Consider the following 270,841-nt stretch of genomic DNA (forward strand, 5'->3'; position numbering starts at 1 on the left):
TATAGTATAATAATAATAATAATTTATTTATTCAAGAAGACAACCATAAGTCTTTATGCTTATTATTGTGTTAGTTACAGTATTGTCCTTAATATTATATACCTAATATTAGTAGGTTGGCTTTAAAGTATATTTATTCATTAAATCGTAATGGTTACAACAAATATAGACATATACAAAAGAAATTGTGTATTAGTTAACTAATACAGTCCTTATTCTGTACCTAAGTGTAAGAAATCACGTAGGAAAGTTCTAGTGTACGGAGACACGCGCAGTTCACATACGAAATATTTATCTTCAAATACTCTTAATTTCAGTCTAATCGAGAATCAGTTAACATGGCCTAAAAGCCTTTAAAGGTATTACAACTTATTAAGTAAGAATAATAATTTAGGACTTTGATATTTAAAAGGCCAATTTGTACGAGTGTGTGAGCCAAGTTCACATTTCAAGGATCGTCATGCTAGCTTGAGAGTCATTGCTTATGGAAGCGTCCATGCGTCGGGTGGCTCTATCTCTAAAATATGGCGAGAGGGCCGACGGGTGGCCATTCGTCATACTCGTGAACGGGTACTACTTGTGGTGACTGGTCGTAGTTGAATTCGTGTATGCGGTGATATTAGTTATTTGGACGAGAATTTAAGTCCGTGCACCTATTTCACCATGCCTCTTCCTGATAGACAAATCTTTGTTTTTAATTCATTTTATTATTATTAATTACTTAAGATGTCATGTGGAATATGGTGTAATGCTTGCAGCTCCTTACAAACGTTGTGAAAAACAAAAACTTGGCGATTAAAAAGATTGGCGGAGAGTTTATTGCCAGTTCTTCTCTTCCGTTCCACGCCCTTGATTTGAGAACTGGCAGTAAATGTAAAATTAGAAGAATTTTATATACATTTCTGTTTTTCATAAGTGTACATTGTTACCTATATGAATAAATGATTTTGAATTTTAATCTTGGTAATAATTTATAGTTAGATAATCAGCATTTTACACGCATAATTAAGAAGCTAATTACACAAATAAAAGCGCTCGGAACTCTAAATTGTTATCAGTGTCGAAAATATCACACCGAGCACAGGTGAGTAGTATAATAATATACCGACATTAACTATAATATAAGCCAAAGATTATTCAATTATCTTCTGGATGTATTAAGCCTTCAATATGATATAAAAGGACAGATCTGTTTTTAATTTTGGTAGTAGGTTTGGCTACAATAATAAACATTTTAAAGTCTATTAAAATCACAAAAACAGACTAGGAACATAAATAATGCTCAAAATAGTTTGGTATTACCACGATTACATCACATTTGCGAGACGCCAGCGATTATAAAATCACTGGTACTATGACTTAACACACCGCGGTGTGCATGTAAATGTAGCCGAATATTAATGACGATTGAACAACACGCTAGTTTATAAGATTAAATTATCTAAATTCGGTTTATTTTGTGTGCGAGGTGCCCGTCAAAAACTATTTTCGGATTTGTACATTATTATTTTAATGGACCTCTCATATCATGAAATATGATTTTGAGTGTAAGATAAACTTTATATATATATGCTATTGATGAAATCTAGAAAACTGCATCGTTCGTAATAAGTAACGTGTAGCGACACCTATATCTATGAGATGATGACCTTCAATAGCTTGAAGAAAGTTATTCGATCTCAGCCACTGGGGTGTTCATTCGAGTCAGTGGTTGGACTGGTCATGACTTTAGATTTGAGAAATAGCGGCACCTTCCTCCACATGCTTGCTTAAGTTACGAATCAAACCTCGTTGCCACATAAAAGCCAATTTAGATAAAAATTTCTAGGTTGCTTAAAATAATAGATGGGTTTTTGGTTTTGATGACAATAAACAGATTAGAAAAATGTCGTTCCTATATATTCTCCATTTTGGCAACATGAGTGAATCTAATGAATGAATTAAAAAGGAGAAATAAGTTAGCTTTTATGGACCTGATGCAGAGTCAGTAAGAGTACCGGAAAGTGAGTTAAAGCGTTTTAAATTCGTGAATTTTAAAGTGTAGAGTGTAACCTAGTTGTTGTCAACATGTCATGTATTGACGCAGCTGAAGAACTGCGAAAACAAAACAATTTCGTTCCAATTCACTTGATAGCACATGAGCTCACTTAAAGAAACTAATGTTCTCATTGGGGATTCTCTATTCAGACTGCTGCAGAAGGTGCTGAAGGCTGGATGGTGTTAATGTATCCGCCACATAGCCCTGACTTCAGGCTTTTAGATTTCCATCTGTTTTAGTCTTTTGAAAATTATAAAAAAACAACAACAAAGTACATACCAACTATTTCGCAAAACAATTACAGTTAAATTTCTGACAAAATATTAACTGTAAGTTAAACTATGTTATCCAGTGTTACAATTATTCCTTTAAACTTTTAATGTTGGTGTGATATCACTTCACCAACAGATGAATAATGAGTAACACATTATTCCCTACTGTTTAGGTATAACACATCGTTTAATTCTGTAAAAAAATTAATACACAATTGTACCAATAAAAATATATGGATCAAATACAATACAGAAATAGTAAGTTCTGTCGCTATCAAGACTCAACCGCCGAGTGCTGACATTACCATTCCCGCGCAATCGCTTGTCGTGTATGAACGCTTACAGCGCGTTTACAAAATATCATCGTGTCTCGCGAGTGTAACGTTGAACTTAATTAGTATTAAATATTGTCAACAAAAATGGATCACAGTCATCATGAACATGGTGAGTTTTTGTGAATTATTATAGTAGTAACCTCTTATACGAAAACGATGTGTTATATTTACACAAATTAATTACGAATTTGTCAGTGCGATATTGTGAATAGAATTACTTTTACCAATAATCTACAAATTCGGTAAAAATAAGTGGTTTTCGTCATCATTTCGTTTTAATCTCGATCAAAGAATTGGTTTGCATTGCAGTTCCGGTTTTATAACAAAAACTTGTACGCATTTAACGTTGTTCTAAGGAATAAGTTAATGTTAACATACAATGTACACATAAGTTATTCGATAATAAATTATCCTCGTATTATTAGTTATTTTGATACATGTTATGTAATCATGCCATGGCTGATTCCAATGTCATTTTTAAAAGTTTCTTTATTATTACCACATCGTACTCTTTTGTTTAATTTAAATCAAAATTTAAACGTGATGTTGTGACGTAATGTAACCTTTGCACAGTATATAATTACTTCTTTAGGTCGTAGCTATCATTTGCGCGCACGCAATGTCTGAAACCTAGGATTAACAAAAATGTATTGTATTAGGCAAAAACCGATATTTATTTTGTCCGTTTTAAGGATACAGATAGTGAAACATAAAAGATATTTAAAACTTAGTACTACCTATGTAGTTCCTATACTAACATATGGATCAAGCTATGGCGCCCACTAAAGTGCAGCAAAGATCGATGAAACGATGTATAGGGAAGAAAAGAATAGACAAAATAAAGAAGACAGACAGCTTTAAGAAAAACGACTAAGGTAACAGATGTAACAATAAAAACAAATAATAATACTAAAGTGGAAATGGGCGGGGCACATGGCAAGAGGAACATAATAAAAGAGCAAGAAAGTACAAAACCAATAACCGCAAAAGAGAAAGACAATTTAGAAGACCAGATTAAGGAAAGACCAGGCACATGGCAGAGAGTGGCACAGTGCAGACAGGAATGGCGGGATTGTACGAGGCATTTGCCAAAAAAGGTCACACGGATACCTAAAAAGAATAAGACGATATAAATATGTGTTTAAATGTAAGTATATATATGGAAATGAAATAAAAAATTGATAAGCCCGTTCACTAAATCTATTTTATGCGAATGATGTCCTTGTGAGTTTGAAGTAACAGTCTTGATATGGATGGCCAGTATCAGTGCCATGCATATTACAATAAACAGATAGTAATAATGCAATCCTAATCGTATCGTATTGTCATCGATCATTGAATTCAGAAGCTGATAGCTCGAGGACCGTTCCTGACACATGTCAATCAACATTTCGAATAAAATGAAGTATAAGAGAAACGTAAGAAACTGCTAAACGTAAGCTGTTGGACTCCGCTAATTCTTATGTACAAACAACATATTTGGAGATACCTCCTTTAACTTAACTTTTACATTATTTACTAGTTTCAATTTGATTCTTTGTTTCGGTTTCTATATACAGTACCTTAAGTGAATATCTAATCAGACAGATTTACTACTTAGATACAGATTAAAGATATAAACGTATAATTATTTCAATAAATTTATGTTGAATATTGATAAAGTTGCGATGTCGAAATGTAACCTTCACTGTGTACCTATTGCGTAGCGCACTGTAGGACAACCACTTTCAACCACAATAAGTGATAAAAAATATAGAGCTTGTAATTTGTTAAAAATGCTTTGGAAATTGATATTATTGTTAAGAACACGGTACATAAAGAGGAAAATTACTGGAATTTCTAATAATCAAAAATCTAAAACCTAATATTGGAAAAGTTCGTTTTGGTATAGTATATTAAACAATATTGATTTTTTTAATTTGTTCCGAAATTTGGATTTTATTTAGGTTAATTGTATATTAATGATTTTACTATATTAAAAACATTAGTAAATTTTAACTATTAGATAGTATAGAGATTATCCAAATTGATATATAGTTATTTTTTTGTATTATCATGCGAAAAACGTCTGAAATGTTGAGTCCGTTGTATGGCTAACAAGTGTAGCGGTTCAAATTAGCGATGTTTCGATAAGAAAGTGTGTATCGTAAAATTCTCTCCGCCTTTAGCGACGCTCGCGTACAGGGTACATACTTTGTTTTTAGATCCTAGTTTCGAGTGACAATAGTTATTTATATACATTGATAAGATTGAGGAAATTTCGTGTTTATAACGAGCAATCACAAGAACGATTAGATTGATTTCTATTTCCAAGTAGGTAAAGCAATTTCATAAAGAAATATAGTTTACAACTAAGCAGGATAGCGGAGTTCAACATCCGCAAAGCGCCGCACCCCGACGTACTTCGAAATTTACAACAAACTTACGGATGTGTTTGCCAAACATTTTGTAAATTGGCTAAATTGCTTGACTTTTCTTACGCTTTCACCGATAAACATGACATTCCGTGAAGTGTAGGTTTCAGTATTCGCCACAAATATCATCGCATGTTAAATATTAATATCATTTGTATGTACGTAAGTTACGTTTTCCTGTTGTCACCCAAACGGCGTGGACAGGATGCGGCCTATTGTCTTGTTAGTCGAGACTAGGCAGACTGATAGTGGGGCAGTCTCAATAAAATAATAGCGTGAAACCGTTGCAATAAGAAAACTTATTTAATGCACATATGTTGTGATCCTTATCAAGTTCACGCAACGATAAAACAAGTCTGAATCGAAAAACACAATGTAGTTTTTGCGTAAAATAGGACTTCTATGATAAAGAAAACTGAAAATAGATTTTCTGGATGGATGCTATTTAAAGACAACCATTTCAAATAATAAATTATATTTAAATGTGTTAATTAATCACGTATTGGTTTCCATTTACGTAGCACCTGTAACACGATAATGTTATGTATGACACGTTGCATCCTTGACACTAGCAAGGACACATGGGCGTCACCGGATCTGTGCGCATCTCGTTACCATACAGGTTTACTTTCCATATCAAACATAACACTTCCTTTAATAAGTGAAAATATCTTCTCACTATTGCTATAATAATTCTCACATAAATTCAATATATTTTAATTCCGTATATAAGAAAGTACCTTCTTAAAATACATATTAAGTTTCAATTAAATGAACACCATGTATGGATAATCCGAAGTACGCCTGAGGAGCGGTACTTTCAAGGTGAACCAGTTGCTACAATTACAAGAATCTTCTGCATAGTATACACATACAACATAATTAATATTGTTTTGAACAATTATTCTGTTGTATTTTACTTAAATTACACTAGTAGTGTGTAGACTGTAGGTATATATCGTTGTATCTTTGCGATAAAAACATCTTAGCTAAATCTAATTACGCTCTTTAGGTGGCTTTCAGTTCTCGATACGAAAATAGTTAGTCTACATAAAAAAAGCTGTAAGGAGAACTAAGTAGCACGAACATACGAAACACATATCTGTTATTATTTCAAATTCTGAAAATTGTTGTTTTGTATTATTGTTAAATTAACAGGTCTTCTAGACTTGTAATGTAAATAATACAAATAATTTATTACGTTGACAAACCACCTGTGCATTCATTGTGTAGTTAGAAATGTGTTTATTACGATCTCCGTAACCTTCATCGCCTCACAGAAGCCTGTGTTACCGTTTATTGCTCCAAAATACCCAGAGAATATAATATAATATGTATATTATACAGTATATTCTCTGTTTTTATCATTTTTCACTAAACTTATTAGATTCTAGTCTACTACTGTTTGTGATAATTAAAAAAAATATCTTATTATAAACACCTGCCTGCGATCATCTAAAGTTTTTACTTGACTAATCTTTTGATTGCCTACAAATTAGCAAAGCATTAATGTTACATTATTCTGATGATAAAAATATTAAATCAAGATATGCTTAGGTACTTTTTTTTGGACTTTGACCTAGTCATGCAATAAATATCCAAACACTTTAGTTGTAGTAGTTATATTACACAAATTTTAGTAGTAAAGCAATCTATTTAGACGGATGCATTATTAGTGTTTATCAAGTTAAATACGTAATAACCTTTATATTTCATGTATATTACAATACTCATAACGCCATACAGTTTGAAGTATTGGGATAAAAATAATAAGAGACACGTCGTAAAATTAAAAATCGCCATATTGAATACACTAATTACTACGCGGAGATATGCAACATGGAAAATAAAATTACTGTTTCTTCAGAAAAACTGCAATTGTGAATATTAATTTGACCTCAAATAACTTCTTCCTTACACTTCAAATAGAACAAAAACTGCTATACGACAGACAAATAAGTTGAAACGCACCAATTTATTTTGTTTGTAATATCGAGTATAGCTCGGAAATCTCACGTCACTCTACGTGTGTGCTGACGAAGTTATTACACAACGCATTACACAAGTAGGTACGACAAATTTCATAAATGTTTATTGCTCGATAAGGACTATTTAGTTAAGTTGCTGTTAAAGCGGTATAAAACACGCTCGTCTACTTATTTTTACTACTAAGATACGAACGAATAAGATATATTACGCAATCAAATATTTTTCAATATTTTTCTCTAAAAATAACGTCATAAACAAAGACTCCATCCATGACGTTTTCACACAAACTTCATCTAAATTTATCGAACTCCTAATTACCACTTAAATCTACCTAATTATTGTAGTTAGATACGCGTATTGTACAAGATAAGATAGTGGCTTTTACTTTAGATGGAATAAAATACAGCTATACAAACGTGCTCTACAGTGCTAACAAAATACTAGCTATAGGAAAATAATCGCTCTGAAATTATATAACAGCTAAATATATGTTTTTCCTAACATTAGGTGTATGTATTTGTATGATGTATACAAATAGTAAAAACCTTTATTAATGGCCAATTATTATATTATATTTATTATAGTCGAAGAAAATAGGAAAATAAACAAGAACGATTGATTAATGATTGAAAATATTTCTCATACTTAATAACGTGTTCTCGAGAATAATGACAAAAGTAGGAACTAGCGATGGAATCTTAGTTGCACCAAGATGCATTGCGCAACGTGTCCCGGCGAGGTGAAAGCGCACCTTGCACAATCCTATATTACCGAGTCTTTATATTCTTCGAAATATGGGTGATATTACCTTGGCTCGGCTAAGCTAAGTCCTATTGTGTTTCCTTTTTTGCTTTTGTGAGTAAAATTTGTATTTATATATTCAAAATTAATGACGAAATAGTTATTTGGCTAGATACTGGAACGAGTGTTTGAATTTACCAACTGCCAAGTGGTAAACAAACCTATGTACCGCCAATTAGCCAACAATAGCCTATGTGAACAATACCAGTTGCACCTACCTGAATACTCTGTGACTCATTGTATTTGTGTAACAATGTCACCTTAATATTTATCGTGGTTGTGGCATTTGCGCACATCAGGGAAACCACCGAAATTATAACATCATACATATAAATAAAATATTTCTAAATCAGAGCAGTACATTCAAATTTTAAATACTTTTATTAAAGCGTCATTCGTGTAACGTAGTGAGTTTTAAACCTGATTTTCTAAAGACTTATATTTTTTTCAGCAATGGACCCGACTCACGAAGGAGGCTGCGGTGGCCATGGCCATATGATGGTGGTAAGTGTTAATGTTTGAAACCCACTTTGACCCCGTTATTTAAATCTCGACTTGCAATAAATGCAAAGAAATTATAAGCAGTCCATATAGGTCCCACTACTATTAGGCCGTGTAACAGATTTACACTTGACCGGAATATAAAATAGAATCGTTGTTCTCTTATCATTACGAGCGTTATCGGTTCGTGCAATCGTGTCAAACCACCACTGCGGTCTGCAGAGGAACTGTAAGTATCGTTTAATGTTCGTGACGGCCACCACAGCGATAGAACATACATGATAAATAAATAATATTTTTTTACAAGAAAAAGTGACGTTACGAACTACGCAAATATTTTTTCGACAATTAATTATTTACGAAAATACACATATCGAGCAAAACGAAAAAGGTATGTTAAGAGTGAATACCAAATTATGTTCGTATGTATGATAAAGTTAGTCCAAACATTCTTTACACCAAGCATTCACATTCTCAAACAAAACAATGAAGTCGCGTTGCGTCGCTTGTAATGCTACAGAGGGACTGAGGGACTGAGGGCAGAAACACAGTGTTATAATGTTCTTGAAAAGTAGTTTATCTGCTAGGTCATAGGATAATAACAAATTGTAAATGTGCGTATAACAAGTACCTACCTTTACTGTATAAAGTAGTCTATAATTTTCAGAGCAGAGGGTTATGTTATATACATTTTATTATTTAGTATATAAGATTGAAGTAGGTACAAATAAAAAATAAAATTATAGTAGATACGGGCCATCTGCGCCACGCTTTGAATGTTAGATGTGTACCATATTCATTAATAAGTAAAATTCAGTTCCAGCACAGGACACTTTTAAACGCATTACCTCTGATTTCCAGTTCCATGCTGGAGTCGTCCAAGAAATTCTTTTCAAAGGATGGGAGACATCCAACGCACTGGAGTTATTCGGCTCGGCCGTTGCCATTTTCTTGGCCGGCGTGCTATATGAAGGCTTCAAGTATTACAGGGAAACACTTTTTGAGTCAGCTGCCATGGCTGCAACCGCTGACTCACAAGTCAACATCGCCAAGAACGAAAATGGAACGAGATCCTGTCACACCAAACGGAGCCCTATGTTAGTATTCATTATTATCGTTTGTTAACCCAGCAGTATTCAATTATTACGCACCCATATACATCACCTAATTACGTCATGTAGGTATTGCTGTTTTTGATCTATCTTATACTCAAAAAATATTCGACAGTATACTTGATAGTTCAAAATCATGCTAACTGATGAATAAGAGTTCGTAGGAAATACTTATATTTGTGTCCTTTTTCAGATATACGATGTTTTCAAGTGGCCACGTTTACCAGACGCTGCTGTATTTTGTACAAGCCTGGGTGTCATATGTCCTTATGTTGATATTCATGACGTATAATGTATGGCTGTGTCTTGCGTTGGCGCTCGGTTTGGCGGTCGGCTATTTCCTCTTTGGTTGGCGCAAAACTACTGCCATAGACAATAGCGAGTGTTGCATGTAAATAAATGAAAACTCATTTAGTTAAATAATTCATTCATTATGTTTAGATTTTTTGTGAGATGCCTTGAGGTTGACTATTAAAATAATAAACAAAACAATTGCAATAAAAAAGTTCAGAGCCATATTACAGTTAAAATATTGTAATAATTAGTCATAAGAATATTTATGTATGAGATCTTGCCAATAGAAATTAGTTTCTAACATTCCATGAACCAGACATTCAAGTTGAAGGCTTACTTATAGATATTTTTGTATTATCGTAAGATACAACCGCTACTAAAATCCTATTTTAAGTACTTTTGTAGGAATACTATAATAAAACCTCGACGATAACGAGAGTTCGACATTTCTCATTGGAAGTGTAAATTTTGATCATTTTTACAATATAAATATACATCTTTAAAAGGAGATTTTTACCGTTGTTATTTTTAACAAAAATTAACATTACACCTCATTTTATTGTTTCAATATAACACATTTATATTTGTAACACTACTAGACTGAGGATGTTGCCACACATTTATTCCATGTTAATTAGCAGTATTTGTATTATATTATAGATTATACGACGATATACCTATAGGTATGTCGTATAATCTTGTTTTAGATTCAAATAGATACCTACGTTAATAAATTGTCTAAGCACTTTGTGATATAATGACTTCGTAGAATTTAAAATATACTATAGTTTTATTGTTACGAACGATTAAATAAAATTTATTTTATATATTTTTAATTCTTATTTAAAATGTTGTAAAAGGAGTAGTAGTTCCATTTATTTTATCTATCTAATAAAACAGAAGCAAACGATTATTAATAATTTCCTTCCCTTGTTTCCTTGTCATCATCATCAGTCATCATAACAAATTCTACTTATATCCATAATTATTGATATAGTGTAAAAGTAAAAGAGTTATCTTCTTTTATTATTATCAGTAACATACAAAAAATATATTTTTATTTACTTTCTCTATGAACTGTGTCTGTTTTCCATGTGTCATATACATACTAATTTTTAAAAAACCACTGAACCTACTGATTTTATAGATTTAGTATAGTTTGAATAGTTAGTTTCAACAAGGTATCAGAATGGAGGAAGAATTAAAAATTTCGGAATTTGAAGATCCAATTATATTATTCATAATACAAATCTTCACAGCTCTTAGATCTTTTCCTTTACAAGTACTTTGGTCTTAACTCCGTGGAACATTACATTTTTGTTTAGTCAGAAAACTATCGGTATTTAAACAAAAACAAAAAGCGGCGCGCCTTTTAATATTCTATCGCAAATGTGATGGAGACAAGGAGGATTTTACCCAAATAAATAATGTTAGAACTTGCTACTTTGTTGTTATATATGTGGTGATAGCCTAATAGTATGAATCTTTATATCCAATATAATAAATCAAGTAGTTTTACCGATAAGGACACATGAAAGACGTTGTAGTTTATATTTTCGTCTTTACACAGGCCAGGAATTTCCAAACAATGTTTTCCTCCGCCCTACGAATAAGTGTGAATTGCGCACATAGAAAGATTGTTTTTATTTTTCTAAAGTTTTGTATTTGCGTTTTGAGGTTCTATTTTACCGAATGATATAGAAATATATTATAATTCGATAATACAGAATACATAAACTAAAGAGCACTGTATTGTGTTTATTTTATAATTGTCATTTTATTAATCAATCCCGTCAATTGTCAGTACTGAGTAAACTGTTAGAATCTGACAGACACAAATCACAAGTCCATAAAATGTTTCATGTTTTGTCTTGGTATTTTACTTGTTGATATTAAAGGTAAATTCAATAAAAAGTAAGTGAAAAGTGATAATTAAAAACGTTAAGTGGATATGAAACAGTGGTACAATTAAATATCCGAAGTCAAAACAGTTTTTTCCCGTTTTTGGGCAGCAACCGACCAGGTAACGGTATTTTTTATGTTGACGACGTACTAAGTTCTCGTGGACCATTTTATGGATTTGTATTGCTTGAGAATAATAAGTTTATGAAACTACATCTTAAGCGTAAATTATTGAATATTGATCTTCATATTTTCATCGTTAAATATTATCCTAATATTTTTCTCATGTTCGCAAATGGGTACCATTATGGAATTCTACATTTTTCTTTATTTCTGTGTTTATAAATGAACATCCTACCTGTTTTATGTTATTAGCTCCAAGCATTTTGTTCTAAATTTATTTAGTCAGAAAGCTTTGCCTATATTACGTGTTTTATAACCCCATGTTATAGCTATTCTAAATATTTATGATTTTTATAGAATTTCATATAAATGTGCTCCCAAAAGGTGAACTGTTGTGTTGTTATTTCTTTATTTTTATTTTTAACACCACATTCATAGTAGGTTACTTTGTGGTACTTGACTTTTTCATCAATTATAATATTTGGCTCAACCGGCATCCACACATCTGGTATAAGAGTTGTGGTTATTGGTGTAGGATCACTAAAATAGAGATAGGCAATTAGAGGTAAAGTGTTTTTATCACATTATCTGTAACACAGATCTTTTTTTCAAATAGAATACTATATGTATATGTTGTCAGTGGTCCACTTTAAATTTGACACTTACCCTAATTTAATAAAATTACTCCACATATTCTTTAAAATGTCTCCAATATCTTGAGTATTGTCAACATTGTCAGAAAAAACTAATTTTAAAACATTTCCATAATTGCCTTTAAACACTCGCTCATATTCTCTGTGTGAGAATTTCATTAAAAACACTGGATTGCTGTTATTGTATGCATAAAATGCACTTGACTTGACAACTGGGTATTCCATAAAAATGTCATTTACATAATCTCTGTAACATTGAATTATATCTTCCTCTGTGAGAACATTACCAAAATAAAAACTTTTTGTCAGTTTCGCAACCTTTTCTTGTACAGATGTATCTATAGCTAAATTATTTGGTAACAGGTGTCCAAAATTTTCCGGTATACTTTGAAATATTTTGTTGTTATTAATCACATCTATTTCTTTTGTGTCACTATAAACAATTAACATTGGTATTTGTACTGATTTTCTAAGTTTTATTAAGTCTATAGGATCATCATTAAAAAGAGAATATAATGAAATTTTCTCGATACATGGCATAAATATCGGAGTTATGTTTAGAAAATTCATTACAGATATGGTTTGAAAAAATGTTTCCATGTTTTTGGTGGTTTTGTCTCCCCGATAACCCAGTTCTTGTGCTGCTTTCATTGCAATTTTTACTGGACTATATGTTATAGATGAAGGTGATAAAACTGACCCTGATTCTAAAATAGCCTTGTGGAATAAACCATCAGCTATCCCTGAAAGTAATAGAATCTCAATCGAGACTGAGCCACTCCCGGTTCCATAAACAGTGATATATTGAGAATTTCCATTAAATTTTATTATATTTCTGTGTATCCAGTATAGTGCGGCTACTTGGTCCTTTAAACCTGCATTTCCAGGAATTCCTGGTGATTGCAGACAGAGAAAACCTGGAGCTCCTATTCGGTAATTAACTGTCACAACAATAATCCCTTGTTTTATAAAAAATGGTGGTGGATGGTGATAGCCCCAACTGTAAAAGTAAAGAAAAGTATTAACAGAGTTGATTTTAAAATTGTATTCATAGAAAACAGTGAATTTCAATTCTTTAGTTTAAAAATTTGCCAGAATCTAGAAATCTTACAAGTTATGTGCTAATAAACCTATTCCTAAATAACTTTTAAATTTATATATACTTAATTTTGATACATTACCCACTTTGAAAGAATCCATCGTGAAAATGTACTAGTACTGGCATGTTAGTTAGATTGTCTGGTATAAATAAATTTAATACTAAACAATCTTCACTTCCATTTTCATTATCTTGTGGGCATTTTAATTTATATATAGCTTCAAATATACCATCCCATTGTACTGGAGGCTTAGGTGCCTGTAAATGTAATTAATTTTTCGTCATAAATTTTCTTTCATTGCCAATTTGTACTCAAATTATATAGCACATACAATGTATATTGTGCAGTGCTTGATATATTTTATTAAAGAAAAGACCTTTCAATAACCAAACCAAATTGTTATTTTTAATTATTTAGAACAGTATCCAAATTTGACCTTGACCATTCTAAATTAAAATCACATTTCCGAAATTGAATGTAGTATTTATTTGTAATAGCAAAAAGAAATTTAAGTCGTTGCTTTGTCATGACGCATCACACAAATTCGATTACTTTATGGGGTCGGCACTAACAAATGAGTTTGCTGACCTTAAATCTGTCGTAGCCAGTGGGCGGGCGGGCGTAAGGCACTCCAAGGAATGCGAAATGCGGTGGGTTTGATTTGTAATACCCTCGCACGATTCCCTGGGTTGTTTTGACATCCCAGTGACGCGCCAGTAACTCTACATACCCGATGACAAGATATTGTATTAATATTACTAGAATAATTTCTCGCAGTAACATTTTAAGAGTACTGAATGTACGATAGAAAATGACCATTCACCACGATAGAAAATGACCATCAAAGTGGATGTGTATATGAACTGAGTTATCATAACATTGTACAATCCAATAACAAAATTATTGTTGTACATACACTAGGCTAAGTAAAACCACTAATGCTCGTTAATAATGATTTTTATTTGATTAAATATTCAATGGAATTAAATTTATAAAGTTGTTAATGCGATGTTTGATGTGACTAAACTAATGAGGATAACAAGTATCGAAGATTTTACAGTGGATCCAAGATTGGTTTCTACAAAGTATCGTTCGTATATTTCATCCCAAAGTTTCATCCTCTCGGCGTGAAGTTTGTTGGTTAATGTGATTTTCGCGCCTATCATTAAAGATTTTTCATTCCCTTCGGTTGCATCAAAGGCTTTCCAATCAACGTTTGAAGCTGAGGGAATTCTGTAAATAATAAAACATATGTAAGTTTTTAAAATACACGCGTCGTTTCAATTCGAATATACAAAAGTAATGGACTAAACCATACCCATTTCTAATGAAGTTCGTCCAAAGCGTTCGAATTGTATTAGCTGCTGATTCGTTTTCATTAACATTCCCTTCTTGTGTCTCTACTTTGTGTTCTTGTTGCATGGTACTTTGAGTAAAGATATAACGCAGAGAATCTCCCTTTGGTGTTCCCGGAATAGGGTTTTGCTTGTCTCCCGTGTAGGACAATTCGTAAAAATAAACCGTTCCACCTGCTTTAGTTAAAAGTCTCGCTTCGCGAATACCTGGATTTAAATAAGTCGAATCTGTGAAGCAAAGAGATATTCTTTCCAATAAATTTATTGATATATCACTGTCACCGAAGTATTGTCTTTTAACTTTTTCAATAACTTCTCTTTCTTGATTTCCTTCAAACCTAAGGTCGGTTGGTAAGATAAGTGATAGATTATTTCGAAACTCTTGTATGTCAACATCGTTTAAGTCAGTTACATAATCCATTCCAGCTTGGTTAGTAGAGCCTATCATTAGCGGTATGTCAATCTTTTGTGTCTGCAGCAAATTCCAAAAAGAATTTGTTATAAACCTATTGTCAATGCAAGGTTTGAAATGGATTCCTCGACCAGATGTTATAATAGACTGTACACCGTCATTTACGTTAACCTTTCCGTCAGCTGTTCTTAATGGATCTCTATCAAGAGCCTTATGAGATAAAGCGAAACCGCTTTCAGTTATACCTTTGGAAATATACTTTGAGGTTTGATTTACTAGTACCAGAAAATCAACTAATATGCCAGCAGTGTCGACACCGCTAACAACAATGTTCGAAGTGTTTCCACCGAAAGCCTTGATGTTGTTTTTGACCCATTGCAACGCGAGTGCTAGATCTTTGATTCCAGCGTTGCCTGGAACTGTTTCGTTTTGCCAGCACATAAAACCCAAAGGTCCAAGTCTGTAGTTGGGTAGCACGACAATAATTCCTTCGGAGACTAGTTGTTGAGGATTGTACACTTCTGGATCTCCGCTTCCTGACACAAAATCGCCGTCGTGTATGTGAAAAAGTACGTCTGCATTTTCTACTCCTATTTTAGCAAATACACTGAGTGTAAGACAATCATTGTTACCTATATACTCATCGTTTTGTTGTATTTGAGGACATTTAGAAGAATGTCTGTCCTTAGACAGAATCGTTTCCCAAGCTTCTGGCTTGACAGGCTCCTAATAAAGAGAAATTAAAAAAATATGGTATTAGCTCTCTCCAATCTTACCACAAGTAAATCTTAAGAAATCTTTTTAAAGTTTGAAGTCGAAATAAGCTGGACTTGTAATTTCTTCGAGTAATAGTATAGTTTTCATGCAGCCATAACTATTTAATGCCATCGATTTTGTATGAGTATAGAATATATAAAATGAAGTTTCTCTTGACTAAATTAAATTTAAGTTAAAAGTCATGCAAAAAACGCGTGCGTTCGCGAAATCGTCACACTCGTGAAAAGATGCTCAATGAAATACCTGAAATGGATGATTGGTGTCGAATTGTCCATAAGGGATGTCAAAGTATTGTAAGATATCCGTTTGGCCGAGTGCCACACCACGAACAGGTCCACTCTCAGTCGTAATAGGATCTACATCTTGCCTCCCGCTAACATTATTTTCCACAGATAAGGCGTAGGCCGGAATTAGCAAACAAAGTAGTATAATCATTTCCACACGATATTATTCAATATGCTCCGAAAGAGTTACCATGTGTTTGAACTGTGATAGTCAAAATGAAAACAATAAAACACAGTGCTCCTCTACATATACGTCGTAACATATTCAATCACGTCGGGTACAGTCAGGTGAAACGTTTTGTGAAGCTTCGCATTAGATAATTGTATAAATTCACTAAATTAATCATTTGAAAATAAATTATGTATGTATATTTAAACTGACTAGCGAGGGCATAAGGGCGTATAAGGAAGTCAGTCACGATATGATGTGTCTATTTTTCATTTTGTGTTGTAAAAATATTGACTTCAATTAGGAAAATACTTATTGTCTAAAGTCTTACCCGACCAATCGTAAATTGGGATTTGAAAATTGTAACACGGACTTGTTTACGTGATTGTATTGAGAGCTTTCAGCCCATATCGAACGATCATCAGAAACACTTGTCGTGATAAGATAGACATAGCTTTGTATGCGCTTATCTTGTAACGAAATATAGGATAGATAATCTCTCATATTGGTTAGATATTTTAGTTGTTGCTATACAGGTGTCCCAAAAAAGAGTGTCAAGCGTTTGTCCTGAGATAGAGCACCCTTAGAGGAACCCGAATAACCCCTATGTATGTTCTACGATTTTTGTAGTACAGGAGTTATAATTTTATTTCTGTTTTTTTGGTGAATTTCCGCTTTTTAGGTATTTGTTGGGTGAATCTTTGATAATAATAAAGATACACAAGTGTTTTTCTTTTTATTACTTAGCATAAACTCTAGCCTATTTGACATAAAAAAATATTCATGATATTGTGTTGGGGAATCGGATAGAAAATGCCGTAGATTTATTCAAGGGTTTATTTCTTGATAAATCAATGAGGAATTTATGAGCACAAATTACTTGCAGAAATGCACTAATTATACACACAAAAACTATCACTTATTACTCCACTTATGCACACTTCACACAGTACTTTATCACTTCATCGCTTCGGTGTTTCTCTCTTGTTATCGCATTCCAAACTAAAGGCGACTAGTCGCGGTTTGGCTCGCTTATATATCCCTGGGAATAATTCTAAACAATATTCGAGAACTTTCTAGGCGGGCTTGCTACTGAGTAGCGATTGCACAATTCTAGAACGTCCGCACTCTTTGTCTCTTTCGCACATTGCTCCGTCCTTGTCGTACGGCGTTCTAGAGTGCTCTGTCTAGTTTCGAGAAAGTTCTGATCTTCTCTCTCTCTCTCTCTCTCGTATTATTTCGTCCTTGTCTCACACCTAGAATGTTTGGTCTAGAATATTCCTTCATCAAAGGGGTATACCTAGGCCTGAAAACGGGTCTTCTGAAAACTGCACCACTCTACTACACATGTTCTGAAACCGACTGAAAAAAAGGTTTCAGCTTCCTGAAAACTAGGGTAACATTATGAAAATTACAATTTTCTAATATGGGATTAACCCTCTCCTGAAACGGTCAGAAATCACATTACAGCCTGCTGAAAAGTTCTCTAACTAGTGGAAAAATCTAGAAACATTGCAGTCGACTCGTCTCCGTAACAATATTATTTACGAAATAGAAAACAAAAATTGGACTTTTAAGGCATTTTAAAAATATTAGAAGAATTATATTTTTATTCAAATGTATTCTCAGGTTCCTCTAAGGGGTTGATTTATCTCTGGACCACCGCTTGACACTCTATTCGGGGACAACCTGTATATATTGATACAACCTATATATACTAAAGTTCTGTCGGCTCATTGATTTCATTATGAATTTTAGCTATCTTGACTAATATTTTTTCTCTTTATAGGTAAGCCATTACTTGGTGAAACGTGCACTGTATGTCATATATTTGAGAAGTTGTCACTTTTAAAATAGAAAAAGGTAAGAGGTTTTAATTCTCTTGATTTGATGAAACAAAAACCCCGGTTTTCGCATTTTTTACAAATAAAATTATATATTTGATATAGACACGCTTAAAAAAACATGTATCGAATCAATGTCTTCTAAAGAAATACTTTTCATACGTTTCACCCCACATGTCTGCGTGTCGATGGTGCGGAAAATCTATCATTCTAGGCTCTGTCTGTATGTCCAGTAGTCGAGGCTCATAGGGATCCAGAGGACTCCATTGATATACATTATGTGGACTATTCGGGTTTCTAAAACATAATTTTAATGAATAAGAATATTTGAGTACATGTATTACATACACATAATGTATCCCTGTGATTCATCTGTGTTGGTTTATATTTTTCAACTCGGACCAGTAGTTCCTGGGATAAGCGCGTTTAACAAAACAAACAAACACTTTACGACAGATATTCTGACGGATCATTGGAATGGTCGCGTTTTTTAATATCTAAAATATTACTTCTATAATACCAACAGAAAGATACCTATATACGGTCGATGCCTGTGAATCAAATTCCTTTATTGGCACAAAACAGTTAAATTAGTAGATACAATGTTAATTAACAATTCCACGAGCAATGGAATGCCTCAGGACTGAGGCACTCCTCAGGAGGCATTAGACTGAACTCCGGCTAAATAAATGTTAAAATTAAGCACTGCATTTTCCGATCAACCTACAGGTTCTTAACGAAGTTAGTCCACAGCTTTATAAGATGCTGATGAACTGTCGCATCATCCCCGTCAAAGTCGACCACATCGTTTGGAAAGAGGTAGCCCAGTTCATCCGAGTGAGCGGCGCCAGTTTTCTCCTCGCCACTCTCAATTTCCACTCCAACTCTTCCCGAATGTGAGAATTGGTAATAGTAAACCGGCGCAGTGGCTGCGTGAAATATTGCACTGCGATGTATGTGGCACATGAAGTAGATATCCCTAAAAGGCACACTTTTTTATCATTTAAATAGTAATAAATAGCCAACATCTAAAAATCTGCGTCGTCTAAATAAATACTGACATCTTGTGTCCCATAGAAACATAATTTTAACCTACTAAATGACCAATTTCCTCATAAAATAAGTTAAGAATCACCTGTGGTATTCCAACATTGAGCTGACAGTCATATTATCTTTAAAGTAGGTGTCCGTTAGCTGTTTACTCAGCGGGTGCATTTCTCGTTCGTTAGTTAATTGTAACTCCATAGGAAACAGGAACATAACATCCCTTGTCATTTTCTTAACAGCTTTTATCTGTTTTAACATAGAAACAAATACATAAGCTTCGTTCGAGTTATATCCGATTATCGTTGGAACGGATGTAAATTTCCCTTTTATAAACGAATTGAATGGTGCTTCTGAAAGCAGTGTTTCTTCATGTTTAAACTCCTTTTCCTTGCAAATACCAAATGGATAATATGGGACGCCGAGCTCTTCCGAATTGAATACTACATCCGGTATGGCTGATTTTAACAGTGACTGTGTTCCGTTCATGGTAATTTTCATATAGTCTGTCTTATCATTTGCGTCATAGTTAAACGCCCACGGTGCTAAGACAGTGCCGCTTTGTAATATTATTCCATGATAAAGGCCTCTAGCCATTGAGGAAAGGGTAAGTGTCTCCACCATTGCAGCGCCGAAGCTCTGTCCGGCCACGACCACCCTGTGAGGATTTCCCTTAAAAGCAACAATGTTATCCCGAACCCACCTCAGGGCGAGGACAATATCTTTCACTCCAGCGTTTCCAGGGATTTGATCTTCCTGCGAGCACATAAAGCCTACAACTCCTAACCTAAAGATTTTTTAGACTCATTATTAGGAAAATAAAAAAAGTAAAAGTATGTATTCTATCATCTTTAACATACCTGTGTCTTACAATAACGACTATGATGCCTTCCTGAACCAACTTTCCAGGGTGGTAATCGCCGCTGCTTCCCTTCACCCAGACGAGAATGGGGAATGATTTACCCACCTTTGGTAAATGCACGTCCAATTGTAAACAATCTTGAACCTCCGAGCGCTGTGTGCAGTAAGAATCTCGGGATTCCCTTATTCCCGTCCACGTTGGCGCTATTCCAGCTTTCTAATTTAATTTAAAACACGTAAAAGTTATAAACTTTACCCGATGTGACCTTTATTTTTTACACTGTTCTTAATAGGTAACTTAAAATAATTTAAAAAGGTGCCAAATACGTATATATAGATATGGATTTTTTATTTTGATTATATTAATCATAATAATTTAAGGAAATTGGAGATGATGTAAGAAAAATAAAGATGAAAACTTTGCTATTGATTTTTAATAAGGCGTCATTTTTTTTAAATGTGCATAAGCGTTAACTAATATTGAAAGGTATAAATCTCGAAGCAGATAAAATTTAATGTATCCTAACCAGATTGACATGTTCGATGTTAAGATTTTACTCTATATTATTAAATGCGTTTTTTATGTAACAAGAGGCAAACGGGCTGAAGGCTCACCTGGTGTTAAGTGATACCCACCTGGCTGATACTACTGACACTGCCAGAAGGCTCGCAACTGCGACCTTTTAAGAATTGGTGTGCTCTCTTCTTGAAGGACCTTAAGTCGAATTGGTTCGTTAATACTTCAGTGGCTGCTGGCTCCACATAGTGTGGAGCGGGCAAAAACTGCCTTAAAAAACGCTGAATTGTGGAACGATGTCGAGGCAGACTACGAAATTCCACCCATGATGAAACTCAGCTGCATGTATTAGCCCGAACAACTCCTCTGAACACTCTCCATGATAAATCGTCGTCGACGATTCGAATCGCTCTTCGTTAAATACGGTCAAGCAGAAGGAGCTGTAACCGAGTGCCTCCCACCCAGAGGTGAGAAGAATACTCCATGTGGGCAGAATTTGCGCTTTATAAAGTTGCAAGAACTCAAGCTTCTTACAGGCTAACTTAGCCTTTCCTTCCTAATGACCGCGAAACCGAACGTCGTTCGATATGTCAACGCTCAGTATTCCGATGCTAGCCTAGCTTTAAGGAGAGTCTCGAAAAGAGGAGTAGCGACAAAGAGTGTTTTCTTAGAGGAAACACGCGAACTTTGCTTAAATTGGACTAGATTTAGTCTACCCCAGTCCGGGACAGGTTCAGACACAAGTTTATTCCGGTACTCATCGACAACTGCCAGAGAAATACCTGCCCGGCCAGTGTAAAGAGCCCCAGTGCTGTCGTATAGCAGTTACAACATATCATTAATATGCGGACTGCTTAGGATCGAAGATTAGGACACAGCCTTTTGGGACTCCAGCGTTTATGGAGTTAGGGTCTGACCGTGCTTCGTTGATGAAGACCTTAATGCTCCGATCAGCGGGAAAGCTGGAAATCCAGGTGTATAATTTCTCGAGAAGCAAGTGTGTGAATCAACTATACCTTATACCTTCCATTTTTCTTTGCTGAAGCGTAGGGCACGCCTATATAAGAAATATACCCATCGCGTTCGAGCCCCCGCATCTTTCCCTGGGCCATCATTACAATACTTTGGAATGACAAATGCACAGATAACGTTAAGGCACAATAAAATGTTAGAAGAGACATTACTCTGCAACCTTTCTTTACCACTGTTGCATGTAAAATATAAAAACCAATAGAATCGGAGTTGGTTTTTGTAGTTGTTGAGATGAATGTGAAATGGCGCGCAGCAGCCTGTAACGGACCTCGTTTAGATTTATCTCACTCAATTTTGTGTTATATGACTCCCTCTATGTGGATTAATTACAATATTTTTTTGTACTAAGTTAGTACATAGAACATAAATAGCCACGGCATATTTGATAAAATAAAACTTCATGTATTTTAAAGAGTGCCGTAATTCATATTTTACTTCATACCGAGCATAACTAATAAGTTGATTGTTTGACATTTATATGCGCTGTTTAGACTTAGGGACGAATGAAATACTTCCGAGCCAAAATAAATTGTTATCTTATCCATAACACCGCTATGGGTCATTATGTATGTACACAGGCACTGCCAATTATCAAATAGATAGTGCAAACTTTCCATATTTTGCGGTGCCCATCACCGTAACGCAGTGGCATTGTAATTGATATTGTATAGGCAATTTAGATCCGATCAGTTTGTACGCGAAATCAGCTTGGACCTGTTACTACGTGTGTAGTCCGTGAGCTTTATTTTTGTCTTTAATTTCATAGTTTGAATTGTTAAAAAATTTGCTTTTCATTCAAAATCGTAGATTTACACATTTTTAATCTTTGAATGAAATTAAATGTGTACAAACCGCATAGACACATTAAAAATACAATTATTTGCTATGATGACACGCTTATATTGTTAAAAAAAAATGTTGTTGTATAATAAATAAACCAAAAGTTTTAATTAATACTTTTATCATTAGTATATCGGAATTATTATTACACTATCACAACAAACTGTCACAAACACTCCAATGGCACTCAAAGGCAACAACTACTTACAATTATGATTGACTCATCATTTATCACATTTCGAGACACATTAAGTAAGTAAATTTGTAATACATGCATCATTAATAATCATCACTTGATGATGATTATTAATCCATATTGGCAACTGTGATAAATACAAATTGAGTTTCATATATGAAAATTATTAATCGTATAAAAAGCAATTATTATAAAACGTAAATGATTATATAAAAGAGATCAAAATTTTGTACAATGCTAGTTTTACTGTCTAAGCCCTAATTTTTACGATTTTTAATTATTCGCCGTCTTTGTCGATCAAAACATCGTTGCCTTTTCATTATAATAAAAACATGTTATTATTTTTTTTAGGCTCCACGAATAAAGGCACTTAAATATATAAAACTTATGCATCTAAAGCTCTTCTCAAATAATCTGGCGATTTTCCCATTCCGTAGGTTTCTCAAATGGATACATTCTTTACGATCTTGTGATGACAAAACACGATCAAACATGTTGCTGATATTTCAAAATTTCGTGTGGCTTAAGCTTTTATAAGTAAAATTCTAATCTAAGCTAGAATAAATTAGTTCACACACACACACACACATTGGCTGAAAATTTAAGTTTGGGTCTTATTATACAGTTCTTCAAAAAATTGCATCATGTCCAGTTGTTCCTGAGTGATCTTCTCGTATCTATAGAATTGTGGATGTTGAATGTTTTGGTAATGTATACTGGATCGTTGGTTAACCGACGGCCATACATGATATCCCTCGCAAGTGGGTTCACTGTAAAAAACATGTAACTGTTAGCAGAGATATCTTAAATGGAGGTACCTAAATTTATAATTGTGTATGCGGGCTATCTATAATTCACTATATTTTATTGGTTTTTGAGTATAAATATAAAAGTGAGCTGATATTAATCTATAGCAATGGTGTGAAACATTCTCTTCTGTGCATTGCATTATTTGCGTAACTTACTTGCAATTCATAAAGTTTTGGACAAAGTTCGTCATCCACACGGATATTGTCCGGTCTTCATTGGCCGGTGGGCTGAAACCTGGCCAGTTTTGTAATGAATTTGTCCTGAAAATAAATGTCAGGTCTTCTATGTGAGCTGCCCCATCGAACCGGATTCCCATCGCTTTCTCGATGACGTTAAACACTGCATCATACGAGAACTGGTAGAGAAACATGGCCGCTGCATCGACTGTCGACATCCTCATTTTCGCCAATTGCAACGCGGGATAGACGTAGAACATATCCGAGCAAGCGTTTACATATTTGTCCATCGTCGGTGCTTTATTGAAGTATCGTTTCTCCAGTTTTTGCGCTGAAGCTAACGATACCTTTGGTGGAAGTTTGTATATCAAATCAATAGGTAGCATCATGAGTGGATTCTCTTGTATTCGAGCCAGCATGTCTAAATTGTCGAAATTCGTTCGGAATGTTTCACATTCAGCGCTGGTAAATCCAACCAATAATGGCAAATCCCTTCCGACTCCATTGGCTAACAAGACTGCTGGATCGTCGTCGATGATTGTAGTGACTCCCGGCAAAGTAGTTTCCACTACCGGAAAGAACGCGGTCATCCCAATTTGGTCTTGTACTAACTTATTAGCTTGCATGATCTGTTCTATGGGCAATTGTGTAAGTTGATGATGAGCTTCTTCTGCGTCTGTTGTGTTGATGCCGAGGCTAGTGAGAAACAGTTTTGCCACAAACTGAGCGTAGATGGGTGAACTGGTGTAAAAGCTGGATATCGCAGTCCCACTCATAAGTATTGCTCTGAAATTAACGTATACTGTTGATACAATTGTTCTTTTGTCACTAGCAAACAATAGCAAAACCTCTTAAATAACATATGCTTCAACAGCGTCAATTTCAAGTAGTGTTACGTTACTCACTATTATATTTACTTTTTATTATAACAACCCTGTGCTCCTCGGCACGACGTCACAATAAAGAACAATGAAAAGACATACTTGTTAAATAAACCTTCTGCTGCTTTAGACAGGGTTAGAAGGTGAACATTGAGTGCTCCAGCACTTTGTCCGCCGAGGGTGATGTCTTCTGGGTTTCCACCGAAGCATTTAGCATTAGCTTTCACCCAGCGAAGCAGGGTAATTATATCACGAAGGCCGTTGTTACCCGGAATACTTGTTGAATTAAGGGAAAGATAGCCGAACACGTTTAACCTGAAAATAATTGTTTAAACAAAAATCTTTCCAATTTCAATATATTGTAATTCTAGTGAAATTAAAAGCAGAATAATTGCTCTAAGAAAACAGTTATAATATTAATTGTCTATGCGACGATAGTCTTCCATTCTTCATAGAGCATGTTATGCACAGTTCATATGCGTCCCGTAATTCATTACACACTAAGAATCTTCTTTATCGATTATAAGCATTTACGCTGCCTTCTATCAACTCACTGATACGATTCTTAATATAGCCTATTTGAATATAGGTATTTTAAAAACTTACTAGTTCGAGGTGACTAGGATGGGGCCTTTTAACAATCTTATTATGTTAAGAAAATACTTTTTAAAAGGATTGAAACTATGTATTATTATTATTATAATTATTTACATAATTTTAAATTTAAATAATTACAAGTTTATAATAATAATACATAGCTTCAATCCGTTTAAAAAGTGTTTTCTTAATGTGTAAAAGCTATGTTAACAAAAGACAATACAATCTTATTATGTATAATAATATTTTACATAATACTTAAGCAGTCAAACCAGTCGTGTTATAGGTTGTAGCAAAAAACATACTATTTTGGACAAACCGAGGTCAACGTTTGAATTCTAAATGAGAAGATCCATGTGTCAGAGGGTCTATCTTAGCAGCATTTTCAATACTAATAACAAATACGTATGTGAAAAATTATCATTATATATCATCAGTGGAAAATTTAGATCGGCGTTAAAATTAAAGTATTGTTATGCAACGTCCACGTGCTGCGTTTGTTTACAAACAAGTGCTAAACGAGCGCTGCTCTTGGCCCACATCAACATTAGGATCCTTATCACTGCCCTACAGAACCCAGCCAGACCCGCCCACTTTATAATTGATATTAAAAAAGTAATGTTTCATAGTTTGTCCTTAGCTTATTCTAATGAGTATTTAATCTATTCTCTCCCAAAAAATTAAAAGAATTTTACGTAATTAAGTTAATTTATATAGATAGGACTACCTACCTACTGTAACAATCAATATCATATTCAATTCATTCATGTACACATGCATACTGTGAAGTAAGTATTGGCCATGTTTTGTATATTTAAAATTCAAAAAGTTTCTTTGTAGCTGAACAACATCGCGACATAATCAACGGATTGACGTCTCTGCGAGCATTTGTTCAAGGATCGTGAAAGTATTTTTTATATATCTTAATGTGTTACTGGCCAACGGAATTAGCTTTTTTTATTCAAAAGTTTCAAGCGAATAAAGCAAATTCTTCACAGGTCTTTAATACAGTTCTCCGCGTACCGTGATTATTCTCATAGATAACCTTATACACCTTATAAGATATAGCAAGTTATAAATAAATGCACTTCATAATTTTATTAGATCAACGATTAAACTCGCTAAATACGGTTTTATCCAGTCTACCAAGTTCTTGTTATTGTCATTGTGTGAGACTGTAACAAACAATCCCGTATAATCGTTCTCCCTCATGATTTTATTGAAAGTTACGGGTTAGATTGTTTTTGAGAATTCGAACTAATGCACTCACCTATAATTGAAAGTGATGACAATCATCTCTCGTTGCACAAGATATTCCGGACCGTGGAGATCACTATCCCCGGAGCCAAACGCGAGGCCGCCTCCGTGCACGAAGACAAAGATAGGAAGATTCGCTTTCTGCTGGTAGGAACCCGGCAGCGCATGGATGGGCACGTGGATATTAGCGTGGATGCAGGCTTCGCTCATATTTCTGGGCTGCATCAATCTACCGTATAGCACATCGTGCTGAGGGCAGATTGGACCTTCCACTAATGTGTCTAAATAGCCATCCCACGGCTCCGCCGATTGGAGCTCCTGTGAGATATTCAGAAGTTGTAATAGAAAAAGTCGGTTTAGTTTTTATGACTTACGTTAGAATTTAGAAACAAATGACGGAAAGTCATGTTGATAATTGTTATGAAATATATAGTACAATGGTTTTTGTGTAGCTTTAATCGGAGAGGAAATCAAAGTACTATAGTCTCACCTTAAACCGAAGTTCTCCTAGCGGCTGTTTAGCGTAGGGCACTCCCCTAAAGCTGGCGTAGACCGTGCTGCCTCCCGCCCACCGTCGGCTGCCGCAAATCAAACCGCTCTCGATGCGCGTTTGCACATCACATTCTGTTGACCGAGTGCTAACATGGCCTGAAACAAGATAAACTATCGTGAGAATAGGTGCTATCGTACAATAGCTATTGTTTACGGATTTCTCTTCGCTTCTCGTATTTGAAACAGCAAATATCATAAGACAGGCTCGAACGGCAATTCTATTTTAATTTGGTTTTTACGACAATATGTATTTATGAAACCGGTTAACACGTGTCGAGAACGACCTTAGTTAGTGTGAGAGCGAACCGGTGCGATTTGTATATTAACAAAAATAGTTTTTGCTGCCATAATCAATAAATTATACTCCTATATAATTATGTGTATGTATATATAAATATCGCAATCCTAATTTAGTGGCAATAAAGAGAAATCTTAATAACTAAATTGTAAAAAAAAAATTGTGTAGCGGACCCCGTAGCACGTGCTACGTAGCTACGAAACTGATGTGTGCGATCATAAATATTATCATTTTTTTTATTATTATTTCTACATTTCAATAATTGTACTAAATACTCGATTTATTCTGTTAAAGTTAGAGATAAACCCTCTGAACCATATCTCTTTTCTAATAGCGATATTTTTTTATGGATAAGGTCTTCGTAGCTATTGACACCCATTTCATTATGTACGTTGCGGACCTTTGAGGAGTATACTCTCTTTTTAAACAAACAGGGAAGACGCCCACTGGGAGTCGATCCCATAGTTCGTTAATAAACAAAAGAAAGTGTCTTGTGGAAGGCTTAATAATAGTAATTGTATCGCCGGACACAGTGATAATGTGTTGATATATGTAACTTTATTGTTTAACGTATAATGTTTGTGACATCTTGATGTATCACTTTTTAATTGTGCATTATGCACATTACCTTCTGTAATGGTAACTTTATGTTGCTGTAAGATGTATTCGTAAACAAAAATTCCTTTGCATTTGTTATTTGTCGATATGTCAATATGTCGATTGATATCGAAGAAATTGAACATAAAATAATATTTGTTCGGAAAGTTTGCCCTGTGGCCCAGTGCAGTGATAAATGGACGCGGGGTGACCTTGCACTATCAGCTACATCTACCTGCTACATTCCTCCACTCAGCTAGACCCAGACCGCACTTTTGTTCCTATTTTGCCAGTCAATGTAACTTAATTTCTTAGCATAGTTCTATATTGATCCCTTAATATCGCTAAGTCTGTTTATGTTAATATATAACAAATTCATAATACCGTGTTATAGGCCTGGCCTGACTTACATTATTAAAATAAAACAATCTCGCTGAGCGGCCTTAATATGCAAATTAGGCAACGACGCTCGGTCAATTCAATTATGTAAGAATTATAAATTTAATTCATTACATATATTAAAGAATAATTTATTTATCTCACCTGTCATATATACACAATATTTTTGGTCATATTTTTGAAGTGAAACTTCTTTAGAATCGTTGTGATTTCAAACCGGATGCAACGAAAAAACGACAGGTAAGAGACACAAATACAAAAATGTGTAGGATGAAGCCAGGGGAAAGAATGAGACAGAAATATACATACAATTTGTATATTTACAGTTAGGCGCCATTTTTTTCTTACCCTTACCACGGTTGATTGGAAGAGATTCGAAGCCATTAATAAAAAAAATATATGATAACAATGATATTAATAATTCTATTACAATCAATAAAATCCTGTAATAATCTTTGTAGTAATAAGGTAAAATGAAATAATTGCATTATTTGTATTCATGTCTATGATAATAAAAGCATTTTATAAACTTTATCTAATTTAATATTATTTAACCAATAATTTTTCGAAAATCAAGGTCATAAAGAAGTTTCACTTCTTACGTGTGTACACTAGTATACGCACACATTTGTTTTTTTTTTTAAATATGCATATGTCTTTATCGTATCTGATTAACAATTGCTTTGAATGTTAAGCAACAATTTTCAATTTAATTTAACATTTGAAATAGATTGCTAAATAAAATGTTTGGTTATTTGTGTAAAATATCCATGTTTAATATAAATCACGGACTCACCGAAAGCCACACAGAGAACAGTAATTACGCTAATCACATTCCGCGACATCGTCACACACTGCCCGGTTCGAGCGCGCGCCGTCTTATAAATACTCCCGAAATACCACACGATGCCTCCGAGGAGCAAACCTCACGGATGCAACGATTCTATATCGAAGTAAATAAAATAAATATCTCATCTACTAATTACAGTATCACTTTCAAAAATCAGGTAATTGCTGTGGATAAGGTTTATCAACAAGTTGATTGATGGCATCCAAAACACGTGTAAATAAATCATGGCGCTCCAACCTATTTAAGTCTGGGCCTCAGGTTTCTGTATCTGTTTTATGATAATTTGTAAATGTAATACAAATACACAATAAGTAGGTGATCGGCCTTTTGTGCCTGACGCACGCCGCCGACTTTTTGTATCTAAGGCGAGCCGGCTTCCTCACGATGTTTTCCTTCACCGAATGTTAAATGCGCACATGGAAAGAAAGTCCATTGGTGCACAGCAGGGGATCAAATCTGGGACCTTAGGGATGACAGTCGCATGCTGAGGCACTAGGCCAACGTCGCTCTCCAAAACACGTATAACCTTTAAAATAATGTTACATTTCTTGATAATTGACTTCATATATTTTTAGATTTTCCCAATTCTGCGGTATCATTTGATAAATATAAAATGAACAGACAATCTTTATTACTCTGTGAACGATTTAAGGTCCTTAACTGTCGAGATCTGAGTAGCGTACGGAGTTCTTTGTTCTTCTAAAATTAACACATTGTTGTCTGACAACGGAAAGGAAATTTATCACCTTTCAACTGTATGCGTTTATTTTCTCAGCGTATTGATATATGAACACGATGTGGACATTTTACAAAATTTGAGTTTTATTTAGAGGAAAATTTTAATTTTATAATAAAATGTCGTGTTTTTTTTACATAATTAAAGTGTTTACCGTGACTGAGTCACGCACGTTCTGTTTATTGTAAAATACACTTTACTTTGGTCTTTATTTGACGCCACTCGTAACGAACACGAGGCGGCAATAAACTGTCGTGTGTTTGTTCTCTAGTCTAGTGGTATAAATGAACATAACTATCGACGACTTCGAATGTAAAATAAATACAGTCCTGCAGTCTCGGAACCTTCCGCAGAAGTAATAATATTGGGCGAATTGGGTAGGAAGTGAACTTACACGTGTCAACTGCAGATAACGGCCGACCCAAAAGCGAATGTGCCAAAATTTTGGAATCATTAAGAAGCTGATAGAGAATAGCGATGCACCATTATCACTAACACTTAATTCTGACCCGCGAATGATAAGCGCGATAAATTTATGTAAAAATTATAAGCAATATGAAAAGGAAATCCTGTCTGTAAAAACATAGTAATCAAAATATATTATTGTTAAGACCATGAACAAAGAACTAGCTGCATTCCTATTGAAATAAATAGAAGCTCACTCATTCAGTTCCCTATCTTTGATAAGATTCCGCTGACGGTTCTTCGAAACGGATTGGCGTTTGGCAACTAGTCTGTGAACTGATAAGACAATGCACAATGATTCCGTATAGTGACAGCAGGGACTCGAGCCGGGTCGGGAGTCGCAACCTTTGTCTCCGCTATCTTCTGTATTGCCGGTGCAATCTAGCAAGGAAAATGAAACAGATTGGTATTCCTATCGCTGTACACGTGGCGTCCGTGAGAGCCAAAGTTGTGTATCGTTATAGTCGTGTTCGTCACATATCGCCACGTGGAGCAGAAATCCTGTTATTGTTTGTCTCGTCCTGAAGAAATCACGCTAACGTGACCCCAGATAACCCTGGTCGTATGTCCCAATAAGAAGATAAGTGAACACCCTGCGATTTGTGCATTTGCCAGGAACAAGCAGTGTGGCTGATGCTTTACGATGCGATGTGATGTCACGATAGTAATAAAATAGCAATAAAAGTTATCTTATACATAGGGTCAGTACTTAATCAGTTCTAAAAGATTTATGTATTAAGATGCCTAATTAATTATTTATTCTTATACTATTTAGGTACTATAGCGTCCTCAGACGAAAGCCTACAAATGCCTGAAACGTGTCACGTAACGACGTGTTACCTTAGCAATTCCTGTTAAAATAGTGTCGTCACTAACTAATTGAACTTCCGAGAACCCTTTAAGCACTGTACTCGTACAGTAAGCTCGTACTTTATTAGGACAGAATCCTTATAAGAAATTGTACGAAATAAATTAGTCGTGCCACTGTATAGCCACTACTTTAATTTGTCTAACAAATACAAAGAAACTTGCCACTCCATTCGCCACGCCTTTACTTACTTGCAATAATATAATGTAACATTTACTTTAAATATTGTTTTTTGCCAATTCTACACCACGTAATTATCCATCTAACTGGCTACCAGACATGACAACGCCATAGGGAAAATTAGTCAGTAAGTAAAGGGTGTCTCAGCGCCAATTTTAAACTTTAAATACAAATTTCTCCGTAAACCACGGGGCTAGCGGGCAGTGTTAGCGTTCGTTAGGTGACAAATGCGGATTTTTTACTGTCGCAGTGGTCTTTTGTGCACCGTGCGTACGCAGTAGAGGCGAAACAACGTATGTTTTTTAATTGCTTTGAAATCCGCCGTTTGAGAAGCTCCCCTAGCATTGAGTTAATTATGTCGGAGCATCCACGACGATCAGTTAGAAAACAGGCTGCCTCTTTGAGCCTCCACCGTTCAACTCTTCAACGAATTTTGGCCTTAGACTTAATATTACATTCTTCTATTTGGATCTTAATCCAAATAGTCCAAATAATCGAACCAGAAGTAATCAGAAAGCATTACACAGCCGACAAGTTACCGTATGGTGTGCAATATTGGTGAAAAAAAATTAATGGGCCAATTTTCTTCGAGAATGACCGAGGTGCAAAGGTTACGAGCGGTTATATTAACAAGTCAGGTGTATGGTTTCAGCAAGATGGGGTCACAGCCCACGCAGCTAGGGTCTCCATGGAAACACTAAAAACGTTTCCGGGAAAATTCATAAGCCGCGTTGGAGTCATATTGTGGCCACCCAGATCTCCGTTTTTTATGGGATTATATATTCGCTTGTTCGTTTTGAAGAGTGAATTCACGGTGATGGAAGACATCTTGACGGTGTAATATTCCGTAAATAAAATCCGAACTAATAAATTACAATTTACTGCAATTATAATAATACAAATACAATTTGTTTTTTTTATTATAAATATTTAAAGTTTAAAATCGGCGCTGTATGAAAAAACTTACCTGTAATTAAAAAAATCTAAAGACATTTATAATACTGAAATTTGTTTATAGAACCATATGCCATAGAACGAATATTGACTAGTAATTGATTCTGTAATTATCTTACGATAATAGCCTATTTACGTGTTCCAGACGGGAGCGCAGGATGGAGGACGAGGTGACGTTCCTCTTTCAGCTGGGTGTGCTGCGGGACGCGGTATCGGCGCCCGCGCATCAGCTTACTCTCGCGCACCTCAAGGAGCTCGCTGTCAAGTTTGTACACGATAAGGTAGTTAAAATTGCAGAACCCGACACTTGCGACTCGAACCCCCATACTATTAAGAATGTGAAAATCCTGTGTATTTTTAGCCTGATTTTTTTCACCTATAAACTGATTTAGATTAAGTAACTAATACAATAATGTAACCTTTACCTTTGTAATTATAGATTATTTAATCAGCATTTACATATTTAATTATTTATGGATCTACGCTCAATTCGAAATTGAAATGAAATTTTATTCGAAAGCCGTGTTGGTATTAAACTAATTTTTTTGGCGCCATACATAAACAAAACATTTGCACAATTGTCGAATTTCCGTAGAAATACGGCTTTACAAGCAATAAGAAACATTAACGACGTGTAGGAGCCTAACACCGCTTGCATAACCAATAGTTTCATTCGATTTAAATCTGCAAATTTTGAGTTAAAGAACGGGCCTCGCAACAGATTCAGCTCAATTTACGGGTCTACATTTGCTGCGGGCCTTGGAGTTACTATCAAAACAACATTTGTTTGACTTGCGTCGAATCGGAAAGATAAGAAAACTAGATTATTGGATGCCACACGACCTAAAGTTGGTCTTTAGGTCGTGTGGCAGCAGGACAAATCGTCGAAGCATGCATAGCATTACTGATCACCATGGCATAACAGTGATGGCAGATGTCTATTGTCAAGAATTGCCAAACGCGCTTTCCCATGAATTCTCCACGACAACGCGCAAACTCCCATTCTACGACGGACAATCGCAAAGCTTCAAGAGTGACGCCTGGAGGCTCTTTGTTCTGTTAAATACCGGATCTCGCCTCAACAGATTCTTTTTTTTTTTTAATTTTGAAAAGTAACAAACGCTTTCGGTGACTTCATCGCGTCCCGTCCTGCAGACTTCTACAGTAAAAGGTTAAAAAAACTACCATCAAAATGGCAAAATTTTATAAGTAACTTGGGCCAGTACTTTGATTAGCTGAACTAAAATGAAAACAAATTTTAAAATCTCTCATCATTTTTCATCTCTCTCTCTCTCTCTGGGTCGGTAACTCATATCTGAGTATCATGATCAGCTGTAGCTGTAGCCAGTAAGATCTGGCTCGAATAATTATCCTCCACCAATTTCGGTTCGACGCTTTCAGAACTATGTATAAATTTGAGGAAGACGTGACTAACTCGATTGGTCCATCTCGTTGGCGGACGTCCACGCCATTTTTTGCCTTCGGTTTTCCCAATCGCGACAAGATTCTCTAGGATCTCATTGCCTCCGCGATTTTTTATTTATTTTTGTACTTATATCTAACTCCATGTGCCTACCTAACATTTGAGACAATTGTAACTAACTAAGTTTGTACTTATATATAAGTATTTAGTATTTTATTATACACTTATACTATCTGCTAATCCTCTTTATGTACCGTTACAGATACCAGACAACGGACTGAATCGGCTATCAGATCGCATTCTACTGTTCCGCCACGACTACTGTTCGCCCAACGTGCTGCAGCTCGTCAATTCCTCTACCGATGTCACTGACGAGACCCTGGTCGAGATCGTTCTCACAGCAAACCGTAAGCGTATTGTAATTCCGTGACAAATAAGCCTTTGGAATAGTTTGGCGATAGGGGTTAAGATATGTTTTGTTGCCCCCTATCTGATCGTCAGTCCACGTTTCAGCGACCATATGCGACGGCGGGACGGAGCAGCCGGCGTCGCGGCCACACGCTTTGGCCGTGCACTCGTACAAGGCGCCGACGTTCTGCGACTTCTGCGGAGAGATGCTGTTCGGCTTGGTTCGACAGGGGCTAAAATGCGAAGGTCTATCTATCTATATTGTATTATACTATATAAGAGAAAAACATACTTCTCCATTTGTATGTCACGACGGAACTAATTACTCTCGATCGTTGTTCCCGTTTTCGATCCATCGTTATTATAGAGGACACTCTCACTTTTTCCTTCACCCGTTTGCAGGGTGCGGTCTAAACTACCACAAGCGATGCGCAGTGAAAGTGCCGTCCAATTGCAAGTCGCCCGTCGCCGGCGCGAGCGCCGCGGGCACTTCCCGTCGTCAGTCGGGGGCGCCCCGCAGTCCGTCACGGACGTCTGCGCACAGCCACACGTCGCAGGACGACTCCCTGGTAAGGCGGATAGCCGATCTGCTCAACTGACTCGGTATACTCTTTTTGACAATTACATAGTTTTTTATAATTAATTACGATTTTTGTAATGAAAACTAAGTTTAAGTCATCGCTCGTTCTATTGTATTGGTTAGTTTTACTTTTGTGATTAAAAATCTACATTCCTTCGCATAAAAAATAGTTTGTATATATTTTATATATATATATATATATATATATATATAGACGGTCGTGTATATTGTGATATTAATTTACTGTTTAAAGTATTAGAAATCTGTCAATTTTACATGTTCTAAGTTCACATTAGGCTCTACTAACGTCGCGTATCGGGTGGTGGGTGGACTAATAACGATTGTCTGTATCTGCATTAATAAATGTTCTGATCAATTTTAGACTTTTCTTTCCGAACCTCACCCACCATACAATACCTTATGGGCATTAGTCTATTCTATATCGAAGTCTCGACATGCCGATGTCCGGCTGTCTGGTTTCCCACCGTATATTCAAAGGAAGCCTCTCGCTCGCGCCACACTCTTCGAGCGAAGCTAGCTAGTAGCTTGTAATGTGGAATCCGATGCGTAGGTGGGAAGCGCGAGCAAGCGATCGACGAACGCGTGGCCGACGGGTTCGCTGGGCATCCCTCACACTTTCCAAGTGCACTCTTACACTAGACCGACCGTCTGTCGTCTCTGCAAGAAGCTGTTGCGCGGCCTTTTCAAGCAAGGCCTTCAGTGCAGGGACTGTCACTACAACGCCCACAGGAAGTGTCTGCCGTTCGTGCCCAAGGACTGCGGCGGAGAGATACGGGATTTACACGGTGAGACCGCGACGGGGCTCGAAGCGATCTCTCCCTCGCGGAGGCCGAGGCGCTCGCGAACGATTGTCCTCTGAGTCGATTAATTCCTTCAGGGGAGTTCCAAGACGGCTGCAGCACGAGCAGCGAAGTGTCGGACGGGACTCGAGCGCAACTCGACGACGAGTCCGACGAGGGAGACGCGAACGACGGTGAACACGATGAGGTTTGCCTTAATTCTTCGCGGTGATGTGTGAGCCACCTTCTGTATACGTATTTATGTCGACCGAACCTTTCAGCCCGTTCAACTGCGCAACAGTGAAACGGAGCCCGAAGAGGAACCTCAACGTGATACGTCTCCGAGTCGACCTAGCAGGTGACTGAATATTTTTTTTTATTTAAAATATCAGCAATAGGGCAGGAGGCCCGCTTAATGTTAAGGAATTCCGCTGCCCATGGACACTCGCATCGGTCTGACGAAAAGTCTGGTCCTTTTAAAAATTGATACCCTCTCTTCTCAAAGTCGAAGTCGAAGTCGAATTGGTTCAGAAACCTGCCCTAAACACTCTTAACACTCAGTTGTGGAACGACGTCCAATGATGAAACTGACCTGCAGGTACTACTCTGAACACTCTCCGTGATAAATACTGTAGAAGAGGCATAGAGACCCCACATCTCAACGCAACGCCAAAGGATAGCCGCTCGGAAAGTGACTGGTCGTGGACGATTCGAATCGCTAAGCTCTAAGGAGCTAACTTAGCTTTTCCTTCCATCTGACCGCGAAACCGAACGTCATTCGATACGTCAACGCCCAGTATTCCGATCCTTTATTCCGATTCCGAAGCTTTAAGGAGACTATCGAAAAAAGGAGCGACAAAGAGTGTTTTCTTAGAGGAAACACGCGAACTTGTGTGTTCTTGGGGTTAAATTGGACTAGATTTAGTCTACCCCAGTCCGGGACTCCACCTAGCAGAGTTTCGACTTGGACTTGTTGCGGTACTATCGACAACTGCCAGAGAAGACCTGCCCGGCCAGTGTAAAGAGTATCCCCAGTGCTGGCGTCCGCATTACTATGCTTAGTAGCAACACATCATTTATAAGCAGGATGAACAGGGTCAGGGATGGGACACATCCTTGTGGGCTCCCAGCTTTCGCGTGTTTAATGTCGAAATATGCTCCGTCGAAGGGGACCTCGATGCTCCGATCATTGAGAAAGCTGGAAATCCAGTTGGATAATTTCTCGGGGCGCCCATAGGACAGCTTCGAGAGAAGTGCTCCGTGTCACACCCGATAGCAGGCTTTCGCTATTCCCAAACTTAACTTATGTGTCAGGTAAACAGGAGGTCGCCGGCTGAGCGACCGCGACGAAAGCCGAATTCACCTCGTGAACATTTATATCATTTAGACTTAATTCATAAAATTGTTCGTCTACAGTTCTTCATCGTCCCCGAGTGCCAACATCCCTCTGATGCGAATAGTGCAGTCCGTGAAGCACACCAAGAAGAGAGAGGGCCAGTGGCTGAAGCAGGGCTGGCTGGTGCATTTCACGAATAAGGACGCCACCGTAACTTGAACCCTTCGTGTTCTTAATTTTATCAAACTCTCTAGGTTCCGCTCAAATGAAACGGGTCGTTCAATTGTATGATCAGTACTGAATCGATTACTTATTCTTAAATATGAATCGCGTTCGTTTCAGTTTGAACCGTTTAATAAAGTTTATTAAATCAGGCAGACTTCCTAGGAATAAAGGTCGTTCGTTTTTCCTCGTCCCCTTAAGGTCCGTCGGCACTACTGGCGCATGGACAGCAAGTGCATCACGCTGTTCTCTTCCGAGAACGGAACCAAGTACTTCAAGGAGATTCCTCTGCAGGACATTCTCGCCATCCAGACCGCCAGGCACCCGCACTCCGGTACGCTCCTCGTTTCTCATTGACGGATAAATAGACGACAGTGAATTCCTTCGAACGAATCTTTCGCCTCCAGAGGTGATGCACTGCTTCGAGCTGCGGACCGCCAACGTAGACTACCTGGTGGGAGCGGAGGAGGCCGGCGGCTCCGCGCCGGAGTCGGGGCTGGGGGCCTATCTCGCCCGATCCTGGGAGACCGCCATACGCCACGCCCTGCTGCCGCTCAATCTAAACGTCTCGCGGACCGGTGAGGTTTCGTTTCGAGCACTCCGACGGCTCGAGAGCGCTCGGCGGACTCGATATCTGAATCGTTCCTCAGGCGAAGGTCAAAGCGGCGGAGGCCCTCAGCGCGGAGGGGGTCGCCTGGAAATGTCGCAGCTTTACCAGATCCACCCCGACGAGGTGCTGGGTTCGGGGCAATTCGGAATCGTTTACGCCGGTCTGCACCGCGATACGCTCAGACCTGTCGCCATCAAGGTGAGGGATGGCGCTCCGCCGGGGCCGAGGTCCGACCGGCGGGTTCCGTAACGAGTTAACGTACGTTCCAGGTGATAGACAAACTCCGCTTCCCGACCAAACAGGAGGCCCAGCTCAAGAACGAGGTGGCCATCCTGCAGAACCTGTCCCACCCGGGGGTGGTCAACCTGGAGAGGATGTTCGAGACCCCCGAACGCATCTTCGTGGTGATGGAGCGGCTGAAGGGAGATATGTTGGAGATGATTCTGTCCCACGAGCGCGCTCGCCTACCGGAGAGGATCACCAAGTTCGTAGTCGCACAGGTACGAGGCGATCGGCACGTCCGTTTAACCGTTTCCGCCGCCCTTCGTCTCATCGGTAAAATTGCAGATTCTGGTGGCGCTCAAGCACCTGCACGAGAAGAACATAGTCCACTGCGACCTGAAGCCCGAGAACGTGCTGCTGTCTTCGGACGAGCAGTTTCCGCAGGTGAAGCTCTGCGACTTCGGCTTCGCTCGCATCATCGGAGAAAAGTGCTTCCGCCGGTCCGTGGTCGGCACGCCGGCCTACCTCGGTGAGACGCGCCTCGATGGCGAGCGGTAGAGTAGTCGAGGGTGAGACCGACGATGACATTTGTGACGTCACAGCCCCCGAAGTGCTGCGCAACGCGGGCTACAACCGCTCGCTGGACATGTGGTCGGTGGGCGTCATCGTCTACGTGTCGCTGTCCGGCACCTTCCCCTTCAACGAGGACGAGGACATCAACGAGCAGATCCAGAACGCGGCCTTCATGTACCCACCCACGCCCTGGAGGGAGATCTCTGCGGAAGGTAGCCGCGGGGCGGTCCCTCGGATCCGCCGGACGGTCCGTTCGTTACGATAGGCCAGACTGAGAGCGCTCGTACCTTTCAGCCGTCGACCTGATCAACAACCTGCTGCAAGTGAAGCAACGCAAGCGCCTGTCCGTGGACAAGTGCGCGGCCCACGCCTGGCTGCAGACCAGCGAGGCCTGGCACGACCTCAGGGCCCTCGAGCGGAGGGTCGGAGCGCGCTATCTGACGCACCCCAGCGACGACCAGCGCTACCAGGCGCACTGACCGTGAGTTGAACCGATTCGCGTCGGTCCTTTATCTCTCCCATCTCTTTGCAAATAACCATCGCGTATGCGAATGCGCAGGGAGCCCGAGCTGCCCCCGGAGGAGATCGGCTGCGTCACCGTCCGACTCTACTGGAGGAAACTGCTCGTCAGGGCTAAGTGACCGCCGTGGATCGACGTACTCGACGAGTTTAAAACAATCCACTATTACATAAGTATTTAAGGCGGCTATGGTGACAAAATAAAATTACTATTCGAAACATGCCCACGGTCGCGAAGGTGGTCTATTCCTTAGGGAAATGTTAAGTTTCCGCAGCTAGATAGATATATTGAATAAATTGTACTTCCTCTAATAGAATAACTCGTAATACCTAATCGTAATTTATATATTATGTACATTGAATAAGTACAAATATTGGTATGGGTTATTTCGTCGAGGAGCCTGAACCCCCGAGGCACTCGGTCGCTTTCGAGTATCATTCGAGAGAATGCATTTTCTGTCACGTGACATTATATAATTAAAAAGGCCGCTAGACTTGAAACATTTGACTTTTTTTGAACCGGCCTTAACGTTTTGTAGGACGTAATTGTATAAGTGTCTATCTATAAGTTCTATCATATGCAATGTATAATGTGGCTAATGGAATGTTAAGTCTTAAAGTTAAGTTAACTCAGTTTAGATTGTGTCGATGCCGCGTCAGGGGGTTCGTAAAATTTTGCGGGACGAGTGAGTCACTCGGTCGCTTCGTAGATGTAAGGTAAGGTAAGGTGCGCCTCGAACTCACGGCCTAAAATATAGAATAGCTAGTTCGTAAGTTGCTAAGGAGCCGGACTCGTCACGGAATTTGTAATATACGCGTATACGTAGTCAAGTCCTACTAAACCTACTTTCTTAAATAACTAACATTTACTACTTACGAAACTTCCAAAACACATTAATTTGATTGAAACACATTTCTATTAATGAAATTAAATTTTATCAAATTGTGTCTATGAAGAGGTTGGTTAGAGTTTGAAAACAATAAAATCATATTCAAATGCCATATACTAAAACCATTTGCCAAAACCTTTCTTTTACCTGCGATGTGCCAACACGAAGCCGTTTTGACTTCAGACGGACTCATTTGCGAGTCCCACAGAGCCTATGTAAATAAAGTAATTTGCCGAGACATTATTTTAATGATAAATTGTCGATGACTATTAAATTTTTTGGTAATAATCTTATCTACTTCCCGCTTACTCTGTGCGTAAAGAAGTTGGGATTTTTTGGTACAAATAAGCATTTTAACTGGAACTAGGCATTTATTTAAGATGTTGTAGAAGTGATGTTAACGTATTCAAACACGCTTGTAACGGCAATATATCTATTACAATTCTAAAAGGTCGTACGACATTCAATGAAATGTAGGATTGGTTTTGAAAGTTTCCGATAATTTTTTCAATCAAATCTTCCAAATACTGTGATCTCTGATATAAGTGCTTACAGATTATGAAGGACATAGTTGAAAATTGAGGTCCTTATTCATAAAAACTCAGTTTTTTTTTGTCTCTTTTCGTCAAATTATATTTACGTTGTACTGAAACGAGACAGACGTAATTGGACTGATTTAGTTTTTATGAATAAGAGAAGATCTTAACGATTTCACGTCCTCGCGTAGGTTTAAAACAATTTTATTTTTTATTTTATTTAAAAAATGCATAACATTACATGCGTGAGCTCAGTTAAAATAACACTCGGGGCATCTATTTTGATAATTTGTTTCTACAATATTTCTTTATATTCATAATCTTAGGAGCTTTAATTTATTTTTAGTATTATTTTTTTACATCTACTATTCTTTACAGAAGTTTGGACCAATATTTATAAACTTTATTTGAATTTTATATTATAGACTGGATTTAAACCGTTTCCTCGTTTTTAAAAAGGCGTTAAAGATGTTATGTCGACTTACAAATTTTAATGCGTTTAGTTAATAAATTGTCTTGTCAATTTTGTAAAATTAATATACACAATGTTGCTAAATGATAAATTAATAAAGTGTTAATTGTAATAATTTTGTTATTTTTCATATGGAGTTTAGTGTAGAGTAATACGCAACAAACACTTGGTTCGGATTCTTTTCACGCGCCATGACCCAAGGCCATTATAATGATCAGCCAAGATGAAAACAAGGGCTGGCATACTATTTTACTATTTATGAGCAGATGATTTTGTTCTGTATTTACTAAATTTAATAACATGACAGCGCTCAGTTCTAAGCAAGCGTTACGAGATGGAAGATTATCAATTTAAAGACACTTCTTCAGAAACGCAATTTAAAAATGTTTAAACTAGTACCGACAGCCCTGCAATACATGACTCCTCGAGCAGATAATCTAGCACAGTTCACGGCACTTCAAACTCATGACACTACACGTTAACATGTTCATAGTAGCATTATTCATTTCTGGAGTGAGCGCGGAATGGGTTGAGATATCGCAGAACAATTACAGACAGGAACCACCGAGATTAAAAGAAAACGTTGACCTTGTCTCAGAAGACCTAACCTATGTGAATCAATCTCTTAACCAGTGGAAAAGAGGATCCATTGATAAAATATCACATATCGGTAATGTAAGAAGAGTAACATACGCCAGCGTCAAGACACCAAATGAAAAGCCTAATAATTATGGTTTGGAGACTCGGCCTGTTATGTGGAAAGGTTCTCGAACCAAATTGACGCAACATTCTCTTGAAGACAGTGAACGTAAAATACATGGAGTTCATTTAAAGGGTGATAATCAAAATAGTATAAAAATTAAAAGTAACCCTTATATAAGCCGTCCAGTCCATTCTCTAGTTACGAACGGTGCACATAATGTAGACGACCTGAGATCGCCAGATAAAGTTGACGTAAATGCAGAAACTGGAGGCTTTCAAAGGGTTTTTATTGAGGAAGTCTTCGAAAGTTCATCGGATAGAAATGACATTTTGTCTACTGAAGATCCCAGTGTTAAGACCAAAGACGATAAAAATCTGAAACACTTTTCTAAAGAAAAGCCTGTAACAGAAGATTGGATATATAATTCTGTGAGTGAAGATAATAAAATGGAGAGAGTATGGGAAGCTGTTAAGCTTGTCGCTGATACAATATCAAAAAAGACCCACCGAGGTTTCAAAAGCAAAGTTCGTTATCTTGAAGATTTAAAAGACACAATAACTGCTAGTATTGGTAAGTAATAAATATACAAATCATGCAAATTATACACGTTGTTATAAGCAGTACATATATTTTATCTCATCATCAAGAAACATTTAGTCCAAAATGAATATCTACTCGATGGTTTCGGAGAGAAACCGTAACATTCATTAATATTATAGAAGGGCATATTGATCGCCTGTGGCCAGACGATGAAGATGGCCGATCTCGTCGTTCCACGGAATCCCGGGGCCATGTCGAGGTCCCGTCCTCTGAAGGGGCCCTCATGACCATCTCTTTCCTGACCTTTGCCGTGTTTCTCATCAAATTAGTTTTGGTAAGAAAAATGAACATGAGGTATAAATAAATTTTGAAATTGCACTTTACTACAGTAGTTGCTTTTAACAGTTTTGCATGTTACTACGAAATAAAATGAGTGTACGAGCCAAGGCTGTACATTTTGCTCACTCAGGCTTTCTTAGTTTTATATGCGTGACGATATCCTAAATCATAGGAGTTCCGCCCCGAGAGTAGCACACTCGTAGAGTGCCTCACCCCAATGACCCAGGAACCGTACATTGAGATAATACAAATTTTTAACTAGTTTTATCTATTAAAGCATAACTGTGTGTTTTAATTTATATATTTTGATAGAAAAAATGAATTGGCATTTATTATTTACTAAGGAACTACTACTAGTATCTAAGAGCTGTCGACCTAACAAAGTATATGTTAATTATTACCAGCAAGTAATCCACGCGTATAAGCAGAAAGCAATGATGGTAACTCCAGCAGTTCTGGCCGCTGTCGGACGCACTTCGGGATCTTTTATGAGAAATCTAAACTAATCGAAGACAACTGAAGTCTTCTTACCTTATGTTTAATATAAATTATAATGTGTTTTATCAATTTTAAAATGGGTTTTATTTTTCGTAGCATAGGTGTACATAGCATTAAGTAGATCAATAGTATAGGTTTCAGCCTTTTAAAAGAGGGCACACCATGATATGGCCTGGTCTGATCAGTAGGCTTTACGTTATATATATATAAAAGTTGCTAAACGCATGGCCACATATATTATGGTTTTTGTGACGTATTGATAGAACAGAGATTTCTTAAGTGAAACTTGAGTGAGATCTATCTAGGTCTAGAGAACTACTCAAGGAGATTTGTGGAAGAATGACGAGAAATGCGACGACTGGGGACTATAACGTATAAGAGGAAAGTGACGCAGCAAAGTTCGATGGACGCTTTTCCTTACCATTATTCGTGAATGAACGGCCAAAACATATGCAAAAAAGAAGCTAAACTCGAAATGCATGCGTGAACCGTAAATAACATTGAGATTCTATAATCTGTGTTCTCGTTTTGTCCTGTGTGCGGTGTCAATTTCAACTGTCAACCACAGTGTGAAATATTGTTGTCCCATATTGAAAAAATCTTTACTAAACAAATAAAGCTATTTTAATGTTGATTGTAGCAAATTTTTCTCAGTTACAGTATGTGATCACTTTTAACTATTCCTGTTAATAGTTCAAACCCTACACAGTGTTATAACTACTTTATTTCAAGATTCGTTTGCCGCAAGTGGTGTGTTATAAACAATGGCTATAACAAATGTTATATTACTGAGTCAAATAGCAGGCTATGTTATAGGGCTTATATTATCCCTTTGTGTAATGGTGCCCATGGGAATGCACCGAGATGAATTCAGGTATTTAATCTTGAGATAAACTATACGATAAACAACACCACTTTGATCAAATGTCGTCATTAACTGGATAGGATCCAAACATTAAATGAGTAAGCTACTAACCTGTTTCTTCATAGTCATCATTCCAATATATATATCCTATAGAAATGAGGTATTAAGAAAATACTTTTATTTTTATTGTGATTTCAGTGGAAACTGCCTTTTATTCTCTAGAGGCACTTGGCAGGAAGAAGATGGACAGTTGTTAGTTATGTGGGCTTCCCGTGGGTACTGTAACTATGTCATTGCTGTTGGCTGTCTGATGTTCATAGTTTGCTTAGTACAAATCTACAGGTAACATATAATTAACATTGATCCATTAATAATATGCACTACCAATATACTGATTATTTCAACCTAGGTGATTTGTGTTTTTATAATTATTTATTTTCTTTTAATTTACATAAAATTGTACATTGATTGTAAAATAAATGCTATATGAAATGTCTAAATTATTGAATTTACTATGTACTATACTATTTTGACACTTAAACACACCTTTACTGATAATAGTATAAGAACTGATCAGCCATCCCTTCTTTAACTAGAATAAAAGAAAATCTAGAATAAATAAAAAAGTGTGTTCAGATAATATAAAAATTATATATTTCTGTCTATTACTTTAGGTTATCACAACTGGTATGTAAAGGACTTGACAGTTCATTCCTGTCAGCATTTATCGAGGCTGTCGGTTGCGTGTTGTTTTGTGGATTGGCAATAAGTGCAGCTGTTATTGTGACTCTTGGCTTTATGACTTGGTGTCAGAATATTGTTGAACGATTTCCCAGGTAATAAGCATTTTTTTACAAGTATAAATTATCAATAATGGCAACTATTGTGAACTACTGTGAAAACCCACAGAAACAATGAATTCTTTTTGTGAATATTACTTTATTATATCTTAGGAAAACCTATCGGGAGCTGAAAAACCCTCACAAGTCCATATTTATTAAATCATCATCTTTCTTCTTCCCTTCTAGAGAAGGAATTAAATTTTTATTTTTAATGCTATTAAATAAAAAATATTTTTTTTATTATTCGTAGCTTGAATATTTGTATGTACTGTATTTATTTTTCAGTTGTGAAGATGCCACAGGCCAAGACATAGATAAGAAGGATAATATCTCAACACATGGATTCTACATTGAACTTGGAACTGCTCAAGTAAGATACCTATCATAAATGTAAAAGTTGTTAAAAACGGGTTATTAAAAATAATTTGGGAGTTTTGAAAAACGAAATATCAGTTGATGTTGCTCAACTATGATTGGTCCAGAGACACTTGTTTCATCACTGATCACATGTTTTATTTTCCAAATGTCTATGTTTTCGCAACCACTGTTGTTTTCAAAGACTGGTGGTTGCTTGGAAGACTGATCATGATTAATTTTCATACGACGACTACGCCTATTAAAGCAGTTAAGCGTCATTTCAATAAAGTAAACTTATTAGTTTTTAAAAGGTTATTTACTTTGTATATTTTACGGTAATGTAAAATATTTTTATATAAATTGCAGTTTGGTGCATGGGCACTGTTCGCTCTGTGGGTGGGTCTGGCTGTGTTCAGCACTCTGAAGGTGTGCCGATATCACCAGCTGCAGAACATCCAGGTGTCCATGTACCGGGAGAGGCAACGCCTCGTCAACGAAACACACGGCCGATCAACCCCACCCATTGACTCTCTCAACTAATTTTTCTAACAATCTACTGTATATGATTCAATAAAAAAAATATGTTATCTCGTTAAACAATAAGTTTTCTGTATAAATTATTATATTTTTTAAAATTATATTATTTTTGGTAGAGAAAATTGTGATATATTTAAATAAGGGTGTAATCATAGATGATAAGGCAGTAATTGTATACTAAAAGTAAGGTTCATCTCAATATGGCAATTTTTAATTACAGAGAGGTCATTAACATTCATCAAGACGTCATAGTTTTATGAATATAAAACATATAGTTATTTGTTCTTTCTTTTACTTATTCGTAATCATCCTAAAACTCGGTGAAATGACAAAGGCCAATATCATATTACATTGTCAGATGCTGTATCTTGAGGTTTCTGGTCAACTTGACCACCACGCAAGTTTCTTAGTTTACACAAGGCCGAATGATCGCTCTGAGCCGTTACGGTATCTTAACCGATATCGCTCGTTGAAGTAACGCTGTGCTTCTTTCTCATGTGCGCTTTTAAATACCTGATTTGCGCGAACTTCACGCGGCACTCTTCGCACTCATAGCTGCCCACGGCGTGCGTCCGCGCGTGTCGTAAGAGGTCACAGTGAACCGAAAAGCCCCGTCCGCACACGGCACATTCATGTTTCTTTTCGGCGGCGTGGCGCAACGTATGCCGGTGTAAGTGCGTCCGCCATCGGAAACATTTCCCACAAGTGGAGCATTCGTAGTTTTTGACGCCCTCGTGAATTTGTTCGTGAATGTACCGACTCGCTCGCGAACGAAATTTCTTATCGCAAGATCGACACGCGTATTTACACTCCGCAGTATGAACGGCGGCGTGCTGCTCGAGATCTCCGCGGGTCCCGAATTTCTTTCCGCAAACGTCACAACTGTGCTCTTTACTCTGCCGGTGAAAATGTTTCATGTGGTAAAAGTAACTCGACGAAGCCGTATATACTTTTCCACAAATGGGACACGGCCGCGTCCTCTTTGATTTTTTACATTTTTCTATGACTCTAATCTCATCTGTCGGTTTGTCGATAATGCTATCTCGCGTATCCTCGATCGCTTCGAACACGGATTCGGACAGGCGAGCGAACGATTCCGTGTCGCTATGATCCGAAAATTCATTTTGCTCCAAGCGGTCGATGACCTTGTCTGTACTCGATGGCAACGCATCGTACGCTGCATATGCCGTTTCGGCGCCGGTAGATACTGGGGAGTTTGGACTATTTAGTATAGTTTTCGTTTCCGTACTATTATTGGTGTCTTCAATTGAATCTTCAATTGTTTGTAATGGAAATTCAGACACTACGCGATTATGGCTGCCTTCGTCTATGCAATTATTTCTCGTTTGGACAAACCTATTATAGTCTAGTGGTTGTTTTTTATCTGACGTGTTATGTTTGGAATAGTGTATCCAGTTAGCGTGTTCTGTATCGGTGTGGACGAATTGTTGTTTCATAAACTGTACTTTGGCTGTCTCGGATTGTTGCACGGAATATATAGTACTGACATCTGCGAGTAATTTGAACGTGTCCTGTCTGCTAACATGGCAAGTATCGGTTCTCTTGTTAATCGCCTCTGTCGAACTGATAACAAAGCCGGTGTCGGTGTATATCGGCGCAGGAACGATTCGCACCAGGTATTCGGACACTCTCTCAGACCTGTAACAAAGCCCTTAATTATTTCTCAAAGCCATCGGTGTCTGTCGTTCGAGGACCGTGGCAGCGGGCGTGGCGATTGAGCTGACTTCGCAATCTAAACGCTCTTCCGCACTCGCAGATGTGAGCCTTTTCTCCAGTGTGCACCGAAACGTGAGCGTACAATTCAGATTTTCTTTTAAATTTGGCATCGCAAAAGCTGCATTTAATGTTACGTTCGACGAAATGAGTTCTCCTGTGCATTCTTAATGCATTGCTAGATTTCGAAGCTTTTCCACAAAGATCGCAAACGCAGTAACGATTCCCTGAATGAGATTTGATGTGATCCTCGAGGTGACTTTTTCTGGAAAAATTGTTTGAACAAACAAAGCATGCAAACGGTTTCAACTTTTTGTGTATTGCGCGCTCATGGCGAGCCAGGTTACCGCCCTCTTTGAATCCGAGCCCGCACACATCGCAACGGTACGTTTTGTCTTCGTCGTGCGAGCGCGCATGCCGGCTGAGACAGCTAGCCGATATTTTTTTGTCGCAAGTCTCACAAGTTCCATAACTTTTACCGTTTTTACAAATATTTACGTGCAACAAGCCTTTTTCCTCTGTATGTTTTTCAAGTTCAAAGAAGGAGAAACAATATCCCGTTGTGACTTCATTCTTAACGCTGAAAAATAATTCTGAGTGTGAAATGGAATATTTTAACCACGGTAAAACAGGTAATGTACACATTTATAAAGACAGCTGATACTTTATTTAAAAATAACATGTACCTCTAGTTTACAGAATCATTAGTAAATAGAAAAACTACTCGATCAATTGACGTATATTTATCAAAATAACACAAGTATGACAGACGATGCGGTCAGTATGGAACCTGGGCGTACACAGTGCTAGCAGTTTCTCTCGATTCATGTAGTCGTTTGCAATGATGCCTAAGTGCTCTCCGCTGACGGAAAGCCGCTCCACAGAGCGTGCAAGCGAAAGGTTTGGCATTGCTGTGAGTGAGCGAGTGACTGTTCAGCTCGTGTTTTTGACGAAAACCTTTCCCGCAATTGACGCACACGTGCGGTCGCTCACCCGTGTGTTTGAGTCTGTGCTTCGACAGACCAGACCGTAAACGAAACTGAGCACCGCATTCCGTACAGTTAAACGGAAATAGATCGCTATGGGTCTTTAAGTGCACGTGAAGCGAACCGCTCTGCGTAAATCTTTTCCCGCACTGGGCACACACAAACGGCCGCTCCCCAGTGTGTATGCGCATGTGCTGCCTCAAATTCTGGGAGTTAACAAACGTTTTAGCACAAAGTGCGCAAACATATCGTTTGACTCTCTCGTGGGTTTCCTTTAGATGGCGCTGAAGGCCACTCGGCGCACGAAAGGTCTTTCCGCACACGTGACACACGCACGGCCGCTCTCCGGTGTGAATATTCTTGTGAAATAAGTACGTATGAGCAGAACTCAAGTTCTTTTCGCAAACCTTGCAAGTGTAGTATACCTTGCCATTTATCTTCGACTGCACCTCGTTCAACTCTATTCTCGTCCGATCGTCCATTCTGTCTCTGCGCATATTACTCTTACTCAAATCGTCATATTCGACATCGTCTAGCTGTTCCGTCTCCTCTTCCGTACTGGATTCTATTAATTCGAGAGAGCTCTGCTTGTGTTGTTTGACATAATGATTTCTAAACTTGACTAGAGCCGCGTAAAATGTTTCGTACGATGACATTGTATGATTGGCGGCGGCGACACGAGATAGAGGTTCGTCTTCATTATCGGAGATGCAATCGTTTGGCGGCGATATTCGGAACGTGATAACGTTGTTATATTGAAGATTATTTTGTATGAAATCTTCACTAACGTAATTACTGTCGGTCCATCTGCAACAAATAAGGCCTATTAATTTTTCTTCTTGTGCGTGTTTAGGTGATTTTTCAGATGCGTGCTCTTTCTGAATCTCTTAGAGCAATGAGAGCATTCGTATCTCCTTATGTCTAAGTGCGCCTCGATGTGGCCTCGCAACGAGTTTTTGGAGCGGAAGGCTTTGTCGCAGCGGGGGCATCGGTGGGGTGTCTCTCCGGTGTGCAGCAGGAAGTGGACGTGGCGTGCGCGTCGAGTGGGAAAAGTCTCGCCGCACACCGAACAAGTGTAGGGTAGCTTGCCTTCGTGCACTAACTCCGTGTGCTTGATGAGACTCCCCTTATTCAGATAGGTCTTGTCGCACTTGCTGCACGGAAACTCCTCGCGCTTCTGATGGGTTTCCATGTGAATGAACATGTTGTATTTGTTCGAATAGGTCTTGTTACAATCTGGACATACCGCAGGAATTGATCTTTGACTCGTATCACTCATTAAAGATGGTTTATACTCTTTTCTCTGTGTTTCCTTGTGTTCAGCATCAATGTGTTGTTGTAGATGCGACTGGTCGTTGGCGGAGAAGCCGCACGACTTGCAAACGTGAGCCGGAATTTGCTTCGCGTGCCGTTCACGTAAATGTTGTTCAAACAGTTTAGTATCATCGTAGTTCTCTTCGCAACATACTATGTCGCCGTTTTGTCCTATATCTATGTGTTTGCTTAAATGGAAAATCAGTCTTTTTGTGGACGAAAACGAGCTGCAGCAGTATAGGCAAACTACGTCTTTAGTAATCTTTGTGGATTTTGTCTCCGTGTCAAGTTCAGCAAGTTCAGAATCGGTGAGAAGAATTGTATTAAATGTTATATTTGTAGTGATAAACTGTTCGAGCAGTTCTCTGTTGTGAAGATTTTGGCTGTGGTTTAAGGTTAAATGTTTTGTCAGAGTGGACACATTGAGAAAGCTGGGTTGCGTAGGACATTTTTGACATACAAAAACCCATTCATTATCATCCATCTGATTGCTTTTTAAATAATCAGTTAGAACAGTATTAACCAATGTGAGAAACATAATCTCCTTTTTCAACCTGAAAGGGGTTTCTTAATACATTCTTAATATACTCAAACAATGAACATGAATATAGAATTTTCTAGGCCATACTTACTTTATTCCATTTTCATTGAGTGCTGTATCTGAGTTAGACGATATACCCTGCAAATAAAATAGAAATGAATATTGTATAGCAAAGAAGTTGAGGTAATTGTACATTTAATCTAATCTAATAGTTACAGGTGTTGGCTGTGATAATCCCTGTTTTTGTGACAGAGCCAGCCTATTTTGAAATGAAACATCTGCTTGGAGACAGCACTCAACTAGCTCATGCCAGGCTAAAACAGCATTTGAACACTGCTCACATACTCCTGCTGGCAATAAATCATCATTGCATACCTGTGAACAGCAATTTATTCAATTAAGTATTAGGTTTAATACTTTAAATTGAAGTTAAGGTGTGATACTCAAACTAAATCTTTACCTTGATTGGTAGATACTTGTTTATTTTCTCAATCAAATGTTGATCATCATGATCTTTTCCAAACAAAGGTATAATATTATGTGTCTTGACAGCACATATTCGACACAAATAAGTAAAATCATCATGACCTGAAAATATAATTATTTGTTGAGGGAAAGCCAATCTTCAGATTTTAGTACCAAAAGTGAAAATAAGTAACTGGTACAACTTGTAATCACTTTTTATGCATATAGTAGAAAAATAGTAAATAATACTGTATATTAAAATTTAATATAATAAAATTGTTTACACAAAATTTATATGAAAGAAAGTTATGCATTTTTTTAGTATTAGTACCCCAGTTTGAAGAGCCACACTTTAACTATCAGCAACTAACATAATACACAATATTTTATTTCCATAAATACAATTCCTGAAATTAACATAAACAGAAGTGGTTTTAAAGATGGCAGAAAAAAGGAGCTGGCTTACATCAACAACTGCCAAAAGTTTTAAATAGGTAATGGTTATTTTTTTTTTTAAGTAATTTTAATCATACCCACCCTCAAGGTTGACTTTAGAAGTACTAGCGACTGCAACTTGCATGATCTATTTATTATCTGATGTATATGTGATTACAGTTCTCCCATGCCTGTACCAACTATTACAAAATTTCTTAACACAAGAATATAGAAGGCAACTTCTGCTTATTTTAGTGTATTGTTCACACTTCCTAGAATCTACACTTAGTAGTGTTAATAAGCAATAACCTATGTGGCTCAGTTGTGTGTAGTTTGCACTTATCTTATCTAATATACAGTATAGTTGAATAAAATTACTAACACAAGTAAACAAGTTTAACTGAAAGTAAACTGGCTTTTGATTATTTTTAATCTACTCTACTCTAATCGTAATCGATTACGATACATAGGACGAGATATAAGTATACACACAGATTAAGTACTAGGTCTAGGGGTAAAGCACAAATTTATATAAACCAACAAACATGCTTTAGATTTAGTAATTACCCCTATCGTATACTGTCAGTAATCAAAGTCAGATACCTATTCTGTGTTGAAGTAAGTAGCATATAAAATTATTGTTCCTTGTTCTGTATATATATGAGATAGTAATAAGTCAATGTAATAAGTAATCACCACAGATGACAAAATACAGATGAGTTGTAGTCAGTAGTCACTGGTCTGTGCTTACTGCTGTCGTCTGATGATGTGTGATTGTTAATTTTGTAATTCATCAAGTTTTAGTTTAAATATAAATAAAATACCCTTGTAGAGTATATCATTACTATGTCTTGATAAAAATTAACTCAACAATAATATAACTATGAACTTTAACGCTTCAAGAAATGGTAGGCTAATTCTGCTTATATTACTGTTTTTTTTTCACAAATCAAGTACATTACTTGATTACTACAGATTGTTTTTCGTATCGAACTTCACATTACATAGGCGTAAAAATGTAGTGAACTCAATGGATGATCGTTTTATAGTAGGCCATTCTGGACCCCGGAAGGCAAAGAGAGTAAGCGATGTGTCTGCAATGGGTGCCCCTATGCCGGCTCCCACATTTACCCCTAGTCCCGGGATCAGCAGCGGGTTTCCTGCTGTAGGACCACCACCCTATCAACAAGGGATCCATATGGATCAAGCACCAAACTTTGGACACCAAGATCCTGCTGGAAGTAAATATTTTTTAATTTAGGCGTAATGTTGTCTATCCCTACAATTTTTATTTGTATGTTTTCAAAAAAGCTGAAGCTGAGTGAGATTGATATGATCAGATTTTTACTGAAATGTTTATGAGAATTTGAAATAATTCTATATTTAACTGAATAATTATTAAGTATTTAAATTTTTAGGCTTTAGTTATCCAGGTACTTTCACTAACACTCCTATGGCATCCCCCAATCAAATTGGGTCTATGCTTCAGCAGCCAGTAGTTCAGGTGTGTGTTTTGTTTATTTTTATTACTAATGATACTTAATTGTATGGTGACTTTATTTTCTTATCTTAAAAAACTAGCTTATGGGAGTTGCGTGGATTGTATCTGTAATAAGAAGTAGCAAATATCCTTTTCTGTATTTTACAATGTTTGATTAAGATGATTGGACTAAAGAAGTTAATGTAATTTCAACAGTTTAAATGGAAATCATGATAATTAAAAGCAACTGTGGAGTCTTCTGGTATTGATATTCATATGTATAGCATACTGTATTTGTTAGATTCAGTAATTATTAATGCACCCATATTTTGTTAATATATGATTAAAATCCCAATCAAGTCGTCGAAGAAGTCAATTGACAAGTTGATTTCGACGCTTTATACTCAATAAAAATCGTCATTAAATTGAGGCACATAACACTGTATTTCAATGTTTATTGGAAAATTTAAATGTTTTTGATAGTCAATGATTTTACATATTAGATAATAAAGATATTTCATGATTTAAGGATATGGCACTGCAGTATGGCAATCAACTAGCAGCACAGGGACGTGAGGTGGTGAAGCGAGAGCTTGATAAATATGTGCCAGTCTCTAGATTAAGATACTACTTTGCTGTAGACACCAGATATGTTTTGAAAAAACTTCTTCTTATTGTATTTCCATTTACACATAAGGTCAGTTCTATGGTTTCCATGAGTATATTAAGTAAACCTAAACACACCTACTAAAAATTTGAAAAAAGTAGAGCTTTTCTTTATCTTATTGTTTATGTTTTGCATATTTTAAATAACATGATACAATATTTTTGAAAATTTGTTATAGGAATGGATGATGAAATATGATCAAGAAACACCAGTGCAACCACGTTATGATATAAATGCACCAGATCTATACATACCATCTATGGGCTATGTCACTTATGTTCTCCTTGCAGGATTTATGTTAGGTAACCATTGATTAGATCAAATTAGATGCTTTACATTTTACATTTCAATTCCTTCCAAATCATATGTACACATATACTATATTATAAAATTACAATAATTAACTCTTTTTACAAGCCCTTCTTTTGTACATAAGATATCAGTAAACATTTTATATTTTTTTAAATACCAACTATATCCCAGAAATGCTGTAATTATATATTTTTTTGTGGGTATACATACATTCATATTTCAAAAGTATTATTGTTGCTTCTTTCAGGTCTCCAACACCGCTTCTCACCTGAACAAATATCAATTCAAGCATCTAGTGCACTAGCATATATAATTTTTGAAATGGTGTTATATTTAGCGACGTTATACATCACAAATACCAGCACTCAGCTGAAAACCCTGGATTTACTGGCATACTCCGGGTATAAGTACAGCACAATGATTTGCAGTCTGCTAGCTGGTTTGCTACTGGGTGGAACCGTCTATTATTGTGCCTTACTTTATTATAGTACAGCACTGTCTTATTTCCTTGTAAGTTAATTAAAATTATGTGATCTGCACTAGAATGGATCATTTGTTAATGATCTTTACTATCACCAATTCCTAGTTCTTTTGTTGAATGCCAAAAGCCTAATGTCGTAAATATTTGCAAATATTCAGACCTATGATTCAGCGTTTCTGTATAGATATATATGCTTTAGTTCAGGAAGATTTTGAAATAGTTATTTATCTTGTTGTACAGAAGTTTTAAACAGCTACGATTTCACAATGCAAATTCAATATAAGTATTCATTTTACTTGGTCTATATGCAGTCACCAGGACAAAGCTTACTGTGGTATTAATAAATATTTGCTTCACTGTCACAAAGGACAATCATACTGCCAAAAGTCTCACAAGTGTTAATTTAAAAAAGACTGTGGTTTTGTGGTATGTTGTTTTACTACTTGCCCATGTTTTATTGGATCTTACATGTCACACACTACTTTTACCTGTGGCTTCTGTGTTTTCTAATGTACTTTTTTTATAAATACAGATAGGTATCTATACAATTTGCTACAAATATGACATTTGGGTCAAGGATGAAATCATGTTTAAAATGTATGTTTCATATTCTTAAGTTAACAGGCATAATCATATTCATAGGTCGTATTTATAATTTTCAGGTCAAAACACTGAGGCTACAAATTCTTTCCGGATCACCAGCACCTGATACTAGCTACAATTACTCAACATACAATCCAGCCAACCCCTATGCAGAGAACTGGTCTAAGTCTAGCGGCGGGGGTGGGACAAAGCGCAGAGTATATTTTCTGCTATTTGTAGCTATCACTCAGCCACTCCTCTCATGGTGGCTCACTTACCATCTCATTCCACCATCTGTTGTCACTCAGGCCACATAACATACAATAACTAGTTAGCTGATTGATCTATGTTTCCTTGAAGGTAACACAAACACAACTCTGTTATAACAGAGACTTTGCTAGCCTAATAGCTAGACCTATATTTTAATCAATCTGTTATTAAATACCAATAATATTGATCCACTTGTGATTGTTTCAAAGATGAGCATATTTAAGACTATAAAATTCAGCTTACATCAATCATTATTAATTATAAGTTTGAATGTTGGTACTGTTTTATAATAAATCTTAACAATTACATGGATGTTTTATTGTTACTGTAAATTTACAACTTTTTAATAACTGGTTATTAACAAAAACAAAACCAACATTTAAACTTATGTTTACTTGTTTTAATGACAGTATGCATATTATGCTGTTGACCAAAAATCATATTCATAATATTTTCTGAGTTTTTTGCTTCATATTACTCTGTCAAAATCTTTAAAATATATTATATACCATTAATTTATAAGGTCTTAAGGTAATTTATCCTCATACTATGAAAATTTTACTGAAATAATTATTTGTTTTATTTTTTGTATATTTCGTTCTCTACATAAAATATAAGCCTTGTTCTTTTTGAGAGTATTTTCATCTTCATCAACACTTCTTATAAGTTAAAATATGTTTCATATAAATTTTAAAAACCTGAACAAATATTAGGTTTAAAAGTAAAGAAAATGTTCCTTTTGGTACCTCACATTATTAGAGGTTGGGTTTTCCTTATTATCGAAACTAAATACAAATAATCTTAATTATAACAAAAGTGGATTAGTACAAACGTATGTACAAGAAAAAATATTCATTATCTGGAAAGAGATAGAATCAAACGGAAGTTAGCAACTATAAAACTGCTTACTGATTGGTTCAAAGTATATGACCTTGTACTTATTTCTTATTGTCTTCTAGTGATGTACCTAAGCTTTACTGAAATATTGAGATTTGTATAGTTAATTTTAACAAACAACCAAGAAAAGCCAACTGAATTGCTTAACATTTCGACGTGTTAGTAGTAGATACATGTATGTTCACTCCAAACGAAATTGGCGCCTGACGAATTAAGTAAAAATAAATGTAATGCTTGCTTTAAACATTTTCTTGTTCACATGAATACAAAAACTAATTAGGTCTTCAAGAAAACTAGTAGTAGCGCATCACTACTAAAATCAGCTGTGGGTTGTCAAAACACAGTAGTGCCAACGTGGCAGCACAATAATTTGACATCTGCAGATAAGTTCACACTGACCATGCGCCGCACAACATGAAACACTGCAGCGCAGTATCGACAAACGTTCACATTACAATTGGACGTAATATCAAGTGTCACTTCACTGCTATATTTTAGTAACTAGACTGTTTGGCTTCGATTCTCTAGTTTTATTAGTAAAAGTGTTATGTGTATTCGATGATTTAATAATTATGTACAGTGTTGCAACCATTAACGCATTCTGAAGGAATTACGTAATGGGAATTAATATGCTAGAGAAGTTAATAGTTTTGCCCTGAAATTCAACATGGCCGCTGACACGGGGATGGATACTTGTCCAAGTCCGGAGATTTCGGACTCTAGAAAACGACCACTGGACGGCGATTCAGAGAATGGTGACATCAAAAGGTCTCACTTCAGTTCGGGTGAGTATTGCTTATTTTCCACACACCAATTAACATTGACAGTCAACTCTACCGTAGTAGGTATAGCCAACAAGATTCTTATCAGAATGTAGCTCTTATCAGTTTGACCTATTTAATGATAACAATAATTAATGTGACTTAAAAGTTGTTAAAATATGTAAACTGGATGTTTTTCTTTTAGTTCAGGAATTGCAAATGATAAACGCGAACTCTTCGTAAAAAATATAAGTTAATTTAAACCTGAAACTGATTGTAATAAATGCTATGTTAAAAGACGGTCGTTGTTTTTTAGTTCAAGACTTGGTGACGGCATTGCCCCTGGCTAATGGCCACGGCAATATTACGTCTCATTTTGGTGAGTCGTCTGAGTATTTTGTTGTCATTGGCTTTTTGGTTGTTGGTGGCGCGCATGCCACGCTCATGTTCATCTGCAGCTCACCACTCACGCACAGCCCTCTGGCCACCAGCCGAGATACTAAACCCAACCACATATACCATCCAGTAGTTAGGTTTCTCTAATGCCTATTAATTAGAGGAAAGAAAAGCTTAAAGCTGGCTAAGATTTCTTTACAAACCCACTTGGGCACATCTAATTCGGCAACCTTGAGTATTTAATGAATGTGCAAAATAGTTTAAATTTATTTCCATCTACAAATACAATTATGAAAATTGCCTTGTCATTATTTTATTTACTGATAATGTGTAGGAGAACTAAAAGATTATATAATAAATTGGTAAAGAAGCCCATTTTGCTCCAGCCCTTACAAGTGTACATTATTATATGTAGATTTTGAGTTCATGACCTAATTTAACTCAATTGCATATAACAATCACCAAACGGAATGGAATCAAGTGTGGTGAGCTAAAGCAGAGAGCTATCAGCGTTGCCATCAAAGCCCATTGTACACCTGGTCAATGTGAGCTTGTCCTCACTGTCATGGCTTAGTCGTACATCCTAGGTGTGATCATCACAGTTCTCAAACATTGCAAAACTCTTCTTGAAATTTTATTTCCCATCCGATTGCTTTATTTGCTTCTTTGAACTAACTTAAAAAGATTAACATTTTTTGCTACTATTCATTTGAGTTTTATTTTATTTCACTGTATTTAGGTTCTAGATTGGCACAACCATTTATCATTTACAAAATTAATTAGATCATTTATTAGACTAAGATTGTGTGTAAAGGACAAGTTATAGCGATAAAAGATTTAAATATTACTTTTAGAAGGATTTTAGTTATTGTTTTACATAGAGATTCACTGTATTAAGTGATAATCTAGTGTTATTATTTAAAATAATATTAAATAATCAACAAGGTTGTTTAGCATAAATTATGTTAAATAATCAGTGGCATAGAGTTAGTTGGTAGATTTTTATGAATAATTCTAAGGTTGCTCAATTTTGTGTTGCAACATGTCTGTTTACATTCCAAACTGAGGTATGTTCTATCGTTGTTGTAGAGCAGCAACATTTACTTTGTCGTTATTTGTATGAAAATATATTTTCGTCTTTTGTTCCTAATTGTTTTTTCCTATTTTTGAGAAGTGGTTTAGGTTGTACCAGAGCCTTTACGCTGTAAGGGTGCTGAGGGGTTTTACAATTTTTTTGCTAAATTACGAAAACAATAAACTTTTTCATCACAAAACTGCGCAGAAATAAATAGCGAAGTGCATTTGTGCTATTGTGCATTTTGAATCACTATACTTAACATAAATATATTTTCGACGTTCCGTAAGTCTGGTTGTTTTAAAAATTGGGACACGACCTCTTTGCGAAGAACGCGGAATTTGCGATAAGCGCAGAACCTAGAAATCAAGGCCTTTTAAATTCACAAAAAGTTTATTTCAAGTATTAGATAACGCAATCGCTTCCTGGTTTGTTGGTTTTCAAAAATTGAACGCTATAAACGTCGTTCAGAGTTCTTAGATATGTTGCTACTCGACTATACCTACTAAAACTTGTCACCAGAACATCAAAATAAAAGAAAAACAATTTCTTATTTATAAGCAGCAGTCTAAACTATTTAACGCATTGTAGTAATTTCGTTATTATGTAATTGTATCGTAATCACAATTACACGGCTAAAACGTAATTACTAGTTAAAATTATATGAGGCAATATCACGAAGGGTTAGCTTGTATTTTATTTAGTTACTACTTGCACGTTCTCAGTCAACCCAGGGTCAATTTAATGGTAGTTAGGAAATAATTTTGTGTATTGCGAATACACAAAATTAGGAAGATTATAAATTATTTAGCCGCGCTTACACGTGGGACCAATGTGAGCTTGGATTCCCTCTATAAAATAAATTCGGTGTCGATATCAACATTTAGGAAATAAACATTGTTTCCTTAATATAAGTGTTTTCAGAGATGAACGTAAATAAAAGCTAGCCTACGTCTACCGTAAGTTAGAACGATTCCTGTACGCTTAGCTTGCTACGTATGATATTTGGCCTATTCACAGTTAGCGCATTTTGTATCTCAAAACAGGTTCAGGGATGGTAGTTACATCAGCGGTTGAACTCTTTATAGCAATATAATTATTTATGTTATTTACAGTCGAAACAAATAGTTACACATTTACCGCAAGAGACGATGGTATAGTTTTATATGACGCATATTTTCTATACAACCGAACCAGTCAATAAATAAAAATAAAAAAAACACGTTTCTACTTTAACGGTATGACGAAATGTAAACAATATATAATCTCATTATGACAAGTTTAGCTAGTCCTACCTACGCATAGAGTATATGAAACAATAACTAAACAAACAAACTTAAAATAAAGGAATTCTTTAAAAGTTGTTCATTAAAAGGTGTTTTACTAGATGTGTTCAATATGAAGTGATGTGATAATTGCGTCATACTCATACGCAATTATCTTTGATTAAATGTTATTTTATTTTTCGATGAGCTCACCTTTCGAGTTTAAACATTTTAAATATCTTTTTTGTAAAGCCAAAATTAGCTATCATCGTCATCATCTCGCATCACAAATGTATGTTCCCTGAGATGTTCCCCTGACCGGGGAGAGGTATAAATCACTAGGAGCTTGGTCTGATAAATATAGAGAATCGCCACTTCGACGCCACCTTCTTGAATGGCAGCCATCGCAATTGTGGAAGTGTGCGCGGGGGTATGATCTTCGTATAAACTAAACAACTTTAGCGAGTTTATTGTATTTACTCACACTACTTTATTATTTGTCCCGCGTACAAAGTCCAAAGGTTCCATGATTAGGCTATTCGATCTTTACCGCCCCTTAACTGTTCTGCTATAAAACAAACAATAAGACTATCGACGACCTCTATATCAATAGAGGACGTCGTTCATGGTAGTTGTTCCTTGCCTGAAGTCAGCACACGTACCTAATTTTTCAAGCTGAGGTATTTTATTAACGCGCTTCAGTTTTACCCATTTTTAAGAACAGGTTCGACGACGCAATCAAATGTCTGACATATTTTTTTTCCATGAAGAATGTTTAACAATATCACTATTTAATGATCACCCTTCCTATACTGAGTAAATTGTAGGCAAATTTGATATTACACGATAACCCTTTTCTTTTGCGATATGTGTTATCAATGCAATATGCTGTTTTTAAGTAGGTAGTATCTCTTATCAAGTTTACCAATTGATATTTGCTTAGAGACAACGCTAAAGAGCGTGTAAATATCCGTATAGTTGAATTTAACAAACATAACTTTATCAGCATAAACCCAAGAATATAATTGTAATGATTGTAAAACGTGTCGACACTGAAACGTTACGACATGACATCTGCAAGACTATGCGACCCTTATCGATATTCGAAGAAAATAAATTGGATCAAATGGCTTATATAAATTAATAAACTAAAATAATCTAACACAGTGCGAATGTGCAGTCGCTTGATTTTTATACAGATTTGGAAAAAAATAATGTTTACTAGTTTATATTATACCAGTGGCAGCCGCTGTGCATATTTTCTTGTACTGACGTCATTTTCACATATTTAAGTTTTAATAAAAAATATAATCTTTTAAATAAATAAAAGCAAGATATATTAGAATTACAATAAAGATACCACAGTACATAATCTTTAGTTTCCTTTACTCACTTTCAAAGTATAAAGAGAAGTAGTTCAAAGTCAGATTGCCTTCTTTCTGGCGAAATTGTACTCTTTGTGAATTAAACACTCTAGTTTTATTATATTTTATTACAAGTATGCAACATTAATATGTAATTATTTTAGATGATTACGTTTGCAATTAGCTAAAACACCTTTTCAAAATTATTATAAACAAACAATATTTTAGGATTGATGAAACTTACAATTTAATTTACTTATTGTATGTTGGGCATATAGTTTTTTATCACCAGACGTCACTAAAAGTCATTCACATTAGCGTAACAATACAATTTGAATAAATTATTTAGTGTTAAAAACCGCTTTCAAATAATCCGAGTAAGCAAAGTATCAATAGGTGTGCAACTTCTTATATGCCATATAAGAACGGTGTTTCCTTTTTTTGGTATGTCCCGGTGCCCTTTTTAATTATTTCGCACCATTTTCATTACTGTATACAAAACGTATCGTTTCGAAACAAAGACGGTGCTCATTTTATAATTGATCAATATTTACTCGTTTGAACTGGTTTTTGCTTTCAATATGTTAACGTGTGATCTATGTCCATACATGTCGAGGTTTGTTAGCAGTCGGCGCACGAGCATACTTTCGATTTTACGTCTAGTTGCGTAACCTTGCTACTCGTGAGCCATCTCTTAATACGACACCTTACGCTTGAGTAGACATAGGTTTTTATAATTCGTATGGACCGTCCTGTGTCTTGCTGTAATAAACATTATATTCTACTAACAGAAGAAAAAATATTCTTGTTTTAACTTTATGTTATGTGTTATGTGTGGCTTATAAAAAATCATCCCAATTCGCAGTCGTTAAAAGTATGTATTGTGATTTACGAGACCGAAAATATTTTGGAAGCCTTATATATGACCTAAAACACCCATCGTTTGGTCGGCCGATAATATTACCAGCTTTAAGCCCGGTGTGATTGAGTACGGATATACTTAGGCTTTAGGCTTAACTCATGTAGATATATGTGACTATTAAAACGGCTAATGCATTCGTACCATTTATTTTCTCTTTTATTTTAATATGAGGCGTAACAGGTAAGCTTTCCTCGTGGAAAGCTGGGACGTCATTAGAACGAAGGACACTGGCCTAGTTTCGAATAACCTACTGAAGTTTTCTTACAGTAGTAAGCTCCGAATTTTAGTTTCTAAAACTGGCCGATGCCAGTCTGTTTTAGTCGATCGTTTTAAAAAAAAATTGATGTTACTCTTTAATACTTCTGTTCAAATTACCTCATTAAAATGAATTTACGTGTATTCACACCTTTATAACAATTATGATAACAGCTTATTGAAGCTGCGTACTGAGCATTATTTTAATGGCAAATGTCATTAAGCATATAATCTAACGTATGAAACAGAATTATACATGAAAGGGTCAAAATTGTAATGACTAAGTAAACTAATTGCGATCGCATTTAAGAGCTTCACCGTATTGGTAAAGCTCTCAACGAGATTGTTGACTTAGGACTCCGCCTTTAGTACAAGCTGTTATATAAACTTAGTTCAATTATATCAACTCTTTGATTACATGTACTATTTTTTAAACTGGACTATTTTTTGCTGGAGCACACGAACATAGGCTCCACCATCACGTGAATGTCGAGGCTATTCAACTCCTTGACACCACTGACCTAGTGAGAAGATTGAAAAGGATAAAACCATTTGAACTAGTGAACTAGTGTTAGTGAACTTTATTATTAAGTGCTAATCAGTGAATGAAAACAAAAATATATTGAACACAAGAACAGAGTGTTTTCCCTTTAATAGAGACTATAAGTAGCGTTATTGGACACTTACTTATGATAACAATCCTTTTTAGTAAATTAGGTTAGACTTAAATTACTTATTAGTCTTAAGTTAGGCTAGATCGTAATGTTCCATGATGTCGTAGTAAAGACACATGTATATTAAAAAAAAAAATTTTTTTTTAAACGAAGAAGCAGTTCAGTCTTCGGCATCCCGCAGTAAAACTAAGGAGCAATGATACGGAACGCTATCTGACATTATGATATAGCTCGTGACGGCCTGCGGGCTGTTTCAATGTTGTTATTCAATGTTCAGTGTTAACTTTTACTTGCGAATTTACATGAAGACAGAATAGTTGTTTTTCTCGCATTAACAAATTGTATGTTATTCACAGAGTGGTTTTAGTACTCGTTTTTTTTATTTATCTTTCAAATTATCGTTATCTTAAATGCATCATATTACGTAAGAGATTTTTTTTTGTCTCTTCTTAAAATGGCGAATTAAATAGAAAGTATATTTTTTATGAATAATAGACCGTATACAATAAATAGTATATTAATTTTGTTAATGGTTTTGAAGACGACTTCTTACACTGGGCTAGAAAACAATCCATTAAAGTAATGTACCAGTAAACTCATTTCGAAAAATGGCAAGTCAATAATAGTTGTATAGCGGATGGCTGGCAGCTCCACATTGGTGCAATGCGGGTTAGCCCGGCCCGTTGCGATATGCGAATCACTCGCTTCTCTATCACGTGACCGTGTAACTGGCTTTTCAAATTGATATAAAGCCTTAAGAAAAGTTTATTACTGTCGCACTTGAGACGGATTCAATTTGTCCTTGACGAAAGGTCTGAATTCCTAAAATTTGCCGGTTTTGTTTAAAGATAACATTTGAACTAGCTTTCCATTCCAGAGTAATGTCGCTGTTTTTCAGACACATACAGATTATTAAAATGTGATTTGACTACTTTTTAAGTTTATAGGCAGGCAACATAAAATTGACAAAGTCTATTGTTAATTACAAATTTATTGTATTTGTTATCAATTTTTTTTAAAACACTTTTTTTACGATTATGATATTTTATTTAGGTACGAACGTACGAACATTATTTAGTGGTACAGACCGTGTTTGGTATTGTAAAAATACAATATATATATATGGGAAGAATCTATAAAATTTAATTAAGCATAATGTTCAAGTGTTTTCTCAATAAGCTAAAGTGGCTACACAAATTAATTTCAACACGACTTTAGTTAATTGTGATAAATAGTTTTTCAAAAGGGTAAATAAGTGAAGTAAGTTATTCGTTATCAGATTTGGTAAGAGTCACAAAAATTTGAAGACAAGTGGACTCGGGCCCCATTAAAGATTATATATTGGTTCCTTTTAGTTAAAAATTCTAACACTGCCACACATTTATGAATGTTTGTGAAAACTAACGATGAGTTGCGTTGTTTTAATTACGCGACTTAATGCATCAAAAAACAAAACAAAGCTTAACTGTGTGTAACACATACACTACTCTGGAGTCTTTTTAAACAGGCCATTTTAATTCAGGGGTTGCCCCATAAATATTTATGATTGCGCGTCCCACTCTGCTCTGCTCCTCTGAAAGACACGGTTGTTCTGATTTAGTTAAGATAACGTATACAGCTGTTTCAAACTTAATTTTAAGGTATTAACAAACGATATCTATTACGAATTAATGTTAAGAGGTTTAAACGGGGATTGTAAATTAACATAAATGCAAATTACATGTCGCGAGCTATACCTACATGCTTTTGCAAGCTTAGTTCATTCTTGAAATGTGCGTTATTTGAAACCGCAAAGGGAGTGAAGTCATCCACAGACCGCAACACTTACTGCTAAACGATTGTGGTGGCTTTGCTTTATAAGTCTATAGTTAATGCTATTTTTTATTCAATATTTTTATAGAGCTCTCTGATAGAAGACTCGCGCTAAGATTATCAAGTAAGTTCTATAACTTTTGAAATTGAAATAATAAGATTGCAATATTATTGACAGACAATATCACGAACGAAAGCTCGTGACAACGTGAAACAAAAGCTATATGGAACGCGTTCAGTCAGCACCGATGTTTGGCTCGGAAAATGTTACGGTGACCTAGTTTTGTGACATGATAGCTTAAGAAATCGTTGAAGAAGTTTGAGAATACCTAACGATAGAGCATAGTAAATAGGGGAGTGCTGACGTCGCTATACTCGAGTGTTGCTTTGTAATCTTGACTCAACAACAATACATTTTTTTATAGCACAGGGGGCAAACGTGCAGGAAGCACACCAGATGTTAAGTGGTACCGTCGCCCATGGACTCTGTCAATGCCAGAGGGCTCGCAGCATTTGGTTCGCTCTTTTCTTAAAGGACCCTAAATCGAATTGGTTCGGATATACTTCAGTTGTTGATGTTTACCACAAAAGTACTAAAATAATTTCGACATAGTTTTTTTTATTTAAGGTCCATCCATGATAAAGTGTATTAATATATTTAGAAAAAATATTTTTTTATATTAGTAGCTTTAGTAGTAGATGAGGTTGAAATCTAGTTTCTTTAAATATTAAAATTCATATCGAATACATAGAAAGCCCTCGAAATTCCCCCGTGCCGCAACAGTGATCCATATGCACTGTGCGTGACTTAAAACAAAGTACATAATATCTGTACATAGCCAAGACGTAAACAATTTAATTGCACGTGTATCGTACTGGCAGATTGCCGTAATATGATCAATATTTTCGATAGTTTGTTGGCCCGCGATGTACCTAGTTGGATGGTGCCAGTGCGGTCCCCTGCAATGCGGCGAACACCTGATGCTATTCATGCTTCCGCCAGAGCTGATATCTAGTCCTTGATCTATATTTACGACTTTAAAGTGGACTCCATTCACCATGACATGACATCTACCGACTAACATATCTCATAATTGGTTCATACATTAATGATTAAAGCAGCCATAGATTCGTTTATTAAATTCTAACCTGATTAACAGTTTGTAGTTAAGTAAGAGTATAAAATTATCAAAGGTCTCTCGAAGAGACGCCACGAGATCGTTTGGAGTGGTTCGATGATACTTGCTTTTCAAATATAGCTCCAAATATTCGATCTGGAAAAATTATACTCAAATGAGTGACCCAAGCTGGCTTGTCCCATTTTTTATGTCGCCACAAAATACATTTAATTATTTTCTATTTACACACTTTGGTAAACTATTTTTTATAGACTTTCTAGTGAGCCCGGAAAATTCAGTATCTAGCTGGTCCCATTGTGAAAGTTTACCGTGCATAGCTCCTTAATAGTTTAGTCGTAACTTTGAAGACCAATATGTAAATAATATAAGAATAAAAAGATAGTTTAGATCATTTTTCAAGGTAGCATACACAACCAATTTTATTCAAAATATGAAATTGTGGTGATGAAGCTCTGTGGAGCTTTTGTTATATGACGTTATGAAAACTTTATTGTCTTTGTATCTCTGAGTTAAAAAACTATTATTTATTTTAGCCTTTATAAAGTCGGAACTTTGGGAGAACACATAAGTATTTTTGTAGTTTGACTAGTGAAGTTGACGCGTTAATACTAAGAATCAACGGAATAATTTAATATAATAGGTTGTTTAACGTGGGCCGATCTTGTAGAATGAAGTGTCAAATGATCAAACTCAGTAAAAACCCCTTTTTACTGAGTTTGTTAATCGCAGAATAAAGCTATATTTAATTAAAAATTAATTTACGTCTTAGTTTGGCACCGATATTGAAAAATCAACTCGTCATATTCGTGCTCCTTTTTATAAATAAATCCATACGTATTATATCAAACGCTTTTATTTATATTTAATGAAGGCCAACACTATTTAAAACTAGTGTGAACACGGGAATAGATGTGTGTATATGTGTATCCTAAGACAGGTTGACGTTAAGTTATCTCACTGTCACGATACGTCACCTTTCTAAAGAGGACCCAGCCACCTAAACCCTCATCACCTCTGTAATAAATAGTAATATTCACGGTCATGCAAAAAGAGGTTATAGAGGCGACCTATTTCGAAACTGAAATGAAAAATTGGTAGGAACGATATGAATAGGTTTTAATTGTGAAGCTCCATTCAACCGCTTTGGGATTTGGGACCGCTGCGGTATGGATGATATTCAGAGCACATGTGCCTTTTAACATTAAATGTAGAGAAAAAAATGTTCTTTATTCACTGGAATAAGTGCTAATTTATAACGCATATGCTTGGGACTGAATTGACTCATTTTTGTGATTCTCAAAGTCAACACGTGAAACTTTTAATACATCATAAATTCTGACGTGATTATAATAAGCATAATACTTAAAAATTTTGGTAACACTTTGTTGCGATGACACGTATTCTACTGTTGGATTATTTAAAATTCAAACTCAAGCCGATAAGGTTTAGAAAAATATGTCGGGTTAAATGCCATCATGCCAATTTACTCAGTAAAGAGCTATTTAGCGGATGCTTTACGAGTGCCGCACAATAACAGAGTGCTCTAAACGTCACTTTTTGACGGCTGTCTCTTGTTGATGCAGTCTTGGAAGGCGGGAAGTTTTATTCACTTCTAGCTGAGGGAAATTGAAGTAACAAATATTAATAAGTTTTAGAATACACACTCACAAAGCCTAGTAGAATTTCTTTATGTTTTAACTTGCAACTAATTGTAATACAGATAACATAGACATTAATATCCCTTCATGTATTGTAAAATATTTAAAAAAATCTTTGTTGTAGATAATAATGAGTAGGTTGTGTGAGTTAATTTCAACAAGAGGTTTTTGTCTTTGACGGGATGAAGCTAACGTTCTGTTGTTTAGTTTTCATTATTCTGTTTGTTAGCCGCTGAAAGGGAACAATATTTGCAACTTTTCTGATTCTATTATATTCCAGCTAATATAAACATTTATGTACAGCTCAACCTGTTACTAATATTTTTAATTTCATGATAGTGATGAAATATTTCATTTAGCCATCCGAATGGTAGAGTCTGTTAATTAATCTCGATCTCTCGTCGGTTTCGCTAATTGGATAAAAGTGCACTTTTTTAAACTACAATGTTTTGAGTAATTGCTTTGAGTTCAAACGTAGTAGAAAATGCTTACCGCTCGTTTTATTTTGAAAGCATAATTTTTCCTAACACTAATTATATTTTTTATGTTTCTCAACATACTGGCCTTGGTGTGTTGTACCAAGATCAAATGCAAATTCCGTCTAACCTCAACCATTTGTCATAAAAGTGACAATATATCAATAATGAAATGTCAATGTCGTTTACGAACGTTTTTGGATAGCAAATGGTATTGCAATATTTAAAAGGCAACACTTCAATAAGAGGCTGTACGATAACGTATTAACCCCAGAGTCTTAGTGAATAACAGATGTGACTTAAGTCAGTAGCCCAAGGTTCGATTCTCTGCAAATCAAATGGTAGGTACGCCTTAAGATCAGCGGGGCAAGTTTTGGTCTCTTTAGAGCTCGTTTTTGAGTCAAGCTATCACGCTATAGTTATTGAGTCTAAATCATACAAGTTAATATATATATGATGAGCAACATATCTTTGTGATATTCTTAAGTTGCCGACTTTTCTAATAGCGATAGTTATACGATAAGAAATATTAGATTTCATAAAGAATATGAAATGCACGCTTGGCAGACGTTTAGAAACCCTTGAGCTTTTTTTTTTAATTTTTACACCTACCTGATGTCTGTCTTATAGATTTTCTTCGTTATCTAAATGCTATTAACCATCAACCCCAGAGGCAGACACGAGCAAATGATTTGTGAAGCTGTAAAGCCATTACTGTAGCTTTAAAACGCAGCAACTTAGGACCTTAATTCATTAAGAAAATTTTCCTATCAATACGAAACATGAGCAAATCATATACTTAAATGCTCGCCAGCTCTCTAGTTATTAGAACTCGATATTGGCTATAAATGGCAGTGTGTTTTGTTCCCACACGTCACCTGATTGACACTGAATGGCTAACTAATAACTAGAGTGAGTCGATACTTTGAATAGATTTCAAAGGAATCCAACATGAGCCTTTAAAGGACCGTTCACAATACAAAGCAGTAAACAATTTATGCGTGAAACTTAAACTGAGGATAAAATGTTTTCGGGTTAGTACTGAAAAGTGCGCGAAAGGTCTGTCAAGTTATTATTAGTTAACTTAAAGTTACACAACGCACACGTTTAGAAATGTAAATTTTTTAGCCAAAGTCCGAATTAGGTCACCCAAATATTTATAAAAAGTATTTAAGGAGCACTCGACGGATTATCTTTGTGTAATTGAACTTTTATAATGTCGAATAGAGCCTTGACATACATGTCAAAGTGTACTTGTAACCCAGTTTAAAAGGAAGTTATTCGTTTGACGAGCTGGCATTTATCTCGGGGGAAACAGGTGAAGTCGCGTTTGCAATCAGCCCCAAGAGTGCGGTGGCCTGTTCATCACTCAGTCCTATATGTTACCTAGTCACTTCACTGTCCGTATATGTTATGTTATACTTACCTCAAACTTCACTTCTAAACAATACTTGCAACTTGTGTACTGTTCTAAGTAATGAATAGCTAGTTAGTTAAATGTCTTGGTTAAGATTTCCATCTCAGCCATGGACATGATAAGGCTTCGTCTAAAAAGTTGGTAAATCGATTCTAAGTAAAAATCTTAAAACTTCAAGGGTGTTTTTGTCGCACCATAATTGTCCTATTGCATCGTCTTAAAGATTCATTTGGATGGAAAAATCTTGGACACAGCAAATCGCCGCTAACGATCCCAATTTACCTTGACTGCATTGCACTTCTAGCGAATTGTTAATAGGTAACTTATTGTTTTTATTTATGCTAAGCTGAATTACATATACGCAAATTTTAAACACTGATTAAAATATCCAAAGGCTTAAGGAAATAAAACTATGTTATTGTCTTTTGTTAAAATAGCTTTTACACATTAAGAAAAACACTCTTTGAACGGATTAAAGCTATGTATTATTATTAAAAACTTATAATTATTTACATAATTTTAAATTTATTTAAAAACTTTTTTTCCGACGTGCGTGCGTGTGCGTGGTCACGGTGACTGAAGACAAAAAGCAAAAGCGTGAAAAGCACGCGAAACATCGGAGAAAATTTAAAATTTAGAATTATGTAAATAATTATAAGTTTTTAATAATAATACATAGATTTATTCCGTTCAAAAAGTGTTTTTCTTAGTAAAACTATGTTTTTAACTACATATATATATCTTTATAGGCCAATCGGCCAATTTAATTTTTATACCATGATAACAGTGATAAATGTAACTAGAGTAACGTTGCTGCTCAATTATCGTATTTATATTGAGGTCACTGTGGGCTGCCGACTCAACTAAGAACGCTTGTAGGCGTATTCATTCGTCTTTACATACATTGTATATAAATAATAATCTTTCAATATGTATCAATTGCTGTTAATGTAAATAGAAATATATATACATACTACTGTATATCCGTTACGTTACCATACAATTTGAGCGAGAAAATTGGATTTTCTGTATAACATTGTTTCGTAAATTGCTTCATACATGAATATTATTTATGAGATTTCTAAACGAAAATAAAATATTGCATGCAAAGAGCACGTCGCAGCTCATTTGCTATCTCCCTCATGGCCGTGTTGCGTAAATCTTATACTCGCAGGCACGACATTTGGGAGTGCACAGAACTGTATTTATGTATAGGAATAATTTCCCCAATACACAATACAATACTGTCAATTGTATTGTGTACGCCATTATGGTGTCAAAATGTTACAATGTTAGGAATATCGCTCAATGAAATGTTATGTTTGGTATCGAGTGCAGTATTCCAATATGAGTACGATAGCAGCTCTGCAATGAACTAAGCCTTGCGTGGTTTTTCCCTGTGGTGTGAAAATGAAATCACTATATTTGTTCTTTTACTCGTAACACAAGTTGTAGTTTCAGAGTATATTTTTGATTTCTCAAAAGCAATCACAAATGTATTTTGTATTATAATTCAGATTTAATTGTGATGAGACGATAAGAAACAGCCTTATCGTGGAATGACGGTTGTTTGTTTCAAAGCCAAGATAGCTTTACTATACATATAATAACTACTCAATATGTATTTGAATATATGTTTAAATATGTCGCAGCAATGTCGTTCAGAAAGTGTTTAGTAGGTGTCATTTGGTTGTGTTCGCATTTGTTCTAAAGGTTTGGTATTGGGCCAGATTTACATGTCTCGTTCGCTCCAATATACATTAATCACGTGCTACGTCTGATCGACAATGTGTAGATGCATGTCTCTGAACTACATCTAGATGTGTTAGAATGATGGGTGTCGTGTCGTCTTAGAAATCCTTTGACAATAAAAAGAAACATTTGTTTTCACACCGTCGATATAGATGAGAATATAGATGCACTGCAACATCTCAGACTCTGTGGTGCATACATATCATTACTTATTTAAGTCGAACTGTAAAATATGCTTATTCGATATTTAAATCACAAACATATTTCCTGTCACAATCACGGAATTACTGTGTCTTCAAGCTTCATCTTACTTACTATTGGCATTTCACTAGAGGGCTTTTCATAAAACAGTCTAAATTGTGTAGATTTGATCTTTATTGAAATTGTATGAAATAAGACTGAACATTTTACGAATAGCCCTCGTTGCATCTCACAAAATTTCTCCAGCTTTAAGCTTGACAACACAGTATTTCCCCAGACCCAGGTTCCAAAACTAAGTGTGATGTTTTCGCCAGCCGTGGAGCCTACATACCACTTCAAAGTGCTGGTGCCGTCCATGGTGGCGGGGGCCATCATCGGCAAAGGAGGCGAGACGATCGCCCAGCTGCAGAAAGACACCGGCGCCAGGGTCAAAATGTCCAAATCACATGACTTTTATCCAGGTAAGTTCAAAGCGTTTCACTATATAACAAACTATTTTACTCGACTCTCTTGACCTTAAGGGGAATTTTATTTTTATTGAAAGTATGTACTTAGATTATTATTTTATGACTCAAACATCAGAACTCAGGTTTACAAAATTAATACATGAGGCAGAAAAAAAGATCGTTTTAGAAATTTGGTCATATCTAAAGTATGTAATAAATAATAAAATGTGTGTTGATGCATCTGACTCATCTGTCAAAATCCCAGCTTATATCCATGATGACGGTTGATATATTGGAATCTCTAGACGCCAATATCGCTCCCGAGAGTTGTAAGATGAATTGTATGAATATTATAGTCGATTTATATTGAGGTAATGATTAAACAGCGTCTTCGTTATACCAACGATACATAATATAGTAACAGATTACGTCTGGATATCCACAGTTTCTTTAATAATTAAGAATTTGTTTAATATATAGAAATACTTTCCCGTTGGAAATTGCCGATACGCCAGTTTTAATAACGTGGGCATTATCGCTCAAATGAAAAGCGATACATATTGTGTGTTCCGCTCAAAGTGTTTTCCGCTCTTGGGCATAACAAAGCCGCAGCCAATGTGCTAGGTCTCAAGGCTGTCTCTTTATGAGCTAAGTAGGCCTTTATAACAAAGGGCGTTTGGCTCCTGACGCAACTGGGTCAATGCAGGCTTTCCAATTTCACCCTTTGAAAGACTAATCTTAAAACATGTCATACTATTTAACTGATTATTTCTCGCAAGACTTTTGACTACTCTCTGGTATGACTTTGCATAGGGCAAAAAGTCCCATATTTCTCTTTTAATAATCATTTCTTTTGGAGTTGTCCTAAAATAACATTACGTTCAATTGACGACCGGTTAAAAGCTTATAATCTAAGCGTTTTAATGAGTACGTAAATCATGTTTCTCCGAACATTAAAATTATAATTAAAGGCAAAGTTGATTATTTCTTTACATTTTATTATACACACACGTTAACGCGCCCGTGGCTCATTAGGAGACCGCTTCGTCAACTTATATAATAAGCGGGGTTTTAACATAGTTTTGAGAATTTTTATATTATTAGTATTAACCAGGAGCTTATAGATATTCGACAAAGAATACAAGTCAATAATATTATACTCTTTATCCAACACTAGAAGTGTTCAAATAAATAACGCTTTATCCGTAAAGTCAAATTCGATGAATGTTCATAGTGTATTTAATGCGAAGGATACACGACGTGAAAACTTTTAAAGAAATAATGTTTTCGATAAATACAATTCGTAGGAAACACGACTCAATGTTGCAATTTTACTGGGTTAAACAAATATTTTTTGTGGGTCTATTGCATATATGTATTTAGACATTAGACCTTTGGAAAAGCCTTTGCGATAAAACGGCGAACAAGTGTTTCATAAGCCCGCTTATCGTACAACATTCAGCTTTCCTGTTAAGTAAAATTATACAACGAAACGATTTCATCTTAAGATGTTAAGAAGAAAAATTAAAGCGTCCAAAATCTTGTCTACCTTAGTCTTAAATAAAATAAGTAAAAGTAACTTCGAACTTAACTAACCAAATTGAACATTCAGATTTTATTATATCCAATAATTGTTTTTCAATTCACCAAAAAAACTGAGGTAATAAAATGGATTTGCAAATAAATAAGTTGTCATTATCTATTCTAATTACATAAGGTGCTTGAAGTTCAACTCAAACTTATAATTTATAGTTACTAACAAAACAATCTTAAAAAAATATAACACTAATTAAACTTTAAAAGTTCATTTTGTATTTTTTAACTTACAAAAAGTTCTATACCTTTTGATTTTATAGCCACAATACCTTTTGATTATTGTTCTTATGTGTATTTTACTAGTACCGAAGAGTCGAGTTTGACAAATAGCTGACGCTATGTAATCATTCATGTTACATCATTGAAATACTTGGCGTAAGGTGTGTCAAGGTCGACGCTAAGTCGCCGTTTAGGTAATATTGTAAAGTTTAATTTACCTCTAGATCGACAATCGCCAAAGTAATGAGTGCCTGTCAAACTACTTCAGAGCCGTGAATTTGACGTTTAAAATGACATCATAGCTACAATTATTATTAGACGGTCGAGCAATGCAATTGTGATGGTTACATTAGCTGCGCAAAAACAGCAACGACAAACGGCGATATTAATCACCGTATCCGGTAACCGGTTTCCTGAGGTGCTCTATATTTGGGTTATCCATTCGTTTAACCCAATTTTTAGTTGACCTTATTCAATGCGACGGTGAGAGATGAGAGTTCCAGTTTGTTCCATTAAAAATTCCCATTGTTGAGATCCAATCAAAAATATTTTATTTGACAATAGCTAACCAATGTCAATGTGTGTTGTGACATTTTGACCAAATGTCAACACTAAGATGACTTCATCTTTACAAATACAAAGTAAAACAATAATTAACTCGCTGTTGATGGCAATTACATCGTTTAGTTATTTAAGAACGGTAAAGATATCTAAAGAAAACAGCAGGGTTTTCTAGACGGCGTTATTAAAGTTTCGATCGCTGAAACGTGTCATCGAGAGAATGGATACTTATAAAGTTGTCTCTGCATTTTCCTAAAGCGTCTTTAGAGTCTGAAGCAATCTCTTTAGAGCGTCTTCACTATCATTGTGCCAGCCACCTCCCTCCCGGATGTATGGAGCGAAAGAAACTTGCTTTCATCTCGAATTTTAATCATTTGCAACGAAACACTCTTTATGCGAATTTATAAACAAAGGGAAACATTTAAAGTTACTCTATATTTGAAACGGAATTGAACTTGCGAAGCTTTTCATTATTAGCGGGTTGAAGGAGGTAGAAAATATCCAAAGTCTTTAAGTTTGGACTACAGCCTATATATTTGTGTATCAGTAGCTTAACGAAATCGTTTGATAGAGATTCAAATGAATGATAAATTTCTTAGAATTTGGAATCTCCAAAACACAATACCGCGTTAGGAAATGTGTGGACGTGTGTGTAATTAATATTTACAATATAAGTAAACAATATTTTCATCAGACGACGATGCAGATTTGAATGAAAAATTGAATAGTTTAAGTCGAGCAGTTTTTCTACATTTAACACATATAAACTCCCGTTTATAGGACTGAATTGCACGCCAAGACGCGTCTTGGACTATGGACAGTAATTGGCCCCGTAACCTATTTCTAGCGTTATTTCTCTATTCTCCTCCACCCACGCCATCAAAAAAGTTTTTAATGATTCACTCCAGTACAATAGCAATTCATGAATAAAGCCGGAGGCACTATTAATCACGCCGTCCTATTGAAAGCAAACGTGTCTAAAAACTTTTTCAGCCGCTTTGTTGCTCTCTTGATTGGATTTACGGCATTTAATTAATAATTTGTTTCGATAAGGATTTCAACTAAATTACCAATGAAATTGTCGATAAATAAAACTATATATAATAAACTTGTACATATGATCAATGATCAAAATAATTTACCAATTTTAAATTACAATTATTTCTCTAATCATAAAAGTGTGCTAAAATGTTATTTTCCTGCAATCACCGTAGCAATGTAGCAATAAATATGATGAGACTCGTCAATAAAGAGTTATTTTTTTGTGTTCTGCCGTTCATGGACATCATTACGTTTCATTCAATCTCTATTTGGAGCGATTGTCATAAAAAGAAGGTATGATGTGTTGTGAAAGCTGAATCAAATGTGTAAATGAATGTATGGTACTGTTATATGAGTTTGTGGATTCAAGTTTAAAAAAAAAAACTTATTTTAATTATCTATATTTAATAACTTGAAATGATTAATACAAATACAAGATTTAAAACTCGTAATTAGGATTGAATAAAACAACCGTTCTGGATAAGATCTCTAAGCGGACTGACTGCTACCAAACTAATCGTATCTGTCTGCTTTTACTTATGATGACATGACTGTCTTTAATATTGTGTTAGCATTAAGGTTTACATCTTATGGGTATACCTACGTACCAGTACGTACCTAGAAATATAAAATACTAGCATCCGAACCCGGTTTCTTCTGTTTAAATACTAGGATCTTCTAACATTTTAAGAGTCGTGTAGGTACAAAGTTGTTGTTGTCACCTTTCAAAGGCTAGAATTAGGTAGCCTCAATATTTACAACTAAGGACAAGTAAAGAATCTTTTTAAATGCCTACTGCATTACAAAACACTACGTCGTGATGTATTCGTGTATGTAAAATATTTTGTTTGTATTGTAGAGACTACATTTATACTTTCCAGTGCGCAATAACGCCTCTGCAGACTTAACCCACGCCTTGAACCTCTACTGCAATATGATATGTTACGTGTGATTAAGCGGCGGTGGCGGAACAGGTTGTCCGCACGGCAAGACGAGTGCAATCTTCCAATCGTGTCGCCTAACTCAAGGCTGCTATATCCATCGTGTTCATATGAGGTCATCGAGATGAAAATATCATCACATTACGCTTAAGATGCAGGCCACTGTAGGTTGGATTAGATAACTAAATACTACATACAACATTTGTTATGCGTTTTGTCACGTGAGCCGAAATATTCAGAATATTTCCTAATTAGCTCCTTCTGACACTAAAAATACATAGTTTATGTATTGTTGCATACAAAAGTTGGCATGCTCGATGGCCTTGACCTAAAAATAGCAGAACATTCATCTTGACACCCTGACACAGTCTAATAGGAGTAGGACGCTTCTTTCGTCGCGTCCATTGTTGTGCTGGATGAATCTTACGTCCTTGTCATAGAGCTGTTTCTTGTGCAGCTGCCTCACATGATCGCCATAACACTAATGACGTTAGAGACAATTATGTTTTACGTTTTGTTTGTCGCAATTAATTTAAACTCACTAGTTAATATGATATATTGTGAAACGATGCCACGTAGGTATTTAAATATCGATTATCAAGAAAATGCTGAACAATCTGACATTATGCATTTGTTACACACGAGCGCTAAGTGCAACAATAACTCAATAGCGTATATAATTGGATAACACAGGTAATCTCTAGCGAGCGACCTTGCCGCGGCATTGTATTGAATACGTTAACCGAACAATCGCAAGCGATTTGCTTCTACGTGTTCTTCGTCCACGAAGGCGGCCTCATTATTCATCCGTGTTATAATTCTCTTGAAACGTTTTGCTCAACGTGCTAACAAAGAAGATTTCTTTGTCACGTTACTAGCGTTACGCTAACTCGTCAAATCGTCACCTGCATTGCAAGATTGTTAGTTTTTGGCCCACTATACTCAATTACGGCAACGTTGGAGTGGTACCAAATGTTAATGACCTGGTTACAGGCGAATATGAGCGCTAAAATTATCGTACAAATATCAAAGTTGCCCAGCGCGTTTCAAGGTCAAGGGAGTAGACCGGTTCTCCACGTATGCGGTATACCTAACATTGCATAATTTGTTGCTGCATATCGACTGTAGATGAATTTATTATGTCTAAACTATGCTTTGATATAGGTATACATATATTCGTACGAGCTTACAAAGAAACTAAAAGTGAAATGTATTAGCTGTGAAGCAGTCAGTATTCGCATTCAGTTGCCGTTTGATTGAATGATACGATGCCATCTATTCTACATTGGAAACTTTTATTAGTTATTATTGATAAAAATTCTACAGAATACAAATCACCTATAATAGCAGTTAGCTATAACGAGCTGTATTAATGATGAGAACAGAGCTGTGATTTATTATTTGTATCGATTGCTTTTTTTGCTAGATACACACGGGCAATAATATCATGAAAGTCTTACGTGTTCAGGCAATGTTAATTATTATAATGCTACAGTTAGAATGTTTGTGGCGGCCTTGCGGCTTACAAGAAGCTTTGAAAGAATACAACAAAGGCCACTCGAGGTTGTACCTACCAAAGCTTTGACCTCCAACTCTGGAATTTGAAACACTCGCTATGAATTTCTTTGATGAATTTAAATTGTCTGAGTTGCCCTTTGTAATGCTACCATAATATAATTGTATGATAATTAGAGGAATATTAATTGTTCTGCACTTTGCCCGTTGAAATACGATTCCATGTTTACTTCCAACTAATAGACTTGATAGTGAATTACTATATACTAGTTTTTATTGTGAAATTTTAATCATCTTTGTAGTGAGGTCTAGCAAATTAATTAAATAGTTCCGTCAGAGTCCGGGTTTACCACGCTGTAAGAGTATAAGTGTAAAACCTGTTTTTTAACAATTCAGAAACTAGCAACACGAATTTAATAAAGTTATTTAGTTTAATTTTTCTAACACAAGTGAAACAGGTTCACAGGTACGCAAAACTAATTATGGTCTTGACGAATAATTATACATTTCACACTACAGAAATATAACTTAAATAATCTCCGCATTATATGGGTGACAGATATCGCGTTATACAAAAACGCGTTATAGGCGCGTTATAACGCGATTACTGTGCCAGCATTAATCGTGTGTGACCCTTCGAGAGGTCTCTTATCTGCTATTATGTTTTTAAATACTGCGAAAAACATATTTCTAATACAGAGTTAATCGATTCATATTTCTATGATATTAAAAAACTTGTTGTAAAACATAAAAATTGCAATTTCCAGGTACAACGGAGCGAGCTTGCTTAATCACCGGCTCGGTTGAGGGCATTATGGTCGTGCTGGACTTCATCATGGACAAGATAAAAGAAAAGCCCGAGCTGGTGAAACCATTCCCCGATGGCGTTGACGCCAAGATGCCTCAAGACAGAGACAAGCAGGTGTGGATGGAAAATTTTATATCTAATAAGTGGTAACGCAAAAAATAAGACGAATACTAAAGTTCTGAAGTATTGTTTCTATAGCCTATAATGAGATGGGGTTATTTTGCAGCATAGTGAATTTAAGTTGGCTTCCTCAAGTTGACAACCCTGGTCGTGACTAATCCAACTTCAGTTAATTTGTGGGCTGAATGTAGATTTGGACCTCGACCGTAAATGATTGTCGTTATCTAATATTTTATTGCTCGGTCAACTGGAAGAAATGTTTGTCCTCTAGTTCGACGGAGCGTGACTCGGCAAACTGGCTATGTTCACGGGACTAGTTTAAGTTTTCTTAGCTCTGTCCATTTTCTTATTCAGTTTTTCTACACAACGAATATTGTATGTTCGGCTATTGTTTTTTCGGTGCCTCCTTACCTTTTAATAAATAATTTGTATGATTTGTCAGCGGAAAATGTCATGAACACTGTTGATTTCATTAATGTTATTAAATTAAAACAACATCCCATCCGGAGGAACGTTAATCAAATTATCAGCTCATTTGCATAATATGCCCGCATATTACTGCTGGGTTGCCTCACTAACATATTGCGTTTATTCCCTTTTCCCATTTTTTATTGATTTCTTTGTATATATGTATCCCACTATTATTTATTTTGTTCCCATTTTTAATTTATTTTTATTCTTTGTTAATGTTGGTACTAAAATCAGTCTTCAAGTTGTACTTACTAAATAAAACAAATTATTATTACTACAACTTCTAAACTGTGTAATAATTTTATACAGTGGATCGAACGTTTGACAACAACGTTGTTGAATTTTTTCAGTGGTAATGATATTGTAAGTGGCCTTCTTAGAGTCAATGTAATATAGTCTATTGCTGTTTCATAATTGATAAATATCGTGTCATGTTTCTGCTTATAGGCAGAAAATTATCCAAACAAGCTAAGTAAAATGCGGGATGCGAGTTTATGAATCACCGATGACTAAATCACGGTGTGCAGGATTATTACGACGGGAAAAATGCTGTCAAGAGAATCGATAAAACGTGATTATTAACAGCCTATAAATATATATTTCCCCATGTGAAGCGAAGTCGGCCGTCCTTCGAGCTTGACCTTGGCCCCGACTTTGTTATTAAAAAATAGCTTTAAGCAATATGTGCAAAGCCATACACAATACTGCAGTTTCCGTGACGCATTTGTGGGCATGTGTGTGTGATGCACGTGTCGGCTCTCGTGACTGTTTAATTTTATTTGCACTTGTGTGCTTCGGCTCGTAGATTTAACGTTTTTTAGACTAGCTATGATCGACTTGATTATCCAGGATCGTGGTTTTAGGACGGAAGTGCTGACCTCTATGGAGGTTTTTACTTTTGTACTCTATTAAAGGAACATGGAACGATCAGGAAGTATACTTCCTTCCCGATCGTTATCTATTTTACTTTTTTTTTACAATTTGACGGGCTCTATATATGACGAATGCGTCACGTATTTAATTCGGATACCCAATGAGCTCCAGCTCACCACCACGTCTTCGTAGAATTACGATACAAAATGTATTTCTTTTGGTTTCAACAATATTTTCTTAAGCTATGGTCATTCAAACCTTTTTAATAATTAGAGTAAGAAAGTAACATAATAATATATTTATTAATAAATAATCTTAACCAATTTCTATAGTTTAGAAGATACGTTTAAAGAATTTAAATTTGCGTTATTTTAAATAATGTAATCCGTTTGGAAAGGTCAAATTCATTTAAACATTTGTGCAGTTGCCGTGCAGAATATGTACAGGCTGGGTTGGTTAAAATTAACTTGTTTTCGTAATGAATGCAGGACTGATAACCATCGTGATAACGCGACTGAACGTGTTCCCGCAACGCTTATTCGCTGAATCAATACACAAAGCAATTTACCTCCTCTAATTCGAGAACATAAATATGATGTAGGAGTTGTTTTATCTTCTATTGGTTAGAGACAGAGACGCAAATAAAGTTGCCGAGTTCTATGCATCGTAATAAACATGATTCATTAGTATAGTGATATTCTGCACTATTTTTATTAAATTACCTACGGGCTCGGGAGTTCCGACAGAGTTACTGATTAGGCTAATAATAATAAGATAATTGGCTGTTATATTAGTAGATTAAGCAGTAGCAAATTCTGCATCATTGGTTTATTGAAATCCATAAATATTTATTCGTTAAATCAGCTGTACTTTCTAATAGACCATAACTCTAGTTGTAGTTGTCCCTTAATACGTATAAGAAGGTACAAGCATTGACGCAACATGAACCTTGAAGTGCATGTAATTGTCTTGACGATACCAATAAACAGAATACTTTGAAGTGCGTATTCCCTAGTCGGCCAATTGTCTCGTTTACATTGAACACAATTGCAAATTCATTGGACGGCCTCCGTACGCCACGCGAACGATTATTAGAAGTGAGGAAATTGGTTCAATAATCCTAAATTATGGAGAATCGTGTTTGTGACGCGGTTCCGCTGATCCAATTGTAATTGAACTCAAACTTGGTCCATAGCACGATATCCAGATAACACATTTTAAATGTTCAGCTACAAACATTATCAGCTAATGTTTGAATATGTGAGATTCGAATGCGACACAATTTGATATCCACAATATAACAATAATAACATATCTATTGTAATAGTGGAATTAGCATTATACATATATATATTTATTATATGTATGTGATGGTGGTGGTGGTGGTCTACTAAATAAAAGAATAGGATTCAGTAATATTATTATTATTGTAGATTCGCAATAGTTTGGTGTTAAGTGCGTTTTGTATTAACTCATTTATATCTGTCCTTAGCACAGCGTTATGAATTATAAGCAGTCACTGTGTCTAAATCTGTTTAATCTTTGACTGAATATCGACCTACTTAATGTTTTAAAATTTGTGTTTAGTTTATTTAATTGAAGTTACAGTTATGTCAAAGTCGGTAGATAGTTGTCGTGCCGGTTTTTGTGTCGGTATAAATAGGTTCCAACATTTGTTTACCCACATAAGTGTACGACGTATAAACAATTGCAATGTGTCGACGGATTTAGGGGCGAGGCAAGGTCGTGACACGTCAATCGGCGATTATCCTGCACGTTAATCGGAAACAAAGTGATGCATGCAGTCAGACTTTATTAATTAGGTCGAAACATGGTTCTAGACTGTCTCGTTTCAGAAGGTTCAACGCCAATATTATTCTTAACTATTATAAGGCCGCCAAACCTAATCAGTTTCCTCCTATTTTCACGTAAATTAGGCATATATTGCTGGATATATAAAAACGGCCGATTTAAGAATGTTTTATGTATGTTCAGGTGAAGATTTTAGTGCCGAACTCGACGGCGGGTATGATAATCGGCAAAGGGGGCAACTACATAAAGCAGATAAAGGAGCAGAGCGGCAGCTACGTGCAGATCTCGCAAAAAGCCAAAGAACTGTCGCTGCAAGAGAGGTGCATAACGGTCGTTGGTGGGTATCGATTTCACAATTCGCCAATTTAGCCCTTTATACATAGATACGTTTGCTCACTTATTAAACTTCCAGGTGAAAAAGACAACAACAAGAAGGCCTGCCTGATGATCCTCCAGAAGGTGGTGGACGACCCTCAGTCCGGATCCTGTCCCAACGTGTCGTACGCCGATGTGGCGGGGCCCGTGGCCAACTACAACCCCACGGGCTCTCCGTACGCCGTCGCCACCGCTGAGGTGACAGAGGTGACATCCGACACGCTCCACTATATTGGCTTACACCATTGGCTTTTACTATATCACGACTGAGACTACGCGACGCCTTTTACTATACGCTTTCAAAATTATTACTCTGTGCTCGTTCTAAGTCTACACAGATTACACTAGACGCAATCCTCAAGATGCCGAAGTACGGCATTATAGTTCGCTATTGACGTTTTTGGACATAAATAGTAATTGGTCTTCAAATCGTATAAAACCTTGTACTTGCGACGAAATAGCTAAATAATATATTTTATAATATTTATTTGGTAATTCCAATACTTTGTAGTCACTCTTTGAAAATCTTTACGCCTTTTATCTTGAATTAAGTTAAAAGAGTGAAGTGAAAAGCACTTGCGGGCGTGTCGGAGTGGTCGCACTTAACCGTTCACCACGTGTGCTAACGTACATCGCTCACGAATCATTCATTCACCGACGGGTTGTCTGCGGAATAGACTGACCGCCTCCATTTATTTCCGATGTAAACCTTCGCACGATTCACTGTTTCTCCTAAAATGGCTAATGTCGAATCGGCCGCGGTCGAGGCGGCGGCAGCGTGACAAGGCCGGTTGCAATTTCAGGGTCACGGCTTGAGCGGGACCGTCGGCGGAGTCGGTGGCGCGGTCGGCGGCGTGGGCGGAGTGGGCGGCGTGCTGGTGAACGGCAGCGGCCTCGGCGGGGTCTCGCTACAGCTGTCTCTGGCGCCGCCGGGGACTCAGCCGCCCAGCCCGCTGACGCAGCACACTCTGGACCACATCAAGGTAGGCCGCGGGCCGGGAAGTCTCGGTCGCCCGTTCGGTGACGGCAGTCTGAACCTCTCCGCGTCTCAGGTGGCGCTGCGCCAGGCCGGCTACTCGGAGGCGGGCATCTCGGAGATCGGTGCGGCGCTGTCCCTGCTGGTGAAGCACGGCGTGCTGGGGCTGGCGCTGCCCCCGGCGCTGCCGCACCCCCCGGCTCTCTCGGCCGCATACTTCCCGCTCTCGGCCCAGGACTCGCCCGCCGTCTTCGGCCCGCTGTCGCAGGTCTCGCTCGGTGAGTGTCCGCCGCGTTTCACTCGGAAGTCGCTCCCGAGTTGACGATCGACAGTGAAACATTTCTTTCGTAATCTGAATCGGCTCGCTTAACACGTTACGCATCATGTTTCCGATCAATAAACTATACTACCACTGAGATTGAGAGAGAGAAGAGTTCCGGTGAGGCTTCCAGATCCATTCACGCGACCCAAGACAGCTTCTGGATTCATGTTTGGCATTGACATTGACATTAGATAGTGCTTTGCGCCGAGACTCTTCTCTGAATCTGAAAACTAGTTTGCAGTCCATCTTGAGAAGTTGAAATTGTAGCTTAATTTGAGATCACTTAGCATGATTAATAGTATTGCTGATCTAGATGCATTGGCTTAATGTTTTGTCTCCGTCACGAACACTGTCTTTTCCAAAGGACCGTGTATCACGAAAAGTCGGCAATACGCCCCGGTGCCTTGAACATTGTAACGACCACGATGACTACTGCATCGAACGGTGCTTTTGGCTCCGAAACCACCGTTTGCCGAAACGAATTGACAGTTCGGCGAGTCTAGTTCTCGTGGGAGTGTTTTACAAATCCAAGGCACCGCTAGAAAGGGAACAATTTGAATAGCCCTAGCGTTAGCGTTAGGAACGATTGTCTTCCCACGAGCGAAGTATTCAAGTTGTTCTTTCTCTATTCTTTTTAGCCGCAACACAGCGCTACCGACAATCGAGTGTTGTGAATCTCTCTTCATACAAAATTATCGATCAAAATTTTACCAATTTGGGTTATGCTAATGGAAATTTGTTTGCAAATTACTTTAATTTCCCATCGGACGACGTAGAGTACCCCTCCGATCCTCTGATGTCGCCGCTGTAATGGGAGAGAGCGCATGCGCGGGCGTCCGGCTCCGTCCGTTTCAGTAGACGCGTAGACGCTTGTAGATTTCGTTTCGACACTCCATTCTCATTCGATACGGTTAGATTTAAGAGTACATTAGCATCGCCCGGGCGGGGCGGATTGGCTGCGCGGGGGCAGAGGGGCGGGGGAGAGAGAGCGCTGTGCGTGTGGGAGAAGGGGTCGCGCTAACCGAGCTCTCTGTCGCAACAGCGCGAAACGTTCTAATGTAAGCGCGCACGCGGCGGGGCGGGCTCTTAGAGCGTTTCGCGGGGTCTCATTGGCGCTTGGCCCCCAGCGGTGGCGCCCATTTCGCTGTCGGGCGGCGGGGTGGGCGTGGGTGGCGTGCCGGGCGGCTTCCCGGGCTCGCTGCTGCCGCTCTCCAAGAGCCCCACGCCGGCCGACGCGGGCGCCAAGGACTCCAAGAACGTGGAGATCGCCGAGGTCATCGTCGGCGCCATCCTGGGTGAGTATTGGCGCTCGACCGCTTCACGGTGCGGCGACGACGAACGAAATGCTCACGCCGCGCCTCGCATCCGCGATTCCAGGTCCGGGCGGTCGCAGCCTGGTGGAGATCCAGCAGATGTCCGGGGCGAACATCCAGATCAGCAAGAAGGGCACTTTCGCCCCGGGCACCAGGAACCGGATCGTCACCATCAGCGGCTCCCAGACCGCAATTTCGTCGGCGCAGTTCCTCATCGAGCAGAAGATCCAAGAAGAGGAACTCAAGCGCACGCGCCATAACGCCATCTCCACGCTCATGCAGTGAACGCCCCGAAACGCACACGATTACGACCCCGCGTCGCGTCGTCGCCGTCGGGCGATCGCTTTAGAATTGCGGTCGTCGACCTATTCACACCTTACGCACTTCTTTATGGCGTATAGTTGCGTAATTTGTTGTCGTCATTCGTGAAATGTTGTATATATAATTATTATTTATGAGTTCTTCAAACTGTTATTCGGATTTATAATAATGAGATGTGAATGATCGGACGACACGTGAAGATTTTTTATATTATTTTTGTTCAGTCAACAGTTTTCCGTTTTCACTCGGAGCCCTATCGCGGCGCGCGGAAGGGGGTCGTGTCGCGTGAGGCGTCCGTTCTAGTCAAGCGTCGCAGTTACCTGCCTCTAGTGAACTTTAGACTTTCCGACATTCGCGCAGCTTCCGACGCGAGCCGAGCCGGAGCCGACTCCACCTCGGCTCGCGTCGGCCATTTATTTACACATAGATATAGCAGAGTTATGTATACTGATTTGCGATTTGTGTATCCGTTAGTGTTGGAGTTGCTATGCTTTAGTCGGGCCGCAAAGCGGTCGCGCTGACTTTGTGATATCTGGCACCGATAGTCCCGTTCCGAGCACATTTATTTTTGTATCGTTTCGGTTTTCATTATAAATGTTACCATTGATGAGTCGTATTTCGTGAGCGTATTCGATGATATTTAACCAAAGTTGGTAATTTTAATTTCTCGACATAATTAACTTTATATTATGTACGATGCGAACGTGCAATGCAATAATTGTCGATTATAATTTTATTTTTTTACGTTTTTAGTTCGGACGGAGGGCGTCTCGCGTCGGGTTCGAAGAAGTTTATTTTTATATTATTATTATCGAGCGGGTAAAGCGGTAAGCGCTGCGGCGAGCGTTCGGCGTAGTCGGTCTAAATGTGTAAGCGAGTATAATGTACCAGATTCGAGTCCAGTTATAGTAGTGGATTATATTTAAAGGTTTTAATGCAGATTTCTATATTCGAGAGGACAATATTAAAATATTATTTACAGTTGACGAAATGTTATTTTGGGCGTTGGCCGGGAGCTCTCGTAGTTAAACAATAATGAACTGTGATTGCGTCGACGACTCTGTCGAGGTAGTCGTGCGTCGGTTAGTTTAAGTTGTCGTTACCTCACGAGTGCCATCGCTAGCTAAACGTCGCCCGCGCCGTTGAGATGGTAAATAAGTACAAAATATTTGGAAGCGTAAGCGTTTATATAGGAATCGGCGGATGTTATTCTACTGTAGTTTGTAAGGAAAGGAATTGAGAGATGTCTCCGATTAATTGGAATAATTATAATGATCGATTTGTCGTAAGCAACTGTCCAACGACGTCGATTACTAATGTCGTTATAAGCGTGTTATGTAGGTCCGAGCGTCCCAGGCCGGCTATCTGGGGCCCTCTAGCGTTCTCTAGCTCTAGGCTAATCTTAGGCTACACTCTTCGAACTAATCTCGTCTTTCGATTTTTCTCATCTTAATCTTTAAACTGAATGAGGGTAGTCGTGAAAACCTCGTTGTCAATTATGATGAGCCGGCGCGGTCCTCGAGCTGTACCGGCTCGCGTTTGCCTCGAGTCGATTCTACGAGCTCAATTTACTTCGTTTAGTATTACATACTTGTAAGATGACGTCAATTATTCGAAAACGTGACGGCACAATTGGGTTGGGATGGGCGAAACGGCCACGACTATTATTGTTTTACGATGCAGCGTTGAAGGAATATCACCTAATGAGTTTCGTATCGGACGTCGCCGAGTCGTGTGATCTTCTCTTCTCTTCTAATTCGACGTCGGCGCTTCCGACGGGAGTGGCTCCGGTCGTTACGTTCGTAGGCTCGTGCCGTCGTCCTTTGTGAATTATCTCAATGAATCATTAGTTAGTTCGTCATTGTGATCGTTGTACGTCTCGATCGTTTGCGTAGTTAGGCAGCCGAAACAATATGGAATGTATAAATAATTTTAACACAAATGTTGTTGTTATAATAAAATTGTTACAATATTTGAGAGTATATAGAATAATCGATTCTCAGTGCCGTATCTGAATTTTATCGTGTGGAGAATATAAGATTTAGGGAAATAGACTTCCAAGGGTTATACTATTTCTGTGATACTGATTGTCTCGCACGCTTGTAGCTCCGCACTCCCGTGTCCCGCACCTCGGGCTCTCCGAAACTCCCCCGTCGGTCCGCACCGCACTGTTACGCCTAGGTTATTCGATGTTGTAGGCTTAAGGTAGCTAGTTGTCATTTCCATAATAAATTGACGAGGTCCGCGACCCGCGTTTTCATCCCCCTTTTAATTTTAATAGCTAAATGTTGTTAAATTTGTTGATAGAGTGGTTTATCGTAATTAATATTAAAGTAGTGATAGTCGGGATTAGGAAGGCAGCCGTCGGGTGCGCTAAGCTAGTGAGCTGTAAGGTTCGATACTGTGTATAGGAATTTGGCTGTGTACTCAACGTTACGACGTCATTACAGCAACACCGCTTGCCGAGGTCGCGATTCGCACGCGCGCCCGCGAAGCGTCGCGGCTTTTCTGTATATAATTGCATTACATTTTCATTTGCGTCTCCTTGCTCATTGTCATCAATTTATTAAAGACTGAGGAATCAACTCGCGTCATCGTCACGAACGCGTCCCCGACCGTAGGGAGCCGTCGCGTCTGCCGTCCTCGGCGACACTACCGCCGCTACGATAATAATTAATTGAATATTGTTAAATGGACTCTAAAATAATTTATTGTATGACATGTTGGACTGTTTTACTAATTCTAATGAAATGTACCTGACCTCGTGCGGTAGTCTTCCCTGCGACGGTAGACTAATTGTAATATATTATTTGTCATTAAAACTAAATCGATTCATGCGGCCACGTCCGCAATCCTCCGTCGCGTGCGAATCGCGAGGTACACTCACGAGTGTACGTTAGATGCGAGTCGCTGCCTTTGCGCATCTTTCACGTCAATAATAATTGAATAATGCTGACGAAGGACCTCTTTCAAGACGCGTATCGGTTCCAATATTCAAGTAATGCTAACTTTTGCCGAAACACCTCAATGACGAAATAAATGCCTCCCCGTAGTCACTAGGTTCCGATTTGGCGAAGGCAGCGGTTAAGCGTATTAAGTATCGAGCGCCGTTCAGTCGTTGTCTCATCAACCTTTACACATGTTGAGATTGATATGTTAAACTAATTCTATTGAATTGTACTTGTTGCGTATTATAAGTATGTATAACGGGGCGGCCGAACCCGCGTCCGCCGCCTCGACGTGTATATTATTATATGTTGATATCTATTGTTTGCTGTAAACTTTTAAAGAAGGGAATTTTATATATTTTTTGTTAACTTGGTTTAGAAACGGGTCTGCAAATGTTACGAGATAGTTAAGTTTAGAATGCAATGTTTTGAATTTTAAATTCGCTATAATTTAGTCAAAGTTACATAATTTAGTTTTATCGCAATGATTTACTGTTGTTTTGCAATGTTGATAAAGGTCAATGAAGGTAACAATGTCTTAGTGTTAAAGCTGGAAACCAATTAAAAGGGTACCTTGAACATTGTCTATAATTATTATATTAACATTAAATAAATGCAAAAGATAAAAGTTTGTTTTTTTAAGATTCTAAGTATTAACCATTAAATAGATTTAAAGACAAATTGAACATGAAAACGGATGGCGGGGCGGGGGATAAGAAACAGTGTGTCTAAGTAATACTTTATTTTATTTGCTGCCGAGATTCTTATGGACGGAAAACGTCAACAGTTACTTATATACACAATAATGGAATGTTAACACAAAATCTTATTACAAAAACCTTAAAATAATACAGATTACATCACTTGTGCATGTTTCGTGCATAGAATTCAATTTATTCCTATACATACTGTCATAACATACTCTAAATAAAATACATCGTGTCAATATACTACTAAAAAAGGTTGCTCTAAAACACATGCATATTGTCAACAATGACATTTCATAACTGCACTGTAATGCACAAAACCACCTTAATTTCTATAGAGGGTTTCAGGTCAGGAAAATAAATATCTACATGTCCATATTTCTTATAAATAAATATAAAAAAACATTTCAACTACAAAGAGCATCTTTGGACCGCAACGAATGGCATCCCCAAAGTTCATGTGAGGCAAACAACAATAGCATAACGGTGTCTTTTTGTGCATTTGACACTAAGCTATCAGACGCACTTACGGAATATGATTATTCAGAGAGCAATTTATGCTATGAAATAATTTCAAACTCTGGTATATGAGGTTCATAATTAAATCCATTATAATATGTTAAACTTAAACTTCTTAAACCTGGACCATCAGCAAATGGTACCACCTCGTGTACGAGTGAGGTGAATGTTGGTCTCTCATCAGGGTCAACTTGCCAACATTGGAGACACAATTGGAAGAGTTCATCACCAACATACGAGGGTTGCGAGGGTCTCATACCTCGTAACACTCTAGCGGCGACATCTTTATTAACAGCTTGAGAGTATGGTGTTCCTCCTAAAGTAAAAACTTCCCACATCAAACAGCCAAACGACCAAACATCTGCTTTTGGGTTATATCGCGTCTGACGCAACATCTCATGAGATGTCCATCTTGTATAGTCCGGAGTACTATGCAAGGGACGGTTGCAAGATAGTCCAAAACCTGATACCTTTAGAACTCCACTATCAGTAACCAAAACATTCCTGCAACACAATTTTTTATGTATTATTTTCTTACTGTGTAGATATTCCATGCCACAGGCTACATTTGCACAAATTTCTAAGAGCTTATTTTCAGGCAATAGACAAAACTTATTGTTTTGTAGATCCCTTTGTCGACTCTCAAGTAACATATTTTTGAGGGTCATTTTGACATCCTGCAGGACAACCAATAGCGACGTATTTGTTTCACAAATTCCTATAATTGAAATAACATAATCATGTTCACTAGATTTAATAAGTAGATCTAGTTCTTGAAGCATTAATTTTTTGTCTGGTTTCTCTAATTCTTTATCGGATATGACTTGAATGAGACCTGTTGTCTGAACTCCATGTTGTTGTACAGTTCCTCTTATAAACTTACCATAGCTGCCCATACCCACAACATTTGATATATCCAATTCAATAAAGTTCCTTGGTATATTCCACAGTTTCCTTTTAAGATTACTATAATAGTCAACTCTTTCAACTTCATCTTGCAAAAACCCCGCATTTTCTATTTCCAAACATGGTTCACTTAGGCTCAGCGGCATAGACTGAGAACCTCTTTCTAACCTTGCAATATTGATTCTTTTCCTTAATACAATAAGAAGACCTAATCCTATTAACAAGAGAACAATACCTATTGCAATTCCAGCTCCTAAAGCTACAACTAAACCAGATACAACTTCTGGCTCATTTATATTTAATATTATTTTTTTTGTTGACTCTGCATATCTTATTTTCTTAACATGATTTTTTTCACTTACAATGCCTAATGATACATCAATATCATTAGTAAGTGCTAAGGGTGCATTATAAAAACCGTTATAAGTTCGTTCATCACCAATAACAAAATCATTCTTAATGTCATCTGGGTCCAATTCAGCTGTTATATAGTAGGGCAGACCTTTTTCTTGTGCATATGAATAATTACCCAAATTTTCTGTAATAAATCCTTGTTGAAATAATTCAATGGAAACAACTATTCTGTACATTGAAACAGGACCATTGACATTGATTGCCTCTTGTATATGGACTAGCATTTCATTTCCTTTCCTCTGCAATATTGTAATATTTGGAGGACTTGGATCAGGGGTCCCAATCACAGTTTCTACTTTGACAGTAATGTTATTGCTTTCTTCCTCATAATACATAGCCCCTACACTGATATTGTATACTGAACCTGGTTGAAGATTTAAAAGTTGGGTTTGATAAGTATTGTTCGGAACTCGCCACTGTATTGGTTGCAGTATTATGTCAGCATAAGTTGTTACAACAACTGCCCGTATAATATAGCTAGTTATCCTTGTGTATGCTTGAGGTGCCGTCCATTGTACGCGAACAGTGGTTTCAGTAACATTATAAATCTCTAAAGACGTTGGCGGCCCAGGCTTAGTGACTTCTGTATCGTAAACGCTTACCGCATTCTCACCGCCACATATTTGCGTTTCATTTTTTGGACAAGGTGTTGTACAAACACCTAAATCCATTTTAAATTTACCGGGGGTGTTTCCACAAAAACATGTTGACTGATTTCCAATGAGAGCATACTTGTAATACACTTGTTCACAAGCCGAAATGCAGACATCCACAGATTGCCCTGTATGCGTATTAATCACCTCGTCAGACAATTTGAAGCATCCTATGTAATCACCGCGGTCTGAATAAACTTCTGTAAAGAAAACCACGATAATTGCGGTTACGAGATGAAGCAACTCCATTGCTTATAGTTTAAATTTATGTATATGAAAAAGAAAGATTGAACTACAAATTTAAGCTAAGCCATAACTGTTACTTTTAACATTATAGATTTATATGAATCAAATAAGATGCTTTTCAAAAATAATTTGTTTTGTCGTTATTTCAGTTGTTACATAGATCGGGATCGCGCCCTATTAGTGATTCACAGCACAGATTCAAAGTTTGACTGAGTTGCATAGAGAATAAGAGGAAGGAAGTCTATGGAGAGGCTGTTGATGCCATGTTATAATTTTCATATCAGTTTCTTTCTCTACATTTAACGAAAGATTCAAACTTATTTTTGTTGATGAAAATAGTAATTTGAAAAAAAAACTTTCGTCTGTCTTCTTATACATGTCAGAATCCACCATTTTAGGCAACAAATTTTGTGGACGAGTACTGAAGGTTTTCATTCAAAAGAAATTGTAATGTATATATCCGTAAATAATATATATACGTATTCCAAGAACGATCCTTTGAGGAAAAATAAACGTTAAAGCCTTTTTTTGCGGTTCCATATATATAAGGCTGTGTAGGACTAACAGATTACTACTTACTAATTTATATTACTTCGTTTTACAGACTAGAAATAATAATCTAATATAACTTAAATACAATTTCGACTTGATATATACTTTAAACTAGTATTTAACGTCTATTTGTTACCAGGTCGTAAAAAAATGCGTCTACTTAATCTGTGGCTTGAAGGAAGTCTATATGATTTGGTTTAAACTTTGAATAAATAACGTAACGGACAACGGATTATAATTACGGTGTTTTATATTTACATCTACTTGATATGTGGTTATACAAAATAAAAATAAATAATTACAATTAATTCGGTCTTGATATAAAATTATCTTGCATGTAAAAATAACATAAAATGTCGACTCGATCTGGAAAGCGTAAGTAACTTATGACAGAGCTCATTATACACCCATTCAAACACATTTACATTTAAAAAATGATTACTTTATTTGTTACTTTTAGGTCTACATAACTCGCCCGGATCAGAATTAAATGCAGATGTGAAAACCAAAAGAAAAATTCGTAGCCACAAACAAAAAGAAAATTATATTGATGCTGCCGGGTCTAAGAAAAAACATTATGTTTTACGATATCCGTCTGAGGAAGAAACTAGCAATGAGGCTAACAGCCAAATGACCCTCCGAAATCGTAAATCGCGTAGAAATACTCTAAGCGAAGTAACAATCAATGATGTTGATATAGCAAAACCTATCAAAATAAACCGGCGGAAAAAAGTTGTTGAAAACGATAACTTATCACAAAAAACAAGTAAGAAATCAAAGAAAAAGAAAACTGCTAAAATAATTGCACTAGAAAATGATAGTATGGCTGTAATTGAGGTTGAAAATAAAGTAATGAAAAAGAAAATAAGCTCTGGTTCGGTTGTCATAGAAGATTTAAATGAACAAAACATAAAGAATAATTCAGTAAACAAGAGTAATATTTCTGTTGATTCTTTCCACAGTGCTGCCACCAGCAATATTCATAGCCCTGAGGGGGTTGTGTTTAAAAACATGTATAATTTGAAAACATCAGTTGAAAACATATTTCCTATAAAAGAAAATATGGAATTCTCTACTGATTATCTGCAAAAAAAAGTTCATAAAAATAAGAGAGCAGATAAAAATACTCTATGCAAAGATAATGATAAAGATACTATTAAAAGTAAAAGCAAATGTGTTCCAAAAGAAAACTGTTATAATATAGAAGAGGACAGTCAAAACGGCTCTGCCTTAAACATATTATTTGACAGTAATAAGAAAAGCAGGTCAAGTTATAAAAATTCCACATTTACTGACATATCTTCTGATAATATTGAAAACCCATTAACTTTAATTGAGGACCAGGCTGACAAGCAAAATTCATTCCTTATAAATTGTAACAATATTGAAAATTCAACTAAAGGTTGTAAATACAACAATTTAGAAATGATTTATAAACTAGAAAAGAAACAAAATGAGAATGACTTGGAGAAGAAAAGCTCTTTGAAATATGAATATCCAACAGTCGATTCTACATTTGAAAAGCAAATAACAACTGATAAATATGCAAACAACATTGGTTTGGACATTGAAAATATTCAATGTGATATTTCTTCTGTTACTAAGTTAACTGTCAATAAAAGTCTCAAAAAGAAATCCTCCAATATGCCTAATACACCCATAAGGAATATATTATATACTAATGAAACATCAAATATAGTACAAAATGGCACAAGCAATGTAACAATTGAAAAGGAGGTGGCTGATTGTACATTTGATATTAATATATCAAATGAATCAAACAGCATTCAGACTTCTAATTCTGCAGAATTACAACAGATTCATATGCAAGATAAATTAAACACAACTTTTGAAAAAGAAGGTACCAATTTGAACAGTACTTTTGATAAGGCAGAAGTCTCATCGTCATCAATAATAACTTCTGATTCATCAATAACTAATGACAAATCCATGTCACGCATCAGTATTACAAGTGATGAATCCGAAAGAGGAAACATTAATATTACTCCAGTTATTGTTGAGAGTAGCCTGGATGAATCCAAAATTACTTATATAAGTTCAAATATCACTAATAAGGAGCCTGAAAAATCGCCACCATCTAACTGTGTACCTGATCAGATAACACCTTCAACTTCACTGCAGCGCGAGGGGACCTTTACCAAGGAATCACATACAGATTTGACATCTCCAAAAGAGTTGAGTACATCCCCGGGACAGACACCGTTCCCTTCCTCAAAGCGCAGTTCATACAAAAAGGCAGTTTTCAATGTCACACGGTCTATTGAAAAGACTCGAAAGTCATCTATTGCTGAGCTTTCACACGCCACAAGAGTTATGTTCTGTAGCCCCATCAATACTCCAATGATAACAAATCAAATAAAAGGCAAAGTAATTAAATCTAGTATGAAAGGATCAAACAAAAGTTTTGTGTTTAATGATCAAGGTAAATTTAATTAAAACAGTCTATCAAAAATTTTAACATTTAGAATAACAGAAGTAATCAATTTCAGAACTGTGTCGTGTCAGCTCAGCTCGCAAAAGGTCATATACTCACAGTGGTGCAAGTGGCCTAGACATCAAGCGGCAGAGGTTAGGTGAAGGTTCTTCAAACAGAGTGTCTCGCTCCAGGACCTCAAGTGCTTCAGGTATACGGTCTATGTTAACTAAAACTACCAATTCTGCCCGTACATTTGAGTTTCCAAGTAAGGTTCCGACTAATCATCTATAACTGAATAAAAGGTGATGTTTATCCAGAGAAGTAGAGACCCACCTGAACTAGAATTTGTCTCGTCTAGTAATGTGGGAGTATATACTAGAGATCAACAAAAGTGTCAAAAATGTTAACATATAGTGATGCTAATAGCGACTAACTACTAAACTGAAACCCATTCTTTTCTATCTATATTATATTATACAAAAAAGTTTCTTTGCTACTAAAGTTAACTTCTTGCCATCTTGTAGGTAGGGACATGATCCCATTGCTATAAATATTTTAGGGCTCCTGATCAAAATACCGCGACAATTGGCAGTCTAACTAACACTAACACTGCCTAAAGAATTCCGAAGAGACCGAAACAGGTGGAAATCTGACGGTCAGAACTATCGGATGCATTTACACCTCCCAGCCAAACCGGATCTTTGCCGACTGGCTAAGGATGTGTTCTAGCGTTATCACGATGAAAACCACATTCCTTCTGTTGATTAATTCCGGCCATTTTCTCTCAACTCAGTAAAGTTCAGAATCGACGGTCCTGCCTGGTGGTGACAGCTCTTAATGAATAATGCCCATCCAGTCCCACCACACACACAGCATCACCTTGTTGCGAGTTAACCCGTGTTTCGCCACAGTCTGTGAAGCCTGACCGGCCTTTGACCACGACCTTTTTCTCACGTTCTTGTCGTACGTGATCCACTTTTCATCACCAGTTATCTTACCAGCTTCTTCGAAAATGTTTCGGCTTCATTACATCAGTAATAAAGATTCACGAATGAATACACGGTTCATTAGGTGTCTTCCAGTGAGGTCGTGAGGTGCCCAAATATCGAGCTTTTTTGTGTACTCAGATTTTTCAAAAAAAAATCCTTGGCTAGCCTTGCATTTTACCTTTTTTGTAGTGAAATTTTAAAATGTATGGAATTTCTTCATTTGTTTCACTCATCTTGACGGTACGAAAAATAAATAAAAATCACACATTTTCCTAATTTGAATTTGGAATTATTTTCTTTAAAATGTAAACTATTAGTGATACCAAAACCACATACTATAATGCCAAAAGACTTTTCCTCCAACCAAATACAAGAATTACGTTATTGCAAAACAAATTTGTTTATATAGAAAATTTAAATTATATAGAAACATTTCAGAAATCTGATGATGACATATGTTTATATATACATTAAGGATTTATTTAATTATACTTTTAATAAAATTTGTATACGATATGAATTATCTTTGTATTTAACGTATATTTGTTAAGTTTCAGGAAAAATCCAAAACACTCCAACAAAATTAACTCCATCTACGTCCAAACCCGAGATCAGCCGCGTGGCCAGAAAAAAGCTGCCCAATTTCGCCGCCCTACATCAGAAGCAATTCGAGAAGATGGAATCCCTCGATGAGTGTCAGGAACGCAAGGCTCGTCGCGCTCTCGCGTTGGCCGCCGGCACTTCGGCTGCCACCAAGGACAGAGGTACGGCAAACCCGACTAGTCGCTCACCTGTCATTTCATCTTCTCGAATGAGACACACGTACTGCTCTTTTAGAATTAAACCTGTTATTGAACTAGGGCAGAAATACACAAAATTGCTTTTATTTTAGTAAATCTAAGCTCGATACGTATTTCAGATTCGAAGGCGGAGAGAAAGCAACCCGAGAAGAGCCAGCCACTATCCGTGAACCCCGGCTACACGAGATTCGGCTTCAGGATGAAATCTGACGTCGACCCATTCGCGACCGAATATTCGAAACTATCTCTAAACGCGACAAACTCGAATTCGTCCAAAATAATCGTTAAACCGAAGGAACCGCCGAACGGTTCGAAGAGACTCGCCAAATTGCCCTCCCTCAACGGCAGCACGGCTCGAAAGGAGATGGCCAGACAGACCGTAATGAGAGAAAAATCGTTCGCAGAGAAGAGAAGTGCCAGCCGAAACGAGAACAGAACTATAATTAAGGGAGTGAGAACGAACCGACGCTTCGAGTTGCAGATGCAGATGCGGAATCTGAACTGACACTTGCAATGTTTCTTTAAATTATCTCGGCTCGAATCGTCTTTAGCGCTGGGCTTAAAAGGATTAATATATTCATTTAGCGTTTAGAACTATTTTCTAAATCACTAATGTTTGGTTATGGTTGCTAAGAGCACTAATTGTTTTACAGGTGTGTGTGTGTTACGAATTAAAAGAGATGCGTTTTTTCTTCTGAATTCTGTCCGAGATTATATTCCGCGTTCAATATACATTACAACTACTATGACATTTGAAAACATTTAATATTTATATAATTAAGACTTTCTGTAATTGATGACTTTTATTGATTTATTGACAGCTGTATTACAGGCATTGTTGTTCACGATGGCTTAAGAGATTATCATTTTTTTACTGTTTTATATCGCGTTGACTTGTCACATATCGTGTCGTAAAACGCCTTAATAGATCGTGTTCGATGTTGGTCGAATTAATTATGAAAACCTTATATTTTACTTAACTCTTATTAATGTCAGTTTAAAGTCTCGTTAGTTGCTTACCTTTGAGCTATGATGATGTTTGCAGTCGCAGACGCGGCCCTGGAGCAAAAGCTACAAATAGATAAGAATTGGTTTGATATTTCATATCACTAAAATATAGGTACGAATCGATACACAATAGGCTGACGGTATTGTGAAGATTCTAAGTAAATAAAATGTCTCTTTAGACATATGCTCGGCAAAATAAAACTAAACTCGGGCAAGTTTCATTTTATTTTGCCGCAACTGATTCTCCTTTTGGATACGATGTTTAGGACGTAAACGTAACTATGATCAGGCTATTATTAAAACTAAATATATATATTGATTATAAATTTTGTAATAATATATGTGCTTTAATTAAATGGTTTAGTTATATAATTTGTTTTATTTGACTGGCAGTGTGTCCCTGGGTGGTGTCACTTAACATGAGCTCCCTACCCATTGGCCGTTTGCCATCTGTTCTATAAATATCGGCTAAGCGGTTTAAGGTAAAAACCCAAACATTCAAACACTTTTTGTCTGTATTATGAAATTCGGTTGACTTATTTATGTCTGAAATGTCTTCCATTATATTTTAGTATTTGACTAAAGGCAAAGCTTAAAATAGCTAGTAAAACACGTCCTGACTACATTCAGATTTATTAATTCTCAACATAGAAGCATTATGGTTATGGTGTCACACAAAAACATTATGAAATAAATATTTAAATAGCTGTATAATCTTAATCATAATTACAGGAAACACATGTTGATTATCATGGGTACATATTTTTATAATCAGAAAAATCATTGATATTATTACAGCAATTTAAATATATCAATTTAAAAAATCCAACTTTTCTTAATAAATAACATAAATAAACTAAAGACTATTAGTTAAAATATTTAACTATGGAATATTTACTCAACAATTATTAAAAGGTTATATTAGATAATTGTTTGTTGAGCCACAGTTAAACAGTCCATTTAAATTATATCACATTTATACGGAAATACGCTTGTACTCATTTTTAATAAAATGTAAAATTTTCGCCCTGCTATTATTACAAAAAAATAAATATCTCACTCAATACAAATACCGATACAGGTTACAATATGAAGTGTGAAATTGCAAAAAGACTATATAAAATATTGATCATTATCTATGGTGTCGTCAACTGGCGCGAAATCGATATTTCTTTTTCTGCATTATGACATGCGCTATGTTTGGAAGGGTTCTGAATATTAACTATTATATTATATTAGCTGCTCCCGCGAAATTTGTTTCGCCTTCATATATTTTGTTTACTTAGTAGCTATGTACCAACATATGAAACATTTTGCTAGCTACCCCATAGAGATCGTAAGTGTACTTTTTTATCTATATGAATAAAGATATTTTGAGTTTGAGTCTCCGCTTTTCCAGAAGAAAAACACCTAAGTACTATATAAAACAATTTTGTTAATATTTGGTATTTGTTACCACATACCTACTTTCAAATTAATTTTTATTTCATACATTACAAACATTTATTGACATTGTCCTAAATTAGACTTAATTATTTATTGTAATTCTTTGAGAACTGTTTAATAGGCTTTTCCGTGGATTTTTTTTCTTCTTCGAAACCTTCCTCGGAGTACAAGGAATAAATAAAAAATGACTCGAACTTTTTCAGCCGTTTTGAGCTTAGCTTATGATGTTTAATTAATATTTATTTATAATGCGATGAATCTAAAACGGTTCTTCAAAATACGAAATACGTATTTTTATCACATAATAAAACTACTCATGCAATGTTATTCTTTTAGCTAGAGGGCTCAATAATTATAAAAATGTACTAGAAACATAATGTAATGTAATGATCGTAGGAACATAGGTACTTACATATTAAAAGTGCTTAGATTTCCTTGCGTAAAGTAATATTTAAGCATGGTCCCAGAAAGTTGCATTCAATTAAGCTGAATATCGTTAGACCAGTTGACAAAACCATTTATTTGTGCTTCAACGAACATTAATTGACGCCGCAGCGCACGGTCACTTACGAATTATTCTACAATAATACTTTCTATGTTATCGCTATAAATACTAAATTGGACTATATTACAAAAAGAAAAGCACTAGCAGAGATCTCGTGTTGCCTAACTAGCCGGTGCTTAGCAAGATATGTTAGGTACAGTTTTAACAAAAATACAGCATATTTTAGCTCCATCTCATTGATGGCAAGTGGCAGTTGACAATTCTATGAATGCGCATCGGAACAATAAGGGCGCGCTACATTTTCATAACTAGGATTTGTGTAAACCAAATGTTGAGGCAAATGTCCCACTTTGGAGTATTGTTACGTGCCATCAATGATTTCTGGAAGTTTCTACGTAGTCTCACTAAAATACAATACTAGCTTAGGCACCTACATTTTTTAACTTTACTTAATTATTATTATTTAACCTAAGTCCGCCACGTTAGAGTCCTTTCAACACAAATAAAATGTGAACATTTCAACACTTACCCTCTAAAGGGAACAATCTAGGTTAATTAGTACTGTACACTCGTATATTTACAGCCTTATTCAAGTAGTATTAAAAAGATTTTATTAATATGTTTAAAACTTAAATAGTGCGAAAAATAGATATTCATTTAGCCGCGTCTACAACACGTAAATCTTATTTATATGGAAAATAAAGTTTGTACCAAAAGGCCTCAACGTTAAGCGTCTGATAACACTTTAAATCGCGTAGGACCGGTATTATATATACATACATATTATTTTGAATAAAATAAGATCACTATTCAAATCACTAATCGCCTTTAGACATCTATAGATATAATTTAGTTTGGCGATATAACAATAGAAAAATCTGCATGAGCATGCGTTTTGGCCTGTGCAGCATATTAAAATCTATTGACTTATAATGTAAAAAATAAAACTATTTAAAAAACCAAACAAAGAACGACATTCAAAACCATCTAGAAATTGCCACTCCTAAATCGTACAAGTTAAAAAAATTCGTCAGCAACATGAATCGCGAAATTCTTGTATAGGGCCCAAAAATTTACTTATTGAGTAAAGCGATGTACAACTTAAATTCTCTCTTAAATCCGAGCAAACACAATAACTAAGGAAAACAGCAGAAAATCTATAAGATTTTTATAGGCAATATTTATTATTTAGAGACAAGTTTCACTTCTAATTGCTTAACATAAAGCACACATTAGTAGCATCTATATCATACAGAATTCATATTCAGTAAAGAATTTTACAGCTGGAATATTTTAATTTTTAAAAGGGGAATATAACCGTCCCTGGCAAGTCTAAAAGACGCCTACATAAGTCGGCTAGACGCCCACTCTGTCATTTTATACAGCATTGATAACAATAAGCATTTTTCGCTTTTACCACCCCATATCTTTAACTCTTTTCGAGGTCAACGCTTTCAAGGTCTACAATAATTTCTGCGTTAATATGGCTAACAACAAGAAATAATAATAACTGACTTTTTCAGGAACCTTCGCGTTTATTTAAGCTGATTTACGGATTACAATAGAAATAAATAAATATAAAAAATTACGCAATCGAGTCCATTTAAATTGAGACCTAATAAAACTAATAATAATTTTTAAGAAAAATTAGATTATTAGTTTAAGTAGGTACCTTTGTGTTCATTACTTCTTTCTTGATAGACTACAATGTTATTTTTTGCATGAATTGCCTACGTTGACGACAGTACGCGATGCCTCGGTATTTGGAATGAATCTGAATCACGTATAAAGATGATATGCAGGTTAAGGTTTTTACATCGTAACGTTATATTCTAGAATATGAATATTTATAAAAATTAACTCGTTTTCAAGGCTATTCAAATGAAATGGTACAACTAAACAATGATACTATATTTCTTTAAAATATTCGGCATCTTAATTTGAAATTATTATTTATTTGCTCTAAGTGACGGTCACTGTTAAGTTTCTGAAGGACCAGATGTACCGTTTATACATATCTGTATCGGTAACATCTGCTCGCTTTTGAAATAGAGAGACACCCAACCATTTGTCCTATTGGCTTTACAACAATGGCTATGGGAAAGTCATATCAACTACCTACTACATTATCAGACTACCAAAGATAGTCACGTACTATTCGCCGGTCGTGGGAGAGAGTTCTGATTGCAATTTGGTATTGCCATTGCAAAAAACCTTTGTTCTACCCGATGACGTCACTCGCTGACGCGTACCGAGTTTTGAAACACCTACGCAAATACCTATCACGAGATTTTAGCTGCATGTAAATAATTGTTCGGTTAACTTGATCAACGTCTTTAGGTTACTTGATAAAAATAGTCGACTGATTTAACCATCAGTTCTACTAATTACCTGAAAACCTAGTATACATATAAACTAAGTTAATTAAATAAAATATATTTAAAAAAATGGATTCAGTTTTAATTTCTGATTATGTTTTCGTATGATGAACCGTTCTTAGTTTTGTATATTCTATTACAATTAGGTTACAATTCCAATCCTCTCGTAATAATTTTGCAATCAAATGAAAATCGATAATTTGCTTTTTCATTATAATTTAGTAATCCCACATAATTGTACATGGGCGACAAAAACTGATAAGATATGTATTTATTGTATCAACGATTGATTAGATTTACAGCCTCTATTAAAATACACGACAGTAGTTTGCGATGAGTAAGCTTACAAAGTCACGGATACACTATATGTATGATTGTTGAGTCTACTGCAATCGTTCTATGACCATTATTTTAAGAGAATAGACACACATATATATAATAGGTGTATACCTCAGGTCGCATTTAATCATTATACTTCCAGTCTGGGTATTTAATTTTTTTTAATTCATAATACGGCTATATTGTTACATAAAATGTTAGTATAATACTATATAATGGAAAAACTAACAACTTAATAATTAATTGTTTTTGTAAGGATATTATATATTCAGTGAATACGAAAACTTTTCAATAGCCATGAAGCCACGTAATCGTTCTAACATCGTTTTTGCTGTTTCGTGTCTAGGTCATATTTTGTTTTCTCTAGATATTTTACTTGTTTAAAGAAGTCATAGTTCAGAAATTACCCAACATATGTTGTGGTATCCATTTGAAAACATGTGTAATATTTATATATATTGACATTGAGACTTTTACATGATGACCTACGGAAAACCTACGTAAAGTCTATCTATGTTAAAAAAACGGAAGCTGTGTTACCTAAGTTTGAAGTATTTTAATGGCAGATTCTTAACTGTATGTATCTGAACAAAGACTGGCGTCAATGTAGAATTCACTCACGTAAACCGCGATTCATTTACACAATGATAATATTAACTGCCCTCAGGTGTTTGTTCAGCGAAAGACACTCACAAATGTAGGTTGCTTCACTGATAACGATTATAACTGAAAGAAAAATTATGAGTTTGCATGGAAATTTTATTTTAGTGGGCGCGAAACAAATTAGTTAATTATTACGAGTAACCTTGCCAGTATTCAATGACAGTCTTTTATTTCTTGAAATTCATAAATATTACCTCCTAAAATATTCACTTCAATTATAATATAAACAGAATTTCTCTCTCCCTAAATCTTATCGCGCAGGCAGGATAGTGTTCTATGAGTCTTAAATTATTTATACAAATTGAAGGAATTAACATTATATTAAGACTACTGTATTGTTCTTTATATCTCTTATGATTGTGGACATGGGTAAGCCCAATAAAATAATAATGATGAAACGTTTTCCTGATAGCAAATTGCACACAGCCTTGCAATAAAATTAGCAAATCATTCAAGTGACGCGATCGATTATATTCAAACTTCGGTAAGAATTAAGACGTATCTTAGACGGTATTTCCCAAGTCACATCTTTTTCCAATCCTCCCCCTTGTAGTCTTAAACGTGAATGTTCAGAAAATGTATGTCTTGTATCACTCCATTACTAATCAAACCGTAAAAAGTGTCTTCAATCAAACTTATCTACACCTATAATGTAGTTGACAATTAGTGACGTGTGATAACAAACATATATATCTTTGTAGCTATCGTTCGCCTACACGGTGGCAAAAATAACTTAATTCTTATATACTTTAAAGATTTTAGCTTGTGGACAAAATTTTAGTTTTCATACTTGAGCTTACTAGTCTCAGCAGGCCTATATAAGATTGATAGCATATACATATTTATATATAGTAATAAAGTACATACGTAAAATGTAATGCATGCAAATCAGTTTACAATTGAATTGTGACGCAGTCTATCAAGGATAAATACTGTTATTTATTGAACTAATTCAAGATTATGTATTTTAAGACATTAACCATGCCTAGGTCCTATCTGAATTGATTTATGTGAATAGAAAATAGGTAGCTTCCCACATCTATTCCCATATCCCATATTCCCATATCCAATACATGTAAAATACAAATTATATAATTCTTGATTGTTACTTCCATGCATACAACAGTATTAACAAAGTTTGTGTTATCAGAAAGTTTAAGTCTTATTTATGGTCCGACCTGAATGAGTCATAGTTTTTTAAAATATGTGTTAATGGAAAAACACATGTGATGTTAAGATAGAAATACTTTGCCTTTTTCCTTAAAACCTTAAAATAGTTAATTTGTTTTATGTATTTGCTGTAAATTTATTATTTATAAAAATAAGTTGTACTGGAATTACTATTGAAGTTAGTTTGCATTAGTTATTGTGTTATGTCGCTCATTAAAGTTTAGTTGCTCAAAATTGATTTATTTTGAATATATAATATGTACACACCCTTGAAAACTAATATAAATGATGGATAACAGGTAAAGAATAAAAAAACAGTAAGAAGCAGGACAAAGATAATGGTCTCATGTAGTTACTGAATAGACTCACATTCATCACTGAGTTTGCTTTGGTACCTTCCTAAATGCATTGATTGCCTCGGCGATCTGCCCTGAAGTTCAAACGCTGGCTGCTCTGCCAGCTTTAGCCGCTAGCTAGAGGGCTGCTGACTCTGGAGCCATTAAAGGTGACAAAGGGCCAGCTACACGCCGTCCATGTTCAATTTCAAAACGTAAATCCGGTGAAGTTCGTCGTACAGCAATTACATTATCTTCTGGTAAAAATGCTGCAACTAGAAGGGCACAAATTACCAGCAATGCACCTAATACAAAAGGTGGCCCTGGAACAATTCTAATGTACTTGTCATCATCAGGTCGGCCATCAATTCCTGCAAGGGCATGCTCTTCATTAAGATCTACATGAAACAAGTAGAATATCACTCCAAACATGGCGGGTCCCAGACCATTGCAGAGGCCTCTCACTCCTGTGACCATTCCTTGTACAACTCCTTGCCTATCAGCTCTACTGTTTACAGAAACATAGGCACTAATTGCTGGATATGTAAGTGATCCTAGTGCAGCTAATACTCCTGCAGCCCACATCATCCACGTGCGGCTACCAAACCCGTACCACATTAGTTGTAGCATCTCAAATAAGAGTCCAACCATTATTGTATGCTTTGCACCAAGTGATTTCATTAGGTATCCAAGTACCACTTGCACAGCAATACTGAGAACACCAACAATTGCAATAAATATTGCCACTTGCACAACACCAAATCCCATAACTAATTTCAAATACACAAATATGCAAGAATACTGCCCAGCTTCAGGCAAGTACGATAGGAATACAGCTACGCACAACATCAGTACAGTGCGATCTGCGCCGACTTTCCTTAGAGCAGCAAATGGGTCAGCCTGCTCCCAGCTTATAGCAGGCCCCCAGCCACTTGGTCTAACTTTCTCAGGGAGACTCTCAGGAACTGCCACCATGATAAAAAAGACGTCCAGAACGGCGACTGCAGTTGCTGCTACGACGACAAGTGCCTCGCCATATAAGTCCATCAAATAAGCACCAAGTGCAGGTGATATTACCATACTCGCAGCAAAAGTAGCAGATACCAATCCATAGGCTCGTGAACGCTCATCTTCAGTTGTTACATCAGCAACATAAGCGAATACTATCGAAAAGGTTACTGCAAATACTCCACTTAAGCTGATCATGGCAAAGAACCACCAGGTATTTAACGTCATCAACGGAATTGGCGCACAAGTGAAGAAGACTGTTACTAGTAGGAAAAACTTCCGTCCCCACACGTCAGATAAAGCGCCAATTAGAGGAGCTGACAAAAAGGACAAAATTCCTTTGATACCCATGATAAGTCCATTCATTAGAAAAGTGTGATCCGGGAACGTCGCATTTAAGACTGATATTATCGGCATAGTCAACAATCCCCATGCGAAGAATTCCAAAAATATCACTACTAACGCATGGAACACCGAAGGCTCGCCGATTCCAGACATTGTCATAATCCCGTCTTTAACAACAGTTTTTCTATTTCGTATCACCATTTCTACTTCAGTTGTTGTAGTCTTTGTGGGCGTCATTTACGATTCCAGTAGATGTTAAACCTATTTATCTACTTATTTTAGAGACATATTGAAAACCTAATAACTACATCGAGGAAAACTTGAAGAAAACGAGTTAGATTAGCAACGTTAAAAAAACACTGAAAAATTCTAATCTAAAATGTCATTGTCAAATTATGAGAGGACAACTGTTCGATATTTTATTGCCATTATATAAAATGTTGGATGTTAATATTTTTAACGTTAAACCCATTACCGGTGTAGTTGTTCTAAGGTAAAATTAAACCTTAATTATAGTATATAAATTATTGATTATACCCATATGGTGTCAATTTAATACTCTGAGCTTTTGAAATTTAAAAATTATTTTATTCTTAAAACGTTATTCTGTCTATCTCACTTTAAAACCACACACGATTCAAGTCTGTGGTGGCGTCATTGAATGACCAGAAGGGTTTGACTTATGACTTTTGAATTTTTGATAGCTCCATCCCGGAGTTAGGAGGCGTATCCCGCTGCTGTCGAGTGTCGGATAAATATAAATTGTGATTTTAAGAAAAAGAGTATTCATTTAAAATGGTATACTTATTGCATTAAAAAGATAAGTGATAAATATCATTTACAAATATAAATGTTCTTTAATTACAGATACGATTTATTTTGATCCAAAACCGTGCGGGTAAGACGAGACTGGCAAAGTGGTACATGAACTTTGATGATGATGAAAAACAGAAACTCATAGAGGAAGTTCATGCTGTTGTTACTGTTAGAGATGCAAAACACACCAACTTTGTAGAGGTTAGTTGCAAAAATACTAAATATTATTATAAGAAATATATATTAAATATAACGTTTATACCCGAGAAAGTTAAAAGATATATATTATTTAGGGAGCAGTGTTGGAAGTAGTGGCTTCAGTGTGCGACTCTCACCCCGTTCGATCCCCGGCTGTGCACCAATGGACTGTTTTTCTATGTGCGCGACATGATACATATTTGTTATATTAAAAACAACATATGTATATTTAATTGGTTGCAAAAAGATCATGTGTAATTTGGCAATATTAATTCAGTTATTATTTTCAGTTTCGTAACTTCAAAATTGTATACCGAAGATATGCCGGATTGTACTTCTGTATATGTGTGGATGTGAATGATAATAATCTTTGTTACTTGGAAGCTATCCACAATTTTGTTGAAGTTCTAAATGAATACTTCCATAATGTGTGTGAATTAGATTTGGTGTTCAACTTTTACAAGGTAAATATATAGCTTTAATCAATTTATAACATACTAAGCATATTTCAAATAAATTAATTCAGTGGTAATATTAAGCACAAAGCATATAAAAATTGCTTAAATTTAAATTAATTTTAAACTTATATGTTTGTACTAATTCATGGTTAAATTTTAATGATCTGTATAATTCTGTTTTAGGTTTACACAGTAGTTGATGAGATGTTCCTTGCAGGGGAAATCAGAGAAACATCTCAAACAAAAGTATTAAAACAGCTTCTCATGCTTAACTCATTAGAATAATATAAAGAAATTATAGTAATAAAGTTTTAAATTGTTATGGAGACATTCCATGTTGTAATTAAAGTTTCAGTTGTTTAAACAACCGATTAGTATACAATCTACATTTGATTAGGTGTTTGTTAGAAGTAAGGCTGAGAATAACTTCAGAAGAGTTTAATACTCATTAGCTGATTGCTTATGGCATTAGATTAGTGTAATAATAAAAATGCAGTTTCACTTCTATTTATAAGTAATGTATATTACACAAAATGCTGCTCAGAATAGTAGTTCTTACACATGTCATAACAATAAACACTTTTTCATCATTTCTCGGAATTAACAATGTGATTATGAGTTTATTTGATATAGAATAAACTAATCTCATTAGATTTGTATATAATTGAATATAATAATTAAAGTTAGGTATGGTAAATCATATATTTATGAAACTTATACCCTTGTAATCTAATTAAAAATATGAATTATCGAAATAGTCTTAGTCTTTTATTTTTAGTACTTAGTTTTTGTTACGTAATTTAAACCTGAATGAAATTGAGTTTGGACAACTATTTCTGTGACTTTTTTCAAGTAATACTTAATAATCAATTAAAGTGAACTTCGAAAAAATATCAAATTGACTAATTCATATCAGATATTTGTAATTCCAGTTCCTGTAATTAAAATTATACACTTTTAATTTCTAAATTATGAGGCACCCAAAAGTGAAGAAAGGTCACAAGGGAATTCGTCATATATTGCGTATATATACCATATACATTCATTTATACAAAATGTTATATTATATATTTTTTATTATGTCCATGAGACACTGAAAGAAATGTAACTATACCCTGTCTTGTTTAGACTGTCTTGCTAACTAACCAGCTGAAAATTCAGCCCCACTCCCAATGATGAATAAGAGGTGAGAAGTTCCAAACATCCGGATGGCCTTCGTGAAACACCTCTGAGCCCATGTCAAATTTACTCCATCTACAAAGTATGACACATATATGAGAATAGTCCTATAAAGATGTATTATTTATGTACATAATGAAGATGTAGTAGTGTTGAGGCAACGCAGTAATACTAACTGAAAAGGCGGTATGCCCCGGGAAATGTTGTACGTGGGCCCCGAGACGCCGAGAAAAAGATATTTCTTGGCCAGCTCCGAGCTCGTCACCTTGGCGTCGGTTCCGCCGTGGCTTCGGTGACCCAGCGCCCGGAACGGAAATGAACCTTATCACACAATTAAATAGAACGTTAAGACGCGTTTGACTCTACGTGAAGAGGCAGAGCCGTGCCGAACGCACCGTTGGCAGGATTGAGGTCGTTCCGTGCGGAAATGGCGTTGCAGGCGCTGTAGGGTGGGATGCACGCGCACCGCGACAGGGGGTCATGGCGGTAATCGTTGTATCGCATAACGCGGAACATACTGCCCATCGAGTCGATTGACTCCTAAAACATAGAAAAATATTATCAAATTGATAACAAATCAATCAAATCAAGAAAATCTAAAATATTTAATTTCGTATAAAATTGACCTGCTTTTCACGAAACATCTTAGCTCGCGGGTTCGTCTCGTAGGCGAACCAGTCGCCGAAGGTAGCGATTCGCTCGTTACCCCCGCTGAGATTGAAAATTCGAGGAAAGTATGCGATATTGTACGATGGGAAGTACGAGGTGGCCTTTAGTTCTTCCGTTCTATTAAAGAGATATAAACACGGACTTAAAACATCTATAGAAACTTATGAATGTGCGTATCTGAATATGCTAATATGCTGTTTTTGGTTTTAAATAATATTATGTAGGTATTTATGAAACTTATATTTCGTAACAATTATAACTTTTGAATTTGACGCGCAAACGACAGCTGAAATTCACTTATGCAAACGAAACTATATCGCAACTAACAACATATAGCACTCACAAGTCGGCTGCCTCTGTGAAGCCTGGCAGCTGTTCGATTACCCACAACAAGCCAGCTTGAACTTGCCCTTCGGATTTCTGCGTTTTCCGCTTAAACTTTTTATAGTCGACGACGTACCTGTAATAATACAGAGAGATAATGATTCATTCGAGGGGCACCCGAGTGATTTGTAACCATAAAATATTTATAAGGATCTCTTCTTTAATAAGCAAATTTATAAGCTTTGAGGGAAAGTTGTTAGCCGCTACAATATAAGGTAGAAAAGTGCACGGGACAATCTAGGCTGTTTGTCAGAAAACAGGTAATAATGATTGGAACCAAATTGTGTATTAAGCTATGGTTAAACAAGAGCCTAACCATTGGTTGTTGTAAGTCCCACTGTTGTGTCTGCGAAACAAGTCGACCCAGTGAGCTCCACTCGTGGCCAATCTGGTCGCCACCATTGCTCGCACGAATTCCATTAACTAAATTTAGTGAGACTTTCACTTGAGATACAAGTTCTATTCAAAAACATATCTAGAGAATATTATGATAAGTATTTGTTCTCCGAAACTTGTTTGAAGTTCATTAAATAGAAAACTATGAATGCGCAATTAATACAATGACAACATAAAGCAGTTTGTGATTATTTCAGACAAATACAGTTAAGTATTTGTCAGATGAAAACATTGCATACAAAAAGGTGACTATTTCGATCTATTTCATAGAAATGCCGACCTTGTGACGCGATCGCTAGACCCTGCGAAGATTACTATGTGCATAGATATTTAAATAAGTAGTATCAAAGCTATTCACGAATAGCTTTAGTGAAATGGGCGTTACCTGTCCCGTGGGCTGAACGTGCTCGTACAGCGTCCTGTTGCTGTTCCCGATGGTCGTTTCTGCGGCCACCAGACCCGCAGACGTTATGTACCAGTCATCTGTTGACTGACATACTATTTTTTATCTACACTTATAATAAAGGAAACAAATTCTTACTTTTGTTATGTCATGTTATACCAATGTTTTGTAATCAGGAGGCAGATTTAAATCTGCCCACGGAACGGAACCGTGAGAATGCTATTATCGGTAGTAAGATGTAGGCATATTTATTTACAAAATAAAAAAAATTAATGCTAAGATTAGTTGATGAAGAGTCTTACCTGAACAAAAGCAGGGTAAGAAGTGAAGGCTATCTTTCTGCCGGGAATAGGTTTGGCATTGTTTGGGGATGTTCGGTAACTGAGCACATACATCTTTTGAAACCGCAGCATCGATTGGTAGCTACAACATGGTATGACTAAGGTGTCTACAAGTTTGATAAATTCTTAAATAGAAACACTAAAAGGACGGCTCCAAGGAGTTTCACGCGAGAGTACATACATGTACTGTACATGAATATACCAACATATGCAACTCTGGAACACGTCAGGACGGAAAGTTCGACAATTTTTCGATCATAACTATAGAACATGATGGAATCCAAAACTCACATTATCAGTGTTTTTTTTACAATATTTGAACATCAGTAATATGTAGATTTAGAAGGACAAGATAAGGGGCATACATAAACAATAAAAAAAGTAGCTGGCTATATACCTGTTCCAGGTTACATGAGATGTGAAGAGTTCTGCATTATCTGGTAATAACTTGACCAGCCCACTACAATGTTCCCCAAATAGCAGACTCTCGGGAGTGTTCTTTGGTATTGTAAGCGCAAATGCCAGGTCATCAAGGTCACCTAACATGTTAATCCATCTGAAATGTGGATATAAATCATACATAGCATTGTCCTTCCTTCAGACATTTCAAAAAATGTCTAATGTAATTATTAATGAGCAGGAAAAGAAATCATTGAACCAACCCTACGTCAAAGATTAGGAAAAGCTGCAATGGGAAAATGTATGCAGGAACAGTGAAACTTGACCATTTTTATATTTGATTTGTTAAGTTAATCCAGCACAAGTTCTGTATACTCACAGTATATCACGAGTAGTCAGCCATTGATAAGAATCAGAAGTTGCCTGGTTGTAGCCAGCAGCCAAACCTTCTAGTTGTATCTTATATAACTTTACCTGGTTAAGCAAAAAAAAAACAATTAAATATATAGCTTACCTACTTTCATAGAAAGATTCTAAAGATAATTATTATTTTATAATTTCATTAATTAAAATTTGGATTTGTATAACATTCAAACAAATTGCTACAAACGGCAAACAGATCCCCTTTTTGGCATTTGAAATATTATAAAATTTTGATAAACATACATGGTACCAGTATGCATCATTTGGGTGAGTATGAATCATGTCAGCGATGTAGCGCTCATTTATGTCCACATATTCTTCTATCAGACCACACACATCTATTCTGTTGTAACAATATCTGAAAGTTTGGTTTAAAAGTCTGTATTTTTTAGTGTTTTTAATAGATAATAGGAATGTTTTCATTTGACACAAGGTCCTTTACTACACACACACTGGATCAAAAAACCATAAAGTTACCCTTTTAGCATATTTTGCCAGTGCATCCAAATAAGGTCTCTGGTGAGAAATCCTTCCAGAAATCCTGCTGCATATGCTTGCTTTTCATCACTTGCATCTGGTGATGTATGTAATTCCAAAAAGGCCCATCTATATTAAGTAAACTTAACATGAGTTGAATAAAAATATCAATGAATCATTAACTTCAGAGAGACTTGACCAGGAGAAAAAGGGAGAACTGTATGCATATGTCTATAAAGGATATTTAAAAACTTCCATGTTTTTATTTACTGTTGTTTTTTTATATAATGATATTTTGTATTAAGGTAAAGTAGCAAAACATACCCCGTTGAATTAATATCATTGCTGTAAGTGGCCCTGGCGACGTGAAGTGGTGGAATAAATTTAGGATCGTTGGTCACTGATACAACGGCCTTATCAGACCACTTAATAAAACCATATTTGCTCCCACTTACAAACAACAATAGTTGTAATAATACCACCGTAATCATATTATATAAACTAGTACACTAGTAAATCACTACTCGACCCTAATTCTGTTCATCATAAGAAATATAATAGTGGTTGTTACTGAGCAATTATGGCTCAAAACAACAATTTAAATCAACTTAAAAAATATTTCTTGTTACAAAATGTCTATTGATGAAAAAATAACATTACAAATTTTTATTATTTATAACGATAAGAAAAGTAAATAAACAAATTTATTCATCAGCAAAGTGCAGACTTCTCTTCTTCGGATCCACAGAATAAATAGACATTAGACATTACCACTCGACTTTCTGATTGTAGTGACTCATGATTTGTCAGTCTAATGTCATGCCTGCTACTTGACGTATAATTCATGTTAAAAAAAATCTAATTAGTCTGTGGTTCGCAGTTGAATAAAAGTCAAAATAAACTTTTATTATACCAAATAATCTTATTATTATTTAAAATTCATGTTTATATTATACATAATGTTCAATCAGTAAATATCAAGTGAACTGAAGTGAGTTGAATATAAGAAGTAAAATACGTACTTACTACAATGGAGCGTGGTAAAATGTCTTCAGCCGGTCGTGGGGGTAAAAGCAAGGCTCCACAACATCCTCAGGATATATTTGCGTTGGGTAGCAAGTCGACTGTGGTAGTCTCGCGAGACTCAGAGAAACGAAGCATACATAAGCCTTCCACTAGTGGTAAGCTATAAGAGCCAGATTAGCATACTGTTCCAAAATAATTGTGTTTTGTAACACTATCATATTTTATATGAATTTAGGTGCTGTGGAAAGGAAACGAGACAGCACAGGATTTGGGAGCCAACCGCCAAGTAAGAGATCTCGGATAGGTTCTCCTGCAGAATCAGTATCAACAACTTCACTCGAGATAGATCCTGTTGACTTGGTTCCTAATGTCCTTCAAGCTCTTGATACACATAATTCAGACAAACTTGTGAGTATTACATATTTGAGATATACTGGTAACAGATTTGAAAATTCACAAGTGTAAAATGTTAAGAAATATATGATTTCCTTATAGGATTATCATTTTTATTTTAATATACAAAATTACTTTAGTTTTCCTAATGGCATTAATTAAGTTAACTTGTTTAATTGTACAAAAATAATTAATTATTGATAGTATATTAATTCATAGTGTCTTTTCAGCTTGGTCTTTTAACAGGCTCTATTCGCCTCTTAAAGTCCCAACGGTCGAAGCCTGATCCAATACTATGTATGGGCATGTTATATTTAACGAAGATTCGTCCCAATATGTTTGCTCACGAGACTGTTACTCAAACACTTTGTACATTGCTGAAGAGGGAACAAGGAGCAGCATTTAAGAGTAAAGGCAATCCGCTAGTGTTTGTTTTAGCTTGTAATATGCTGTATGCAGGGCATAAAGATAGTAACAACTGGCCAGATACATTTATAAAGGTAAGATTAGCTATTCAAAGGGCTTAATGAAAATATTTCCGTATTCAAAGTTTTCACATAATGACTACAAGAATGTGTTTTAAACTTTACTTTAAGCTAAATATAGTTTGAAATAGAAAATAAATTTGTTGTCATATTATTAAATCATTATTTGTACAATCCTCTATGTATTACTGGTATCATATTTACATGAAATTTTAGCTGTGTTATCCAAATAAATTGATACAGTTTATTTATCCTTCCAAATTTGGAATTATTTAATAACTTGCCCCGTATGGGCAGCCTTGACCCATAAACCATGGAAAGTTATATAATATAACTAAATCATGCTAGATATTGACGTTAACCACAATAAATTCTGTGAATTAGTTTTTGAGTGTATCAGGAACAGAGAGATAGATAGACGCGGGGGATGATTGCTTTTTCTTTTATATTATTATTGTGATTAACAATTGAAAACAATTATTCGCAAAAAAAAAATTCGAGAAGACGTTCCTAATTTTTGTTTGACTTCAGTCTTTCATTGTCCAAAGAATTTACGATAGTTGTGGAAGCTGCGAAGTAAACGTTATTCGTGTCGGTTCCCAGGGAATATGCATAGGGTAGATAGATATTTTAGATAGATAAATTACATACGGTACCCTAAAGAAGATCGCTGACGTCGCGGCACGTGTATGATCGTGCCGGATTCGAGGAATCATTCTGCTGTTTCAGCATTTATCGCATTTTAATTCAATAAAACATGTTAGTAATATATTCGTATCAAGCATCGTTAACGGATGTAGTTTTTGTAACTTAATTATAAGTTTATTAATAAAGTAGTTGTATAATTATTGGTTTTTTTGGGAGTCCGGGCTGTCGAATTCGTAATTTGTATGTAAACAAACGATAGGTCTGCTATGCTAAACACGTCAAATTATAGAGTAGGGCAGCTTGAATTTAAAATTATCGTATGTTGCTTAACAAGATACCTTCAACTTCAAATTTCCGAAGGGACTAATTAACATTAAATGTTATACAATTTATCGAGTAATTTTAAAAACCGCAAAAAAGTCAAATAATTGAGAGAATAAAATTAACGAGTGTCAAATTATCGAGACCCGACTGTATACTTCCTTTTCTGTTCGATAACGCTAAATTGCCGCCGTGTGTCGTCAAAGCTCAATAAATACATATGTTCATGAGCTACGTCCAGCCCCAAGTAGTTAGGCTGTCCTAGGGTTATACTGTTTCTAGATCGCATGCGTGTATCGATTGCGATGGTAATATAAAGTTGCACCAAACCGGTGAATTCGATACATTTGTCATCTGCGTTCGAACGGCGTATATACCAATTTTGTTTCGTTGTTGTGAAGTCAAAATAAAACATGTAATATTTGTACCATATATTTAAAATATGCTTTTCAAGTGATTTCGTTTATATTACGGCAACTTCGACAGTAACGAAATTGGTTTTTAATTTTGTGATTAACAGGTATACCTGGATGACGCTCTCAATGAGAGGTGGTGGGTTGATTGTTCCTGGTGCAAATGTCTGGTGGAAAATATTGTTACGGCGTTCAGCACGAAACAACCGCCTCCACATCTTATACCCACCGAGAGTACTTTGGGTGAGTTAACGCTAATTGCTTATTGCATACAAAAATTTCACATTTATTCGCAGGAAAATCTAAAGTTCTCTCTGTACATTTCCATCTATGCAGCATTGTATGTTAAATTTAATAGAGGGTATTTATGTTATATATATAAATACAAAAACTTTTTAGTATTCTATTATTTATGCTATAAATATGGTTACTTGTAGGAACAATGTCCCCATCAGGGTCTGGCTCGCCGTTGATGGGGAGTACAGAAGATGATGTGGACAACACTGAGCTAGAGTATACCGTCTTTCCCAGGTAAATTAAAGTAAACTTTGGTATTGCAATACACTAACTAAGTAAACAACGATTACGTTATTTGTAGATAGGTGAACGAATATTGTGACGTATAAAAACGATCTTGTTTAATATATTTGTGTATATAATATGTATTAACCTCAACTGGAGGTGTGAATAATTCACGGAGTAAAGAGGTGTCAAGCAGATAAGTAACGCAATGTCGATATCGAATACCTCCTCCATATACCAGCGTTTTCTACGCAATTCTAAGCAATTTCTTCCGATTGAATTTCAAATTCAACCTTTACGTACGGAGCCTAAATTACACTACACTGAAGCAATATAATAATACCTAAGACAGTTAAAGTAATAGACCAGTAATGTTTACATTAAAGTAAATATACAAAAAATTCTGGCTATAGTAGGATGGAGACACTTCCAAGCAGCTATCAATGATATTATTGGAGTCCATAATTGCTGAGTCTTAACATGAACAATCTAGTGCAATTAGGATTTTGTAAATATCATATTTCGGATGAAATATATTTCATGAAATCTATAAAATAGGTATCGGTGAGAAGCATTAAAACAAATCAGTGTTTGTACACTAAAAAGACAGACAGGCATAATCAATATCACCCAGTACTTGCTGCTAGATGGTGCTATACTTAAATCTAAGCGAGTCAGGCGGGATCATAGCAACGGATGCGTCGATCATGCGTCTGAGAAGCGCCTTCTCCGTACGTCTACGCGAACAGTCGAGCGTTGACGTGATCTTAAAGTATTTTCATCAAACAACAGTTATATTAAGACATACATTTTTCTTAAAATATATAATAGAATTTGATTTAGGTTTGTAAATTGATCTACGATAGCTCACTAGTGATGCATAGCATAGCATTCAGGTAGCGTTTGAATAATAAGTGCGGTCCTATACCGTTGTTGAGTTTTCATCTCCCTATGGGCCAGGATTAAATTAAACGAGTAATTACGTGACTGATATTTATTGCTTAACACTCGTCTAAGCGCAACCGGGGCCCGGAGACAACTGACTCGCGACTCGTAATTTTCACACGTCGACAGTTGTCCCCACACCGTTATAACATTCGAAATGTTGCCGTTCTTTCATTCGGCCGTTGCTATTGAACGATTGGCAACTTCGCCTAGGCGTCAGTGCGTAGGACGAATTTTTCTTAACATTTCAAATAATTAGGTTATAATTTCTTATTTTGCTATTGATTATGACATCCATTGTCAAAATTTGTAATTACCACGAGAGTTACGGCTTTTCCACTGTAATGATTAGTCGTACAGTAATTCAATCGTCTTTGATAATAACACTATACTCAGCTACGAGACTGTTTAAAAAATCTTAATTTTTTTTTGAGCTGACTTCGTCGAGATTTCCAGGTGTAACGATCTGCTATACGCTTATATACTCTTCTTTGTGAGAAAACCATTGATCGAGTGACAAAAGATAATTTAAAATGGGCTACTATATCGGCATCGTCGTTAAAGGCGCCTGTTGAGTTACAGATGAAGACAAAACGTGAAGGGAATGTGAATATTAAACACTACGTGATACTATATATTAAATCGAATTTATCTATGGAAATATTTTTAAATGCACTGCAAGAGAAGAGAGCGGCGGGTTTCGCCCAGGACGAATGGATTCGCAACGTGTGTTTTATTTGTTGCGAATCCATTCGTTCGACGCGTCATCGCCGTCATCGAAGAAGATAAGAAAACGTTATGCCGGAGAAGACTGCAATGGTTTAACTTACACCTGAGAGTTGTTTTTGGATGCGTGATTGACGATAACACTCTTTCTATTTTACACGCCTCCGTTAAACCTAAACCGTTGGTCAATTAAAGAGCACTATTTTGTGTGGTTAGTTTTTATTTAAGATATCCTGGTGCTAGGTTTTTATGAATAATTAAGGAATGCATATAATAGCAGTTCGTCTCCCAGGTATTCCAGTAGCTATGAGAGTGTGGAGGCACTCGTGCTGGAGGCTATCAAGGAGCAGATACAGAGGCGAGCCGCGCCCGATGCGATGGGCAAGGGTTTCCTAAAATTATTGTCCGCGACTTGTGGATTCCCCGAGGTATGTTGCGCGGGACTATAATATAATTTTTACTTTGAATATCTCTATCTCGATATTCTAGTATTATAGTGCGTGATTTTTTTAGTTTAGTACAATAATTAAAATGTTTCGGCTAGCACGGTGAAGGCCCACCAGTGAAAGTAACTTGATGGCGAATATCTGTAAAACATGCCAAAAATGTATCTTCGGTGATGATAAAATTCGTTAGTTTAGTCTAACAAAGATGTCTACCGTTGCCTTAGATTCGAATGATAGCGGCCTCCCGTTTAGAAGGATGGCTACATTCGGGCAAGACGTGGCGAGCGGCGCAGGAGCTACTCGCGTACGTGTGCGCCAACGCGTGCGCATCCGGACCGAGCGCACCGCGGGACCACGAAGTCTTAGCGCAACTCGCTCGGATGCGACTCAAGACCAAGCCGCTGCAGAGCGCCTACCAAGCGTGTCTTAGGTGACGATTTTTTACATATATGTCGTATTTTTAATCGACACTCATTTCGAGTCTTCTAATATATGTATTTATTATACTCTTTTCAGGGAGATGGTATCGGAGAGCCCGGCGCTATTACGCAGTGTGGTGACCCACACGATCTACAACGAGTTATCAAACGTACGTTCGCCGAACAATATGGCCGTTCTGGCTGCACTCATTCATGCGCAGCCGCAACTCGTGCCCGCTGCCATGGCTGATACTTATCAGGTATACTAAACATTCTTAAAACGTAAACGTTAGGTCAGATGACCACAGGCAACCGTTTTGTAAAAGTGGAATAGTAGAATCTATCTCATCTGGAACCGTTTTGCAGCTGCTGTCTATCGTTTGACACCGAACTCAACACTCCACACTACATAAGCCTCCAGTATTTTTCTTAACTTTGTATAAATTTAATGAGGTTCATGGTTTGGTTAAAATTGTTTTTGTTAATTTCAGGAGCTTCTGCTGCGTACGGAAGATTACCTGCGTCCACTACGTGCGCTGACTCGCGAATGTATACGCGCCGCTCGCTCCGACGCCCAGGCCTTGTTGCCTCTCGCTCATGCGCTTGCGCATCCGCCGCCGCATGATCCCCCGCAAGAAGTAATGATATTGATCGAATGATAATCCATAATGCGATTATCCTTCAGATATCCCAACCTAAAAAAAATAAGAAAAATATGGCATAGCTTCTTAAACTTGCAATTTATTATATTAAGTATAAGCTTTTCGAATTACGGCAGATCGATTTTGTCTATGAACGCTTCTAAATTGATGTCTACCGATACGTTAAATAAATGTTATTGTATTAATCTCAAGGGCATATTTTTGTCTAAGAGTGAGTTATGTAAAATCTTTACGTGTCGTGTGTGACGCAGATCCGCGAGCGGGCGTTCTCTTCCCTGGCAGACTTGTTCTGCTGCTGCTGCTTGGTGACGGCGACTCAACGCGCCCACTGCCCCGACTACCGCGCCAACTTGGCCGCGTTGCAGCAGCAGGCGCTGGCTTGGCTGTTGGACACCGCCGTGGGGGTGTACCGCCCTCAACGCCACGACTATCAGCACGCGCTGAACAAGGTGATGCAGTATTTGTAGACTTCTTGAGCGGCTAAAGTGTAAATCACATTTTTAGTAAAATTACACCAAGAGAAAAGACTACAGAGTCATTTCTCTTATCGAGTCCCTTTCGCTCATTAATTAAAAACGGAAAACATATTTGAAAGTGATAATTTGCAGATAATGTTCGTGGAGTCGGCGGAAACTTACAGCAAAGTGGACAACTGGCCCCCCGAGTCCGAGCGCGCCCTCACCTACCGGCTCTGCTGCGAAGCGCCTCTGTCGCAGCACACCATACTGAGACTTATATTCATCGGCCTTTCCAAAGTACGTACGCGTATGCGCTCGTATACGCGAGTGCTTGTATGTACGTCTCGATAGACATTTCAATGATATATATATAATTTTAGGAAATCCCCGTATCCCCGGCGGAGGTGTTCGAGCTTCTGGAGCAATTGGTGCGTCGAGCTTGCGCTTTGCCTCCGGAGGATGGGCCTCTGCAAGTAGACAAGTTGGAGATCGCCGACTACATATTCCAGCTATGTCAATTCCATCCACCGGATAACATCACGCTGCCCGCCGGGTATGACTTCTCCGACCCGAGGGTCCCGTGACCGCCGCCGCGAGTAGTTTATTTCTAACCTTGGAAGATTTTCCAGAGAGAACACCAGAAGTAGTCGGGAATAACAAATTAGGCTAAAGTGTTTCGTTCGTTTAGTTTTATTTTCTTCCAGTAAATTCCAAGAGGTGGACAAAAATTGTGACCGCTCTTGTTATAAGATTCGAAAACTTAGGACTCCTCGTGTATGTGATATATCTATTCGAAGGTACACAGCCCCGTCGTTGGCGATTACGGCGCTCTATTGGCGAGGGTGGCTCGTTCTGACGATGCTCGCGGCCCACAATCCTCATCAGTTCGCCGAAAGAGCCGCCACCACTTATCCCACTCTGAGAGCGCTCATCGAATGCTGTATAACCGGGTGAGCCAGCTCATTGATAATGTGTATTTGCGGGTACTTATTGCGCACATAGAAAGGAGTTCCTTAGGGAGACTGCTCCTTCATCAGATCCGACTGAATATTTCTTTATTCGGGTTAACTTTTGGAAATGAAATTATCTTCTGTTCTCGCGGTATTTAGTAATGTAAAGTTTATTTTCAGTAAACCGTCCATAGAGTGGACCAACGGCCCGGGCGAAACTGAACGCACGGAGACCGAACGCGCGTCCATCTTGCAACTGGAGAGCCACTTGGCGGCCGCCAGCAACGCCGCCAATAAGTTGCCTCTGCCCATCACCGAACATTCCTCGAGACTGCTCAGCCAGGTGTGGCGCGTAAATTGAAACACAATTTAACGTGAATTCTACCTTCATAATGATATTTACCTCCGGTGACTCCGCAGCTCACCCTGATGGAGCCCCTGGGGCCGGCGAGGCGTCCGCCCGCCGGTGTCCTCGAAGCGCTTCAGACGTTAAGCTCTCAACTGCGGCTCGGAAGACTTCTGTGTCGGCAACCGGCGCTGCTCCTCCAGTTGGTGGAACGTCACGGGACCCGTCGGGCGATGCCCTGGCTGCATCAGTTGCTTCGGCACGAACGATTGGAGCTGAGGTTTGGCTTCGAAACATTTCTTAAGATATAACTTTTGATGTTCGAGCTCAGCGACGTTCATAACATTGATTCGCTCGTCCAGTGTACTGCCAGTGCAATGCCTCTGCGAATTCCTTTCGGCGGGCAGCGCGGGCGGATCGGGCGAGACGAGCAAGACGAGTGAGCTCTGCGCCCACGTCCGACGGACTCTGCAGACCGAGGAGGGCGCACGAGCAGTGCTGCACTATTACATGCACAGGCTTGCGCATGCGCACGCGCCCACTAGGGCTTCCGCTACGAGGGTGAGTCATCCGTTGTAAGGGTAACCTTTTGCCTATTTGTTTACGCCGATTAAAAAAAAATACATAATTATTTTTTTTGTATTTTCAGGGCTTAAAGCTGGTCCTGTCCTCGTCAGATGAGACTACGGAGTTAGACTATAATGCCGACGTGAATCCCGAGTGAGCCTGAACTGAAAGCTAAATTATTAATAATAATTTTATTGCGACCATGACCGAGTATTTAACTCGACAATAAAACTCCAAAATGTTCAATTTTTTTCAGATCCTGGCTTCCACTGTTACCATCTTTACGTCACTGGGAAGCCTTAAAGGCCGAGGGCTTACGACGCATACGCGCCGCCTTACTGGTCGAGTGCATCCCGGAGCATTTGGCGGCCTATCTCGCGTTCCTCGCCGACCACTGTTCAGATAATTCACCCGACGAGCTGACCGATACCGTGCTGGTCAGCAAATCTATTTGGATCATGGGAATTTATGTAATAATGTATAATGTCTTGTGACTTGTAACTTTCTGTTTCTGCAGGATTTAAGCCAAGTGCTAATGGAGCGAACGACGGTCATAGGTCACGTGCTACCCGCTGCCGAGAGGCGAAGCGACCAACGAGCGCACCATCGCGCCCTGCACGCCGCCACCACCATCCTGTACACGCATCTCAGACAGGTTGATTAAAAAACATCGCTCGAATAAATCTTGGCATCGTTCAAATTAATTTTCACTTCAGCTGGAATGAACGTCGAACAGTCTCAGAGTCGGGCTAGGAGGAGAACGGTACATCTGTGGTGGCGTTTCTTCTATAAACTATTACATTTCTAGGTACTCACGCTGGGTCAACAGCCGGAACCCCAAAAACCGACGGAGGACGGCGTCGAAGGCGCCGGGAGCGCCTGGGCCGGTGGAGAAAAGGTCACTTTGCAGTGGTCGAACGGCCGACGCGCCATTTTACACGTGGTCACTGCGCATGCGCATCTAAAACTGCTCTGCTACGGACCGTCCGTGTGTATGTATGATTCTACCAGACGCGATAAAATAGAGACGCCATTTCAAAAACTTGAGAATGAGGCAAGCAATGTGTGATTGTTCTCAATATTTATAATTTCCTTTTTAGTCGACGTGAACCAAGAGATGTATTCTTGGCTGCAAACGATGTGGGTCGGCACCGACGCCCCGGACACCATTGTTGCGGAATCTGCTGAAGAGGTAGGTCTCTACTCGCGGGGCGTTCGTGAAGTTCTACTTAAACGTGGATAATAATTTATTTCGCTGCAGGGCGTACTGCTACCGGACTGGCTTCGCCTTCACATGGTGCGATCGGCGCGGCAGGGCCTGCTCGAGGCTGGCCTCCGAGGCCTTCCCGCTCACAAGTTGGCTCTGTTCATACAAACTTTCGGCATGCCCGTGCCGTCTATGAGGTATCGCGTCTCACGCTCCTCCTCTTCAGCTCCGAAAGGAATATCCCTCTAAACGAAATATATTTTGGCAATAGCGCCCTGTTGAGCTCCCTGGACGCCTGCCCGGCCGGCGCCGTGGTCCGCCTGGGCGTGGAGCGCGGCTACATGTCGCAACTGCTGCGCGTGCAGCGACAGCGCGGCGCCACCGGGGGAGCCGCCTTCGCCGCCGCCTTGAGGCTGCAGAGGCCGCAGCCGCCCTCCGGTCAGTTATGACACCGACGTATTTTATTTGAATTGATTTCTAAATAGATAACTAGCAGCGGGTTCAATGCACCGTTCCCACTGTAATCGACGTCTCATCACCACAATTCTCCACTGAATACTCGATCAGAACCGTCTTGCGTTCCCTGAACGCACTGTCCAAAGTCAAGATGGCGCCCGCCCGAGGCATTTGCTTTGTTTTTATTGGCTTGACTACACGCGTTTTCTATGCAAATCTAGATGACACTCTATTCGTGGAAGACCCTCTCCCGGAAGAAGTGTCCGAGGCGTGGGAGTGTGCCCCCGCGGCGCCGCGAGTCTCCGGGGAATCGGCCACGGGCCTGCTCGCCTCGATCTTCACGGGGGCGAAGCTGTACTTCGGAGACCTGGACACTGGCTTCACTCAGCTGAATAGTGTAAGTACTTCTTTTCTCTCCTCTGTCCACTGTCTCACCGCATTAACACACGTAAATATTGTAGCAAATCGTCCGAGAGAGCAATCAGGGCGGTGGTCCGTGTACCCGAAGTACGCTCGAGTTTCTGCGCGCGGCGGCGAGCGGAGCGGGGAGTGGAGCGGAAGCGTTACGCGGGCTTTTGTCACGGTCGGCGTATTCCGCTCCGCTCGTGAGGACTCTGGTTCACGTCGCACCGGCTGGACTGGGCGAGGTAAATTTTTGCTTACGATAACTTTGAGATAAATGGATATTTTTTGACTAGAGTTAAACCGATCGTATCATTGAACGTTTCTTAACTGCTGTACACCAGTGTGGGTTCACTTTTTTGTCTTGGCTTCAGGTGTGTGCCGCGTTGTTGCCCCATATGTCGTACGTGCGAGGCCCCACGTACGAAGCGGTGCGTGCGGGTGCGGGAGTCGCGCGCACGCCCGACACGCCCCTTCCGCTCCTGCCGAACGCCGCTACGAAGGAACAGATTATCACTGGTATAGAAGTGATTTGATTTGATTTTGTTGCCTCAGTCTATATTTTCTACTTTAGTTACGTTCTGATTAACTGACAATTTTCAGCAGCTAATAAGCCGGAATCTCCGTTTAATTGTTTCGGTTTGTTCGTAGCTTTCGAGTCGGCCACGGCGAGCACCCTGGAATCCATAGGGAACCACATCATCGAAACCCAGGACACGCAAGTCGTGGTGGACGCTATTACCCAGCTGTTGCAGAACAACCAGGACGGAAAATATAATTCGCCGGTATTTTTAGTGTAATTGCGTCAATTTAGTTTAAAGAAATGTGGTGTTGTAATTTTTAAATTGGTTTAACGTTAAACAGGTGAAAGCGGAACCCGGACAGTCCGTCGCGCCTGCGTCGATATTTTCCGATGGCACATTGGGGTGCGGCCTACTGCTGGACTGGCTCGCCGAGCTCCACCGGGAGACCCTCTCTAAGCTCGTTAGTAGTCTCAATCAATGCCTCTTAATAAGAGTGACTTACACTGCGATATATATTCTGGTAAATCGAATTAATGACGTCAGATGCGCGTCATGTTCGTGAGCGGAGGCGCAAGTTGGCGGCCATTGCTCGTTACGCTGATGGCTCAGAGGTCTTCGTGGCGCACTCTGCACGCCTGTCTCGCGGAACTGCTGATGCCCGACGGGTGAGTATATCAATGCACAAATGACAATGTCAATTGTACGTCGAGTTACGTTTTCGGATTGTGTGAGAGTCCGTCTTCTAGAACGTTAATCGAACTTCTATTTCAAAGAGCTCTCAAAGAAAATCAAAATTTTACATCCTCAATATATTAGTGACTTGATATGAATTAGGACAAGGCCCTAAACTAGTATGAGAGGATATTATCAGTAAAAAACGTTATCCTTAATACGAAGGGAACATGTATTGTGTGTGTTATTACTATAATATGCATATTTTAAATCCTCACATACACAATGAAGATGTTTTTAGAGTGGTTAAGGCAGAGATTCAGCACTCACTAGTGTTAAAGCCTGACTCGTTCAGTTTAACTCTGACCGAATTCTCAAGAGACCGTTGACCATTATTTGTTATGGGAAGGTTTTGGTTTTCTATCGAATTACTGATAAGGTGTAATGTTAGAAGTATTTTATTTTAGTTTAGTATTTTGTTATTCGTTGAGTCTGCCATATTTTCCTAATGCAGGAAATGGGCCCCTCGTGCCGTCTTAGATTTCGCCGAGGCCTTGGTGAACAGCCCGAGAATATGGCAAGGTCGCGATCGAGCCACGCCTAAACACTATGTGCCTGAAGATACACTTAGGCTCACGCATAAACAGGTAACGCACAACGGTGAAAGACAAAGAGAGTTTGATATTTGTTTAATTTAATTTAACAGTTTAAGCGTAATAGCGTATTGCATGAGCGTTTAACTTAGAACCATTAGGCTTTTGACCGATTCTCGTTACTCATTCTCATCAGAACGAATATACAAAAGACAGACAATTAAATTATCTAAGCCACCGCTTCTAATTACTCTTTTACTGAAGTAATTGTCCTTACATAATATTTGTTGTAATAGAATTTGTCCTATTTGTCTCTAATGTATAAAACCCAGAGTGAAAGTGGAATATTCTGTTAAGCTGGGCGTACTCATCCGTTACGTGAGCGAAGAGGCGTGGGAGGAGCCGGAGATGGAAGGGGGGCGGCGGCGGATCGAGGCTCGTCTGTCTCTGCTGCTGCGATGCTGCGGCGAGCCGCACTCTCTGCTCGCCGCCGCTTTGGCCGCCAGCGAAGGACATCCCTTGCTGCTGCTGCTCATGTATATGAAGGTACGCTTCGACCGCGATCGACGATTTTTCGTCACACATTTCATACGGAAACAGTCGGATTTACGAATGAAGTTATACATTTTATAGCTAGTCTAATATGAGCTGCTGTCAAAATTAAAACTCCCGATTTATCCTATCCATAGTGCTCGTCAGTCAAAGGTTTTAACCGGCTTCAAAAATATGCCACCTTAACTGGCCGGGACTAATAAATACGCGTGGGCGTTTTCTCTTCAGGTACCGAAAATTCTCCAGCTCCTCCGTGAATGCGAAGAGAGACCGGGTTCGGCCATAGAAGTGGGCGCCCCCGGTGCCCGGCTCTCGACGGGAGCCTCCACCAGCGCCACGGATCGAGTCTCGCACACTTTGCTCACTGCCCTCGCGCCGAACACGTACCAATCCGGGAAGGAACACTCGCAGAAGTGAGCGACATCATCGATTAGGATGAAAGTCTTACTGAACTTCTTTTAGAAGGATATCTTTTTATACACCCATTGTAGCTTCGGCGAACACTGGGATCCTTTCCTTTCGTTGCAGGGCTTGGCGCATAGAAGCCGCGGCCCGAGCGGTGTGGTCCCGCGTGGTGGGTGCCGGCGAACGGGCACTGCCCCTGGCGGGCGCCTTGTTGAGGGGCGTGAGGGCCAGGCACCATCATCATCTGCTGGCGGCGCTGGAGATGCTGCCCGACAGGGAGCTGTTTGCGGCGCCGGCGAGGTGCGTATTCGAAATCGAAGCCATTTAGTGAAATAAATTACATCTTCACATACGTATGTATATTATAAGTAAAAGTTGATGCCGCCGTGTAGCGAAGAGATCCACGGTATCCTGGAGTGCTTCCTGAGCCTGGTCTGCGGCGGGGGTGGCGGCTCCGGGGCCCTGCCCCACCGAGTGGCCGCCCTCCTCCGCCGCTACCTCGCCGCGCGCCCACAGAGGGCGGCCTCTCTCATGCACCAACATCGGGATGGTATCGCGTGAGTGCATTCACTTTTTAGTGTTTTGACGAAGTGTCTCCACCTCTTCACGATTTTATATCAATGAAATATATAATGCACAGGAATCAGCCGGCGTTGAGTGGCGTAGTGAGCGGAGAAGCGAGTTCCAGCGTGACGCCGCCGCCGCACGCTCTCACGGCGTTGCAAAGGAGGCGCGCCTCGCCCGACGAACTACAGTGGTTGCTGCAGGTCATTAACTATCTCTATATGCAAATGCATTTTTTAATTTTTAGAGACTTCATTTTTTATGTGCAGAAGCATCAGAATCAGACTTGCATTAACCGCATTTACAGGAGATAGAGGCGTGGGGCGTACGACGAGGTGGGGCGTGGGGCGGTCCTCGCAGTGCAGACGCCATCTTGCGTTGCGCCGCACCGCTCGCCGCTTCGCCGCACGCTCCGCTCAGGAACGCTGCGCTGTCGCTGCTGGCGAAGCTCTTACCCGCGGCACCCGATACGAGACCAGGTATGGAGTACGCGGCTACGCATAGTAAATGTGCCAACGTCACAATGAAGCATAGATCTCCATCTGCTCTATTATCTTTTTCCGTGTCATAGGATCATATCTACTGCATTACTCATATTAGTTATTATATCTCCAGTAGTATTAGTCTAGTGGCTCGAGAGAGGAAACCTCATCCCTAAGGTCGTAAGTTCGACCCCGGAAAGAAAAGTTTTCTTACTATGTGAACAATTAACACCCACTTGTTTTAAAGCGAAAATGTCTACGGCGTGTGCCCGGAACAGAGAAAGATATTTTTACCAAATAGATACAGAAACCTGAGTCCAAAAGCAGTAGTTGTAGCGCCACGCCACGCCAACGCCATATATATAGTATAAAACATTTTAATTTCAGGTCTGCAAGCAATCCTGGAATGCCTGGAGTCACCTCAACCGGAAGTGGTGGCGAGCGTATTAGAAAAGCTGCCAGACCTGGTTTGTGGAATACAAGAGCACGGAGCTAAACTATTAGACACAGTGTTTGAATTAGGAATGCGCTCGAGGGCACCTGTCGACTCCTGTCTGGCTAAATGTGTGTCGGCCTTGAACTTACTGAGAGCTTGTTAGTTTAACGATTGGAGTCAAGCATAGTGACTACCTGACATAAAGGATTGTGATATCAGAAATGTTTATGACCAAGTTCATATAGAATGCCCTATTATGCCCAGTTGGAAATTGTGTAATGTTGGAGATTAAATTACTTTTCTAAATAAATACATATTTTGTACATGAATTTCATAAATAAGCAACACTTGGAAATCTCTTTGACAATGTTATGATTTCATTAAAAAAAATATAAAATTTATGATATTTTTACTTTATGTGTACATATTTGTGATGTTAGTGGTTTTATCTCTACACTATAACATAAAAGAAGACATTTTAATTTTTAAACTATTTTATTTGTTAATTAAGCAAATATAATAGTAAATCTATTATATATAAATAAAATAAATCTGTACTTTACAGAATAAATAGACCAATAAAAAGTAACAAATCTATGATGTCACCAGTCATTGTTACCAAGATCTTCGAAAAGTTTATCTTTAATCTTAGGTCTTGGGTCCTCCTTAATTTTAGTATCCACTGCGCCCACTTTACCCAGTAAGTATTCAAGTTCTGAAAATAAAAATTTAAAATCTTCACTTTTAGCTAATTAAAATGCAAATATTTCATAAATGTTCATTAACATGATTTATTAAATAAAATTACTAAACAATACCCAGTTAAGTAAAATCGAGAAGCAATGATGTTTTTTTTATTTTGTTTAACACTAACCTTTTTTTTTATACAATAGTATAAATAAAGTTTTTAAAATTCAAGTTATAAAAGCACCTATGAATGCATTTATATCTTACCATCACAGGTCAAAGAAGTGCCTCTTAATTCATGTGGGCCCACAAATTGCTTTTTTAAATCACCTTCAAAATACACAAAGACACTGGGCAGATTTCGTTCTGGAAAGTTTGGTATGCATGTCTGGGCAATTGCTTTTAAGAACTTTGTACATGGGTATTGTGCAGATAATTCTCTTAGGTGCTGGTTGAGCAGAGCACATTGCTGGATCCTGGAAGAGATATTAGTTGTTCTTGTAAAACTAAAACTTCACAAATGTTTAGCCTGACATTGTTATATAAAAGTATTTAATATCATCATATAGTAGTATGATTCTATAGGAATATAAATAATATAGAAAACTGTACAATACTACATACACTTACCCCTGCTTATATAAATGTATAACAACCCAAATGCCTTCGCCAGCCTTGTTTACTTCCTGTACATAATCCTGTCCTGAGATTTCTCTAACTTCACCAAATTTGGGTTTCTCAGCTAAAAGTTTTAATTCAGCAATTCTTCTCTGTCTGTACGCCTCAATTACAGCCTCGTCTTCTGAATCCTCTAGCTCATCCAAGCCATCCAAATCTAGCTCTGATAATTGTTTGTCCTCTAGAATTTTTTATATAATGTAAATAAAAATGAAATACAACCCAAAATTAAATATAAATACATTATGTATTTAAAATCATAAAAATAGTAGCATACTTGTATTTGTACAGGTTATGATATAGATCGCCCAAGTCTAAACATGTATAATTTGTTTACTAATAATATGTAAGAGACACCAATATATAGAAACAGTCGATTATTTTTAATATAAGAAATATAAATATTATCAGGTGTCCATAACCTTTTCGTGATCAATAGACCGTAAAGACTTACTTTCGGCCTGTTTCTGCTGTATTGTCTGCTCAATCATATTAACAATTTCATCTTCTGATATTTCCTTTTCTTTTTGTGGCAAGATTCCTTTTGAACGTAAAACATCGTTCCACTCTGTATCTTCATTTGGATTCTGAAATAAACTCTATTATCTCCTATACATTACCAACAAAAAAAGTTAGTTGAAGTTTAACATACCTGCATTGTTATTATTTGTTTTTCCCAGAATTTCTTATATATATATTATTTAAACCACAAATATTAAAAAATTCAAGAAACAGAATTAAGTATAATGTATTGGAATTATGGAAGAAATTTGACACCTCTCCGTATAGGGAACGAATATAGAAATTTCAAGATGATTATGTCAGTCAAATATTGTCATTTTATGACTTGTATGTATGGAGTTGACACTTTGACAGCTATGAATGGGGTTTTGCAATATGAATTTTTGGTACTTTATTTTATGCTCTGTTTTTCCATTTTTTAAATATTATTATGATTTTAACAAATTTATTCATCTTTTATACAATTATTTGTTAGATTTATTAATCTGTATTAAAAAGTTATTTATCATGAATGTCATCGGTTGAATGACAACACATTTGTTGACAAGTGGATCTGCGTCGTGTTGGAAAAATTAGGTTCTCGCTATGTTCAAAGTCAGTTCGCGAAATAAATAAAGATTGGTCATGGCTGATATCGAAGAATATAAACACCAGGAATCGGATATCCATGAGGAAGAAGGTAATAATTGTTAAATTATATTTAAGAGTGTGTGTTATGACAGTGCTTGGTTCACATTCTGCGTCGCGCCAGTTACCCTCGTGTAACTTGTGACATTGAAAATGGGTTCTTTTTATAATTGCTGCTTGGATTTTGGTGCTCACCTTCAAGAATCTAGCAGATCTAGTCTCCTCACACTTTGAGTGACATAAAGAGTGATCGGAGGGAGCTAAGATGACGGGAGGTTTGGATAGAAGCCTTTCATCACGTAAGTCTTTTTATTATCAATCTTGCACAGATTGCATTTTCTCGTACCATTATAAATAATAACTACTCTACTCTTTAACCTCTCGCGTGTTTTTAAATATATATAATTGTGAAGGTTAACATGACCTTGCAATCAAAACAACATTTTTTATATTTATGAAACAAAGAATATTTTAACAGAACGATTTTTAATAATGTCTTGACGTATCATGAAATTGGTTAAACATACTTGTCTCCACACACAATGGGATGTAAACACAGGATTGTCTCACTACTATAGTAAAGGCAAAGGTACAGATTGCTTAATTTACTGAAAGAGAAAAATACAGATATATTTGTACATTTAAGTAACATATAATTATAAGATAAAATTAGGTTTTCTGTTATCTCATATTTTATACATAGCAGTATAAATATTAAATTAGTCTTGTACTTTGAATTGATTGATATTATTTGAGTTTTTAAAAATTGGTTAAAATTCTTACTAAGACTCTATCTATCTGGTACATAGGTTTAAATGTTATATGACAATAAGTATATTAAACTTGCATACATTGCAAGATTATTATATTGGTAAGGTTAATTTATCCTATACAGCACTGATATCTATATAACACAATAAATATGGTGATAAAGTAATGATATTATCTAATATATTGCAGGTGATCAAAAACAGTAACAGAAAGCTATTGATAAGATTATCAATATCTTTCTTTTCATATGTTATATAACAATAAGTGTATTAAACTTAATTACCTAAAATAACATATCTTATTTTACATTACAGAATATATTTTATATCTCTTTATAATGTATTGATTTTATTAAAATACTACTGACATCAGTGTCTTTTTAATGTGATCCTATAAACTAGATATTTTACATACTGCTTAAGGGCTTTTTTAAATTAATTTATATTAGATTGAGTGAAAATGTTTTTATGTAACTTTCAATTGTAATTGTGCATAAATTAAGCCACTTAACTGTGAAATCATTTATTTGTTTTAATTATTTAAGTAGCAATGATTTAACATTAATTTTATCATTTTAAAATTGAATATTAAGCAGTAAAATACTTGCTTTGCCAAGCATGTATAAATGTTGTGCCTAGTTAGTTACTGCATTCAGAAACTGATTAGACCAGGATTTTACTTTTTTATCTTAAAACTTGGAAATTCAAATTCAAATACTATATATAACTATAAATTACTTATACAAATTAATATTTTAAATATTGTTAAGATTTTTCTTGAAAGTAACAAAAAATATGTGTATTATAAATTGCTTGTTTCATAAAAACTAGTTTGCATGGTCCTTCACCTCTCGTAAGGTCAACTTACCGTCATACGTAGCTTGTATTTATTGTTGACGATTCAAACTGTTATATTTATAACAATAATGCATTTTATCACCGTCTATAAATTACGACAATTGGTCAATAAACAATACAAACAAGGCATTGTTCGATTAATCCGTCTTTTTCTACTACTGTATCCTGATTTATTTGTATCTTTTAATCATATTATCGTTGTAAGGTTAAAGATAAGTTTCTTGCCTGTTTTGTGTCTAGGTTATGTTTTGCTGGTTACTGTTTGGTAACACTGAAATATCCAGAATACAGCACACCTAGCAATACGTATGTATACTTATCAATTACAATTTACATAGTAGAAAATACTTGACGTAACTATTTAAAAATAAGTAAGGAAATTTTAAGTCCTATAAAATGATTCACTAACACTAAATACAAATTTAAGACAGTGTTATTATAAACATTGCAATGTCTCTTTTCGCTTAATTGATTGACACATCTTAATAAATAATACGAACTTTATCAACCCATTCGGTTGAATCAATCGACATTCTCTATCTCAATTAAGTTTTTCTGATAATTGACACTTCGGATGCGCTGGATGATTGTAATTTGTTTACAAGATATTCGGAATAAATGAACGTGAGGTTTTGTGTGAAACTTAATGATACCATTATCAGAAACCGTCTTCACTTCCGCGAGAAGCAAGTAAAGATCAAGAGAAATCAACAGATTTGAAAGATATTTCAATTCTATCCATATGTGTGTTTCTTCATCAGATGAAATCATATTAACCAAGGTCTTATAATGATGTAGTTCTGAGGTCGTAGGGCGGTAATCTCTGGATCCACTGAACCCATTCAGAAAATTATTTTGTAAACCGATAAATTAACTCGCAGAAAATCGGTGGAACGACAACTATTCTTACGAACGTCTTAACCATGAGAGGTTGAGTTCTAAAGAAAAGTTGTAGAGCTAGATAATGCCTACAAAAACGTCAGAACAGCGTACGTCTTACTTTTATATTATATAAAAACAAATACCCACCGTATCTATCTGTCCGTTCGCGATAAAGCCAAAAACCACTGCGCGGAATTATGTAATTGCATTTTTCATCATTATCGAGAATGATTCATGAGGAAGGTTTAGGTATATAATTTTTCATGGTTTATGTTGCGAACCCGGGACTGGTGGCTATTATAATATATTATAAAACAAAAAGGAAATAGTATAAAAGACTACCAATTGTTTTCTAGTAACTCGTCTCTATAAATGTGAGAATAGCAAATCAGCAAAACCTTGGAACCTGCAAATGTTACACATTACGTTGTTACAAACAAATTGGAGGATGTTTGGACAATTGTTGGTTAAAAGCACATTTCAAATGGAGTCGAAGAATTCCGATTTATTATTTACTTATCAACTTTATGCTAACTCACTATTTGCTTTTAAAAGTAAAACCGCTCATTTACATCTTTATTTTTACCTATTTGCGATGTTTTTACATAGTGCTTATTATTATTTGACGTCGTCTCAGGATCATTGTACACAGAATAATACATAATAATTGACTTTGTATTACGATTTTATGATTATAGCCAAAGGAGTTATAACCAAAAATATATGTAAAGATTACGACGATCAAATTAAAATAGAATGTTTTGTGAATAAAATGTTACTCATATGGCCTGTTAGAAAGTTATATCAGAAATGATCGCTTTCAAATGACCTGCTCCACCGATTCTCATTCGATTAACACCTACAGATAGGTAACGGAACTACTGTTTGCTGCATCTAATGGGTTTTACAAACAATTGTGAACTCTGCCATGTATCGCCGCTGACCAGTAATTTTCAAACGTGTCTTTGAAGAGACTGGTTTGGGTGAATTAATATGGCCGATGTGGATAGTGGATTACATATATGTACAATGAAACTGGAAGTCTATTATTTAAATATGAAAATAAACTACAGATATGTGTGAATATTTAGGCTGCGCTTTAATTTTTTATAGACTTATTGAAAATGCTTTATAATTATTGTTCCCCAAAGGCCTCAATTTTTGTATCATGAGTGCTTCAGTTTACAAAATCCCCGTGACATAGTTGAGTATGACGGATGACCCACATCAGTATCGGTCGTTGGCCGACACGCATTTCAAGATAATGCCGTGTAATTGAATTTTACGCCTAATTAGTGCCTGTCTAAATAAATACAATGTTTTAGTGGTTTTTTTTACATCGCGTGATATGAAGTTAATCTAAATCTTTGTACTTCAATTGAAGAGTGTAATACACATGTGTATAAATTGAGATAATACATAAGAGAAATGGAGAGGAGCCACCTTACAGGAATTATCAAATTATAAAAAAATGCCATAAAACATGAAATTGATTTCCGTTTTCATAATGTAAGTTATTTACAGAGAGAGTAGAACCAAGGACGTTTGCAACGCGAATCGAATACAATTTGATAGCGTTTGTATATACAATAACAAAATTGCGAGTTGGCAGCATATGTTGGGGATATGTTAAATATTTTTGGCTCGTGATAATGTATGCCGTGGTAGGCTACGTCTGCCTGTGAATAAATAGGAGTTAATCAGCTGTTTAGAAAGTATGTTAACGGAACTTTTGGATGCCAAAGGTACTTCAACAAATAGAAAACCAATATATGTATAGCCTACGAATATACAGTCAACAAAATATTAAGTTGTAAATATGACTGAAAATTATTTTGTCTTGAATTTAGAGTTAATACTTTTAGGCGTCTATTTATAGCGGTATCATTCATCATCATCATTACAGCATCTATGTATCGTATATTGTAGAATTAATAATCACTATTTATTTCAGACTATTTATACATATTTGTTGCTATTAATCATACATGTCTTAGGAACAATTTAGACGTACATTGGTTAGCAAGCAATGGTAGCTATGGTCTGAAGAGCCACCAACGCCTTAACACCTGCTTCTTTAGAAGGGTTTAAATATTGCAATATACGACCATAACAAATGTAGTAGTTGTACTCATGATTATAATGTGTTGAAACTTCTTCAAAACATAATTGGAAGAAACGTATTTGCATATCCGCATATTAAGTTATTTTCCATGCTCGTAACCTGTTGGTTGTAAAAATACAAGCCCAGGTGGCTAGACTTATCGATACAGGTGTAATTTACAATAAAAACGTGAAAGTGAGAAACGGCTTGTGTCTGAAAAGATTATGTCACTTGAAAGATCTTATTACGACGCATTACGCATTCCATTACAAATGCAGAAAAATATTAGCTTAGTAGCAGTAGAATATTTATTTAAAGTTAATTACACACAATACGCACAATTTAAATTAGTTATGAAAACTTAGCACAGTACGCATTTATATATTACGATTTTTTCACGATTTTTTTCCCTATATAACGCGTTGATTTCTGTATGATACATTTATACGCACTTATTTCGTTCATAACAGACTTTTTTCTTAATATTCGATTTAAATCATTAAGTTGAATCATTTGTACAGCGCGGAAGCAATATGCCGTGATATACGGAGGGATTACTATAGCTCTTAGTTTAAAAAATTCAACTTCTTATATTTTGTAATGCCCTTTCAACTGACTCGTTGACCACGCAAATGAAAGCACAGGGCGTGTTTATCTAATCAACATTAATGCCCAACGACATAGTTACGTCCTAACATACTAATTGGCTTTTGAATTCTTGACACAACACGTAAGACACCCGTAACTTGTTTATCTAACTGTAAAACCAAAAGATGTTCGTTTTCTTTTACCAATCTACGATATAATGCTGAAAGAGGAAAGCATGTGGTTTCCCAAAAGAGGTTTTGTTTTGAGAATATTAAAAACCTGTTCTACATTCACTAAATACCAGGTCAAATATTAGCTTCGCGTCATTCAGAGAAAACATTGAGTAGTCATAGTTCTGGCTCTATACCAAGCTGTCCGTGTCAATAACCGCGCCTGGAGATCAGCCAGGATACACCTGCGCTTCCATATTAATGACATATATTGATGACTTACGTCTGTTTATCTAGTAAATATTGAATCTTTTAAAATATTTGAGATTCTTTTCCGTACATATTATAAATACGTATGTAGTTATCACGCATTAATCGTGTTGATTGCTTGGTTTACATGTGTTATAGCTAGCTGTTTTTAATTAAATCGTTCTGGAACTTATATATCTTTTAAGTTTTTAAAAAAACTTGAATAATATATGTTTTTTTATAGTATTTACGATTTTTTCTTTACCTTTTTTTTATTAAATAGCAAATTATATGGTGCTTGATTCCGGCTCTTTAACATAACTGAATTCGAATCGACCATGGTTGATAGAAATTCGATATGAACCTGCTCTCTCAGCTCTGGGTCAGATGTTAATAACTTCTATACAGGCAATATTAAACTTTATTTTCCTGTGAAAAGGTATACATTGCAGTGTAGTGTGATTAGAAGCTCAGCTTCCATGATTAATGTACAATCACTTCCTGTCAATCATCTTTCGTTTCACATTCTATAAGCATAGATTTCTGAGAATTATATAAAGTAAAGGTTTATGTAATTCTCATGTGACGACATTTAAAAAGGAATATATATAATACAGTTAATGGCAATAGGTACACGATTATATGTTTAGCGATAAGCGGTATATAGAGTTCACATAACGGCTTGGAAATGCGATTGAGATATATATAATGATATAATTTAAATCGTATTTTTTTTAAATCTATTTATTGACATTGTATATGTTTCAAGAATCTATGACAGTTTTGGTAAACATAAATGTTATCACATAAAAAACATAAAAAATAAAAAATAACTCCATTGCAATAGGTCATACAACGTTTAGTCACAATCTTTTCTATTAAAACACCGACCAGTGCGCTAAACAGACCCCACAAAGATCTGGTCATCTCCAAAACCATCCTTATGATACGATCCTTGGTGAACGTATCGTTTAAGTTGTGAGTTTTTCAAGCGATCTTATTTACAGGTGATCAAGTGATTGGCAGACTTAACTTGCAGATCAACCATAAACATATAAAAGATCTAATTGATATAGAAGATAGTAAGTGCTTCGTAAATTGTTTGTTCTTAACTGCTTATTGTATGCTTTTAAATGCTCAGCATCCTGAAAACTTACGCTAAACAAACGCTTTCGTAAATTATTAAAAGAATCGTTACACTCAAAACGAACATAAATTGTGCAAAAATGTTTTTTTTTTCCGATGTTTTCCTTCGTCGTTCGAGCGAATGGTAAATGCGCACGGAAAGAAATTCCATTAATTCACAGCCAGAAATCGAACGTATGACTTGAAGTCGATGATACGATGAGAGTCACACGGCGAATCCACAAGGCCAATACCGGATAACACTGCTCTGCTAATAACTATCTAACAAATTAGATTTTGTATAAGTATCAAATGTAGTTGATGGTGACTCCGGCGTTTGAAACGGTTAATTAATAAATCATCAATAACCTTTATATCCTATATTAAATAAGATGCGTTTATGCGTATCACGTAAGACACAAGGGAACTGAAACCATGTTAAAGACTGATAGGCAACAATTAAATAATTGTTCTATGATTATTGCCATATTCGAAATCGTTCGTTTTAATATCTTGAATATTTGGCTTGACATTATATTTAACTGTAAATACAAGCGCTTATCAAATTAAAGTATATTAGTTAATTAAGTACATCCATGTTGTTCAGTTAAATCTAGTAAAACTATCTGTTTATGCAGTTTGGTTGGTTTGCCTTAGTTTAATTATTTTGTACGATCGATAATGATTTGTAATTTTTATTTAGGACCAAGGCAACTACGCGTGCAAAGATTTCTATTATCAACAAATGAAAGTATATACAATGAGGATATATATACTGAATTAAGGATCAATACTTGCTTTATAAAAGTTCATTTTTAAAGTAATTTTCCTACGCATTGCTTTGTATAAATCCTATAATAATAAAAACTATAGTAGGTATATACGTAACTTACATTTTGTACAGGTTTATTTGGATGACCTTCCAAACAAGCTTTTGTGTTGGACATACGCAAGTTACATTCGTTTAAGTGTCGATTATGAACAAGTTGAAGGTTGCAATAACACACCAATAGATGTAAAAAATTAGTTCATAATAGATTTCGTTCAGTAAAAATTATTGAATTCAGTTTTACACAATTTACTAGTCGAGTAGTAAGATGTGGCTTATTATATATCATAAAGTCTAGGAATATTTTTCGTTTTTATTATTTACTTATCATAATTTGTAAATGCCTGATGTTGGGAAGGAATATATTGTCCATTTTACGTCATGACAATGCTTTGTTGGCCAAGCATCTGGAATCCTACCATTCCAGTATCGTTTCTGACATATATTGTACTTGAAAATTTATCAAATTATTGCAATGTAGGTTTTTAGTTTTTATGGTTAGTAAGTATATTTGGTTTAGCAATAGATTAAACAAAGAACTACCAGCTCTTTCGAATGACCTTTGCAAACGCTGTTTATGCATGCCATTGATTAATTGTGTTAAAAGATTGAACAATTCTTACAAATGTTTATCTAAATCTGTAAAGTTCAACGTCATGTTACTATTAAAAATATAAATATGACATTATTTCACTAGAAAATCAAGTAATTGCTTGACAAAGAAAACATGAGAGTTGGAAACATGTAAATTCGTTGTTTGCACTATAAAACATTTCAAGGTATCACAAAATATCGATATTAATTATTTTGTGCTTTGAACCTAGGACTGCACTTGAACTGGAATTCAGTAGATGAGTAAAATACAAAATATAACTGAGTTTGATAAAATTAAAGGTCCGCTTTGACCGTGAGAGCGGAACAAATAACACTTTCGCACAACGTTGAGGATATTTTGAGTATTCAGCAATTGTAATGTCATAAGCATTGCGCATTGCACAATAGCTCCTTAAAACTGTTAGATTTTTCCGTGTGTTCTGCTCGAAGGTCACTGAATAAATTTTCGAGGACGTAATTTGTGTTCAGAAAAAAATATCCAGTTAAACAGACGCTAAAATGTGTCACCTTGCTCACCTGACTTCTGTTTAATTTGTCCTAAACCTTGAGCCGTAGGCATTGCATCCTGTACGCTTCTTTGTTAACGCTATTGTTGTCTATGCGAATAAACCCTACAGTTAACTCCTTGCTCGGAGTAGCTAAGCATAAAACTTCAGCTTGATCCGTCTCATTCAGTGGTTTTATATAATAATTTTAGCTTCTACGTCTAAAAATATCTTAGTTTATATCTTTTATTATATATATTAAATAAAGAATTTAAAAAAAATGTGCATATACAGTGATGAGATGGGAACTCACTAGCTATATGTAGAAATGCCCTTAATTTCCAGTTTCAGAAAAGCCATCGCCGGCTAGCAAAGGTCCACACGGCGTGCAAGTGGTCAACACAGGTCCGGAGCATACGTTCGTTCTTGATGAAGATGCTTTAGCCGAGTTGCTGCTGCAGGATGACATCAAGGATAGATCCGTTGTCGTCATATCCGTGGCGGGCGCTTTTAGGAAGGGCAAATCTTTCCTATTAGACTTCTTTCTACGGTATATGCACCACAAGGTGAGGTCGTTTTAGAGGCGTTAAAAAATAATATTTAGAATTTTTAAGGTCTAATGGCTAACTGATGTAAACGTGATGTCTTTTATCAAAATGTCTGTAAAAAAAGTCTTTTGCTCAACTCGATTGCTATAAAGCACTTGAAAGGTCGTATTATATATTTTTACGAGCTAGGGGATCGGATAGAAAATGCCGTAGATTTCTTCAAAGGTTTATTTCTTGATAAATCAATGAGGCAGAATTTATGGGCACAAATTAATTGCAGAGATGCACTAATAACACACATAAACACAGTCACTAATTACTTCACTTATGCACACTTCACACAGTACTTTATCACTTGTATTCACTTTATCGCTTCGGTGTTCCTCTCGTGTTATCGCATTCAAAACTAAAGGCGACTAGTCGCGTTTCGGCTCGCTTATATATCCCTGGGAATAATTCTAAACAATATTCGAGAACTTTCTAAGCGGGCTTGCTACTGAGTAGCGATTGCACAATTCTAGAACGTCCGCACTCTTTGTCTCTTTCGCACGTTGCTCCGTCCTTGTCGTACGGCGTTCTATAATGCTCGTTTAGTTTCGAGAAAGTTCTGATCTTCTCTCTCTCTCTCGTATCATTTCGTCCTTGTCTCACACCTAGAAAGTTCGGTCTAGAATATTCCTTCATCAAAGGGTTATACCTAGGCCTGCAAACGCCTGAAAACTGGTCCCCTGAAAACTGCACCACTCTACTACACATGTTCTGAAACCGACTGAAAAAAGGTTTCAGCTTCCTGAAAACTAGGGTAACATTATGGAAATTACAATTTTCTAATATGTGATTGACCCTCTCCTGAAACGGTCAGAAATCATATTACAGCCTGCTGAAAAGTTCTCTAAGTAGTGGAAAAACCTAGAAACATTGTAGTCGACCCGTCTTCGTAACAATATTAAACTTTGCTCAATATCTGTGTTAAGAAGGAATAATTAAAAAAATAATAATTTCCCTATACCTTTCTCATGTATGTCTTGTCAATACAGTATGGTTCCGGAGGCGGTGGGGATTGGCTGGGGTCTGACGATGAACCTCTCGGCGGGTTCAGCTGGCGAGGTGGTTCCGAACGGGACACCACCGGCATACTCATGTGGTCTGAGATTTTCAAAGCCACACTGGATGATGGCGAGGAGGTAATCGTTTGTCTAAATAAGTCAAGAAGATAGATATGTGATAGTTTTGTGATTATATCTGCTAAACCATGCTATTTCGAGAAACAAATGTATTAATTTGTACATAAGGATCAACCTTATCTAACCAATTTAATCTAATTGCTTATATTCATCATATCAGTGTGGTAAAGAAAGTTTAACAAATAAGTATTTATGTAAATGTGTGTAAATTTCCAGGTAGCAATAATCCTTTTGGACACACAAGGAGCATTCGACAGCGAATCCACAGTACGGGACTGTGCAACTGTATTCGCTTTGTCAACTATGTTGTCCTCCGTACAGATATACAACCTTTCGCAGAATATACAAGAGGACGACCTCCAACATTTACAGGTATCATTCTTCACAAGTATTTCGCTATGTCACAAATAAACATAAACTATTAATACAGAGGACCATTTTTATTCCAGTTATTCACGGAATACGGACGATTGGCGCTGGAAGATGGCGGGAGGACTCCATTCCAAAGACTTCAGTTCGTCGTACGAGACTGGAGTTTCCCTTACGAAGCGCCCTATGGGGCCAGCGGAGGACAGGCTATTCTCTCCAGAAGACTAAAGGTACATCATCATCATCATATTTAAAATGGACCGTGCTCTGCGACTGTGGTAATGGTGTTCAAGTAATTTGTCAATAATGACATTTTGCAGGTATCGGACAAGCAGCATCCGGAGCTGCAATCTCTGCGCAAACACATCACGTCATGCTTCGGCGAGATCGGGTGCTTCCTCATGCCGCATCCGGGACTGAGGGTCGCTACTAGTCCCACTTTTGATGGACGACTTTCTGGTATCTATCGGCCTCCTTGCAGTTAGACATGAAAGTGTACGTACGCACTACGTACGCGTGTGCGTACTTAACATCGTAGGCTCACAAAGCCATCAATGATCATACGGGTCACTAGGCTGGGGACTTCTAACGAAAGTGTTATACCTTTACTTATTTGATCTTGCCAGACATCGAGGTGGAATTCAAACGTGCCCTACAGCAGTTGGTGCCAATGCTGTTGGCTCCGGACAACCTGGTGGTGAAGGAGATCAACGGCCAACGAGTCAGGTCCAAAGACCTTCTACTCTACTTCAAAGCTTACATGAACATATACAAAGGCAACGACTTGCCGGAACCGAAGAGCATGCTCGTGGTGAGATTTTTTTATATATTATAAATATATTAATAACTAAAAATATTAATTTTAAAGATTTTCACTTCTAACGATTTCTTTGTAATGTAAATTTACTTTGGTCATAGTCTATTTTAGTGTGCAGTTAGTGATTCTACCTTAGTGAAAGTCTCGTGCTACGATGACGATTCTCCTGCCGTGATGGTTTAAAACGAACTGCTTTCCGGTAGGAAAGCCAATAATAATCGTGACAAAAATAAATTCTTTTAAAATAAATAATTAACGTTTCAGGCGACAGCCGAAGCGAACAATCTGACGGCCGTGGCAGAGGCGCGCGAAGTATACACGACGCTAATGGAGGAGATATGCGGTGGGGCGAAGCCCTATCTCCAGGGCCAATTATTGGAGGCCGAGCACAAGCGGATTCGGGATAAGGCGCTCCACGCGTTCCGGGCCAAAAGGAAAATGGGGGGAGACGAGTTCAGTCAGGCTTATTGTCAGCAACTTACGCAGGTTCGACTGAGCTTTCACGAAAGGAGCATCACGGTTTAGTCCATCGAAATCGAAATGAGGATCGTTTACCGCTCTTGCAGGACCTGGAAGACCAATTCCAACAGTTCCGGGCTCACAACGAGAGCAAAAACATATTCAAGGCCGCGCGTACCCCGTCCGTGTTCTTCGCGATCGCGCTCACGTTCTACGTCCTCAGCGGAGTCCTGGGGCTCGTGGGGCTCTATCCTTTGGCCAATCTCTGCAATCTGTGCATGGGAATGGCCCTGCTGACGCTGGTCCTTTGGGCGTACATCAGGTGAGACGGCTTCGAGTCGATTCGGGGCTCTTCTCTATTTCTGAATTGCTATTAATAGGTAATGGAGAACACCATATAATGGAATTCTAATATTATTTTCCGATTAAACGACAGGTACAGCGGCGAAATGAGAGAACTGGGCGTGACGATAGACGAAGCCGCCAATTGGCTGTGGGATAACGTGAGTATCTTCGGAGTGACTCGAAGAAGAGAGATCATACGCGGGACCTCTCATGTGGACGTGTACGGGCGTGATTGCAGGTCATGAAGCCGGTGTATCAGGCCGGCCTGGAGAAAGGCATGGAGCAAGCCGCCGCGGCGGCCGCCGAGAGGGTCTCCGCGCCCATCGCCAACGGGAAGCACAAACAGTTGTGATGTCGTCCGCCTTCGCTCCGCGAGCGCGCCGCTCCCTCGCCGGTCCGCCGGACGTCGGCCCCGAGGAGACGCTTCGATACTTCGGCAGACCGGGGGCGGCCCCTCGGCGGCTCCGCCCCGGTCCGCCGACGACACTCCGGGCGACCGGACGAAAATCAAACTGACCGGTGGCGGCCGGGCGCTCCCGAAATGGCAAACGGGACGTTTCAAAGATGTCTCCGGAGCCTCGCCGAAGAAGAGGCCGGCGAGAGAGGTCGCTCTCGCCTCGTCTCGGGCGGAGAGGCGTCGGCGGACTCTCGCGACGGCAGGACGCGTCGAACGTACGCCGTTTTGTACGTGGAGACGTTCACGGGCCTGGTTTATTGTGTCGAAATCTATAGTTATATACGAAATACAGGGACTACGATTAGTGTTTTAAAGTTGTTTAAGCGGGCGGACTCGGTGTTTTGCGCAAAATCGATAGGATTCCGTCGGAACGTCGGCGGAGGGAGAAATATTACTTAGTTCCGAAGTCGGTTATTCCGGGGTGTGGTCGCGAGGCGTGGAACGTTTTCTGCGATTTTCCATTTTCTTATTCCGGTGAAAGCGAGACGTCGCCCGGCTCGCGGAAGACTGGTGTTGCAAGTCACAAAATAAACCAGGTTGTGAATGAGGCAATACTTGAAGTAATTGCGCTTTTGCCAATTTTCTTAACATATAGACTGCTCGGCGAGTTCGTTTATGTGTAAATAAATAAATATGCATATTGCGGTACACACACACACACACAATATACATTAAACGATAGCCTAATTGGATCGACGTTCCCGGTGAAGTGAAGTTGGTGACGGGGTTTTGGGTTTTGTCCTGTGAAATAATTAAGTAAATTATAAATATAGTTATTCCTCGATTAATCTGATTTGACATAAATCAGATATAATTCTCGTTTCTCGTTTCAGATGTTGCAATATCCGATCGATGGGAATTGATTTGACTTTAAAAATGTTTATCGAAAATTGTCAGTAAAGCGTGTAGATACGAAACTTGGTTTTTAAGCACAAATTTTTTATGAGTCAAATAGATGGAGTAGCTCACTTGTTGCGTTGCACGTTGCCGTTAGATGTACTTAATATTACGTTTGTCAAAAAAAATCCAAAAATATATATTGAGGTGGTCATTCTATATAACGCGCGTAAATTTTGTTATTGCATTCGGGACTTTGTTGTTTTTTTTTTAGGAATTATTAGTTTTTCTTTGTTCCCGTCGTTGTCTGTACTCAAAAACCGACATTGGCTCGGGATTATGATATGAATATCTGTTCCGAGTCTAGATAATTCCCAGATAATAATATTATTCGCTTTAGTTTAATGTTTTTAATGTTTTAACTGTTTCGGTAAGGACGTTGTTTTATTCGTGGGCTTTTTTGGAATTAAATACGTGGTTGTGTTTTTATATTATATGACCTGTTGATTGCGTTACGATTGTGGAGTTTTCCATTTATGTTTTATTATTTGCTCTCTTTCATATCTTGTATCACAATATATTTGCTTCTGCGCTAAAATTAGTTCTAGCCGTCGACAGTTCGCCGCCGGCAAAGTGCTGAAAACGTGGATAATTTTAGAAATCCCATAGAATTTTTACTTTTGACAGATCCGTGGGGCAATATGGAAAAATATAGCTTTTGTATGATTGATGTAAATAACCGTAAGTGCCTGCTTTTGGGAGAATCAGATTTCAAATTAAATTTTTATCCAATTATTATGTGCCAAGCACGAACGATATCTCAGCTTTCAAAGGAGAATTGGTTTTTAGCATTCATTAGCGACTTTCGGCTCTCGTTTCACCGATGAAAACTGTAATCTTGAAATTTTAGTCCTTCAAGCGATGATGTCCCGAAAACGGTCCACTTACACGTATCTATTTATGACAATTTCACTTCTATGTATTAAATGCTCCCACACATGTGCCAAAATGTGATGTGGCCGCAGCGGCCGCTGGTTAAACGATTTTATGCTCATGAAAGAAGTGCGGCGTTGACAGTGCTCGAACGACCGGCTGCCGTTTAGTGAAATCATGTTTTACTGTATTTTATAACAATAATGTTTCTTACTTTTTGATAGTACGAACAGATTTTAATACATTGTTAATTTTATTCGCTTTATTATCAATTCTACTTTGTAAATAATGTCGACTCGATGTCTGCACGTCTTGGGCGTGATGAAAAGTGGGGAACGAATTATGTTTTTAAATAAGACGTTAACTTTTCATTAAACTAGTGTAGTTTTAATTGTAGCCTAAATTTTTGTTAAAATCGTGGACCGTGTGTAAATATTAGAGATTGAAATATACTCTCACGTTAAATTATGTATTTTATTTATTTACTAACGAAAATATATAATGAGGTGTTAACGTATTATGATAGACTCACTCCAATTGGTGAATCTATCTCAATATTAGCATTAAAACATTATAAAAATGTCCGTCTCTCTCTTTCACCCTCCATCGCATTGTGCGAAACTTATCTATCTATGTCTTAATAGAAGTTAATTCATTTAATGAGTAATTAAAAAAAAAGCATTCGTTAAATTAAAAAAATTCTCACCATGCAATTAATATTATTATTAAATGACTGCATGTTTTGATCCCGCGATTTTTTTTTTACTAGTTTTCTTAATCATGTGACGTAAATTGTTTAATTATACCTAGCTAGCTGCAGAAGACGTTGGCAATTCATTCGATCTGCTGTATATATATAAAAAATAAGTATCTATATTTGTTACGTAAACATAATTGTATTTTTTGCATACGTTTTTATTATAAAGAGTGATTTTTTAATGTCACCTGACATTTAAAAAAAACATGCTGCACGAATGTAAGTACTTTTAGTCTTTGTAAAATATAATAATTGTTGTATAAATAAGTACCTATCAATCGGAGGTTCAAGGTGGTGGGATTATCTCAAAGCTTTCACCACGGTAATGAAGGGCTTAAAGGAGGCTTCGCCACTTTGAGAGGAAGCAAGAAATTTCGAAGACAAAGCAATATTTAAACTTCAATTATGTTTTAAAACAACATCTGAAACACCTATTCACAAACATTTAAAACTAGCGGACTGTAATTATTTTATATGTATTTTATCAATATAATAACTCCGATCGAAGCATTTATTTTAAATTATATTCTTCTTACATCCTCTTTGACGATATTTGTAGCACGCATTCTGTCAATGTTATGTCAAACGCCATAAGATTACATGAAAAACGTTTGAATTGTATAAGCGCTATGCACTTAAAAATACAAAACTTTGACTGATATCATGATTACTTGATATGGAGGTTAAGTATTCTTAAATTTTCTAGCTTTCCGCGCTATTTTCTTATTTTTTTATTTCATAAGAACCTTCTAATAACAACAAACACAGCAAAAAAAGAATGAGAGAAATCGGTCCAGCCGTGACGCGTGATGCCGTGACTAAGGGAAATAGGCATTCATTTATATATATTTATATAGCTTGTAAGTTGTCGGTGTATCGTGTATCTTCAGCTATTAAAATTTGGAACAGCCATGTGAGTAGGGAATGCAATCCCGACTCGAGATCGCGGGATCCCGAAATGTTCGAACTGAATCCCGAAATGTTCGTTCGATGAAAACTGCATGTTTGTGATAGTGAGGTTAATTAAAATAAAATATTATTTGAAAGAAAACAAACGCCTTTATCTTTTAATATACTAACTAAACAACTAACAATTTTAGTTACATGAACATAATCAAAACAAAAGTATATCTCAAGGAGATTAAAAAGTGATTGAAATTCGGGTTATTTTGAAAGTAACTTCTAAAAAAAGAGTATTTTCTAATGTGTATCAAGAGTGCTATCTGCTAACCGGAATCTAATGTCCATTGCAATGTACCCTATGTAATGTGCAATGTCCCGACGTATAGAAACGATGACCATTGCAGCACAATCCCGTCAATCTCGAACGGGATCTCGTCATATTATGCTTCGGGATTGATCCCGAAAGATTTCACGGGATCTCGCGAGATCGAAATCGGGATTGCATTCCCTACACGTGAGCCGTGTCAGCAGTTGCTCAATATTCATGTGACAGTGAACAGTGAAGTTCATGTTAGACTACATTTTAAACTGTTAATAGAACTCTGAGCGATTTACCAAAACTCTCAGTTATAATAAAGCGTTTGTAACGTAACTGTGTTTTATAATACGTTATAACTGTGGATGGGAATTACTTGTGGATACGCAGATTAATAAAAGGGCTTCGGTACTCAATACTGTAGTTTATATTTTCCCCAATACTAATCCACGTCCACACGCGATCGCAGTGCGCAGTAACTACTGATCGCTACTTCATACTTCTCTATCATACATCAAAACGCTTACTCGACACATTCATGCTTACACGTGTAGGGACACGTGTAAGCATGAATGTGTCTGCTGATAGTGATTAATCAGTTTAAACGTTTTTTAAGTGGAAGCTATGAAAAGCTAAAGAAATACATTAAAAAATTAAAGTATTACAATAAAACAAATATATAGGTAAAATGTAAAAATATATTATCAGACCACTTATAACTAATCATTATATTAAAAAAAAGGTTAGTTTGGAAGACGTCTCAATCATGTTCTGAAAATTATTTATTACGATATAAAAATAACGATCTCTTGTATAAATTATTTTTTATCTTACAAATAATCAAAAAATGGCAGCTTTCAATCGTTCTTGTAATTTTCCACTGTCGTGAGTTGTCGCGTCGCGGTACCGATGGCTTGTCTTGTAATCTATAATTAATTATTTTATTAATAATCAAGAGCAGTGTTGGCTTTCTTTCTGTGTTTAACACTCGCTCGAACGGTGAAGAAAAACATCGCGAGGAAACCGGCTTGCCTCAGACCGAAGCAGTCGAGAGATCACCTACTTGCCTATCGCCTATTAGATTGACAAATTATCATGAAACAGACCTACAAAGGTTGTTTTTTTATTAATTAATTACAATTGTACAAACTGTCATAAGGAATTACGGCAAAAAAAGAATTATTTGCCAAGACATAATTTTAAAAGTAATCGAGAATGAAAACAACACCGTACATAGTTTCGTATCGTGTCAGCCACGCCATCTATTTGAACCCCGATGTCCCGCAAGTTTCCGCTTATTCTGCAAAGCATCATTTAGAGGTTTCAGTCATTCATCATCATGGAGAGACTCGAGTCTAATTGCATGATTAACTAAGCCAACATGATATATGGTTCAGTTACGTCTCACTTATAAATCAGGTATTTTGCTCAACAAACAGTCTAGCGTCAACGTTTATTTATTAAAGTTTACTACATCATACATCTAGTGTATATTTTACAAAATCTTTCATCTACAATGCATGACAATTGAAGTATACAATGCTTTGTCTAAAACCGATCAGCCCACTGCCGAATATATCCAGCTCCATAGGTGCTTGGACCCCTAGGTTGGTTTTTGTGGGAGGAATTCGGGAGATATTTCTAATTCTAGATTTTATACGTTACCTAGTATACGTCCAAACGGCAAGAGCGGCTAAAGAACCAACTGCGATACTCTCTCCGATAGCGACCAGGGTTTGCACCCCGAGGTTGGCAGCAAGGGAGCTGAGGAGAAATCCCAGGAGTGCCAACACTACCAATACGGTAGGAGTACCCGCGATACGGAATATGTTCTTGGCTTCGTTGTTGGCGCGGTATTGCTCGAATTGCTCCTGGATTTCCTGAAAAAAAAATTGCGTATATATACGCTTATGGAGATAGGATCTTGTACGTTCTTCCTCCGACCCGTATGACTCGTGTATTCCGACCTACCTTAATTAATTTTTCCTGATAACTGGCCTCCAATTCGTCTCCCCCCATCTTCCTCTTATTGTGGAAGGCGTGGAGGGCCTTATCCCTCGCCCTCTGATGCTGCTGTTGAAGCCTCCCAGGGTCCAAGAAAGGCTTGCTCCCGCCCACTTCCTCTTCCATCAGGTATTCGTATACATCGCGAGCTTCTGATACCGCCGATAGATTGTTCGCTTCAGCTGTCGCCTGATATGATTTTTTATACAGATTATATTTTCGGGATTACTTCATTGTATGACATAATGTTTCAAGTAGACGTATAAGATGTACATAGACATACTGAAAGACGTGAGTTATATTCGTAAAAATACAAACTTCGGCGCAATAAATGGATAGCGTTAATATGGCAACACTTCGGCGAAAGGACTTGTATCCAGGTTGCATAAATACATAAAGAAAAATAATTATGTAGTTACATCATCGATGAGACAGTCTCTCGAGGGTCAGTAGACATAGTTATAATTCCAACGTACCGCCAAAATACTCTTCGGTTCCGGCAGTTCAGTTCCATTGAATATAGTCATATATGCTTTGAAGTAGAGGAACAGGTCTTTGGCTTTGAGCTTCTGTTCAGCTATCCTTTTTAGCACTAGATTTTCCGGAGCCAGAAGCATCGGCACCAGTTGGCGCAGAGACGTTTGGAATTCGGGACTTATATCTGAAAGTTTCATTATTATAATTTTAAACCATTGATAATGTAATGGTAAACGTCGAGTTACTGTCTCCTCTACACCAATTGCCATGACATTTCCAAGTATTGTACCTCCGAACTAAGGACAATCTTGAAGCATCCGTCTGGGCGTACAAATGTATAAGATGTATCTCTTACCAGAAACTTTTCCATCGAAATTGGGATTAGTAGCAACGTTAAGCCCAGGGTGCGGCATCAGGAAGCAGGCCAACTCTTCAAAGCACGCTGCGATGTGACGTCTGATGGACTGCAACTCCACGTGCTGGCCTTCGTGAATCTGGATAGAAATTTGAGAAATTCTAAAATGACATTGTTGTGTGTGTATCTAACACACTGGTCTCTATCAAAACTTGTATTTCGACGTTTTGTGATACAAGCGAGGTCATGTTTGAGAAAAAAACTAATATAATAAAAAAATATAAATTTTACCTCAAGCCTTTTAGCCAATAGACTCGCCCCTCCGTCAGCTCCGTAAGGATATTCGTATGGAAAGCTCCAATCTCGTACCAATAACTGCAACCGCTGGAAAGGCTTACCGCTGGCGCTCTGCTGAGCTAGACGACCGTAGTCTGTAAACAACTACAAACAGTTGTTTTCTTAGAAACACGAAAAGGGTAATGATAATTTTACTGAACTTGTTAGTTATTAAAGTGGAGGGTAAATGAGTTTTTTTCATTTGAACTAAAAATACTATCACAAAATATTAATTTTCACGTGACAAATCGGTCAGTATCAGTCGAATCGACAATGACGTAGCTTGCTTCTAAATGTCTTCGCTCGATCCTCATATTGTGTTGGAGTTAAATTACAAGAAAGACTGTTTTTAATTGAAATATAATATATGAAAAAATATGTATGTATTATTCTATAAATTATTATTTGCGTGAAACATAATAATTAATATTAATAAATAATGAGATGATGTAGTGATCAAATAATATAAGAATTGACTATGATGTGACTTATAATGTATGTAACTTTTATATAAAATTCCTTTTGATACAATGTGTGGCAGAATATGCGAACTTCAGATTGTACGACCATACCAGTTTTGTATCATATTCTTGCAAATTAATTATTATTATGTGTCACTTAACACAAATCGCAGAACGCTAATAAACACGTGAAAACATGTGTATCTACAAACATGGCGTTACGCAGACGTGTATGTTGATACCATCATCTTTCCAAGAGATGCATTATGAAGGGTGGGTTCAAATTCTACATGAATATGATTTTTTCAGCCTATAAGCGCACTTTGTTTTGGGCATTTCTTAGTCCTAAAATGCACTTTGAAATCTATTACCTGTAAGTGCTGCAAGTCGTCCTCTTCAATATTTTGTGAAAGGTTGTATATCTGTACAGATGACAGCATAGTGGATAATGCGAAAACAGTGGCATTGTCTTTCACTGTCGATTCACTGTCGAAGGTTCCTTGTGTGTCCATTAGTAGTATAGCCACCTGTAATAATACGTTAAATTATTGAAGTATTTTTAGTCGATAATACTACTTTAAAATTTCCGATAATCTTTGTAATACAATAATATTTCTTAGCACAAAGCTGCAGAAAACGATACAATACTATTTTGTCGCATACTAATGATATTTTGTTGCCTAAGATTAACCAGCCTACTAAATGTCATACCTTTTCTCCATTATCGAGAGTTGTTAAAAAAGGCTGAGACCATAGCAGCAGACCCGTGGTGTCTCTCTCTGAACCACCTCGCCAACTGAACCCCTGCAATGGCGCATCTTCTCCTCCCAACCAATCGCCGCTGTCTTTAACGTGGTACTGAAATCAATTGTTTTTTTATGAACATGATAATTGTATAAAAAGTTTGTCTTCGATTCGCACTCGTACCTGACTTACTCATATATATAATAAGTCAAGTTACCAAAGTCACGCGCGGGAACATTTCTACGTTCGGCATTTGCGAGGACATAGGTAATCAAATCAATAAAATTTTAATGCTGCATGATTTATTCAAATTAGCCAATCTCTATAAGAATTATTATTTACTTAAATGGCATTTGAATAATTGGTTTGAATCCATTTCCAAAGTGAACACGACTCCATCGGTAAATAATAAAGAACAATGAGCATACCTTATGATGTAGATACCGTAGAAAGAAGTCCAGTAAAAACGACTTGCCCTTGCGAAAGGCGCCTGCGACGGACACAACAACAACGCTTCTGTCCTTTAGATCCTCTCGCAGCAGGAGTTTACTTAACGCCTCTTCATCCAAGGTGAACGTATGGTCGGATGGCGTCACCACACGGATACCCTGCCCCGATTCTAATTCCGCCATGACTGGAACTTTTTGAAACAAACTATATTATGCATTGGTTTTATTTTTATGAATAAAACTTTTAATATACATGCAGTCTTTATTCATGTGCTACTTCAATATTCATTAAGTTTTAAAATTCTATAAATTCATGTCATGGCCAGCTTGAAAATATACTATATATTCATGAGGGAATAAAACCCACTTTCATTTATAAGATGGTCAATAATTGCGGATGGATTATCACCATTACGTTTTAATGACACATATTTAATTCTATAAATAGTCTTTCGTGTTTTATTTTTCCTGAATCAATAACATTATTATAACTATTAATTCCATAAAAATATTTTCGTGATCAAATAATTCTTTCTCAATTTAAATGTAATTTAATCGCCAGCTGCAACAGGAACATTTCTTATAATAAAACGTTTTGTAATTCGATATCAAAATTGAAATTGTTATATGGGGTCGAATGACAAAGCACTTTTCATAGAATAAAAACATCCTACTTACCTTAATAATTAACAATTTTATATAAATTTCTTACCACTGATAGACTAAAAAACAGTATTCAGACACCAAATTATCGTAAATGTACTCGTAAACAAAGCAGTGAAAGTGGAACGTCAGCTGAGTGCAAGGTGCGTCGCTCGACTGCGCGGTGGCCAATGATGTCATAGTTGCATGGGCGTGTGATATCATACGTACGCTGTTCCGACACTGATTTTTATATTTTTTTTTACCTCACCAGGTGACCTTCATGACCATACCTTTTTTAATAAACTTAAAATTAATGCTATAGGGTGTGCACGCGTCTGTTAAGAAATAAATAAAATAGTCATAAAGTGGGCGTATTTATGTATTAAGATCTCAAATTTAGATTTGTTATGATGGACATGTATTTGTACTTCAATAAATTAATACGTAAGTACATGCTATAAGAAAGTTACTTGCCACTATTGGAAAGCATTAAAAACAATTCGCAATATACGTAGATGCGTGCTCGCGTAGATCTTAACTATGCACGCATAATTTCTAGTACTTTCTAACAGAATAAAAAAAATAAAAGATACTCTATTATTTATATTGGATTCTATTAGGATGAGGATGACTACTTCTATTGTCTTATTCATTTATTTTAAAACCTACTGAGGTTGGTGAACATTTGTATGTTATCAAACACAAATATTAAAATATATTTTTTATCACTTATTAAACTATAAACAAATTCAGTTCTATTTTATAATGCATATTATTAGTTTACATAAGCAAATAATATAACAAATACTTATATTTTTTTTTAAGCCAATGAAATTTGTGTTTTTAATTGGAAATGACAGATTCTGTTAAATTATGTAGTCCAGCTATCTAGCATACTGCTTAGATAGAATAGAGATACAGTTTAAACTCTATATAACAACACTCAAGCGACTGTGCAAATTTTAACGTTACAAAGAGTTGTTGAAAGGAAAGAAAAAAATTCTCTTTGTGAGTAATTACATAAAAAAACAATTCATATTTGAACAGTATTGTGTAGTCTGTTAGTGGCTTCTTTTATTGCACCAGCTTTAGGGGGTGCAGGAGTAAATCGAGAGATGTTACATGGAGTTTACACTACTAACATATACACTATTACTATTACAAAATGTGCATTATTTGCATGAAAACTATTATATTTATGTTTCACATAAGTCTAACATTTTTGATTTAAATTTATATACTTTTATAAACTATTTTCTATTGAACTATTATATTTATGTTTCACATAAGTCTAACATTTTTTATTTAAATTTATATACTTTATTAAACTATCATATAAACATTTTTTTTATAACATTAGTGTAATCCTCATTGATCTTTTCTATCATAGGTTTTAATTCTGTAGCTTTTAACTTGGCAGCCTTATCATTTGGATCTAATTGTAACACATGCTGTATGTCTGCCCATGCTTCATCATACATTTTTAAGCCTGCAAGTGATATGCACCGGCGGTAAAGTGATTTAATATTTTCTGGATCATTCTTTAGGGCTAGGTTGCATAGCTCTATAGCGGCTTCATATTCATTAAACTGAAGCTGGCAATGAGCCAGGTTGTTATACAGTTTTACCTAAAAAAATTATAATTAAATAAAAGATATTTCAGAATCAAATTCTTATAGGAAATTCTAAAGGCAAACAACATTAATTTTAAAATAACTTAGGTAAATTTTAGTTATAAAATCTGTAAATTAATAAATATAATTGTATTGAAGAAAATATAACACACCCTCAAATCAATTATTTCTTTTATTTGTTCACCAGCTATTACATCTGGATCTATTGGTTCAATTGCCACTAACATTTTAAGGGCTTTGTTGAACCGTCTAAAAGCATCAACTAATCTCTTCTCTTTTACCAAAAGCACTCCCCTTTCTTTATGATGAATAGATGCCTCATATAATCTGTTCCAACTCCAATCACTTATTAATTGTTCTTCTGTAACTTCTGTTAAATGGATTTCAAACGATATCTCCTTTACAAGTTCATTGTTATTATTTTTATATACTATAGTAGCCATACAAGATTCACCGCAACACATTTGTTGTAGAATTAATTCTACATCTTTGTCTAGGAAGTTATCCAAATCACCTATTACAACAGTGCCGTTAAATGAGGGACTAAAAATTGTACTTTCAGGCTCTATTTCACATGTTCCACTATCGTTTTTGCACTGAATTTTGCTTAGAGATAGTTTACACCGGGAATCTTCGTATGGAACAACTGAATAATCGCCCGGCGTTATTATTGTTTTACGGATTTCTCGGTCCCATCGCGCACTCACAATTGTATCAGCAGTCATTTTATTTCAAAATGTCTTATGTGTGCGCAAACACGTTAAATGTACAGTACAAATGAATAGGGCGCGAAATAAAATAAAAGTAAAACGAAGAATTTAAAGACAATCACGACTGTGAGCTCCACGAAATCGCTTGTTTAAAAAACGTTTAAAACATTAAACAGACTTATGTACTCATAGTATGTAATAACTACCTCTACTAATCTGTGTCTGTTAAAACTTAAAATACTACCGATCTGTAGGTGTGGACTGTGGACATATGTCAGATTTACAATCTATATATCTTACTCTTGCCCATAGGCCCACAAAATTCATAGGAAAGTATTTAAGAATAATTTCCTTGGCTTGGGCATTGCAAGCAAGTTGAAATTAATCGATTTCGTAAAAAAAAACCTAGTTCCAAAATGATTTGAATGAATTTTTATTATATTACGTTGTTAGAAACTTTCATAAAATGGCTAAATAATTAATAAAACGTTAATTTAAAAATATTAGTGAAAGTTAAAATTGAATTTGGAATAAAAAAAAATTGTGTACAAAATTATGTATTACGTCACCAATTTAGATACTCATGAAGAGTTATGTATTAGTTAGCCCTTACATTTTGTTACATTGATGTTTTGATACATAAAGGTCAAATCAAAATGCAATTAGCTTTTTATATTTCGCCGAGATAAAATTATATTTTACTTGATGTTATCATTTATTAAACTGAACTACATTTTGAAGTGATAACTTCATATGAGAGGGTAAACCACTTTGTTACGTAACGCGCCAGTCGGACAGACTCTTCCTCCTGCCTCCTGGGTACTTCGTAGGCTTCACGGAGCGACCTCACTGTGACGAGGATTTCTGCATGTTGTTTAGCCACAGCCTCGCATTCCAGGACTACGTGGGTGACTGATTCCCCTGCGCTGAAACAGCCTCTGCACTGTCTGTCGCGTCTTGGATAAAAAGATGTTTGTTAAGGACACAATGGTCCGTAATTGTCTTAATCATTGTTTTGAGATTGGTTCTGTTTAAGTTTAGAAGTTGCTTTGTCAGTTGCGGATAAACTGCTGGCAGAGCCATTTTGGACTGTCTATAGTCCGCACTTGGCGAACATCGTTGACGTTGAAGTTCCGTAGATCTTTGGCGAACCCAGGTTCGCACCTGCGAGAAGGGCACGGGAAGGAGCGGATACGGGCTAGCAGGCATCATTTCCGAACCTCTCCTCGCATTTTTCGAAAAATAATGTCACTTCATACGTGTACACGCACACATTTTTCATAAATTGTCTCTGCACAAAGATCTCATTTAACATAACGATCTAGGCTTAAGACTAATAAGTAATTATATATAAGTCTGACCTAATTTACTAAAAATGTTATTTAACATAAAGTGTTCAATAACACCTTTGTGTAAAAAAAATTTCACTTACCACTGTTTTGCATTTAAGACTAACGTGCATTTACAGTAATTCACTAATTCAAATGGTTTTCCCTTATTAATCTTCTCTCAAGCTTTCGAATTATCTAAGCGGCTAGTTAGGGGAAAAATAAGTTCCCACAAAACTTTATTAACTTGAGATATAATCTTTGTTAGATTAAGATATAAACTATATTAAATTGAGATATAAACTTTATTAACTTGAGATATAAACTTTATTAAATTGAGCAACAAACTTAATTAACTTGAGATATAAACTTTATTAACTTGAGCAATAAACTTTATCAACTTGAGCAATAAATCCTTTTTGAATTGAATGTTATCCTTATTGAATTTGTTCTTATTTATTTGAATCCACTCACGAACCGCACACAACCGGTCAGTCTTCTTTATTTCGGATTGGTAGAAGCAGTTTATAAAAGTGACATAAAAATGATAAAATAAAAATAAAATGACAAAGTTATGTGAAACTGTCCACATTTTATGTTATATTTAGATAGTTAACACCTAGCTTAACGCTGAATAATACTTGTAAATAACTAAAATAAATAAATACAAACCCAGACTGGTAACTAACTGTAGGACATACGAAAATGAGTGGGGTTCAGTTAAGTTTTTTTTTAAATTTCAATACATGTTAGTTAATCGAGCTATTTAATACTGTCTTTAATATACATTATAGACAACAATTTAACGGTAATAATCTTCTTTTAAGTATACCGTCTGTTAACAAAAATAAGTAAGAATTGATCGGACAAGTCGAAACCGTAACCAAAAAAAAGTACATATTTCGACAAAATCACCCAACTAGAAAATCAACATGTTTAATTCTTTAGTTTGACTTTGAAGGCGAAATTTTTAATTTAATAGTAAATTTTTGCACATATACTGTGAATTTATTATCGTAATAGTAATATTTGAATAGATCTCTTAAATTAAAAAGTAAGATAATTAAAATAAAGAAACATAATATCAAATTAAAATTTGTCAAACCTTCATAAAGTTTTTATTATGACAATTTACGTCAGAATAGAAAACGAATCATCTGTTTATTTTGATTAACGGAGAAGGTAAAAGTAGTAAGAACAAAATTTCTTAGTTTAATTTAATTTCAGAACTTGAAGCAAATTTTAATATTATAAAGGAATTACCATTTATAATTTGAAAACAAGAAAATATTAAACATTAGTCAAATAAATTTCAGATGAAAAATATTTTTTCAATTGTTCCCCTTTTTTTCAGTCAGACAGAATGACACTGCTTTTGAAGAATGTGTGGCGCAATGTGCTTAAAAATCGACCTCTTAGTAACTCAACTATGCGATCCAGTCTTTCATCCAGTAGTAAGTATTCTGTAGAAGGTTTTTTTTTAATATCATTAGGATATTTCTCATAATGTTTATATATTAAAAATGATAACTTTGATCTAACAGAGTATACAAAAGTTGTTTTTCTGTTTCACTTACAAATATATGAATATGAATGTACATTACACAAATGAAATAATTTTTCACCACTATATCTATGTAACTTGCTATAAACCTTGTTAGCTTAAGATGTTTTTATGATGTGATGATTTTAAAGTTAAAGAACATTATTTTTTTTCCCTTAGTCTCCGAGTTGGCCGTTTCAAAACCATCTGATGCTCTAATGATAAGCATAAAATCAGCTCCTAGTACTGCTGAGGTGCTTGCTGCAATCCAAAACAACATAGGGTCACTTACACATAGGCACATGTTACAAGCTCTACGTACCCTTTTTGAATTGCAGAAATCTAATAGGTATGTTTATTAATATAGTTTTCTGACTTATCAATGTTAGTTATTTTATAATTTTAAAGATAATTTTCAATTATAGTAACGATCCAGAGATGCTTATAAAGGACCCTGGGTTTAGTGTTCTTTGTCAAAATTTCAAGAAACATCTTCGTGCATTGGAAGTTAATGAAACTATTGAGGCTATAAAAGTACTTTCTTACTTAAAAGTTCCTGTCGACTCTCTTCTGGTTCAGTCCCTCCTACAATTAGTAAGATATAATATAAACATGATAAGTCTTAGACAAATTATGTTTCTGGACTTTATTTTATCAAGATTTGATACAAAGAATCACTTAGTGGATGCACTTAGGTTGGCATTACCTCTTGCGTTTCAAATTCACCTTCCATTAGAATTAGATAATCAGGATTTGCCCTTACTCCGTGACATGCTTATGTATTCCTGTTCCCATGACTTACCAGACAGATGTATAAATAATATTGTCACAGGACTCCTTTTACATGATCAAGCTATTGATGCTCACATAGCAAGATCTATTATCTGGTCGTTATGTGATGTGAATTGTACTGAAAAAGTTTTCCCGACTAGAGTGCAGTTACTTCACATTTGCTGTGATATTTTGTCTGAACGTATAAATAAATTATCATATGAGGATGTATTAAGAACAGCTGCAAAGTTAAAGGGTAGGATTTTGGAAAAGCACCCAGAGTATTATCACCAAGAATTGATGGACTCTATTGCTGGATATGTGATAAGCAATAATGTGCCATTTGAAAATGGCCTATTAGTAGCCCGAGTTTTGTCAAGAATTGTAAGTATCGATTTTTATAAAAGAATTATTTAACAAATTGCATTCTTTCATCATTATTGATTGCAAAGTTACTTTATGCAATAATAGTTCATTTGTTATATGTAATTCAGTTTTAATAATTAACATATTGAAATTTAATACAGGCCCATACAAATCTCTCCCTTATTGAGTACTTGTGCTTCCAAGCGGCTTCTAATGCAAATATATTGACAAATGCTCGCACCAATATACTTTTTGGGTTTATAAACTGCCTTGCCAACAACAATTACACTCCTTCTGGGGATGAATGGACGGAAATTAGATCTCAAATATCAAGAAATCCAATATTAAGTGTCAATAGCACTGCTTTGCCGTGGACAAAAGTATGCCTAGAATTAGCATCTCTTGGAGTTTATGAAGAGAAATTGCTAAGAAAAGTCTTCTCCAATGAATTTTTAGAAAAGTATTTGGCACACGAAAGGAATGATTTGGATTATTTACAGGTAGTTTACTTAATAAATGTTTAAAGTATTCTTTTAGAAGGAACTTCAACAATTTAATCATAGAATAACTTGAAGATGTACAAATTACTTTACTATTTATAGCTGCTGACCCTACACGAAGCAGTGCACACATTCCACAGTAAACAATACACTCTGCCACATGAAGTTTTACAGAGAGCACGTAACTCATATCCTGTCCATGCGATAAGTGAGGAGTTGGAGACATATCTGGTGAGGGGTTTAGGAAGTCCAGAGTATGCTGTGAGGAATGTAATGCTGCCCTGTGGGATTGTTGCCGGTAAGATTATATTCCTCTGTAATACATGTTTTTAATGTGTTCCTTAGTGACGTGGTTCGGAGTATTTTTCTTTAAAACTTCATTGCAATCAGTTGAGCAGTTTGTGCGAGCCATATTCCCCATTGGATGATTGTTCTGGAGAGGTATCTAATCTACTAATTACAATACTTGACATAATGTTATAATTGTTTATGTTACACCAATTACAAATCTGAATGTGTTTTAGAAAATGTATGTTTTTCAGATGTAGTGTTGTGTCTGAAGAACGGTCTGCCATTGAAGTTAGCCCCTCTGAGTAGCGAACTGAAAGTTCCATTGGAAAAACTTAATATACCGCCAGGAGCAGTCGTGTGAGTGTTAGACGTTATTCTTTATGTTTTCTTGTGTTGTGATAGGCGTGATAATTATTTGTTCAATTGCAATTATTTATCTGAGGCGGCGCTTTTAATTTTATATTTACTTTATTTTAGAATATGCATAATGAATTTCAACTACGGCTGTTTCTCGATGAACAGCAATCGTCTTCGCGGTACTTTCCGTCTAATTATTGATATTTTGGAGAAGCAAGGGTATTGGACCGTGGCCTTTAATATTAACGAGTGGATAAATGCACCTGCGCATGAGAGGACACCTTACATTATGCGCGAGATTAATTATAGGTATGATTTATTTACTTATATGATGACGTCTCACTACAATTATTGAATGTGAGCGTCAATTTTAATGATTTTGATTCAACTCACTTTGTCATACATTATTGTGATTTTTTTTCTAGATGTGGAGAAATTGGAATGAAGTTATCGGCGACTTGAAACTGGAATGTCAGTAGTGTACAATTGTTTTAGGCCATGTGTGGAAATTTTTTAGTGAAAGTTCAACTAAGCTTTTTGATGTTTGTTTTTTTTTCTAATAAAGTGAAAAAATATTGTATTCTGAATCCGTTGTATTTTATGAGTTTCAGACCATTGGTATGAAAATGTATAACGACTTAGTATCGTACTATTTTAGCATTAAAATAGCGGAAATGGCGTTAGCAAAAGCTACTCTGTATATCTGTGTATATCGGGTTGTTTAATTGAAATTAATAGATTTAATCACTTTATTACAGGAATGAAGACACTTTTAATAAGCGTTACAAAAAGTATTAAGTACCATTCGCTTAGGTACATAAACTAAAAATTAACAAAAATATCTCCTAACGAAATGATATTAAGTAAAGTAATTAATAATAATAATAATAAGTTATTTTGCTTTCGGTTTAACTTCGCAGCGTCTTTGCGATTTGAAAAACTTCTTGTTCGAGAATTGCTGCGCAGGCGGGCATCGCATCATCTGTGGAGGAATCTCTTAACTTGTAACGTTTTGTAAATTACACTGATTTAATTTAAAAGTTTGTTATATTCAGTTCGTGCAAAAAGTGACTGGGGCAACAATGCCGGACCAAAACACGGAACAAGCAATACACGTTAGTAGTAAAAGATATAGGGTATATTTAAAGAAAATACAAACGGGAATCCAGAGCACAGTGTATCTGAAGCGTAGTTATGGAGACGTACCTCCGAATCTCGTGCGACGGAGGCGGGGCCCGTCCGACGTCGCTTCAGAGCGGAGAGCGGTTGCGGAGGCAATCGCTGCCCGTTGGACATGGCCTCGAAGCAGCGGTTCACTAAATCGCTCTAGAAACGTATACGAGCGTAAATAAGCGTAACGACGTTGTCGTGCGCCTCGTGATAAGATTTTATTCTCAAGTACGCAATGACTGACCATTTAACTTTGAATAAAAAAAAGAATGAATGACAATGATTAGGTCTCTTTTTCATTTTTGACGTGACAAGGTCATGAGTGTAGCGTATGCCTTGACCCGCATTTCTCACTCTTCCACTCCATCGGCAGATGCGTCCGAGTAAATGAGAGACGGCGGCAGCGCACAACCTATACGTGAACTGTTTCTAAAGTGAAGTGAAAAGTTAATGTGATTTCCAAACGGTAAACGTATCTTTTCACATGTTCTGGAATACACGCTGCTTGAAATATTAGAATTAAGATAGAAAAGAAGTAAATGTACGTTTCGTTATCGAATTTCAATACAATACACAAAATTATACTAAGACGCTACTCCGGCAGTCAATATTATTTTAATTGGAGGGGTCCAATCAAGTTCCCCCGAGACACCTGATATAATCAGTATCATCAAATTTAGGCGTATTGCTAAATCCAACCCCTCTTTTGTATTATAAAAAATAATTATATTTTAGTAACAATAATTCAATTCAATGCATTCCTCTTAGGTAGAATGTGCGACGGGTGTATTAAGGCCCTACGGTGTAACTTTCGTAAAATATAACAGTATCTCTAGTGGTACTATGAAAAGCTTGATGGAATCTATTAATGAACTTACATCTATAGTATTATCATCAGCACTGCTGTCACTGAAATTGGAGAACACGCTATGATTGTCTCTCTTTTGTGTCCTTTCGGGAGGTGGGAGCATGGCTCTCGGCGTGAGCACTGGAGATTTTTCACGACTCTATCGGTGTAAACAAACGTCATTCCGGTTCGAAGGACCATTACGACCGCCGGTGAGGTGAGTATCGAGGATGCAGTAATTTTTTGTAAATAAAAAAGTTTACTGCGTTAAATAAAGTTCTTTGTGCAGAGTAAAGTTAAAGTTATTAATTTAGATCACTTTGAACAACGAAACATATTAAAAATGAAAAACATTCAGACTTTGCCATTACCAGCAGCAGAAGTAATGGCGAAATAGGAGCACTTCGATACGGTGAGGGCAAAAACAACATAAGATTTTTGTTACCTCTTGAAGAGTCGGCATCGTGACCGCGTTATCAGATTCGGCCTGTAGGAATGGACGAGGCCTGTTCGGAGCAGACAGCTGGTCCCGAGCATTGGCTATCGTCTCCTCCATTTCACTCATCTTGCTCAGGAGACGCTCCTATTTATTCATAATTAGTAATTTGTAGGTTTAACGTATAAAGATAATTTTTGGCTGTTTTATTTACCTTATCCTGTTTCAATTCCTGAATAAGGTTCATTTTCATTGACGCATCCTTTTCGCTGTCCTGAAAAATTATAGGCCCTTTTACGTGCTGAACAATTTCCGCGAATTTCCCGTAAATTCGTGTTACTGCTATAAAAAGCCAATACGACTCTTCAAGAGGAATAAGAAGATACTGAGAGCAGATAATTAAATATATTAGAGTCGGTCATAAAAGAAGTAATAAATCTATATGATAAAGATGCTTTTTACACTTTGCTTATACGAGTATCTAGAGTATAATAGCTCATTTAAGCTGCAGCCAACCAGTGTTGAGTTTGAGAGGGCATTTTCAGCTGCTGGGTACATAGCTACTTACATAAGATGTCGCTTATCAGACAGCACTCTCAGTATGCAGTCGGTAGGTTAGCTTCTCAAGAAGTTATTCCTAAATGCCTAGGATTCCGAGATCTCGAATTAACGATCTTGACCAGGGATTGGCCTAGGCTAATTTGATATATAAATAATATCTGAATTTTGAATTGATATATAACATCCAACCAGAAATAATTATTCTTCCACTATATTTGTAGTATGACCGGCGTCATCGTCATTTTTTATAAACAGTAGGTTTTTTTTTAATATAAAATAGGGGGCAAACGGGCAGGAGGCTCACCTGATGTTAAGTGATACCGCCGCCCATGGACACTCTCAATGCCAGAGGGCTCGCGAGTGCGTTGCCGGCCTTTTGAGAATTTGTACGCTCTTTCGAAGTCGAATTGGTTCGGAAATACTTCAGTGGGCAACTGGTTCCACATGCCCTGAAAAACGCTCAGTCGTGGAACGGCGGACGTCGAGGTGATACGGGTGGAATTTTGTATTCTGCCTCGACGTCCGATGATGAAACTAAGCTGCAGGTATTAATCCGAACAACTCCTCTGAACACTCTCCATGGTAAATGCGGTAGAAGATGCAGAGTGACCCCACATCTCTACGCAACGCCAAAGGATCGAGCCGCTCGGAGAGGGATTGGTCATCGACGATTCGAACCGCTCTTCGTTGGATACGGTCAAGTGGAAGGAGCTGGTACTGGGGAGCCCCCGCCCAGAGGTGAGAACAGTATTCCATTTGGGCCCAATTAGCGCTTTATAGAGTTGCAAGCGGTGGCCCGGAGTGAAGTAGCGTCTCGCCTTGGTCTACCCTATGTTAAATACCTATAGACACTCTCAATGCCAGAGGGCTCGCGAGTGCGGTGCCGGCCATTTTTTATACTCTGATTTTAAATTTAAATTCATAGAAAGGAAATATTGATTTACTTTAAGTTTCCCCTCCAGATGTTCAATCCTGACGCCCATTTTCACTTGAGTTTCTTTAAAGTGCTCTTTGTCATCATCCATCTCCTTCCTACACTTCTGCAAGGCGCTTCGGATCTTGTTTATCGCGTCATTGCTGTTTTGCAGTTCCGTCATTAGTTTGGTCGCAGTGGACGCTTTCTTCTCCAACTCTTCCTTTTGACATATTATTGTTTCGTTGAGCTCTTTGATTATCAGGTCCGTGGATTTCCTGTTGCAAATATTTTTATATATTTCAAAGGCTTCTAAGGTACCACTCTTAAAAACGCTCAGATCGAAACGTACTACATAAACATTCGACTTAGGGTCCTTCAAGAGAAGAGCGTACCAATTCTTGAAAGGCCGGCAACGCACTTGCGAGCCTTCTGGCAATGTGAGTGTCCATGGGCAGCGGTATCGCTTCATATCAGGTGAGCCTATTGCCCGTTTGCCTGCTATTACATTAAAAAAAAAACAAATATACAAATCTATGTTGTCAACAGACGTTTTCTTACCCAGATATACCCAAAAACAATAATTTGTAAAAGAAGTCAATCAAACCGGAATTTCGTCACAAAAACAGAGACTCAAAGTCTGTTTTTGTATATATAATAAATTGAGCATGACTGACCAAAGCAGGTGTTTAACTCCTTAACTTTGCATTTTACAAGGGAGTTTTCAAAAATTACATAGATATTTTCGGTAAGGTTTTTAAGTCTTAGTAATAATAAGTTTTTTTAATTCCTGTTTTACAATAGTCGATTTGGGTAAAGGTCTCCGCCAAAGAGATTATTTAGAGATAGATTCGAGTAAAACAAACTTAATAATAATGTATGAAAATTGGTTGTAAAATCAATAAAATATACCTGTCATTATCGTATTCCTTGCGAGTGTCCTCAACGTTAAGCTGCAATGTGGCCACTTGGGTAATCAAATCTTGAACACGAGTGGATTGATAGCTGTTCTCTTCTCCCTTTTTTCCCAACGATTCAGTCAAACTATTCTTATCGTCTTCCAGTCCTTTTATTTGATCCTTCAAACGTTCTACTACTACTTTAAACTGGTTCACAATCTAAAAATTAAATTTACTTTGAACAAAAACGGAGAGATTAAATTGAGATATGAATCACAATAGAAAAATCTCATCAACACACGTCTTAACACGCAACACACACCAAGTAGGTATTATTATATTTTTTATAGTATAGATGGGAAATGAGAGTATGGGAAGTATTTTTAGCCGGTGGGGCTGGGTTTGTTGGGAGACTACACTCTTTCTTTAACCATCACGGATCCACAGCACTCTAGTTCGCAAAATAAAGTGTCTTCAAGGGGACCGTTGTAGACTTCCAGCCAAAGTGAAATGAAACTGTGAATTATATAAATATATGCCGAAGACTACCCACCTCCTCCATTTCTCCTAGTTCATTCCTCATCTTCTCAGTCTTCTCGTTAAGATTCGATATTTCCTTTTTGGAGAGGTCGTGAGATGCGTAGGATACCTTTAATTAATTATAACATTAAGTGAATTCTATTTATTACATTTCTATCTGCGTCTGCGCATTTTGTATTTTTAATATATATCTAAGCTCTTGTAAGCGAATGTTATGTTGTAATTTTAGCCTTTATAATAATAATTTGAAATAGATCGACACAACTACTTGTTGTTTAATGAGGTAATTTTAATAAATAATAATTGGGACAAATAGAATTATGCCAGATCGTTAAAGTGCCAACCTCTAAATCATTTTTAAGTTTTTCGATTTCTTCAAAAGCGCTCATTTTGTCTTCTTCTAAGACTGCTACTTTTTCTTCGAGCATATTCTTTTCTTCGGAAATGGATTTGCAGAAATCTTCTTGATTATGAAGAGCCTTCTTCAGGTTCATTATGTCTTCGTTTGCTTTTTTTAAGCTAAATAATTTAATAAATGCATGCTTTTTATTATTTTACGACGGCGAGGTTTATCGCGGTTTTAGCTAATTAAATTAAGTATTATGTTTAAAAATAAATAAAAATGGCAAAAATAACTCAATTTAAAATACTTTTTCTCGTGCGAGTCCAGGGTAATTCTAGCTCCTTCGATTTCACTGTTAAATTCATTCACCATCTTTGTCATCTCTCGTTTGAGAGTTGTTATATCCTCTTCTTTCTGTAAAAAACATTTACACTAACAATTGTTTCAAATGTAATTTATTACAGAATTTTTATTAGTAAATATACAGGTTGTTAAAAAAATAGTTAAGGCCTGTGGTTAAACAACAGTATTATAGAATATATAACTGACTACTTGTTGTTGGTGAGACAATATCTTTGAAACAACAATAAAATGAATATACACAAGATTAGCAATGAAGAGCTTTTGGGCGCTTATAGAAGTCTTGAAAAATAAGAAAACGAGCATGGTCATTAAAACCAATTTCTTCAATACTGTTACGAAGACGGGTCGACTACAATGTTTCTAGATTTTTCCACTAGTTAGAGAACTTTTCAGCAGGCTGTAATATAATTTCTGACCGTTTCAGGAGAGGGTCAATCACATATTAGTTAATTGTAATTTTCATAATGTTACCCTAGTTTTCGGGAAGCTGAAACCTTTTTTTCAGTCGGTTTCAGAACATGTGTAGTAGAGTGGTACAGTTTTCAGGAGACCCGTTTTCAGGCGTTTTCAGGCCTAGGTATACCCCTTTGATGAAGGAATATTCTAGACCAAACTTTCTAGGTGTGAGACAAGGACGAAATGATACGAGTGAGAGAGAGAGAGAGAAGATCAGAACTTTCTCGAAACTAAACTGAGCACTCTAGAACGCCGTACGACAAGGACGGAGCAACGTGCGAAAGAGACAAAGAGTGCGGACGTTCTAGAATTGTGCAATCGCTACTCAGTAGCAAGCCCGCCTAGAAAGTTCTCGAATATTGAATAGAATTATTCCCAGGGATATATAAGCGAGCCGAAACGCGACTAGTCGCCTTTAGTTTGGAATGCGATAACAAGAGAGAAACACCGAAGCGATAAAGTGATAAAGTACTGTGTGAAGTGTGCATAAGTGGAGTAATAAGTGATAGTTTTTGTGTGCTATAAGTGCATTTCTGCAAGTAATTTGTGCTCATAAATTCCTCATTGATTTACCAAGAAATAAACCCTTGAAGAAATCCACGGCATTTTTTATCCGATCCCCTAGCTCGTAACAATACTTATATACTACCTATACTGACATATGGAATAATAACATCTATGGAACTATATATAATAGCATAATAAACTTAAATGAAAATGGACGGAGCACATGGACAAAACCAATAACCGCAAAAGAGGAAGACATTTTAGAAGATAGACCAGACAGAAAGAGCAGCCACGGTGCAGACGGGAATGGCGGGATTTGGAGGATTATTTGAAATAATAGGGCCTCTCATAAAACGTATCAAGATCAGCAGTTAGAAGTGTTTTAGATTACGCGAGTAAAAGTATAGTTTCGTATCAAAAATAGTGTGCATATTTTCGGTATTAATTACGAAAACACGACAACTATTATTATTGCTTACCTTTTCTAATTGTGAATTGGCATATGCGAGCTTGTTAACTTGTTCGTTGAGCGAAATTTGTAGCTCTGCCTTAGCGGCGTGCGAGGCCGTAAGCTGTTCGTGAGTTTTGCTTAATTCGCCATCGAGCTGTTGCTTCGACGAGTTAAATAGATCCATCAGGCTCGCTTGATGTTCTTCTCGAAGTTTTACTTGAGATATAACATTACAGAACTATTACTACTACTACTATACACATATTTTAGTTTGGCGTTTTGTTAAGAGTAATTAAATTCATACTTAAAATGTGGATTTGTCTTTAAATAACACTTACTACTTCAATATCAACGTTATTTATCAGTCAGTGAGAGATTGATGACGCCAGTTTATCAAGGTTTATTTTATAACGTATTCTACAATGTCTATGAAGAGTTGTTTGGGGTGATCCCTCCTCCCTCGTTTCATCACCGTACGAGCTGTATAAACTCAAAATTCACCCGGTGCATCACATTGATGGCAGGAAGTCTTTCATGATCCGATTTATAGGAGATTTTCTTTTGCGAACTAGCGAATTGTGAACTTCCCTAGGAGATACGACCTCCAATTGTTTGAAGAGTATACTCCTGCCTGAAAAACCGGCAACGGACCTACTGAATTGGATGTCCATGAGCTGCTATACCTGCCCTTTTTGGGTGTCCCGTAGGTGTGAAAAAAATGCCCTGATAACGGCATTCTTAAGTTCGATATGCGGCAAACCAATGAGATTGTATTACAATATAAACTTATAAATTGTTACCCATCTCCTGAAGTCTAGCTATAGTTTGACGGTCCCTCTCTTGAACCTGCTGATAAGACGTCTTAAGGTCCTGGACGAGCTGTCCTGAAGACTGATAAGCCTCGCAAAGAGATTTCTGATCTGCCTTGCATCGCGATAGCGTCTGTTTGAGACGCAAGCTGTAGTCTTCTAGTACATCGCAAATCTCGCGGGTACTACTGAGCCTGGATTGTGTAATATGGGATAGTTTCAATTTATATGTCAGTCATTTTTTAATATTAATTAATAATTTTATCCCTTGCAAGGTCTTAATAATTTCAATAAAAATATTTTTTTTTAAGTTTCAGAGGTTTTAGAGACTGGTTACCTACATAATGCTATGCCGGCTTTTTTTTAACGGGATTATCTCAAAGGAAGAGTTTATGATACTCTTCCAATTTTGAGCAGTTAAAGACTAATATAACGACAGTAGTGAGAGTCATAGCAGTTGACGCCCTGTGGCGTTTCTCTGCAAATTCGCTTTGAAGAGTGCATTCATGGTGATGGAAGACATCTTGACGGTGTAATTTTTCGTAAATAAAATCCGCACTCATAAATTATATTTTACTACAATTAAAAAAGAACAAATAGAATTTGTTTTTTTTTATATTTATTTAAATATAATATGGCCTAAATTTTTTGGTCAAGTGAGATTTTAAATGCTGAGGGCACAAAATGAAATCGAGCGCTGAGACAAAAAGAAAAAGGATAATAATAATAACTCTCTCTCACCTTCGAAGCATCTATAATGTCTATAATCCTATAGACATTATCACAACAAATCTGTAGATTCATAATCTTTACTGTACTAAAGAGAATTTTATTCAAAAAATAAGCCGAAACAAATCAAAATCTTCAAATGCGATTTCCACAAAATTAAATAAGAACAAAAAAATCAATTAAACCTCACTTGTTTAAAATTTCAGGTCTTTTACGTAATTCCTCCTGGTATTGACCGGATACAGTCTCATATTGCATTTGAAGGTCCACCATATTTTGCTGCAGACGCTCATGATTGCCTTCAATCTGCTGCAACTTCTGACGAAGATCCCAATTAATGGCATCTTGTGCCACCTATGACAATAATATACTTCGTTATTCCGTATATATGCAGTATATCTTTAAGCGTCCAATCTTTATAACTTACCTTTAGCTTTATTGCATCTGAAGATAACTTGGAAAGTTTGTCCTGTACGTTTTTGTTGTCTTCATTAATATTTTGACGATTTCTCAGTTTAACAATATTGTTATTATCCATTTTATATAAATTAGTACTATGTATTAATTAGAATATATTTTGGGAAATTTATTGCGCGGGAAATTATTAATTCTGACTACAGATACACACAGGTGAGAGAATGTTCCGTCAGCATAGACCACAGACTGCGACAAAAGCACTGTGATCAAATAGTAATGATTAATAGCAATGCTTAATATACTCTAATACTGAATGTTATTATTTTATTTAAAGGAATCCATGTTTTTAAAGTAGACCAGTTGTTAAAATAATTATACTTACAAAATATTCATCTAAACTATGCTTTTTATTTCGTAGAATTCTGACATTTCATAAGTGTTGCTACTAAAAAGATTTCCACGGAAAAAGAAGCAAATTTGGGTCAAATTTGAGTGCAATAAAAAATAAAATGCTACGTATTTTTTGTTTTACCTACAAGGAGGTAAATCTGAATATTTTACTTACTTAAGTGATCTTATACTAAAATAACAAATATTTTGAATACATCTAATTTATTTTAATAACTTCATTCTATCAATAGCCTACTAATTCCAGGTTTAGTAAACGTTTAAAAAAAACTCGGTTTTCGGTAAAGTCGGCTTACTGACGTTGTCACGTTCAACTATCGTGTTGTGGTCGTTTGATGAGTTTGATATATTATGTTATGGAGCCACAACCTGGCCACTAACATATAAAATGTACGTATAGACTTAAATAAAAACTATAGTTTAATGGTCCTTAGGGTTGCAAAAATTTATATAATGTGATTGTTATCTCATTCAGGATACAGGAATCTCAGCATTAAAGTTTAATTAATTTTAACGTTCCTTTCACATGGGCTGCAATATTAGATTAAGAGTGCGATCGGAATTCGTAAAATCCAATTTTGAATTAGAGACTCACTTGAGATTTGGGGGCAAGGCAACACTGAAATGTTCCGAAGTCTTGTCAATTGTCACTGGTATACTATTTCGTTTCTATATATTATAAGATAGCTGTGGCACAGCAGGGAATTTTTGTAGTTTCCTCTGAGGCTTTTCTAAATCTCTAATAGTTTTCCTATACTTTGAAGCGAAAAGGTGTGATAATTAAGTAAAATGTTATAATAATGATGGAAAATCTTAAATTTACAAATCATACCGTTAGGTTTAGTTACCTGTATAATGTCTTGATAAAAACCGCTGAATATGTACTAGTTATGTAATGTTCGTTGAAGGTTAGAAATATTGGTTACAGATGATCACATCTTCACTACTCGGTAGCCTTCGAGTTGCCAGGGCCTCCGTCGTGGTCACAAGGAACTTGGCAGCAACCTCAAAAGCTACAGATCCCATTCAACAGCTCTTTTTAGACAAAATTAGGGAATACAAACAAAAAAGCGCGTAAGTTGCCTTAATTTTTATTAAATGAATTATTAGGAAGCAATGTGCATTCAACTACCACCTACAAACTTAGATATATTTATCTCGTAAGTAATTTTTACATCAACACTTGAGAACAGACCATTGGAATTTCATTCCAAAAGCATAAGGGTAGGGGGCTTTTTAAATAGAATCTACCTTACGGGTAGGCATAAGGTAGATTCTATTTAAAAAGCCTCACAAATTAGATAATAATTACTATTATATATACTAAAAAAAAGGAAGTTGAGTTGTTCAGGTTTAGGTTAACCAAAGAGTAATTCCAATAGGTTTCTCTCTCTATCCAAACTGATTATATGTTTTATCAACAAAAACAAAAAAAAACATATTCATGGCTCATTAATATGAATTAGTTTTAAATGTATTTTCTCATATGGTAAATTTTATGTGCTAGGTAAAAAAACTTCTTAAGTACGATATATCTGGGATTCATGCCTGTCAAATTAATGCTACTGCTGTGTTTACCTCTATATTTATTTCATGATAAATGAAGATTATTTATAGGGTATATCTATAACAATAATGCTACATTCTGATAAAGTTGTTTTATTTTAGAGGTGGTAAGCTAGTAGACCCCAGTCCTGCTGTCGAAAAGGAGCTGAAGAATGAATTGGAAAAACTACAAAAGCAATTTGGTGGAGGATCTGGTGTGGACATGACAGCATTCCCTTCTTTTAAATTTGAAGATCCTAAATTGGACTCAATTAATGAACAAGCCCCTGCTAAGAAGTAAATTTGCTAGTTGTATTCAATGGTTAAATAAGCTGCTGTGTTAGGTAATAAATGATAAATTAAATATGTGCCTTTTATTCTTATTATTGATGTTGAAACATTACCATGCTCTAGTATTCTTGAAGATTTTTCAAAAGGCAAATTTGGGCTCTCATTAAATCGGTGCATAGTTCAGTCAGCTCTATGTAATAAAAATATAGCCTGAAAGAATATTGCAGCAAATACTTATTTTAACCAATTAAAAAATTCTAAGGTTCAGGCTATCAATACAAAGGGTATTTTTTATTAATTACTTTTACCCCAATTGCCTTAAAACGAGCTTCAATGTGTAATTTAAAGTATAATATCGTAGGCCTTAATTGAACTACAACTAAAAGAATTAACCGAGTTCAAAAGTAACAATTACATTGAGAAACATTTTAAAATACAATGAGCAATTATTGAGTCAACGTGACGTTGCTGGAATTAAATCGTAAAGATAGCATATCCTTCCAGTTTCACGGCACGTGCGGCAGTGTCGCATTTGCCAGCGTCGAAGAGGCCGTGTCGCATGGTTTATTGAGAAATAATTGTTGCCATGGCAGCGGGCTTCGTCGGTTCGACGAAAAGCTTTCCATTCTCCTTTGATGTCGACGTCGACGAGGAGGAACACAGTAGGAGCACACCTCATCTTAATAAACGAATAGGTAAGTCATTATCCCTATTGTAAGTATTGTAGGTATTTGGTGCTTCCTGAAATAAAATAGAAAAACGTGGTTTTCTACAATTAATATAACGTTTTGATTTAATTGTATAGGATTATTTGATAACATTGATTATATTATTTACATCTTTTATGCCGTTTGAAGCAATACCCTGTAATGTTTTAGTAATTAATAAATTAGATATTGGACATTATTAATTTTTAAATATACACCGGTTTTTAGTCATATAAGTATATTGCGAAGACCATATGTTGAGGGTGCATCTGTTCGGCGAAGGGGTGTCTGCCGATCAATAAACTTGTCAGCTGACGTAGTGTAAACATAAGCATTTCTGGCACACTTTAACCTAATTTATTATAAAGATTTACTCATTGGAGACGTTCTACCATATCATGTCAGAATTGTGTCTAATATAAACCAAATATTAAACTGTTATAGACATTAAATGCATAATTCTAAAAAGGTGACGGAAAACAAAAAGAAAAAGCCTTCATTAATTGTAGTATTATTTTAATAATACCTAAACTAATAAACATATCACTTGTATAATCGTAATTAACAATGTAGGTGATGATTGATAACTCAGACATCATAGTTTTAAATTAGCTTAGAATATATATATACTATGATATATATGTATGATACTGAAAATATTTAATTACAAGAAAAAACATAAAACATGGCTTCTGCTTCACAAACTGTGTATGCTCAAGCATAGTGTTATATGCTTTTATAGTTTTCTACAGGCAATCTAAACGTTGTAACAGGTCACAGTAAACTTTGTATTATAGTAAATTCGTCAAATATCTTATCTCTATTATCAACTTAAGAAAGTAGATGGCAGTATGGCGATCGCGTGCCCGCACTATCCTTATCTTGAATAGCTCCAGACTTATATGTCGGCCTTGCTAAATACTAAGATCTCGTTAAATGTTATATATTCAGTTGAAAAAGGCCTAGAATGGTGACGCATTATGTTATTGTTCTTTCGATATTCTTTGTTTTTAAGTATACAGGATATAATTGGCCTTCATGAAGACACATTCGAGAAAAATCTAACTATAATGTGCTTGTTAACGACGACAATCAATTTGATTAATGTTTGTTAAGGTACAATTGGAGGAAAATCCTATTTATATATTTTGATATAGGAGTGTTGAATTGAAAGTATTAAATGCGCTTTTATATTAAGTGTTTTATTTATGGATTTTTTAGTCAACTAAAACGTAATGACCACTCATCTTTTCTAATTTTTTTGATTCGGGATTACTTTCTAATTTTAATGGTATTATGGCTAATTGTATTGATTTATTTAATACAATTACAATAACCAAGCAAACACATAATTGAGCCGTGATACATTAATGAAATAATTGATAATTATATATTATAATAATTTATATAAACTATTAAATATTTCATAAAATCACCCTAGTCTTTTGGTTACTACCTACTTTATCTACTGCTTATTCGATCCGAATTGTCTCTGATGTCATTTAGATAAATGATGTTAGCATTCGGAAGATACAATCGATAAATTCCTATTTCAGACATTTATCTTGAAGTATTAAAGAACACTTCAGATAAAATTATTTTCCCTTTTACAGTAATCGACTTCGCCGTAAAATTTTACAGTTGGGTCTTAATATTTAACCTTAGTATCCTACATTTAAAGTCTAGACTTGCGTATAAGTTTTTAATATACAAAGGCCACAGAATAAAATAACTATAAAGTCTGTCAAGTCTCAATGCGCTTCACTCTGAATTCTGAATTTTACTCTTTATGGATTTCTGTAGTCAATGACCACGTACCGCTAGTATCTATCTACTACATTCAAACTCAAATCCATTTCTCGAAATCTTGTCAAATAAAATATTTTTAAATACAATATACACTTGTATATTGTATTGTTTACTTAAATATTTGAATAAAAATATATACTTTGTAAAAATATATAAAATATACATAAATGTTTTCGAGTTGGTCATTAATTATTATTGTGGACTGTTCATGGCTTGTTTGTGATTCGTAGCCAAGGATTGTTCAACGCATAATTAATCAACAAAGAGATCACAAATAAATAAGGCCAATTTATTTAGCTGTCTAGAGATTTTTACTATTATTTTTGAATGGTACCTAGGACGGACGGACCTAGTTTTATTATTAACAATACACAAAGAATTAATTCAAGAATATACAGGGGTCATTATGACAATTGCCATAGAAAATCTTTGTTGTTCATTACGTCGATTTATTATTTGCACTCTAAAAATTAGTGATTTCGGCTAGGAAATATTTTGTTAATTTTGCTTGTGTGTCATGTATTGTTTCCTTTTTATATAATGCGTCATGCAAAAGTTTGCTATGAAATTAGGTCAGTATTAAATTTCAGTATAAAAATTACGGAAGAAACATTGTGTCACTTAACCGTATTATTTAAATTACGACAGTGTTTTAGAGACTTAAGTCATTTATCTAGAAATTAAAAAGAATATAACTGAAAAACGCTTATCCCGCTTCAAATAAGTAGGTATTACGATAGTTTGACAGATTGCTACTGACGACGCGTGACGCGTTTGATTGTGTTAAACACAAAAGCGTGTATAGTTGTAGCTGTGCCAACTAGCGTTCAGTCGACAGGCAAACATACAGCGAAACGCATTGTTAAATGCAGTGAAAAGTAAAAAAATAAAAAAGGCATGTTCTATAGACCACAGTGCTTCGCCATAGCCTATGACGTCGATGTGAGTTCCCGCGCTTCTGTTTAGTCTGTGATGTGGACATTTTACAAAAATTTAATTATGCGTGTCTAAGTTTTATTTTTCAACATTTACTACCTAAAATAAGGTAAATATCCTCTTATTGAAGAAATTGTATATTCTTTCAAAATCGTTACATAACATTAATTGCAATGCATTATATATTATGGATATGCATGTATGTCCTTATCAGATAACACCTACACCTAATCGCTTGTTTACTTAAACAGTAGGTAACATATATGACACATATAAATCTGAAAAGGAGTATTTTGTCTATTATTAATGCGTAGTTATTGGAATCTTAACCGAAAATATATTGGTCTAAACAATATAAATTCAAGATAGATTTTACAGCTCTGACCTGTCCTCATAAACAAGAATAAACACTTACATTACTTTGTTTAGTTGAAGGCCTTAGAAGTTACTCGAGAATATCTTAGTTTCTTAAATGTATGTGTATTTTTAACATACATCTTTGAAGTGCGAAATGTCGATAACAATAGGTTGTAAATTTGATTCAGTGGAAATGTTCACGGTCGTGGAATTTATCAGACTGGTATATTATTAGTTTTATGGGAAATTTAAGGTATATTTGAAAAAAAAAATACACACGATACGTGCTTTTAGTCGATTCCATAGAATAGTTACAACAAAGTTTCCATCCCGCAGCATCACTGACGTAGTGATTATATTACAAGTTGAAATCTTATCTAATATGATACTATTATGATCGAAATGAGTATATTGTATTATGATCTGGTTTTGGTATGATCACACGAAACAAGTCATTTATTTGAAGTCTTATAATATGATTTGAAATGCAAAACCCCATATTGAAAACAATTTTTACATGAACACTATATACATATAAAGAGTTCGTCATTTGAGACAAGGCCACACAGATGATATGCTGATTTATAAATAAAATTTTAAAGATTCTATACTCCTTTGTTACCGCGGAAAGCGTGATAAGCAGATTTATTTCTTAGGTCTTTGACACGCGAGCGCCATCCAGCGTGGGAGTTTGGCACTCGTCCGCACTCAAAATAGTCTCCAAACTGCGATCATTATCGCTATTCCAGGTGCTTCGTTGCCCTTTGTCGATATCTTGTTGAAGTTTGTACAAAATACTTTACGAGCAGGAAGTATTCTTATATTGACCTATACAATGCAGCTCTGGGGGTCAGCAAGCTGCTGTAATATCGAAATCCTACAGATCTTACAAAACACCGCTAAATATGAGTAGCAGGAAATGCTGAAGTCCATTAATATTTGAAAAATTACGAATGTCGAGGGACACATTAAAATACCGACCGAACAATACAAAAAGAGACTCCAGCAACACGTCAACCCCACGTCGATCCCCACGAAACTCTAATCAAACCATATTCAATTGCCGCCGCGTAAACTGCACCTTCCCGGCGTAGTGGAAAGACTTCGCTCTAGAAAAGGGGCTCATTACCGGTGAGCAGTTTGCTTTCAGGTCGGCCCATTCCTGCGTCCATCAAGTCCATAGGATCACGGAGTATATCCATTCCAGGATGCGGCTCCCTGGAACCTACAGCCACGGGTCCGGTCTTCTTCGACATAGATAAGATTCGTGCGTATCGTTCACGATTTCTGGTCCGACCGCTTAATGTGCTATCGTGTAGACGGAACGTTATCGTCCCCTCGACCCATCAGGGCCGGAGTCCCTCAAGGCTCGGTCCTCTCGCGCCTTCTGTTCACGCAGTTCACCGGCGACATCCCTAGGACTTCCAATATGAAATTCCTATGCCGATGACACCGCTCTCTAAACTACCCACAAAGATAGACGGGTCATGGTAGACAGGCTCCAGACCGCAACCAAGACGGTAGGCGAATGGTTTCTGAAATGAGGCTTCCAAATAAATCCCGAGAAGAGCGTCGGCGTGCTCTTTTCTAAGGTCAACCTCGGTGCTCTCACTCATTCTTAGGAAAAATTTCGCCTCAAAAAAGAGGTAGCCCTATAGGAGCAAGCCATCCAAGTCCGTCCAATATCTAGAAGTCACGCTCGATAGCGGCATGTCTTTTCGTAAGCACATAGCCGCCGTTCGCAAGAAGACTGTTTTCATGATTTTTTGTCAATCTAATAGGCAAGCAGGTGATAAGCCTCCTGCGCCTGACACACACCGAGTTCTTGTGTAAGTCAAGTCGGTTTCCTCACGATGTTTTTCCTTCAGCGTTCGAACAAATGTTAAATGCGCACATATAATGAATGAGTGATACGACCTCAGCGATGAGAGTCGCACTCCACTGAAGCCACTAGACCAGTGGTTTTAGTGCCGTTCCGCTGCTAACGCTGTAAATTTTAATACTTACTAACATTTCTACAATAAATGCCGGTCTAAGTGGGATAAAGCCGCCGTGAACAAAATGGAATTTAAGCCCGTGGAATCAATTTCACGAGCATAATTCATTGCAATCCAAACAATGAGTCAGCCATGAGCCAAGTGTCATGTAGCGAACATTACGATCGTATTTTCGCGATGATGGGAATATTAGTAATAACCTCCGATACCGTTTTAAAGCTATCGTGCTTAATTCATAACAAATAATAGAAGGTGAATATTGCCTTTCGATACATGGACTACCGATACAAAAACATTTATTTTAATACGAACATTGCTGGTCTATTACTTGAATTATCTTTGGTATTAGGTTATCGGTGAACAACTATTTTGGGTTTGATTACCAACGGATAAATGATTGCCTTGGCTTGATCGGTAAAGAAGGGTCTCAAAGAAGTCTTAAAAATTAATATAACTGTAGTAGAAATATCAGAATTTTCTTATAAACCGAAAGTTTTGCATTTTTAAAAATAATTTGCCAATTTAATATACAAGAGACGATGTACCGTTGTATATAAATCATTTTCTAAAGTGTTAAAGTATGAGTAATACAAAAAGCCGTGACCAAAATATTTCGCCGCTAATAAATTAGTCACTTTGTACGATGTTTATGAAATGAGTTAACTGCAAGCGGCTATTAATAGCTATAATGGCAGTGGATTTATTAGTTTTTCTCGCAATCAGATTGATTGGTACCACATGCTTATTATTGGTAAATTGCGCAGTTTCAAGGCGCAGTGTGTGCAGTGTAAAATACTTTGAAACGCCTGCTGAAGTATGTCAAAAAATGTCCAAATCTTAAAAGTATTTTCCCACGTTTATACTGACGGGATAACATAATAATATAATATTTTTCTTTCTATAGAAATATTCAATATTCTAAATAGCTTCAATGTTTGACAGCTCGAAGGAATGTCAAATAAATAATTTTGGAAAAAAAAACAAAAATAGGGTGTAGTAGTAACTAGTAATACTCTCGAAATCTGTTAAAACTACATCGAAGGGACAACTTATATTTGGTCGTATCAGCGGATGACGTTAATTAAATTACCTAATACTTTTACCCATTTAATTATGATCAATATAACCATGTTGTTCTAAATGTCGTCGTAAACAGTTTTGACTGTACATAGTTTCATAAAAAACAAGCCGTTTCACAGGAGTTTGGTTTTAACCGCTTATAGACCTGTGATTTTATATATTTAAACTTTCCATTACGATGGCTATTGGATTTTACGTATTCCTCATTCTAAGGCACAGTAAGTAGATCGATCGAACACATATATTATATCAGACAAGTCGTAAATTATAGAATTGAGAGTTGGAGGCTGCAAAGTTTGTGTAGGCTTATGTTTATCTTAACACATTTCCTATGTTTTCTAATCTAACATAGTGAAATTTGAAAGCTAAAAGGAGTAGCATTAACGTAAAACATTGCCGTAAATTATCTATCATGCTCGGGAACTCGCATCGTAAATAAAAGAAACGAAAAAACGTTTCGTATTGATCTAGGAAGCGGGGATAAAACCTGTACTTTTTATAGTTGCTGAGTGTAATGTGGTCTTGTGAAATAAGTGTGTGAACTAAATATTATGTCATCTCGAGGCGTCCAAGATGGGTCTCGGTCCCCGCTCATCATCACCGACTCATTTTTTGATGACGGAGGTAAGTTTTATATATATATATATTTGTACAGAAAATTATGCAACATGCAAATTAAATAATTAAATTTGAGACTAAATGCTTAAAATAATTAGTAACATGTTATGATTACTATTTATAGTATTTAAAAAGTTGTTTTTATTTAACTGAAAAAAATTAAAAGTTATAAAAAATCAACACGATTCCTTCGAGCCGGATTTGAACCAGCGACCTATGGATGACAGCTTAACCTCTACAGTCCACCGCTCTACCAACTGAGCTATCGAAGGTGTGTTTAGGATCGCGAAAAAATCGATAACTACATAGATTATTGTGTAATACATATTACGACTATGTTGCTATTGATTTTATTGCTACAATTGTTGCGTTTAGACATTTAGACTATTATACTTAGTAGTCCTTTAAAAGTACGTGATTATAGAGAAACTTACCGTGCGTGATTACATAGTTTTACCTAGCTTTTCCTTCAGACGCTTTAAAACTCATAAATATGACATATGCGATACTATATAAACTTTAATAAGTCTTACAACTTAATAGTTGATTTTTTCATGGTGAAAAGTTATTTTGTTGTCCATTTATAAATAATATTTACTGTTTGAAGAAAGCCGTCTATCATCTATGGTATGATTAAGTCGAGATAAAAATTCCACATTGATGGAAAGATACATACGGTATAATAGTCTCTATTGTATATTATGTTACATTTACATAGCCATTGTTTACATTCGACGGGTCACCGCTCACTATCGCGAGCCATGGCGCCTAGGGCTGTCAGTTTTTTTGGAATATAACCACAAGCTAGTCGGTACAGAATACTGATCAATCAATAAAAAAAATATTTCTAAAAATTAGTTTTTACTTTATTTGTAAAATATTCTGAAAAGCGTTGACATCAACTACATATTCTTGCCAATTTAAAAACTGGATTTTACGTTATTCAACGATTTGTAATAAATTGAGAACAAAAACTCTATAAACGGGTTATTTACAAAAACGTACTAATTTTATACACGTTTTTATCAGAAACTCAATTATGCGTAGAACCAGTTCTCTGAGTATAGATATTTTACATCATTAGTACGATTAAATAAATTGCGTCTCAACTATGCCATCCAACTTGCCATAAACAATATAAATTATATTTAATAGGCAATCCTTGTACAGATTTCGCTGGCTTGTTGGCAAGTTAGCCAGACATATAACTGGTTTTTGTCGTACTTGTTATTTTACATTCAGTTGAAAGCATTTTTGGGGTTCGTGTGAATAATAAACACGTTGCGACACTGGTAAGAGCCGTCCCTTGTAACTGCCGTGGATTGCTTGTGGATAGAAATTCCAGTTGGCTCGCGAATTTGTAGTCTTAATTATGCTATACATACTTCTAGTTATGACTTATAAGGTACGGCGTTGAATAAGATTTAATAAAAATGATTTCTATAAAACTTATATTCAATAATATAATTCGGATTGACTGATTATTCGTTGAGTACCTGCAAATTTTATGAAATAAATAAATTTGTCAACTGATGAACATACTCAGTTATAGTTACGTGCTACTGAGATGTAGAAATCAATATTACACCAATAGGCTTACAGTTAACAAATATTTATTCCCATTTTTATTCAAACTATTATGACTGTTATTCAAAATGATGATGTGGTTGTTAGTGCTCTTTTCATAATAATAACTTACCAGTGGTAGCCCTATAGATTCGAATTCTTTGGCTGTAGTTTACATACTAAACAGTGATCTAAAGCGATTCAGTTATTTCGCGGACGCGGCGAACAGCGGACGCGACGCGGTATAACATTTTTGTACAATGTAACGTCATTTACAGCTGTGTAGTGTTATATTATATTCTTAGAAGATATTTCTTAAGTTTTGTATTAAGTTAGTAATTTAAAAATGCTAGTTTCGGATAATGTGTAGTTTCTAATCGAAAGTTGAAAGGTTGTTTGAAAAACGTGGCATGTATTGGATGTAATAGTTTTCAATTGTCATTAAAAATCAATAGTTTGGTTATATACAGAAGTATATACTTTTGTTAGTATAGGCAAGGGTTTGTTATATTAACGAATTTTGTTTTAAAATTTAAAACTTATTGAAAAAAAATTAAATCGTGTATTTTTGCAAAATTCTTAGACATTGAGTAAGTGTGACAAATATTGAAGTGGTGACGTAGAGGAATAATAACTTCAAATAGACAATTGATAAGTTTAATAATATTATTAGATAGTTAACTAGCATTAAAGTGAAAATATGATCTCATATTTTCAATAGTACACAAAAAATATTAATAGAGTAGATACAAAGATTATACACAAGTAATTGTGAAACATTCTTATAACATTTGACACTTAAGTCGGTAAATTTTGATCAAGGGGATTGATGAAAACATGCATGTTCTCATAAAATCTATAAAGCATATGTTTCGGTTTCAATTAACACCAACAAATGCGATTAACATTTATGTAGGCAAATTGTTATCAAAGACAGGGCTTGTTCTTGAAGAAATTATTACAAGTCAAATTGCATTAAATAATTAAACAATTATTCCACTTTTTGTCAGTTGTGAAATAGCCTTCAAACGCAACATGATAGCATCATTTTTTGCATTGTCTACATAAATTACTAAACAATTAGACGATACCTGTAATATTTGTATTAATTAACCTTCAGAAAATAGGACGTTTCAACATAATATCCTACCAATATGTTTATTTACCTTATAAAATATATTTTTATCATATCGTTTAATTGTCCTGCCAATTACTTGGAATATAATTGGAACGCGAAACAAAGTTTACTTAGATATCGAGAATCGTAAATTGAGTGAATAGTTCGATAGGGTATCTTATCGTTTAGTATGGATAACCTCAGGCTTGGTGTATTGAATAATAAAATGTTGCATCATTGCTGACACCGTTTCGCGTGGCACGTTTCAAGTTCATTGCAAGTTGGGGACTTATTTAAAAATACGACTATAGTCTCGAGTTCGATATGTCTTAAGAACTACTTAATAAAAATAGTACTTTGCGTAATTACATTATTTGAGTTCAAAAATAGGTATTTCCAATCCTTGATTGGACTATGAGGATTTATAATTGGACATTCAATTTGTCCTAAAATTTCGGTTGATAATTCCTGATTTAAGAGTTTCTTCAATGTCGGTTCAAGAGAGAGATAATTTTTTAAAGAGATGTTGGCTTCAGCGCGCGACTCCTTCCTGAGGTTTTAGGTGCCATCCTCAGCTGTGCACCATTGGACTGTCTTTCTATGTGCACATTTAACATTCGCTCAAACGGTGAAGGAAAACATCGAGAGGAAACCGATTCAAATAGTCGACGGTGGTGTGTCAGGCACAGAAGGCTACCGATTAGATAGACAAATGGTCATGATACAGAAATCTGAAGCCCAGACCTAAAAATTTTGTAGCAGTTGTACTAATATTTTTTTGAATTACTTGTATTATATATAGTTGACATAAATAATTAAATATACAACGATATGTCAAGTTTTACTGTACACATTTAAATTGGTAGAATGCTGAGTGAAAAGCAATGTTAATGATTCAGTTTGCCTGCAAACCAGTTAAAACTTTCTCATCAAGTTGTTCTTACTTTCCTTTTCGTCTGTTTACATTTAGGATATGAGTAATTAGTCTGGTTTTTGATAAAATAAGTTTTTCAAAAATAGGTTCCAATGTTTTTAACCTTCAAAGCCGGTATTTGTTCCCGTACACAGCCAACTTTAAGTTTCCCGGATACATACGCTTTGTTGGATACGCAGAGAGCGTACAAAGTCTCATAATCCTTTGAGATTTAAATCAATTACTAGTCTCTTCTTCTTCGGAAACTTCATTACAAAACCCCTAAGCGATACATCAACTTGCTGCCTCCACACCACTCTATCCTCATATGCACTGCATGGAGACAGAGTGCACTAGGGATGTTGAGACCCATAATTGGTCTTTGCCTGGTCAGACCAACGGGTATGAGATCAATCCGTACTTCTCCTGACATAACTTCTCCGTACAATTACCAACTTATCGAGACTATCTGTTAATACGAGACTCATTCAAAAAAGTATTTTTTATGATTTGGAAATAATATAACATTTACAAATGTTTATAATATTAGTATATAGATTTTTAATAGAAGATTCGAACGGTAAATGTGCTGTATAATATAATACTGTTGCTAAATGGATCAAAATAGGTCTGCATTGACTCGCCCTGTTCATAAATTTAGTAATTTTATTGAGTACAAAGCTATTGACATAAACAATAATTGTCTTAATTTTGTGTAGGTGTGGAGGGTGGGCGTTCCTTTGTTACCAATCTCGTTGTATAGAAATTATTTCAATAATGTTTATTTAGAGCATTGTTTACAATGTACATTAATATTTATGGAAGTGAAAATGCCTAACTTAATGTATCGTTTCTATAATTTTTAAACGATACGTTTGTTGTAATCGGAATTCTTAACATGATTGATAATTGCTGGTACGAATATAATTTAATATCAGTTTAGGTTGTAACTTCTAGAAGATTCTTACAACGTCATACGTTTTACATACGTTGAATATTATCATGTAATACAATATTTGCGTGGGAGCCGGGAGACTCAGACTAATCATTTTTATATCGTCTTGGTGGTCCATACATTTGAGTAGTTTCATCATAATTAAATAATTCTAACAACAATTTTGCTTTTACTAACAAACTTTCTATAATTTAAGACATTTAAAAATAAATATAAAAACCTTGTGATTGTTAGATTTTACACGTTTTTACGTACGGTTTAAAAAAAAAAAACCAGAATTTCGACCCTTTCAAATATTTACAAAATAAGTATATCCGAAACTAAACATTTTGTATTTATAGAATATTAGTTGGAAAAACGAATATATCTCAACGAACAATTTCTTTAATCATGAGTGTTAATTGACTAACACAAAGAGCAGTGCAATGTACAGTTTCGATAAAGATTTGTGGCATGTCTCGAGATCACAGACGGGAAGTGATCAACAGATAGAAGGTAAATAATTTCACTGTGGTAAATATAATATTCCTACCTAAATTATATTAAATAAATTAAGCTAAATCATTGCATTAAGTATTTTATTTATGAACGTATACATCGAAGCAGCGAATGTTGCGCAAAAATGTTTGCTTCTGAAATTGTAAGTATGCAAATTTATTGATTAATTAGTTTTTGATTAAATACGAGAGAAACGCAACGAAAAGCTGAAGTGTTTCTATTCATGTGAAGTAGAGCCAGCTACACAAGAGATCGGCCTTGAGCGCGAGGGGAAGTGGAACTGTATGGTATTGTCTGTTTCTATTATTCTTCCTGAACCACGTGACTGGATTTACCAGTCGCTACGCTAGATATACTCTTAAAGTCCGAGATCCGGAAAGCATACAGTGGTTACTTTCTAGGCATGAAGGGGTTTTCGTTCGGAAGTATTAATGTATTCCATTCTTACAATAAAATACGAATGCTTTATTTATGCCAACTTTGATTTTGTTCCCTTTGGAGCAAAGGCTCTTGGACCGTGAGGTTCAAGCACTTGAATAGTACGGTGACCCCAGAGCTGGTGTTTACTTGTTCAACGAATAAGCATTGCTATACAGGTACAATGCCACAGGACCAAACTTTTTTTGCTTTAGTTTTTTATTTATCAATATCGATTTTTAATTGTTATTACTATGTAGGTCTAGAACTAAATACATCAACTGTATCAGATTTGCTGGTATTATGTTATGTAATGTATGGCGTGGCAGTGCAATCGACTTGTTTGCTGGGTTGTCGATTCGAGTCGAACGATTTCGAATGTGGCTTATATCGTGTGAAAATGTGAAAGCTCTTATAGCTCATAAACTATATTATTACATTATTGACGTTTGTGCGCTATAATATTATTGGTGGATTAAAATGCTCAAATTATTTAAAAGCACGGCGTTATTTTGCGTTGAAACGTACCTAGTGAAACCGGAATTATCCATTAGCGAAAACACTGATTGAATTCTAATGGAGGTGGCCATGAACTTGCTCCGAACGAGATATTTAATATAATAATCTAGATTTATATTCACATTTTGCTAACTTTTGCTTTGCGCTTAACAATTTCAAGTGTTCAGATCCAATTTAAATTTTAAAAAGTATATAAGGAAATAATTTTATTTCCAATAGCAGGATATTGATAAACAATTAATCCCTCGCTATGCAAAGAACTTAATAACTATCTAATGTAGCACTAAAATCTGTTAAGTAGGTTATATCAACTTAACGCATAATTGTGTAGCCTAATGTTTTAAACATACATGCAAAAAATAATCTTAAGTGAATTAAGTTTGTTGGCGGTTTATATGGATATGTTCAAAAAAACAATTTGTTTGAAGCTGGGTAACGACTGACTTTCATGGTTTAAAATATGAGCTTATAATTAACATAAAATAAGGGGGTTGCGACGCTAAAAAAAACTAACTTGACTTATCTAAGGGTTCATAGATCTAAGAGACCTTAAACCTTTATAGAAAAATTACAATTTATGAACGTGGCTTCAATTAGGCGATTTTTGTTTACATTTCGTTTACGCTTCTAATTATTGACCAAAATATTTATATGTAACTTAATGTTAGGTTATATAACTAGTGTAAAAATTTAATTCTCAGATTTAACTATTAAAAGGCAATGAGAACGACCTAAAAGCTTACTCGTGGAGATGACGCATCACAAATTCAAGCCGGCCTTGGGCCTTGGCATTCTGTATTTGTGACCCATATTTCGATCAGCTGTTTTTAATGATTTCTATAACTTTATTTTTTATATTGATTTTATGTTGATTGACAAGTAAATACTTAATATCTACGTTGGTTTTTTTCTAAAATAAATATAGATTTAAGAAGTTTTTAAGTCGGTCATAAATGGAAAATTATGTCTGTTTCAAATAAATCGTTTTATATACAAAGTAATTGTGAAAACGAAGTCAAAATGATTTTAATAAAACAATTTGATAATACTGTACCGGTGACCTCAGAGCTGGTGTTTTCCTCGGTCAACGAATAAGTATCACAATACAGTGAAGAAATGCTGCCAGCGTTAGTAACACTGTCAGAAGGACCAAACTTTTTAAATTTGTTTTCATTAATTTTCAATTATTTTTATTATTACTATGTAGTCGAATAAAATTTTAAATACTGTATATTAAGAAATATTTATTTGATAAATATGAAAATTGATATCACAGGTTAGTATATTATTATTGGTTACTATTATATTCTTGTATCATATAAATTTATCATAATAGGTCCTGAAAAGTATTTATGTAACTATTTAGATATTCGACAGTTACATTATAACTAAATAAACGAATAATTCACAAACCTGTCCGTAGACCAAAATAAAAAAAAACCTTGATATTGTTAATTAAATTAGGTAAGCTATGGATAATCTTTTTATGGTTTTATTCAATCCGCAATGTTCGACTGTTTGTTATACAACGTTGTCTAAAGAAATGTACTTGTTTATTAAAAAACCTGAAATACCAAATTATGTTTAATTATTTCATTTATTTATGAAGGTACTACGTCATAAATAATGAGAGTATATGTTACAAGCTTTCTATAATATATGACAATGGTAAACATAAATGTTACAAAAAATCACTAGCAAAACACCGGATTAGGTATCAGATAGCCACTTAACAGTTTTTTTTTATTGATTAGCACACTACCGAATATGTCAAGCTCTGGATAGTGAACTCCTAAGTTGGAAATCCAGACGGAATTTGTTTTTTTTTAAACCTTGGGAATACACATACTAAATAATTATTTAATAGCTCAGTAGATTAAGATTTTTTAGAATTTAAGATTTGTTTAAGATACAATTATTGGAATTTTACTCAAATTAAACTTGCTCTTTATTACAGGTAGTGAGAGCCCAACAAGTGCAGTAGGGGCGGAGGCGCCTCGGGAGCTTCCAAATGAATTGTCGGCGCCCTACGAGGTGCCACAGTTCCCTATTGAACAAATTGAAAAGAAGCTTCTCATACAGCGACAACTCAATGTCAAGTAAGTTGTATAGATGTATTAAGTCTATATAATTGAGTTAAAAATAATGGCGATAAATGCTTCTAGCATAGGAAAAATTGCTTTTTCTTGCGACTTAGTGGAAAATTTTCTAGATATATGATTGATAGTCAAATAAAACTTGGAAGTGGCAAAAGACTTATAGAAAGAATGTTATGTCCACGCGTCTGTCAGATGTTATTAGCTTGTAATTGGATTAACCTTGGCGCGACAACCCTTACCGTACGCCATTCGTCATTGCATTTCCGAACGCACCGTTATTCTTTGACACACGCCCGGTTATACAGGAGTTTTTTTTTATTCACGACTTGGTGCCGGCTAAGTCCTTTGGACCGAATTTATACACACTGAAGACTAGGCATTTGGCGGGAGTCGTATTATTGTTGTGTGTTTCAAGAAATATGGACGAGTTGTCGAAATAGTGGTGTGCGTAGTGATTTTGCGATGTTTGGAAGCAAAGTCGATTGTCAAAAATGGATAAGACACACACGGTATTATGTTGCATTAATTTAACCGATTTTTTGGAGCCGAAATCTATTAATGATCCACAATGTTTAATATTAAAGGAATATGTGTACTTAAATCATTGTTTAGTCTAGACACTATCACCTGATAAGGACTTAAAAAAAATCGAAGGAAACTCAGCCAGTAACCATTTCTATTTCGTTACATTTAAGTCAATATTGTTTAGCGTTGCCTGTAATAAGGTGATTAAACTGCCGGTAAAGATATTCAGGCATCTCAGACAATTTAATCTAAAACCACTATGATTGAGAGCAACAGTTGTGCTTTTAATTGGATTAAAATTAATGTTGTGTCTCAGCGTTCTAAATATTAACACAGATATGTAATTTATAAAGCCCTTTAAAACTACGTGCTCGCGACTGTTGGACAATTTTGGCGTTAATAGGTAGACTATTGTGAGAACAGTGTTGATAATCATAACTTTATGTACCCTGTGTACACCCTGTTATGTACCCTGGCTTCCTCGTTCGGTAAACTGCAAAAGAATATGCAAAACTTTCGTTGAATTTTCCTCAGTTTCTTTCTTGTTTTAGAAGCTTAATAAGTAAGGTTAACCACACTAAACTAAGCCTTAAATATTTTTGTTTTAGGGCTGCAGAATGTGGGCAGTCAGCTCGCTCGTTCGCGGGTAGCGAGGCTGGCGGAGCGGTGTTTGAAGAAGCCGCCCGCCTAAGAGCTGATGATGATGACATGGACGTCATCCTTCCTCACTTTCAGCGAGTGGCCATCAGCGGAGAAGATACCTCCGGGGTGAGACTTCTGTTGGCAAACAATGCCATTTTAAAAGTAGTTGACAGCTACTATTTATTTTAGAAAAACCCACCAAAGCATTGAAAGGAAATATGCAGGATGTCTAACTGTTACCGTAACTATCTGAGTTTCTATGCATAGTATTGTCAACGTCCATATACAAAATAACACGAGAGTGAGAGAAATAAAGGGTTTCTGATATTGATTTTTTATATTTAGGTCCCGCTAGAAGACTTGCAGCAAGCCTCCTCCTACCTGGTGCAAGCTTTAGAAATCCGCAAGCGATACATGGATATCTCCAACCAGACGTTCTGCAGCATCACGGCGCGATTCCTCAGATCAATAGACCCGGAAGCTGCAGCTAACCATACGCCGATTGTTAAAGCACCTCAAAGACATATAGCTGGTGAGTTTGACTCTATTCAGATAGTTTAACAAGTTAAACGCACCACTGCTATATGGAACCAGCTGTCCACTTACGTATTTTCGGACCAATTCGATTTTGGGTCCTTTAAGAAAAGGTCAGCAAAGCAGTTGCGAGCTCTCTTGCATCGAGAGTATCTATGTCGGTGTCATAATAATAATAACATGCACGGATGTCGTTTTGTTGCACATCCTGTAGTCACCTGTTAGAAACCTGTAACAAGAATTAAATTTCAGATCACATAGTCCATCCCCCTTTCAAAGACAACAAAGACCCGTGGGAATGTCCAATGCCGGACGCTAAAAACTATAAAATCAAGTCGGATGGCGGAGTCTTCAACCTGTACAGGGACGAGGAGTGCAAAGACAGAGTGCCATACGAGTACGTCACCCTGACCCAGTACATACAGGACATGAATGTTATGTGCACGATGATCGCTGATGGACCATTGTAAGTTATTTTTATCTAATAAAGAAAACAATATGCCTTGTTTTCGAAAGCCATGTCAGCTCTAGCCCCTAAAAAATATTCTTTTTAGGAAATCGTTCTGCTACCGTCGCCTGAGTTACCTATCATCCAAGTTCCAGTTACACGTACTTCTAAATGAGTTACGTGAACTCGCGTCACAAAAGGCCGTTCCGCACCGGGACTTTTACAATATCCGGTAAGAATCATTACATATACTTTTGTAAAGATTTTTCTATGGAATTTGTTTAAAATGTCTAAAGCCTTAAGTTCTTTTAACCTTTGTATACTATAATTTAATAAAATAACTTGTATTTTCAGCAAAGTAGACACACACATACACGCGGCATCGTGTATGAATCAGAAGCACTTACTTCGCTTTATTAAAAAGACACTGAAAAATCATGCTGACGAGGTAAGCCTATCATACAATTAATGTGTCGTCATTTTATTCAAATTATTTGTTAATATAATTGAAATTTTGCTATTGCTTTTTAAATAGAAAAATAATTGAATTATTTCCTAGGTGGTGACACTCCACAAAGGTACCCCGATGACCTTAAAGGCTGTATTCCAATCTATGAATCTTAGCACATACGATCTTACCGTTGACATGCTCGACGTACACGCAGTGAGTAAATCATAACTAAACATAGATCTTTCTGATTGTGGTTTACAGGCAATAGGAGTAACAGATATAATGATTTTGTTAACATAATCTTGTTTAATTATTTTCTTATAACATAAACATATAAATAATAATTTTACGTTTCTTCTTTGTACAGGACCGCAACACGTTTCACCGATTTGACAAGTTCAACGCTAAATACAATCCTATCGGGGAAAGCAGACTTAGAGAAGTTTTCCTCAAAACTGACAATTTCATGAATGGAAAATATTTCGCTAGGATAATTAACGTTAGTAACATTTTAATATTTGCATAAAGCAATTAATTTTATAATGCGCTTAACGAAAACAATTAAGTCACAGAATATCTCCTTGAAAAAGTCCCATTTCAAATAGTCTTGCTAAAAATTATTATTTAACCCGGAGTCGAGCACAGCTCTTTCGGATTGTAATTATATGAAAATAATAATAAATTTAATTAAATTGTATACATACTTTACTCTATTAAACTCTGTCATTTGGCCTAATTTCCTATGTACACGAATAATTTACATAACTAATCCAAGTACTTTTAATATTTTTTAAATATATTTATTAGGAAGTTGCATCAGACTTAGAAGAGAGTAAATACCAGAATGCAGAGCTCCGTCTGTCCATATACGGGAAGAGTCCCACAGAATGGGCCAAGTTGGCCAAATGGGCGATACAGTATGACGTACACTCCAATAATGTACGCTGGCTGATACAAATACCACGGTTATAGTAAGTATTTGTTTACTAATGTAATTTATATCAAAATCAATAAAAAAAAAACGCAGTAATTGAACTGTTTAAGGTACCCCCTAAGGGTTTCAAAGGCATTCTGATTTTTACTTAAATCTTACACTACTTTAATTTAAACTATTATATTAATTTTAAACTAAAACTTAAAAGGTACCTTTTTTATACTTTTCAGTGATATTTTCAAATCAAACAAGATTATGAACAACTTCCAAGAGTTCTTGAGTAACATTTTCGAGCCTCTGTTTGAAGTGACCAGAGATCCCAATAGCAATATTGAGCTTCACAAATTTCTTACGGTAAATATTTTCCTTTTTTTTTATTAATTACTTAGTTCTCGTAACCATAAACAATAAAAAAATAATTAATACTATAAATTAAAAAAATTCTGAAAGCCAGGGACCGCTGTATGTCAGTCGCATAAGCTACTGAAGAGAGCGTGTAAAAATGCCACGAAAACAAAACGATATGACGGATAATTTGGAAATTTTGACATTTATTATAAGCTGTAGATTAAAATTGATATTGTCATACTTTTGTGTCACAGATTAACATCGTTGATATTACTAAAATAAAGGATTAAATCTCATAACAAATACAACTAATATTAATAATTCACAGCACGTAGTCGGATTCGATAGCGTGGACGATGAATCGAAACCGGAAAATCCGATGCTAGACCCGGACGTCCGTGTGCCCCAGCAGTGGGATGACGAGGAGAATCCGCCCTACGCCTACTACCTTTACTACATGTACGCTAATATCACCGTGCTGAATCACTTCAGGAAGTAAGTGTTTTTCTGGATGGGCTGTTCATTTTGATCACTCGGGCTTTTTTAGATTTATAAGCGTGAATATTTCCTTAATCGTCTGAAATCAACCCCATTGAGAGTTTAGCCAGACGCTCTCTTTCTTCAGGATTTACATTGAATATCAGTAATTTCACATTGAATTAAATTAGCCCTTAGCTATACGTGACTTTAAAGCATCCCGCGGACCCAGGAAACGTTCAGTTACAAATATATTTTGTGCCACTGTTTCATATATTTTCTTATCTAAGTCATTTGTTAAGCAATTTAGACAATTATAGTTTCGTCGAGAGACAAAAATACCTTCATACGCCATGCCGGCTTAGCCGGATAGAGTATAATTTTAAAGCGATCATTAAACATAATCACATTCATCATTCACTTAAAATGCGTATTATTATTAATTACAATATTATATTTATTTAAAATTCGCTTAAATTAATTTAGTACTAATCTTATTCTTATTAAACGCCTCGAGTTATGTGTGTGACTGCGACTGCTCTTCGTCCGACCTAAAGAAACCCTTGATCAGTCTAACTACTGACCCGAAAGCCCCAGTGGCTAAGCTAGGATTAACTTTCCCAGTATGACGTCATCACAATGTTTGTACGTGTAGCTATAGATTCTATAAATCAATTAAAATAAATTTTAATCTATATTTTAAATCCAGGGAACAGGGTCTGAACACATTTGTGTTACGACCTCACTGTGGTGAAGCCGGTCCAGTGCAACATCTCGTATGTGGGTTCATGCTTGCGGAGAACATCTCGCACGGATTGCTCTTGAGGAAGGTGAGCGCTTATCAATCTTGAAGTGACAGTTAACGATCATGTAGAATGTATACTTTTAAGACATAATTGTTATTTATTAAGTTAATATTTATTTCAATTTTGTATATGACGGCGCCACTATCAATGTTTTGTAAAACAACGTGCAACGGGCGATTAGTCGAACGATCGTACGATGTGTCACTCGATCCCCACTACAGAACCTACATAAAGCAGCGCGCGCGCACAACTCGGGCAGTCGTTCATCGACCATTGCCCGGTGCACACGTTACGTAAATACCGAGTAGCCTCTGAAATCTTTACCTATTGAATTTAGAATTGAAACTGAAATTAGAATTGGAATAAATCAAGTGATTGGGAGAAAACTTTGTGTTTGTTATCTTAACAATGTCGGGGCCTGACGCTACATATACTAAATTAAGGTTTTACAGCGATTAAAAGCATTTCTTAACTTAATGATCTTCTACACAATATTATGAAAAGTTCGCAGAACAAAAATCCTAACTTCAAAACTCTTTCGAAGTTCGAATAGAAACTTCAAAAGAAGTCTTGAAATGCCAATGTTTGATAATATTGCCAGGTGCCAGTTCTGCAATACCTGTACTACTTAGCCCAGATCTACATCGCAATGTCTCCTCTGAGTAACAACTCCCTCTTTCTCAATTATCATCGCAATCCGCTTCCGGAGTTCCTGGCTCGTGGCCTTTGCATCACACTCAGTACTGATGACCCGCTGCAGTTCCACTTCACCAAGGTAAGGGCTCCCGTAGATTTAGACTGACTTCCAATTTAGCCATAGAGCCCTAGTACATTCTAACCTTTCTTCATACAATGAATTTAGTTCCGAGTAACTGAAACTGCAGGAATATGATTTTTACTTGAATTATTTTGGGTTTTAATTGTTTTGTTTGCTATCCCAGGAGCCTCTAATGGAGGAATACAGTATTGCGGCGCAGGTGTGGAAGCTCAGCTCGTGTGATATGTGTGAGCTCGCACGGAACTCGGTGCTCATGTCGGGCTTCCCGCACGAGGTGATTCTATTATTTATGGGATTATTAGTCAATTGCCTAATGGTAACTTTTTGTCTTTCATTCGAAAGTCAGCAGCATCAACTTGATGGTTATAAATTTTCCACGATCCGCTTCACGAGATCTTTTTTTGCGAACGTGGAAGCGAATCCCAGAGAGACGTAGAAGCGAACTCAAATTGTTTAAAGAAAGAGTATACTCCTCCCTCATAGGCCGGCTACGCTGCGATGTCTGCCCTTTTTGGACATTTTTCGCCCTAATGTATAAAAACAAACAAAATACTTGCAGATGAAACAATACTGGCTGGGCCCCACCTACACAAAAGAGGGTGTGGCCGCGAACGATATAACTCGTACTAATGTACCGGATATCCGTATCTCCTTCCGATATGAGACTATACTCGACGAACTGACCAATATATTCAAGGTAAGGCAATTTTAGTTTTTTTAATATCTTCCTACTAAATAGCAAGCACATACATTATAAAATCAATATCTAAACTTGAGAGATTTTTTTTTGTCTTTGAAAATTATATTAATTCATACCAAATGTTTCTATGTACGCCTATTAATAAACGTAGGTTAAAGGAATATCCACACTCACTAACACACAGACTCACACACAGTATACTTGAGTACTTAGTACAGTCATAATGGAATATTAGAGAATTTCTCCACTGGACTGTAACAAACAAATTTTTAAATAATCAAATTGTCCGGGCTGTAGGCAATTCCTCTAGTTTGGCCTCATCTGTGCCTTTTACTTATGTTTACACATGAATCAGAGCAATGAAGCCAGTTTGAAAACGGATAATTAAAAACAAATTTTCTTTTCAAACATTACAAATAAATACAGTTAGAAAGGCTAAGTTTGTGCCCTTTTTAGTACAGTTAAATTCTTTGGTGATTAATTGAACATAGATTTACAGCGATTTCTATCCGATAACAATGTCATACATTAAAAACCATAGTTTATTTTCGTATTGTGGTAATTGTTTGCGCTTGTGTGTGGCTCACGATTTAGTTTTAACCTTAATTGTTGTCACCTATTTGCATTTGAGAAATACCGTTACAGGACGGGATATCGACTCGCTGAGACTGGATGGGACAACTGTTTTTGTTATCATTTTGTTTAATCTACAAAGAGCAATAGATTAAAAATTAACGTTTTAAGACCATAAAAAAAGAATAATTTTGTTTTGTTACGTATTTGCTAATTTTACATTTAATTCATTTATGAATGTTAACTCATTCATTGTGTATGTATTATTAATATAGTATTAGTAATATTCACTCAATATTATTAGGTAAAAAACATACTATTGATCTACTGCTCTTAATAAATGACGATTTTCTAACTTCTGTAGTTTTGGATATTTTATATATTTCATCTAATCCACTTAATTGTTAATCAATGTTAATTTCATACCGGATTTCAATCGTATTGATTTAAGAAAACTCATCCTGCTTGGGGTACTTTTTGGGGTGATACTGATGTGATAATGAGGTGCGAATCATTAATAATCATTTAAAAGCCTTCAAGAATCTAAATGGACCTTGTGATCATTTCAATGATATTGAATAATTTTTGTAATCCTCATTATAACACATTGGTCATTGCCTATTTGTCAAATTTTGGCTTAGGTTAAAAGATGTAATCTTATATGATCATATATAAAAACTATATTTAGCGTCTATATATGGGCTATTAATTGTATTCTGACAGTGTTTTATTATAACCTAATTTAAGGGATATAAACTTATAGACTATTATTTCGTGTCAAATGGCGAAATTAGTTAACATTAACAATTTGTTGCAGTCTCCCGCTGAACGGAGACTGTAGAATAAATATTTTTCTAAATTCAAAGAGTATGTATTGTATGTATGTTTTAAATGTGCTAATGTGTGTCTAAAAGGCTTATGTTCCCGTTTGTATTGCATGGTTTTACGAACATTGCGTTGACTAATTATAATCTCCTGAGACATATCTGATTTCATTAAAATAAATTTTATAAAACATGTTTTCAGTACACATTACTTGTTTTGATTTTTATATTCGCTTGAAATTTTTTAACAATTCTTAATGTTCACATAATATATTACGTAAGTACTTATTGTGTAGATGATTTTATTGTATAAATAATCAATTTCGTACTGGATTATACAATTTATCTTAATTAAATCAATGTTACCATGTTGTTGGAAATAAATTTGCTAATAAATATCTACTATTTTTATTGAATAGATTAAAGGCGTTTTTATCAAGGAATCATGTGTTATTTACTTAGATAAACGTATACATCACATACCTAAATAAAACTGTTGAGCTAATAAATACAATATTTTTAATAAAATAACTTAAAATGGTCCCGGGATCTAGGTCGACGACGGAGCCCGCGGCACGTATTTGCCACCTGAGCCTTCATTATAGTACACGTTGATTCGCTGGAGCTGTAGATTGGAGTCGCTTGATAACCCATGTTTGTCCGAGATAATATCCTAGAACTTAGCTCCAATATGGTTTCCACACTGCCAGGCTTTGATGTGGACGATTTTCCTCATTTTTCATACATGAAACATTTCGAGCTTAAAATCTAAATGCCTTTTAAATTAATCATTAAATAGAAAAAGAATTAAAATAATTCGTGATATTAAATGTGCATCACTAAATTATCTAAAACAATAATTAACTTTATATTCTGTGGTTTAGATAAAGCTGAGTGGGACACCAATCCCTTGTTAAGGTATCAGAGAATGCCGAGTTACCCAATGTGCTAATTTTTACATATATACCTTAGAAAGGTTGAAATTATTAATAATTAAACCTTAGATATATATAATAATTAAACTAAGACATTCCCCCGCTAAAGGCATGATATTGTTTAATACATTGTCTAGATAACGATCAACACATTATCGGCCTTACAATACGACATGGACTATTATGACACTGAATAAATAGAAGATATCCTTCAAGAAATGAGTACCAACTTTTAAAAGGCTGGCGAAGCCCCCTGTTCTATAAAAAAAGTCTCAAGTCCATGTTTTATATAGTAAGGCCTATCTTCGAGGATATTCCTGACTAAAACACATCTGTTTAGAATTCATCATAAATATTTCTTTATGGCGGAATTGATTGATGTTTTCTTTTTAATATTCTGTATCTGTGCCGTGTTAACAGGTAAATAACATTTTTTTATTCATTGAACTGAATATGGCATTTTAAATTTTTTATTAAGCGAATAAACTACTAAGTACTTTGGATAACCTACTCTCATTGACATTAGTGTGTATTTAACTTCAAGTTTACCTTATTTGTGCCAGTAGTAGTTTCAGCACGTAAGTTGGGAAGATTTTGGGTGATGATGGAAAGTTTGCCATTATTTTAGTAGAGAAACTTTAAAACGGCTTGTGCATCGAATTACACTGCCCAACTCATTTGCCGTAGACTACACTGTATACACCTGTATATATAATTTATTATGTATGGAATTTTCCAGGCGAGGCAGGCTTTCCACGAGCCCAATGGAGTTCCGGAACCTTCCACTCCCGCCTCTTGAAATAAACGATCCAGTTGTCAGCCTCATGCGATTTTCACTTGAGTGACGCAGCCAAAGCAGAAATAAAGTGGAAATTAATATTAACTATGTTTAAAATGGCATTTTTTATTTGGGTTTTATAAAATATATGTTGTGTAATATTCTATTACGACATTATTTTAATTTTAATAAATGGATAAAAAAATAATAGAGACTTTAATTTTTAATCAACCCATTTGTCTCTAAAAATTATTCACAGTATAAGTTTTGTCAAATAAGTAATTTAATATAGCTGAACCCCTGAATATGCATAGTCTAGAGTCTTAAAAGTCTTCCCGCTAGCTGTTCAGTTCGTGTTTAGCATCGTTTACTTCAACGTACAATCCTTATATACCACAGATAACAAATAATTTCCACGAATAAAAAGCTAGGCTAGGCTAAACCTCTTTGGTTCTTTAACTTTACCTCCAAAAATAATGTCTATTGGGCATCCTGTCCTTTCAAATCATCCGTCTAAATTTGTAAAAATATGGAATTCATATAATAATAAATAAAAGCGTATAAAACATGATCTGGAAATAAGAACAAAATGTTTGGAACCAATCAAGATTACAAACACTGGAAGGAGACACAGTCGTAAGTAATTTTTTATAAATATTTATTATTGCAACTAATGCCAATATATATTCCTATATTACATTACCTATTTCCATCCTGCGAAGATGCTTACTCAGTGTGCTTCGAGTTGCAGTGGATTTATAATAATAGTTGTCGTAATTTGCCGCCTTTTAATAGCAATACGCAGCACAATATGGCGTCTGCCCGAATTCTCGTCCGCGGGCCTGGAGATGGGCGCGGGAGGAATATGGTACCTTATCAACGGGTATCTGTCTGCGGGATACATGTAACTGGGGTAAGGAACTGTCAATTTAATATGCTGAATATTGAAATACAAGAAGTTATCATTGGGTGTTTTCGTCAAGGTACCGTTCGACGAGTTGGTGCGTTCGGCGGAGATGTTAGTTGATGCTTTAAACCTTCGCCGCTGCTACATGGACATATCCCATCAGTCATTCCCGCCGGGTCTAGCGTATTACCTTGACCATCATGAGGCACCACCCCGGGGTCCTAACAGACAAGGGTTGGTTGATTACGGCGGCGCTGTTGTCAAGTTTGATAGTATGTAGAAAATATTTATTTGTGTATTTGACACTTATAGAAGTTAAATTTAATGGTAATTCAGTCAACGTTTACTTAAATTGTATTCAAGATGCAACAGCAGACCAGTATATCAAACTATCAACGTGTTCTTCTGAAGAGTTGTGCAATGCGATTCCCTCAAGAATAATCAGCCCGACGCACTCTGATCACCGTAGTAGGTTAATTATTATATTTTCTTTTTTAAATTACTTTTTTATGAACAATTTTTAATCTGTATTTTGAATTTTATAGAACGAGGACAAACTTGTGTACAATAGCGTCGTGTGATGAAAAACAAATTTAATTGTATTATTATCATATCATTACAGTACATATGAGCGGTACACTAATGACGCTAAAGGCTGGGTCTAATCGAGAATCTTACGATAGCCAAGAAGAGCTGGAAGGAACTTTTAGAACGTCAGGTCTTATAAATCGTTTTCTCGCTCTAATAAAATTGCTTCTGTATTCTTACAAGAGTAATAGTAGTGGATGGTTTCATTACTTACAAAATAGCATTAAAACGCAGTGACCACGGCTCGTAAATTATGTAATATAACGACAGATCCATGGACATGCTTCATACCGGCCGACTGCAAATACCATTACCGTTGGGAGAAAGGCGTGGTCCAAATTTACCGGTCCGAAGCTGACATGAATGTCCACAATCCCTTGCCGTATAGGAACATCAGCTTCGTCAAGTACGTGGAGGATTTGTGTCGGCTCTCAGATATGATCGCCGATGGGCCTCTGTACGTATCTTTATAATTGTATGTCCTTTGAGTGAACTGACAATAGGTCTGCCTCATAATCCTATACGATAAGAAATAGTTAGTCTGTTTGTAAATATTTTAATCTATTGTTTATATAGTTTTGTATGTGATGTAAATGTAAATAATGACCGCATGGGAGTTATCTGTAATGGTAGCTTATCTTAAATTAATTTAAACCTTTGGGTTCAGTAGTAAAAAAATCGAAAACCACACACATTCCTAGTAATGAATTGAATTTTTATAGTGTCTATTTGACTACAAAATTAACACAGAAAAAAAAGGATTTCTCGGATTTTTTGTGGTAATTTTAATGAGCTACGTACCTTGGATTTATATGGATGATGTACTTTCTAAAATCGCTAGATTTTTCAGATCACTGAGACACCATGGAACGTAACGATCTAGCCTAAGACTAATAAGTCATTAAAGTTTAACCTAATTTACTAAATATGATATTTAACATAAAACGTGTTCAACAATACTACTAACAGTCTCTCTCTTTTAAATTCATCTAAATAAAAATGAATCCCTATTTACCTTAGTCACAGCATCACGTGTGAACGGCTGGACCGATTTCGTTAATTACTTTTTTGTTGTGTTTGCTATTGTCAGGAGAAGGTTCTTATGAAAGAAAAAAATTAAGAAAAGAGCGAGGAAGATCAGAAAATTTAACAATTGTTTTTACTTTACAATTCAAACTTTCACGTAATCTTATGGCGTTTGTATCTTACTGTAATTATCGACATGTATCGTCACGGTGTAAGTAGAATATCGTTTAAAATAAATGCTACGATCGGAGTTATTATATTGATAAAATACATATAAAATAATTACAGTCGCTAGCTATTTGTGGCATTAATCTTGAAAATCCCGATTTTTCACATTCCATGCCGGAATACCAACAAAGCCGTAAATACAAACAAAGAATGTTGAAGCATTTTTATTTAATTATATCAATTCGAAATCAATATTCATAGTTAAGACAGGACAACGTCTGTCGGGTCTGCTAGTTACAAATAAGAATGTTTTAAATGTGATTGCCAATGCTAGCTAATATAGATGTAAAACTTTCAGTAAATCCTTCTGCTACCGCCGACTTAGCTACTTGTCCTCCAAATTCAAGATGCACGTTCTTCTCAATGAACTTCATGAGCTTGCTCTGCAGAAAGCTGTCCCTCATCGGGACTTTTACAATATTAGGTATCCTCTTTAATTGGCACCATTCGTTTCATCGTAGTTATATAAAAATGATTGATTTTATGACCCACACTGCTAGCTTATTTTTCGATTATACACTTTCGTGTTTTGGTATTTGAAAAGTAAAAGTCTAATTTAATGTTTGTTAACATGAAAACGAGGAGCAGGGCGTGGCCCGGTGGCATCAGCGTGCGACAGCGGAGGTTATAGGTTCGAACTCTCGCTCGGTGTAGGACGACATCGTGAGGAAAACGGCATGTCTTCAACCCATAAAGAGTCTCATTATCTATTTGCCTATTTGAAAAAAATTACTACGATACACATACAGAAATAAAACGACCTAAATTATTGAAACGGTTTTAAAAAAAAAGGTTACTGTGAATTTTATAAACGTTATTTCAAATCATATTTATAGTTTCCTCTGGTGCCTGTCTAACCGCATTTAAACGCGTGATGTCGCAGGTACTTAAACATTATGGTAATGCTTATTCTAACAGTTATCCTAAATATCCCCTTTTAGAAAAGTGGATACTCATATACACGCAGCTTCCAGTATGAACCAGAAGCATCTTCTCCGCTTCATCAAACGCACCATGCGTACCTGCGCCGATGAAGTGGTGGCTGTCCAACGAGGAGTGCCCAAGACTCTGAAATCTGTTTTCGAAGAGATGAATCTGGATGCTTATGACTTGAATGTTGATCTACTCGATGTCCATGCAGTATGAAGTTTGAAAATATTTCTTGAACGTTCCTAAGTGTTGCTCTCGAACAAATTCAAAGAATACTGTTATTAATAGGCATAAATAATAATTATTTACGGCTTTCTCTATTTAGGATCGAGTTAATAAAACAATATTAAGTTCCTTGCAATCGAATGGCTCGCGAATTTACTTTTGGGGGGGGACTTTTTGTATCGCAAAAGTCGCGCGGGTCCGCAAGCATACAAAAAATTAAATTCATAATAATAAACGATTTGTCAACGTAAGTCTTAAGATGAGATTAGGGACCGTCTTTTATTTAGCATGACGAAGTTTTCCTCTAATAGGATAGAAATACATTTCATCGCTTCGACAAATTCAATGCGAAATATAATCCAGTCGGCGAAAGCAGATTGAGGGAGGTATTTCTCAAAACGGACAACTACATGAATGGAACCTATTTCGCTAGGATTATAAAGGTATTAAAAAATATAGATATTTTTAAACGTTCCTTTATACAAAAATATAAAATAAAATTTGCTATATGATCCAGGAAGTGATAAATGACCTAGAGGAGAATAAATACACATATTCTGAGCCGCGGATTTCAATCTACTGTAAGAGCAAGTCGGAATGGAGCAAGTTGGCTTCCTGGGCTCTGCGTAACGACGTTCACTCCGCGCACGTGAGATGGCTGGTTCAGGTGCCGCGGCTCTAGTGAGTCTCAATTGTGGATTAAAACCAAATATTAATGCGATCATATTTAATGAGAATATTATTACGAAAGTTTGTGTTTACATTTCTCGGTGTTTGCTCATAATTGGTTCCTTCACTGCATTTCAGAACATCGTAGGAACAGTTTCGCTAAATTTGAAAATGCTTTGTTCAGGAGGTTGTTCTAAGAATGTCAAATGTATACATTTTTATGGTTGATATAATTAATATTTCTTTTAGCGACATCTACCGAATCAGCAAGTTACTCAACAACTTCCAGGAGTTTATCAACAATTTGTTTGACCCTCTGTTTCAAGTCTCAATAGACCCACATTCCAATGTAGAATTGCACAAATTCCTAACGGTAACATAATTTTCTTAGTATGCATTTTGTAGCTTATAATAATTGATATAAAATTTAAACTATTTGAAGAAAATATACTGCCTCGGAGACAGAATTTCAAGGATTTTTTTAAAAATCTTGTACGAGAACTAATCGAGACTAAAACTATTTACGATACAATACATTGCAGGCGTTTAGAATGACAGTGTATCTTAATTTCCAGCATGTTATTGGATTTGATAGTGTTGACGACGAATCAAAGCCAGAAAATCCAATTCTTAGTGAAAATATGCGCAGCCCAGAGGAATGGGATGACGAGGAAAATCCACCTTACGCCTACTACCTCTACTACATGTACGCTAATATGGTGACTTTAAATCAGCTCAGAAAGTAAGTAATTTAGCTTTTCTATTTTACTAGCTGTGATTTCGATCGTAGCATGATGTATAGGGTAAAGCTTTTCTCGATAAATAGACTTTATAATATAAAGATTTGTTTCGCACATCGTTGTTCTATTCTCAATAGCTTCCGCAGCGTACGTGATTTAGGTTTTTTTTATTGTTTTTTTTTTTCACATTTTTGGTTACACTATCATAATTTTATACACAACCTTAACTTTTTCAAGTAGGTAACAATATATTATAGCCCATCAGGGATAACATAACGATCAATTGGTCTAGTAGTTGTGACAGAATCACTAATCAATTAATATTCAACAAGAAATATCTTATACAACTGAGAGAAGAGGAGCAAGATCAGTCGCCCCTGAATGAGCTACGTATATACACTGATGGCTCAAAAACAGGGTGTGGCTCAGGCGCTGGTATTTTCTCCTTTGATCTCAACATCAACATACACCTACCTCTGGGCACACAAAGCACAATCTTCCAATGTGAATGTGTCGCTCTAACCGAAGCAGCCAGAGCCGTACAGCGGATGGGAGTCAACGACTTTTACATTAAGCTCATATCGGACAGTGCATCCGTGCTGATGGCGCTCGGTAACGAAAACACAAACAGCAAACTAATACTGGAGTGTCACGAAGCACTGGAGGCAATAGCTCTAACAAATAGAGTTACCTTACAGTGGATTAAGGGACACAGTGGCTCTCTCGGCAACGATGCAGCCGACGAGCTTGCGAGAAGAGGCTCTGGTATGATACCTGCTGGCCCGCATCCGCTTCTCCCCTTGCCCTTCTCGCTAGTTCGAACCTGGATTCGCCAGAGATCCACTGTACTCCAGAATCAACGATGGTCGCGAAGTCTAGATTGCAAACAGTCCAAAATGGCTCTGCCGGCTGTGAACCCGCAACTTACTAAGCGACTTCTAAACCTGAACAGAACCAATCTCAAAACAATCATAGGGACAATCACGGGCCATTGTCTCCTTAACAAACATCTTTTCGTCCTAGGCGCAACAGACAGCCCCTTGTGCAGAGGCTGTTTCAGCGCAGAGGAATCAGTCACCCACGTAGTCCTGGAATGCGAGGCTGTGGCTAATCAACGTACAAAAATCCTCGGAACAGTGAGGTCGCTCCGCGAAGCCTGTGAAGTGCCCGGGAGACTTCTGTGCTTCTGGAAGGAGTTGGGCTGGCTAAATTAGCCAGGGCTTCTACGCACAACGGACCGACTACGTGTCTAAGTGCGGAAATTGAGTCCACCTACCTAAACCTAAACCTAAACCTGGTCTAGTAGTTTCGGAGTCTATATAATGCAAACAATTAAATCTGTCCTCTTTATAATAAGTTTTTAATATTTATTATTTAATTTCATCACTGTATACAGAGAGCGAGGCATGAATACTTTCGTGCTCCGCCCTCACTGCGGCGAGGCAGGCCCCGCCTCGCATCTCAGCGCCGCGTTTCTTCTTTCCGAGAATATTTCGCATGGTCTCGTACTGAGAAAGGTACCGTAGATCAATACGACAACTTTTTGTATAGGTCCATGTGTGGATTCGCATCATTTTGAAATTTCTCTAGATTTGTGTCAATATTTGTTATATATTCATTAACAATAAAAATGTATAATATTATGATTGTACGATCGGATATCAATTGACAGCCAACGGATGAGCTGACAACGTATGCAATATTTGCAGGTACCAGTCTTGCAATATGCCTACTATTTGGCGCAGATCTATATAGCGATGTCTCCTCTCAGTAACAACTCCCTCTTCCTCCGATATCACCGTAACCCATTACCCGAATACTTCGAGAAAGGACTCAATGTCACGCTCAGCACGGACGATCCCCTGCAGTTTCATTATACTAAGGTTTGTGTGTTTTTGATATTATTTCGTGATTTATTTACATGGAATGGTGAACACTCGGAACAGGCGTTTTTTTTAACTCAAAGAGGCTATCAAACTAATTACAATTCCTTATCTGATGACGTATAATTTGTCTGTATTTTATATTGCAGAATAGATAAGAGAAATGTCTAATCTCCAATTAATGATAATTTGTGACTGTATCCGATTCATCGTTAATTTTACGTTAAAAAACTTTTGGATCATCAACCGACTATACATCGTTAATAAGGAAAAAGTCGTGTTTGCAGGAGGCCCTGATGGAGGAGTACAGTGTAGCAGCGCAAGCCTGGAAGTTAAGCACCTGTGACATGTGTGAGCTCGCCAGGAACTCGGTCATAATGTCTGGGTTCCCACATGAGGTCAGAATTTATTTTATAGAGACGCAATGTTATTAGTTAAAAGATTTCTTTTACATCAACAGCCGTACGTTAAGTACGATGGCGGTTGTTTGGATATGTTCAGATATATGTTAAATTAATCACTTTGTTTGAAGCTGGGTAACGACTAGCTTGAATTGTTTGAAACGTTAGGGGTTGCGACTGATTGACAAGAAACCTGTCCTATTTAGGAGTTCGTAAACCTAATTGACACTTTCGGAAACAAGAAAAACAATTTATGAGTGCGGGAAAAACTAAAATGCTCATTTTGGCTTCAAATGTGCAATAACTGCTAGCTTACACACACACGGTTACATAACTCTTGGCTACAATTTTAGTTAGCATAGTTTATTCTGTTTTTATAAATGAATATGGAAAAGTAACCAGTGGTTCCACGGTGTCTCTTATGAAGACCGTGTAACAACATTTTCATTTAATTATCATTATTTTTCAGATGAAGCAACATTGGCTGGGCTCCCAGTACCAACGAGATGGTCCCGAGGGCAACGACATAACGCGCACCAATATACCGGATCTACGCCTCGCTTATAGACACGAGACACTTATTGATGAACTTGATAATCTGTTTAAAGTGCACATGACGTGACACTTTTACCTCCAATTGTGATAATAATTCACACGACCTGTCGTGACCATTTTCAATAATGTAACATTGTAATAAAAAAATAGTTTTGCTTTAAAGCGATCAATGGGATTTTTAATGTATTTTTTTTATTTTGTTTGCTCTCAAACCTTTATGGCAAAATGTTATAAAAAGGTTCTACAGTAATCTATAACCCGATTTCCGTAACGCTGTATTTCTCTACTATAACGCGAAGATTTCTCAAGTTATGATTCTGTAGTGAGAAATATATAATTGTCAAGGCCTCAATTAGTTTTGCGTACCTTTGCAACTGATTCAATTAAGTTGTTATAAAATTCAACTCTACTATAGTTCATAAAGTTAGTATTCCTAGTTAATGAATTATTAAAAAACGGTTTTACGAGTATACACGAATGAGTAGCCCGTAGACGTAATTTTTTTTACCACTTCACCTGTGACGAGAAGATAATTGTGTGGGCCTGGGTATCCGGAAGCTATATCCAGGATGATCCCTTTCCTCGGTGAAATAATTAGCGCTGGTCCGGCAGTCATGTGTCAGTATAATAAAAAAATAGCATAATAAATCACTCCAAACCCTGGATCCTTCAATGATGAATCAAAAAAAAGTAAATGCTATACGTATGTATGCGGTACTTAGTGCGCACGCGACAGCGCTTCAAAATTTTACTCCTTTGCGCCATTACGCCGGGACACTACCTACCACCTTCGGTTCGTGTGTCAAAGTCAAATCGACAATTGTCATCCTTCTTTGATTGACACCGATTTAGCGCGAACAATAATCTCTCATCTTAAAATAATATATGTCTCTGTGAACATTACTATTGTCATCAAGCTCATGGTTCTAGAATAAATTTTATCTTTACCGTGCGTGGTGATTGCTTTTGTAGGCTCTTAGGAAGCTTACTCAGAAGTGTTAACTCGCTGAGAAAAGAAGCGCTTAATACTGAATTTACTCTTTTTATCAACGTACTGTTATACGACGTCCCGGATTTAGAGTTAAAAAAAAAGGATTTATTTTACACAGAGGATTTATTTAGAAATGTAGATTTAGAAAGACAACTGCTCGGTTTGAATCGTAAAGTGGGACTAACTTTAGCTGAAAGATAATGCTCATGGCAGTTGAATAGGAGAATGCCAGCTTGCTAAAATAGAAGTTGACATAGGGTGGTCTCTAAGGTTTTAAATATATAACAACCCCCTCGTTATGAGGAAACTTACGGTTTATTTGTAAGTTTCCTTAATATTTAACAAACTCGCAAGCGGGCTACTGAAGGATTACTCTGGTTTTCCAGATTATTATCTTGCTCAACCGGGATATTATTGGAAACTTGAAGTTTTCTCGAACATTTGCCTTTCTTATAAAAATATACAAAAACAAAACTAAAAACTAGGATTACAGAGAAAATACTTAAAATAGGAAAGCTAACATGATTATTAAAATTATAAGGATTCTTGATCTCATTTAGATCCTTCATTGACATGTCTGAAATAGCTTTAATTGATTTTAAATTATCAAGGTTAATAATCTTGATTTTTGGAATAGAAAAGTTATTACTTAATTTGTTTACACTTTTACAACAATCATCGTCAATAATATCAAAATTCGAGGATACAGCGGGGACATATGTTTTAGGATACACTTTAGTCACCAACTTAAGGTTTTTATGAAAACCTACACAATCTATTGGTAAATTTAGTACACCTGTACCGGATATAACTAACTCAGATACATTTTGATTACATTCAATAGACAATTTAGTGGACTTTGATTGTACAAATATCCATTTGTTATTATTTAGCTTATGCCAAATATCTAAATCACCAAACATGACTTTAACAGGACAATTTTCTGGAAGGGTAGTTAAGGCTTTAGTAATTATTTCGATTTCACATGAAGGGTTATTAAGTACTGCGTAGACATCGGTTATTTCACAAAGGTAAGTATAGGGAAGTATGCTTTTACAATCATTTAAATCTTTGAGATAGATATAAGATAGTTTATTTGTGCTCAAGGCTAAAAATTGTTCCGAAGGGAGGATCATAGCGAAATAATTTAAATTACCCTCCGTATGTGGAATAGGCAATGGCACAGTTTTATAGATATTAAAATGTTCTAAGGTTACAAGTGGAATCTTTACAATAAACATTAATTTTTTGTTAAAATAGTAACAAGTTAAATCGGCTATATTAATTAGAATATGAATATTGCTTATTTCTATGTTTACAGGAAAGTCTCTATACTTAGGGAGTAACTTAAAATTATTTACAATATCATTGTACATTTGGTTTGGGGTTAGAACTGAAGGATGCAAGGTGTTACTTTTAATGAGTAAAATGGAATTGAGTAAGTCTTCCACCTTAAATGATAAAGTCAGTAAATTTGATTGCAAAATATTTAAAATGTTATAGAAATTATTCTTAAAATTAACCTCATTAAAAGCATTTGTTATATTGGATACCGTAGACGCTAATTCTTTGACGACACCATTCAATTTTGCTTGATTAAGGTTCATTTCATGTAAGGATTGATTTATATTGGAAATGGCAGATTGGGAAGCAATTACGGTTTTCTTCAATGTTCCTGAAATCTTTTTATCATTTTCATAAAGGGTTTTAATAGCGTCTTCATAGGTTTTCGCATCATCTTCGGTCAAGGTACCGAATATGTGTTTAAATACAGTGCCTATTCCGGAAAACCATGCGGATCTTTTCGAAACGTAATTATCGGATACTAGATGTGAAACGGCATTAAAGTCACGTTGGAGATCTTTAAGGATTGCTTCTAAAGGTTGCAATAAGTTATGACATTGCGAAACACCAATTAATTCGCTTCTCTGACAATAAGACTGAACGTTATTGAACACTTTATTTATGTCCATTATATGATTTTTTATGGGAATGATCTCTACGGGAATTACAATATGAAATTGGTCGTTTATTATCTTTAGTGTGCCAACAGGGTCGAAGAAGATCCCAGGACCTTTCACTATATTTTTGACATACTGATTTTCAGTTTCAGCTAGGGTGACATTGCAGAGAATTGCGATGACCCTGGAAAATATGTGAGCGTGTTATAATACTATTAAATGGATTAAAATAATGTTACTTATAAAAAGTAAAATACAACAATGAAAATTTATATAAACTTATCTTATAAAACTGGCATTTTAAATACCTATACAAAGTATATGTATATAATAAAAATAAAAACATTTATAAAATAAAATTTAAATTAGATCTCGTGAGCTGGTTTTACTTCATCAAAATGATGTTTAACATGACGTCGATTTATTAAAAGGTGTAAAGTATTATTATCGTGGACTTTAACGATTTTATAGGGACCTTTCCAAATTGGCCTTGCGCAGCCTGACGTGATTTTTTAAATAAACATAGTCACCTACTTTATACTGTATAGACCGCGTGTGTTTATCATAGTAGGTTTTTGATCTTTCTTTGGAAGTTTTGATATTTTCCAAAGCCTTTTCCCGAGAAATTTTTAATCGGTGATGGAGCATTTTAATATACTCTGGATATGTAACGTCAGGGCGTGATTCAAATATTGAGTCAGGGATATATGGCTTGTGGCCGAAAACAAGTTCATATGGAGTGAATTTAGTCGTTGTGTGGACACTACTATTATAGGTTAACATGGCGGTATATACGAACTTATGCCAGTTTGTCTGATTTTCATTTACGTAAGATTTTAAATATTCCTTTAAAGTTGAATGGCTTCTTTCTAAAGCACCTTGCGTTTGAGGGTGGTAAGGTGATGACCAAATTTGTTGAATCTTTAAAAATTCGCATGTGCGTTTAAATAATTCGGCAGTGAAATTAGTTCCTTGGTCTGTTAATATGGTTTTAGGGATACCAAATAGGGAAATAAAGTGAACTAAACCTTCGCAGGTTTCTTCTGCTGTAGCGTTTGATATTGGGTATGAAATAGAAAACTTGGTTAAATCATCCTGAAGAGTAAGTATGAATTTAAGTTTTTGAAATCCAGCTTCAGGCAAAGGGCCAACTATGTCGAGACTAATTCTTTCAAATGGGCGTGTAGCGGTAGTCGTGATTTGCATGGGTGATTGGTTGATCTTCCTCAGTGCTTTGTTTGATTGACATAATTTACAGTTTTGTATATTATTTTCTATATCTGTACGCATATTCTTCCAGTAATATCGTTCTTTGATTCTATTATACATCCTATTTGAGCCCAGATGTCCTGCAATTGGGATATCATGGTTTTCTTTAAGGATTTTAGTGATCTCGGAAGGAATAGGATATAGGATGGTATTATGGTGTATATTTACTGTTATGTTAGTATTATTAAATAAGTACATAAGCATGCCATATATTTTAACAAAGGAATGTTGTTCGAAGAGACTTTTAAAGTCAGATATGGCTATCTCTCCAATGTTCGCGGAAAGCAAGATATCGTCTCGGGCTGTTTTGAGAGTTTTGAATATATCTGGATATGTACAGTCGTCGAAATAGTAGACTTTGGTAAATAAAAGATAGTATATCTTGTTTTTATTTTCGATTTTTTGAAACGAATGTAGTTCTCTTTCTGAATTTAGGATATTGGCAGAGTCGGGTAGTGTGGACAGAATGTCTTGGAGATATGGATTTGATTCATCGAAGTCGATTGATACTGGGATTAAGATGGCTTTAGAATTACTCTTAAGGAGACTTTCATTGTGTTCCTTTATATGAGTGTTGAAGTTTTCATTTTTGTTTGAGAAAGTTTTCAGGAAGTCGTTGTAGTCAGTGTTAGAATTTGAAATGCCTTGAAGAGGTGAAAAGCATGAAGGGTTTTGTGAAGGTGAGTTGGTCTCATTCTCAGGGCTAGTAGTAGGAATCAACATTTCATCGTTTTCTAAAAGATCGATATTGGGTAGGCTGTCACTATCAGCATTGGATGTCGAAGGGAGTTGGATACCTAGATCATCTATTGTTAGAGGACTAAAGGGAAGTGGATCATTCTCACTTGAAGACGGTATTACTCGTTGAGAATTAGTCTGATCTTTGATAATTGGATTGACGGGAAATCGAGACAGAGCATCGGCGTTACTATTGATTTTTCCCTTCTTATATTCAATGTTGTAGTCGAACTCTTCGAGTTTTAAACGCCACCTTACAAGCTTGGATCCAGGATCCTTACAATTAAATAACCATTTGAGTGGTTTATGGTCTGTGAAAATTGTAAATTTGTTACCATACAGGTATGGTCTAAAGGTTTTAGTTCCCCATATGATAGCCAAGCATTCCTTTTCGGTAACGCTGTAGTTACTTTCGGCTTTAGATAGTGTTCTAGACGCAAAAGCGATGGGGCGGTCTTTTCCTATAGGCCCTTGTGACAAGATAGCGGAGATTGCATAGTTAGATGCGTCGCATGTGAGATTGAATGGTTGGTTAAAATCAGGGTAAGCAAGTATAGGTGCGGAGATCAAGCTATTTTTAAGAGTTTCAAAGGCTAACTGTTGTTCATGTTGCCACATGAACGGAACATCCTTCTTTAAGAGGTTTGTAAGGGGTTTAGCAATTTTAGACAGGTTAGGTATAAAACGACGATAGTAGGACACTAACCCCATGAAGGATTTAATGTCTTTAGGACATTTGGGTTGGGGAAAATCTTGGACTGCTCTGGTTTTTTCGGGATTCGGCTTGACACCTTCGTCAGTTATTATGTGACCGAGATAAGAAACTTCTTTGCGCAGAAATTCGCATTTATCTGGCTGAAGTTTGAGATTAAACTGTCGGAGTCTGTCAAAGACATTTGAGAGGTTTTTCATATGTTTTTGGAGATCAAATGAGTAGATTACGATATCATCTAAATAGACAAAGCATTGCAGCCCTTGCAGGCCTGATAGAGCGGAATTCATCAACCTCTGAAACATGAAAGGGGCATTTTTGAGCCCAAACGGCATCCGCGCAAATTCGAAGTGTCCTTGTGGGATGGAAAAAGCAGTTTTGGGAGCGTCAGCTTCAGACATTTTAATTTGATGAAAGCCGGAAGCTAAGTCGAGTGTACTAAAATATTTACATTTACCCAATTGGTCTAAAATTTCTGAAATATTAGGAATAGGGTAAGAATCTCCAATAGTGATATCATTTAATCGGCGATAGTCGATAACAATGCGCCATTTACGCTGACCAGAAGCATCGAGCTTTTTTGGAACTATCCAGATCGGAGATGACCATGGAGAAGTCGACGGTTTGATAATTCCTTCATTAAGCATTTTATTAATCTGATTGTTTACCTCTTGTTTATGCACTTCAGGAAATCGATATGATTTTGTATTAATGGGTACAGAGGAAGAAGTTGGTATCTGGTGCTCGAGAGCATTAGTACAAGTCAGAGAATCTTCAGGGAGGTGGAATATATCCGAAAATTCACCGCAAAGATTAAATAATGATTCTCGTTCTTCGTTATTAAGGTGAGTGACTCTTAAAAGGTCTAAGACCTGCTCAGTTCTGTTAACGGCATTGTTGGGGATTGTATGAGATATATTGAATATTTGGTGATTTTCTTTATTTTCCAAGGGCGTAAGTTTTAATTTTAAGTTTGAGTTTAACGTAATTGGAGATTCAGAGATATTTACAACAGAAATGTTTATTCTAGAATTAGGTTTCACCTTGACAATGCAGTTAGCAATTAGAATTGAGTCGACGGGATTTTGATCTACCATCAAGCCTTCACCTATTTCTGGATTAAGTACCGAGCATTCTATGATGGTTTCAGTTCGGGGAGCAATAGGATATATTGGTTCATTAAATTTTAAAGCAAGTTCAACTTGACTAATCGTAAGCGATTCATTCCTAAAATCAATGTTTGAGTAGTTGTCTGATAGGAAATCGTTTCCAATTATACCATCGTAAGGAAAATTTATGTTATCAATAATGTGAAATCGATACTTCAGAGAGTTGAATTCGATAGGTATACGTCCAAATGATCTCATTGGTTTATTTGCAGTTCCAATTCCTGAAAATGTTATAGTGTGTTCGTCTATTTCAGGCATGTTTTGAATAGATGATTTCTTTATAAGGCTAATAGATGCACCACTGTCAACAAGGAGCTTAAGTAGTTTGGTAAATACAGAGGTTTGAACTTCCACAAAGGGTAAGTATTTTTCGGATGGATTTTAAGTAACGTTATGTATTTTGTTATATATATTGTTTTTTATCTCAGGCGTGGTGTTTGGGGTATCGACCATGGATGTTGTAAGAGGAGATATGGCAGGCATATATTTTAGAGTGCCAGATACTATAGATGCATATGTCCTTTGTTGGGAATTTATTGCACCATTGTTAGAATTAGGGTTATGTGGTACAGAGGATTTTGAAATTGATTTATTAACGTTGCTACCACTATGAGTTTGACTACCCTGCTGTGTGACCTTGGATTTAGAAATAGGAGCATGGTCTTCGTTTTGGGGCTGGTTACCCTGCTGTGTGACCTTGGATTTAGAAATGAGAATATGGTCTTCGTTTTGGGGCTGGTTACCCTGTTGTGTGACCTTGGATTTAGAAATATGAATATGGTCTTTATTTTGGGGCTGGTTACCCTGTTGTGTGACCTTGGAATTGTAATAGGATATAGAATTTGCGGTGTCATTTGGATATAGCAATAGAGGACGTTGAAATTTCGGACTCGGGAGACACCGTCGGGAGTCCTTTATTCGTTTAAAGGATTATCTGTCTCATCGACACCATAATCTTCATAAGAAGCTATTGCATGAATCGGTTGGTTCCGATTTTGAAAGGAAGTAGTAGGGTTTGTGCGGTTGTAGCTTGAATTTTGATTGTTTCCAAATTTCCTATTATTGTATTCTCTTTTGCGACAACCTTCAATAGTATGCCCTGGAGCCTTGCAATATCGGCACACTATAGGATTAGAGGGCCTAAACGCGGCAGATGTTGTATTATTATTAGTGCCATGTTGTAAAGCTGATCTATTTGGTGGATATGATGAGTGAGATGGGCGGAATCGCGCCTGATTCTGAGTATTTGGAGTTTGGGCGTCATTAGTGTTTCGTCGTGTCAAAGCATTGATAATCTTTTCTTCCGAAGTAGCGAAATTAATGGCGTCGTTCAAAGATTCAGGTCACGGCATCGAACTACAGTAGACAATCTTGGATTTAGGCCGACTACAAACGTGTGTAACGCTAAGTCTTTCATAGCTGCGACGCGGCCTGCCAGTTCGTCCTTTTTCTTAGTAGGGATAGTTATATTAATTTCTTTTACACAACAAGCCGTTTCTGCGCGTCCTTCTAATTGACTTACAATATATTTTAGTAAAATGTCCTGTTGGTTTTGAGTAGCAAATTCTACCGCATTTCTACAATTATTTAAAAATGCACTTAATTTTTCGCGGTTACCATCGAATTTATTTATGAATTTAATTAGTATATTTCAATCAACGTCTGTGGCTGACCTATTCTTAGACTCGCGTACAATAACATCTTCCTTAGGCATTGTCACGTAGGATATGGCTTAGACAAAACAATACTGATAACGACGCGTCGACGGCTAGCGTTACTGAGAACTGATTAGGCGATGCACTGATTTCTAATTGGTATTGTAACCAATTATGAGATTGTAATTTTATAAAACAACCTTTCTATTTTTAGCACTTTAAACTTCACTAATTGTTTTCACACAACACACTGAAATACGAATATATAGGATTTTTGAAGACTTACTGGGATGCTGCAGTTTTACTGATGAACATCTAACTAAACTACTAACTAACGAATAACTGTATGTAGAAGAGAGTGCCTACGTCTGGCTATGCTCTCGGAGTGTAACTCCCATGATTTAGTTAATCGTTATGAAACGAATAACTGTATGTAGAAGAGAGTGCCTACGTCTGGCTATGCTCTCGGAGTGTAACTCCCATGATTTAGTTAATCGTTATGAAACGAATAACTGTATGTAGAAGAGAGTGCCTACGTCTGGCTATGCTCTCGGAGTGTAACTCCCATGATTTAGTTAATCGTTATGAAACGAATAACTGTATGTAGAAGAGAGTGCCTACGTCTGGCTCTGCTCTCGGGGTGTAACTCCCATGATTTAGTTCGCTATGATCGAATGTAGAAGAGAGTGCCTGCGTCTGGCTCTGCTCTCGGGGTGTAACTCCCATGATTTAGTTCGCTATGATCGAATGTAGAAGAGAGTGCCTGCGTCTGGCTCTGCTCTCGGGGTGTAACTCCCATGATTTAATTCGCTATGATCGAATGTAGAAGAGAGTGCCTGCGTCTGGCTCTGCTCTCGGGGTGTAACTCCCATGATTTAGTTAATCGTTATGAAACGAATAACTGTATGTAGAAGAGAGTGCCTACGTCTGGCTTTGTATGCTCTCGGAGTGTAACTCCCATGATTTAGTTAATCGTTATGAAACGAATAACTGTATGTAGAAGAGAGTGCCTACGTCTGGCTATGCTCTCGGAGTGTAACTCCCATGATTTAGTTAATCGTTATGAAACGAATAACTGTATGTAGAAGAGAGTGCTGACGTCTGGCTCTACTCTCGGGGTGTAACTCCCATGATTTAGTTCGCTATGATCGAATGTAGAAGAGAGTGCCTGCGTCTGGCTCTGCTCTCGGGGTGTAACTCCCATGATTTAGTTCGCTATGATCGAATGTAGAAGAGAGTGCCTGCGTCTGGCTCTGCTCTCGGGGTGTAACTCCCATGATTTAGTTCGCTATGATCGAATGTAGAAGAGAGTGCCTGCGTCTGGCTCTGCTCTCGGGGTGTAACTCCGACGATTTGGGAAATCGTACATAGGGATCATCACGCTTATAATTCTAAGATAGCCTGAGTGAGCAAAATGCACAGCTTTGGCTCGTACAAATACATAGCTTCAATCCGATTTCGGCCGTTCGGCTTGGTGCAGCATAATTTTCAGCGCTTTGCCGGCTCGCAAACCGTACCGGCCGATACACCAGCCGCGCTCAATCGCGCTACTATCAAAAAGTCTGATGTTAATTCGGAAATTTCATCACCAAAGCTTATTCATATTTTATCTGAAAGGAAAGCAGAGCTGGAGATGTGCCTCCTCAGCGTTCCAGTGAAATGCAAGCATGTGTTTATGTTTGCGGGTTTATTGTGAAAAAGATGGCACCGAATTGTTATATTATAAAAGATCGCAGTCACACCGAACTGAAATTAACTGATGATTGGGACAAAGATTGGCTAAAGGAATGTAAAGAACATTCCGTAGTCAATATTGAAACAATTATTAAAAGCACAATTGCTATCAGTATGAAAAGATTTTCTAAAATAAAAAATCATGAAAGAGAAAAATTAAATTACAAATAGAATTAATTTATGTTTTATGTTATAGCAGGCAAACGTGTAAGAGGCTCACCTGATGTGAAGCGATACCGCCGCCCATGGACACTCACATTGCCAGAAGGCTCGCAAGTGCGTTGCCGGCCTTTCAAGAATTGGTACGCTCTTTTCTTGAAGGACCCTAAGTCGAATTGGTTCGGAAATACTTCAGTGGGCAGCTGGTTCCACATAGTGGTGGTGCGCGGCAAAAACTGCCTCAGGAAACGCTCAGTTGTGGAACGGCGGACATCGAGGTGATACGGATGGAATTTTATTAGACCGAACAACTCTTCTGAACACTCCCCATGGTAAATGCGGTAGAAGATGCAGAGGGACCCAACATCTCTACGCAACGCCAAGGGATCGAGCCGCACGGAAAGTGATTGGTCGTCGACGATTAACTATTATTCTTTGCATTAACTTGTCATTCAATAAGGATAATAATTTTACCACAATAAATATTTTATATGCAGCGGTCGAAGTCTGTGGTAAACCTTTTACAAATAACGTAGATTTTCTCATTAATCCTAAAGTTGACTTATTTTATATCTTTCAAAATTATTCTGCCGCCACGCCCCGTGCTTTATATAATAAGTACTTGTTAATAAGCCTATACAATGAGACTTTTTTTATTAATTATTGTGGTTTAATAAATGTTACCCATGTACACTTGTTTTATTTCCCTACATGAAATTATTCATAAAAATTCTTTACTTGCATACGATTTTAAATACTCGCGCCAGGCCGAGTACCGGTGGCATCAACTGAAGCGTTGGTGTAAGCATTTTTTTACTATGAAGTTGTTTTTTTTATATATGCCAAATGGGTACTTCGCCAGTGTCGTGTGGATGGAGAAGACAGGAAGGAGATTGATCGGTAAAAATAATAATGGAGTTAATTTTGAATATGCACCTAAAAAAATTGTTAAAATTCGATTGTTAGTTTTAAGACAGCACAGATAATGAGTAACAATATTATTAAATACTATTTCCTATTTATGAATAATTTATCTACTACACTTTAGTTTTATTGCTTTTTATATATTTACATAAAAAATTACAATATGGACTAAACACAAACATGTGAAGTTGTTGTTCTACGATAGAAGTAATAGTGTTCTGTGCCTTTAACTCACCGTCATGATTCGACTTTCGAGCAATGTATCAATTTGAATTCTGAAAACATCGACGTTTTCTGCCAGTGTCAATGTCATTTCATTTCAAATGCGTACTATTGGCAAATAATAAAGGCGAGTATAATTAACAGAATCTCTTAAATCATGTTGCTTCGTTTTAATCACATCATAACATTTATTATTTATACTTTTTCACTAGATGACTGATTACTACAATTAATTATGTAATATGTTTTAAATTACTGATTTTTTAACAGTTTGGTATTAAGGAAACTGATAAACAGAGAGTTAAATTATTGTTAAAAGCTGTCATTTTCTTGCATATTTAAATGGATTTGCCAACGAATTAAGATGTCCTACATCTCGATTCGGAGGAGAAAGGAGAGGAGTGTAATAACTACATAGTATTACATAATACAGAATATATTACCTACCAAGGAGATCTTGAGTAAACAAACAAAACTTAATTGTATTTTATAAAGTCGCGGCGAGATGTTACCACTGAGTTCCCACCCCAAATACAAAAGCTCATTTCTGCTCACATCAAATAGTGACAAGCAACGATCGCTAAGACACGCAATTTAGGAGCGCGTGATTGGAAACGTTTGCTCAATGAATCAGAATACTATCGGCGATCGGATGCAGGCAGGCGCAAAGCACGAGATCCGCGTTTTTGTCATCGACTATAATATTGAAAAGTGTTTAAGTAGTAGTTCGTTTGTAGTTAAAAATTAAGAAATGTTGATAACTTGCAATTTGGACCAGGGAAATTTAGGCGTGGGCGTATAACCGACGAACAAAACCCGCATCAGGCCTACGGCGCCGTTCTCACCAATATGCAATGTATCGTTATTCGGAAATCCTTATTTCCGTATTTTATAAATTCACTTTGAAACTACGACTACTAGAATCAGCCCTTGTACAGCCTTGTGTACATCCCCAAGTGCCGCAATCACGATTGCGATGGTCGCATTGTGAAACAGCGTAGAAGTGGAAGTCTTTGACTCTTTCAATCTTTTCTAAAGAGTAAACTTAAATAGGCAACTTCTGGACGGACAGGCTCTCAGATAGGCCGCATTTCAATTAACATCGGGAGGGATACTAAATAAAACTGTCGAACGACGATAGTAATAACAACTGGACTATTAGTAATCGCTTCGAATCTGCGATATGTATTGGTGTATATATGTATAGTATATAAATATAATTAGATTTTTCGTAAACCCATCAAACTGAATATACCATGCTTAAGACGTTTAAGCATTAATACGTTTATTTGTATAAATGCACGTTGCTTCGGCCAAACGTCTATAATATCGTAATATTTTGAAAGTGGTTTTTGTTAAAACACCAATATAATCTATTAAACGATGCACTATGGTTTGTGCTGAGCATTTGTGGCGGGAACGGAGATGAAGAAACATTAATGGTCCATGAATGAGATGAGAATAAATTTCACATTACTTTATTTAAATTGCCAAATTAAACAAACTGCTATTTTTATTCGTATACAATGCCAATGTATTACATTATCAATAAGTGTATCTATATAGTTATAATTACATTGACCTATGACGTTGAGCCTCCCTCACTTTTGCAGTACGTCTACAATGTGTGGTTGTGCAGGTGTGGACTCCAGCCCTGAAGGCATGCTGGCGGTTATAGTGGAAAGGCTGCATTGTCCATGAGACATTGCAATGGTCTGCATGTGGCTTTTTTTAATTTTGATAAACGCATTATAATTATTATATGTCTCGACAATGGTCTATCCGATCAACCAAAACATAAACTTTAGTGTTGTACATGAAGACGCACTTTGTTTGTTAATATTGACAGAGGAAACAAAATGTAAGAAAAAACGATCAAGGGCTGATCTAATAACTTTGGAAATGGACAAAAATGCATGAAATGGTGAAATTAGGTCGACTTTCGACATCAAAAGACAATTTAAATGTCCCGGGAGAAATGACATTTTATAATATAAACAGACAGAAAAAAATAAAATATTTATCGTAAATGTAAATTTTGCCATATTAGTCTTAAGTAAATAGTTTTTGATCACTTTGCCGTGGTGGTTAATGGCGTGGTATGGCGTATAATGGGGGTCCTAGGTTCTTATTCCAACTATTCTTTTCTCATTTCCCCAAAGAAAATCAACCATGTTTCGTGTCTTTATAAACATGAAAGTGGTCAGAAATCTTGCTTAACGCCCTACCCATATCAAGACCGAAGACCTAATAAATAATTGCGAAGAAAGATAAAAATCATTGCCGGCGCAGCTCGCTGAAGATAATTCTGAGTCAAGGCATTTGATACGGAAATTATAGTTCATGAACTTTGAACTTTACTGTGGAACTTAAGCATGCTGCCATGATTGTTTATTAATAACAGCACAAAATTATTATAATTAAAATACATCACACGATCTGCGAGCGTATGCTTTTGATTTACGTGAGACATGAAGTCAAATAAAGTGCGCGCCATAAACCCACAGAATAAATAATCGTACTTAAAAGCCTCAAGCCGAGTTTACCGCGCCTTTCTGATTTTTTTATTTCAATTTTCGCATGAAAACTTGACAAATGTTGTGTGCAATTCATTTAGTTGATTGCATTTAATATTAACAAGGTTTCGCGGATTTTGGCCTGTTGCGTGTCCCTGAATAAAAGATGCTTCATCGCCGCTGAATAATGCCTCCATTGTCTTCGTGGGATTAGGACGAACGGATGAACTTGTATGTTTTATAAAATTACAATAATTTTCTCTGCCTGTTTCGGACTTTGACAAAACAAGACGTTTGCAACAACGCCGTTCCAGAACTGAGCGTTTATTAAGACAATTTGCCGCGCACCACCACAATGTGGAAACAGCTGCCAAAAAGCTGCTGAAAAGAGCGTACCAATTCTTAAAAGATCGGAAACGCACTTGCGAGACTTCTGGCAATGTGAGTGGCCATGATGTACCATTTAACATCAGATGAGCCTCTTGCCCGTTAATCCCTTGTTTGCAAAAAAAGGCTTACTCGAATCACCTAAGAATCACCACAGATTATTTCAGACATCTACAATGGCAGTATCGTCATCATCGAATCTCAAGTTTATATTTGGTTGCCTAAACTATTTCCTGACTTCTTAAGAATAAGAATAATGGCATCCTAAAATAATCTAGAGGCGTTGCAACCCTTGATCGGAGACATACATATAGATATATATATAGAGAGCAAAATATCCGTCGGTGAGCAGTCAGGGCTGAAACTAACCTCATGGGCCGTACGCTTCATGACAAAGCTCGGTATCGAGGCATCTAGACGTTTAGGAAACTCACCGTTTTAGATGCAGACTTATTGTTTTGTAAATACATTAATTGGCGGTTTGTTTAATAAATAAATAAGCTCCGTGTTACATCGCGTCATGAAACATCAAAGATCTTTCAGTCAAGTTTAATTTAAATTTTTATCCACAGTTTAAGTTAAATTAAGTTATATCTAACGGTGTAATTTTTTTAAATAAATCGACTAGTTTTTGAGTAACCGATGTAAACGTTCCAACATTATAAACGCTCATATCTCAGTCAAATGTTAACCAATCTTTCAATATTGATATAGTTTTAGATTCGCCTTCTAAAAAAATTACATATACTACTTTTATGCATAATGAAATTTACAACAAAGTTAGATTTTCCACACCCACTAGGTCCGTAGCAGGAAAGGGATGAATAAAATGAATCATTATTTTTTGACTTCTTCAGGGAAAGGGATAAAATTAAGTTGGTATTTTAAAAACAATTTATTTATATGATATATATAAAAAATGTAAGTGTTATATCACAATATTAATGTACACGTTTATACATTATACATGTACAAAACAAATTAAATTTACATAAAAATTTACAATTTGTTATATTTACAATAATGATTAACTTAATTACATACTATTGATTTGGTAATGACCTATAGGTAATGTATCGATTTTGTTTTGTAAAATGTACCGCTTAGTGTCATTAAAAGATAAACACACCTTATTTATTTCATGTGTAAAAATTGTATGTTTTAATGATCTAAACCGATACATTTTACAATGCTGTACGTTTTTATTAAACAAACACGACTTATAATTATCCAACGTAATTTTTTTAGTGACACATTTGTTAACACCCTTCGCCTTAGTAATAATTTTATCATCTACCTGTAATGCATACATTTTTGATCGCAAACCCACGAAAATTGTGGTAATATCTTTACAGAATTTTTTCTTAATTAATTTTAATAATACTACTACTAATACTAATTAATTTTAATATACTAATTTTTTCTTATTTACTTGAGGAAAATTAAAAACATTGTTTGGATCATAATCTGATGTATCGAAATGTGTACAAATGTCTGGCTTTATATCATTATAAAAGTTACTAGTAAATATTTGATAAATGAGACTGTCAGTATCTGTATACAGTAGTTTCAGATTTGAAGTAAATTTCTCTTTCATGTAACTATAGTAGAAATCATACATCAGCGTTTTAGATATATCTAATATACAAAATCCGAGATAAATATGGGGATATATTCAATCAAGATAAATTCCTCATTAACGGGGTCGAATTATCTATAAAATTAGTTAGATCGAGAGAAACATTTAACCTCATGTCACAGAATGCAGATAATAAGTACAAAGTATGTATAACAGATGCAACTTTAATAATACGCAGAGCAAAAATTAATCCATCAATACTAATAGCTCATCAAAAGGTTCTTGCCACTACTACGGCTAAATATCCTATAACAAGAGGTGAAGTGAAAGTCCTGACCATACCATCTGGTGTGCAGGGTAAAACACTGGACAATATATTTTTAGGACAGGTTCCTAAGAGATGTATTATAGGTTTTGTGAATAATACAGCATTCAACGGTAGTTATGGTAAAAATCCTTTCAACTTTGAAAATTTTGGTATTTGCTCATTTAGCCTATATATAGATGGTCAACAGATACCTTCAAAAGCGTTACAACCATCATTTCCAAACGATGTATTTACTAGCGCATACCACACCCTGTACTCAGGCACCGGTATACATTTTCTTAACGAAGGTAATGGAATATCGAAGGAGCAATATTCAAATGGGTACTGTTTACTAGCTTTTGATTTAACACCTGACTTGTCGGCTAACTCTAATGTGCATTGGAATCTTGTACGCCATGGTAGTGTAAGAATGGAAGTAAGATTCGAGAGCGCATTGCCTGAAACAATTAACTGTGTAGTTTACGCAGAGTTTTCAAATATTATAGAAATAGATAAGAACAGAAATGTATGTGTGGATTATAGTAGTTAAGCAATCACTTATGTAATTATTATGATATTAAGAATAATAAAATATAATGTAATCGAATATGACATGGTTTTTATTTACCTTCATTACTTTTTTTACAAAGAGACTCATTACATATGTTGAGATCATATTATGTGTGTTTAAATACATTGGTACAAATATGAATTGATAGTAATAAATGTAGTCAGTAAAAGAGTGAAAGAGTAGGGGAGTAAACGCATATTAAAGTATGAACACACTAGAAGTGCAAATGAGTCTTCGTAGAATACATCCCAGCCTCCAGAGCAACGTATATCCTTCAAATCGATTGCCGATGTATGCTCAGGTGCCAGCACTTATCATATGCAATCTTGACCCTGATTCACAGCCGGGGTCTCATTGGGTGGCTATTCATATAAACGTTGAAAGAGTTGGGGAATACTTTGATTCGTTTGGACGTAAACCTATTGAAGCAATAGAAGGATTTTTAAGAAGGCATTGTTGCATGTGGAGATACAATAGCCTTACGGTTCAGGATTACCTATCGGCGGTGTGCAGAGAGTACTGTTTGGTATACATATATTACAAGTTCAGGGGGATGAGATTAGAAGACTTCCTTAGAAATTTTACGTGTGACTCGGAGATCAATGATACTGTTGAATGCCAACCTCCACGACACCTCAGAGACTCGAGCATGCACGGGATAATACGTTTATGTGTTCGTTTGAAAACACCCGTGCAGTAACCAAAGTTCCTCGGCGCGGTTTTGTATACCGGTGGGGATTGACTTCGTACGTACCGCTATTGTTGCCAATCCCTACGACACCTCAGGTACTCGGGCCTGCATGGGATATTACGTTTAAGTCGTCGTTACGTTTATGTCGTTTGAATACGCCCGTGCAGTAACCAAAGTTCCTCGGCGCGGTTTTGTATACCGGTGGGGATTGACTTCGTACGTTTTGTCAAGACGGTTTGACGTAGTGCTGGCACCGCCTTAACCCACGCACCCCTGCTAGTGCGTAATTGTTTGACGTTGTCTTGAAATGAAACTGCGCCTTCTTGCTTGTTTGCTCTTTGTTGATCTTGTTTCTTGCTTCGCCGATTATTCGTGGGTCCCAGTTCGTAGTCAGAGGAAAGAGGAAAGAGAATTTTGCGTAGATCTCGCCGAGCTTAAGTACTCGAACAGTATACCGCGACGAGAGCTATGCGACCCTTTTGTTCGGCGAAGCATTTTATTCGTTTATTTATTAACCATTTTTCATTCTTAAATTATTTACATATTTTAATTAACTTATAACTCATACTTAATTTTTACTTATGAGCTATCAACAATATTCTCATCAAACATAACTCATAGTTAATTTCTACTTATGAGTTCCAAAAATATTCTTATTTATCTTATAATTATAGAGTCGCTAAAACTAACGTATAATCTATCTCTATTTATATTTACGAGTCGCCATCATTCTCCCCCTCGTGCGTAGCACCGTCGTTCCTGCACGGCAACTTCGCAGGCACCAAGATCACTATCCTCGACGATGGTCTTCGTAGCACTCCACCTTTGGTTGTGACGTCCACGATCCTGGTTCTTCCGTCGGGCCCGGGGTACGTGATTTTGATAATGCCCCTCGGCCACGTGCATCGTGGTAGCGTGCGGTCCACGATAAGAACCACGTCGCCTGGTTGTAGCTGCTCACCTTCCCGTCGTCCTGTCATTTTCCTGGGCAGTAGCGTGGGCAAGTACTCTCGCAGCCATCTCCTCCAAAAGTGATCAGAGAGTCGTTGGACGGTCTTCCAATCTTCTCTGCCCACTAGCTTCGCATCAGGAAAATGCCCTACGCGCGCAGCTCCACTGGATCGTTCAATGAGGAAGTGATTTGGGGTTAGCGCCTCCTCTTCTAAATTGTCAGCGAGGTTAGTTATAGGAATAAATTTCCACTTTATGCCAACCTTCTCCGCTTCCGTGACGATTTCCTCTCTTTTAAGCCCTTCAATGGCGGTTTGGAGTTATTTATTAGCCTTAACGAAATTAGTTCCATTATCGGAATAAATTACTTTTGGCATTCCTCTTCGTGAGGCGAATCTCCTTAACGCCATTATTGTAGAGTCCGTCGTCAGGCTGGGCGCTATTTCGATGTGTACTGCCCTCGTGGTCAGGCAGGTAAACAAGGCTCCCCATCTCTTCTCTCTTCGTCTGCCAATCGCCACGAGCATTGGACCGAAGTAGTCTACACCTGTTCACGTGAAGGGGGGCTCACCATGTCGGAGTCTTTCTTGAGGTAAGTCGCCCGCCGGATATTCCGCTGGTTTACCTTTTTTTAGCTTACAATGTTGGCAGTTTTGCTATATACTGCGCAGTACTGATCTCAAACCCAACATCCAGTATTTTTGGCGGATTTCGTTCATTACCGTGGCTTGATTACCATGGTTGAACTTTTCATGATAGTGTTTGATAATCAATCGCCTGATAGCGCTCCTGCCATCCAGTACTATGGGCGTTATATCTTGGTCGAAACTGCGTTTCTGACACTGGGCGATTAGAACCTCCTCCGCTCTCAGTAGATGCGTTTCATCTAATGGAAGGAAGTGTCGCCTCATTTTTGCAGTTTTATTGCAGCGTTCGTGGTTCGACGGCCTCTTTTCTTTAGACAGATTGATGAATTGTAGTACCCTGGCAGTGGATCTCCACAATTTCGTCCACGATGAACAGTTTTCAGGAACCGGTGTTACTTCGCTGTGGTGAATTGTATTGACCTGTTCCGTCGTTCTGTCTTCCTCGCATTTTTCCTTTTTAAAGCTTCGTGGAGCTGGCATTCTGTTTCGCCTTTCGACAGGAAATCTGGACCCTTGAACCATCGATGTTCCGCATTAAACTCTTCGGGTGGACTTCTGGTTGCATCGTCGGCAGGATTCTCCGCTGTTGGCACCCACCTCCAGTCCTGTGCATTCGTCAGATCCTCTATCTCCGCAATTCGATGCGCTACGAAGGTCTTAAATGTTCTGGGATCTGCCTTTATCCAGGACAGGACCACACTTGAATCCGACCAAAAGGTTTTCTTTGTAACTTGTAGGTCGAGCTCTCTTGCCACTGAATCTGCTAGTCTACTACCTAACAGAGCTGCCTGTAGTTCAAGTCTCGGCATAGAGACTGGTTTTAAAGGCGTTACTCGCGACTTGGCTGCGACGAGGTTTATTAAGTATTTTCCTTTATCTCCGGTTCGCCAGTATACTGCGGCTGCATACGCTGTCTCGCTCGCGTCAGTGAAAGTATGCAGCTCCCCCTCAGTGCAGAATAGTGACATGCATCGCGGCAGCCGGATGTCTTGTATTCTACTGATATGCTCTAGGTAGCTTTTCCAAGCCTCGGTATCATCTTCAGTTATTTGGTCATCCCATCCAACACCACTGCGCCATATCTTTTGGATGAGAATGGGTGACAGCAGTCCGAGTGGGTCGAAGGTAGACATCACAGCTCCCGTGACTTCTCGTTTTGTTGGAGTCTGCATGCCTCGTGCCACCTCGTCAGGGATTCTTCTAAACTGGCTTCTAAATCCAAGACAATCCTCTGACGTCAGCCATCTCAGTCCCAGGGTCTTTTCTTCGTTTTCCCCTAGGTGCACTTCCTGTTTGCCGCCGGCATCTACGATTTATTTTTTATTCGACGCCCATCCTCGTAGCTCGAAGTGCGCCTTCTTGTGAATGAAGTCAACTTGCTGCATTACTCGTTTGCAATCGTCAATACTATGGAAACTTTCCAAATAGTCATCCATATAGTGATATAGTGATATAGTGATAGCAAATAGTGATTCCGCTCTATTGCTTGCGCCGCTTCCGGATATTTATGTATGAAGGCCTTTGCATTCTTGTTTTTTATATAAATCGCGGTGCAAGGCGACGACGCAGCTCCAAAAATCACCGATGACATTCTATATTCCTTCACTGGCGCTTCCTTGTCTTTCCGCCATAGGAACCTGAGACTGTCTCTATCTTCTGCAGATATTTTCACCTGCAGAAACATTTCTTTTATATCGGCCGCTACCGCTACGGGACCTTGACGGAAGCGAAGTAGCACTCCAAATATTGACTGCAGTAAGTCCGGACCGGTCAGCAGAACGTCGTTGAGGCTGACTCCATTGTATTTAGCCGCGGCGTCGAAGACAATTCTCAGCTTCTTTTTAAGGGGGTGAACCACTGGAAAATGAGGCAGGTACCACTTTTTGTTGGATGTGCAGTCATCTGGTGCTTCTTCAGCGTAGTTACTTTTCAACAGATTCTCTATCTGCGCGCTATATTCATTTTTTAATTTAGCGTCCTTACGCAGTTTTTTTTCTATTCCTTGAAATCTGTTGAAAGCTGCTGCGTAATTGTTTGGAAGTTGTATGTCGTCCGTTTTCCACAATAGTCCGACCTCGTATCTGCCATCTTCCAATTGTCGACTGGTTCTATCCAATATTTCAAGCGCTCGCTGTTCTATATCCGTTGAAGGCCTCTTCGGCTGAACCCCCAAGGACTCAATACTAAAATGTTCCCTCACCAGCTGATCTGTTTTATCGACGACGCTTGCGTGTGCACATGTGTTCACATAATTGATCGGTGACACGCCGCTGCTGTCGGAACCGTGAAGAACCCATCCTAACTTTGTTCGTGACGCCACCGGCTGCCCTGGCTTCCCACGTCGTATTTGTAACGAGACAATGTATTCCCAATTGTCTTGGCCAATGAGCAGCTTCGGCGCCTCAGCTTCATAGCACACCTCTTGTAGTAAACCCCGCAAGTGATGATACTTCTTTAGCCGGGATTTATCTATGAGTTGTGGGGTCAATTTGAGCTCCTTGATAGTTCTTGCCCGTTTGAGTATGCACTTCTCGCTTTGCTTGATCCCTTTCACTTCGATATCTAAAATCATGGAGTTATGGTTTTGCATTTGCCCTCCGCCGATAGTTTCTATGTTAAGGATTTCGCGAGGGCCTTGGATGCCGATGCTCGAAGCCACGTTTTCATCAAGCAGTGTAACCGTTGAGCCTTCATCTAGCAGCGCCAGTACTTGTTTGCTCCCAGCCGGTCAATATATCTCCACCTTAAGCATCTTTAGAATAGCTTTCGGTGTGCTTATTGTGTTGACCGTCGCTGTCTCGGGCGCTACCTCATCGTGACATCGTTCGCTTTCCGACGTCACGTGTAATAGGCTATGGTGCCATCTTCGACAAATCTTGCACGGTGGTCTTCGGCATGTTTCCTTTCGGTGCTTCCCAGTGAGGCACTTGAAGCAGACCTTAAGCCTCTTAACTGTTTCCCATCTCTCGTTGACTGCCGCCTTCAGGAATCTTTCACAGTCTTTGAGTTTATGGGTGCCTTCACAGTCTGGGCACTTGATTTCTTCTGGTGTACTCCTTTCAGCGACATTATAAGTAGCTTGCTTCACTGGCCTTCTTATCACTGCGCTCGGTCGTACACTTTTGTTGTCTTCGAGTGCCGCGAATGCGCCGCATTTATCCGCTTCTGAATTGAGGAAGTTGCTTATTGTTTGGATATCAGAGAATGATTCCTCTTCCCTCGCAGCCGTGAAATCGTACCACCTGAATCTAAGTATTGGAGGCATCTTCTCTATTATAAGTTTCACGATTTCGGGTGAGTAGAGGTATTGCGGTCTCTTCAATCCCTTTATGGCGGCCACGCTATTGTTGATTTGGCTAGCGAATACGCATATGTCCCTCGGATTTTCCGTCGTTCTAGGAAGCGCCATTAATTTCTCCAGTTCAGCTAACACCAGCGCGTCCGGTCTACCAAATCTTCGGCGTAAAGCGTTAATTACTTCTTCTGGCATTGCCTCTGAGTACAAGAGGCTCTCTGCATGCTTTCTCTCGCCGTGCCTTAAATCGCTTTACGTAGCCGCGCCATATTCTGAATGCCAGTGAACATCGGAGAAGTGTCTTCGTATACGACCCGGAACGCCGTCCATTCGGAGCTGTCCCCTTCAAATATTGGCAGCTCTTGAATGTACTTCGGTTGCGGCGCTACATGTGTCGTCATGGCTTCCTTTATTGCGTCAGCTATTGCTTAAATGTCGCTTTTTGTTTCTAATTCTTCTGGCCTTTGTGCCGATGTGCGCATCCAGTTTTTAACCTTTTCATTATGGTTATCACTGACATCTTCTATAACGGAGTCTTTCTCTTCCGTTGCTGCTTCTAACCGTATTCTGGCCAGGCGTGCTGCTGCCTGCGCTTCCCGGAGCTCGCAGCGAGCCAGCTCTTCTCTGGCCTCGGCTTGTCTTCTTGAGCTGGCTTTGGATACGGCTCTCGATGCGGCCCGCCGGGTGGAACCCGCTGGTGCCAGAGTCAATGCTTGATCTGGCTGGCTGCGCTCGTCGACGTGGACTGCTCTATCGTTATCTCTCCGCTTGTAATCCGAGTGGCTTCGGACGTAGTAGCGGAGGTAGCAGTTAACGTCGATTCCCCTCGCTGCATCCCGTTCTGTGACCTTGTGACTGGCATTGTATACCGGTGGGGATTGACTTCGTACGTTTTGTCAAGACGGTTTGACGTAGTGCTGGCACCGCCTTAACCCACGCACCCCTGCTTCACACTTCGCTTCCGACCGTGTTGCGCGTAGCCATGACCGGCCATCAGCCGATTATTATCGCGTCGGTGTACCTCCCTCCCGCCAAGGACATACTAGAGAGCGATCTCAGAACCCTGTTTGCGATGGGCCCCTCGGTCTTATTAGTCGGGGATCTCAATAGCAAACACGGGGACTGGAATAGCTCAAAACAGAACCCTAATGGGTTAGCCCTCAATAGGCTTATAGACGTGCTCAATTTCAACGTCATTGCCCCCATACAACCGACTCGCCGTGGCATAACAGGCAACGGCCTTCTCTCAACGGACGTCATAGACGTAGCGGTTTTACGTAACGTGGCACTACAGCCGCGAAGCGTAGAGACGTTACACGAGTTAGACTCGGATCACTTCCCGGTTCACTTTGAATTCGGCCCTAACACTCGAGAGAAGAGGTTCAAGTCCATTGTCGACTGGCAGAAGTTAGACGAGGCCCTCAAGCCCGCCGACACCTCTGCCCTCCCAAATGTCCCCGACAATTTAGTCTCGTCCGCTCACGCGTTAGACGCGATCTCCTCGGTCACTAATCACATTCAGACCAAGGTCGCCGAGTCGTAGAACGCGGCGACTCGCGCCTTCGCCAGAGCCCCGACCGACGAAAACCGCAGAGCACTCCGCGCCTCGCAGCGCCGAGTCAAAGAGCGCATGCGGGAAATTAGAAACGAACGCTGGGACCGTCTTACCAGCGCATTGTCACCTTCGCACACGGCCTATTGGTCTCTCGCGCGTTCCCTTAAAACCGACACGGTGGCGTCCATGCCCCCTCTCAAGCGTCCAAATCTGCCTGACGCATTCGACGACGACGAAAAAGCCGAGTGCTTAGCCGTCAACCTAGTGGAGCAGTGCACTCTTCTTCGACATAGCGAAAGCTTTCGACAAGGTCTGGCACAACGGCTTGGTTTACAAGCTCTACCACCTTAATGTGCCACTAAGACTCGTGCGTATCGTACACGACTTCTTGTCCGACCGCTCAATGCGCTATCGCGTAGAAGGAACGCTATCGTCTCCTCGCCCCATCATGGCCGGAGTCCCTCAGGGCTCGGTCCTCTCGCCCCTTCTGTTCACGCTGTATACCGGCGACATCCCTAGGGCTCCCAATGTGGAGCTAGCCCTCTATGCCGATGACACCGCTCTCTATACCACCCACAAAGATAGAGGTGTCATTGTGGACAGACTCCAGACCGCTACCACGTCGTTAGGCGAATGGTTTCGGAAATGGGGCTTCCAAATAAATCCCGAGAAAAGCGTAGCACTTCTCTTTACCAGGGGAAACCCCGGTGCTATCGCTAGGGATAAATTTCACCTCAAGACAGAGGTAACCCTATACGGGCAAGCCATCCCTTGGCAAAAGTCCGTCAAATATCTAGGAGTCACGCTCGATAGCGGCATGTCTTTCCGTAAGCACATAGCCGCCGTTCGCAAGAAGGCCTATTTTGTCCTCTCTCGCCTCCATTTCCTCCTAAATAAAAGGAGTCAAATGTCTCTCAGACACAAGGTGACCCTGTACAAGGCATGCATCCGACCGTGCATGACATACGCTAGCGTAGTCTTTGCGCATTGTGCCCCCTCCTATATTCACCGGCTACAGGTGCTTCAGTCGCGATTCATGAGAATCGCGACCGGTGCGCCCTTCTATGTGAGAAACGTCGATCTCCACCACGACCTGGAGCTCCCTACCATAGCCCAATGGATGAAGTTGGCGTCCACACGCCACTTTGACAAGGCTAAACACCATCCCAATCCGCTGGTGCGTAATAGCATCAACTATTACCCCTTCCCGACAAAAAAGGCTCGTAGGAGGCCTCGACACATACTAACGGATCCGGATGATCCAATTACCGTAGCAAACGATAAATTAAAAGCCGCCCGCGCGGCCAAAAATAATAAAAATAGCCAATCACAGATTAGGGTAAAAAACCGCCTTCACCGGAAGGCGAGGACCTTTACTTCGCACTTCGCTCAGTCCAGTGAGCTTCCGTCCTGCCCTTCAGGCGATTGACCGCCCCGCGACGGCCCAAGCCGAGGTTCGAGTCTCACAGGAGACGCCCTTGCGCTAGTCGCGGGACAAAACGCCATTCTGGCCGAGCTACGCTCGCCAAAACAGCCCGAACTGAGCTGTAAAGGCCCTTAAGGCCAACAGCGAGATTCCTTCTTCAAAAAAAAATAATAATAATAATTGTGCGTAATTGTTTGACGTTGTCTTGAAATGAAACTGCGCCTTGATCTTGTTTCTTGCTTCGCCGATTATTCGTGGGTCCCAGTTCGTAGTCAGAGGAAAGAGGAAAGAGAATTTTGCGTAGACCTCGCCGAGTTTAAGTACTCGAACAGTATACCGCGACGAGAGCTGCGCTTACAAACATCTGCACCGGTATACCGCGACGAGAGCTATGCGACCCTTTTGTTCGGCGAAGAATTTTATTCGTTTATTTATTAACCATTTTTCATTCTTAAATTATTTACATATTTTAATTAACTTATAACTCATACTAAATTTTTACTTATGAGCTATCAACAATATTCTCATCAAACATAACTCATAGTTAATTTCTACTTATGAGCTGCCAAAAATATTCTTATTTATCTTATAATTATAGAGTCGCTAAAATTAACGTATAATCTATCTCTATTTATATTTACGAGTCGCCAACAGATACGGTGCTAGTAAATTTGTATAGAAATATATTGGACATATAAATAAAAGAATAATACCTGGAATAAAAATATTTTATTTAAATATGTAACCCTTACATCTAATTTTATTATAGATAATGGTGTTAATGTAGGATAGGTATGTTTATTGTTGTTTGCTTAGACCCGTAGATTAGGTTAGGTTAGACATAGTTTATTCTATTTTTCTTTTAGAGCCATAGATCGGGTTAGTGAATGTAGGAAAGTAGATAACGACGCATTCGTAGCTGATAAGGTGGTGATTAGTAAGTAATTAGCAAGGCTTTTGGGAAAGCTATCTCTGGAACGGTTAGAGCTATCACTTCAGGAGTGAGTGCATTCGACTCCACACGGCCTGTTTAGTGGGGATAGAGTACAACCTTTTTTTTTTAGGTTTGGCCAACCATGATTTTTACGTTTTTGGGGAACTTATACGTGAGGCAGTCGCCGATATGATCTTGAATTGTCCGATTTCCTTTTAACGCTAAGAACATTTTACGTTATTTTTTATTTTTAACAGCTGTAGAGGACTTATTTTTTTTTAATAATAATTTTACCATTTTAGAGCCTTTTAGGTGAGTTAAATATATATATAAATATTTTTATAAAGTTTATTTTTTTTACAGAATTAATTTATTATTAATTTTAACCATTATTGTATACTGACCTTAAGGTTATTATCGGACTAATTTCTTTTAAATTTTTTTATAATAATAATTTTACCATTTTTAGGGCTTCTCGGGTGAGTTGAAAAATTTTATAAAGTTTATTTTTATTACAGAAATAATTGATTTTAATTTTTTTTATGAATTTTAACCATTACCTTAATTAAATCTATAATATTTTATGTTTAGAAGTTACAAGTCTCTTTAATATTATAACAAGGTTCTTACAGAAGTAATTTATTTATATTTTTTGTGTATAATAATAATTTAACCATTTTTAGAGGTTTTTAGGCGAGGTAAATATTTATATAGTTTTTTTTTTTAATATTAATTGTTATAATTTTTTTTACAAATGAAAATATAGATACTTATTTGTAGCTGGGTTCTTCAAATAAGTTTAGCGATTGGTTTTAAAACATGTACAGAAATTAAGATAGAGCTAAGCGACAGGTTTTTACCCGTAATACGGCCTGAAAGAAGATCAAACTGGGAACGGTAAAACAAAAAACAACAACAAACAAAAAAAAAACCAGAACTGATGGCCTGGTAATTTGTGCACTGTCCTACTGTCTTAGGCTGTGCACTTTGCCCTCTACCGCGAATTAATAAGTGGACAATACTTCAGTCAAGGGTGTTGCATTACACTGGACCTTGCAAGAGGGTACTATTAGAAAGCTGATGCTATTTGTGGTTTTAAGTGAGCAAGGGTTCCAAAGGTGATGAATGGGAAATTAGTAAACGAAGTCTAATTTTACATACATATTGCTCCCAGCACTTAAAGTTGGCACTGCTGATAAACAAACTTGATTTACTTCAGATGAATTGGACTCTGCAGTATGTTAACATTCAGCAGAGCCTAGTCGTTCATGGCTTGTTTTTTTTGGGGGTCGTATTTGACTGTAATTCACTTTGGGTTTATTATATTACAAATGACAACAAAATTGCGTTTTGGCACAGCATATACCGGAATCGGAACGGAAAAAAGTCTCAATTTAAGTAACAAATCTAAAACTTTGATGTTATTTCATGTCGACAATTTAGCTTGCTTGTTAAGACTGTTATAATTTTTATATTAAAACTAGTATGTTTATAGTAAAATTACATATGACTTTTCTACATATATATATATTCCCTGTGCATAATCAATACTTGACTTACACTAACAATAGTTTTCTTTTTATTATTTGTCTTAGTAGTGGATATGAAATACTTTTATTTGTGTCTGATGATAAAAATATCGTTCAACAGAATTGATAAGATATTGTAATGAAATTGAATGTAAGGAAATTATTGTATCAATTTGATCGGTTACCAATGAGTTTGTATTTGACAAATTATTTGATAAAGTAATGTCAAATTTACGTCATCTCCAGAAGTAATAGTATCCTAATAAAAGCGATGGCTGAATATAATAAGTAAGTTTTGAGTGAATTGAAATATGTTGTTGAAACATAATACTGAGAACAAGTAGGGTTGTAGTAGTAGTTGGTGTTATTCATATAATTAGGTATTTTGTGAGAAATGAAAGTGCTTCAAGTAATTGTTATGCTTACGATAAGATTTTTTTTATGATTTTAATATATATTTTTGTTAAATTTATGTTTTGAACACGAGACTAGAATATCAATTTTACATGATAAAATCACTTTTGTATAAAGGATCATAAAGGGATCACAATAGATTTAGTTATGTAAACTTTATTGTGAATCTGCTGTGAATATGAAGAGGTTACAGCAGATTTTGTTATTTAAAACTATTGTGAATGTGAAGAGGTCACAATAGATTTGATTATGTAACACTATTGTGACTATGAAGAGGTCACAATAGATTTGGTTATGTAAAACTATTGTGAATATTAAGAGGTCACAAGAGATTTGGTTATGTAAGACTATTGTGAATGTAAAGAGGTCACAAGAGATTTGGTTATGTAAAACTATTGTGAATGTGAAGAGGTCACAATAGATTTGGTTATGTAAGACTATTGTGTATGTGAAGAGGTCACAATAGATTTGATTATGTAACACTATTGTGACTATGAAGAGGTCACAATAGATTTGGTTATGTAAGACTATTGTGAATGTGAAGAGGTCACAATAGATTTGGTTATGTAAGACTATTGTGAATGTGAAGAGGTCACAATAGATTTGGTTATGTAAGACTATTGTGAATGTGAAGAGGTCACAATAGATTTAGTTAGTAAGACTATTGTAAATTATTGATAAAATTGATGACTTGATATTTTAAAAGAGTACCGAGAGTTTTTTACGCCGGCTTTTTCTCTCGGCCTACACCCTGTGTCTTCTTTGCCGATGAGTAGGGATGTCTACCGAGACAAATTCATATATTCCTTAATAAATGAACATAAATAATTAGTAACGTCACAATGGATTAAATTTAACTCTCTGTAGTTATAGATGTAATTCAAAAGTTAAAGTTAAAATTTCGTTTCTAATTTGAGTTGTATGTTACAAAGCATTCTTTTTTTTGCGAGACGCAAACATTGTCAGGAAAGGCCGACTGTTAGCTTCTAATATTAATTTAATTAAATTCTAAACATTTTTATAAAACATATTCTTAAGAATCTTGCTACAAGTGCGCATGTGCAATAGTTACTCATTTGATTCGTTCGGTTGTTTACGAGTTGTTACGAATTGACTCGACCATTTTCGCGAAGTGGGATGGTCGCGTCGGAGGAGGGAGTTGTGATGATAAAAGAGGTTGTGACACATGCGCACGGGCCTTTTCTTCGTACAAGTTTGAAGTTATACAGTTCACGTAAAATCAGTGAAGTAAATTATAGTGAATTAGGTCATCATTGAAGTGTTTAATTTCCTACCCTAAGAACTAAATCAACTACCGCTAACACTTGTTAATATTTCAGTTTTCTATAAATTAAATTTTAATTTCAAAAATTCTTAAAAGGCCGGCAACACACTCGCAAAGCTGACATTGAGATTGTCCATGGACAATCTGTTCGTTTACCACCTATTCCATAAAAAACAGTAATTGGTAATAATCTTGTTTGTATTTAAATTTTCTTAAAATTTCAATACATAAGTCATAAAAATTCTTAAAAGGCCGGCAACACACTCGCGAATACTTCGACATTAAGCGTGTACGTTAACGGGGGTATCAGTTAACATCAGAAAAGGCTCCTGCCCGTTAAAACCTGTTCTACCCCTGTTCTATAAGAAATACTAATAAATAATATTCTTGTTTGTATTTAACTTCAAATAAGTCATACAAATTCTTAATAGGCCGGCAACGCACTCGCGAATTTGACATTGAGATTGTCCACGGACAATCTGTTCGTTTACTACCTGTTCCATGAAAAACAGTAATAAGTAATAATCTTGTTAATATTTCAGTTTTCTATAAATTACAATTTTTAATTTCAAAAATTCTTAAAAGGCCTGCAACACACTCGCGAACATTGAGAGTGTGCATTAACGGCGGTATCAGTTAAAAACATATAAGGCTCGTGTCCGTTACCCCTGTTCCAAAAAAAAAACAGTAATTGGTATCTTGTTTGTATTTAAATTTTCTTAAAATTTCAATACATAAGTCATAAAAATTCTTAAAAGGCCGGCAACACACTCGCGAACACTTCGACATTAAGCGTGTACGTTAACGGGGGTATCAGTTAACATCAGATAAGGCTCCTGCCCGTTAACACCTGTTCTATAAGAAATACTAATAAATAATATTCTTGTTTGTATTTAACTTCAAATAAGTCATACAAATTCTTAATAGGCCGGCAACGCACTCGCGAACTTGACATTGAGATTGTCCACGGAAAATCCGTTCGTTAACCACCTGTTCCATGAAAAACAGTAATAATCTTGTCAATATTTCAGTTTTCTATAAATTACAATTTTTAATTTCAAAAATTCTTAAAAGGCCTGCAACACACTCGCGAACATTGAGAGTGTGCATTAACGGCGGTATCAGTTAAAAACATATAAGGCTCGTGTCCGTTACCCCTGTTCCAAAAAAAACAGTAATTGGTATCTTGTTTGTATTTAAATTTTCTTAAAATTTCAATACATAAGTCATAAAAATTCTTAAAAGGCCGGCAACACACTCGCGAATACTTCGACATTAAGCGTGTACGTTAACGGGGGTATCAGTTAACATCAGAAAAGGCTCCTGCCCGTTAACACCTGTTCTATAAGAAATACTAATAAATAATATTCTTATTTGTATTTATTGTAATAAAACAAAGTGACTGAGCGAGTACCGGAAAAGAACTGAACTTTATTTTCTAAAGACAAAAGTAAAGAATCTCATAGACAACATTTGATGACACTCTGGTACAAGATGTCGCTAGTAGTAGGTACATCTATATTTTGCTATTTATAATACTCCCACTCAAAATATAGATACTATATAAACAAAAGAAACAATTACACTTTAACAATACCTAAAGTATTCAAATGTTTATAATGTTTTACAGCAGCGAGACTTTTTGTAAACAAATCTGCAGGCATATTTGATGTACATAGATAATTAACACTTATAATGTTTTCATTAATTAATTCTCTACAATAATGATATCTGACATCAATATGCTTCGTTTTATTATGGAATACAGGGTTTAACAACAATTTCTGTGCGCTCATACTATCATTATATAAAATGATCTTATACATACTTTTAGTAAGTTCAAATTGTAAATTTCTCAAATAAACTGCCTCTTTGCAGGCTTCTGATATGGATACATATTCAGATTCGGTACTAGAAAGTGTAATACATTTTTGCTTACTACAACTCCAAGATATAACAGACCCAGACAAAGTATAACAAATTCCTGAATATGATTTCCTATCATTAACATCACTGCACCAGTCTGCATCAACATAACCTTCAATGTTTGCATTTTTGCCCTTACTATATTTTAAACCTAAATCTTTTGTCCCTTTCAAATACCTTAAAATTCTTTTGGCATAAACCCATTGTTGTTCAGTATTACAATTATTGAATTGACTTAAATATGACACTGCATAAGCTATATCGGGTCGTGTGAGCACAACCAAATACATTAGGCTCCCGATAAGCTGCTGATAGGGATTTTGATTACTACAATCATTTTCCTTCTTACATTTTAAGTTGACCTCCATTGGAGTATTCACAGTGTTACAATCAACTATATTGAACTTAGTCAACAATCTATCAATATATTTTTCTTGACTTAAAGTCACAGTACAATTATTATTTTGTTTATCAAATACAACTGACATGCCAAGACATTCCTTTACAATTCCCAAGTCTTTTAATACAAAAATCTTATTCAACATATCCTTAAGATTACTAGTTTCATTTCTATCATTTGAGAATACAAAGAAATCATCGACATATAATGTCACGATGGTTTTACTGCTGCCAGCAAATTTTGTATATAAACATGACTCTATTTGGGACTTAATATAACCATTAGCTAACATGCAACCATCCACTTTCTTATGCCATGCACGAGATGCCTGTTTGAGACCATATATAGCTTTGGTCAATTTTAAAACTTTATTATTTAGACAGACATAACCTGAAGGCTTTTGCATATATATTGTCTCAGACAGATCTCCATTTAAGAAAGCAGTTTTCACATCAAGATGTGTTACTTCTAGGTTGAACTGCACTGATAATGCGAATAATAACCTAAGTGTTGTATGCCGTACTACTGGAGAAAATGTTTCACTATAGTCCACACCATATTTTTGACTACACCCTTTAGCCACAAGTCTGGCTCGATAGCGGACATTATTTTCACTATGACACTTTTTTTTTAGAACCCACTTGCACTTAACTATATTGCCACTTGCAGGAATATCAACAACTTCCCATGCTTTGTTGTCTTCAAAGCTTTTCAGCTCTTCTTTCACTGCCTGTTCCCATTGCTCCTTCTCTGGTCCCCTTAGTGCTTCTTCTAATGTCAGTTCATCACTAAAATATTCATTACACTGTTCTGTGCACATATATCCAAACCTTTCTGGTTTTTGTCTCACCCGTTGTGACTTTGATGTGGTTTCTGGTTGCTGTTCTTCCTCAGATGTCATGGACTCCTCCTCTGGTACATAGGTTTCATCCATGTCATTCGTTAAAATGAATGAATCCTCTCCATCATGGTCTGACACCTCTCCCACTGAAGATGTATGTGGACTATTTTCTGCTGGTTTGTCTTCTACCACTTCCATTTCAATCATATTTTCTTGATGAGATAACTTTTCATTTATGAAGACAACATCTCGACTGGTTATAATAGCCTTTGTTGAAGGATTTTATAACCTATACCCTTTGACATCCTCAGGGTAACCAACCAGTATGCATTGTTCTGATTTCTTGTCCCACTTACGTCTTCTCTCCTTGGGTATATGTCTCATGACAGTACTACCAAAAATCCTTAAATGACTGAGGTTGGGTTTGCCTCCTGTCCACAACTTGTACGGTGTACAGTGGTTCAATCCACCTTTTACAATTCTATTTTGTAAATAGACTGCTGTGTTAATGGCTTCAGCCCAAAATTCCTTGCCTAATCTTGCATCAAATAAAAGGCATCTTGCTTTCTCGATCAGAGTCCTATTCATACATTCACAAAGCCCGTTTTGCTCAGGAGTATAGGGATTGGTTCTTTGATGAATTATACCCAGTTTCTTCAAATAATTATCAAAATCTCTGTTACAGAACTCTGTGCCATTATCACTTTTTATTTTACAAGTATTTTTATTTTATTTGACGTTGAATTCTCAACTCTTGCTTTATATTCTTTAAAATATTGTAAAGTCTCATTTTTACCTTTTAAAAAATAAACATATGTCATGCTGCTGTGATCATCAACAAAAATGAGAAAGTACCTTGATCCTCCTAGCGATACATTCTCCATAGGGCCACATATATCACTGTGTACTATTTCCAATAGCTTAGTACTCCTGTTCCCTTTATTATCGAAGGGCAACCGACTTTGCTTTCCTTCACAGCACACTATACAGTTGGACTTGTTGATGTCGGCCTTCTCAGTTAATTTGACCCCCTCCACAGCATCCTGCATTTTATTCATGTTATCACTGTTGACATGTCCCAATCTACAATGCCAAACTTCTGGAGACTCTGCTGTTGCTGCCACCAAACAAGATGAAGTATTTAGGTTATAAACTCCATTTATAAGTGATGCAGTCGCTACTAGAGTGTCCTGTTTATTAAATATCTCGCATCCATCGCTTGTAAAATACACCTTGTTACCCTGCCTTATCAGTTGGCTTACTGACAATAAGTTGGTAGATAATTTGGGCACACACAACACTTTTTCAACAGTTATGTTAAAGTCACATCCTTCAGTTGATGTTGTTATGTTTACTTTTCCACAACACAACACTGGGATTTTATTCTGGTTAGCAACCATGATTTCCTTGGTGAACCCAGAATAACATTCGTCGACCATCCAATCTTTATTGCTTGTCAAATGCGAACTTGCCCCAGAGTTCACATACCAGTCACTCTTGTCAAATATTCTGCTAAAAAACACGGCACTGAATGCATTACTTGTTTTTGACGATTTATTTTCAGAATTCTTATAAGATTTATCTTTATAAGTGCATTGATTACGGTAGTGGCCATGTTGTTTACAATTATAACATTTGACGTGTTGTTTTTCTTTGACAGATGTCGACATTCGTTCATTCTCACCATTTTTTTTTTTTTTTTTAATAATTTTATGGCCTGGTAACGAGACCTTTAAGCCCATTCTCACCATCTTTCTTGTACATAGACTGTGTACTCTTTACACTCTTTGATTTTTGATTCTTGCGGAAACAAGCAAACGCATTGTTGGCATCACTGTCTTCCGGTTCAATGTCCATCAATTTCCCTTTAATGGCGTCGGTTGTGATTATCATGCCCGAATGCTCGATTGCCATTATCATGGACATATATTTTTCAGATAATCCAGCCAACATGATAGATCCGATCCACTCATCACTTATGCCAAAACCCGTACCTTGTAATTTCTGACCAGCTTCAACAATTTGTGTTACATATGACGTCATCGAAGTGCAATTTTCTAATCGAATAGAAATTAAATTCCTCAGTAGACTTATTTTTCTTGTAAATCCCGAGTCATCGAATAACATCTTCAATTTATCCCACAATTCATTCGATGTTGCTACATTCTTTATATGAACATAAAGAGCCGGGTCAATTGTTAGAATCAACGTCGCTTTTGTTCTCGCATCGTCTGCAGCTGCTGGAGCAACGTTGGGCTCAGGTTTGATACACCCAACCATTCCCTCTAAGACAAGGAAATTTTCTGCTGCGTAACACCATTCACTGTAATTTTCACGCCCTTGCAGTTTCGGCACACTAATGTGATAGTTCGAACTGGACGCCATTACTGATGCCTGACGCGACACAATAAATCTGCACAACTCAACACACTTAGTCCTATTCTGCCACGAATTATTATTATCGATAATGTCCTGATAATCAATAATTATACTGTCGCGAGAACTAAGTACTTTTTATGAGCCAGGAGCGGCCTGGGCCCATAACCTGTAATAAAACAACGTGACTGAGCGAGTACCGGAAAAGAACTGAACTTTATTTTCTAAATACAAAAGTAAAGAATCTCATAGACAACATTTGATGACACTCTGGTACAAGATGTCGCTAGTAGTAGGTACATCTATATTTTGCTATTTATAATATTTATCTTCAAATAAGTCATACAAATTCTTAATAGGCCGGCAACGCACTCGCGAACTTGACATTAAGATTGTCCACGGACAATCTGTTCGTTTACCACCTGTTCCAAGAAAAACAGTAATAAGTAATAATCTTTTTAATATTTCAGTTTACTACAAATTACAATTTTTAAGTTTAAAAATTCTTAAAAGGCCTGCAACACACTTGCGAACATTGCGAGTGTGCAGTAACGGCGGTATCAGTTAAGAACTGTTGTAATTCTTGTTAGGGCACGATAATTATACACACAGTATCCGTAATAAAGAAATATATTTACTGTTTAACTTGGAAGTGATATGTCTGCTTCCTACCACGATACACATTGGAATGAAACAGAAATGACCTGGAGCAGAGTGAGGTAGACAATTTGGCGCCTCGACAAGATGGCGGCTCGATCGCTCATTCAAATGACAGGAAAAAGTCAATACAATGATTAATTTTTGCAATATTACTCAAATAAATCAACATGCCCCCTCAAAAATTAATTCTTGTACAAATCAAATGCCTAAACAGAACTATATAACTTCCAAGCGAGTCTGGGAAAATACAAAAATAATGATCCAACATTTGTTGCTCGGATAAGGGAAAACCCAGAAAAACCTTATCAGATCATTTCATCATCTTAAATTCGATACATTATATATATTACATATAATTATCAGAACACAATGAATATAACAGAATAATTAAATTAATAACAAATAATAGCCAACTCATTAAATATTATAATTGTAAACCCATGTTTCTCCTCATTTCATGAAACGTAACCGCTGGTAATGGTTTTGTTAACGCATCTGCAGGTTGTTGACCTGTGGGAATGTATTTTAGCTTTATTACATTTTTCTCTATTTGTTCCCTAGAAAAATGTCTGTCTGTCAGTTAATTGTCTTCATATATTACAATAGGAGTGGATATATCAATATGAATACTCCTTACCAAAGATTTAAGCCATAAAGGCTTCATATAAGGCCATATACTCAGCCGCTGTGGAGGAGGCTGCTACTGACTATTATTTCTTTGTTGTCCAGGTTATTGAACAATGTTCAAACAATTTAAATATATACCCGGTTGTACTCTTTACATCATTACCTCCCCAATCGGAGTCCACATACCCAGTTAAGATGTTATTATATTCACACCTTTTATAACATAATTTAAAATCAGTTGTGCCTTTTAAATATCTAAGCACTTTTTTGAGGCATTGCCACAATTCTTTATTATTTTAATTTGTGTACCTACTTAATATATTAACGCTAGTGCTTAAGTCAGGTCGAGTACATAGCATTATATACATTAGACAACCAATTAAATTGCGACATGGAGCAGTGTAATTTTTTCTGAGTTTAGTGCTTCATAATTGAGTTTACTATCCATAGGAGTAGTTGCAGGTTTTTGTTGCAATCCTGCATGCAAAATTTATTTAAAACTGTTTTAATATAAGCACTTTGATCTAACATTATCATATCATCGCAACGAGTTATTTTAATTCCAAGAAATAATTTAATTTCATGTAAATCTGTCATTTTAAATTTACTCATTAAATATATTTTAAAACTGTTTATTGTATTTACATTAGCACTCACTATTACCAAATCATCAACATAAAGTACCACATACATATTTTTCTGTATATCTCCTTTATTTAGTATATAAATACATCTATCTACTGATGAATTCTGAAAACCCTCCCGCCTAAGAGACTGTTCAAAAATTTCAAACCAGAGTCTAGCGGCTTGCTTTAGCCCATATAATGCTTTATTTAATTTACACACATAACCATTTTTGCAAGACACCCCTTCTGGAACTTTCATATATATTTCTTCCTGTAGTACCCCATTTAGAAATGCAGTTTTTACGTCCATGTGATGTACAAGTAAATTATATTGATTAGCAAAAGCAATAATAAATCTAAAACTAGCTATTCTTGCAACAGGTGCAAAAGTCTCATTATAGTCTATGAGATATTCCTGGCTAAAAGCCCTAGCAACGAGTCGAGCTTTATAGCGTAAAGGCTTTCCGAATTCATCATTTTTTATATTAAACATCCATTTGCAATCTATAATATTTTTGTTATCTGGCCGTGGTACTAAAGTCCATGTTTTATTTAAAAATAGAGAATTTAATTGCACCTTCCCAATGAACTCTATCGTCTCGTGTTTTAATCTCTTGAAACGAATTTGGTATTTTACACAAAATTGAACTAGCATTATTTATAAGAAATAGGGGGACGACTTTAAGCCTATCACTCCTACGTGGTTCAATACAACTGGTTGTGTCCTCATTATTTACGACCACTGAAAGATCATCAGAATGTGCATTTGGTTGTTCAAATTCGACGATGTCATGGTTAGTTTTGCGAATTTTCTGAGGAACTTCATAATCATCAGATTTACAGGTATCTGATTTATATCTGTCAGTTTTTTGAGACTTTATTGACTTTGAAATGTTGTCAATGTTAACATTATCATGAGAATTTACTATATTCTCTTCAGGTCGCAACGCAGGCCTGGATTGAAGTAATTTGTCTCATCTACTATGACATCTCTGACAGTAATAAATTTTTCGCATTTAGGATTCCAAACTTTATAACCGTTTGGTTCGTATCCCACAAGAATACCTTTCCATGACTTAACATCGAATTTTGTCTTATATAACTTATCATGCACATAAACTGTTGAACCAAAAAAATTTAAATATTTTATTTGTGGTTTTTTGTTATGCCACATTTACGAATTCAATCATCATGTAAGTAATTTATATATTATTTAACATTGTACATTATAGTATGAAGTTGTAATAATTTTAAGCAGCATTATTTTCTTTAGGTGACGTAATTGGTGAATAATATCGTAATTGAAAAGGATATTTCTCTTTAAATGTACAAGCTGTGTGTGATGCAGAAATAAAATATATTAATGTTGTTCCCCATGGCCTGGTGCCGCTCATGATGCAACAACTTTTGTAAACTCAGTTCTACAAGTTAATTCAAATTTATTGATAAGAAGGTAGAACTTGATAAATGTGCCAACTAAATTAACAGGTATATTTGTTTATAGCTTAATATCGTACAGGTCTACTGAGAAATCACTGGATGGTTGTTAATAGTGCTTACTCAAATATACCTTATTCATTAACACCATTTCTCTGACTGACCAGAGATATGATGAAGTACACATTAAGAATAGGAATACTATAGAGAGGTAAATATATAGTATAATTTAGAGTATTAATAATTATACTATGTCAAAAAGTTGCAAGATATGTGACCCAAATGAAACATGATGTAAGGTTAAAATATTTGTCTGAAAATTTGGAGTATGGAAATGTCGCTTTAACATTGTATTTATTACTAGCTTAAGTTCAAGCTATTGTTATTGCCACAGCTGTTATGCAAAATATTTGTAAGGATTATAATTTGTAGATATACCGGCAGAAGTTTTAGTTCCAACACTTGATACAGTTTCAAGTCAAGAAGTTAATGAAGGAAATCAAGACGTAACTGAAAGAACAAGCTTTATTTATTATTTTGGAAAATTAATATATTCTTCTTAATTCTAGCAGAAACAAACATGTTGTATTTAAATGTCCTTTTGTACATATAAAATACTAGTACTTATTTTTCTTAGAAGAAAGTTAGTTAAAATTTTAATAAGTTATGTCGTTAATCTACCTATAAAATTAAATTATTATTTATCATAACCATGTAATCTAATGAAATATTAGGAAAAATAAATAAAACATAACATAATATAAAATTTATTTCATTATACTCTTATATATTACTAATATGTAATCCAATGTTATAAACAAATGTTATAAATGTAAACCAATGAAAATGTTAAAACCATCAACTTCAACTTCAACGAACATTATAAAACAGAACTGGTACAATTGGTTCAGGCTTTGTATAGTTATGCGCTTACCTACACATTCTGCGATTCATTTTTTATATTATAGATGACACTGATGACAAAGGCACTCTTCTCGGTTGCTGGAATGAGAGATAAGTTTCATTAGGTTAGAAAATTATGGTTCCCGAAACTAAGAGCCTTCTGAAAAGCGGTCACCACGTTCGAGTAGTCCACAGGAAAACAAATATGGTGCCAAACTCATTGCCGTTAATATTTTTTCCTAATGTTTTAAATATGATAGCAAACGATGGAAAGCCATTAAATAAATTGACCAGGAAACCGTGTAAGCCTTCGCCCCATCGCCAATGTTCTTTAGTAATTTTAGTAAGATGAGGAAATTGAATTGAATCACTATACATTTCTTAACAAAAGTCAATCGATTTAATTTAATTTATAGGTTGGTCTGACGCACGATACCATTGTAAGTCCGGTAAAACTATCGATGGTTAAAATATTTACTCTCTAGACCCTTCGTGTAAAACCAGCCATATTCTGCTGCTGGACAGGCAGAGGTAGGCACGTAAGCCATCTAATTGTGCGAGATTTTGAAAAATTTGTTTATTATTATCATATTAACAGATTTAAGTTCTACATTTTATTATATACCCAAGAATTTACAAGAATTTCATTACTCTTTTCAGTATTTACAATAAATCCTTTAGCTTCAAGAAGTGTTCTAGCGTCCTGAATATTTTGTAAACATTCAGTGTAGCTGGAGGACATAAACTTAATATTTCTTGTGTTAGCTTCTAATATTAATTTAATTATTCTAAATTCTAAACATTTTTATGAAACATATTCTTAAGAATCTTGCTACAAGTGCGCATGTGCAATAGTTACTCATTTGACTCGTTCGGTTGTTTACGAGTTGTTACGAATTGACTCGACCATTTTCCCGAAGTGGGATGGTCGAGTCGGAGGAGGGAGTTGTGATTATAAAAGAGGTTGTGACACATGCGCAGGGGCCACTTTCGGTTCCGACCGCCGACCCGTGCGGATGTCTGCTCCAGTGCTCTCTCCGTGTGAGTCATCAGTGCTGTAGTGCCATCTCGCTCGCTCCGTGTGAGTCATCGCCGCTTGCCAGTGCGCACGCGCTGTCCGACCGCTGCCTTGCTGCCTGCTGCCCTCTCATTGGTCAGTCCGATCGCTGCCTTGCTGCCTGCTGCCCTCTCATTGGTCAGTCCGATCGCTGCCTTGCTGCCTGCCGCCCTCTCATTGGTCGCTTCGCTTCAATTTATGAACGCGGGTTTACCTGCGGCCCTCAGATAGCCACCTAACGGTGCCAAACGGTTATCTGTCGGTTAACGCCTTGTGCGGGAGTGTTTTTGTTGTAATTTATAGATTGTTCGAATTTGCTTTGTTCAGTCTCTGAATATAGTTTACTTTTAGGAACATCGCTGACCAAGAAAAAGGTATTTTATAACCTTTTATCCACGATAATAGAGTTGTATCACAAGTAATAAGTGAATAACATTCTTTGATAAACTACCAGTGAGCGCGAGGTGGCGCGCGCGGCGCTGGACGCGACTGCCTATAGTAGGCTGTGAGCAAGCTCCTTCATCCTGGATTCCCCTTTTGCCTATGATTAAATTCTTTTTGACCTTCTTTGTCCTTTTCTGATTTTGATGCGAGCTTGTAGTCAACTAATCGCTTACTGAATAGGTACTTGTATACCTATGTTCCTTGAAGTTGTTCTTTTAGATCTTTTAAGGCTATATAGAATAAAGTTGTGTCGTGTGACTGAGTCTTGGTATTGTGTGTCACATTGGAATCCGCATCCATAAGTAATTTTAATAGGTACATATTTCTTGTTTCCGCAGACAAGAACACTGTGAGTGGCCTCTGCTAAACAAGAAGTAGCTGTAGCATTTGGTTTCATTTGAAACCTGCGTCCTATATTAATCCTGTTTGAGATTGCGGTCTTTTCCTCTGGGTTCAAATTGGGTGCATTGATTAGAATACTTAGATAAAAGTTGTAAAGTGTAAGCTTACTGCAAGATCAAACTGTATGTCTTCACCTGGAGTATTAGACTTTGATGGATCTTCACCCGATACCTGCAGCAGTTCATTGTCTCATCCAGTGACAAGTGGTCGTTAGGGCGGCGGCCGTGCGTTACCTGTTACGCGACGCTTTTGGTTATGTACGCCTTCGTTCGAGGATACATCTGGAATAGTAAGGTAAATGCTACATTACAACTGGATTTACACACGTGTAGTTACAATTTCAATCAAATGAAAACTGAGGGTAGTATTAAAGTCTCAAAGCTCAATGTATAATAAAACTTCACTTACAGGTAAGTCATATTGACGATTTTGTGTTGTACTTTGCCAAAACATGGTAGGGAAAATACTCAAAATGCGGTATACCATCAAAAGAAGATTCTTCCTTATCCTTGCATAGGTTCCCTCTTCCGTCCGAGAATGGGCCTCTGAAGTAAGTAGATCGGTTAATCTTTCCAATATGGACCGTCGATATTTGAGGTTTTAGAGGGGCGGGGAGGGGGTTGACGGCTACTTCGGAGCTTTTATATATACTCTAGGGGTAGGGCAGACAAGACCTTGTGGATAGTGGGGTGCTCTGATTCGGTTTTGGGTACTTTTTTGATATTAAAAAAGTACAGGATAATACAGAATTAGACAATACAGAAAGTTACAAACAATGAAAAAAAAATTTTCAGCTATAAATTTCATTTTAAAATCCACAACAGACCTTATGCAATCCAACTTTTTCAAAACTTACTTTAACTCATCCGAGTAAGGATTAAGCCTTCTGCCAGATGACCTAGTAAGTCTGGGCATCGCAGCAAATTCCTCGCCAGGACTAGTCAGCCCACTAGGACCAGCAACCGGTTCGTCAAGGATCGGCGCAGAAGAGGAGGCCGTGACAAGCGGCTAATTTAAGTCCAACACTTGCACTTCACTTAACTCTTCAAACAATGGGCTTCGGGGACGCCATGGTAGTCAAACGTTGTAAGTTTATAGGAGTACGTAAAACGATTTCTACTGCAAGGGTGACAAACGATGACTGGACGCCATTAAACAAAATGAATGGCCTAAAAACAAATTTAGTGATCACCAAAAAGTATCGATACCCGAGTAGTATCGATATTTTCAATAACTTTTGTACTATCTACAAAACGAATATGGGCATTTAAACCGATGATCCATATTAGAAAGTTTAATGTCGATACCAGAGTAGTATCGATACTTTGAAAATTTTCGGAACCCTACACTAAGTGATTGACGTTTGACATCAATTATTTGTCAAATATATTTTGTAATTGCGTGTTACTTACCAATTTGTGTGAAAAGTTTTAATAAATGTATCTCATGAACCGTAAGTTTGCTCAACCTCAATCTTTGCAAAACTCTTTCTTTTAGTGAGTACTATCTACAAAAAAATGGGCATTTAAATCGACGGTCCATATTGGAAAGATTATCCAAAACAGCTTCACTATTAACTATGTCTAATGAAAACTTTATTTTTAGTGTTAAAGTTTGGGCTAAATTTTGTTTTCCTAATGGTGATTGGACATCCATTGAATCATTAAAAACATTGAATGCCCAGCATAGGATACTATGTGAAAATCATTTGAATGAATCTTCATTTACCAGCAGCGATAGGAAAAGACTTAACAAGTTAGATTAAGAGCGAATACAGGAGGATATAGACCATTTAAAAAACAAACATTGTAGTCCATATAGAGCAAGTTATGACATCCAAGTGAGTATTTACATTCATATTCTACCTAAGTCAAATAGACAAATTTTTATAGTCATGCTTTTTTACATAGAGGTAGGAAGTACATTTCTGACACACATTTTCTCCATCCACTTATTGGATTTGTTATCTTTTTCGAATTTTTTATTCAATTATTTTTGTATATTTTCCAGGAACCATCAACTAGCAAAGGTATTTTGTAGGACTTGGACGTGAAAAAGTTCAGTGAACTTACACCTCAAAAGCAAACGCTGTCTAAGAGATGCAGAAAAAATCTATCGGAAATAGTGAGGCTCTGAAAAAAGTTTCAAGGTGATAAAAACTCCAAAAGATCTATATTAAGTGTACTAACATCAAACGAACCTAGCAATGAAATATTAAAAAGCACATTAAATAATTCATTTTCTTTACTATTACAAAGCCAACTGAAAAACTTTATAAGAAAATTAACTGGAATGAGATGGACACTGGATGATAAAGTGAACGTCTTGAGCATCTATAAGAAATCAAACTTTTGTTTTATATTATTGATTAGGTTATTTTGAAAGAAAATATTTTTTTAACTGGATTATTATACATAATTATAAGTTTATAATAATACAAATAGTTTTAATCCGGTATAAAAAATTGGTTTCTTTCAATGTGTAAAAGCTATGTTAACCAAAGACAATACTAGGTTATTTTGTCAGCTCTCTCAAGGCATTATTGAACAAAATTCCAATGGTATGTGGAATCAACAGCCCAGTAATACAGACAGTAAAAGAAATCACAAAAGACCAAGATGTCAATGATAATTTATGTAAAATGGCTTTTGATGAAATGTCAATAAGAAAAAATCTGACATATAACGTAAAACTCAATGCTAAGGCCGTACTACTGTGATAGCAAACCATAGTCGAACTTTCATGGTTATTGGTGTTCGAAAATGCTGGAAACAGCCAATAGCATTTTACTTCTCAGGAGATTGTGACACAGCAGACAAGTCAGCAGCTCTTGTCGAGGAGGTAACCACTTCTTTAGAATATTATACAAAATGTTGTTGAATATTAATTTTTACAAATTTACATTGGCTTGTTTGCTTGAGTGCATGTTTAAAGATTTAATTTTTTTTTAAACGGTATTTCCAATTTACACTAGATATACAAATAAACAGAAAACTAAACATAGGTTGGTATAATAATTTAATTAATTGAACAGCGGAAAGATATTAAAACTTTTTTATGACTTATTTATCCATTGAACCATGACCATCCAAACTAATAATTGATGTACCTCTGCTGTACCATATTTATTTTCTTATTGCCGCTTGACCTGTGATTGGTTAAAATAATGCATTAATTGTTTTGAGAATAAGATCATAACCTTCCATTGCAGGTACAGTAAAGTGGAGCCACATAGAGGAGTTTTATAATAAAGATCGCGAGAATCCCAACCGTGTTTGCTCCAGCTTTAACCCAGCACCACTTACAACCAGTACAGAATGGCAAACAGAAAATCAAAGAGCGCCTAGCAGATCAAATTTTAAGCCATTCGGTTGCAGTTGGAATAATTGCCAAAGTAAGTTTCAAAATTTTATTGAAAAGTACTTCAGCAACGGTTCCCGAACAAACAAACAGGCAGAAAATTCAAATTCAATTCAGATGAATGATGACAAGACGCCCCTGGAACAACTGTCGCTGGACAAGCTTTTCGACTGAACGGAGATTCGACCGACAGGAAAGAGGTATAAACACTTATTATAATAATACTTGACATCTGTAATTGTGGATGTGATCCAAACCCCACGTCGGTCCAATTAAAAACTAGCTTAGGCAATTAGTAGCAGCGTTTTTAATACGCTGAAATTATTATTCTTCGAAGACACTAAACCTAGCTGCGCAACTGAATATACCTGTAACAGCCAGGTGGAACCTCCAACCTCCCAGGGAAATTAAGTGGCATCGCCGACTCAGCTACGCCTACGTCTGGCTATGCTCTCGGGGTGTAACTCCCATGATTAAGTTAATCGTTATGAAACGAATAACTGTATGAAGAAGAGAGTGCCTGCGTCTGGCTATGCTCTCGGAGTGTAACTCCCATGATTTAGTTAATCGTTATGAAACGAATAACTGTATGTAGAAGAGAGTGCCTGCGTCTGGCTATGCTCTCGGAGTGTAACTCCCATGATTTAGTTAATCGTTATGAAACGAATAACTGTATGTTGAAGAGAGTGCCTGCGTCTGGCTATGCTCTCGGAGTGTAACTCCCATGATTTAGTTAATCGTTATGAAACGAATAACTGTATGTAGAAGAGAGTGCCTGCGTCTGGCTATGCTCTCGGAGTGTAACTCCCATGATTTAGTTAATCGTTATGAAACGAATAACTGTATGTTGAAGAGAGTGCCTGCGTCTGGCTATGCTCTCGGAGTGTAACTCCCATGATTTAGTTAATCGTTATGAAACGAATAACTGTATGTTGAAGAGAGTGCCTGCGTCTGGCTATGCTCTCGGAGTGTAACTCCCATGATTTAGTTAATCGTTATGAAACGAATAACTGTATGTAGAAGAGAGTGCCTGCGTCTGGCTATGCTCTCGGAGTGTAACTCCCATGATTTAGTTAATCGTTATGAAACGAATAACTGTATGTTGAAGAGAGTGCCTGCGTCTGGCTATGCTCTCGGAGTGTAACTCCCATGATTTAGTTAATCGTTATGAAACGAATAACTGTATGTAGAAGAGAGTGCCTGCGTCTGGCTATGCTCTCGGAGTGTAACTCCCATGATTTAGTTAATCGTTATGAAACGAATAACTGTATGTTGAAGAGAGTGCCTGCGTCTGGCTATGCTCTCGGAGTGTAACTCCCATGATTTAGTTAATCGTTATGAAACGAATAACTGTATGTAGAAGAGAGTGCCTGCGTCTGGCTATGCTCTCGGAGTGTAACTCCCATGATTTAGTTAATCGTTATGAAACGAATAACTGTATGTTGAAGAGAGTGCCTGCGTCTGGCTATGCTCTCGGAGTGTAACTCCCATGATTTAGTTAATCGTTATGAAACGAATAACTGTATGTAGAAGAGAGTGCCTGCGTCTGGCTATGCTATCGGAGTGTAACTCCCATGATTTAGTTAATCGTTATGAAACGAATAACTGTATGTTGAAGAGAGTGCCTGCGTCTGGCTATGCTCTCGGAGTGTAACTCCCATGATTTAGTTAATCGTTATGAAACGAATAACTGTATGTTGAAGAGAGTGCCTGCGTCTGGCTATGCTCTCGGAGTGTAACTCCCATGATTTAGTTAATCGTTATGAAACGAATAACTGTATGTTGAAGAGAGTGCCTGCGTCTGGCTATGCTCTCGGAGTGTAACTCCCATGATTTAGTTAATCGTTATGAAACGAATAACTGTATGTTGAAGAGAGTGCCTGCGTCTGGCTATGCTCTCGGAGTGTAACTCCCATGATTTAGTTAATCGTTATGAAACGAATAACTGTATGTAGAAGAGAGTGCCTGCGTCTGGCTATGCTCTCGGAGTGTAACTCCCATGATTTAGTTAATCGTTATGAAACGAATAACTGTATGTTGAAGAGAGTGCCTGCGTCTGGCTATGCTCTCGGAGTGTAACTCCCATGATTTAGTTAATCGTTATGAAACGAATAACTGTATGTTGAAGAGAGTGCCTGCGTCTGGCTATGCTCTCGGAGTGTAACTCCCATGATTTAGTTAATCGTTATGAAACGAATAACTGTATGTAGAAGAGAGTGCCTGCGTCTGGCTATGCTCTCGGAGTGTAACTCCCATGATTTAGTTAATCGTTATGAAACGAATAACTGTATGTTGAAGAGAGTGCCTGCGTCTGGCTATGCTCTCGGAGTGTAACTCCCATGATTTAGTTAATCGTTATGAAACGAATAACTGTATGTAGAAGAGAGTGCCTGCGTCTGGCTATGCTCTCGGAGTGTAACTCCCATGATTTAGTTAATCGTTATGAAACGAATAACTGTATGTTGAAGAGAGTGCCTGCGTCTGGCTATGCTCTCGGAGTGTAACTCCCATGATTTAGTTAATCGTTATGAAACGAATAACTGTATGTAGAAGAGAGTGCCTGCGTCTGGCTATGCTCTCGGAGTGTAACTCCCATGATTTAGTTAATCGTTATGAAACGAATAACTGTATGTTGAAGAGAGTGCCTGCGTCTGGCTATGCTCTCGGAGTGTAACTCCCATGATTTAGTTAATCGTTATGAAACGAATAACTGTATGTAGAAGAGAGTGCCTGCGTCTGGCTATGCTATCGGAGTGTAACTCCCATGATTTAGTTAATCGTTATGAAACGAATAACTGTATGTTGAAGAGAGTGCCTGCGTCTGGCTATGCTCTCGGAGTGTAACTCCCATGATTTAGTTAATCGTTATGAAACGAATAACTGTATGTTGAAGAGAGTGCCTGCGTCTGGCTATGCTCTCGGAGTGTAACTCCCATGATTTAGTTAATCGTTATGAAACGAATAACTGTATGTTGAAGAGAGTGCCTGCGTCTGGCTATGCTCTCGGAGTGTAACTCCCATGATTTAGTTAATCGTTATGAAACGAATAACTGTATGTTGAAGAGAGTGCCTGCGTCTGGCTATGCTCTCGGAGTGTAACTCCCATGATTTAGTTAATCGTTATGAAACGAATAACTGTATGTAGAAGAGAGTGCCTGCGTCTGGCTATGCTCTCGGAGTGTAACTCCCATGATTTAGTTAATCGTTATGAAACGAATAACTGTATGTTGAAGAGAGTGCCTGCGTCTGGCTATGCTCTCGGAGTGTAACTCCCATGATTTAGTTAATCGTTATGAAACGAATAACTGTATGTAGAAGAGAGTGCCTGCGTCTGGCTATGCTCTCGGAGTATAACTCCCATGATTTAGTTAATCGTTATGAAACGAATAACTGTATGTAGAAGAGAGTGCCTGCGTCTGGCTATGCTCTCGGAGTGTAACTCCCATGATTTAGTTAATCGTTATGAAACGAATAACTGTATGTTGAAGAGAGTGCCTGCGTCTGGCTATGCTCTCGGAGTGTAACTCCCATGATTTAGTTAATCGTTATGAAACGAATAACTGTATGTTGAAGAGAGTGCCTGCGTCTGGCTATGCTCTCGGAGTGTAACTCCCATGATTTAGTTAATCGTTATGAAACGAATAACTGTATGTAGAAGAGAGTGCCTGCGTCTGGCTATGCTCTCGGAGTGTAACTCCCATGATTTAGTTAATCGTTATGAAACGAATAACTGTATGTTGAAGAGAGTGCCTGCGTCTGGCTATGCTCTCGGAGTGTAACTCCCATGATTTAGTTAATCGTTATGAAACGAATAACTGTATGTAGAAGAGAGTGCCTGCGTCTGGCTATGCTCTCGGAGTGTAACTCCCATGATTTAGTTAATCGTTATGAAACGAATAACTGTATGTTGAAGAGAGTGCCTGCGTCTGGCTATGCTCTCGGAGTGTAACTCCCATGATTTAGTTAATCGTTATGAAACGAATAACTGTATGTTGAAGAGAGTGCCTGCGTCTGGCTATGCTCTCGGAGTGTAACTCCCATGATTTAGTTAATCGTTATGAAACGAATAACTGTATGTAGAAGAGAGTGCCTGCGTCTGGCTATGCTATCGGAGTGTAACTCCCATGATTTAGTTAATCGTTATGAAACGAATAACTGTATGTTGAAGAGAGTGCCTGCGTCTGGCTATGCTCTCGGAGTGTAACTCCCATGATTTAGTTAATCGTTATGAAACGAATAACTGTATGTTGAAGAGAGTGCCTGCGTCTGGCTATGCTCTCGGAGTGTAACTCCCATGATTTAGTTAATCGTAATGAAACGAATAACTGTATGTTGAAGAGAGTGCCTGCGTCTGGCTATGCTCTCGGAGTGTAACTCCCATGATTTAGTTAATGGTTATGAAACGAATAACTGTATGTTGAAGAGAGTGCCTGCGTCTGGCTATGCTCTCGGAGTGTAACTCCCATGATTTAGTTAATCGTTATGAAACGAATAACTGTATGTAGAAGAGAGTGCCTGCGTCTGGCTATGCTCTCGGAGTGTAACTCCCATGATTTAGTTAATCGTTATGAAACGAATAACTGTATGTAGAAGAGAGTGCCTGCGTCTGGCTATGCTCTCGGAGTGTAACTCCCATGATTTAGTTAATCGTTATGAAACGAATAACTGTATGTTGAAGAGAGTGCCTGCGTCTGGCTATGCTCTCGGAGTGTAACTCCCATGATTTAGTTAATCGTTATGAAACGAATAACTGTATGTAGAAGAGAGTGCCTGCGTCTGGCTATGCTCTCGGAGTGTAACTCCCATGATTTAGTTAATCGTTATGAAACGAATAACTGTATGTTGAAGAGAGTGCCTGCGTCTGGCTATGCTCTCGGAGTGTAACTCCCATGATTTAGTTAATCGTTATGAAACGAATAACTGTATGTAGAAGAGAGTGCCTGCGTCTGGCTATGCTCTCGGAGTGTAACTCCCATGATTTAGTTAATCGTTATGAAACGAATAACTGTATGTTGAAGAGAGTGCCTGCGTCTGGCTATGCTCTCGGAGTGTAACTCCCATGATTTAGTTAATCGTTATGAAACGAATAACTGTATGTAGAAGAGAGTGCCTGCGTCTGGCTATGCTCTCGGAGTGTAACTCCCATGATTTAGTTAATCGTTATGAAACGAATAACTGTATGTTGAAGAGAGTGCCTGCGTCTGGCTATGCTCTCGGAGTGTAACTCCCATGATTTAGTTAATCGTTATGAAACGAATAACTGTATGTAGAAGAGAGTGCCTGCGTCTGGCTATGCTATCGGAGTGTAACTCCCATGATTTAGTTAATCGTTATGAAACGAATAACTGTATGTTGAAGAGAGTGCCTGCGTCTGGCTATGCTCTCGGAGTGTAACTCCCATGATTTAGTTAATCGTTATGAAACGAATAACTGTATGTTGAAGAGAGTGCCTGCGTCTGGCTATGCTCTCGGAGTGTAACTCCCATGATTTAGTTAATCGTTATGAAACGAATAACTGTATGTTGAAGAGAGTGCCTGCGTCTGGCTATGCTCTCGGAGTGTAACTCCCATGATTTAGTTAATCGTTATGAAACGAATAACTGTATGTTGAAGAGAGTGCCTGCGTCTGGCTATGCTCTCGGAGTGTAACTCCCATGATTTAGTTAATCGTTATGAAACGAATAACTGTATGTAGAAGAGAGTGCCTGCGTCTGGCTATGCTCTCGGAGTGTAACTCCCATGATTTAGTTAATCGTTATGAAACGAATAACTGTATGTTGAAGAGAGTGCCTGCGTCTGGCTATGCTCTCGGAGTGTAACTCCCATGATTTAGTTAATCGTTATGAAACGAATAACTGTATGTAGAAGAGAGTGCCTGCGTCTGGCTATGCTCTCGGAGTGTAACTCCCATGATTTAGTTAATCGTTATGAAACGAATAACTGTATGTAGAAGAGAGTGCCTGCGTCTGGCTATGCTCTCGGAGTGTAACTCCCATGATTTAGTTAATCGTTATGAAACGAATAACTGTATGTTGAAGAGAGTGCCTGCGTCTGGCTATGCTCTCGGAGTGTAACTCCCATGATTTAGTTAATCGTTATGAAACGAATAACTGTATGTAGAAGAGAGTGCCTGCGTCTGGCTATGCTCTCGGAGTGTAACTCCCATGATTTAGTTAATCGTTATGAAACGAATAACTGTATGTTGAAGAGAGTGCCTGCGTCTGGCTATGCTCTCGGAGTGTAACTCCCATGATTTAGTTAATCGTTATGAAACGAATAACTGTATGTAGAAGAGAGTGCCTGCGTCTGGCTATGCTCTCGGAGTGTAACTCCCATGATTTAGTTAATCGTTATGAAACGAATAACTGTATGTTGAAGAGAGTGCCTGCGTCTGGCTATGCTCTCGGAGTGTAACTCCCATGATTTAGTTAATCGTTATGAAACGAATAACTGTATGTAGAAGAGAGTGCCTGCGTCTGGCTATGCTATCGGAGTGTAACTCCCATGATTTAGTTAATCGTTATGAAACGAATAACTGTATGTTGAAGAGAGTGCCTGCGTCTGGCTATGCTCTCGGAGTGTAACTCCCATGATTTAGTTAATCGTTATGAAACGAATAACTGTATGTTGAAGAGAGTGCCTGCGTCTGGCTATGCTCTCGGAGTGTAACTCCCATGATTTAGTTAATCGTTATGAAACGAATAACTGTATGTTGAAGAGAGTGCCTGCGTCTGGCTATGCTCTCGGAGTGTAACTCCCATGATTTAGTTAATCGTTATGAAACGAATAACTGTATGTTGAAGAGAGTGCCTGCGTCTGGCTATGCTCTCGGAGTGTAACTCCCATGATTTAGTTAATCGTTATGAAACGAATAACTGTATGTAGAAGAGAGTGCCTATGTCTGGCTATGTATGCTCTCGGAGTGTAACTCCCATGATTTAGTTAATCGTTATGAAACGAATAACTGTATGTAGAAGAGAGTGCCTGCGTCTGGCTATGCTCTCGGAGTGTAACTCCCATGATTTAGTTAATCGTTATGAAACGAATAACTGTATGTTGAAGAGAGTGCCTGCGTCTGGCTATGCTCTCGGAGTGTAACTCCCATGATTTAGTTAATCGTTATGAAACGAATAACTGTATGTAGAAGAGAGTGCCTGCGTCTGGCTATGCTCTCGGAGTGTAACTCCCATGATTTAGTTAATCGTTATGAAACGAATAACTGTATGTAGAAGAGAGTGCGTGCGTCTGGCTATGCTCTCGGAGTGTAACTCCCATGATTTAGTTAATCGTTATGAAACGAATAACTGTATGTTGAAGAGAGTGCCTGCGTCTGGCTATGCTCTCGGAGTGTAACTCCCATGATTTAGTTAATCGTTATGAAACGAATAACTGTATGTTGAAGAGAGTGCCTGCGTCTGGCTATGCTCTCGGAGTGTAACTCCCATGATTTAGTTAATCGTTATGAAACGAATAACTGTATGTAGAAGAGAGTGCCTGCGTCTGGCTATGCTCTCGGAGTGTAACTCCCATGATTTAGTTAATCGTTATGAAACGAATAACTGTATGTAGAAGAGAGTGCCTGCGTCTGGCTATGCTCTCGGAGTGTAACTCCCATGATTTAGTTAATCGTTATGAAACGAATAACTGTATGTAGAAGAGAGTGCCTGCGTCTGGCTATGCTCTCGGAGTGTAACTCCCATGATTTAGTTAATCGTTATGAAACGAATAACTGTATGTAGAAGAGAGTGCCTGCGTCTGGCTATGCTCTCGGAGTGTAACTCCCATGATTTAGTTAATCGTTATGAAACGAATAACTGTATGTTGAAGAGAGTGCGTGCGTCTGGCTATGCTCTCGGAGTGTAACTCCCATGATTTAGTTAATCGTTATGAAACGAATAACTGTATGTTGAAGAGAGTGCCTGCGTCTGGCTATGCTCTCGGAGTGTAACTCCCATGATTTAGTTAATCGTTATGAAACGAATAACTGTATGTTGAAGAGAGTGCCTGCGTCTGGCTATGCTCTCGGAGTGTAACTCCCATGATTTAGTTAATCGTTATGAAACGAATAACTGTATGTAGAAGAGAGTGCCTGCGTCTGGCTATGCTCTCGGAGTGTAACTCCCATGATTTAGTTAATCGTTATGAAAAGAATAACTGTATGTAGAAGAGAGTGCCTGCGTCTGGCTATGCTCTCGGAGTGTAACTCCCATGATTTAGTTAATCGTTATGAAACGAATAACTGTATGTAGAAGAGAGTGCCTGCGTCTGGCTATGCTCTCGGAGTGTAACTCCCATGATTTAGTTAATCGTTATGAAACGAATAACTGTATGTAGAAGAGAGTGCCTGCGTCTGGCTATGCTCTCGGAGTGTAACTCCCATGATTTAGTTAATCGTTATGAAACGAATAACTGTATGTAGAAGAGAGTGCCTGCGTCTGGCTATGCTCTCGGAGTGTAACTCCCATGATTTAGTTAATCGTTATGAAACGAATAACTGTATGTTGAAGAGAGTGCCTGCGTCTGGCTATGCTCTCGGAGTGTAACTCCCATGATTTAGTTAATCGTTATGAAACGAATAACTGTATGTAGAAGAGAGTGCCTGCGTCTGGCTATGCTCTCGGAGTGTAACTCCCATGATTTAGTTAATCGTTATGAAACGAATAACTGTATGTAGAAGAGAGTGCCTGCGTCTGGCTATGCTCTCGGAGTGTAACTCCCATGATTTAGTTAATCGTTATGAAACGAATAACTGTATGTAGAAGAGAGTGCCTGCGTCTGGCTATGCTCTCGGAGTGTAACTCCCATGATTTAGTTAATCGTTATGAAACGAATAACTGTATGTAGAAGAGAGTGCCTGCGTCTGGCTATGCTCTCGGAGTGTAACTCCCATGATTTAGTTAATCGTTATGAAACGAATAACTGTATGTAGAAGAGAGTGCCTATGTCTGGCTATGTATGCTCTCGGAGTGTAACTCCCATGATTTAGTTAATCGTTATGAAACGAATAACTGTATGTAGAAGAGAGTGCCTGCGTCTGGCTATGCTCTCGGAGTGTAACTCCCATGATTTAGTTAATCGTTATGAAACGAATAACTGTATGTTGAAGAGAGTGCCTGCGTCTGGCTATGCCCTCGGAGTGTAACTCCCATGATTTAGTTAATCGTTATGAAACGAATAACTGTATGTTGAAGAGAGTGCCTGCGTCTGGCTATGCCCTCGGAGTGTAACTCCCATGATTTAGTTAATCGTTATGAAACGAATAACTGTATGTTAAAGAGAGTGCCTGCGTCTGGCTATGCTCTCGGAGTGTAACTCCCATGATTTAGTTAATCGTTATGAAACGAATAACTGTATGTTGAAGAGAGTGCCTGCGTCTGGCTATGCTCTCGGAGTGTAACTCCCATGATTTAGTTAATGGTTATGAAACGAATAACTGTATGTAGAAGAGAGTGCGTGCGTCTGGCTATGCTCTCGGAGTGTAACTCCCATGATTTAGTTAATCGTTATGAAACGAATAACTGTATGTAGAAGAGAGTGCCTGCGTCTGGCTATGCTCTCGGAGTGTAACTCCCATGATTTAGTTAATCGTTATGAAACGAATAACTGTATGTTGAAGAGAGTGCCTGCGTCTGGCTATGCTCTCGGAGTGTAACTCCCATGATTTAGTTAATCGTTATGAAACGAATAACTGTATGTAGAAGAGAGTGCCTATGTCTGGCTATGTATGCTCTCGGAGTGTAACTCCCATGATTTAGTTAATCGTTATGAAACGAATAACTGTATGTAGAAGAGAGTGCCTGCGTCTGGCTATGCTCTCGGAGTGTAACTCCCATGATTTAGTTAATCGTTATGAAACGAATAACTGTATGTAGAAGAGAGTGCGTGCGTCTGGCTATGCTCTCGGAGTGTAACTCCCATGATTTAGTTAATCGTTATGAAACGAATAACTGTATGTTGAAGAGAGTGCCTGCGTCTGGCTATGCTCTCGGAGTGTAACTCCCATGATTTAGTTAATCGTTATGAAACGAATAACTGTATGTTGAAGAGAGTGCCTGCGTCTGGCTATGCTCTCGGAGTGTAACTCCCATGATTTAGTTAATCGTTATGAAACGAATAACTGTATGTTGAAGAGAGTGCCTGCGTCTGGCTATGCTCTCGGAGTGTAACTCCCATGATTTAGTTAATCGTTATGAAACGAATAACTGTATGTTGAAGAGAGTGCCTGCGTCTGGCTATGCTCTCGGAGTGTAACTCCCATGATTTAGTTAATCGTTATGAAACGAATAACTGTATGTTGAAGAGAGTGCCTGCGTCTGGCTATGCTCTCGGAGTGTAACTCCCATGATTTAGTTAATCGTTATGAAACGAATAACTGTATGTTGAAGAGAGTGCCTGCGTCTGGCTATGCTCTCGGAGTGTAACTCCCATGATTTAGTTAATCGTTATGAAACGAATAACTGTATGTTGAAGAGAGTGCCTGCGTCTGGCTATGCTCTCGGAGTGTAACTCCCATGATTTAGTTAATCGTTATGAAACGAATAACTGTATCTTGAAGAGAGTGCCTGCGTCTGGCTATGCTCTCGGAGTGTAACTCCCATGATTTAGTTAATCGTTATGAAACGAATAACTGTATGTTGAAGAGAGTGCCTGCGTCTGGCTATGCTCTCGGAGTGTAACTCCCATGATTTAGTTAATCGTTATGAAACGAATAACTGTATCTAGAAGAGAGTGCCTATGTCTGGCTATGTATGCTCTCGGAGTGTAACTCCCATGATTTAGTTAATCGTTATGAAACGAATAACTGTATGTAGAAGAGAGTGCCTGCGTCTGGCTATGCTCTCGGAGTGTAACTCCCATGATTTAGTTAATCGTTATGAAACGAATAACTGTATGTTGAAGAGAGTGCCTGCGTCTGGCTATGCTCTCGGAGTGTAACTCCCATGATTTAGTTAATCGTTATGAAACGAATAACTGTATGTTGAAGAGAGTGCCTGCGTCTGGCTATGCCCTCGGAGTGTAACTCCCATGATTTAGTTAATCGTTATGAAACGAATAACTGTATGTTGAAGAGAGTGCCTGCGTCTGGCTATGCTCTCGGAGTGTAACTCCCATGATTTAGTTAATCGTTATGAAACGAATAACTGTATGTAGAAGAGAGTGCCTGCGTCTGGCTATGCTCTCGGAGTGTAACTCCCATGATTTAGTTAATCGTTATGAAACGAATAACTGTATGTAGAAGAGAGTGCCTATGTCTGGCTATGTATGCTCTCGGAGTGTAACTCCCATGATTTAGTTAATCGTTATGAAACGAATAACTGTATGTAGAAGAGAGTGCCTGCGTCTGGCTATGCTCTCGGAGTGTAACTCCCATGATTTAGTTAATCGTTATGAAACGAATAACTGTATGTTGAAGAGAGTGCCTGCGTCTGGCTATGCTCTCGGAGTGTAACTCCCATGATTTAGTTAATCGTTATGAAACGAATAACTGTATGTAGAAGAGAGTGCCTATGTCTGGCTATGTATGCTCTCGGAGTGTAACTCCCATGATTTAGTTAATCGTTATGAAACGAATAACTGTATGTTGAAGAGAGTGCCTGCGTCTGGCTATGCTCTCGGAGTGTAACTCCCATGATTTAGTTAATCGTTATGAAACGAATAACTGTATGTAGAAGAGAGTGCCTGCGTCTGGCTATGCTCTCGGAGTGTAACTCCCATGATTTAGTTAATCGTTATGAAACGAATAACTGTATGTAGAAGAGAGTGCCTGCGTCTGGCTATGCTCTCGGAGTGTAACTCCCATGATTTAGTTAATCGTTATGAAACGAATAACTGTATGTTGAAGAGAGTGCCTGCGTCTGGCTATGCTCTCGGAGTGTAACTCCCATGATTTAGTTAATCGTTATGAAACGAATAACTGTATGTAGAAGAGAGTGCCTGCGTCTGGCTATGCTCTCGGAGTGTAACTCCCATGATTTAGTTAATCGTTATGAAACGAATAACTGTATGTAGAAGAGAGTGCCTATGTCTGGCTATGTATGCTCTCGGAGTGTAACTCCCATGATTTAGTTAATCGTTATGAAACGAATAACTGTATGTAGAAGAGAGTGCCTGCGTCTGGCTATGCTCTCGGAGTGTAACTCCCATGATTTAGTTAATCGTTATGAAACGAATAACTGTATGTTGAAGAGAGTGCCTGCGTCTGGCTATGCTCTCGGAGTGTAACTCCCATGATTTAGTTAATCGTTATGAAACGAATAACTGTATGTAGAAGAGAGTGCCTATGTCTGGCTATGTATGCTCTCGGAGTGTAACTCCCATGATTTAGTTAATCGTTATGAAACGAATAACTGTATGTAGAAGAGAGTGCCTGCGTCTGGCTATGCTCTCGGAGTGTAACTCCCATGATTTAGTTAATCGTTATGAAACGAATAACTGTATGTAGAAGAGAGTGCGTGCGTCTGGCTATGCTCTCGGAGTGTAACTACCATGATTTAGTTAATCGTTATGAAACGAATAACTGTATGTTGAAGAGAGTGCCTGCGTCTGGCTATGCTCTCGGAGTGTAACTCCCATGATTTAGTTAATCGTTATGAAACGAATAACTGTATGTAGAAGAGAGTGCCTGCGTCTGGCTATGCTCTCGGAGTGTAACTCCCATGATTTAGTTAATCGTTATGAAACGAATAACTGTATGTAGAAGAGAGTGCCTGCGTCTGGCTATGCTCTCGGAGTGTAACTCCCATGATTTAGTTAATCGTTATGAAACGAATAACTGTATGTAGAAGAGAGTGCCTATGTCTGGCTATGTATGCTCTCGGAGTGTAACTCCCATGATTTAGTTAATCGTTATGAAACGAATAACTGTATCTTGAAGAGAGTGCCTGCGTCTGGCTATGCTCTCGGAGTGTAACTCCCATGATTTAGTTAATCGTTATGAAACGAATAACTGTATGTAGAAGAGAGTGCCTGCGTCTGGCTATGCTCTCGGAGTGTAACTCCCATGATTTAGTTAATCGTTATGAAACGAATAACTGTATGTAGAAGAGAGTGCGTGCGTCTGGCTATGCTCTCGGAGTGTAACTCCCATGATTTAGTTAATCGTTATGAAACGAATAACTGTATGTTGAAGAGAGTGCCTGCGTCTGGCTATGCTCTCGGAGTGTAACTCCCATGATTTAGTTAATCGTTATGAAACGAATAACTGTATGTTGAAGAGAGTGCCTGCGTCTGGCTATGCTCTCGGAGTGTAACTCCCATGATTTAGTTAATCGTTATGAAACGAATAACTGTATGTAGAAGAGAGTGCCTGCGTCTGGCTATGCTCTCGGAGTGTAACTCCCATGATTTAGTTAATCGTTATGAAACGAATAACTGTATGTAGAAGAGAGTGCCTGCGTCTGGCTATGCTCTCGGAGTGTAACTCCCATGATTTAGTTAATCGTTATGAAACGAATAACTGTATGTAGAAGAGAGTGCCTGCGTCTGGCTATGCTCTCGGAGTGTAACTCCCATGATTTAGTTAATCGTTATGAAACGAATAACTGTATGTTGAAGAGAGTGCCTGCGTCTGGCTATGCTCTCGGAGTGTAACTCCCATGATTTAGTTAATCGTTATGAAACGAATAACTGTATGTAGAAGAGAGTGCCTGCGTCTGGCTATGCTCTCGGAGTGTAACTCCCATGATTTAGTTAATCGTTATGAAACGAATAACTGTATGTAGAAGAGAGTGCCTGCGTCTGGCTATGCTCTCGGAGTGTAACTCCCATGATTTAGTTAATCGTTATGAAACGAATAACTGTATGTAGAAGAGAGTGCCTGCGTCTGGCTATGCTCTCGGAGTGTAACTCCCATGATTTAGTTAATCGTTATGAAACGAATAACTGTATGTAGAAGAGAGTGCCTGCGTCTGGCTATGCTCTCGGAGTGTAACTCCCATGATTTAGTTAATCGTTATGAAACGAATAACTGTATGTAGAAGAGAGTGCCTGCGTCTGGCTATGCTCTCGGAGTGTAACTCCCATGATTTAGTTAATCGTTATGAAACGAATAACTGTATGTAGAAGAGAGTGCGTGCGTCTGGCTATGCTCTCGGAGTGTAACTCCCATGATTTAGTTAATCGTTATGAAACGAATAACTGTATGTTGAAGAGAGTGCCTGCGTCTGGCTATGCTCTCGGAGTGTAACTCCCATGATTTAGTTAATCGTTATGAAACGAATAACTGTATGTAGAAGAGAGTGCCTATGTCTGGCTATGTATGCTCTCGGAGTGTAACTCCCATGATTTAATTAATCGTTATGAAACGAATAACTGTATGTAGAAGAGAGTGCCTGCGTCTGGCTATGCTCTCGGAGTGTAACTCCCATGATTTAGTTAATCGTTATGAAACGAATAACTGTATGTTGAAGAGAGTGCCTGCGTCTGGCTATGCTCTCGGAGTGTAACTCCCATGATTTAGTTAATCGTTATGAAACGAATAACTGTATGTTGAAGAGAGTGCCTGCGTCTGGCTATGCCCTCGGAGTGTAACTCCCATGATTTAGTTAATCGTTATGAAACGAATAACTGTATGTTGAAGAGAGTGCCTGCGTCTGGCTATGCTCTCGGAGTGTAACTCCCATGATTTAGTTAATCGTTATGAAACGAATAACTGTATGTAGAAGAGAGTGCCTGCGTCTGGCTATGCTCTCGGAGTGTAACTCCCATGATTTAGTTAATCGTTATGAAACGAATAACTGTATGTAGAAGAGAGTGCCTATGTCTGGCTATGTATGCTCTCGGAGTGTAACTCCCATGATTTAGTTAATCGTTATGAAACGAATAACTGTATGTAGAAGAGAGTGCCTGCGTCTGGCTATGCTCTCGGAGTGTAACTCCCATGATTTAGTTAATCGTTATGAAACGAATAACTGTATGTTGAAGAGAGTGCCTGCGTCTGGCTATGCTCTCGGAGTGTAACTCCCAAGATTTAGTTAATCGTTATGAAACGAATAACTGTATGTAGAAGAGAGTGCCTATGTCTGGCTATGTATGCTCTCGGAGTGTAACTCCCATGATTTAGTTAATCGTTATGAAACGAATAACTGTATGTTGAAGAGAGTGCCTGCGTCTGGCTATGCTCTCGGAGTGTAACTCCCATGATTTAGTTAATCGTTATGAAACGAATAACTGTATGTAGAAGAGAGTGCCTGCGTCTGGCTATGCTCTCGGAGTGTAACTCCCATGATTTAGTTAATCGTTATGAAACGAATAACTGTATGTTGAAGAGAGTGCCTGCGTCTGGCTATGCTCTCGGAGTGTAACTCCCATGATTTAGTTAATCGTTATGAAACGAATAACTGTATGTAGAAGAGAGTGCCTGCGTCTGGCTATGCTCTCGGAGTGTAACTCCCATGATTTAGTTAATCGTTATGAAACGAATAACTGTATGTAGAAGAGAGTGCCTATGTCTGGCTATGTATGCTCTCGGAGTGTAACTCCCATGATTTAGTTAATCGTTATGAAACGAATAACTGTATGTAGAAGAGAGTGCCTGCGTCTGGCTATGCTCTCGGAGTGTAACTCCCATGATTTAGTTAATCGTTATGAAACGAATAACTGTATGTTGAAGAGAGTGCCTGCGTCTGGCTATGCTCTCGGAGTGTAACTCCCATGATTTAGTTAATCGTTATGAAACGAATAACTGTATGTAGAAGAGAGTGCCTACGTCTGGCTATGTATGCTCTCGGAGTGTAACTCCCATGATTTAGTTAATCGTTATGAAACGATTAACTGTATGTAGAAGAGAGTGCCTGCGTCTGGCTATGCTCTCGGAGTGTAACTCCCATGATTTAGTTAATCGTTATGAAACGAATAACTGTATGTAGAAGAGAGTGCGTGCGTCTGGCTATGCTCTCGGAGTGTAACTCCCATGATTTAGTTAATCGTTATGAAACGAATAACTGTATGTTGAAGAGAGTGCCTGCGTCTGGCTATGCTCTCGGAGTGTAACTCCCATGATTTAGTTAATCGTTATGAAACGAATAACTGTATGTTGAAGAGAGTGCCTGCGTCTGGCTATGCTCTCGGAGTGTAACTCCCATGATTTAGTTAATCGTTATGAAACGAATAACTGTATGTAGAAGAGAGTGCCTGCGTCTGGCTATGCTCTCGGAGTGTAACTCCCATGATTTAGTTAATCGTTATGAAACGAATAACTGTATGTTGAAGAGAGTGCCTGCGTCTGGCTATGCTCTCGGAGTGTAACTCCCATGATTTAGTTAATCGTTATGAAACGAATAACTGTATGTAGAAGAGAGTGCCTGCGTCTGGCTATGCTCTCGGAGTGTAACTCCCATGATTTAGTTAATCGTTATGAAACGAATAACTGTATGTAGAAGAGAGTGCCTGCGTCTGGCTATGCTCTCGGAGTGTAACTCCCATGATTTAGTTAATCGTTATGAAACGAATAACTGTATGTAGAAGAGAGTGCCTGCGTCTGGCTATGCTCTCGGAGTGTAACTCCCATGATTTAGTTAATCGTTATGAAACGAATAACTGTATGTAGAAGAGAGTGCCTGCGTCTGGCTATGCTCTCGGAGTGTAACTCCCATGATTTAGTTAATCGTTATGAAACGAATAACTGTATGTAGAAGAGAGTGCCTGCGTCTGGCTATGCTCTCGGAGTGTAACTCCCATGATTTAGTTAATCGTTATGAAACGAATAACTGTATGTAGAAGAGAGTGCGTGCGTCTGGCTATGCTCTCGGAGTGTAACTCCCATGATTTAGTTAATCGTTATGAAACGAATAACTGTATGTTGAAGAGAGTGCCTGCGTCTGGCTATGCTCTCGGAGTGTAACTCCCATGATTTAGTTAATCGTTATGAAACGAATAACTGTATGTAGAAGAGAGTGCCTATGTCTGGCTATGTATGCTCTCGGAGTGTAACTCCCATGATTTAATTAATCGTTATGAAACGAATAACTGTATGTAGAAGAGAGTGCCTGCGTCTGGCTATGCTCTCGGAGTGTAACTCCCATGATTTAGTTAATCGTTATGAAACGAATAACTGTATGTTGAAGAGAGTGCCTGCGTCTGGCTATGCTCTCGGAGTGTAACTCCCATGATTTAGTTAATCGTTATGAAACGAATAACTGTATGTAGAAGAGAGTGCCTGCGTCTGGCTATGCTCTCGGAGTGTAACTCCCATGATTTAGTTAATCGTTATGAAACGAATAACTGTATGTTGAAGAGAGTGCCTGCGTCTGGCTATGCTCTCGGAGTGTAACTCCCATGATTTAGTTAATCGTTATGAAACGAATAACTGTATGTAGAAGAGAGTGCCTGCGTCTGGCTATGCTCTCGGAGTGTAACTCCCATGATTTAGTTAATCGTTATGAAACGAATAACTGTATGTAGAAGAGAGTGCCTGCGTCTGGCTATGCTCTCGGAGTGTAACTCCCATGATTTAGTTAATCGTTATGAAACGAATAACTGTATGTAGAAGAGAGTGCCTATGTCTGGCTATGTATGCTCTCGGAGTGTAACTCCCATGATTTAGTTAATCGTTATGAAACGAATAACTGTATGTAGAAGAGAGTGCCTGCGTCTGGCTATGCTCTCGGAGTGTAACTCCCATGATTTAGTTAATCGTTATGAAACGAATAACTGTATGTAGAAGAGAGTGCGTGCGTCTGGCTATGCTCTCGGAGTGTAACTCCCATGATTTAGTTAATCGTTATGAAACGAATAACTGTATGTTGAAGAGAGTGCCTGCGTCTGGCTATGCTCTCGGAGTGTAACTCCCATGATTTAGTTAATCGTTATGAAACGAATAACTGTATGTTGAAGAGAGTGCCTGCGTCTGGCTATGCTCTCGGAGTGTAACTCCCATGATTTAGTTAATCGTTATGAAACGAATAACTGTATGTAGAAGAGAGTGCCTGCGTCTGGCTATGCTCTCGGAGTGTAACTCCCATGATTTAGTTAATCGTTATGAAACGAATAACTGTATGTAGAAGAGAGTGCCTGCGTCTGGCTATGCTCTCGGAGTGTAACTCCCATGATTTAGTTAATCGTTATGAAACGAATAACTGTATGTAGAAGAGAGTGCCTGCGTCTGGCTATGCTCTCGGAGTGTAACTCCCATGATTTAGTTAATCGTTATGAAACGAATAACTGTATGTTGAAGAGAGTGCCTGCGTCTGGCTATGCTCTCGGAGTGTAACTCCCATGATTTAGTTAATCGTTATGAAACGAATAACTGTATGTAGAAGAGAGTGCCTGCGTCTGGCTATGCTCTCGGAGTGTAACTCCCATGATTTAGTTAATCGTTATGAAACGAATAACTGTATGTAGAAGAGAGTGCCTGCGTCTGGCTATGCTCTCGGAGTGTAACTCCCATGATTTAGTTAATCGTTATGAAACGAATAACTGTATGTAGAAGAGAGTGCCTGCGTCTGGCTATGCTCTCGGAGTGTAACTCCCATGATTTAGTTAATCGTTATGAAACGAATAACTGTATGTAGAAGAGAGTGCCTGCGTCTGGCTATGCTCTCGGAGTGTAACTCCCATGATTTAGTTAATCGTTATGAAACGAATAACTGTATGTAGAAGAGAGTGCCTGCGTCTGGCTATGCTCTCGGAGTGTAACTCCCATGATTTAGTTAATCGTTATGAAACGAATAACTGTATGTAGAAGAGAGTGCCTGCGTCTGGCTATGCTCTCGGAGTGTAACTCCCATGATTTAGTTAATCGTTATGAAACGAATAACTGTATGTAGAAGAGAGTGCCTGCGTCTGGCTATGCTCTCGGAGTGTAACTCCCATGATTTAGTTAATCGTTATGAAACGAATAACTGTATGTTGAAAAGAGTGCCTGCGTCTGGCTATGCTCTCGGAGTGTAACTCCCATGATTTAGTTAATCGTTATGAAACGAATAACTGTATGTTGAAGAGAGTGCCTGCGTCTGGCTATGCCCTCGGAGTGTAACTCCCATGATTTAGTTAATCGTTATGAAACGAATAACTGTATGTTGAAGAGAGTGCCTGCGCCTGGCTATGCTCTCGGAGTGTAACTCCCATGATTTAGTTAATCGTTATGAAACGAATAACTGTATGTAGAAGAGAGTGCCTGCGTCTGGCTATGCTCTCGGAGTGTAACTCCCATGATTTAGTTAATCGTTATGAAACGAATAACTGTATGTAGAAGAGAGTGCCTATGTCTGGCTATGTATGCTCTCGGAGTGTAACTCCCATGATTTAGTTAATCGTTATGAAACGAATAACTGTATGTAGAAGAGAGTGCCTATGTCTGGCTATGTATGCTCTCGGAGTGTAACTCCCATGATTTAGTTAATCGTTATGAAACGAATAACTGTATGTAGAAGAGAGTGCCTGCGTCTGGCTATGCTCTCGGAGTGTAACTCCCATGATTTAGTTAATCGTTATGAAACGAATAACTGTATGTAGAAGAGAGTGCCTATGTCTGGCTATGTATGCTCTCGGAGTGTAACTCCCATGATTTAGTTAATCGTTATGAAACGAATAACTGTATGTTGAAAAGAGTGCCTGCGTCTGGCTATGCTCTCGGAGTGTAACTCCCATGATTTAGTTAATCGTTATGAAACGAATAACTGTATGTTGAAGAGAGTGCCTGCGTCTGGCTATGCCCTCGGAGTGTAACTCCCATGATTTAGTTAATCGTTATGAAACGAATAACTGTATGTTGAAGAGAGTGCCTGCGTCTGGCTATGCTCTCGGAGTGTAACTCCCATGATTTAGTTAATCGTTATGAAACGAATAACTGTATGTAGAAGAGAGTGCCTGCGTCTGGCTATGCTCTCGGAGTGTAACTCCCATGATTTAGTTAATCGTTATGAAACGAATAACTGTATGTAGAAGAGAGTGCCTATGTCTGGCTATGTATGCTCTCGGAGTGTAACTCCCATGATTTAGTTAATCGTTATGAAACGAATAACTGTATGTAGAAGAGAGTGCCTGCGTCTGGCTATGCTCTCGGAGTGTAACTCCCATGATTTAGTTAATCGTTATGAAACGAATAACTGTATGTTGAAGAGAGTGCCTGCGTCTGGCTATGCTCTCGGAGTGTAACTCCCATGATTTAGTTAATCGTTATGAAACGAATAACTGTATGTAGAAGAGAGTGCCTACGTCTGGCTATGTATGCTCTCGGAGTGTAACTCCCATGATTTAGTTAATCGTTATGAAACGAATAACTGTATGTAGAAGAGAGTGCCTGCGTCTGGCTATGCTCTCGGAGTGTAACTCCCATGATTTAGTTAATCGTTATGAAACGAATAACTGTATGTAGAAGAGAGTGCGTGCGTCTGGCTATGCTCTCGGAGTGTAACTCCCATGATTTAGTTAATCGTTATGAAACGAATAACTGTATGTTGAAGAGAGTGCCTGCGTCTGGCTATGCTCTCGGAGTGTAACTCCCATGATTTAGTTAATCGTTATGAAACGAATAACTGTATGTTGAAGAGAGTGCCTGCGTCTGGCTATGCTCTCGGAGTGTAACTCCCATGATTTAGTTAATCGTTATGAAACGAATAACTGTATGTAGAAGAGAGTGCCTGCGTCTGGCTATGCTCTCGGAGTGTAACTCCCATGATTTAGTTAATCGTTATGAAACGAATAACTGTATGTTGAAGAGAGTGCCTGCGTCTGGCTATGCTCTCGGAGTGTAACTCCCATGATTTAGTTAATCGTTATGAAACGAATAACTGTATGTAGAAGAGAGTGCCTGCGTCTGGCTATGCTCTCGGAGTGTAACTCCCATGATTTAGTTAATCGTTATGAAACGAATAACTGTATGTAGAAGAGAGTGCCTATGTCTGGCTATGTATGCTCTCGGAGTGTAACTCCCATGATTTAGTTAATCGTTATGAAACGAATAACTGTATCTTGAAGAGAGTGCCTGCGTCTGGCTATGCTCTCGGAGTGTAACTCCCATGATTTAGTTAATCGTTATGAAACGAATAACTGTATGTAGAAGAGAGTGCCTATGTCTGGCTATGTATGCTCTCGGAGTGTAACTCCCATGATTTAGTTAATCGTTATGAAACGAATAACTGTATGTAGAAGAGAGTGCCTGCGTCTGGCTATGCTCTCGGAGTGTAACTCCCATGATTTAGTTAATCGTTATGAAACGAATAACTGTATGTAGAAGAGAGTGCGTGCGTCTGGCTATGCTCTCGGAGTGTAACTCCCATGATTTAGTTAATCGTTATGAAACGAATAACTGTATGTTGAAGAGAGTGCCTGCGTCTGGCTATGCTCTCGGAGTGTAACTCCCATGATTTAGTTAATCGTTATGAAACGAATAACTGTATGTTGAAGAGAGTGCCTGCGTCTGGCTATGCTCTCGGAGTGTAACTCCCATGATTTAGTTAATCGTTATGAAACGAATAACTGTATGTAGAAGAGAGTGCCTGCGTCTGGCTATGCTCTCGGAGTGTAACTCCCATGATTTAGTTAATCGTTATGAAACGAATAACTGTATGTAGAAGAGAGTGCCTGCGTCTGGCTATGCTCTCGGAGTGTAACTCCCATGATTTAGTTAATCGTTATGAAACGAATAACTGTATGTTGAAGAGAGTGCCTGCGTCTGGCTATGCTCTCGGAGTGTAACTCCCATGATTTAGTTAATCGTTATGAAACGAATAACTGTATGTAGAAGAGAGTGCCTGCGTCTGGCTATGCTCTCGGAGTGTAACTCCCATGATTTAGTTAATCGTTATGAAACGAATAACTGTATGTAGAAGAGAGTGCCTGCGTCTGGCTATGCTCTCGGAGTGTAACTCCCATGATTTAGTTAATCGTTATGAAACGAATAACTGTATGTAGAAGAGAGTGCCTGCGTCTGGCTATGCTCTCGGAGTGTAACTCCCATGATTTAGTTAATCGTTATGAAACGAATAACTGTATGTAGAAGAGAGTGCCTGCGTCTGGCTAATGCTCTCG

At 36.9% G+C, this 270,841-nt stretch overlaps 26 protein-coding genes, 3 long non-coding RNA genes and 1 other non-coding gene across 61 annotated transcripts; 16 read left to right on the top strand and 14 right to left on the bottom strand.

Annotated features, from left to right (window-relative positions):
• Positions 1 to 2,603: 2,603 nt before the first annotated feature.
• On the top strand, positions 2,604 to 10,264 carry LOC123720343 (high affinity copper uptake protein 1). The gene is made up of 4 exons (XM_045676906.1): positions 2,604 to 2,754; positions 8,301 to 8,353; positions 9,212 to 9,447; positions 9,656 to 10,264. Exons 1-4 carry the CDS (start codon positions 2,730 to 2,732, stop codon positions 9,855 to 9,857), a joined length of 516 nt encoding a protein of 171 aa, XP_045532862.1. The 5' UTR covers positions 2,604 to 2,729; the 3' UTR covers positions 9,858 to 10,264.
• Positions 10,265 to 11,576: 1,312 nt separating this feature from the next.
• Positions 11,577 to 41,693, top strand: LOC123720500 (serine/threonine-protein kinase D1). Of its 3 annotated transcripts, none has more exons than XM_045677130.1 (17): positions 11,577 to 11,779; positions 32,631 to 32,766; positions 34,171 to 34,315; positions 34,410 to 34,562; positions 34,719 to 34,885; positions 35,468 to 35,702; positions 35,795 to 35,904; positions 35,978 to 36,054; positions 37,113 to 37,242; positions 37,456 to 37,588; positions 37,662 to 37,832; positions 37,905 to 38,062; positions 38,134 to 38,364; positions 38,432 to 38,615; positions 38,689 to 38,871; positions 38,954 to 39,140; positions 39,219 to 41,693. In XM_045677130.1, the coding sequence occupies exons 2-16, from the start codon at positions 32,644 to 32,646 to the stop codon at positions 39,136 to 39,138; spliced, it is 2,385 nt and encodes a 794-aa protein (XP_045533086.1). In that variant the 5' UTR covers positions 11,577 to 11,779; positions 32,631 to 32,643; the 3' UTR covers positions 39,139 to 39,140; positions 39,219 to 41,693. The 3 variants fall into 3 exon arrangements, with proteins under 3 accessions (XP_045533086.1, XP_045533088.1, XP_045533087.1); XM_045677132.1 differs by having other exon boundaries at positions 11,578 to 11,779; positions 34,422 to 34,562; XM_045677131.1 differs by lacking the exon at positions 11,577 to 11,779 and adding an exon at positions 31,025 to 31,184.
• LOC123720184 (cholinesterase-like) lies at positions 12,904 to 14,317 on the bottom strand. The gene is made up of 4 exons (XM_045676713.1): positions 14,123 to 14,317; positions 13,616 to 13,791; positions 13,135 to 13,434; positions 12,904 to 12,919 (listed from the first exon to the last, which is right to left on the bottom strand). The coding sequence occupies exons 1-4, from the start codon at positions 14,315 to 14,317 to the stop codon at positions 12,904 to 12,906; spliced, it is 687 nt and encodes a 228-aa protein (XP_045532669.1).
• On the bottom strand, positions 14,482 to 16,871 carry LOC123720502 (para-nitrobenzyl esterase-like). Its single transcript, XM_045677134.1, has 3 exons — positions 16,322 to 16,871; positions 14,853 to 16,027; positions 14,482 to 14,767 (listed from the first exon to the last, which is right to left on the bottom strand). Exons 1-3 carry the CDS (start codon positions 16,511 to 16,513, stop codon positions 14,524 to 14,526), a joined length of 1,611 nt encoding a protein of 536 aa, XP_045533090.1. The 5' UTR covers positions 16,514 to 16,871; the 3' UTR covers positions 14,482 to 14,523.
• Positions 18,507 to 21,178, bottom strand: LOC123720186 (pyrethroid hydrolase Ces2e-like). The gene is made up of 5 exons (XM_045676716.1): positions 21,170 to 21,178; positions 20,280 to 20,497; positions 19,511 to 20,206; positions 19,103 to 19,354; positions 18,507 to 18,672 (listed from the first exon to the last, which is right to left on the bottom strand). The coding sequence occupies exons 1-5, from the start codon at positions 21,176 to 21,178 to the stop codon at positions 18,507 to 18,509; spliced, it is 1,341 nt and encodes a 446-aa protein (XP_045532672.1).
• Positions 22,752 to 29,303, bottom strand: LOC123720501 (juvenile hormone esterase-like). Its single transcript, XM_045677133.1, has 6 exons — positions 29,229 to 29,303; positions 27,077 to 27,234; positions 26,600 to 26,904; positions 24,835 to 25,047; positions 23,831 to 24,637; positions 22,752 to 23,635 (listed from the first exon to the last, which is right to left on the bottom strand). Exons 1-6 carry the CDS (start codon positions 29,275 to 29,277, stop codon positions 23,467 to 23,469), a joined length of 1,701 nt encoding a protein of 566 aa, XP_045533089.1. The 5' UTR covers positions 29,278 to 29,303; the 3' UTR covers positions 22,752 to 23,466.
• On the top strand, positions 41,542 to 43,223 carry LOC123720503. 2 transcript variants are annotated; one of them, XM_045677136.1, is made up of 4 exons: positions 41,542 to 41,930; positions 41,964 to 42,349; positions 42,499 to 42,653; positions 43,063 to 43,223. In XM_045677136.1, exons 1-4 carry the CDS (start codon positions 41,542 to 41,544, stop codon positions 43,162 to 43,164), a joined length of 1,032 nt encoding a protein of 343 aa, XP_045533092.1. In that variant the 3' UTR covers positions 43,165 to 43,223. The 2 variants fall into 2 exon arrangements, with proteins under 2 accessions (XP_045533092.1, XP_045533091.1); XM_045677135.1 differs by having other exon boundaries at positions 41,542 to 42,349.
• A 481-nt stretch (positions 43,224 to 43,704) lies between these two features.
• LOC123718628 (transmembrane protein 179) lies at positions 43,705 to 46,037 on the top strand. The gene is made up of 5 exons (XM_045675302.1): positions 43,705 to 44,030; positions 44,220 to 44,363; positions 44,696 to 44,857; positions 45,149 to 45,233; positions 45,587 to 46,037. Exons 1-5 carry the CDS (start codon positions 43,921 to 43,923, stop codon positions 45,758 to 45,760), a joined length of 675 nt encoding a protein of 224 aa, XP_045531258.1. The 5' UTR covers positions 43,705 to 43,920; the 3' UTR covers positions 45,761 to 46,037.
• Positions 46,038 to 46,094: 57 nt separating this feature from the next.
• On the bottom strand, positions 46,095 to 51,790 carry LOC123718612 (zinc finger protein 37 homolog). Of its 3 annotated transcripts, none has more exons than XM_045675271.1 (5): positions 51,335 to 51,790; positions 50,793 to 50,920; positions 50,549 to 50,707; positions 50,424 to 50,470; positions 46,095 to 47,416 (listed from the first exon to the last, which is right to left on the bottom strand). In XM_045675271.1, the coding sequence occupies exons 1-5, from the start codon at positions 51,375 to 51,377 to the stop codon at positions 46,210 to 46,212; spliced, it is 1,584 nt and encodes a 527-aa protein (XP_045531227.1). In that variant the 5' UTR covers positions 51,378 to 51,790; the 3' UTR covers positions 46,095 to 46,209. The 3 variants fall into 3 exon arrangements, with proteins under 3 accessions (XP_045531227.1, XP_045531245.1, XP_045531236.1); XM_045675289.1 differs by lacking the exon at positions 46,095 to 47,416 and adding an exon at positions 48,213 to 49,284; XM_045675280.1 differs by lacking the exon at positions 46,095 to 47,416 and adding an exon at positions 49,149 to 50,345.
• Positions 51,791 to 51,954: 164 nt separating this feature from the next.
• On the top strand, positions 51,955 to 55,470 carry LOC123720609 (protein YIF1B). The gene is made up of 7 exons (XM_045677297.1): positions 51,955 to 52,140; positions 52,282 to 52,473; positions 52,651 to 52,736; positions 53,242 to 53,409; positions 53,558 to 53,681; positions 53,939 to 54,201; positions 54,835 to 55,470. The coding sequence occupies exons 1-7, from the start codon at positions 52,116 to 52,118 to the stop codon at positions 55,069 to 55,071; spliced, it is 1,095 nt and encodes a 364-aa protein (XP_045533253.1). The 5' UTR covers positions 51,955 to 52,115; the 3' UTR covers positions 55,072 to 55,470.
• Positions 55,471 to 55,873: 403 nt separating this feature from the next.
• On the top strand, positions 55,874 to 88,374 carry LOC123719750 (RNA-binding protein Pasilla). 5 transcript variants are annotated; one of them, XM_045676211.1, is made up of 10 exons: positions 55,876 to 56,706; positions 56,999 to 57,061; positions 71,403 to 71,549; positions 78,175 to 78,329; positions 81,675 to 81,828; positions 81,904 to 82,073; positions 82,670 to 82,849; positions 82,919 to 83,120; positions 84,292 to 84,459; positions 84,542 to 88,374. In XM_045676211.1, the coding sequence occupies exons 1-10, from the start codon at positions 56,589 to 56,591 to the stop codon at positions 84,760 to 84,762; spliced, it is 1,578 nt and encodes a 525-aa protein (XP_045532167.1). In that variant the 5' UTR covers positions 55,876 to 56,588; the 3' UTR covers positions 84,763 to 88,374. The 5 variants fall into 5 exon arrangements, with proteins under 5 accessions (XP_045532170.1, XP_045532167.1, XP_045532168.1 ...); XM_045676212.1 differs by having other exon boundaries at positions 81,904 to 82,064; XM_045676214.1 differs by lacking the exon at positions 84,542 to 88,374 and having other exon boundaries at positions 55,874 to 56,706; positions 83,803 to 84,435.
• A 99-nt stretch (positions 88,375 to 88,473) lies between these two features.
• LOC123719740 (putative tyrosine-protein kinase Wsck) lies at positions 88,474 to 91,368 on the bottom strand. The gene has a single exon (XM_045676210.1). It carries the CDS (start codon positions 91,192 to 91,194, stop codon positions 89,014 to 89,016), a length of 2,181 nt encoding a protein of 726 aa, XP_045532166.1. The 5' UTR covers positions 91,195 to 91,368; the 3' UTR covers positions 88,474 to 89,013.
• Positions 91,369 to 91,904: 536 nt separating this feature from the next.
• Positions 91,905 to 97,231, top strand: LOC123720395. The gene is made up of 5 exons (XM_045676986.1): positions 91,905 to 92,118; positions 92,204 to 94,186; positions 94,254 to 94,388; positions 95,727 to 95,933; positions 96,089 to 97,231. Exons 1-5 carry the CDS (start codon positions 92,097 to 92,099, stop codon positions 96,472 to 96,474), a joined length of 2,733 nt encoding a protein of 910 aa, XP_045532942.1. The 5' UTR covers positions 91,905 to 92,096; the 3' UTR covers positions 96,475 to 97,231.
• A 5,814-nt stretch (positions 97,232 to 103,045) lies between these two features.
• LOC123717558 (hippocampus abundant transcript 1 protein) lies at positions 103,046 to 105,539 on the bottom strand. Its single transcript, XM_045673623.1, has one exon. The coding sequence runs from the start codon at positions 105,401 to 105,403 to the stop codon at positions 103,952 to 103,954; it is 1,452 nt and encodes a 483-aa protein (XP_045529579.1). The 5' UTR covers positions 105,404 to 105,539; the 3' UTR covers positions 103,046 to 103,951.
• Positions 105,540 to 105,839: 300 nt separating this feature from the next.
• LOC123720447 (AP-2 complex subunit sigma) lies at positions 105,840 to 107,235 on the top strand. Of its 2 annotated transcripts, none has more exons than XM_045677051.1 (4): positions 105,840 to 105,964; positions 106,034 to 106,183; positions 106,471 to 106,644; positions 106,822 to 107,233. In XM_045677051.1, the coding sequence occupies exons 1-4, from the start codon at positions 105,962 to 105,964 to the stop codon at positions 106,921 to 106,923; spliced, it is 429 nt and encodes a 142-aa protein (XP_045533007.1). In that variant the 5' UTR covers positions 105,840 to 105,961; the 3' UTR covers positions 106,924 to 107,233. The 2 variants fall into 2 exon arrangements, with proteins under 2 accessions (XP_045533007.1, XP_045533008.1); XM_045677052.1 differs by having other exon boundaries at positions 105,913 to 105,930; positions 106,822 to 107,235.
• A 99-nt stretch (positions 107,236 to 107,334) lies between these two features.
• On the bottom strand, positions 107,335 to 112,044 carry LOC123720446 (putative phospholipase B-like 2). Of its 2 annotated transcripts, XM_045677050.1 has the most exons (14): positions 111,634 to 112,044; positions 111,310 to 111,438; positions 111,076 to 111,190; positions 110,789 to 110,883; positions 110,408 to 110,566; positions 109,972 to 110,092; positions 109,652 to 109,756; positions 109,187 to 109,293; positions 108,830 to 108,946; positions 108,444 to 108,603; positions 108,213 to 108,357; positions 107,994 to 108,138; positions 107,785 to 107,892; positions 107,335 to 107,573 (listed from the first exon to the last, which is right to left on the bottom strand). In XM_045677050.1, the coding sequence occupies exons 1-13, from the start codon at positions 111,798 to 111,800 to the stop codon at positions 107,796 to 107,798; spliced, it is 1,662 nt and encodes a 553-aa protein (XP_045533006.1). In that variant the 5' UTR covers positions 111,801 to 112,044; the 3' UTR covers positions 107,335 to 107,573; positions 107,785 to 107,795. The 2 variants fall into 2 exon arrangements, with proteins under 2 accessions (XP_045533006.1, XP_045533005.1); XM_045677049.1 differs by having other exon boundaries at positions 107,335 to 107,892.
• A 155-nt stretch (positions 112,045 to 112,199) lies between these two features.
• LOC123718267 (integrator complex subunit 1) lies at positions 112,200 to 127,196 on the top strand. Its single transcript, XM_045674720.1, has 37 exons — positions 112,200 to 112,490; positions 112,571 to 112,743; positions 112,959 to 113,228; positions 114,703 to 114,838; positions 115,033 to 115,126; positions 117,081 to 117,216; positions 117,459 to 117,664; positions 117,751 to 117,913; positions 118,145 to 118,291; positions 118,567 to 118,764; positions 118,924 to 119,070; positions 119,154 to 119,326; positions 119,571 to 119,723; positions 119,904 to 120,066; positions 120,144 to 120,349; positions 120,432 to 120,630; positions 120,719 to 120,789; positions 120,893 to 121,073; positions 121,154 to 121,291; positions 121,445 to 121,628; positions 121,737 to 121,828; positions 121,898 to 122,040; positions 122,115 to 122,281; positions 122,521 to 122,696; positions 122,761 to 122,946; positions 123,076 to 123,220; positions 123,353 to 123,486; positions 123,566 to 123,685; positions 123,769 to 123,890; positions 124,412 to 124,544; positions 124,848 to 125,036; positions 125,271 to 125,455; positions 125,571 to 125,747; positions 125,840 to 126,004; positions 126,088 to 126,214; positions 126,319 to 126,490; positions 126,881 to 127,196. The coding sequence occupies exons 1-37, from the start codon at positions 112,340 to 112,342 to the stop codon at positions 127,090 to 127,092; spliced, it is 5,934 nt and encodes a 1,977-aa protein (XP_045530676.1). The 5' UTR covers positions 112,200 to 112,339; the 3' UTR covers positions 127,093 to 127,196.
• A 228-nt stretch (positions 127,197 to 127,424) lies between these two features.
• LOC123718283 (viral IAP-associated factor homolog) lies at positions 127,425 to 129,104 on the bottom strand. Its single transcript, XM_045674722.1, has 5 exons — positions 128,947 to 129,104; positions 128,749 to 128,881; positions 128,247 to 128,475; positions 127,884 to 128,092; positions 127,425 to 127,644 (listed from the first exon to the last, which is right to left on the bottom strand). Exons 1-5 carry the CDS (start codon positions 128,950 to 128,952, stop codon positions 127,532 to 127,534), a joined length of 690 nt encoding a protein of 229 aa, XP_045530678.1. The 5' UTR covers positions 128,953 to 129,104; the 3' UTR covers positions 127,425 to 127,531.
• A 187-nt stretch (positions 129,105 to 129,291) lies between these two features.
• Positions 129,292 to 144,532, top strand: LOC123717984 (atlastin). 4 transcript variants are annotated; one of them, XM_045674317.1, is made up of 13 exons: positions 129,292 to 129,495; positions 129,646 to 129,742; positions 136,072 to 136,146; positions 138,464 to 138,684; positions 139,704 to 139,850; positions 140,067 to 140,222; positions 140,300 to 140,449; positions 140,540 to 140,678; positions 140,846 to 141,030; positions 141,301 to 141,522; positions 141,603 to 141,817; positions 141,932 to 141,998; positions 142,079 to 144,532. In XM_045674317.1, exons 2-13 carry the CDS (start codon positions 129,709 to 129,711, stop codon positions 142,190 to 142,192), a joined length of 1,725 nt encoding a protein of 574 aa, XP_045530273.1. In that variant the 5' UTR covers positions 129,292 to 129,495; positions 129,646 to 129,708; the 3' UTR covers positions 142,193 to 144,532. The 4 variants fall into 4 exon arrangements, with proteins under 4 accessions (XP_045530273.1, XP_045530263.1, XP_045530290.1 ...); XM_045674307.1 differs by lacking the exon at positions 129,646 to 129,742; XM_045674334.1 differs by lacking the exon at positions 136,072 to 136,146 and having other exon boundaries at positions 129,295 to 129,495.
• A 2,191-nt stretch (positions 144,533 to 146,723) lies between these two features.
• Positions 146,724 to 151,690, bottom strand: LOC123720597 (atlastin-like). Of its 2 annotated transcripts, none has more exons than XM_045677277.1 (11): positions 151,582 to 151,690; positions 150,849 to 151,060; positions 150,388 to 150,534; positions 150,048 to 150,203; positions 149,171 to 149,320; positions 148,880 to 149,018; positions 148,524 to 148,708; positions 148,015 to 148,236; positions 147,709 to 147,923; positions 147,277 to 147,343; positions 146,724 to 146,969 (listed from the first exon to the last, which is right to left on the bottom strand). In XM_045677277.1, exons 2-11 carry the CDS (start codon positions 151,050 to 151,052, stop codon positions 146,901 to 146,903), a joined length of 1,554 nt encoding a protein of 517 aa, XP_045533233.1. In that variant the 5' UTR covers positions 151,053 to 151,060; positions 151,582 to 151,690; the 3' UTR covers positions 146,724 to 146,900. The 2 variants fall into 2 exon arrangements, with proteins under 2 accessions (XP_045533233.1, XP_045533232.1); XM_045677276.1 differs by having other exon boundaries at positions 151,548 to 151,690.
• A 160-nt stretch (positions 151,691 to 151,850) lies between these two features.
• LOC123720150 lies at positions 151,851 to 159,601 on the top strand. 3 transcript variants are annotated; one of them, XM_045676664.1, is made up of 9 exons: positions 151,851 to 151,958; positions 156,541 to 156,640; positions 156,910 to 157,078; positions 157,155 to 157,884; positions 158,028 to 158,366; positions 158,469 to 158,664; positions 158,909 to 159,014; positions 159,135 to 159,323; positions 159,440 to 159,601. In XM_045676664.1, the coding sequence occupies exons 2-9, from the start codon at positions 156,550 to 156,552 to the stop codon at positions 159,474 to 159,476; spliced, it is 1,857 nt and encodes a 618-aa protein (XP_045532620.1). In that variant the 5' UTR covers positions 151,851 to 151,958; positions 156,541 to 156,549; the 3' UTR covers positions 159,477 to 159,601. The 3 variants fall into 3 exon arrangements, with proteins under 3 accessions (XP_045532620.1, XP_045532618.1, XP_045532619.1); XM_045676662.1 differs by lacking the exon at positions 151,851 to 151,958 and adding an exon at positions 156,293 to 156,368; XM_045676663.1 differs by lacking the exon at positions 151,851 to 151,958 and adding an exon at positions 156,342 to 156,377.
• LOC123720151 (peptidyl-prolyl cis-trans isomerase FKBP4) lies at positions 151,878 to 154,064 on the bottom strand. Its single transcript, XM_045676665.1, has 2 exons — positions 153,301 to 154,064; positions 151,878 to 153,142 (listed from the first exon to the last, which is right to left on the bottom strand). The coding sequence occupies exons 1-2, from the start codon at positions 153,871 to 153,873 to the stop codon at positions 152,846 to 152,848; spliced, it is 870 nt and encodes a 289-aa protein (XP_045532621.1). The 5' UTR covers positions 153,874 to 154,064; the 3' UTR covers positions 151,878 to 152,845.
• Positions 159,602 to 159,906: 305 nt separating the features above from the next.
• On the bottom strand, positions 159,907 to 168,576 carry LOC123720188 (synaptonemal complex protein 1-like). Its single transcript, XM_045676717.1, has 14 exons — positions 168,466 to 168,576; positions 168,229 to 168,392; positions 167,301 to 167,503; positions 166,529 to 166,716; positions 165,031 to 165,137; positions 164,725 to 164,899; positions 164,394 to 164,489; positions 163,854 to 164,059; positions 162,973 to 163,219; positions 161,682 to 161,741; positions 161,477 to 161,614; positions 161,063 to 161,191; positions 160,221 to 160,340; positions 159,907 to 159,996 (listed from the first exon to the last, which is right to left on the bottom strand). The coding sequence occupies exons 1-14, from the start codon at positions 168,574 to 168,576 to the stop codon at positions 159,907 to 159,909; spliced, it is 2,034 nt and encodes a 677-aa protein (XP_045532673.1).
• Positions 168,577 to 169,505: 929 nt separating this feature from the next.
• Positions 169,506 to 170,772, top strand: LOC123720079 (ATP synthase-coupling factor 6, mitochondrial). Its single transcript, XM_045676538.1, has 3 exons — positions 169,506 to 169,634; positions 169,792 to 169,937; positions 170,532 to 170,772. Exons 2-3 carry the CDS (start codon positions 169,792 to 169,794, stop codon positions 170,707 to 170,709), a joined length of 324 nt encoding a protein of 107 aa, XP_045532494.1. The 5' UTR covers positions 169,506 to 169,634; the 3' UTR covers positions 170,710 to 170,772.
• Positions 170,773 to 171,232: 460 nt separating this feature from the next.
• On the top strand, positions 171,233 to 196,224 carry LOC123718450 (AMP deaminase 2). Of its 13 annotated transcripts, none has more exons than XM_045674957.1 (18): positions 171,233 to 171,394; positions 186,146 to 186,287; positions 187,421 to 187,580; positions 187,800 to 187,986; positions 188,241 to 188,454; positions 188,543 to 188,668; positions 188,791 to 188,884; positions 188,996 to 189,100; positions 189,255 to 189,386; positions 189,695 to 189,858; positions 190,052 to 190,175; positions 190,498 to 190,664; positions 191,356 to 191,476; positions 192,054 to 192,227; positions 192,394 to 192,504; positions 192,790 to 192,927; positions 195,212 to 195,245; positions 196,002 to 196,223. In XM_045674957.1, the coding sequence occupies exons 1-17, from the start codon at positions 171,286 to 171,288 to the stop codon at positions 195,242 to 195,244; spliced, it is 2,301 nt and encodes a 766-aa protein (XP_045530913.1). In that variant the 5' UTR covers positions 171,233 to 171,285; the 3' UTR covers position 195,245; positions 196,002 to 196,223. The 13 variants fall into 13 exon arrangements, with proteins under 13 accessions (XP_045530913.1, XP_045530904.1, XP_045531014.1 ...); XM_045674984.1 differs by lacking the exons at positions 171,233 to 171,394; positions 195,212 to 195,245 and adding exons at positions 174,027 to 174,157; positions 178,057 to 178,209; XM_045674968.1 differs by lacking the exons at positions 171,233 to 171,394; positions 195,212 to 195,245 and adding exons at positions 174,038 to 174,260; positions 178,057 to 178,209.
• On the bottom strand, positions 178,390 to 178,475 carry Trnay-gua. Its single transcript is given in 2 exon segments — positions 178,390 to 178,425; positions 178,439 to 178,475. It is a non-coding gene; the product is annotated as a tRNA-Tyr (tRNA).
• A 309-nt stretch (positions 196,225 to 196,533) lies between the features above and the next one.
• On the top strand, positions 196,534 to 204,362 carry LOC123720865 (AMP deaminase 2-like). The gene is made up of 16 exons (XM_045677682.1): positions 196,534 to 196,676; positions 196,836 to 196,953; positions 197,024 to 197,219; positions 197,311 to 197,415; positions 197,570 to 197,665; positions 197,806 to 197,992; positions 199,088 to 199,213; positions 199,731 to 199,929; positions 200,256 to 200,387; positions 200,462 to 200,625; positions 200,863 to 200,986; positions 201,189 to 201,355; positions 202,750 to 202,870; positions 203,063 to 203,236; positions 203,524 to 203,634; positions 204,107 to 204,362. Exons 1-16 carry the CDS (start codon positions 196,630 to 196,632, stop codon positions 204,257 to 204,259), a joined length of 2,220 nt encoding a protein of 739 aa, XP_045533638.1. The 5' UTR covers positions 196,534 to 196,629; the 3' UTR covers positions 204,260 to 204,362.
• A 37,373-nt stretch (positions 204,363 to 241,735) lies between these two features.
• On the top strand, positions 241,736 to 243,198 carry LOC123720796. The gene is made up of 3 exons (XR_006756091.1): positions 241,736 to 242,462; positions 242,543 to 242,917; positions 243,139 to 243,198. It is a non-coding gene; the product is annotated as an uncharacterized LOC123720796 (long non-coding RNA).
• Positions 243,199 to 243,603: 405 nt separating this feature from the next.
• On the bottom strand, positions 243,604 to 246,667 carry LOC123720853. 3 transcript variants are annotated; one of them, XR_006756100.1, is made up of 4 exons: positions 246,369 to 246,667; positions 245,921 to 246,057; positions 245,647 to 245,793; positions 243,604 to 243,708 (listed from the first exon to the last, which is right to left on the bottom strand). It is a non-coding gene; the product is annotated as an uncharacterized LOC123720853 (long non-coding RNA). The 3 variants fall into 3 exon arrangements; XR_006756098.1 differs by having other exon boundaries at positions 245,621 to 245,793; XR_006756099.1 differs by lacking the exon at positions 245,647 to 245,793.
• A 217-nt stretch (positions 246,668 to 246,884) lies between these two features.
• On the top strand, positions 246,885 to 248,900 carry LOC123720163. The gene is made up of 4 exons (XR_006756043.1): positions 246,885 to 246,965; positions 247,118 to 247,352; positions 247,523 to 248,353; positions 248,724 to 248,900. It is a non-coding gene; the product is annotated as an uncharacterized LOC123720163 (long non-coding RNA).
• The last annotated feature ends 21,941 nt before the right edge of the window (positions 248,901 to 270,841 follow it).

This window comes from Pieris brassicae, chromosome 2, assembly GCF_905147105.1.
Source record: "Pieris brassicae chromosome 2, ilPieBrab1.1, whole genome shotgun sequence".
NCBI classification, from domain to species: domain Eukaryota; kingdom Metazoa; phylum Arthropoda; class Insecta; order Lepidoptera; family Pieridae; genus Pieris; species Pieris brassicae.

Excerpts from the sequence above, each read along its gene's own strand:
- LOC123718267 (XM_045674720.1), top strand. The coding sequence starts at position 112,340 with ATGGAGCGTGGTAAAATGTCTTCAGCCGGTCGTGGGGGTAAAAGCAAG. Across the intron at positions 121,629-121,736 it reads CTGCTACGGACCGTCCGTGT|TCGACGTGAACCAAGAGATG; the intron begins GTATGTATGATT and ends TTTCCTTTTTAG. Across the intron at positions 122,697-122,760 it reads GCTTCACTCAGCTGAATAGT|CAAATCGTCCGAGAGAGCAA; the intron begins GTAAGTACTTCT and ends TAAATATTGTAG.
- LOC123720447 (XM_045677051.1), top strand. Across the intron at positions 106,184-106,470 it reads AACACACCAACTTTGTAGAG|TTTCGTAACTTCAAAATTGT; the intron begins GTTAGTTGCAAA and ends TATTATTTTCAG. Across the intron at positions 106,645-106,821 it reads TGGTGTTCAACTTTTACAAG|GTTTACACAGTAGTTGATGA; the intron begins GTAAATATATAG and ends ATTCTGTTTTAG.
- LOC123720150 (XM_045676664.1), top strand. The coding sequence starts at position 156,550 with ATGACACTGCTTTTGAAGAATGTGTGGCGCAATGTGCTTAAAAATCGA. Across the intron at positions 156,641-156,909 it reads ATCCAGTCTTTCATCCAGTA|TCTCCGAGTTGGCCGTTTCA; the intron begins GTAAGTATTCTG and ends TTTTTCCCTTAG. Across the intron at positions 157,079-157,154 it reads GAATTGCAGAAATCTAATAG|TAACGATCCAGAGATGCTTA; the intron begins GTATGTTTATTA and ends TTTCAATTATAG.
- LOC123718283 (XM_045674722.1), bottom strand. Across the intron at positions 128,476-128,748 it reads ACAGCAGAAACAGGCCGAAA|AGGACAAACAATTATCAGAG; the intron begins GTAAGTCTTTAC and ends AAAAAATTCTAG. Across the intron at positions 127,645-127,883 it reads CACTTCTTTGACCTGTGATG|AACTTGAATACTTACTGGGT; the intron begins GTAAGATATAAA and ends TTTTATTTTCAG.
- LOC123720186 (XM_045676716.1), bottom strand. Across the intron at positions 20,207-20,279 it reads GTCGTTATTGTAAGACACAG|GTTAGGAGTTGTAGGCTTTA; the intron begins GTATGTTAAAGA and ends AAAAATCTTTAG. Across the intron at positions 18,673-19,102 it reads ACTAACTTCGTTAAGAACCT|AAACCCGAATAGTCCACATA; the intron begins GTAGGTTGATCG and ends ATTATGTTTTAG.
- LOC123720188 (XM_045676717.1), bottom strand. The coding sequence starts at position 168,576 with ATGGATAATAACAATATTGTTAAACTGAGAAATCGTCAAAATATTAAT. Across the intron at positions 167,504-168,228 it reads AGACCTGAAATTTTAAACAA|GCTCAGTAGTACCCGCGAGA; the intron begins GTGAGGTTTAAT and ends TACACAATCCAG. Across the intron at positions 161,615-161,681 it reads AGGAATTGAAACAGGATAAG|GAGCGTCTCCTGAGCAAGAT; the intron begins GTAAATAAAACA and ends ATGAATAAATAG.
- LOC123720184 (XM_045676713.1), bottom strand. The coding sequence starts at position 14,317 with ATGTTACTGCGAGAAATTATTCTAGTAATATTAATACAATATCTTGTC. Across the intron at positions 13,792-14,122 it reads CTGGCTACGACAGATTTAAG|GCACCTAAGCCTCCAGTACA; the intron begins GTCAGCAAACTC and ends TTACATTTACAG. Across the intron at positions 13,435-13,615 it reads GATGGATTCTTTCAAAGTGG|TTGGGGCTATCACCATCCAC; the intron begins GTAATGTATCAA and ends TTACTTTTACAG.
- LOC123717984 (XM_045674307.1), top strand. The coding sequence starts at position 129,441 with ATGGCTGATATCGAAGAATATAAACACCAGGAATCGGATATCCATGAG. Across the intron at positions 141,031-141,300 it reads AACCGAAGAGCATGCTCGTG|GCGACAGCCGAAGCGAACAA; the intron begins GTGAGATTTTTT and ends TTAACGTTTCAG. Across the intron at positions 141,818-141,931 it reads GTCCTTTGGGCGTACATCAG|GTACAGCGGCGAAATGAGAG; the intron begins GTGAGACGGCTT and ends ATTAAACGACAG.
- LOC123720446 (XM_045677050.1), bottom strand. The coding sequence starts at position 111,800 with ATGATTACGGTGGTATTATTACAACTATTGTTGTTTGTAAGTGGGAGC. Across the intron at positions 109,294-109,651 it reads ACGTTCAGCCCACGGGACAG|TTAATGGAATTCGTGCGAGC; the intron begins GTAACGCCCATT and ends CACTAAATTTAG. Across the intron at positions 108,604-108,829 it reads TTCACAGAGGCAGCCGACTT|AACGGAAGAACTAAAGGCCA; the intron begins GTGAGTGCTATA and ends TCTCTTTAATAG.
- LOC123717558 (XM_045673623.1), bottom strand. The coding sequence starts at position 105,403 with ATGACGCCCACAAAGACTACAACAACTGAAGTAGAAATGGTGATACGA.
- LOC123718628 (XM_045675302.1), top strand. The coding sequence starts at position 43,921 with ATGGCTATAACAAATGTTATATTACTGAGTCAAATAGCAGGCTATGTT. Across the intron at positions 44,364-44,695 it reads TGCTTAGTACAAATCTACAG|GTTATCACAACTGGTATGTA; the intron begins GTAACATATAAT and ends CTATTACTTTAG. Across the intron at positions 44,858-45,148 it reads ATTGTTGAACGATTTCCCAG|TTGTGAAGATGCCACAGGCC; the intron begins GTAATAAGCATT and ends TTTATTTTTCAG.
- LOC123719750 (XM_045676211.1), top strand. The coding sequence starts at position 56,589 with ATGGCCGCTGACACGGGGATGGATACTTGTCCAAGTCCGGAGATTTCG. Across the intron at positions 56,707-56,998 it reads AAGGTCTCACTTCAGTTCGG|TTCAAGACTTGGTGACGGCA; the intron begins GTGAGTATTGCT and ends GTTGTTTTTTAG. Across the intron at positions 84,460-84,541 it reads CATCGTCGGCGCCATCCTGG|GTCCGGGCGGTCGCAGCCTG; the intron begins GTGAGTATTGGC and ends CCGCGATTCCAG.
- LOC123720503 (XM_045677135.1), top strand. The coding sequence starts at position 41,542 with ATGACACTACACGTTAACATGTTCATAGTAGCATTATTCATTTCTGGA. Across the intron at positions 42,350-42,498 it reads CACAATAACTGCTAGTATTG|AAGGGCATATTGATCGCCTG; the intron begins GTAAGTAATAAA and ends TTAATATTATAG. Across the intron at positions 42,654-43,062 it reads TTCTCATCAAATTAGTTTTG|CAAGTAATCCACGCGTATAA; the intron begins GTAAGAAAAATG and ends AATTATTACCAG.
- LOC123720079 (XM_045676538.1), top strand. The coding sequence starts at position 169,792 with ATGATCACATCTTCACTACTCGGTAGCCTTCGAGTTGCCAGGGCCTCC. Across the intron at positions 169,938-170,531 it reads GAATACAAACAAAAAAGCGC|AGGTGGTAAGCTAGTAGACC; the intron begins GTAAGTTGCCTT and ends GTTTTATTTTAG.
- LOC123720343 (XM_045676906.1), top strand. The coding sequence starts at position 2,730 with ATGGATCACAGTCATCATGAACATG. Across the intron at positions 2,755-8,300 it reads TCACAGTCATCATGAACATG|CAATGGACCCGACTCACGAA; the intron begins GTGAGTTTTTGT and ends TATTTTTTTCAG. Across the intron at positions 8,354-9,211 it reads GCCATGGCCATATGATGGTG|TTCCATGCTGGAGTCGTCCA; the intron begins GTAAGTGTTAAT and ends TCTGATTTCCAG.
- LOC123720501 (XM_045677133.1), bottom strand. The coding sequence starts at position 29,277 with ATGTCGCGGAATGTGATTAGCGTAATTACTGTTCTCTGTGTGGCTTTC. Across the intron at positions 24,638-24,834 it reads GCAGAAGGTTTATTTAACAA|AGCAATACTTATGAGTGGGA; the intron begins GTATGTCTTTTC and ends CGTTAATTTCAG. Across the intron at positions 23,636-23,830 it reads CAAAACTTTATGAATTGCAA|TGAACCCACTTGCGAGGGAT; the intron begins GTAAGTTACGCA and ends TGTTTTTTACAG.
- LOC123720609 (XM_045677297.1), top strand. The coding sequence starts at position 52,116 with ATGAACTTTAACGCTTCAAGAAATG. Across the intron at positions 52,737-53,241 it reads TTCAGCAGCCAGTAGTTCAG|GATATGGCACTGCAGTATGG; the intron begins GTGTGTGTTTTG and ends TCATGATTTAAG. Across the intron at positions 53,682-53,938 it reads CCTTGCAGGATTTATGTTAG|GTCTCCAACACCGCTTCTCA; the intron begins GTAACCATTGAT and ends TGCTTCTTTCAG.
- LOC123720395 (XM_045676986.1), top strand. The coding sequence starts at position 92,097 with ATGTCGACTCGATCTGGAAAGC. Across the intron at positions 94,187-94,253 it reads TTTTGTGTTTAATGATCAAG|AACTGTGTCGTGTCAGCTCA; the intron begins GTAAATTTAATT and ends AATCAATTTCAG. Across the intron at positions 95,934-96,088 it reads GGCTGCCACCAAGGACAGAG|ATTCGAAGGCGGAGAGAAAG; the intron begins GTACGGCAAACC and ends TACGTATTTCAG.
- LOC123720865 (XM_045677682.1), top strand. The coding sequence starts at position 196,630 with ATGTTTGGAACCAATCAAGATTACAAACACTGGAAGGAGACACAGTC. Across the intron at positions 199,214-199,730 it reads CGGGACTTTTACAATATTAG|AAAAGTGGATACTCATATAC; the intron begins GTATCCTCTTTA and ends ATCCCCTTTTAG. Across the intron at positions 201,356-202,749 it reads ACTTTAAATCAGCTCAGAAA|AGAGCGAGGCATGAATACTT; the intron begins GTAAGTAATTTA and ends CACTGTATACAG.
- LOC123720500 (XM_045677130.1), top strand. The coding sequence starts at position 32,644 with ATGGAGGACGAGGTGACGTTCCTCTTTCAGCTGGGTGTGCTGCGGGAC. Across the intron at positions 35,703-35,794 it reads AGAGATACGGGATTTACACG|GGGAGTTCCAAGACGGCTGC; the intron begins GTGAGACCGCGA and ends TAATTCCTTCAG. Across the intron at positions 37,243-37,455 it reads TCACGAATAAGGACGCCACC|GTCCGTCGGCACTACTGGCG; the intron begins GTAACTTGAACC and ends CGTCCCCTTAAG.
- LOC123718612 (XM_045675271.1), bottom strand. The coding sequence starts at position 51,377 with ATGCAAGTTGCAGTCGCTAGTACTTCTAAAGTCAACCTTGAGG. Across the intron at positions 50,921-51,334 it reads TTCTAAAGTCAACCTTGAGG|GTCATGATGATTTTACTTAT; the intron begins GTGGGTATGATT and ends TTATATTTTCAG. Across the intron at positions 47,417-50,423 it reads CTCAATGAAAATGGAATAAA|GTCTGAGAGAGTGTCCGAAT; the intron begins GTAAGTATGGCC and ends GCTTTGTTACAG.
- LOC123719740 (XM_045676210.1), bottom strand. The coding sequence starts at position 91,194 with ATGGAGTTGCTTCATCTCGTAACCGCAATTATCGTGGTTTTCTTTACA.
- LOC123720151 (XM_045676665.1), bottom strand. The coding sequence starts at position 153,873 with ATGACTGCTGATACAATTGTGAGTGCGCGATGGGACCGAGAAATCCGT. Across the intron at positions 153,143-153,300 it reads AAGAAATAATTGATTTGAGG|GTAAAACTGTATAACAACCT; the intron begins GTGTGTTATATT and ends TAATTTTTTTAG.
- LOC123718450 (XM_045674948.1), top strand. The coding sequence starts at position 171,286 with ATGGCAGCGGGCTTCGTCGGTTCGACGAAAAGCTTTCCATTCTCCTTT. Across the intron at positions 190,665-191,355 it reads GTGCTGAATCACTTCAGGAA|GGAACAGGGTCTGAACACAT; the intron begins GTAAGTGTTTTT and ends TTTTAAATCCAG. Across the intron at positions 192,928-196,001 it reads AACTGACCAATATATTCAAG|GCGAGGCAGGCTTTCCACGA; the intron begins GTAAGGCAATTT and ends GGAATTTTCCAG.
- LOC123720597 (XM_045677277.1), bottom strand. The coding sequence starts at position 151,052 with ATGGCGGAATTAGAATCGGGGCAGGGTATCCGTGTGGTGACGCCATCC. Across the intron at positions 148,237-148,523 it reads AACCGAAGAGTATTTTGGCG|GCGACAGCTGAAGCGAACAA; the intron begins GTACGTTGGAAT and ends AAATCATATCAG. Across the intron at positions 146,970-147,276 it reads CTGACACGATACGAAACTAT|ATTACAAGACAAGCCATCGG; the intron begins GTACGGTGTTGT and ends AATTAATTATAG.
- LOC123720502 (XM_045677134.1), bottom strand. The coding sequence starts at position 16,513 with ATGATTATACTACTTTGTTTGCTAATTCCGGCCTACGCCTTATCTGTG. Across the intron at positions 16,028-16,321 it reads ACACCAATCATCCATTTCAG|GAGCCTGTCAAGCCAGAAGC; the intron begins GTATTTCATTGA and ends TCTCTTTATTAG. Across the intron at positions 14,768-14,852 it reads ACGAACTTCATTAGAAATGG|AATTCCCTCAGCTTCAAACG; the intron begins GTATGGTTTAGT and ends TATTATTTACAG.